The 288,358-nt window shown below is 40.7% G+C and overlaps 9 protein-coding genes across 27 annotated transcripts; 7 read left to right on the forward strand and 2 right to left on the reverse strand.

Annotated features, from left to right (window-relative positions):
* Positions 1-1,326: 1,326 nt before the first annotated feature.
* Positions 1,327-98,835, forward strand: ank3b (ankyrin 3b). Of its 19 annotated transcripts, none has more exons than XM_072455600.1 (50): positions 1,327-1,654; positions 24,337-24,438; positions 24,527-24,625; positions 25,470-25,568; positions 27,651-27,749; positions 30,581-30,766; positions 30,994-31,017; positions 32,817-32,915; positions 33,676-33,774; positions 33,938-34,036; positions 36,818-37,015; positions 39,365-39,463; positions 40,115-40,213; positions 41,253-41,351; positions 43,043-43,240; positions 44,192-44,290; positions 45,149-45,247; positions 48,028-48,225; positions 48,307-48,405; positions 49,228-49,326; positions 49,502-49,600; positions 50,250-50,345; positions 51,443-51,515; positions 52,283-52,342; positions 56,990-57,113; positions 60,631-60,727; positions 61,922-61,966; positions 62,707-62,813; positions 63,466-63,498; positions 65,342-65,566; positions 67,883-68,037; positions 68,540-68,751; positions 70,456-70,663; positions 71,279-71,375; positions 71,459-71,687; positions 71,762-71,887; positions 72,352-72,474; positions 72,932-72,958; positions 73,385-73,466; positions 74,532-80,342; positions 83,092-83,166; positions 85,072-85,203; positions 85,963-86,106; positions 89,721-90,339; positions 91,253-91,391; positions 93,780-93,866; positions 95,062-95,145; positions 96,081-96,314; positions 96,555-96,621; positions 97,486-98,835. In XM_072455600.1, exons 1-49 carry the CDS (start codon positions 1,544-1,546, stop codon positions 96,600-96,602), a joined length of 11,895 nt encoding a protein of 3,964 aa, XP_072311701.1. In that variant the 5' UTR covers positions 1,327-1,543; the 3' UTR covers positions 96,603-96,621; positions 97,486-98,835. The 19 variants fall into 19 exon arrangements, with proteins under 19 accessions (XP_072311701.1, XP_072311704.1, XP_072311703.1 ...); XM_072455603.1 differs by lacking the exon at positions 52,283-52,342 and adding an exon at positions 58,923-58,934 and having other exon boundaries at positions 60,646-60,727; XM_072455602.1 differs by lacking the exon at positions 52,283-52,342.
* A 2,433-nt stretch (positions 98,836-101,268) lies between these two features.
* g6pc1a.2 (glucose-6-phosphatase catalytic subunit 1a, tandem duplicate 2) lies at positions 101,269-104,516 on the reverse strand. The gene is made up of 5 exons (XM_072456126.1): positions 104,254-104,516; positions 104,061-104,170; positions 102,988-103,108; positions 102,572-102,687; positions 101,269-101,823 (listed from the first exon to the last, which is right to left on the reverse strand). Exons 1-5 carry the CDS (start codon positions 104,484-104,486, stop codon positions 101,321-101,323), a joined length of 1,083 nt encoding a protein of 360 aa, XP_072312227.1. The 5' UTR covers positions 104,487-104,516; the 3' UTR covers positions 101,269-101,320.
* An 11,494-nt stretch (positions 104,517-116,010) lies between these two features.
* g6pc1a.1 (glucose-6-phosphatase catalytic subunit 1a, tandem duplicate 1) lies at positions 116,011-118,669 on the forward strand. The gene is made up of 5 exons (XM_072456454.1): positions 116,011-116,307; positions 116,617-116,726; positions 117,298-117,403; positions 117,490-117,605; positions 118,158-118,669. Exons 1-5 carry the CDS (start codon positions 116,090-116,092, stop codon positions 118,655-118,657), a joined length of 1,050 nt encoding a protein of 349 aa, XP_072312555.1. The 5' UTR covers positions 116,011-116,089; the 3' UTR covers positions 118,658-118,669.
* A 2,706-nt stretch (positions 118,670-121,375) lies between these two features.
* Positions 121,376-124,435, reverse strand: psme3 (proteasome activator subunit 3). The gene is made up of 10 exons (XM_072456933.1): positions 124,271-124,435; positions 123,785-123,817; positions 123,641-123,703; positions 123,459-123,563; positions 123,328-123,376; positions 122,474-122,592; positions 122,252-122,388; positions 122,115-122,169; positions 121,826-121,912; positions 121,376-121,750 (listed from the first exon to the last, which is right to left on the reverse strand). Exons 1-10 carry the CDS (start codon positions 124,310-124,312, stop codon positions 121,670-121,672), a joined length of 771 nt encoding a protein of 256 aa, XP_072313034.1. The 5' UTR covers positions 124,313-124,435; the 3' UTR covers positions 121,376-121,669.
* A 32-nt stretch (positions 124,436-124,467) lies between these two features.
* nbr1a (NBR1 autophagy cargo receptor a) lies at positions 124,468-134,824 on the forward strand. Its single transcript, XM_072456936.1, has 22 exons — positions 124,468-124,703; positions 125,375-125,437; positions 125,632-125,650; positions 125,861-125,883; positions 125,961-126,140; positions 126,216-126,293; positions 126,370-126,632; positions 126,714-126,833; positions 126,929-127,228; positions 127,561-127,720; positions 128,066-128,314; positions 128,386-128,514; positions 128,587-128,662; positions 128,746-128,868; positions 128,947-129,126; positions 129,208-129,348; positions 129,416-129,549; positions 130,114-130,661; positions 131,133-131,215; positions 131,417-131,504; positions 131,760-131,862; positions 132,391-134,824. Exons 1-22 carry the CDS (start codon positions 124,602-124,604, stop codon positions 132,577-132,579), a joined length of 3,351 nt encoding a protein of 1,116 aa, XP_072313037.1. The 5' UTR covers positions 124,468-124,601; the 3' UTR covers positions 132,580-134,824.
* A 2,575-nt stretch (positions 134,825-137,399) lies between these two features.
* On the forward strand, positions 137,400-151,481 carry tmem106a (transmembrane protein 106A). The gene is made up of 7 exons (XM_072456934.1): positions 137,400-137,555; positions 143,295-143,358; positions 144,020-144,173; positions 147,900-148,040; positions 150,570-150,613; positions 150,690-150,740; positions 151,206-151,481. The coding sequence occupies exons 1-7, from the start codon at positions 137,402-137,404 to the stop codon at positions 151,330-151,332; spliced, it is 735 nt and encodes a 244-aa protein (XP_072313035.1). The 5' UTR covers positions 137,400-137,401; the 3' UTR covers positions 151,333-151,481.
* Positions 151,482-152,836: 1,355 nt separating this feature from the next.
* arl4d (ADP-ribosylation factor-like 4D) lies at positions 152,837-156,259 on the forward strand. The gene is made up of 2 exons (XM_072456192.1): positions 152,837-152,953; positions 154,377-156,259. The coding sequence occupies exon 2, from the start codon at positions 154,465-154,467 to the stop codon at positions 155,071-155,073; it is 609 nt and encodes a 202-aa protein (XP_072312293.1). The 5' UTR covers positions 152,837-152,953; positions 154,377-154,464; the 3' UTR covers positions 155,074-156,259.
* Positions 156,260-195,609: 39,350 nt separating this feature from the next.
* On the forward strand, positions 195,610-217,896 carry dusp3a (dual specificity phosphatase 3a). The gene is made up of 3 exons (XM_072456935.1): positions 195,610-195,941; positions 207,084-207,310; positions 217,273-217,896. The coding sequence occupies exons 1-3, from the start codon at positions 195,757-195,759 to the stop codon at positions 217,500-217,502; spliced, it is 642 nt and encodes a 213-aa protein (XP_072313036.1). The 5' UTR covers positions 195,610-195,756; the 3' UTR covers positions 217,503-217,896.
* Positions 217,897-247,311: 29,415 nt separating this feature from the next.
* sost (sclerostin) lies at positions 247,312-254,044 on the forward strand. Its single transcript, XM_072456459.1, has 2 exons — positions 247,312-247,588; positions 251,416-254,044. Exons 1-2 carry the CDS (start codon positions 247,327-247,329, stop codon positions 251,823-251,825), a joined length of 672 nt encoding a protein of 223 aa, XP_072312560.1. The 5' UTR covers positions 247,312-247,326; the 3' UTR covers positions 251,826-254,044.
* Positions 254,045-288,358: the final 34,314 nt, after the last annotated feature.

The following is a 288,358-nucleotide window of genomic DNA, read 5'->3' on the forward strand; positions in this document are numbered from 1 at the left end:
GTTTACAAAAAACTGCGTAACATTTCCTTAAGGTATAAAAATGGCTACATATCTGAGTAATTTACTATGAAGTCCAGTTTTGAATTAATGATTTATTCATCGCAGTCTGGCTGTGTTACAAAAAGGTCCCAATTAGTTAAACATTGACCAAAAAAATATGCAAATCACTGCATCCTAAAAGCCTGATTCTTTTGTTGTGTTTGTTGAAGAAACTTTAAGGTTTTTTGGACAAAGAGAAAGAAGAATGTATTGAATGCCAAGGAGCAAATAGCCTCGTCGTAAACCCTTTTGTATTGTTTACTTCAAATGGGCAATGGATTTACTGGTTTGGACTAGCTTGTAACTATGGACTTGGTATGGCGTGCACAAATACAATCTTAAATACAGCCGTTTTTCACATTCTAATGGTCAAAAAGTTCAGATGCATCTTTGACTTTTTCGCCAATCACAAAAAACGCTCTTCGTTTTGTGCTTTTTTCACGAAATAGCAGCGTCATTGATTAGTGACGATTATTTGATTATAGTCTCTGCTCTATTGGGAGTTAAAGTGATACTGAGACACCCTCGATTAACTTTCCTTGAACTAGTAACTCATTATTTTATTGCAATTCTTTCCTTTTTTGTCTCGACTTTACACTTCGTGATTGTTTTCCAAGGTCATCCACATCGGCAACAATACATTCCCGTCTTAATTTGTGGATTTCGTCCCCGTCTTGGTCTCTTTCTAACACTATCGGACAAACATCTGTGTTTCCTCTCTCCTTTTCCCATTGAGTTTTATTTTACAATGACGTGCCGAGTGATCCTCCGAGTGATGCCCTTTTCTTTGTCTGCGAACCGAAGCCAGCTGGTCTTAAGCACAAGTCTTCATCCCTCCACTGTCCCAGCTGCTGTCTCTGTTTCCTCCCCCCCCCCCCACACACACACACACACACACACCTCCTCCCCTCTCCCCCCTCCATCCACCCTCTCACCAAACGCCCTCCCTCTCCCCTGCCACCTCCTCCTCAGCCTCCTTTCGCGTGTCATCTCTCTCCTCGGTTCATACGCCGCTCATGTCTTGTGTGGCCAGTGCGTCTCCTACATGGGGGATGCCTTTCAATGGTCCACTGCCCAGTCCGGGGCACTTGGATTAACGCTGTGGTATGGACTGGCCATTTTTGGACATGAACCTACTCACAACCATGGAGCAACAATAGTCAAATCTTTGGGGCGATATTGCCAAGAAGAACATTTTCTGGACCAAATGGACGGTTAAGGTTTTGGAAAGATTTGTGGTTTTTATTTGGTCAGATTGGTGATTTTTTTACAGCCCGTTCCGTCCAATCTTATCAATGGAGCATGTTCCTGCCCCAACCTGGAACATCTGCAGTGATTGAGCAGGCACCACAATGGGAGTGAGGAGAAACAAAAGACAAGAGCCCGATGTGAAATAAACAGACATTCTCTTGGCGATCGTTGTGAGAAGACAAGCGCCAGCGTTCACCCCACACTGCACGGTCTTCCCATTCCCACCTGTGAGGATTAATTGGACCGTGTCGGCATGGCGCACGCTGCCTCCCAGATTAAGAAGAGAGTGGACGAAAACCTCGCCGCAGAGGAGGAGGAAAGGAAGAAGAAAATCAAGAAGAAGCCTCGCGAAGTCAAGAAAAAGGTGAGATCTCTGAGACAAGGGGGATGGCTGAGGCAGCGTGAGGGGGAATTGGCTGACACGGCTGGGCAGGGGGGGAGACGGGAGGCGGGAATGGGGGGTTTGGTGCTGGGTTGGAGCACGCTGATCTCCACCGCCGCTGCCGAGTCTTTCTTTTGTCACGTTGCTCTCAAAAAGGGGGGTTCCATTGGGAGAAGGGGGTGGTGTGGCGGGACTGACAGAAAGATAGATGGATCAAGGCGAGGAACGTGTATCTCTAGATTGGACATTTTTTGTTGGGTTGTTGATGGTGATTGTCATAGTTTTTATTACGTCTAGCGCTTGGATCTTGAAAACCGCCTATTGTTTACCAGCTTGAGTACAAAATCCTACAAATTCCGTAACGGGAGCTGGCACTTCAAATCTAATCTTCAAAGTGTCCTGCCCCACCTGGAAAATTCTGTCCTCACTTGCCCCGCTGCTGCAATACACGTTACGCTTCTTCCCGTAAATGCAAAATGTCATTATATCCACATCAAGCCACGAAAAGAAACTCCCCCCTATTATCTTATTACAACCTGCCACATGTAAAATACTGTGATTACACTTTATTATCAAAGTGCGTCTTTCTTACGCGCAGATTCCAGCAGTCACACCCATTTGCAGTTTGTTGTGCGTCATCTCGTAAGGACAAAGTTACGATCTAGAAAATCAATCGGTTTCTTAATATGGGTTTCCAGTGTTTGGGCAGAAATATAAGCAGGGGAGAAAAAAAAGACGTTGCTTGGAAGATTGTGACAACTTGTGGTTTGAACTCTTTTGTTTGTTCGGTGTCGTTAAATAGGTCTAATATATGAACTCACATTGGCAAAGGGTCGGGCACCTGTCATGTGTAATCAATGGGCTCGACTCTGTTGGCGTCAAGGTCAGAATAAGTAAAGAGAGATGAGACGCTTCTGCCATAAGTGTTGGATATTGACTCGGGTTATATAATTATGACACATTAACAATATTGGCGAATACTAATTATAATTTAGAAGTGTTTTGTCTTTAGATGCAAGACAAACTAATAGCTAACTTATGAATAGGAGACTAGAATTAAGTATTATACATTAAATATTTGAGGTGCACAGTTTTTCTCCACTTTTTCTAGTGGAGGGTCTTTATGGAGGTGTTATTGCTTTGTCTGGAATATTCCACAGTTTGGCTTTAAGAATGTCTGTACAGGATTAGTTTCTTTTACGCTCAAGTTCTCTCCACAGATTTGACCTGTAACGTGGCCTGGCAGCAATACCTTTTTAGATAGAGGTTTAATGTTCTATCTGACTGTCCATCTGAGGGAGTCGGATCTCTCCTTAAGTCTGGAACTCCTCCAGGTTTCTACTTTTTCCCGAGGAGGTTTTGTAGTTTTTCCTGGCCGAGAAGGAGGGTCTAAGGACAGCTTGGGACATTTGTCTAAGGACAGGGGAGCTTGGGACATTTGTCTAAGGACACTGGGCGCTGGGACATTGCCAAGTCCCTATGAACATTGTTTAATCTCTTTTTTTCACTTTAGCCCCTCGAGGAAACTGCTGTTGTGATTTTGGGCGTTACAAAAATAAATTGAATTGAATCTGTTGACAAACCAATACAGTTGAGCTGCTACAGATGATAGACCTTCAACTTTTTGTGGTCAAAACGTTGAAAAAATTACATTAGGGAGGACATTTTGCACAAAACATTTCAGAAAAATTGGCACAACGCTGCTGTAAAGGAAGCAATTTAGAGTTGTGAGGTTTGAAAGTGCAAAACAACACATCAAAATGAAAGCAAAAACAGCATTTACAAACTTCAATCAATCAAAAATGCATTCGTAGAGCACAGTTCATACAAAAGTAACACCTCATAGTGCTTTAAAAATCATAAAAACACATTCAAATCACAATACAAAATAAATCACAAGAAAAAAAAGAATATTAAAGCATAAACAATTACATTAAATTTGCAAATTAGCCTGTCTCACGACCTCAGGGAAACGGGAACGCCGCCTCAACACAATCATAAAAGTTGTGTCAAGTCTCGTTAAGAGTCCCATGTATCTCTATTACAAGCCCAAATTGGCCTGTTGTTAAAACCTGCATTTACTTGCAGCGTAGTACAATGCCCGTCACTCACAACGCTCATATAAGGCAACAGGTACGTCCGTGTAGCATTATAGTACAGCCATGCGCGGCGGGACATCAGCAGATTGTAGCGTAATGGAGGGTATCGTCTATCTTTGGCCACACTCAGAGCGGATCCATATCGCCGTCTGCCCCCGGACCTGTTCTTGGCACTGCTTTGGGACATTACCCGCTCCCGTTACCTTCTCCTCTGCGATAACACCCCACCTTTTCATTCAAATACAGACGGTGTTAATTAAACGTACTTTGCACTGACATTGTACTGTTGACTCGTGTGATACATCGCTCTTGCTAGTCTGCGGCGCATTTATCCTTTTGAATTGATTGGATTGGGAGGAGTTGATTCGGCATCTGTTTTGTGTTTTTATAGCCAGAGCGGGAACTTGAAAACAAAATACATTACAGGCACCACAGGGATTGCGGGTACCATTAGGCTAAAAGCAATATAGCACGTACGTTATATTCTGTATTCTATGTAGACCCCTTTGTTTGGAAGTTGTAGTGAATTGAGCGTCATACTATATTTTGGTTCACTGGCCGCTTTGGTTCAGCTTGTGTATTAAAAATTGATGGCCCTTTGTTGTTTCTCACAATACCATATTAAATAACATATGCAGAAATAATAATAATTGAGCTGCATATGTCTTTAGAAGGAATTGTCTTGTTTCTAAGCTCAGCATTTGAGGATTTTCAGTTTTAGAGTGATCTTGAGCTTTATCAGAACTCGTATAAGACTCCATGGTAACACAATTAAAGAACTATTATTATGTGGTCAAAATGAGTCTATTGTATTAAAAAAAGAGAGGGTTTATAATTGTTGCATCGTGTAACTACAGCAGCATAAAGATGAAAGAGTAACATGCTATTTTTGACAAACCTTGTAAGCAAGATATTTTTATGTTGTTTCTTGCACTTTATGAATTATCTTAAAATCACTAGAACAATTGTGATATGTTTTATTATTTTATTATTATTATTATTATTTGTATTTTATTTTCGATTTATAAAAAAAAGTGGATAATGTGACTAAATTATTACCAGTATATGACTTCTTTGTGTGTGTGGATGTTTCAGTTACACATGAATGGTAAATGGTGAATCGCTGGTATGTAGATTGACTGAAATGCAGTTTTGCAGTTTTTTTCTGCTGGCCGTGGGGCAAACTGGTTCCGAGGAAACCAGTTAATCCATATTGACAGTGTTCAATACGGCTGTTGGCATGTTAGGAGCAATATGTCCACCTCACTGTAGTTATGTGTGCTCTAAAGACAAATGCAATGTCTAAACTGCTGCCTCAGGGTCGACAATTTAAGTAAATCCATAATTAAAGTGACTATGTGACATTTCTGATAAAGGGTACACCACCTGCTTGTCTCCATGGAGATGTTATTGCTTTGCTTTGGAATGTTACATAGAATGGCAAACCTTTTCTGTCATTTATTCAATTAAAGGAGTTTACATTACGGCTCTAATAGTAAGTGACCAGCTTTATGAAATTTTACTATCTAATTTAATCCAATTTAATTTGTTTTATTGTTAACAAGCGCACAATTGTAGAGCTTTTAATCTCTAGATGTAAGAGAAACGTAAGAATCCTGAAAATAGCTTTGTAGTAATTTCAGCGTGTGGTGAATTTAACGTGTTGTTGTAATTTTGTCGCTATTTTATCGACTTAAAATAAAATAGTATAAGAAATATTGTGAAGGATTAGCTCTCCTGGCTTGGTGCTCGATCTCGGAGCAGAATGTTGTGTGTTCGTGGTGTGAAATTTCCCTTAAGGCCAAAACATTATAACAATATAACATTAAAACTCTGTGTTCCTCAGATCTAAACAATTTATGAACCATAGTTTTTCACAGTCTACTACACACTCAAAGTCCTTTATGTGAAAATAAGTAGCCAAACTAAGACTAAACATAATAGTAGCATGTGATTGTTGGCAGACATGAGGTGATCATCAGTCTTCATTCTTCTTAAAATTCTTAAAAAAAATTAAAGAACTAGTCACAATATCAAGAAGCTCGTGCAGCTAAACTGTCCCGTTAAACTAAACTGAATAAACTTTCACAATTGGCCCAAATGAGGTTGATGAGGCACTTTTCTCCGCGTTAAGCCATATGTCAGACGTGGTCGGCCACTTGGTCGAGTGGTTAAGGCGGCAGCACATATGCCAGGCTCCATGCGCAGCCGGCCGCAGCGTCAATTTGAGACAATTTGCTACATGTCCCCTTCTCTCATCCCCTATTCACGCTAAACTGTCCTGTCTAATAAAGCCGACCAGTCTAGAAGTCACCTCAGGTCTGCCGACAGTCACCGCGTGCTGCTACACATTTGACATAAGCGTGTATAGTCAACTGGACAGAATGTTACAATGTGTTTTGGGCTCAAGTGAAATTTAATTGGAGACGACTAAAATAGAATATCACGCGCTCTCCGGTTCGAACATACAACCTCCTGCCTCTGAGATCGAGCACCATGCCAGGAGAGCTAATCCTTTACAATGCCTCTTGGCCTATTTTCTTTCAAGTCGATACAATAGCCACAGCGTTCGTTTGATTATATTTTGATTAAAGATGTATTTTTCCTATAGAAGATTACAATCACGGCAGAACGAGTCTCGAACAACCGACTTAGGCACGCACCGACCGCTGTGATCTGTTAATATTCCTAGTTTGGTCTTGATTTAGACTTGTTTTAGTATTGTTAAAATCAAATTTGAGTCACTTTTTATATGATTTATTCCAAAATGAAAGACAAAAAAGGAGCTTCCCACTAACCACGTTCTCCAGGCATATTTTGAAAGAATAATTTATGTGGCGTAGAAGGTCTTTTTGTGTTTCAGGGTTTATTTTGGACTCGATTGGCTCATCCTCACCCCGCCCCCAATCTTTCTTTGATCTGGCAGCAGGCAGTATTGTTGATATGCTCATGCAGACATACATATTATACATATGCACTCGGAGGTTCCCACTGAGCAGCTCATTGTGTCGTAGCACTCCCTCGGGAACAACTTATGTCAAAAGATTCCTATTTGAAGTCTGTCTGCTCTTCATGCTCTGCAGCTCCTGTCATTATTACCCCATACATTTCACTTTAATTATGGCTGAATAAATTACATGTAAGACAAGATGTTTCATGGTGGTTGTAGTAGTAATAGAAGGATGGGGTTTATACTATATTGAAATGGGTGAAAATGTATTTGTTTGGAGCTGGTTTAGTCTATATAGTTGGTCGAGTAATGCTATAATGCTATAATGCTATATCTCTACAGCATGTCAATGTTGTTAGTTAGTTAATAATGGTGCGAACTAAAACATAATAATTGTGACCATTTTAGAGGCAAAATTTAGTATTTTTACTTATTTCAGTTGTCTAAAAATACACCTACATGTTTTTTTAGTCTGTTTTTGTTACATTAAACAAACATTTTCATAAAGCTGGTCACAAACTTGGGGAATAGTAGCGTGTTACACTATGGGAATTAAAAAAGCAAAAAGATTTCACTATTGTTTGTGCCTGTTCTTAGTAATTGGGAATACTCGTTAAAATGTAGTCCTGGTTTAGTGCTGGTTTAGTCCTTTTTTATGGTTTAGTCCTGGTTTAGTTCTGGTTTTGTCCTGGTTTAGTCCTGGGGTAGTCCTTTTTAAGGCCTGGTTTAGTCCTGGTTTAGTGCTTGTTTAGTCCTGGTTTAGTCCTGGTTTAGTCCTGGTTTAGTCCTTGTTTCGTCCTGGTTTAGTTCTGGTTTTGTCCTGGTTTAGTCCTGTTTAGTCCTGGTTTAGTTCTGGTTTTGTCCTGGTTTAGTCCTGGGGTAGTCCTTTTTAAGGCCTGGTTTAGTCCTGGTTTAGTGCTTGTTTAGTCCTGGTTTAGTCCTGGTTTAGTCCTTGTTTCGTCCTGGTTTAGTTCTGGTTTTGTCCTGGTTTAGTCCTGTTTAGTCCTGGTTTAGTTCTGGTTTAGTCCTGTTTAGTCCTGGTTTAGTCCTGGTTTAGTCCTGTTTAGTCCTGGTTTAGTCCTGGTTTAGTCCTGTTTAGTCCTGGTTTAGTCCTGGTTTAGTCCTGGTTTCGTCCTGGTTTTGTCCTGGTTTAGACCTGGTTTTGTCCTGGTTTTGTCCTGGTTTAGTCCTGGTTTAGACCTGGTTTTGTCCTGGTTTTGTCCTGGCTTAGACTTGGTTCAGAGCTGGTTTAGACCTGGTTTTGTCCTGGTTCTGTCCTGGTTTCGTCCTGGTTTCGTCCTGGTTTAGTCCTTATTTAGTCCTGGTTTAGCCCTGGTTTAGTCCTTATTTAATCCTGGTTTCGTCCTGGTTTAGTCCTTATTTAGTCCTGGTTTAGCCCTGGTTTAGTCCTTATTTAATCCTGGTTTAGTCCTGGTTTAGACCTGGATTCAGCTGGACTTAGCTTGAAAAAAAGTCTATGATTCTGCCCCAGTACCAGAACTACTACATCATGTAATCTCTGTTTATGTTTATGCTGGTTTGGATTAGACAATTGCATAATTATGTGATTTAAATTGCAGTTTCAAAAAGCAAATAAAAAAACATCAGTCCAACGTCTCGTCCTCGACACCTGACACTTCTGTAGCATTTATCTGCTTCCATCTGAACCTGCTTTACACATCTTTGTTTTGCTCAATCACCCATCACTTTACCATTGTTATCTCACCACTGCAATGCAAAGACTCAGATCTGACTGTTCCGGCTGCAGAGCTCCAGATGCTCGCAGCCTCACGGCACTTTGCAAAGATGACTAAAATGTGAAGAGAGAAGCACAACAGACCGGAGTGTTATGAATTATAGAAAACACCATTACGGAGCAGAGCAGCAGCGGCCAAGGGAAGGCAACGTGAGCCACAGTTAGAGAAGGATTCATCGGTTGAGTCTATGCGCAGTCGTCAGGTTTGGATACGGACCAATCACGAGCTAATGAGACGTGTACACACATCACATCGACATTATGAGTAAATATGAAACAAAACCTGGACTAGATCAGGACTAAAGCAGGACCAAATCAAGTTTATATCACAATTTAAAGCTGGGGTATACCTCATTTTACCTCAAGTATAAATCTGTGTGGAGAGTTCCAAGCTTTGACAAACTCTTTGACACATTCAGGGATTTTTGAGTTTGCGATCAATAAATGTTTTACTATTAGATGGGAACAGAGTGCAGAGTTGAGCCATATATATAAGATTTTGATTATATTGTGAACGGTGCTAAATTTGACTATGGAGTGTTTTGCTTAGGGTAGAAAATACTACAAAAATAGCTGATTATGAATAAAAAATGGAAGAACATGTGTTGTAAATGTTAAAATAAGGGTACATAGTGATCATTCTACGCTTTTATTATTCAATTTACCGACATTTTGCATTTGTCTGATCATTAAACCTCAACCCAACACGTTTAAAGACACATTTTAACACTTTTCTGTTGGATTAACACACTATTCATTTCATTTTTGTCCATAATATCCAGCCTTGCATCCGATTATTGAGTAAAAGCTAACATAACTCAAACCAGGACTAATATGTGAACACACCCTAATAGAGTAACTACCCCTGAATTTGCACACGTTCACATCTGAGGACTTTTTTACTGTTGTGAGATCGTGATGGCTAAATAACTGGGTCACAGCATCTTTAAAACTGCAGCTCTTGCGTCAAAATCGGTCCAAGTGGAGAACGGGCGAGTCTGTTTATCTCAACATCAGCTCAAATTGTTGAAGAATGTCAATGTAAGAAGGTGCTAGAAAACAAACACGACATGGTTTTATAGGTTTTATAGGGGGGGGGGGAATGCGACGCCAACGAGCCTGCTCCACAGCTTTAATGACTTTATGAAATGATGGAATAATGAGGATATGGTTTTCTTATCGCGGTTTGGTTGGCGCTGCTCTGTCCCCTGCAGCCCTGATCCTCTCTCCTGCTGCGGAGGATTCGGAGAGGATCTGGGACAGTGTTTCTCTAGAGGTTTAGCCTGTGCAGCCCTCTCATTTCACTCACACTGATAACTGGAATCAAGAGTTAGGTATTGGACACATTTATGACACATTTATGACACATTTATGACACATTTATGACACATTTATGACACATTTACCGCACGATGGTGATCTCATGCGTCGATCTTTGTTTTAACGTTTGGGTTTTAAAGGTATTCTGTGGAGATTGGCGAGTTTAATGCTGCACTGTGGAACATTCAGGCCAAAATCTTACAGTAAAGTGACATATAGTGCACCTTTAAAGGAGACATATGGCTCTTTTTTTCAGGTACTTGTATTATTGAACTACAACATAAGTAGATCACCATTTTACATTTTGTACATCGTAAACTGCAATATAAATCTAAAACGGCGTAGTAATAGAAACTGGTTCATTGACTTCCTTTTCAAAACTGCAGAACTGATAAGCTCCGCCTCTTTCACCGTAACAAGCAGCAAATTGCAAATCTTATCTTCTCTTATTGTCATTGTTTATATCTTTTTATCTTTTAAAAGTGGCTATATGTCTTTTGAGAACCCTGTATGTTTCACCCCGAGTCTTCATTTTTCAAGTAATTGCAAATAGGTACAGGGAATTGGGTGGGGATAGGGGGTAGGTGAAAACAGAATTTTTTTGAGCACTCGATTCACAGCTGCAGGTGGATTTAGTATTGCTCAAACTTGCAGGAACCAGTCAAAATACAACTTTGAGGAAACTAATGCTGAGGAAACTGTTGTAACAAGATCAAAAGCTCATTAAAGTGGATTTAGCGTAATCTCCTTTAGCGTTGGGTTTCAGATGATATCACAACACTCTATAGGCCAATAACATTTAATACAGATGGAGCAGCTAAAATGAATATTCTTCAACTGCCGATTTTTGCATAGAAATCATTGGAATTAAAGATTTCTGAATTTACCTTATAGATATTTAATGTGGACATTTGGTTCTTGCCCCCGTGTGGGACCATGACATCATCACGTTCTAGAATCTGAAAACAACCAATAATGTTTTCATGATTGCATGATGAGCCAATGGGTGTAGACCAAGGAAAATCTGTGTTAAATTCTTTACGGACTGTTATCTCATTGACAGATTGAGTTTAGTGGCTGAAGAAGATCATTATTCTTCATAATTTTGGCAGTGGTCACTTTATGCTATTAACTATTATGCATATATTCAAAACAAGCTGAGTTTGGATGTAAAAATGTGGATATATTTCTATTATTTTTCAACATTTCAATTAGCAAAGTATAGTATTATAGCAAAAGTTGAGGTCTCTATTCATAAAAAAAAAAACTTATGGATGTATTTGTTTATTTTTATTTTTTGCCAATACCGATATTTACAGATATCAATAGTCATATTTTAAAATCCATGGCAATGCACAGATATATCTTAATTTGAAGTAAAGATCACAAATGACACTTTCACTTCGGTAAAAATAATAACAGAATGTATTTATCTGGGCTATAACATACTGTAATTTGTTGCATGATTGTGTAAACATAGGGCCATATTTTCAGCCTAAACATTTACATTTTTACTCATGAGTGTGTTAAAAAAGACAGATCTGTTGAGGATAAACTGGGAATGATGTAGGAGAACATCGGTTGTCATCTGCTGCTACCGATACTTATCACCAATCCCTAATAGAATCTCCATATCTGTAATAATAATTCAATTTTTATTTTTAAAGAGTATAACACTGCCATCATTACAAAGGTAGCAGCAGCAGCAGCAGCAGCAGCAGCAGCAGCAGCAGCAGCAGCAGCAGCAGCTCTGTGATGGATAGAAAACAAGAATCATCACATTATAACTACGATAATAATCCTACTTTATTATTACGCTGCTTAATCTGTCCATATATAAACCGTATGTGTGAATCCAACGTGCTCAAAGTGGAACCAACATGAACTCACACCAGGCAATGAACCAGACTGTAGTTTAATGCTGTAACACCACTTACCTGTTGTTATGCAAACCTTTGTTCTTACCTTTAACTTTATAGATACTGACATTTTCTCTCTTTCTTGTATTTGACTGTATATAATCTGTAATTCCTTCCAAATATGCAGAAATGTTTAGTCCACAGTTTATCAAAGTTCTCCTTTTCTATCGCCTCTTTTAAGCAAATAAACACATATTTATCTCAATCTTTTTCAGATGCGACCCCCACAATAAACATATATTTTCGTAAAGTTGCCTTATTTCTTATGTTTGATATTATTTTCTAGAAACTATATTTTGGTAGCCCAACAAGTAATAATCTACATTTACCGCTGCATTTGAAAGGTGTCAAGCCTTCTTTAAGACTATTGCATACCATTGCATTTTATCCCCATATCATCTGTGAACCTCGCGACCCCCAGGTTGAGAACCACTGCTGTAGAGTGTAGAGCAAATAATAACTTGAATAAAAAATGTCTTTTGAAGCTGTGAGACGGTGGAGAGTTCAATTGTCCTCACAATTGCACTGCTCTATTGATTTACAAAGCAATTTTTCTAAGTGGGGTCTTTGTGCAGGAAGTTCATGTCACTTTCTTGGAAACAAATTCTCATTTTCCTGAATAAGTCTGATATATAACGTCTGATTTTAACGTAAGAAACCTGACAACTTCTGTGTAATCATAATTGTTGATATGAATTGCTTATTTTTATGGAATGAAAACTGATTATACACTCAAAATGAATGAAATGTTGAAGCTATTCCTATTATGTCATCTTTTCCACTTTTTAAATGATCAAAGCTAATTATTATATATGATCTCAAAAACATATATGCGTTCATTTATCGAGTTATTTAAAAAGGAAAAGATGACATAATATATTCAACTAGAGCTCACATTTCTGTTTGTTTGTGTGTATATTGACTTAATGACCTAAAAACTGCATCTAATTTGTCACTCACCTCTGATTCATTAACATTAACCGGTGCGCTCTACAGTGCATCTGTGGGCTCCGGCGCAGGATGATTTATTCATGATCACTGTTCTGTCTCTGTCAAAAGAGATTAGTAAACACTGGCAGCTTCATACCTGACTTTTATTTCTCTGCATCGTCTTGTCACGACTCGAGAGCTGTTTTTTATCTCATGAATCATCACAAACCATATCAACTATTTAAGCATCGAGGCAACGGTCAAATGTTATGATCGAATAAGAAAATAGCAGCACAGCTTTGGCAAAAAACAATGCAGTGTAATGTATGGAGTTAAAAATGCAGCTGTGTGATTGGCTGTTTCTTTTAAAGGAGACTGCACCGACCATGTTGCTATACAACGCGTTCTATACGACCAAAATAGCATCAGGTCGTGGACACTTGGAGACGCATGGAGCGTGAGTGGATGCCATTGTAAAAGCAGAAACAATAGTTGTTTTTGTCATACTTTATATAGATGTGTCTTTAGTGCTGTGAATAGGGGGACTGCAGCAGACGGGCAGCCAATCAGGTGGCAGCGCTCTGCTCCAGACAGCAGACAGGACAGCATACAAACAGCTTGTATTTATGTTATGTTATGTTTTACCAATATTCCATCTAACAAATGATAAAGTGCACTTGCTTGTAATTTTAGATGTTACAATATTGGATTAGAAAACATTTAAAGCATGACTCATTGTGGTGTGTACAGTAAATGTGCTGATTTAACACATGCAGTTCCTCTCTGTGGCCAGCAGGGACTGATACAGGACATGGAACGCAATGATTTAAAGCCAGGCACATCAAAACAAATGCTAAAAGGGGCGTGGACCACTGTAATTACAAGACATTTTTATTCTTTATTAATGCAAAATACAACGACAACACGAGATAGTAGCACAAGTTTCTGTAAATGGCATAAAAACAATTAAATCATTAATTTTAAGTGTTTTCCAAATGTTTGGGGTTTGGATGTGGTGTCTCATTATGGCCAGTAGGAGCGTACACATGAACACAAAAGCTGCATGACACAATATTACATGATTATGCCTTATTGTTCATGAGATAAACACAACAACAGCTGGTCTATGTGAGATTCCATGAGAAAAAGATGACACAACATTGCATCATTTCCTGTGCAAAAACTGCTATAATTTCAAATGTACTAGTTTAGCATAATTCCAGTATAACGCCTGTTCGGTTTACCTCAGCACTCTTATTCAGATGTATGGGAAAGAGAAAAAAGGAAAACCTTGCGCCACTCGAATTGCAGCAGATTTGGTCACCATGGCAACACCCTTCCACCCCGCCTCCCGTTTCCATCTTCTCCGTCACATGTCATAAAACACTAAAGATATAGATCATTAAACCGGCTTTTGTATGTGTCTGGCCGTTGTGGGGCTGTTGTAGCGTCACCTTGAAATGTTCCCACTGATATTGTCTTGTAAGAAGTGACAAACGTGACAAAGTAATAAGAATTGATTATAGTCCCTCCCCTGACGTTGAACATTGAGTTTGTTTCTGTCACAGTGATATATTAGGTTGATTGTAGAAAGGAACAGATGTTTTGGTGATGGTGACTCAGTTTAGTCTTGGATTGGTCCTGGTTTTGTCCTGGTTCATTTCAGTCCTGCTTATGTGTTATTTTTAATGTCTCCTTGGTTCATACTTTATTGCCTGGTAAAATGGTACTTTGAAATGTGGTCATTTGGTGTCAGCGTTTACTCCCATGACCTCCAGACAATGAATAAGGCAGTTGTTTCTGATCCCACTTACCTATTACTAAGGGGAACATTTTGTAAGACTTTGTTGTTTCTATCGTCGATATTGACATTGCTAGACTTTTTAAATGTAATCACAAGTACATGTACAAAACACATGTGTGATCTTGCTGATGTGTCACATGCCAGCTGTTGTTATGGAGGTGACACCTCTGAAGATGTCACAGTAAATACATCTTTCTGACAAATGTGTTTGCCAAGAAGGAATCAAGATATACATCTCTGACATGTAAGTGACATATGAACCATCTGGGACTCTGACTGTGTGTTCCAGGCATCTTTTACTGTAACTGAGATCTTTCCCACCTCTGACATGCCCTGTAACGCCACTCAAAATACTGAATCCTACATGCAATGAAATTTCCCCATGTGGGACAATAAAAGAATATCTTATCTTATCTTATCTTATGTGAAGTTGGAGCTGGTCGAGAGACTCACACTCCACAGATGTGACATGTCAAAATAATGATAATAACCACAAATAGTCATTTTGCGTGTTTAACCACCACATAAACAATGTCAAGTCAAATCTGACAATATTCTGATAATTAACAAGTTTACAGTAACAGTATTTCTTTAGCCTTTGGTTTAGCATTAGCCAAATTGTTTACGTATGAGTTTTCTCTGGAAAGCAGCATAAGAACCTCAGGGACCTCAGGGACCTCAGGGGTCTCAGGGGCCTCAGGGACCGGCCTCAGAATACAGTTACTCTGAATGTGTATTTTCAGTGCATATCACAGTGTAGTTGAAGTTAAAAACATGCCCATGACCTGAATCCTTTAATCAGCCTCAGGTCAGTTATACTTTCTGCCAGCTCTTACGTGCCTCCTGTGTGGCCTTGTTTACCTGTTTTGAGTAGTTGTTGTTATGTTCTGCTCTGTATCTCTTGGAGTCTTTTGCCTTATAGCAGGATAGGTATATGTTTAGTTGCATATTTGTTGACTGTTAACGCTGCTTATAATGGTATATCCTAAAAAGCACAAGATTATTGGTATGATATAGGATATTTGACCAAAACAAACATGTCTTGTATTGATCAATCCCAATTTTGCTTTTAACAAATGGAAATGGCTTATACTATGTCATTTCCTGAACATATACAATTTAGATTTCTGATCATTGCAAAAAAAAACTGTAGATTCTTGATTAGAAATAAGCATTTTCTTGATGACTCGAATGGACAGAATCTCAATCGTGATCAAAATGCGATTCATTGCACAGCTTTACATTAGCCATCTATTATCTTTAAATGTATTCATTTGTATTTATACATTTATTTTGCAGAAATGCTAGCATAAATGGCATGAATATTAATGTAGCCTTCATATTAGAACAGTATGTGATTTCAATAGTGGCTGCATGTGCTCTACTGTTGTGCCTTGTGCCCTGAGCTCCCATAACCGTCCCGTAGAGACTTAGTTTGAGATTAACTTGCCGGAAACTCTCCCCCCCTCCTCTCCCTTGCCCCCTCCTCCCCTCCTCCCTCTCTCCCCTCCTCCCTCTCTCTCCTCCTCCCTCTCTCTCTTCTCTGGACTTTCTCACTGGGAGCCAAACGCCAGGTATTTTTAGCCGTGACATAATGCCCCTATCGCCTCTCCTCTCCCACTTCTATGCACACTTTCCCTTTTAACCCTCGCTTTCACTCGTCCGGACCCACCCCTCGAACCCCCCCACCACCCCGGTGTCTCTCACTAACCCCCCTCGTCCGCCCGCGTCCCTATCCACTGTCCCTCGCCCCGTTCCCTCCCCTGTAAGCGTCCCGGGCAAGCTGGAGCTGCTGTAGTAATTGACTGCTCAGGTTTCACACTTCTTGGGAACTGCAGTGCTTTGAGAGACATGGCAGTTGAGGAGGCAGCCGACTATTTGGCCGAAGTAAGTCTCATCATAAATTGCATTAGCAAAGAGGCGCTACATTTATTTCCAACGAGCGGCGGGATGTGTCTCATTTTGACTGATGTTGGAGCCATAGGGGGCAATCTGTGTCCTGCACCACTTTGCTGCAGTGCGAGTGCATGGGAGTCAAAGGCGTCTGTCAGGGTTTTAAATGACTCTTCTAGACGTGGATTTGATTTGATTGGGTGTAGTAAAGTTGTTTGTATTGCAGTAGTTTTGTGTTGCTCTGTGGTCAGGAGAGGGACCTGACCTTGGCTTGTGGCGTAGGCTCCAGCAATGTGCAAATGTAAAGCTGTTAAAAAGTCAGTGAATGTAAATGTATGGATTGTCATGTATAGCTAATGAAATGAGGCGTGATGTTAGCTGTTCTATTGTTATTTAGTTATTATTGTCCATGCTGTGGCTTGTGGGGTATACATTACACGATGCAGTATATGCAGGTGGCTCTTCACACAACAAACAAAAGAGGAAAAGGCATCTAATGATATAAGTAGAGATAAGACATATATCGAAACATTTAGTGTGTTGTCAATAATCATAACTGTTAAGAATGACCTCAAAAAGAGACAGGAAAGGCTGGTGTGAGCTTCCAAACAAGGGCATAATGTGTTATTTCTGCCTCAACCAAGTCATTTACAGGCACTTACTGTCAATATCCTACAACCCCAATAACCCCTAATATGGAGGAACAATGTACTGTAGGAACAAACACTTTCTTGTAAATAATATGATAATAATATAATATTTTACTGTGTTTATTTTGAAGTTTGCAGTTGAAACAGCCTAAAATGGAACAATGTGACCTTTTACTACTGCACTATGTAACTTTTCAGGCTTGTCTCCTTTTCCTGGAATGTTCCACAGTCTGGCATTAGACATCTTTATTAGGGCTGCAACAGTCATCAAAATTCAATCGCTATTCGAATGGACACAATTAGGCTTCATTTATCATCATATCGTCAAATATCATCATTTTCAAGAACATTTTATGACTAGATTTGTACAAACATTATTTTTTTTGTCATCAGTCATTTCATAGGTCTATTTCAGTCTTAACATGTGAACTTTGCAAATCCAATCGCAATCGCAAATGACATAAAAATCGCAATTCGATATTTTTCCCAAATTGTGCTGCTCTAATATTCATGGAGAGAAGGAAGAACGGCGCCGCCCATCCAAGGTGAATGTTGCGATATCATCTTTTTAACAGATTTTTCTCAATAATCCATCCATCCATTTTCTACCGCTTGTTCCCTTTCGGGGTCGCGGGTGACTGGAGCCTATCCCAGTGACTTCGGGCCTTAGGCGATAAATGCTTTACAATACTTGGAAGCTAATACTCTATTACTGGAAAAGGAAAAATACACATTGAACTTGAATAACAATGTCTTCCATTGTTTGAGGAGACAGTGGGGCACTTTGTTGCTCACTGTATTATCACAATCCTGTAAAAGTAACTATACTGGGTAAAAAATGACTGCTTAAAGATCAAATATAGCCTGTAAACGATATTGATCATCCAAAAATAATATATATAAATAATCTCTCCCTCTGGATTTATGGAAAAACACTGCAAACATTTTTAAAAATATGGATTACGCCAGACTAGAGCGTTAAACCCCTAGTCATTTAGTCAGTTAATTACCGTAGTCCATGGTTTCTTAGCCGACCCAGATTTTTTTTTGCTGACAAATAATTTTATTGAGCTTAGAAAGACGTTGCCATGGAGCAACGCAAACAGGAAGAAGGCACGTGTGAGTGAGGCAGATATTTGTGAATGAGTTGCTTTTGCCTTTTCACAAATACAATGCAATTTACCAGTCATTTTCTTGCACTTTGCATTAAATATTTGGTTGTATCCTAGATATTTTTTTGTCACAGCCTAGTTTCAGTTGATTTATGAAGGAACCAAACATGTCTTTAGTGGACCACAGATGTCTTTAGTCAATTGCAGCCCTAGCTGACAGTGTTTGGGGAATAAAGCTTTGAACTGTCACACACTGCTTAACTACAGTGACAGCCAGGGCACAGTATAAGTTGGAATTTGTACTGTACAGATAAGGATAATTAATTATAGATTAGAGTCGTGTTGTGTCTTAATTACTAGAGCATAAAAGCTTCTTCTGCCAGCACATGCCTGTAGCGTGTTCGTGGCTGTGATCGTCGGCAGCCGCGCTCCGGTCGGCTGTCCCGGGGCACGCGGAGCTGCTCTGGAAAACGAGCCTCTGCCGCATACGTCGCATTTCTGAGCCGGATAAATAAAGTGACACCCAAATTGGCGCGTACCAGACGCATTAGCAGCTGGCGGCGGTAATGCACGTGTTTCTGTGGTGGTGTTGTTGCACTCTTTTGTTGTTTACAGTTGGGTCTGACCGGCAGCAATATTTTCTTTTCAATTCGGAACACAACCGCATGCATTTACCGTATTTTCCGGACAATAAGTCGCACCGGAGTATAAGTCGCACCAGCCAAAAAATGCATAATAAAGAAGGAAAATACATATATAAGTCACACTGGAGTATGAAATGCGGTTGCAAGTGTGAAAATAACAAATAATATCACATATAAGTCGCTCCGGAGTATAAGTATATAAGCATAAATATAAGTCGCACCCCAGCCAAATCTATGAAAAAAGGTGCAACTTATAGTCCGGAAAATACGGTACAAAAATACATGAAACGTCATCCATATTACCGCATTATACGCAAGGTTAGTTGTAGTTTTTTCAGATTTGTTGTACATTTTGTAACTTATTGTAGTATAAAACATGAAGTACAAAATGCGTGACACGTTTTCCGTTCGTTTTTGACAATTTTGATCGAAGCCAATTCTACCAAACACCGATCTATGTCTAAAAAGATCAAACAACATGCCTCGTCTGACTTTGAACACATTTTGACTGTATTCTTCTGCCTCCTTCCACCTGTGCTAGTGCAAAGTGAAGTGAGCCTGGAGGCAGAACAGCCTGGTGAAAGTGTAACGCAGTGACATGTGGACAGTGTCCTTCTGTTATCCGCTGCTCCATTGAAGAGCTGTGATAACAAAACATTCCTGACTGATGAAGGCTGGTGTCGCCGACATACTGCGCACATAGCAACGCAATCCAACAATCCAACAATAAACGCCATTTACACATGATTTGTTTGATGATTGTGTCTAAGTTGACCAAAATTTGTGTTTGTTGCCTCTTGTTTTTGTCGATTGTAAGAATGTAAAAGGGACAACAGCAGAAAAGAGAATGCGTGGAGAGTTAGATGAAGATTTGTGAATTACAAATCTGCCTTTTACATCTAAATATAACTTGTTCCTTATTTGTTTCAGTACTAATAGTGCGGTTGTTTTCCTGTGAGTTGTTTTCCACAGCCAGACCGTAGAGATACCAGGAACCGACAAATTATTTAGTCATCTACAGCGCTTTTCATTCTATTTTATGTTTTTTATTCAGGCCGCAGATGTTAAAGATGCACATCAAGGTTACTATTCTAGTGACAGGTCCTGCTTGTTTCCATGGAGATGTCGTTTTGCCTGGAATCACGTTTCACAGTAGTGGGTTCAAGCATATCTATCTCAGTACAACACACTGCAGACACATCTTATACTGTGGAACATTTGGCTTAAAGTTACATAATGCACCACCTTTAACTTTGCAAAGTCGTCATTTGTGTGGCAATATAATAGTTTATAATAGTGAGTTGAGATACTGACATTCAATATGGCACCGCGCACCATTTCACTACTGGAATGGCCTCAGAAAGATCACGTTTCAAACCAGTAGATTCAGTGGTAAAAAGGATGTTTGCAGTTGCATTGGACATGATACACGGTTTATTATGAAAGCATTAAACAGTAACAGCTCATAATTTGACCAGAGTCACATATTTCTGTGCGTATATTGCTTGTTGACACGGTTAGAGAAGACAGATTAGTGTTTAAACTGAAGGCCGGGCTCATTCCCAGGCCGTGAATAGACCTTATAATGGGCCTTATCTGGTCCATCTCCACAAACACAAGCCGAACATGTCTACGGTGTCAGCAGCCGCTAACACTGGGATCAGCGGATGTGCGGGGGGCCACTGGGAATACGAGGGGCCGGGACAGGACGCTTTAAAGTCAGAACGACACCAAACTTCAACTGTTAAATCATCTCAAAAGGTACAGGAATAAGATCATCAGGTTTTTGGTGCATGTGAATAATAGCCACATATAGAAATGATCAGGTTTGTGAATTCATATTTTGGATGTTTCATGGGAAAGTACAACGTAAATATCTGACTCTTGTCCCCCATCACGTACTAGAATCTGAAATCTACCAATAAGTCACGCATTACGCTGTTTTAATTGACTGAATTGGTTTGGACTTGTTTGTATATTATGTAATTAATTGAATTTTAGTCTAAGAAGCATCAATCTTTTCTCATCGTCAATCATCAGATTCTTTTGGAGAAGTCAGGCTTTTGTCAGTATGTGGTTTGGAAAAATCTCGGGCTTCAAAATCCCCCCTGCCCAGACAGAGGGGGATCTACAGTGGGTGAATGATTTAAATGCTCACTTCTTGAGGTTTGATCGGTCACCCGCCCCTCCCCCTGCACAGCTGCATGCTCCCTCTTCCACAGCTGGACAATGCCCTGCATCTGTTCCTCTTCGCTTATCTGCCCCGGACCATCAGCTCCCCACTTCGCCTGGTCTCACCCATCCCCCCAGCACACGGTCCCCCTGCCAACCACTGACTGTCACAGCAGCACAGGTGAGGAGTGAGCTGAAGAGGATTAAAGTGAGGAAGGCAGCAGGACCTGATGGCATCAGCCCCAGGCTCCTTAAGTCCTGCGCAGATGAACTGTGTGGAGTTATGGAGCATGTCTTCAACATGAGCCTGAAGCTGAGGGTGGTACCACAGGTCTGGAAGACCTCCTGTCTGGTACCTGTGCCTAAGACACCGCGCCCCAAAGACCTCAACAGCTTCAGGCCAGTGGCTCTCACGTCCCACCTGATGAAGACACTGGAGCGGCTAGTCCTGGACCACCTCCGCTCCACCGTGAGCTCAGCCATGGACCCGCTGCAGTTTGCATATCGGTCTGGCATCGGAGTGGAGGACGCCGTCATCTCCCTGCTGCACCGCTCTCTCTCTCACCTGGAAAAGCCTGGCAGCTCTGTGAGGATTCTGTTCTTCGATCTTTCCAGCGCCTTCAACACCATCCAGCCGCTGCTTCTGAGGGACAAGCTGGAGACGGCTGGTGTGGAGTATGACCTGGCAGAGTGGATGCTGGACTACCTCACAGACCGACCCCAGTTTGTGAGAGCCCGGAACTGTGTGTCTGACACTCGGACCTGCAGTGTGGGGGCGCCCCAGGGCACTGTCCTCGCACCCTTTCTCTTCACCCTTTACACTGCAGACTTCAGACATGACACGGACAGCTGTGTCCTGCAGAAGTTCTCTGACGACTCTGGCATCATCGGACTCATCACGGACGACGATGACGCGGAGTACAGAGGACTGGCGCAGGACTTTGTGGACTGGTGTCAGCGGAACCACCTCCTCATCAACGCGGGGAAGACCAAGGAGATGGTGGTGGATTTCCGCAGACGCCACCCCACTGCCCCCTCACCAGTGAACATCCAGGGACGGGACATTGAGAGAGTGGACTCATACAAGTACCTGGGTGTTCATCTGAACCACAAACTGGACTGGACTCATAACACAGACGCACTGTACAGGAAGAGCCAGAGTCGGCTCTACCTCCTGAGGAGACTCAGGTCTTTTGGAGTGACAGGGCCACTCCTGAAGACCTTCTACGACTCTGTGGTGGCATCAGCTCCTGTAGGTGTGGTCTGCTGGAGCAGCAGCATCACAGAGAGGGATAGGAGGAGGCTGGACAGAGTCATCAAGAAGTCCAGCTCCGTCCTGGGCTGTGCTCTGGACTCGGTGCAGGAGGTGGGGGACAGGAGGGTCCTGGCTAGATTCACATCTATGCTGGACCATGAGTGTCACCCCCTGCAGGACACTCTCTCCGCTCTGGAGAGCAGCTTCAGTGAGAGACTGGTCCACCCTCGCTGTGTGAAGGAAAGGTTCCGTAGGTCTTTCCTTCCTGCTGCTGTCAGACTTTAGAACAAAAACTGTTAGTACTGAACACTCGCAATACTGACCTAACCTAATACTGATGTGCAATTCTGTCATATGTGCAATTGCTGTTGGAATTCATGTGCAATTCATGTGCAATTACTGTGAAATTCATGTGCAATCTATGTGCTGTCGTGACACATATTCATGTGCAATTACTGTCGTGATCACATGCAATGGTATTTATTTATTTATTTATTTATTTGTCTATGGGAGGTTTTATTTATTTATAGGAGATCTTCTACTGAAAGTGTTTTTCAGACTTCCTATAAGTGATCTGTTCTTCTGTATCTACCTCTGTATCTACCTGCGTTGCACCAATGAAATTTCCCCATGTGGGACAATAAAGGAATATCTTATCTTATCTTATCTTATCTTAAAAAAAACTATTGACTATTTTTTGTGGTAAATGGCACTGATTAAAAGTTCTTATTTATGTTAATTTATGTTGTGCTCTACAAATAAACTTGAGGAAGTGAACACTGAAAGCCATTTTTATTTAATTTGAATAAAACAAGATCAAAATTGCTATTGATGGAGTAAAAGGAAATAGTGAATACATGTTTTTTTCCTGCTTTGCCTTAAGTTGTCGAGTGTAAAGGAAGTTCACTGGTCTAGACATCAACATGAGAAATCTCGGAGGCTGTTTATCTTTTCCCAGGCCTCGTCCTCCTCGCTCTTTGCTCTTTGCTCTTTGCTCTGTGTTTTGAAGCATTTCAGCACTTCTCTGATGCCATCTCATTACGTCCCCCAAAGCACAAACTGTAAACTTCCTGAGTTTTGCTGCTGCCGTCCCCAGAGCCGAACCACACCCGAGGATTTTAACACGCAAAGATTAAACAACGTCTATCTTCAAACCGCATCTTTCACTAAGTCTGGAGGTGTCATCTGCATTTTCTGACTCCGGCTTCAGGCTGTTTTAGATTAACATATGTTGAATAAGGTTTTGCAGACAGCTGGCACCAATAGGGATTTTGGAGAAGTACAATATTTATAGTTTATTGTGCGCCTTTGGTTCAAACATGTAAAATATCTAAAATAAAGACAAAAAGTATTGTGAATGTAGACAATTAATCGACTAATGTATAATGAATAATCATAGTCTTATTTTGATCATAGTAATCGTTATCTACACAATACAGACTCTAAAACACATGCCAAAATACTTTTTACAACAAAGACAAAAGAATCAAAATGTACAAAAAGAATGAAGTATTTCTGACTTCAGTCATTGATACACTTTATTCGTAATATTCTCTCTCTAGAAGTCACTGTAGTTCAACCTTATTGTGTCTGAAAAGAGTATAACTATACCATAACGGGTCTTACTGTATTTGGCATTCTATTGTGAAATACTTTTGAGAACTATGAACTATGAACTAGAATGTTTCGATGATTTTTGATGACTAAATGAGTTCAAAACTAAACCCAAAACACATTTTTATTTGCTTTGACTTTAAATTCAGTGTAGATCAGATCATCTTGTGTTGTAACTGAGTTTGATCTTTTATTGATGTTATTAAATTAGTATTTGTCTCATTTACTATTATAATGTCTTACAGCACTTTGGTCAGCTGAGGTTGATTTAAATGTGCTTTATAAATACATTTGACATTGACATAAACACATTTTATAAGGCACGAATGACACGAATTAATGAATGAATCGGGTGAAGAGTGAGGTGAGACATTCAGCCCCAGTTCTGCTTCCGAAACAGCTACATAAGCCAGGGAGGTCCAAACACAGGAGCCAACACACTGTTTTCCAGGCTTGGGACTTTAATGGCAGGTCACAAACAAAACCTTTAGCATTTGCCTCTCTCGTCTAAACTATATCTCGTCTTTTTTCTCGTCTTTTTTCCAGACGGATGTAAACGCTTGTTACCTTCGAGCGGCCCGGGCAGGTAATGTGGAGAAGGCTCTGGATTACCTGAAGAATGGAGTGGACATCAACATCTGCAATCAGGTAGATCTCCTCACTGTCACTCACACATTCACGTCGTTCCACATAATATAAATGTGCCGTGACTTTGACGTGGTTATTTCGCCTGTAGAACGGCCTTAACGCGCTGCACCTCGCGGCGAAGGAGGGCCACGTTGAAGTGGTGTCCGAACTCATCAAACATGGGGCCAATGTGGACGCAGCCACAAAGGTTTGTCTCAGATATTTACTCAACAATGCGTAGGATAAAGACCGGTTATGCTTAAAGTACCTGTAATTAGCGCTGAATGGCATTGGCAAAAATAGATGAGGTCAATGTTTTTTGGGGGGATATCGATAATCAGACAATATTTTGGTGATTTTAATGTGTTAGTTGAGTTTTAAGCGTCAGATAAATGGGAAAAGGGAAAAAAATGCCCACAAAAAGGCATAAATATCACTTCATATCCATTTAGTAACATCACTTTTTTTGGCTTTTTTTTGTCACAATATTATCTTTATTCTATTAATTGCATCTTTAGTACATTTATTGCGAACACTTTATAATTACTACACTTATGCCTGCCTTATTACATAATGCACACATAGTTTATAAAGAATGATTCAGGGATAGTAATCACACAACCCTAACCCTAATTCCTAGCCCTAACACCTAACCCTAACCTTAGTTAAGTAGATTCTACACCTTAATCATGCTTAATAAACTGTTTGTTCATTATGAATTAAGTCTTTGTTCATGCTTTGTTAAGTGTAGATATTATAAAGTTGTACGCATTTATTTTATTCATGGGTTTCAGGCAAATGATTCTTTCCTGATTCGAAGGATTTTAAGTTGAGGGAATGTATTTGGTAGCATTATTTTAACTACTATAATTTGTCTTAATAAAGCATGAACAAAGACTTAATTCATCATGAACAAGTATAATGATAATGATTCAGGCTTAGTAACTTCAGTAACGGGTTTGGAGTTCTACAAAAGAGAACCATTGCTTGAAAACGCTGTGTAATCCAAACTTGATCTGGTAAGTTGTACTATTGTTAATTTCTTGCTTCAGAAAGGGAACACGGCCCTTCACATAGCGTCGCTCGCGGGGCAGACAGACGTGGTGAAGGAGCTGGTTACACATGGGGCCAATGTCAACGCACAATCACAGGTACAACAGCAAATGCTATAAGGCTGTTTTAAGATATTTGAAGTAGGCAAAATGTCCTTAGAGATGCATTAGGCCAAACAAGAACAAGAGCAAAAGTACCGCATTTTCCGGAGTACAAGTCAAAAAATGCATAATAGAGAGGAAACAACGTATATAAGTCGCACTGGAGTATAAGACGCATTTTTTGGGGGAAATATATTTGATCAAATCCAAGACCAAGAACAGACATTTAATCTTGAAATGCAGTTTAAAATAATAACAGATGAGAGAACATGGTGAATAGGTGTACGTATGCTAACGCTAACACCTTCAGCTACATGACGCATATACAAACGAACTGTGGTAAGTGTCTGGTATGTTAACGTAACATATTAACAGTTATTCAGATAACTATAGCATAAAGAACATGCTAACAAGTTTACCAAAGCATCAGTTTTACCCCAAATCACTAAATCCATTGAATTCTTCTTCCTCTGTGTCACTTCTAAACAACTCCACAAACTCCAGAGGTAGAGGAAGTGCAGATTCTTCTTCTGCGTCGCTTAGAGCCTAGAGCGCCCTCTTGTAGTTTTCAGTATGAAAATAATCAACATGTGAAATGCGTTTGCCAGTGTGAAAATAATGAATAATATCACAAATAAGTCGCTCTGGAGTATAAGTCGCACCCCGATCAAAACTATGAAAAAAGGTGCGACATATAGTCCGGAAAATACGGTAAACAGAAGAGCAGTGAAAATACTGCATTAACTGCTGGGTCACTACTGGCAAACACATGTATCACATTATAATGACAGAATAACTCAAGTAAATCTCCATTTGTTTAATATAAATCTCACTTGGAATGTGCTGGGGCGTGGCACCACAATCACACGCTCTGTTGACAACCTGCAAAATGAAAGCCTACTTTGTTTCATTTTTATTGTCTTATTGTTTGTACCAATAAGCCTGTATTATTGTCTTTATTAATTATGAGTACTTCTTCTTGAGCAATGTTGTTTTGAACAGACACAGTACTTTTACTACAGTACAGATACTCCAGTGTGCACCAGCGCCTGCTTTCTCTGCTACAGTGAAAATGCAGAGTCAGCACTGTCCCACTTTCACCGTCAGCAACTGGCCTGTCACTATGGCAACTGGAGCCACCCCGTGAAAAAAACAAAAACATTTTAAATCATGAAGTGAAACTAAATTATGGAACAAATATCTCTATCCTACATGATTCTATAACCTGTGCCTTTATATCACCTTGTAGCACTCCAAGAAATAGAAACATAATAAAAATAATAATAATAAGATGAGATAAGATAAGATAATCCTTTATTGTCCACACATGGGGAAATTTCATTGTTGCAACGCAGGTAGATACAGAGGAAAAGGACAGATAACACTCTTAATAGAAGAACTCTTATAAACAAAAACTCCTATAGACAAAACCTCTCATTTAAAAATAAAGATAAAATAAAGATCAAATAAAAACAGCTAGCGTAAGACAAGATAATACTAATAATAATGGTAAAATAAACACTCTATTTTCATCAGTTATATGCACATGAATGCGGTATAAGTTATCCAACTAGTTCAGTCACTGAGCGTCATATCTAGCTTATTAAAAATCAAATTGCATTTATGACATATTTTGTAGTATTGATAAATGCTAATGATTTGTGCTATGCAGGGGGAAAAAAGGCTTACCTGCACAATCAGAGCTTGCTCGTTTATCTTTTTGGAACTATAGATTGATCTTGAAACTAATTGACATTTTGCTGAAGAAGGCAGAAAGACCAGCAACATTGTAATCTACTGGAAGCCCTTGTGGACAAAATTCAACTCATTTAACTTGTGTGACTTGATTTTTATCCATTAATGACAACGTTTTAACTTTGTTGAACTATTATATACGTATATTTTGAAGCTGATATGACATAATGGAAGGGCTAAGTCACATTCATTTACTGGAACTAAAGATATAAACAAGATGAGGCCCATTTTAATGATTTTCCATTTTATTTATCATACAAATAACAGCGTCCTACATTATACTTTTACTAACAAATGCATTTTATTGTCCACCTTCTTCCCCAGAATGGCTTTACTCCCCTGTACATGGCGGCGCAGGAGAACCACATGGTCGTGGTGCAGTTTCTTTTGGACAACGGTTCCACTCAGAGCATCGCCACCGAGGTACAAAGCCAAACTCGTAAACCCCCAGACAGTCCAGCGCGCTCCGTAATGTTTGTTTACGCACGGTCACAGCTCATAACGGAGGCTAATAGCACCCTGCACCTCAACCTGCCATCAGCCGCCACCACTGTCCTCCCTGTAATTACCGAGGACCATCCGAGCTGACTAAAGATGCGGCAAAATGTCAGCGTATTGTAGTTTTAGTTAAGGTAATAGTAGTTCTAGCATTAGCCGTAGTCGTAATAGTTGAATTAATGGTAGTTTGGGACTGTGCGAGTTGTAATAATATGAATAGTAGTTAGTAACAGGGGCAATAGTCGGCAAGTAATCGATTAATGTTGCAATTTTTCTTTCGATTAATTCAGGCATGTCCAAACTACGGCCCGGGGGCCAAATGCGGCCCTCAGACCAATTTTTGTCGGCCCTCTGGCTTCCTGTTATGTTGGTCCAAACAACAAATGTCATACTTTTTCCTGTGAAATGTGAAAAATTCAAGCATTATGTCATACCAATCTAATATGTTCCAAGTCTTACTAAAGAAATGCAAAAATTTGATTGATTAATTTTGTTATTTGACAAATTTTACATTGTTGGGTTGTTTGTGGCCCTAAAATGTGGCCCTCGGTGAAAAAAGATTTAACACTCCTGGATTAATTGAAAGGCCTATGAATATTTTTACTGAATTTGACCATCTTGATTGAGTATATTTACTTATGAAATAGATTTCTCATAAAAACACTACATTTATACATTTTCTTTGTCTTTTTGGTGTAATTCCTGCTTTGTCTGAGTCATAAAACATCTTCTCTCAGCTTTATTTCAATGGGTTAACTTTATATTTTTGTCTTCCATATCTTGGGCTCTAGTTAGTGCCTCTATGTCTTACTGATGGCTAATTGTATGTAGCCTTCCTCTAAACACAATGCTGACCGTAGATCTTTTGTCAGAAGAAGGTTTAACATGAAAATATACGGTGTAATAAATACATGGTTCGATGGTTATGTGTGAGTATTTGGCCTTGGCTGTGGATGTATAGTCTCTCGTGTTGGTGTGATTGATGTTTGTGCAGTAGTAGCGGCGCGCTGCCAACACCCGCCACTGCAACAAAAGTGACAATGACAAACTTCTCCCTCGAAAGATCTTTATTTGCTGTGTTTGAAGTCGCTCGGGCCTCGGAATTACAAAGAAAATAGACGTAAACTAGGATTCAATTCAGCAATAAATCAGGACTAAATGGCTAGGAGTCATTTTGATATAATTTCACATGGAAACGCAATTATATTTGCTTGAGAAAAATATAAAAATGTATTGCTCCTTATTGTTAGTTGTGTACAAGAACTGCAAGTAGAAAGTAGCCAAGTAATAGAAAGAAAGAAAGAACTGTATTAATCAAAAAGGAAATTTCAATAAGAAAAAATACTAGAAATACTACCATTATTATCATTACTATCTATACTTTGGTACATGTTCAAGGACTTCTTTCCTAAATGCTCTTCTTATTTAGTAAATATATCCAGTATATCCATATATCCAGTTATCTCAGTATTTTCAAAATAAAACATGTCAAAATAAGCCTTTACGTAAAGATATATATTTATTGAAAGTACTGTGTTGTAATAAAGTGCCCTCAGTATGTCTATCATACATTGCTGAAATCGTGCTCCATGAATAATTAAACTCAGACATATGAATGGATATACATTTCTCTGCATACATTATTGATGATGTGATGGGCAGAAGTGCAGAGGGAGGAGGTACAGAGGCCTAGGACTCATGGGAAGGGAGCGAGACAAGGAGGCAAACAACGGGCAAGGAAGAAAGGGCTCAAGGAGGAAGCATCTGTGAGAAGGAGAGGAGGGCGGGACGCAGAGCTGATGCAGACAGTGGATCCTCAAGAACAAACCAATGACAAGCTCTTTCTATAAAAGTATAAGCCTAAATCAGATGAATTCTAAAAATGGTCAGGTTTTGACAGTTGATTGGAAGCTCTAATTGTCAGACTCAAAATGGTGTCAAATGGCTTAGTTGGCAAATTTGTCCTTGATTTGATGGAAATGTAATTGTATTGTAATATATTCTGTTTCTATAGTTTCCTAATTCAAATCTACGCTAAATTACAAAATGAATTCTTATTTTACAGCTTAAAGACTCCAGAGTGTAGCCAATCACCTTCTTAGATTAGTCAAGCCCCACCCATGCTTCCTTTTAGTTTGCAGACATTTGGGCTAAGTATCTCTAGTTATCTCTCTTTTAATAGAAAATCTATCAATCGATATGGTTTGATTGTAAAATAAGGTAAACATCTATATTCACATTAATACATTGTTCAACGTTTTTTGTTATTTTTAAACAGTTTTAAGAGACAAAACGCTGAGGCTAATGCTAAGTAGCTTGAAATGCTAAAACTAGACTAGTAACTCTTCTACGCTCTCTTCTACTGCAAAAGTACTGTATGCAAGTCATCATAATAGTATTTTAAACTTCCAATTGACACAGATTAATATATATATATATATATATATATATTATTTTTGTTAACCATAGTTTAATTAGTTTTAATTTACACAAAATTGTGGCTATAAAACTGCAGATTATGTAACTCTTAATACCAATCCTCAAAGTACACACATAATCTTTTATTTCTGTCTTGATTCAATGTAATTTTATCAAAGTTGTCTCATTATTATTACTTATAGTCATTCCAATAATGTCATACTAACTAACATGCTGCATTCACATGTATTTCCCCCCCTTTTTGTCATATTATGTCTCTCGTATATCATTTTAACAGTTTCTTTTACATTTAAACTCTTTCCTCTTCCCTCTCTCAGGACGGCTTCACTCCTCTGGCCGTGGCGCTCCAGCAGGGCCACGACCAGGTCGTTTCTCTACTGCTGGAGAACGACACTAAAGGAAAAGTCCGCCTTCCCGCTTTGCACATCGCCGCGCGCAAGGACGACACAAAAGCTGCTGCGCTTCTGCTCCAAAACGACCACAACGCAGACGTGGAGTCCAAGGTACCGGACTACAGTACCCACAGTGCAGCTGGGAACAAGTCACCGGTTCAATAACTGTTCCAGCATCAAGTTGTTCTACATACACTCATTCATATCCATCTACGGCTTGGTGCAAACATGGTGTCTTTGGTGTTTTTTGTGGTGCACTAACCGCCCCATTCTCCCTCCTGTCCCTCCTCTCTCTTTTGTCTATGACCTGTCCAATTTTTCCCCTGTTTAAATCCCAGATGGTGGTGAATAGGACTACTGAGGTACATCTCCACTGCTCTCTCTCTCTCTCCTCTCGTTCATTGGCGCCATTTCAGGCCTGAAGTCTTCTGCCTGTTGCTACCGTGCGCTTTCTGCTGGCATGAATTGCTTGGCTGCTGACGACAACTCACTTTGTGCCTGTTTTGGACCTGCAGCATAGATACAGTCGGCTTATGAGAGAATACACCTACTAGCGGATGGGTCTAACGCCTCCGTGCAGTCAATTTCATGTAGAAGAGCTGCTCTATCCCACTACTACACTCTACTTCAGGAGTTAGACTGTGCCAAATAGAGATGTGAAGTGGGCCCAAATTTGTTTAAATATCCAATAATGCTAACGGTAGCTGCGCACTACTACTTATTACAGTGATGCGAGTGCTGCCTGCTGCATCACAACATCAATAGAACAATAAGAGATCGACTGTTGTGTTTTTTTATGGCTGATGCTGATGCCAATATTTTAGGACCCTGAGCTGCTGATGGTTGTTTAGCTTTGCCAATGTTTTTAGGCTGATATGTTGGGCCAAGTGTAATCACATTTTATGCAGTGCCCTTTTCGACTGACGTGTTGAACTAAAGTTGTATGTCTTTATTTGAAGTAGCTAGTCAGCCCCCCAAAAATAATTGTCAGCCTAAAATTTAAGGCTGACAACCGATACGCCAAAAAGTGTAAATATTGAACATATATCGCATATTGAATAGTCCGTTTGCATTTCTGTGCTAATGTCAGCAACATGTTGGTTAAAAGCTCAATTACGACTGGACTTGAGTTGTGCTTTGAATTACACAGAATACTTCAGTCTTAAAAGAGGGAATAGAGGGAACACTTTTGGCTGACCGCTGCTTCCTCTATGACACGTGGCCGACTGTATCTATTGTGACTTTGCTGTTTGCAGTGTCTTGCTTCTTAATGAGCACACACATAGAAATAACATAGAATTTTTAAAAAAGCTTATTTGTAGAGATTTTTACACTAGAACTAACTTAGATATGACATAATTGTTGAAATAGAGGATATATTAACAAAAAAAAGCCAAATCCCCACCTCCTTCATTCATTTATATCAATCTAAAGGTGAACAGTCCTTTGATTGATAACTATCAACATTAAAACAATATTTACGACTTCATCCATTCTGTATAATGATCTACTAGTGATCTGACAGATGTAGTAGATCACGTTTTCAACGAGCCCATCGCTCCATAAATATGGTTGTATAGCAAATTAAATCAATTGATCTTAAATATCACTGACTTTTATTTATTGTTCGTTTGAAAATAGTAAGTATTTTTCTATTTATCTAGGTTTAACTTCTCCAGATGCATGCACAGTGCACACCTGCATGTGTTTTATTATTATTTTTATGGGTGCCCTGTTTCCTGTCAACTGAAAGAGAATGACCCACTGGACTCACACACACTATGTTCTTCTCGATGCTACATTCCACTTGACAGGAACACAAGCTTTGATTATTAAGTTATTTTTATGATTTACTAACCCTTCTTGGGCTGAGAGACCTGATCTTAGTCGAGCTCTTGCACACTCTCTGTTTGACTCTTTGCTTGCAGCTGCCACACAATACTTTGGTTATGAGTTAATCCTAGAGCATGCCTGACCACCGCTTAGCCCTGGTCTGCTGCGCTCCACTGCCCTGCGTGTATCTACCACTGTGCCCATCAAAACTGGTCCATAATGTCCCATGGTGCTTTGCTCTGTGGCTCATTATGAACCAGTTTAAACTCATTTTCCTCTTCTCTAAAATGTCTTTTCTCTCGTTCCTCTTTTGTTCGGTGTTTCTCAGAGTGGTTTTACTCCCCTGCACATCGCCGCACACTACGGAAACATCAACGTGGCCACACTATTACTGAACAGAGGGGCAGCTGTGGACTTCAAGGCGAGGGTATGTACTCCAAAGTACTCCAAAAACACGTGCTGGAATACTGTAATACTAAAGTGGGTGGGGCTGAGTGCAGGAATGTGTCCCGTGATGGTCTGTCCCGCAGCTGTCTGTGCCACTCTGCCACACATACGACACCGGGGGAATGAAAGTTACAGGATACTTTTACTCTCAAATGTGGCTCAAGTGCATTTTTACGTTCTCAAGCACAGTTTATGGCCACTGGTTTAAGACAAGATGGTATTTTATTGTTGCACTAACATCTCTTTGCGTAGTAGTAATGCTTGTAATTGGTAATAGTATTTAGCTGTACTTTAGATTATTTATCTTCCATGTCATGACAAAAACACAAAGAGAAAAAAAGAACGAAAGAGAAGAGTTTTCTATCATATATTAGTGGTATTAGATTCAACTAATTTAAAAGATTAATTAACATTCTGGACACTGCAGATTCCTCTAGAGGGGGTTATTGAGCCATGTGTCGCACAGGCTGTTAACTCTTGTCACTTTAATACTGGTAATACATTTGACTATTGTTCAATTTAGTCAATATAGTTTCCTCTGCCTTTTCCCTCAGTGGGTTCATATATCACAAATAAATCCTCATTGCATGTTTATTTAGGTATATTTTCCTCCAGTTTAATCAGTTGATACGATCTAGTATTTATTAATCCCAGGCAGCACCACTCAATGCATGAAATATATAGGGCAATATGTTATATTTTTGAATGTTTGGCATTCATTTTGCAATGACTTTCTCCAGAATGACATAACGCCGCTGCACGTAGCTTCCAAACGTGGAAACTCAAACATGGTGCGTCTGCTGCTGGAGCGAGGGGCCAAAATAGATGCACGGACCAAGGTACAGGAAATGTTTCAATTTTTCAATTCGCCCAACTTTTCAATCAATACATGATTGAAAAGAGCCAAATTACCGTATATTTTTGCAGTGCTGTATGGTCTTGAGATATTTGAATTCCAGATCATTTGGTTGATAATAAGTACTAAAGCTGATGTTTTTGCAGGACGGGTTGACTCCGCTGCACTGTGGGGCCCGGAGCGGACATGAGCAGGTGGTGGAGATGCTGCTGGACAGAGGAGCTCCACTCATGTCCAAAACCAAGGTATCGTTTCTCTAACTTGTACATTGACAGTCAAAGTCAGAAATTAAGATAAGATAAGCTATTCCTTTATTGGGGAAATTTCATTGTTGCAACGCAGGTAGATACAGAGGAAAAGGACAGATAACTTATATATAAAAAACACTAACCTGTTACCATCCACCTATTTTCGCCCTGTGCACAATGGTTGGACATACCCAAATGGCATTGCTTATTAAAAGAGGATCTTATATTCCACATGCAAGTGTGATGCATCATTAGAAAGCTTAGGCCTTCTAGTTTCTGCAGATGTGCACATGAAAACTGTCAGGGCTTCAGAACTTACACTACAGAGGCCCAAACATAAACAAAACATCCTTTTTTAGTCTCGCCTGAATATTGTTAATTTGTAATGGTTCTGAGCATGGCATACTTCATTGTGTGCATATGCTGTTCACTGTACATGATGTTTATCTTGTTGACAACAACTGTGTAAAGTTTCAGATCTCTAGGAACAGGCATTTTGATGCTGTTGACCTTTTTGTATCAAAAAGTATATTCGGAACAAGTGATCCAAATATGTGCCAACTGTGCCAAACTGTTTTATTACAATTTTAGCTCCTCTATGATCATAAAACATACATTTTGATGTTTTGTAGGCCACTAATACCCATTATAACTGCTAAAAACAATATCTGTGAAAATGTGTAAATATGAGTTTACCCATGAATTTCCCATATAGAGGTTAAAAAAAAATAATAAATTATAATATTTTTATTTTATTTTTGTATTGGTATAATAATACATATATCTAACAAAATGCACGTCCAAAAGGCTAATAAAATCAGAAAACGTTATGCGCAAAATCCTGCAGAGAAATCTGGCTCTTTACAGCCTTCCCGGAGCCTTACGCACGAGAATACAGAAGATTCTGTGTCAATAAGCCCTTTGTCCCGCCCCTCTTTCTAAAGCTATTCTTATTGGCTAGAATAATATGTCAATCAAATTCTTCTACGTCACTCACATGCGGCGCTATTTAGATGTAAACAGACTTATCCATGTGCGTCGCAAGCAGCACATTTTTTTTTGCGGAGGCTGTAGCAAACAAACCCGTCGACAGAAAAATTTGAGGATGGTCTCATTCTGTAGGTAACAGTCTGAGGAAAAGAAGGATACCCAACATTATCTTATAGGTCAAACAGGTCATTTGTTATGGACGGAGAAATGCACCGGACAAGCGCATTCTCGTCTGGCGAGAAACGAAGAAAAGTTTGTTTACTTGACAATATCTCGAAATCGGAAAACTTCAGAAAAAATACAAGTAGATATTGTTTTTCAATGGTTCCTTACGGACAGACTGAATACAAGGATGTACAGAATTAAAGCCGTTTCGTCCGTCATAAACAGCAAACAGGTAGGACATGCGTTTGTAAAAGTTGAGACTTTCTCACAAACTATTGGCAATTGCTTCTTGGGGCATATTATTCAATGTAAATCAATGACATATTCGTTTTGTTGAGAAAATAAGCTTTAAAATGATGTATGGCTTGCTGGTATTGACCACGGAAATAAAAGTGATGATGTAAGAGAATATTTGAGATATAGAAAATGCTCGCCGGCGGACAGGTGGGTGGTAACAGGTTTTAATAGAAGAACTCTTATAAACAAAACTCTTATAAACTAAAACTCCTATAGACAAAACCTCTCATTTCCTAATAAGGAATGGAGGGGAAAAATAAAGATAAAATAAAATAAAAAAACAGCTAGCTAAATTGAGTCAGTTAAATAATTGGTAACTAGATATTAGGTATTTATAGAATTCAAAGAGAAGCTGGTAGAGCCATTAAGTGTCATTTTCATGCCATAAATTGTAAGTAAGGTCGCCATAGCGTCTGCGGGAAACACTGAACCATAGACTAACTGTCATATGTAGACACGGGTAGAGTACTCAATACTAAATAGTAATATTACTAGAACTTTGGGGAAAAAAAGTATGTTAGGTAGAAATACAATTTATACACAAAGTTACGTGCCAAAATGTAACTTTCCACCTCTTCTAACACTGCTCTGTATAGAAGTCAAGTTTCATCGATTAATTGCTCATTCTGGTTATAAAGGTCACTGTATAATTGAACTATACTCCAAAATAAATTATCTGAACATAAAATGCATTTTTATCTGGCTGTTAATAATACATAATCATGTCACTTTAATTTTAATTTTACTTTTATATTATAAAGGATTTCATAAAGCCGGTCACACACAAAAGGAAAGATATCCGATAATTAGAATATTGAATGAAAGTGTTGTTTGGTCATGGCTTCTGTAATTGTAAATAAATCAGTATTGAAATTGTGATATTCAGATTCAGACACATTTATTCATCCCGTTTAGGGGCAATTAATTAAAGCAGCATCAGACAATAATAAAAATGGTGGAGCCCATTCATAAATACGGGGTAATAAAAGACGCTCACAATAGCACACAATACAGTGCCGAGAGAACCAAGGGCCTTTAAGAGCTTAGCAGCCTAATCACACAGGAACACAGGAAGTGACGGTTAGTTTTACTGCATGGTAAGACATCACGTCGACCCGATGGCAGCAAAGGTAAGACTCATATTTCAGAACGTGGTCTGATGCTGCTAATATGACACTGTCCTTCCTTCTCATCTGCCGGTTACAGAAAGCAGACTCATTTGCCAAACTAATGATTTCAGAGCAAACATTTACAATTACGATCAAATCAATCCATTATTTTTGTGCCCTTTTATATTTATACCAGTCTCCTTGATTTGTCCTCCAGAACGGCCTGTCTCCTCTGCACATGGCCACGCAGGGCGACCACCTGAACTGTGTCCAGCTGCTCCTGCACCACGAGGTCCCGGTGGACGATGTGACAAACGATTATCTCACGGCTCTCCACGTGGCTGCGCACTGTGGGCACTACAAGGTCGCCAAGGTGATAGTGGACAAGAAGGCCAACCCCAACGCCAAAGCACTGGTGAGTACACACGATGCAAAGCCTAATCTTAGGTTTGTATTAGGTTTTACTTATTGTTCTTAATTCTTATTCTTATTATTGTTATTATTCATTTTTTTTGCCACAACTCGGGCATTTTTGACCCCCTGAACATCAATGAAAAGTCCCACAGACGCTCATATTTCACTCACTAATGCGTTTTTATGGTCTTACTGGAAATATTTAATACCCATGTAACAAATTTACTCTATAGCGCCTCCTACCCATTGTGTGAAAAACTCAACATTGTCTGATTTGTTTGAAACTCATGGATTATATTCTCCTCGAGACGCCATGAAAATTGTGCATTGCAAATATTGTTTATTTTTCAATATTGGCCAGCAGAGGTGCAATGAATGCCTTCACTTCCTATTCCTCTTTTATTTTGATGGGACATTTCCTCTTGTGCCGCGGTCTTAGCATTAGTAGTAGCGTTAGGTGGGTCTCTGTTGCTAGGTGATGGAGGTACAGGGAGGAGGGGAATAAAGTGTAACGTCTTTAGGCTTTATTCTTTAGGCTTTATTCTTTAGGCTTTATTCTTTCTGCCACAACTCGGGTATTTTTGACCCCTCAACATCGAGGAAAAGACGGTCTTTAATTTTTTTTTTTTTTTTTTTTCATTCTTAAATACTGTAAATATGTTTATTCAGTTCGAGTGTATTTTTTAATGATTTATTTGTCTTGTGTGAAATAAATTAATCTTGCTTTTTTGTGGTACATGTTATATTAAGCCAGGTGGTCAATATAACATGTACGACAAAATTTGCAGAAACTTCAAGTAATTGCAGTTGTTGTTGTTGTTGTTGTTGTTGTAGAATACTGATGGCTATAGCATCTAGGTTTTGTGATCAAGATACTTTTTGTTATTGTATGTAACTTGTCAACTTGAGCTAGATACAGTTTGGCAAAACTATATGATGTTTATAAATTTGTCAAAGTACATGGAGCAAACGGGGGCGTGTTCTTCATGAATAACATCAGTTTGGGGGGTGTGACTTAGTGTGTCAATTGTAACATCTGCTTGTGTGTGGGTTTTAGTGAAGTGAGACTTTTAGGAGCTAATATTTAAGAGGTCTAAGCTTCAGAAGCACACTCTTTTATGTCAGTTTAGATGCCACACCCAGTCTCTGTTTATCAGGACAACACATTACATAACACTCTACAACCACGTGAAGATCCTAATAGTCTTAAACCACAAAAAGACAACAATACCAATGCTCTTTGAACACTACGACACAGGCTTTTATATCTGCACTAATATTTACTCGGAAAACTGCAGACAAAGCAATAACCGTCGCCAGAATTGTTTTTTTAGATGTTATTGACCCTTTCAGCGTATGTAAACAGTGCTTAAAATGAATGAGATAGAGCGTTTATAAAAGTATCAGTCCTGAAAGGGTCTCGACATAAAAGAAGCACGTGCATTATTTTACTTAAACAAACCGTACTTCTAGATTCGTTATTGATTGTCTGAATTTGTCGATAAATTCAACCTGATCAAGGCAAAATACTGTGTGTCAAAGTGTTACCTGCACCGATGCATAAGCTATACTTTCTGTTCTAGATGCAGCCTGTGTTTAGAGCTCAGTTTAAAGTCAGTGTACTGTAATATAAGACATCTGGGTGTGGTCACCGCTCTGGGACGCTAAAACTAGAGAGCAAAAGAAGAAAAAGAAAAACCTACAGGGAAATGAAGTCATAGGATAAAGCCAGAGACCTAAAAGACAGAGTGTCTGTGTGTGTGTGTGTGTGTGCGTGTGCGCGTGTGCGCGTGTGCGTGTGCGTGCGCGTGTGTGCGCAGTGTATTTGAGCAGTGCGAGACTTTTTTTTCAGTCTACGGTTGACTCAGTTGTTCCTACACGTGCTCGTCTGGTTTGTTAGAAAAAAAAATTGGATGTTAGAGGGTCTTTTCCGTGCTCTTTGCCCACTACTGCTGTTTGTGTAAATGTGGGATTTGTTTAGTTGCACAAAAGACATACGGTGTTACGCAAAATTGTCTGTTTACCATGTTGTAATTATTATTTATTAGTTATTTATGCACGTTTGAGTAATTTTATTCTCCTTAATTCACGACACGCCCGCTGCTGGTGTATTTACGTGAATGTTGATACTTTTAGCAGCCATTTTTGCTCAAAATGTTAAATACCTGGCCTTACTGCATTAGGTGGATGTCCAGAAAGTTCTTCTACAGGTTTTTTTGCAACGTTTTCCCGCATTTTGGTCGTTTCAGTGCTCAAAATGCCTCACTTCACGGCCATGTTTAAACTGCTTCATTTCTAAACTCCAAAATAACCCGTAATCTTTTTTGTGTGTGTGTTTTGTTTCCGACAGAATGGGTTTACCCCTTTGCACATCGCCTGCAAGAAGAACAGAGTCAAAGTGATGGAGCTGCTTCTGAAACACGGCGCATCCATTCAGGCGGTGACTGAGGTACCGGCATTTATGTCTAAGCTTTATCCTCACAAAACAAACAAACAAACAAACAAACAAACAGGAATGCACAAGTCTGATCGTGCAGGTCAATACTAAACTATAATCATTTTCATTGTCAAATAGATTTTTTTAATTCATTTCTGAAATGGAAGATCAGGATTAGACACATGAAAGAAATAGAGAATGATAAGAGAGAAAATCCAAATTATAGCTGGGGTATCTTGACTTTATTCTTGTAAATGAGAAGGGAAAAAAAAATCCCTTAGATAATGTACTGTAAAAGTAACAATTTAAGATAAAAAGCAACAAATGAGACCGCTGCACACTGTCTGGAGCTAATAATAAAGCATTCATCGCTCATAAACGCGGAAGTAGGAGCCAAATCTAGCGCTCCAATTGACTTTGCTCCAGCTTTACTTTGCTGTCTGAAAAAAAGCTGTTCCAAAACCCAAATAATAACAAATAAAGGCATAAAAATATTAACAATGTACCAAAACGTTTGTGGAACTAGTTCGATTTAAATAAATACTTCCTCCTTTCGACAGTTTGTTACCCCAGCTTTAAGAATCACCTTTAAATTACATTTTCCCCCCATGTTTCTGACTCACCTTCACAATTTATGATATTATCTTTGTTACCTTTCCACAGTCTGGTCTCACTCCCATCCATGTGGCTGCTTTTATGGGACATGACAACATTGTTCACCAGTTGATCAACCACGGGGCGTCACCAAACACGAGCAACGTAGTGAGTGCCTCTCCCCGTTCACTAATAATGTTTTTATTGTTCTATTCTATTCCCGGCAACAATTGTGCAAACTTATACATTTAGCAAGACAATGTGCGGTTTTGTTGTAGTGGGTTCAGTGTCGTCTCATTGGAATTTTCAGCGTTATGGAAGATTTGCTTTGAGTAATAAAAAGTACATAGAATACGTTCAATATTTTGTGTATTTCAGTGTAAAATTGTACTACACTAGCATTGGAATAAAACGTGAATTGTGTTTTATTTACTTCTTCAAAATACTGATCGTGCATAAGCATTTACACAAAACATGGATTGATTGATTGAAAGAAAGAAAGAAAGAAAAATAGAAGACTGTATTTGTCCCTGTGGGGAAATTGGTTTCCAGTGACTTCACATGACCGGCTTCACGTTCACTCTTTCACACGTGACACGTAAAAACAACGGAACATAAAATGCGGGTCATGTGCAGCGTAACGACCTAGAGCTTCCGATTTGCATTAAAAAGACGTTAAGAATATTTAAAAGGCGTTAAAAAGTCAAAGCTCCTGGTGTTTATTGTGAACCCTGTGAACCCAGTATTGATTTTAAGACATAACGTGTAAAACATTGAAGAAAAAGAGATCCAGTGTTCCTGCAAAGGCTGCAACACGCTGCAATAATGACATTAGCAAACACAAAAGTGTCCGAACGACAACTGTAGTGGAGTGGAAAGTGGGAAAGGCAGCGTCCTATCTCTTCAACCCCGACTATTTGTTCGCCCACGCTGCCTCTGTGGCCAGGTTTCCGTGGTAACTCAGCCTATGGGACGTCATTATGGTTTAAACAAGGGGGCGGGGAGAGAAGGGGGCATCCTGCTTTTCCTATTCTGGGACACTGTACGTCAGCGCGAGCCGACCGGGACCGACGATAACTTTAGTCTTTCACTCACTTTTGATTCACTGTTGGATCTTCTCGAGTCGGTTTGGATTTGTTTGGGAATGTGGAGCAGAGAGACTTTTTGGGGGGGAATAATCGGAGCCCTTTTGTGGTGATTTTTGCAGAGAGGAGAGACAGCGCTCCACATGGCAGCGCGAGCGGGACAGTCCAATGTGGTGCGGTATCTGCTGCAGAACGGGGCACGAGTGGATGCCAAGGCTAAGGTAAAACAAACACACAGACGCATTCACTCGTCGTGTGCCAGGGCTGCTCCGTTATGGGGCAAACCGTTATTAATTGAAAGAGAAGTTTTAGTTTTTTGGAGTGTTTGCGTCAAAATCCTGGCATATTTTGAATCCGAAGAATCAGAAAGTTGTTATATGCATTGTCAGTTAATAGAATTCAAAAACTAGGAACTTGCTTTGGCATTAAGGTGCAACATACAACATCATATTCACAATTCATAATGATAGTAGCACAATGTATCAAAAAGGGCATGCATAAAATGTTGAATTTACAAATAAAATGAAATAGATTTGGCCTGAATATATACATAATTTGCGATTGGTCAGAATAGTGCAAAAAATGACCAGAATAGTGCAAAAAATGACCAAAAAAGGGGGGGAGCAGTGCAATGAATGGTTATTAGTTTGAATAATTATGCAAGTGCCTGTAAGTGGTCCTCCTCATAGTGAGTTGTGTAGATTTATTTAGTTTGAAAAGTTTAACCGGACAAATTTGACAGACTTTGGACTAATTGGGACAAATATGCCAGACTTCACATTCAGCACTGCACTTTGATGTCTTGTTTTAATGTGTTTTCTTTCCGTATCATGTTAATTGCTTGTTATATAAAATGAAAACGAAAATGACACACCGGTAGCGTCATTATGTTGACACTAATGTTCCAGCAATTTGTCTTCGGTTCCACAAATGAGTATTTTATGTTATTACACCCAACTGGAGCAGATACTAATTCAAGTAGGAGCAAGTACTCAAAGGGGTTGTGGGTTCAATCCTCTCTTTGGCATGGTTCACTGTCTCCGCCCTCTGCCCAGGTCAGGCTTGTTTTAGGACAATGGATGATCATTTGCCTCTTCAATGGAGGGTTGTCTGTCATTGTGTATCTGAAACTGCCGCCCTCCCACTTACCCATCAACTCTAATGCATATATTATGTTAAAGTGTGTGAATAAAACTATGATTAAAGGGAGTTAATGCACATTATGATGAAAATGACAACAACAAACTGACTGAAAACGACTCCGGAAAACATGATCTCAAACGCCTGCTGCCTCATTTAGATAATGTTAGCTTTATTTATATAAACTGTTTTCACTGCAGCTGCCTCAAAGGGCTTTGTAAAAACAGAGATTACCGGTTCAAGACATTATCTCCTGTGGGTAAATCTGTCAGGGTGTGGAAACACTCAAATAACGCAGAAGAGAAACCACAAAGGAAGGTGTCCACTCCCATTACACGTGTGTTCTATAGTTCATGGTGATAATGCAATTTGTCCGGCATGTGTTTGATTTAAGTAGTTATGGATTATGGATTTGTTTTGCTTTCATGTAAAAAAAAACAATGCTAAGAACCAAACAAATCAGATTAAAACTGGAAAAATGGCAAAGAGACACTAAAATCCACATTTATTGTATGTATAATAGAAACCAACCTATACCTGTACAATACTGTTGTTTACATCACTTTTACAAATCACTGGCTTAATTGGGCAAACAATGATAATTCCATGTTGTTTTGAGCATTCAGTTATCAGTAGACTCACATACAGCACTTTTAATAGTGAAATATATTTTTTGCAAACTAGTACGTATCTACCAATTCCCTCTTTTGAAGCTTTGGCAAATACCTCGGATTGAAAGCGTGTAGTAAAAACACCACACTGTATTTTCCAGGACGACCAGACGGCCCTGCACATTGCCAGTCGACTGGGAAAACCAGACATTGTTCAGCAGCTCTTGTCCAACGGAGCGTGCCCCGACTCCACCACCAGCTCCGGGTACACGCCCCTGCACCTGGCAGCGCGGGAGGGGCACCGGGACATCGCTGCTGCGCTTCTGGACCAGGGAGCAGGTCAAGGGGCCACAACCAAGGTGAAACTACACTCCTGGTCTGGTCACTATTTACTATTTATTTGATTGTACTTACTTTGCTGCTATACAAAGTGATGATGCTGATTAGAAATAGATAGAAAGTATAGTTAAACATGCTCAATCAAAACTGTGGTTACATGCGCAATCAAATTAGACTATTATCAGATTTTTGAAGTAAAAAAAACGATTAAAATTAAATATAAACAGCAATTATTTTCTGATCATGGTCATTCGAATCACTCACATCAGATTTTGCGGTTTGCATGTAATTTAAAGGATCTTAATGGTTCAAAAATAAGACATCAATTCTATTTAAAACGCCAATTACAATTTTTTTTAAATTATTTTTTCTCTCTCTCTTTCTTTTAATTTATTTTTTCTCTTCTTCTTTCTCTTTTTTTCTTTTTTGACAATGTTACTGGACTGTATCTTTATTTACACACAAGTTTTGATTGGTCTGTGTTTATTCTTTCAATAAAAAAAATTAAAAAAATAAAACGCCAATTACTTCCTATATTATAATACATTCAGCAGACTACATAGTATTTGAAACTATACATTTTATTGTACACATGCCACTCCACTTATAGTCAAGTCCTGACTTATGGCCAAAATGACCACAGAAGGAAACATGCCAAGCTTCAAGTCGCCTTTGACGAAAGTTAATTTTTGTCACATTTTACAAAATCTGTTTTAAATATAAAGAAAGGCCGTGGCTCATTGCTGTGGTATGTTATCTACATCTCATTTTTCAACACCTCATACGTGCAGACTTAAGCGTGACGTCAGCTTTTAGTGACAGAATAATTGACTCCTGATGCTTTGACATAACATTTCTAGCAGATTTGACCACATAAGGAAACGCATAGTATTCAACAAGTTAGCCATATTAAAAGTGTAAAAGTTTGTATGATTTAACTCTCTTTTTCTGCTCCGTTCTGCTCTTTTCAGAAGGGGTTTACTCCCTTGCATGTAGCAGCAAAGTACGGGAAGATTGAAGTAGCAAACCTGCTCTTGCAAAAGGGCGCTCAGTCTGACGCTGCTGGGAAGGTGAGCGACAACCAACTAAACAGACAAATACAGCAGATATATAGTCATTTACCCATTCATTTATCTCTTTCATAATTTGTTGTGAAAATGTAGAAAACAGTCAGAGTCAGAGTTAGCACAGATTATCATGTCCAATGTGTTTTCTCAGATTTTTCTTGGGTTTTTGCTTTCAGATAAAGTTAGAGGATGAATTGTTTTAGTTGTAATGGAAAGATTGAAGTTGTTTAGTTTAATATACATTGTACAGCCGTGACTTTAATGACCAGTTTTATTTTTATTACCACTTTTAATTCAGTGTTTACCGATTGAAGAATGTACCAAAATGAATGAAAATCAACTCAAAACAATACGCTTTTTGTTACTGTAGGAACCTTTGCTCTTATTGTTGTTCTGACATAACTAAACAAGGTGTCAAGAACAGCCAAAGGTTCCTACAGTGCACAGCGGGAGTGTCCAAACTTTTTCCATATATATTATACGGAGCAGAGGGCCACAAACCACCCAACAATGTCGAATTTGTCAAATGCCAAAGTGAATAATTTGACATTTTGCATTTGACATAGTTTTGATGAGCCTCAACACCTTTAATAAGAATTGGAACACTAATATTAGGTTGGTATAACATAAAAATGCTTGATTTTTTCCAATTTTAAAGTAAAAAGTAGTATTTTTTGTTTGGAGCAAGTTAGCAGGAAGCCGGAGGGCCAACAAAAATTGGTCTGAGGGCCGCATTTGGCCCCCGGGCCGTAGTTTGGACATGCCTGGTGTAAAGCGTCCAATGACTCCTGCTAATCCTTTACACGAGTCCAGAGAAGCGAGCGGCACTGTCTTAACCCGCCTGTATACATGTGTGTTCAGAGTGGACTAACCCCACTGCATGTGGCAGCGCACTATGATAACCAGAAGGTGGCGCTGCTCCTGCTGAACCAGGGAGCCTCGCCGCACGCCGCAGCCAAGGTACGTGAGGCTCAGAGGCTGCTAAAGTGCACCACGGCCGCTCTCTGTCGCGCCGTGTGAGAACTTCATGACCCAGTTTGAGTCAATTAGAATTCACTCTGCACAGGACGGGGAAGATGGGTGTGTTTGGATGACCGGACGCCGTTCAGAGCTTTAGGGAATTTGTCTCTCTCTTCTAATAGGTTGTGTTCATATGACATCATGATTTTCTGTGGAGACTTTATGAATAAAATGGAGGGTGGGTCAGAAATGTTGAAGTTGTTGTTCCAAATGCAGATGTTTTGACCCAGTTTATCTCACGCAAGACCAGTTACTTTGCTTGTAAACGAGGGCTGCAATGTTTAATTAGGCCCGAGCGCCACAAGCTGGCGAGAGGCCTATTAATCTCGTAAGGCCGTGCGAAGCACAGCTGCGAAAGTGCGCACATAGTGCGCACGAAATCGAGCGCGAAGCGCTCGCCCACTTCCAAACACTCACTAACGCACTCCTTCACTCACGCACGCCCCGTGCATACTAATTAGTAGTAGGAAAATGGAACATTACCGTTGTAAACGGGCAAAGCCCGTGCAAAAGTGCGCTCTAAACGAGCACTTTACATTGAGATGACGACCGCGAAGCGGTCGTCATCTCAATGTAAAGTGCTCGTTTAGAGCGCGAAGCGGTCGTCATCCCCATATAAAGCACTCATTTGCGCTAAGTAGCTCACGAATACGTTCCCCATCTCTTGCATGTTCCGTGCATATAAGCATGTAATGCAAAAATTGAACATTATTACTGTATAGAGGGCCAAAAACACAAAGTGGGCGGAGTTTATGATATTTGAAAAATGGGAAACATTGTTTTCGCATCGGAATATTATTCTTTCTTTCTTCTTCTTCTTCTCGGGACCAACCCCCCTATTTTTCACCCAGTGAACATTGACGAAAAGTCACAAAAATTAGCACACCTATAAAAATCGTGCCTCTCTACATTCTGGCTATTTCCTTTTTCTAAAATTAAAAAAATTGGCGCGTCAGCGCCCCCAAATGTACCAAAAATGCATTGAGAGATGGGAAATGACCCCAAAAAAATCTGATCGTAGAATCATGAAATTTGGCGCAGAGGTAGATGGTGACAAGAGAAGTAAAAAATATTATTACGGCAACGCCGTCCGCCCAACCAAATGTCGGCCATATTGCTTCAAAAATGGCTAAATATGACTTCGGAGTTTTTCCAAACGTCGTACTTTTACGAACTCCTCCCAGGGCGTTGGCCCTAAAAAGCTGAAATTTGGTGAAAATGCTACTGAGGAGTGGGACATCAAAAGTTATCCAAATTACATTGATACCTGTCACGGTCTCCGGCGAAGCCGCAAACTGTGGCAAGAATTTCAGAAATCTCCCAAATTTAACATTTCTGCCGTTTGCGCAGATAAAGTCCGAATTGCGTCAAATTAGAATCAGTTGTTAAACTCTTTGCCCTAAACCTACTTGAAGTGAAATAAATTAATTTGGAGCCACAGCGCCCCCTACAGATTTTATATGGAGGTTAAATGTTTAGTTTTGCGAAATTATATGAAATTTGACACACAACTCAATTTTGGCATCCCCATCAAAAAAGTCAATGAGACCCATGTCATAATTGTTATGGTTTTGCCGTAACGATGACCGGATGCCAGAACATGTTTACACTTTAGACTTTCACGAACTCCTCTTAGGGCGTTAGACATATTAACCTGAAATTTGGTGAGACTCATCTTCAGGGGTGGACCATCAAAAGTTATCCACATTTTTATTCTAAGAGTCACGGTGTCTGTGCGGCAAAGCCGCACATTTTGCCAAGAATTCAAAATAAAATTGCTTTTTGATGGTAAAACAAAGGGGAGAAAATGTGACAGCGTCACAGATTCAGCAGTAGATGTAATAAAAGGACAATTGGGGCGCGTTAGCGCCCCCTCCTCTTGCGGCGTGGCGGCGGCGTGGCGAGGGCCGATCATTGCCGCTTGCGGCTATATTTATGATTACTATTATATTATGTTGTATACAATTATCTGGACTATAGCGACTCTAAAACAAATGCCAGAGACGTTTTATCACAAAGGCAGTAACATTATTGAATATAAGGTCAAAAAAGAATAAACTATTTCTGGATTTCGCATTTTATTGAGGATTATTCTCTATCTTGAAGTCGTCACTCACCATATATTTGGTGAAGAATAGATGATATTTTGGCTTGTCAACTAATCTGCAAAATGTTCGCCGACTAGTTTGTTTGGTAGGGTTAGTTAGTAGGGTCGTTTTTCCATGACCTGCAGAGGTATTGTTCATTTGCACAGATTGGAGGGACACATTTCATATTGTGTGTTTCATTCTCTTTATCCATTATCGGTAGAAACATTTAAAATTTGAGATTTTAGATGCAAATTCTGGGTTGTGAATGCATTATTGTCCAGTTGCAGTCAATCTACACTGATCAGACAGTGTATTTTGTAGGTTTATGTACAGTATACTAGCCGCATTAAGATAAGATATTCATTTATTGTTATTATAGCATGCATCTCCATATTCAGTAGAAATTTAGGGATTTCCGACATTTATTCGAACCAGGATTTAACTATTAAGTGATATTTTAAGTCTGTTACTATGCAGCTGTTGATAAAATCACATTACACAAAGATATTGCATGTGGACACAGCCTCTCCATCGATCAAATAACATGTATTTTAGAAGTGTCCATGCTCTACTTGTTGTGTTTATTCATCAAGCTCTTACTTCATGTGCTTTGTCCCGCTTTGCTCCTAGAACGGGTACACTCCGCTTCACATCGCATCCAAGAAGAATCAGATGGAGATCGCCACGACGTTACTGGAGTACGGCGCTTCTACGAACACCGTCACGCGGCAGGGCATCACTCCGCTCCACCTGGCAGCACAAGAGGGCAACGTGGATATGGTCACGCTGCTTCTGGCCCGCGACGCGCCAATCAGCATGGGCAATAAGGTCAGACATGGACAAGAAACCTTTTACGATCGACAATTTAAGTGTTAGATACGTGTAAATGTCCCCCGTTTTGCTCCGCAGTCTGGTCTGACGCCGCTGCACTTGGCTGCGCAGGAGGATAAGGTCAACGTGGCTGAAATTTTAGCAAATCAAGGGGCAGCTATTGACCCTGAGACCAAGGTGAGGTTAGAATTTAGATCAAACGTAATGTTGTGTATGCAGTTTGTCAAAGAGGCTTAATATAAACTTTATTGCTCTTTATTGACATTTCCCATAGTTGCCCTTAACTATAATAAATATAAACCATTTGAAAACGTTTGTTAATGGAAAGTAAAATGCCCAAATGCAAGTGCAGGCAACTTAAACTTAAAATAACTTTAGTAAAAATCAGATTATTTACTAATTTTACGTATTTTAGTTGTTACTTTATTTGATATAGTTTGTTGATTATACTTATGCTGGCTAAACATCAAAATCTACTATTTCTAACATCTCAAGTGAGCGTATACACTTTTAAGGGTTCTCCACCTCCCGTTACTTATGCAATAATTAAAAATGTGCATTAAAATTAAATTGATGGAATTGCAGTTATTGTTTAAAATAAGATATAATTATTTAAATTTGGCGACAAATAACTTGAATTGGTTTAAACATTGAACTATTTTATAATGTTACTGGTGAAGAAATGCCATCCAATACTGTTTGTGGTGATAATAAACAAAACTACTACCGTATTTTCCGGACCTTTTTTCATAGTTTTGGCCGGGGTGCGACTTATACTTATATTAATACTTATATACTTATACTCCAGAGCGACTTATATGTGATATTATTTTGTTATTTTCATACTTGCAACTGAATTTCATACTCCAGTGCAACTTATATATGTTTTTTTCTTCTCTATTATGCATTTTTTTGTCTGGTGCGACTTATAGTCCGGAAAATACACTAACAGAATAACGTAAACATCAAAGGTCTGACTCAAATCTTTGTTTCCTTCAGTTGGGCTACACTCCTCTCCATGTGGCCTGTCACTACGGCAACATAAAGATGGTCAATTTCCTGTTGAAGAACCAGGCAAAGGTCAACGCTAAGACCAAGGTACATTTCGTTTTACCCACTCTGGATGTGTCCTCTGTGTGTCTGTGTTCTGTTTTACCCACTCTGGATGTGTCCTCTGTGTGTCTGTGTTCTGTTTTACCCACTCTGGATGTGTCCTCTGTGTGTCTGTGTTCTGTTTTACACACTCTGGATGTTGTCCTCTGTGTGTCTGCAGAACGGGTACACGCCTCTGCACCAGGCCGCTCAGCAGGGTCACACTCACGTCATCAACCTGCTCTTGCGCCACGGGGCGTTGCCAAACGAACTGACGACCGTGAGTTATGCCATCATCAACACACTTTATCACACTGAAGGCTCTCTAAGGCTTATAGAAATGTCACAAAGTCAAATTTAATGTTATGACGGTAATAGACCCAAAAAAAAGTCAAATATTATGTTATCCACTTCCTTTACCAATATAATATATAACCATTGTATTAGTATTAAATATATTCTGCTCCCATTTTTTTATCATACTTTTTATTTTATTTTCTATGCTAAATCAATTAATTATATTTAATTCTAATATTGCTTTAAAATCTTTTATGACTGCACTTTCAATAGCCTTAAAAAAGAACAAATAATGAAGTAAGTCAGGCTTAGTAACTACTTGACTAATACTGCACTTCATACAATATACGTACACTTTTTAGGAGTATAATGATCGTTCTAATATCCTAATACCATAATTAAGTAATTACTAAGCCTGAACCATTTTTTATGAAGAAAATAAATCTAATAAATGTTAAGTCTGTATTAAGGTGTAGTTATAAAGTTATATGTAATTGTTATTATAAAGTGGTACCGACGACAACATCTATAAAAAGAAGTAATGTTAAAACTGACATCATTTCCATGCTAATTAAATATTGTAGTTTATTGTATTTACTGTAATTAACGTGCTGTAATATGTTTGTTCACAGAATGGAAACAGTGCTCTGTCTATTGCCAGACGACTCGGGTACATCTCTGTGGTGGACACGCTCAAAGTGGTGACAGAGGAGACTGTAACCACTCAGGTCAGACGGGGTTTCCTTTTGGCTCTGGTGTTTATTCTAAGACCACACAATTAGTCATGTTTGTTTAAAAAAAAACGGATTATTGCAAAGTGAAAGGAATATCAAGACGGACACGAAGACATGGAGAAGAATAAACTGGTCGAATGGCATAAATTTGTAGTTATAGTTATCCAAGAATGCTAATGGCAGATGCGGGCTACATGCTACAGCGATGCTAGCCCGACCTGCTGTGTTATTACATCTACAAAGCAATCCCCGTTTACTTTTCTCACACTTTAGGACTCAGTTGTGACTCAAAGTTAATTAGTTGTGCTTGAAATGCACATAATTCTCCAGGAAACGTAAATTAAGAGAATTATGAGTGAAAAAGTTGCGTTTCCTATTGAATACATGCGTTCGCGGTGACGTCATACAGCCGGGACTTGCCCATAGCGGACATTTTTAAAGGGGCACGCGATATATAAAAACCAACACGACTGCATCCTTTTCTACAGCATAATGAGCTACGAATACTGTGATTCTTTAGACGATAACGGCAAACTAAGGTACACGACAAAGCTATCATTTCTTGGTCAGTCAACAGAACAATGACCTTACAGAATGCAGGTTTTTGGCATTTTGGCCTCATATTTCCTGGATTTCGTATGTAGTAGACGTGTTGTTGTGCCCCTTTCAAAATGGCGGACTCGGTTGCCACTGCACAAGTTCCCGGATGTGCAAACGCATGTATAAATGGATGGCAGACCCTAATATAACGTGCTGTGTACCTATGCTGCAATGCTACAATCCGTTAGCCTTTCTGGCATAACGCTAAATGTCAAAAATGTCCTTTAAGACTCAATCGTGAACATGAATGAGTTGTGCAAGAAATGCCCTTAATCCAACAAGAATAAAAGAGGGGAAAAGTTCTGTTTTTGCCAATTGCCAGACCACGCCCCCCACTCTATGTGACTATGCTACCAAATAAGATGAAAGAGTTGTGCGGATCATCTCTTTTCTTTAATATGCTACCAAAGAACAATTAAAAATGCATTGAATGTATGTGTATGAACATATAATAATAATAGGTAAATCATGAATTCAATGTTTTGTTGCAGACTTTGACAGAGAAGCACAAGATCAACGTCCCCGAGACCATGAATGAAGTTTTGGACATGTCTGATGATGAAGGTGAGGTTGCTATGACAACAAACCCATCTTTTATGTCATGTTGCAGGGCTCTCAAGGTTTTGCTGCTGCTCTAAATCAATTTTATTTCAGGGCTTGGAATCTAAAGGGCATAAGCAATAACAAGGCCCAAAATGTATCGCTAAAAAAACCTCAAATGTCCAGAAATTTCATATACATTTGTTTTTCACGAATATTATTATATATTAAATTTCTCGAATATTTTGGTATTTGACTAGTGAGGCTGCTGTTACAGAAAGTTCTGGTTAAAAAGTTGAAACGTGTTAAGTTTCAGTCACTTTATTCTGATTAAAACGTCACATGTGCCTTTGAGATTCCCCCTGTGCTTTAAAGGTGCTCTGTGTAACTTTTCTGATGCTTGTCTCCATGGAGATGTTATTACTTTGCCTGGAACGTTCCATCCCACTATTATTATATTGCAATGTATTTTTGAGGGCTAAACTATTATCGATTGAATAAATGGTTGATTAATGTCAAACTGTGGAACATTCCAGGCAGAGAAATACCATAAATAAAACAAGCAGGAGATTGAGGACTTAGCAGAAAGTTCCACAGTGCACATTTAAACAGTAGCACTCCATGATATCATCTTGTTTTGCCCATCCACATGTCTCATTTCACATTTTTAATTTTACTGTCCAAAAAATGACCAGGTTTTGCTCAGTATATGAAAAGTGTGATTATTTTCTATTTGATTTTTTTCCATCATTATTGTTTTGTTCTAACCTTTTCCCATCCTAATCACACAGTGCGTAGGGCCAATGTTCCTGAAATGATCACAGACGACTATTTATCTGATGTGGACGAAGGTATTTTTTCCATCCATTGTTTTGTTTGATTCATTTTTAAAATTTGCTTCTATGTCACTTTTTCTGTCGCTTTGCTTTTTTGCTTCCTTGGCCGTCTGTTCTCTAACTTTGGGTCATTATGTGGTTTTAAAGTGAATGTACATTAGAAAACAAGGGAAAAGTAGAATTTCAACATATAGCCAAATATAGATATAGTACCATATGTTCTGCACTATAAGGCGCACTGGATTATAAGGCACACTGTCAATGAATGGTCTATTTTTGATCATTTTTCATATATAAGGCGCATTAAGCCAAACAAAACCAAACAAAATCGCTTCAAGGTCAGTAAGCACAGCCAGAAATAATCCATATATAAGGCGCACTGGATTATATTATTATTTGAGAAAATGAATGGCTTTTAAGTGCGCCTTATAGTGCGGAAAATACGGTACTGGTATAATGCAGTAATTTATTGGTAGTGCATTCGAGTAGAAGTTTTAGTTTCTCATCTATTTTCCAAGTTCACGGACAATATTTGATCAGCGCGCCCCCCACTTTCGAGCCGACAGTAGTTTAAACCTCGCTCTACGCCGTTTTTTTGCCTCCCCTTCCCGGTTGCCACGGCGACCGTCCGGACATGACATTGTGTGTATGTGTGATAGATCGGCGGGAGAGGGCCGCGCGCGCACACATACACTCCAGCCTTTGTCTCGGGCGGCTTGTAAGCGGCGCGCCCTTTGTACGTTCACACATTGGAGCAAAGCAAACAGCGCCGCGTCAGCTACAGCAGCCTGTGTCTGTACGGAGGGGCGGAGGGGTCAAAAAGCACACGGGACTGAACTTTACGCTGTAGTATGACGGCATGCGACGAGGGATGTCAAGAGGGTTCAGGTCACAAAGCAATGGCAAGAACTAAATCAATAGAAAATGAGAATCGTGAGAATCGTGAGAATCGTAGGCAACGACAGTGAGTGATTTAAGTTCAATCTATTCTCCAAAAATTTAAAACAACTTGTAAAGTACTGTTTTATCTGGCTGTTTATGTGACAATATCATTACAAAGAAGGATTTCCATGTTGTTTTGTTATCGGGCCAACAAGTGTGAATAATCGTAACACGAAAATGTGATATTAGTGGTATTTTTTGTATTGGAAGTGCTATAAGATCATTATTTGTCCAAGAATATTATGCAAAACCTTCTATATATTGGTCTTAATATGTGACATTCAAGCACTTATCGATTTGTCAAGATAAAATAGTAGCAATAGTAGTAACAGAAATGGATTTTAAAGGATGTTGTTGTAAAAACTCTAAAATCACAAACATTGATTAGTTGTCAGTGGCACACATACTTTCAGATGAACTTATTAATAAGGTTCATTTTCTAAGCTTTTAAAAAAAAAAATGTTTTTAAAGACGACAAGCGTTTTAAGCAATCTCTTCTTGGGAGTTTTTGATTTGATACTTACTGTTATTTCTTCTCTGACAGCAAACGGCTACATAAAAATACAATCAAGGGTGAAGTCAGGGTCAGAGTTTTAGTCTATAAACAGACTCAAAATGCTTAAAACTAGGACTAGTATTGCGATTTATGGACTTGACCTCGACCTTAGCGGCTCCCGTTACCTAAACTGAACCGCGATGCTCTGCCAGTACATGCTCAAGATGTCATTGAGCTCTAATACATGTTTCCAGGCGCTGAAACGTAATAAAAACTTTAATAACAATACTTAATCATTACTTTATTTTTTCATTTACACAGAACTTGATGTGGGAAATATCTACATCACTTATTCTTCTTGTAAGTCCCCAACTAACCCATTAACAAGTCTGAGGTGTTTTTGATGTGGTTTTTATTATTTGATTTATTAACCCGCGTTGTTGTTGCAGTGTTGTTGTTTTGGTTGCGCTCTGTCTAAAGCGTGATCTAAATATGTAAGTGAAACATGAGTTATACAAATGCATGCACTGAGCAGCTGCGCAACGGTAATGATTAACGTCTCCGATAGCTCGCCGCTAAATCAGGGCGCCGCTCAGAACAGGCTGCAAAACGATGAATTATCGGGTCATTTTTATGTGTAACGAAAGAGCAGCAAAATGAAGCGCTGACCCAGTTTCCAAGTGCAGTGTTAAAATAAAGTTTAGAATCTGGCTGAAGGTGTGGCATTCCCTAAATATGTAATAATACTTTAATTTGTTGGTTAATGTATAATATACCTGGCTTATGGTCTTTACTTAATGTCAAACTATTTGATAAATGACTCCCTTATTAACCCTTAGTTTATATGCTGACATTACATAGCCTATTATTATGCACTGAATGGATATTATACTGATTATTTAGATTAGTTAAAGGTGCACAATGTAGCTTTTCTGTAGGGCGGTTCCAGCACCGGCTTGTCTCCATGGAGATGTAATTGGTTTGCCTGGAATGTCCCACAAAGAAAATTGTGTCAAAGTGATTTCTCTAGCATGTATTTCATTATAGGTCTTTTTAGTGCTAAAATACCTTGCATTTTTAGTTTTTGTTGCCTTTCCACAGATCTGACCTGTAACTTGGTGGTCTGGTGGAGATATATACGTTTACTTTCATACCAATAAACATTACACCAGAAAAAATACATAGTGGCGCTTTACATTTTTAGTGTTTTTATTCATATAGACTTGGCAAAAGTCTAGAAATGATCCTAAAAGTCTGGATAAATGGGCTAAACAAAAGTCCAATAGGCAAAACTAAGTCCACTAGAAGTCTGATTGTTTTTTAGGGGGAAATTGATCCAAAGACATAGTTTTATCTAATATGACAGAGGAAAATCAATAAACCTTGCAGATGCAGGTGCTCTTGAGACGGTTGCTCACTGTGTCTACGTACGCGTCGTTCGTCACACTCCCACTTTACTATTTCTGTCCCGCTGGTATTCAAAAGTGACACAGAGAGGATAATCCCGGGGCAGGGACAAGATGGGCGGTCGAAAGCTGATCTGTTTGTGTACAAGAGAAAGAAAAAAGAAAGAGAGACAGTGATAGGCAGTGTGTGGGACGGGGGGAGTGGTGTGGGACGGGGGGAGTGGTGTGGTGGGACGTCCCGGGACGGTGCACGCATGAGCAGGAGGAGAGAGTGGGGAAAGACCAGCCGGGGGAACTTTAGGATTGTCCCGCTCGGCTAAATGAAGTGTTTCAAAGCAGGAGGTGAGTTTAATTCAAAGTTTGTGCAGTTGCGGGGGGAAGGGTGCGCCCGTTAGTAATAGTAGCGCTCGGGGTTTAGCGGAGACAAGAGTTGGGGAGGTGCTGGGGGTCTCCAAAGCTTTGTGACCACTGGAATGCCTGTCTTTCTTTCGCCGCATGCACTTGTTACCACGGCGCTCCTGTCCTAACCTCTTTGACTCCAGTCAGCGAGAAGGGATAACACGCCGCAAACCTTCTGCGTTTTTTGGACTTTGTAAGCGTTTGTCAAATTTCTTTCTACGTGGTTTTTCTTTGTGGCTATTGCTGTGTATGTTGTGCTTTTTACCGAAACTATAGCCGTGCTTGCAGCCTCATGTACTCTGATACTGTTACCACTTTTAGGTTAGGTTCTTTTATCTGTTTGAAGTGATGTTTTGTGTGCTAGCTTGTGACCTGTTTTCCACGTTTTACCCAGGGACAAAAAGCATCTAGTGACAGAAAGACTTTTTTTTGTTTTTCTATGTGTTGGTGGTGATGGACAAAAGCCTGACTGGAACGAGCCCCTGGCCTGAGGCGGCATTGATCCGTCCACCTAAATCTATAGAGGCAATGGGCAAAATCACCTAAAATCTAGTTCATTAGCGACATTTCTCTGCACTAGTTGAGTGGTTTTCCAACAGACATCACGGTCAGGTCTTCAGACTTCAGACACAGTTGGCAAATAACAAACAATTTCTTAATTTAATTCTATTAAGACATTTAGAGTAAGTTATCATGAAACCTTTTGTCCTGCTCTGGTTGGTATTTAAAGCTGCACTATGTAGTTTCTCTTTTGATTGCATGTCTGCCACCTGCTCGTCTCCATGGAGATGCTGCTGCCCTGTCTGGAATGTTCCAGAGTATGGCAATAAACTATCTCCATGGGAACAAACAGGTGACACCACCCCGGGTCAGATCTGCGGAGAGTTGACCCCGCTGTAAATGATAATGCTAAGTTTTTTGGGGTCATTTTGAGCAGTAAATAACATATAGAATTAAATAAATGTTCTCGATGTAGTTAATGCCATACTATGGAACATTCCAGGCAAAGCAATGACTATCTTATGGAAAAAAGCAGGTGGCAGACCCTCGAATTGAAAAGTTACATAGTGCACCTATCAAATTTAAGTTTAGAGCTTTGATTTGTTCTGAATTTTACAAGATTTTGTCCTTGTAAGACGTAATTTACTCCTGATTGAGCCCTTTTTTATTTGTTTGAGTCCTTTTTTATTTGTTTGAGTCCACATTTAGACCATATATAGGTTTAAACATGGGCTTGTCATTGATTGAGCCTTATTTTAGCTCTTTAAAAATCATAGATGGTATAAAACATTTGTGAAATACTGCCCTTGTTTGTTTCCTCATCTCATCATTTCGTCTTATTCTTTTTCCCTGTTCATTGTCAAAACCACATGACATAACATGTGTGTAACCTGGCTGCCATGCGTGTTGTTGTGGCAGGTGATGATGCGATGACGGGGGACACAGACAAGTATCTGGCTCCCCAGGACCTGAGGGAGCTTGGGGATGACTCTCTGCCTCAGGAGGGCTACATGGGCTTCAGCGTCGGAGCGCGGTCACAGAGGTAAGGGCCAATGTTTCACCACTGTTATTAAACAAGAAACATATTCAAAAAGGCGTTGCTTTAGAACAACAGCTAAACAGACAACCTGGAAATAATTTAATAACAATATACATAGAGTTCTTTCTGTCTTGTGTCAAATAAAATGGCCTGAATAATACAAAATGATGTGAAATAGCATAGTAAAGGTCATTGTGCGGTTTTATCTATAGAGTCATATGGTTTAAAACATGATCCGTGTTGAAAAATGCAAAATTTCCCCTGGTTTACCTCAAAAACTGCCTGCCAAACATTCTGAAAAGTTCTCATAGTTAATATAAGCGCGCTACACATAGGAAATCTCTGTATTGGTCTGCGTTCGAAATGCAACGCTTTCAGTGCAACGAGAATTGGTGATTTCACAGCATTGACCCAGCTTTCCCATTGTATGACCGCTTTTGCTTCCCATATTAAGTATCGACTTCTATGTATTCAAGTGTTTTTACATGAAGTGGTTGTTAATACAAATTCTGCTGGATTGATCGCTTTCACTTAAAGGAGGCGGTCTGTACAAGTATTCTCATTAAAAGCACAGATTCGGCTGCTCTATGTGCGATCGATGCGTCTCTTTCGCTCTCTCTGTAGCTGAACTTTTTGCCCCGGGAAACAAACTGTGATAATATTGACACACGGGCTGCAGTGGAGGGGAGGAGTTATTGGATATCCGAGCAGTGACACACTCGGGACCAGGAACCACAGGAAATTAGAGCTACGGTCAATAGCCATGGCCTTGAGCGTCGAACCACACAAATGCAATTTTTTTGGGCACTGGAGGTTTGACCTGAGTGCGTATGGATATTATTGGCTAGTTTGTGCGTAGTGAGTGATTTAATGGGCTTTTTTGAAGATTAAACTTAACAGGAAAACGTGTATATCCTAACATTGCCTTCATTTAAAAGTATGGTGATGTTATCGCTCCGTCGTGAAAAGGTAACAGTTTGAAAACGACACTTACAGTTCAAAAAAGCTGGGCAATGGAATTGTTTTCCCATGATCCACTTTGGGCCCCACCTCCAAACTGGAACCCACTCCTCATGTGTTAGCAATATAGAACTCCCACCCGGCTAACATTTCACCGTCTTTAATCAGAATTGACTCTTGGTGGCTTCACCCTTCTTCCTCTCCGTTGCTAGGACAATCAGAAAGCACCACAAAGCTAACACAACATGCGGCTAATATGAAGCAAACAAGTTACATTATGGCCACAATGTAGAGCAGAAAGTAAACACAACGGATCCTCAAAGTTTAGTTTTCAGTTATCAAACTCTCATGGCTGAACCCAGAGATTTTCCTCCTTTTTTTTAGGGGTGGTACACTTTTTTGTTCTTGAAAAAAATCACCATAGAGACTGTAAATAAAGTCGTTGTGTCTGGCTCTTTGGATTTTGCAACAGTTGCCGTTTTTGTGGTTTTTTTTTGTTTGTTCAAGTTAAAAATGAAGGAGTTAGACAACATGGCCAAAAAACTGCAGCTATTTTGAGGAGTTCCTGGTCTTGCCAATGTCATAACAAAAAAATACAAACTACTGCAATGCTCAAATGTAAACTGTGCTGAATTAATGTAAATGGAGAGTGAGTTTGGTCCTGTAATCTGATCCAGTTAAATGAGTATCTGTAGCTAAATGGGCTGAATAAGTACAATTTTGGTACAGTTGCGTGCGCTATAGATTGCTCAACTAAATCTTAAATCTACCAAAGTCCTCTGTTTGTCTCTGTCCACTCTTATTTCCTTTCACAATGTCTTATTCTCTCTTTATGTCCCATGTAATTGTTAGTCCTAAAGTCAGGTAAGGCTTGAGGCATGAAACAGGGTCCCGCTCACTCCCCCCGTCCTCACCTCACCTGCCCTGCCACGCCCCCTCCTTCTGCACCCCCCCACACCCACCCCTCACCTCGTCCCCCCCTTTAACCCGTCCAAAGCCCCAACTACCAGTATCCGTGCTCCAGTGTGTCCCCCCCAGTGTACCCCATACCGTTTGACTAACATGATTCCACTAACACTTCCTCCGGTCGTGGTGCTATGTACAGTGTGTGTATGTATTTTTAATTTACAACCCCAATTCTGAAAAAGCCGGGGCACTTTGTAAACCTTTTCACTTTACACTGTGTCGCGAGTTCTTTTCGGAATTGTTCGGTATTTCAATTTTGCTCACAGTTTGTTTTTTTTGTTCGTTTTATATGATTTGCCTGTGATAGAAATCCAAAATGGTGTTTTAATTTATGCTTGCGTCTTTGTGCATCGGTGGTCACCAGGTGGCGCTCTGCATTACATTGCCTCTCTCCACTGAGCTTCCAGGGGCCTGAACTGATAACGTCTGCATCAGTTTCACATCAAGCTCTTTTGATTTGTCTGAAAAGGACGTTATACAGTACCACGTGTACAGTATTGTATGTTTTGACGGTAGCATTCCCGTTGCGTGCCGCTCGAGCTAATTGTTCACATGGGCAAACATGTGAAGTGCAAATAGCTTGGGTGTAATTGCGGTTTGAGGCATCGCAGGCAAAGTGGGATCACATGTCACTGCTCAGGAATGCTCCTTATTTACCCATAAAAGCAGACAGTCGCACACCCATTATTACAGCATCTACAGCGCTTACACTCTGTGCGGCAAAATATATATTCACTGTCCCCATTGTTTAAAGGTGCTGAAAAGACACGCTTCATGCTCTTCCCTGGGCTTCTTCACACGCATGGCTGTGGAATATGGTGTTGTCATGATAAAAAAAATTCCAAAAAGTCACATCTATACTTATTTTGGTGCCACAGTGATAATGAAAACACTTACACAATAGACTGTAAATGTTCAGCAATAGATAATAGCATTTCTTGAAATACATATGGCCTAATAGTTCTGATATACATTAAAGCTGTTCTGTTTTTTAATATCAATAATTCCGTGTTGAGAGGAGTAGTTCAAATGAGTAGTTTTGATGCTAGTTTGTGTATCATTTAGTGTCTGGGTGTCGATACTTTGGACAATCGTAGTATTAAAGCATCTGATTGTCACTCTTTTAACAGCCAATATACATTATTAGGTTGTTATACTGTTCATTTATCTGAAAATCCCTTTAAATGTTCTTGTCTTTTTTTCTTCCATCTTTGTTTAAAACGGAGGGTGTTGGTTCATAACAAATATATAGTGATATTCAGTATTTTACCGCGTGCTCTTTCTCACTTGTCCCTCCCGCCCCGGTCACTTCTGCAAATTTCCGGCAAGCAGTCGTTCAAGTTTTTTAGTTCAAAGTGTTTTTTAAGTGTTTTTGGAAACGTTTGCAGTGACTCTCCGTACCGAGTCTTTCGTGTCCTTCCTGTGGTCCCTCTTGTTAAAGGTGCCATACCAGGTTCCTGGAAGCTGCATGCATTTAATGTGTTTGTGTTTTGTTTTTTCTGTTCACCCCCTGTACCCCTCCCACCTGCCCCTCTCCTCACCCCTCACCTCTCGTCCCCGTCTTTGTGATTGTTGCCTTGGTAACCGCACCAAGCCTGCGTTCCTTCAGTTCTGATAGGTCCCACACTCTGAACCGCAGCTCCTACACCCGCGACAGCATGATGATCGAGGAGATGCTGGCCAGCAAGGAGGTACGTGCAACACACCTCAACTTATTTCTTATTCAGTCTGTAAAATGTAAGTGAAAGTAAAAGAGAGAAGCCGCAGTACAGTGTGTGGTTTACTATTGTGGCAGTTTTGTGCGTGTGAGTTGTTCTGTCATGAAAAAGTGTTGCCAGCTTGGACAAATGATCTAAAATGATAAATATTCTAGTGATTGTTGCTCCTGTAACACAGATAAAAGTCATCCAACACTGATATAATGCAATTGTTCTGTAGAAAAGTGTAGTCATGAACAGCATTAGGGTTGTATGTCTTTAGTTGTTTAGTTGTTTAGTCGATTAATAGTTGTTTTAATTGTCTAATTTAGATCATAAAGGTGTATGTGGGAAAACAGCAGAAAGTAGAAGACATGGAGAGAGTTAGCTTAAGATTTGAGAGTGAATCATGACATTAATCTTTACTTTTCTTTATAAATAGTTGTTTTTGCATAATCTTCAAAACAACATTTACAATATTATTTAAATTTCGATATATTGCCTCACCTTTTATGCATTATACTGTGAAAGGGGTGGGTGAATTGGCAAAAAAAAACACTAATAATAACAGTAATACATCGGTTTTATATAGCGCTTTACACAGTTAGAACATAAAACAACGACATGATGAAATAATCCAAGTAATGAGAAAAAGATTAGTTTTTTATGTGTTATGTTAACTAAATTCATCAGCACTCCCTCATAGAGACACAGGAGGAGTGTGTGGAAAACATAGTGCTGCCTTTTTAATCATATTTAACAACGTCTCAGAACGGTCCGCATACTAACATGGTCCCGCCCCCCTACGCTGTGTGGGCCTTTTGTACTCGGTGAACCTACTGAAACGCTGCCAAATGACCCCAACTAGCTTTGTAGAAGACACCGGCATGTGTCCAAGTGTGCCGGACCAGACCAAATGCCATCAATCCTCTTGCACCTGAGAGGTCGCTGACAATACCACAACCAATCCCGTCGCATTCCACCGACAAGAGTAACGAGATTAACATTAGCGCTACTATATAGGAAGGATTAGCGCTACGGGCTAGTTCCTGGATGTCCGCGAATGACACGGCAGGTTAAATTTCGGTGATTCTTAGACTAGAAGGAGCCCGAAGGGGTGTTCAGCGCACCACAGCACGAGCATCATTTCTGACAGATAATGGCTTGTCTCCTTTCACGCTGCTGCAGGCGATGTGTAGGGAAAAGTCCTTCATTGTAGAGCAGCGCAACAAGGTACCCCATAGAGACCCACGCTCATGTGCATCTGCCATATATGATTTTTCACCACACTTTGCAACAACCTGAACGTGTTATGTCATCGCATGCTATTTTGAGTTTTTAAACAGTGTATTACATGTACTAAATGTGCTGTAAATAAGGCGACACATATTTTTGCTTCTAGTTGCAGTGTTTTTTTTTAATATTCAGTGCATTTATAAAGCACCCAAGGCTATTCAATTGCCGACCGGTGTGCCAAATCTGGCCCCCGTTCCAGATGTTGTACTCTGGTCCTGTTCAAGATGTAATCCATACGTAGACCTTTAGTTTAGTCTTGGTTTAGACCTGTTTATTCCTAGATCTGCTGCTATAATCGGCTCTAGGTCAAGTCTGGTCATCGATCGACACTGGGTTTGTTTTTTCTTAGCCCCGCTTTAGTCCTTTTTTCATTCTGTTTTATATATTTCAGTGAAAACCGTAGAATTGAATAGTACATGCGAGTTGTTTGGGGATTTTGAATATAAAACATCAAATCGTGGTGCAGGTTTACAGTCCGGCCCCCTCTGGAAAATCTGCCCCCTGGAAATGATAATTGAATAGCCCTGAGTGTCCATTCCTTTTCTTTTTATTTATGTGGTCATTGCCATTCATTCTCCATCATCCTTGCCACAGTCATATTCATTCACAGTCGATTGGGATCATACTTCAAAATGCATGACGATTTCATATAAATTTTCTTGCTTTCTTGGTGGCAGCATTTGTCTGTGGCCAAGGACTGCGACAACGACTCATTGAGGAGATACAGCTGGACTGCAGACGCCCTTGATAATGTGAATCTTGCGTCATCGCCAATTCACTCTGGGTAAGTAACACAAAGAAAAGCAGCAAAGTATAGAACTATTTGATAGATAATAGGCTTTGGAGGGAAAAAGAGTTATGATTATGGTTTAAGTTAGTTTACAGTAAGGTTTAAAACCACATTTTCACCTTCTAATCATATTTTAACCGTCATTGTAAAAGAAAAACACAAAACATTGCTGAAATATAACAGTTTAGACATGTTCATAGCAACATAAACTGCTCTTACCGAGGCACCTGGCACTACGTCATCACTTCTGTCCTTCCAGAGAATCTAAATTGCCCCTAGTTAATGAATTCTTGTTGGAGTGAATGATTGTATGCCTGTAAATATCCCATTTTGTTCCCGTCCCTACAACCTGTCGTATTCTCCCTCGGATCGATCTCTCCCTCCATAGTTTTTGGAGCGTCCTCTTATCAAGATTCAAAGGAGGATGTGAAGATGAACGTTTGCATTATTGTCTCATTGTCTTTGCTGTTGTTCTTATCCTCAGCTCCAAATGTTTAAAAAATTGCATTGCACTTCCCCATTTTCCGCCATGACGTTGTGAAAATGGAGGACCTGTAATGTCCTATATTTCTTGTGAATCACGTGCTGAGTGGCTCCTCTGTGTTGACCTGTCCCTCCTGCGTTGCTTTTGTCGTCCATCTTGCAGTTTTTCCTCTCCGCTCCCGCAGTACGACAGCAGGTGACTGACTGTGGTGGTTTCCCCCCGTGGTTTCCCTCTTCCACACTTTTCTCTCTTCACTTTGGTTTCATAGTGACGCACAAACACCCGACATATCCATAACATCTGTGTTTGCGTTTGCTACACTTCAACCGAATTGTGACAGTGATTCGACAGTTTGTGCAGGGGATTTAAAATACGGTTTTGTTTGCGTACTTAGAGATACGCTGCAGTGGAAAGTAAATTTCGTTCTTTATTTAGTTCAAATAAAAAAATACTGTTATTGCTTGTGGCAATAAACATGGCAAAATGGCTAAATAATGATGATAATAGAATATAAATAGCTTCAAGGATAAAAAAAAAATGCTGTTATTGCAGGTTTGTGGTAATAAACATGGCAAAATGGCTAAATAATGATAATATTAGAATATAAATAGCTTCAAGGATAAAAAAAAAAAAGTGTTATTACTGGTTTGTGGTAATAAACATGGCAAAATAGCTAAATAATAATACTATTAGAATATAAATAGCTTCAAGGATAAAAACAAATGTGTTATTACTGGTTTGTGGTAATAAACATGGCAAAATGGCTAAATAATGATAATATTAGAATATAAATAGCTTCAAGGATAAAAAAAAAAGTGTTATCACTGGTTTGTGGTAATAAACATGGCAAAATGGCTAAATAATGATAATAATAGAATATAAATAGCTTCAAGGATAAAAAAAACCAAAAAGTGTTATTACTGGTTTGTGGTAATAAACATGGCAAAATGGCTAAATAATGATGATAATAATAGAATATAAATAGCTTCAAGAAAAAACATCAAATTAGTAACAATAAAAATAAAAGACTTAAGCTTCTTAAAGCTTTGACCAGCAAAAAGATTACTTTTTTGAGCTTTTGGAATTATGTTATAACATTGTTCCTCATCAAAAACTAGAGTTGTGTCAGAATCCGTATGTCTCCTGCACTGTTTTTGAAGCCCATAAATCATTACCAGACTCTGCATTTCTGTTGCGTTCATTATAACCGCATGCTTATAATAGAATGCTGGTCACGTTGCTTAAATGGCTAGTTTTTTGGCTAGTTATTCCCACTGCTGCAAGTAGATGGCGCGCTAAGACCAAATCCAAATGTACTCGAGAGCATTTAAAGGCCCAAAACCGTAGAAATAACACAAAATCTATGTTCTTTAACGCGTGCCAGCCAACGAATAATGACAAACGCAACAAGAGGATATCACTGTATAACAACACGATGTAGTTTGTCACACTTGAAGTTTCGCTGCAGACACACTTTCATAGGCTTTTCTAATTCTTAAGTTGCAAAGCAGATAATTGCCGTTTTTTTGTGTTTATTCATTTGTACTTCATAAGCAATATAATTAAAGTAAACTTGTGCATAACATGGGATTTAACGTGATTTTAATGGCGGTTATCTGTTTTGCAACTCCACACACTCTATACTCTCTTTCAGCAAAACTAACACGCTTTTGCATGGTGTGGTTGTGTGTGTGAAGATTTATTTTACTTTCCAGGAAGTCCATCTCTGTTTGGTCTAACACACACAATGCAGGTTAACTGGAGAATCCTGAGTTGGCACGTCGCCTTTTAAGCGTAGATGGTCAGCAATATGTTCAATTTTCCCTTCTGTTTTATTACAAACGAGCAATACCAACTCAGAACTCTCCAAATTCTGTTGAGTTTTTATCAGTCACGTGTGTTTTGAAGACCACAGCATGAGAAGGGGCCTCACCTCGACTAAAAACGTCATCAATCCCTTTATTGTAAGCTCACGCACTCCTCGCGTCTTTTCATTTGTTTTCTGTGTATTTTTCTATCCTTTTCTGATCAAATGCAGATTCTTGGTCAGTTTCATGGTCGATGCCAGGGGCGGGTCCATGAGAGGGAGTCGCCACAACGGCATGCGCATCATCATCCCGCCCAGGAAGTGCACCGCGCCCACCAGGATCACGTGCCGACTGGTCAAGAGGCACAAGTTGGCGTCTCCTCCCCCCATGGTGGAGGGGGAGGGGCTCGCCAGTCGGCTGGTGGAGGTGGGACCGGCGGGAGCGCAGTTTTTGGGGTAAGAACCGTTTGAAAGTCGTTTATGTTTTATGCTCTTTCGCTTTGAAGCACTTTGATTTGTTGACTTGACTTCAACACCCGGCTTTTGTCATCACCTTTTCAAACCATCCGGCTTTAAATTGTATCCGAGTGTGTGAGTGAGTGAGTTTGAAATCGCTACTTGATTTATTATGCTGCTGCTACTTTTGCATTAGGGATAAAACATTACTTATAACGTTGAATCTTTCTATTTAACCCTCACAATACACATACATGGCTCAATACGCTTATGTTACCACTCCAGTGCAGTTTTACACAGCAAGAAGGGGTTAAACGGGCCTTCATTTTACAGATACACATAGAAGACATTGTGTACTTGAATAAAATGTAAATAGAATAAAATAAAAATGTTTTAGCATAAAATATTAAGCATAAAACATTTATCATTTAGCATAAAATAATAGTGGAAACATATGGTTTTGTTCTTAGGATGCTTAAAACATATAAAAATGGTATCAATGTCATGACCCAAGTGCATATGCATATTAAATTATGAGAAAACTGTTTTGTGGCATCAGGTATGAATTATAATTTGTAATACACCTGTACCTGGACCAGTACACATACACATACACATAAACCTGCTGACGTGATAGTTATTTAGTAAATGAATGTATTTTCGCTGAACAATTTAGCAAATGTTGTCATTTTTGTGATTGTAAAGTATTTTAAAATCAAGCATCAAAGCACTTTTTACATGTCTAGGAGCATTAAAACACTTTAGAGAAGAGAAGACGGAATTATGAACTGCTAAAACTACAAGTTGAGCAGGTTTTATACATAATAAGGACATTATATTACCCGTACTTTGCAATATATGTTAATTACACGTATTAAAAGTGTTATTTCAATTCAATTACTCCTGCAGCCGTCGTGACAAATGTACACCAAGTCGCCTCCTCTGTTAGAAATGACATAAGCGTCTTCCTCTATACTTCTACACTAACTTGTGAGTTTGTGCTTTGTGTGTGTGGTGTGGACACAGTAAACTCCATCTTCCCAGAAAGCTGCCAGCCCTAAACGATGGCGAGAGTCTGGTTAGTCCAATGCTACAGCTCGGACCCAGAGGAACTAAATTTGTTGGGTACGAACCAAAGCAAGCACCCGCCCTCCAGCTCCTGTCCTGTGTACCCCGCCCACCTCCTCAGGGTCACATGGCTCAGGCCAATTCATGCTGAAGATTTTGATTTTCATATTATTTGAATCACCTTGTTGACCTTTGTTAGGAGCAGCACATGTCGGCGTGCGTAGTCTTGGGAAGAAATACGTAAAACACAATGCATGATAATTTGGTATCAGCTAACAGTCAAATTATTTGCAGTAGCTGTTTTTTATTAATAATCTATTCTCTTTCCTTTCAGCTCTCATTTCCATATTGATTTAATATAGGTGTTCTGGCTATTCTGGTTGGTGACTCCATACCTAGCAAATTTTGGGACTGATGAAACCAAAACTGTAATATTTTTAATGTTTTCTTTGTTGGTTTTACATTTCCAATATTGTAATTTCCAATATTTCCTTTGAATCAACTGCAATTTATTCATTTCGTGACTCTACACGCAGTATTCACATTACTAACAACTTTGTAACTTAGCTTCTTCCTAAAACTACAAAATGTACCACGATCGTCGCCACTTCCTTTGAAATATGTTTGACTTTTGATTTGAAATGTTCTGAGGTGATGTATGAAGGTCACTGAAGGTTATTGTTTTATTGGCTGTGTGGAATTGAATTGCGCTTCTTTGGGCATGAGTTATTTTCCTCAAGTTGGCATCATCCTGCTTCTCATGATTAAGTTACTTCACCTTTTGAATTAAGATTTTATTTCCCAAAATGTGCAATGTATGAAATTTTATGTTCTGATTTTTTTTTTTTACAGAGCAGGAATGTTTTATTTTGTTGGGGCAGCGATGAGGAATTGAGGTGGAGAATAAGCACAAAATACATCAACTAATGGGACGAATGTGTATTAAAAAGTATTATTAACTTACAGTATGACTTTATATAATGGTGGTTCAACTCGACTGAATTGTAGCTCTTGCCTGTAGTTACAAAGGGCTGTGCAGCTTTCTCCTCCTTCCCCTCAAACCATCTCATCCTTCTCATTTCGCTTGGGCAAAGTTAAACAGCATTTATTGTCCCAGATCTGCATGGAGGATGCATTTGCCATGACTCCCCTCACAGTTTGTATTATTATCTAACGCACCTCATGTGGATTATGCGACGCACCGGTTGAGGTAATTGCTCATTAAAAAAGGTGTTTGCGAATTGACAGGCCAGTGATAGTGGAGATCCCCCATTTTGGCTCATTGCGGGGCCAAGAGCGGGAGCTGATCCTGCTGAGGAGCGAGAACGGAGAAGCCTGGAAGGAGCATTTGTACGACTGCAAGACGGACGATCTCAACCAGATTCTCAACGGGATGGACGAAGGTAAGAGCCATTATATGTCTGTAAGCTTGGACAATTACGACAATAAATCAAATCAGTCTTGGGACACTCACAAATGCTTTTTAACAAACTTTTTAGCTCAGTTAATTGGTATTCAAGTTGTTTTAGAATGAATTTTAGAGTGAATAGTTGTCCCTTGATCTAGCCTTGGAACTTGCTTGACACTTTCTAAATTTAACTATTTTATATTTTATATTTTACATTTTACATTTACATTTATATTTATATTTGTATCTACCTTCGTTGCAACAATGAAATTTCCCCATGTGTGGACAATAAAGGATTATCTTATCTTAAATGTAATTTGAAAGTTAGTTTAATTGTTCCATTGAACGCATTGTGGGCTTTGTAAATCAATTGTCATGCTCTACACATATTCTCATCGCAACATCCTTTTCATTTAATTCTCATTTTGATTTAATTCTCTATTATTATTTGCATTTGGGGAGAATATTTTACCGGTGTTTTCCTTTCCTGTCTGTAGAATTGGACAGTGCAGAGGAGCTGGAGAAGAAGCGCATATGCCGTATTGTGACCAAGGACTTCCCACAGTACTTTGCTGTAGTGTCACGGATCAGGCAGGAGACGAACCACATGGGGCCTGAGGGCGGGACTTTGTGCAGCCGGAGCCTTCCATCGGTCCAGGCCTCTTTCCCCGAGGGGGCACTGACCAAGAAAATTAAAGTCGGTTTGCAGGTAAGTGGTCCGTTATTTCATTAGATTGAACTTTTAGAACCTCCAAAGGTAATTTATCTTACAGAGAGATGTATATATGGTATTCTTAAGCATGGCACAGTGTGGTGGCCTACAATATCATACCCCACAGCCTACACAATGTGACATGCAAACATCTTTACCGTAAATACCAAAAAAAATGTGCACCCAGCTTTATTTGCCAATTAATTTAAGCTTAGACCTAGATATATGTATTGATCCAGGAATGAAGAAAGAAAAATATTGTTTAATTATATTTTATTGTAAATCAATTGTATTTTAGACTTTTTTAACCTTTTGTTTTATTTTATTAATTTTATTCATTTTATTCATTTTATTCATTTTATTCATTTTATTCATTTTATTCATTTTATTCATTTTATTCATTTTATTCATTTTATTTATTCATTATTCATTTGGATGTAAAATGTGAAAATGTGAAATTAATGTTACTTAATTCTTTAGTAGAAAAAGCTTCAGTTGTAGTCATCTGGACTCAGTTTGAAAAAATAGACGTTTCGACTCTCATCCAAGAGTCATTGTCAATAACAGAATTTAGGTCGAGAACTCCGATATTAATACTGTTCTGTGGTAAGACCCGCCCATTGGGAGGAGCCTTCCTGAAGTAGAAAGAGTTGTTTGTTTCAACAGAAACTCCCCCTTGTATCTACCGAGCTAACCTATTCAGAATCTTAATGGGCTATTAGAATCCTCTTTGTCTTTGTGAGACCCTGGCTCAACCACCCTGAGTACCTGATTAGCATCTGAATGTCCTTTACCTTTCCAGGGGTTCAGAATCCCATTATAAATAACAGGAAGATGAAACCTAAGCCCTCCATTTCTGTTTAAAGAAGGTCTTTCTTTTTTAACAAAAATAGCTTCCTTGACTCCTCTTTCAAACCATCTTTTCTCCCTGCTTAAAACCTTCACCTCACCGTCTTCAAACGAGTGATTAGAGGCTTCAAGGTGGAGATGCACGGCGCTCTGTGGTCCTGAACTTGTATTTCTTCTGTGCTGATAAAGCCTCTTGTGTAGAGGCTGTTTAGTCTCACCTATGTAACGTTCTTTACAGCTTTCTTCACTGCATTGGATCGAATAAACTACATTGCTCTGTTTTTGAGTCGGCAACTTGTCCTTAGGGTGAACCAGTTTTTGTCTTAAAGTGTTTCCTGGTTTAAAATAAACAGGGACTTCGTGTTGTCTAAAAATTCTCTGCAGTTTTTCCGACAGGCCAGACACATAAGGGATAGAAACACCCTTCCTTCTCTGTTCAGTTTCCCTTTTGTCCTGCTTCTTGGTTCTCTTCACTCTGTTGAGAGCCCAAGCGGGGTAACCACAGGCTGAGAGGGCATTTCGGACATGTTTTTCCTCTTTCTTCTTGCCCTCTGAGCTGGTGGGCACACCTTGAGCTCTGTGTTGTAAGGTTCTGATCACCCCCAGCTTGTGCTGTAGTGGGTGGTTGGAACCAAAGAGCAGATACTGGTCCGTGTGTGTAGGTTTCCTATATACTTCTATTTGGAGTTTCCCGTCCTCTCCTCTGATCGTGGAACAATCAAGAAAGGCCAAGCGATTCTCCTTAGCGTCTTCTCTTGTAAACCTAATATGTGGGTCCACCGCATTGATGTGATCAGAGAAGGTTTCCAGCTCTTGTTTCTTCTATAATTCTATATTTTAACGTTGCCCTAGGCCCAGCCCGTCCCTGAGGAGATGGTGCAGAAGATCCTCGGTAACCGGGCGACCTTCAGCCCCATCGTTACCGTGGAGCCGAGAAGAAGGAAGTTCCACAAGCCCATCACCATGACGATCCCGGTGCCGCCTCTGTCTGGAGAAGGACTCACCAACGGGTACAAGGGAGACTCCACGCCCTGCCTCCGCCTCCTCTGCAGCATCACAGGTTTTTAAGACTCTACTTCTATTAGCACTATAAATACATATATAATATTCTATAAACATTAATTTTGTCATAATACAAAAATTGCAAGCTTGATTTTGATACTGTCATATTCATGTGCAATTACTGTCGTAGTCACATGCAATAGTGTCACATAACAAATATAGATGAAATGAAAATAGAGTGTTTATTTTACCATTATTATTATTAGTATTGTCTTACGCTAGCTGTTTTTTTTTATTTTTATTTTTATTTTTATTTTATTTCAAGGTTTATCTTTATTTATTTTCCCCCTCCATTCCTTATTAGGAAATGAGAGGTTTTGTCTAAAGGAGTTTTTGTTTATAAGAGTTTTGTTTGTTAGAGCTCTTCTATAAGTTATCTGTCCTTTTCCTCTGTATCTACCTGCGTTGCAACAATGAAATTTCCCCATGTGTTAACAATAAAGGATTATCTTATCTAATGATTAAGCTCGAGAAGGAAAAAAATCACATTTTGTCCTGTTTATGTGATTTTGTTTCATATTAGTATCTAGTTTTGATACTAGTTTTAGCAATGATTAGTATTGGATTTTTGATCATATTGACCACCCAACTTACTATGAACGTCTGCTTTTAGGTGGTACGTCTCCAGCACAATGGGAAGACATTACTGGCACAACTCCCCTCACCTTTGTCAACGACAGCGTGTCCTTTACCACCAATGTTTCGGCCAGGTAATGAAAGCCAAAATCCATTTATCTTCTATCATTAATGCCCAGTTTAGGTTGTTTACTCGATGAAATACATGTCGTTATAGGTTCTGGTTAGCGGACTGTCACCAGATCCCAGAGACGGTCGGCCTGGCCACTCAGCTGTACCGGGAGCTCATCTGTGTGCCGTATATGGCCAAGTTTGTGGTGTTTGCCAAAATGAACGACCCGGTGGAGTCCAGGCTCAGGTGCTTTTGCATGACCGACGACAAGGTGGACAAAACCCTGGAGCAACAGGAAAACTTTGAAGAAGTGGCACGGAGCAAAGACATAGAGGTACGTTTCAAGCTAGGACTGCAAAAATGTGTCTCGACGTGTAATCCATTAACAGTAATGTGATTGTTTTGTAGGTTCTTGAGGGTCGGCCGGTCTTTGTGGATTGCTATGGGAACTTGACGCCTTTGACTAAAGCTGGTCAACAGTTAGTCCTTAACTTTTATGCCTTTAAGGAGAATCGATTGCCGTTCTGTGTCAAGGTACTTAATATTGGCTCAAATCACACAAAAATGTCCTTAATTTCTCCCTTTACTGTCCTTTACTGTTAAGTTTATTTCATGACACATTTTAAAGAGGCTATAACCCAATGTCAATGTCAATTCCAATTGATTGACCCCGTTTCATTTTGACTCCCCATACATAAAAGGGCATGCTCTGTATAAAGACTGTAGTACCAACTGAATCCAAACATACTTACTTTTAACCAATTAACCTGTATTCTATATACTATATCACTACATACAATTTAGTAAGTCAATAGTACAGTTGTATTTAGCTGATCTTTTGGCTGGAAGAAACTAGCTAACCTCCTGTTTGAGGACTTTGCAACATCAAATTACGCTTGTATTTCACATTCATTAGTGTTTGTGTCGGAAGAATTGTATTGAACATTGTATGCAAAAGGAATCCGGGCCCCAGTTTGAATTGTTATCTCCTCGTTTAGGTCCGAGACCCCAGCCAGGAGCCATGCGGCCGTCTCACATTCCTCAAAGAATGTAAGACCATAAAAGGACTTCCTCACACCGCTGTTTGTAATCTCAACATCACTCTTCCTGCTGTGAAGAAGGTATGATCCTATTCGGCACCATTTCTGTCCTCACCTCCATCGCCATTCTCACAAACAGGGAAAATACCACCCATTTATAATAACTCAAGACAGAGAAAGACTATGGCCAATCTGCCGCCACTGTGTCTTTTATCTGTTTAAAGCTTCTCTGTGTAAATACAATGATCTGTGCATTGGGTTCTTGTCATTGGCTGTTTTATTGTATCTACTTTTTGATTTGGGTGACACGTTTATGGCTTGTGGGCCCTTTGCGGCTGCTACTGTGGCTTGACATTATTTTGCTGTTTCTATTGCTTCTTGCGCTGATTTTATTTTTGTTTAGTGCATATGTTATTTTCTTATTGCTTTGCTCAGTTTGCTTAAGAGGCTTCTCCTATTTCACACCCTGATATTCTTCCCCCTGCTTCTCCATTATGTTACTACTACCCTTGTTCCTGCATTGCATCTTGGGAACCAGGATGTGGAGTCAGATCCCGAGGACGAGGTAAACTTCATCCTTCCCAATGTGTGCTGTCCATTTTTATGCGCTACGCGGCCCTTGCTTTGCATAATAGAGCCTTTTCCCTGTGCTTAAGATCTTTAAGTGTTTGCACCTCATTTGGTTCTCATCTTTATAGTGTAGATATAACATTTGGTAAGAGATAAAACATAAATTTTAAGTTTTTGAATCATATAATGCACATTAAAAAATAAGTTGACTGTTTTCTACATTTCTGTGAACTAACCCACTTTGTAACAGAGCAGCACACCATAGTTTCATAAATAGGAAATTTGCTGCTGTGTTGAATCATAAAAGACACTTCTAACATCATATAGTATTTTGAGCCAAAGTTGTTGGATTGGCACCCCTTTATAAGAATGAAGGGTGTCCCAAAACTGAAAGGTGTTGTGTTGTTTGCTATTGTTGCAGACTGAAAAGACAGAGAGACGTCATACCTTTGCTTCCCTAGCCTTACGTAAGCGCTACAGCTATCTGGCCGAGCCTGCACAGAGTGAGTTTGATATTTTTACTAACAAGCCCTTGATAGAATAATATTGTAGATTATTAACCAACTCAAATAATTATTAACTTTATTTGATGATCAATATGCAGTTAGTTGTGATAATATGAATGTAATGGATGCATATTCCTCACCCACATATACATGCTCTTTCCACACGCTTGTTTACAACATGGTACATGGTATTTTTGCATGGGTCAATCAGTGATTTTCAGTTTTGTGCTGTGCTTGCCCCATATTGTGAGTTGGACTTCTTCGGGGTTGATTTTCATTGCAGAGTTATCAAATGTTTGATTTGAGCAACATCCAAATTTTTCCTTTGACTTTCTGACACAGTATTGTAGCATTGTTACAGGAAGTTAAAGCAAAATTTGATATTTGAAATTTGTCCCAGTTTGAATTTGAATTTTCATTGGGACAAAAAGCATGTTTTAAGGTCTTTCGTTTGGCTTCATTTTTCAGTTTACCGCTTGACACCAAACCGCATGACAAAATGGACCTAAAAGTACCTTGTCTAAATTTCTGCAGTATTTATAGTAGTGGCCTATTTTCAGCCGCTCATGGCTTTGTTATAGGATGAAAGAATTGTAATTTTCTTTTAACCAAACAGATAAAAGGCACTCAAAAGTGGATTTTATGTACATCAATGAGTCCATGTTTTAACCACATTCAAAGAGAGGGTTTTTTGTGTTTTCCTGGTGCATTTGTCTTGCCATTCTTTCGCAGTCAAGTGTTTCATCATTTTCATTTGAACTTTTCTTTCCTTGCTCTCTGTGCCTTTCACTTTATTTATGTTGCTTCTGGTTTGTTTATATCCTCACACAAACATCTGTAAAATATTCCTCTTCTCTCAGTGTTGTAAAACTAATTATATTGATACCTGATACCTGTGTCACTGACCAACTCTTCCTCCTCTGGTCTTTTCCTCTTCCATGTTTTGTTGTTTTTCGTTTTTCTTGCCCCACATAATTTTACGTTCCTCCACGCCTTTTTGTACTCCCCTTTGTCATTTGTCCCACACCATTATTTTTCAAAACAATTCATTTGAAGAAACAGCAGTCGAGCGAAGCACACCAACAAGAACACTGCCTGCTGGTTACCCTCACAAACCTGTCTTTCCAACCCGACCTTACCCACCATGGGCGGCTGCTCCTATTACCGTCGCTGGCCAAGCAAGGACAGCAGGACTGGGCGGTCCAATCGCCTCTTCCAATTCACCGCCCCACTCACCACCAGCTGGTTCTCCACTGAAATCACCCTGGTCTTTGTCTCCAACCTCACCCACTTTCAAAACAACATTTGGAACTCAATCACAGCCAACTACCTTACCATCTCCAGTAAAAGCAGCTGCCATCGAAATTGTCTCTTCTTCTCCTGTCCGGTGTAGAGGAGTTGCTTCCCCCATTAAAACTGTTGTCCAGCAAGGCCAGTATCCACTACAAAGCTCTGCTAGTTATGCCCCCCCTGGAAGCCCCTCCAAATACGGGACGGATCCAGCCTCAATCAAAAGCCTTGCGTCTGCTTATACCTCTAGAACTTCTCCGCTTCATTCGCTCAACAATGGGTCTTCAATTTCTGCTCCATCATCACCAAAGACATCCTTGAACATGCATAATCTGCCTTATAAATCAGAAACAGTCTCCACAATCAAGTCAGTCAAAAATATCTCACCTCTGAAAACCTCAGTAGAACCAACATTGTCATCGCGGATTGGTAGGTCGCCACTTTCTTCACTCTCCACAATGAGTCAGACCACAGTTGCATCCTCCGAGTTAATGAACGGTTCAATGTCCCCAGTCAAGTATCCTTCCTCGTCCTCCTCGCCCTCCTCGCCTTCATCCCGGCTTGTATCAGAAAGAACCACTAGTCTACAGGAAAGGATCCAAGCCACTACGCAGGTAGCAACCTCCACTCTCAGTGCGGCCATAAACGAAGCTATAGACTCCTGTTCTGTGTCTGGATATGGGACTCTCAAATCAATATCCTCCTCGCATAGATCAGCAGCAAATAGCTCAGACTACGGGTCCCTCAGATCAGTAGTGGCCCCATCCACTGCAACAGTTTGCACAAATAAAATAACATTGCCCATTTATTCATTAATAAATGTCATCCCAGATTCCCCAGTCAAACCGGGACCAGGGTCTCTCAAAATGGCAATTCCTGTTTGCGTCTCATCCTCTCCATCTTCTTCTATGTCAACTTGTGTGACTGCGACCAAATTAAAATCACAATTGAAATCTCCTCCATTCATTACACCACCCACTATCCACACAACTGCTGCTTCCAATCAGGAGATACTAAAAGATGTGGCAGACATGAAAAAAGATTTGATGAGGATGACGGCAATCTTGCAAACAGACACACCAACAGCAGTGAAGACAGTTCAAACGTCAAATACAGGGACCCCCAAAGAGAAACTAGAAGATGAGGAACCATATACGTTAGTGGAAAGGGTGAAGGAGGATTTAGTAAAGGTTAGTCAGATATTGCAGAAAGATATCTTTGGTGATGGCAAAGAAGAGGAATGGGAAGAGTTTTCTCAAGATGAGATTGAGGAGGCGCAAAGATTATCTGAGTTTTACCTTCCATTTGAAGAAAGCAAGCTTGTGTTCAAACATCAAGCATTTTCAAGTAAGGGCATGGAATTGGCCAAGGTTGTAGATTACTTGACAAATGAAATTGGTGCAAGCTCGCTGTCCAAAATGGCAGAGTTGAAAAGTCGTTACGAAGAGGAGGCGAGGAGGGAGGGTGAGGAGAAACAGAAACGTGTCCTTAAGCCATCCATGACACTACAAGAGAACAAACTCAAAATGCCTCCACCTGCTTCGGCAATGCACACTTCCCCATCTGAGAAAGACTTGAGCAAACTGACAGAAGGGGCAGAGAGTATTTTAGAATCACCTGAAGATTTGTCCCATGAGCAGGATAAGAGTCCTTTGTCAGACAGTGGCTTTGAGACAAGAAGTGAAAAGACCCCATCAGCGCCTCAAAGTGCAGAAAGTACAGGGCCTAAGCCTTTGTTTACTGACTCGCCTATTCCCCCCTGTGTGAGCGAAGCTACAGCTGATTTTGTAGCTATGGAGGAGGCTCCATCTGCTATTCCTGCAATAGACTTTGAAGCAAGTAGCTCGACCCAAGCCTTAGAAATGTTACAAGATGATTCAATGATGAGCAGAAGTGTGTGCCTAAAAGAGGAAACTCAAATCACCACAACTACTAGGATGGTGTACCATAAACCCCAGTTTACAGACAGTGCAGAGATGATTGAGGACGGCATGTCGGTACGAGATATAATGAAAGCATTTCAGTCGGGGAGGGATCCATCCAAGGAACTAGCAGGACTTTTTGAGCACAAAGCAAGCCAGGATTCGGTCAAAGGTGATGAGCTAGCGCCCAGGTTTCTTGATAGAGATGTTAAGTCTAAACCCAAAGTTGAGAGAATTATTGAGGTGCATATTGAGAAAGGACATAGTACAGCAGACCCAACAGAGGTTATCTTTAGAGAGACCAAGAAACACCCAGAGCTGTATGTCTATAAAGGTGAGCGTGGATTTAGGGAGTTTTTAGATTATGATGATGTTCAACAAGAAGAGGAGGAGCTTATTGCAGAGGAGACATTGCCATCCTTCCTCGAAAATTCCCGGGTCAACACTCCTGTATCTCAAGAGGAGGACAGTCGGCCCAGCTCTGCACAGCTCATAGCAGACGACTCATACAAAGCTCTTAAACTATTGAGCCAACATTCAATTGAATACTGTGATGATGAGCTTTCAGAAGTTAGAGGCGAGTCGTACAATTTTGCAGAAAAAATGCTACTTTCTGAGAAGCTTGATGTGTCCTCTGCTTCCCAGTCTGACACAGAGGATACAGTGATTGAGAAAAAGCAACACCAAAGTTCTGAATCTGGCAGAAGCACAGATACTAGCCCACAAAAAGATAGTCCGAAAAGGGGATCATCTAAAGAGGGTTCCCCAAAATCAGGCACATTTTCACAAAGGGATGAATCAGCACAATTTGATAAAGTTACAGTTCTCCATTACACCACTGAACCAGGCAGCCCCAAACATGCAGTGTGGATGCGATTTACAGAGGATAAGCCTGAAAGCAAAAGCAGGGAGAATTTACTTTACGAGGACAGGGTAGACCAGACGGTTAAGGAGGCTGAGGAAAAACTAAGTGAAGTTTCTCAATTTTTCCGTGACAAAACTGAAAAGTTGAATGATGAGTTGCAGTCACCGGAAAGAAAGCCCATGAAACGACAAATTAAAGAACCAAGATCTTGGCCAAGTTCAGTTTGCAGTAGCCCTGAAAAAACACAACAGAGGTCTAAGGCAGGAACTGAAACACAAGATAAAGCCCCACCCAAGGAGTCTTCCATTGGCAAAATGTTAATGAGCACAACAGAAAAGAAAAGTTTAAGTTTACCAAGCAGTCCTCAGAAAAGTGCCACAGCCCTTGTAGTGGAGCCAGTGAGGTCTAGTGAGTCTGAATCATCTTCTTCAATTAGAGAAACATCTAGAGTCAGTGCAGTAAGGATGAAGTTTGAAGCTGCAGCCCAAAAGCAGGCCAGTCAGGCTAGTCCTACCAAAGTACCCCCACCTGTACAACCAAAGCCCTCGGTTAAAAAGATGCAAGAGAGTAAACTTCCTGTATTTACTAAAGGGTCAGAAAAGGGATCTGTTGATAAGGATGTAGAAAAGGAAAGCAGTAAAGCCGCTTCACCATCAAAGTCTCCCAAGTTCACAGAGGACAGTAAGGAAAACCAAATGATTGCTACAGTTCAGAAATATAGTGAACAAGCTAAGGGTATTATAGACCACAGCAAGAAAGTTGTAGATAATGGAAATGAGGTCAGAAAGGTCTCAAAGACTATAAAAGTAGAGTCAAAGGAAACAACAATTGAAAAATCAAAAGTAGAAACGGATCAACAACTGAACAAAAACCTTCGTAAAAAGTCAGAATCTCAAATTCCAGTTCTCAAATCCCCCACAACCCCAAGGCCTTCGCAAATACCAATGTTAATTAAGAAAGGGCCCAGCGTTGAAGTAGCCCAAAGAAAGACCGATTTGACTTTTGAAATTTTAGACAATGCCCCTAAAGATTCAAACTCTAACAACCTAAGTCCTAGAGAGGTGTTTGAGAAAGTCATTACATCCCCAACCGCTGTGACCACCAAGGAAAGTTTCAAGGGCATTAAAACTTTACCGGTATATGTAGGAATGCAGGTTGGCAGACAGGCAGAGAGAGATGCCAAAGGGTCATATAATGTCAAGCAAAAGTCAAATAGTGTTCTTAGCCCTATTAGCCCTGATGAAGACACATTGGAGCAGGTTTCTTTTATAGATAGTTCAGGGAAAAGTCCAATAACCCCAGAGACACCTAGCTCTGAAGAGATCAGCTATGATCTCACCACACGAACTCTAGATAGCTTTATGGGATTTTTGCCTGGGAAACCAAGTCCGATAATGGAGGTATCAGAAGAATCAGAAGCAGAGGAGAAAGCAGTTTTTACATTTAAAGAAGTGGCTCAAAAAAGCAAAGATAGTCCAGACGCAGAGGCAGATCAAGTCAATGCAAATAAAAAAGAAACTAATGACAATGAAAAAGAGTTGAATGCTTTGAATAGATTGCAATCAACAAGCGATGATAGACCAGTTGAAATAGTGCAAGAAAGAAAAGAAATCCCAAGAGACAAAGGTATTGCGTACATTGAGTTTCCACCCCCACCGCCGTTAGACTCATCGTCAGACAAGTCCGACACTGAGAGGAAAGGGTCTTGTGCATCTTCAGAAACAGAAACGGAAATGATGGAGGTGAATTTACAAGAGGAACATGACAAACATATTCTCAGAGAGCCAATAATATGCATCCAACCCCCAACTCCTGTCCCGTCTGGGGCTGAAGATGGCCAGACAGAGGAGGAACAAGATGACGAGTCTATATTTCAACCAATCCCTTGTAAAAAGATAACATCTAAATCTAAAGAAGAGGAGGAGGAGGAGGACAAGAAGAAAGAGAAGAAATCAAAAAAACAGGATAAAAATGGGAACAGCAAAGAAGCAAATGGTTCCAATGGTTCCAATGGATCCAACGGTTCAAAGGAGTTAAACGGAAAAGTAGACGACTATGACTATGAACAAAATGGCAATGACCAGTCCATTACTGACTGTTCAATAGCAACAACAGCTGAGTTTTCCCATGACACTGATGCAACAGAGATAGACTCATTAGATGGATATGAACTTCAGGATGAAGATGATGGACTAAGTGAGCAGGCCGATCTAAAACTTTACGGGTACCCAGACAGTAGAAGAGATGTCTGGGCATCCGATACTTACAGGTCAACGGACCGGTCTTTCCCTCCAACTAAACTAGAGGTGATCGAGGAGGAGAAAACACCTGAGGAATATCAAAAAGATATTTGCAAAAAAGACACTAATGGAACAAATGGTGTCAAAAAAGACAATGGTAAAACTGATCCAAAGCCCTCGGATAACGAAGGGTTTTCAGACACTTACTTTAGTTACAAATTAGAGGAAGAATTTAACTCCACATTTAAGACTGTTGCCACGAAAGGACTAGACTTTGACCCGTGGCCGAGCAAAAGTGGAGAGGAAGTTGATGTGGGCGGGACAAAAGAGGATAATGATGAGCCTAAACCGTTTGGACTGGCTGTGGATGAGCAGTCCCAGGCCACAACACCAGACACCACTCCAGCCCGAACCCCGACGGACGATAGCACGCCCACGAGCGAGCCTAACCCGTTCCCCTTCCATGAAGGGAAGATGTTTGAGATGACACGCAGTGGTGCAATTGACATGAGCAAGAGGGACATGGTGGAGGAGAGGCTGCAGTTTTTTCAGATTGGTGAGCATTACCCTTTAGTGGGCAGGTACCGAGTCAGGGATTTAGAGGTAGACTCACACGATGATGAGGAGGAGAACACTCAGGACTCCACAGAGGGCTTCCCACAAATGTCCATACCTACAACCACAGTACAGCTCGAGATCTCAAACGGAGCTGGCTGTAGCAGCACATGTCATGACTTTCCATCTCACACTGAGCCCACGTTTTCCACATTTAGAACGGGATCAAAGTTTTCAAGCGATAATAACTTTGACGTTTCAAATAGCACTTCCAAATCAAGGCCAAGCACTTATGATTCATCTCATTACATAACCACAACCTCTGAAACCTCAAATTATTCAGCCTGTTCTAACTACAGCACATCAAGCGCGACAGATTATTTGAGCAATATAGCGTTAGGAGTAATCAATTATTACACGTTGGGTGGGACAGAGGAAAACATGGACTCAACGCACAACATTCAGAGCAGCAATTTAGATTCTCATAACATTTCTCTGGATTTAACTCAGGTGGACAAAGTTTTATCTAACTTGTCTTCTATCGGGCTCACACTGCAAGAGGACAATAGAGTTGAAGCACGTAATACCACAGCACTTAGGGACACCACTCACGTTGCAAATATACCGACTGCAGCCAAAGAAGTCAAAAGTAAGATATGCAAGTCTAGGTTACCAGTTCCTAATCACAAACTATGCATTCTAAGTTCTTCAAAAGCACAACAAACCCAGGAGCTAACAATAAGGACGCCAAATACAATGCACGTAGTAAGTAGTAAAAGATGTGACCAATCTAGAAAATCATTTCGGACTAGCAAAATTCCCATTTGGAAATCACTAAAAAGGAAAGTGATCGAAACAAAATCTGCGGTTAAAAAGCAGGGCGAGGTAAACCAAATACTTAAAGATAGCCATAGCAGAAAATCCACGTTAGAAAAAAGTGATAGGAGAAAGCCTCATTATAAAGCTTGTTATAGTAAAGAGAACCGCGCTAGGGGCATGCCAGGGTTCTCACACTCATTAAAGGAAAAGTCACTGGCCACTGAGGACACGAAGCACCGGAGCAGGAACACTTCCCTGTCAGAGAGGAGAGCCGGCCCTTCACCCACCTGCACCAAACCCACCTCCACCACAACACCTCCGTCAGCGCCAGCTAGCCATGTGTCAGCTGAGGTTGAGCCAGCAGCAGCCAGGATGTGTAGGCGGACACGGGAAGGACAGAAGAAGCAAGGGAGTCAGGTTGAGGCGCCACTCACGGCTCCTCCTGTCACAGAGAGTTTGTAAACTCTTTTAAACCCTTCTTATTATGAGCTCTACTTTTCTCTCCGTATGAGGAGATGCATGCAGCTGTTGTTGTGGTGGACTGTGGGTGCTCTGTGATGTGATGTCCTTGTCTTTTCTTCCTCTTGAGCTGTGCTGTCTCAGTATGACAGGGCCAATAGATCCTGCATAAGAGCTTTTATCCTGGACAGTTACGGTATTTTTATTTAGTGTCTTTATCTTTTACACTAGAGCTGCAACTAAGGATTATTTTACTAGTCAAAAAGTCAGCGATTATATTTTGATTAGCTCTTGATTCGATTTTTTTTAATACATTTGTAACCTTTGAATGTGAAAATATACTGACTTCTAGGCAGAGTAAAGTTTATTATTGATTAAACCGTTTTTGATTAAAAAATGCCACTGTTTTTTGGCATAATAGATAAAAAATACAATTACAATGATTTCACGATTAGTCACGATTAATATTGTTAATTGTTGCAGCCCTACTTGACACTGAATCAAGTGTATTTTTACACTAATGGTGGTAGCTATCATTGACATTAGTTAATTATCCAGGTATAAATAGTGAAAATACAACAGTAAAATGCTTGTAGCTACCGGAAAGTCAGAGCTCAGTTGTTTTTTAGTTGTAATACATTTTTATTTACTCAATTAAATATACATTTTTGGTGGTTTTACGGGGGACACTACACCATAGGCAGGAGTTGTGAACAGTGTTGTGCTTGCTTTTGTCTGTGACGTATAGAGGTAGTTTTCTTCCGTGGTCGTCGCCGTCCTTTTGCCAACCGAGAAAACAATTCATCAGCTCAACTTGAAACTCACACGCTGCCACCAGCTACAGTCTGTACGAGCTAACAACGCCGCACTGTAGACAAGACGCTAAAGACCGACACGGCTGGTGACGTCCGATTTCAAGCGAAGACAATGAAATGTTTTCTTCAGTGGGAGGGAGAATGTTGCTTGATGGTAGAAAGTAGCATTGAAGTGCTGTGAATTTTAACAAATACTAATGCTAACTGAATAACCCTTGTTGTAGAATAACTCAAGTCGATAAAGTAGTTTACAAAGTCGTAGCTGAAGTTAAATGAAAGAAAACGTGATATGTTTGGTACCAGTAGCATACAGTATATTACACACAATGATTCTAGATTTAAGTTTACTGTAACAAGTAGGGATTTACTTTTTACCTTTTGAGATACATTTTAAAAATCACTATGTGCAACTAGACATGTTTTATCATTAACCATACAAAAGTCAAACAAACCACAAATCAATTCATACTAGACACAATACATAACATACTAGATACAATATCATGATTCCATTTATAATTCGGTACCAAAACCAAAATTACACATATTTTAAGAGTAGATAAGTGTCATTTTATTCTATTTTTGTTGTTTTTTTGCGTGTAAATAACCAGTATTTGTCTCGCTCCTCCCTGCCTTCTGGATGCTGTGACTATCTAGGTCCACAAAGCCCATGTGAGAGGACCGACCTCCGCATGGCCATAGTAGCAGACCATCTCGGACTCAGCTGGACTGGTGAGCCAATATCCAAAATCCCCTAATATGACGGTTGCTATAGGTCTAATTTGCTAATCTATGTCAATTGAATTTGTTCTTACTGTCCGCATATGAACAAAAAACATGATCAGTATTCATAAAATGCTCTTTACTTAGTCAGTCTGTGTCAGCGTGTATGAAAATCAGCTAGAATTGTGTCTCTTTAAAGCATGGGTTAGTTTTTGCTGCCAATTTGACTGCAGTGCAATGAAGAGTTTTCAGTTTTCTACCCACCCACATGCGAATCATTTGAACTAGCTCCAAAGCAGATTGTTTTGCGGTTTATTTTGCCCCCTGGTGGACAAATAGTGACAAGCGTTTGTGCAGCACTGCAGAGGAATGTATTTACCACGTCAAAAGCTTTTAACAGATTAGTGATGAACACAGTATGTATTCACGTGTACATAACAGCCAATTTGTTGTTTGTACAGTAAAAATACAGTTCTGGTTTCACGTTCTGGTATCAGAAAATATCTAGGTCAATCATATTTGTATGTATTTGATGGATGATCTCTTTAAATATAAAAAAAAAGTATACAATTTTGGAAAATCAAATCAAATAAAACACAGATTTGACGTAATACAACTGCTAAGAAAGCACAATAAATCTCATAATATTACATTATTTGTCTATGTAAGTGCTGTTTAGTCAAAAAGAGTGACCCCAGATATATCCTGGGCTTATCTTTAATTCTTAAGACAACTTTATACTAGGATATATTGAACATTAGGGTGTGGTTACTGCAGTCCGGCCCGGCCCACCTGCACTGCAGCACTGCCCCGGCGCCTTGTGCATGTCTCCCATTGGGCGTGGCTCTGACTGCTTGTATTTATGAGACTGGCTTTAGAAGTACGTCAGGAGTTATGAGTCTGTCCTCGGCCTGACTGAGTGAGCGGCCCCTTCGAGGAAAAGGACCTGATTCATATTTAATGCGTGTTACAGTTACAAAGCCGCAGATCTAACGCACATTATGTTCTCGGGGAGGTGGATTTATGGACGCCGACTGGGGGTTTTCTGCACGGAGAACACAACACGTTTACATCAAGTGCTTCCTTTAACATATTCTGACTGTGTTTGGCAGCTGCAAGCCTTTTTACAAATGAAATGAATCAAGATAGCCACATGAAACATGACCCACCTCACTGGAAAAAATACAATCTCGAATAAGACAGTACATAAAAGGGATTGAATTAAGTAGTATTTATCTCAATTTTAGTATATTTTGAGTTTTGTAAAATAAGATTAGCCAAATGAACAAGTACATTTTGTTCTTGTTTCTCTTATTTTCTCATTTCATGTTTTAAAATAGTTGTCTTTTTCTTATTTTAAGTAAAACACAATAACTTTGATAATCCAATAAAATATCCTTATTTCAAGCACTTATTAACTTTCACTTGATAATTGTTTCCCCGTTGTAAGATGTAAATTAAAAGTGAATGCACTTTCTCTCAAATTTGTTCAGACCATAGAAAATAAATACAATTAAAAGTTTTTTTTTGTAAGGATGTGCAATTAACTATGATATGATTATATGATAACGAGATCAAGATTCAGTCATTTCTTATTGTCGGTGATCATGTTGGTTCTTTTTAAGCAAGAGGTCAGTAAAAGCATGTGGTTTGGAGGAAGACAATAAATAAAAAGGGAAATAAATTGGTAAATGGCAATGATTACATTTTTTGGGAGGAATATGGCAATGATTATGATTATTTATTTATTTTTGGCCCATTTTTGTCGTGTTTTCATTTGAGAAATCAAATTATTATCTGCTAAACTACTACATGACTTTGCATATATCATTAAAATAGTAGTAAACATGATATAAAGCTTGCCACTGTCTCTCAGATTGCTTTCAACGTGACTCTCTTTTCGTTTCATGGCAGAGCTGGCCAGGGAAATGAATTTCTCTGTGGATGAGATCAACTTCATCCGTGTGGAAAACCCCAACTCTCTGACCGCACAGAGCTTCATGCTGCTAAAGAAATGGGTTCATAGGGACGGTAAAAATGCCACAAGTGAGTATCAATACCAAAAATGTACTTCCGATAATGACGGCGGGATCGTGTTGTTTGCAATCCATCAGAAATATTTAAACAAAACTGGCACAAATGGTAAATCGACTATAGAAATAACACAAACAGTCAGAATAATCACTATATGCCCTTGTTTGGAGGCGTAGATTGTAGTTCATGTTCTTTTTAAGATAAGATAAGATAATCCTTTATTGTCCACACATGGGTAAATTTCATTGTTGCAACGCAGGTAGATACAGAGGAAAAGGACAGATAACTTTAAAAAACACTCTTAATAGAAGAACTCTTATAAACAAAACTCTTATAAAAACAAAAACTCCTATAGACAAAACCTCTCATTTCCTGATAAGGAATGGAGGGGAAAAATAAAGATAAAATAAAATAAAACAAAATAAAAACAGCTAGCGTAAGACAAGATAATACTAATAATAATGGTAAAATAATCACTCTATTTACATCAGTTATATGCACATGAATGTGACATTATTGCGTGCTAGTACGACAGTAATTGCACATTTAGCTGCTTATGTTTGTTTTATGTTTGATATTCTAATTTTACATACCTTCAAAAAATATAAATACTTGGATAGATTCTTGTAGGTGATATTCATGGGTTTCAGGTACTCTATAAGTATTCCGTACTCATAGGAATACTTTGCCTGAAACTCATGAATATATTTCCCCCCTCTATGTTGTAATACACGGTTTGATACTTTAACTTGACGTTTCTCTCTCTTGTAGCGGATGCCTTAACTACGGCGCTCACTAAGATCAACCGTTTGGATATTGTGACTTTGCTGGAAGGGCCCATATTTGACTACGGTAACATTTCAGGCTCTCGCTGCTTTGCCGATGATAACGCAGTATTCCCGGATCAGTCCGATGGTAAAGAGTAGCCCACCTTTAGCCTACTGCCTCTCTCTTCAGTCTCTCCCTCCATCTTTCCTCACCTCGCCCACTCTGAGCTGTAGGCACTAGGCAAGGCCATAGCAACGGCCACATACCTTTCACCAGGAATTTGAATCTGGAGTAAGTTTTAGGCAGAGGTGGAACTCAAAATACACAAACTCACTGTAGCAATAGCACTTTGCTGCAAAAGTAAAATATATTTAGTTTTGCAAGTGGAAGTAGTATTATTTGGTTGCTACTTCAACAACTACTATTTTCTACTACTTGTACATAGTGGTGCAAAGTACAGAAGAACAAGTAAAATTATTGTAATACATGTAGTACATTTTAGTATCTGTACTTTACTATGTCATGTGTACAGTGGATACTTTTTACTTTACCTCGCTACATTGGAGAGCAGTACTTTCTACTCCACTACATCCTTGAGCTGGACAGAAAAGTACTTTAGTTTAAAGCGTATTCATGTTGACATTCTACTTAATACTATGTACAAAAAAATCTGTGTGAAATACTTTTGCTTTTTACTCTTAAAGTACATTTTTAAACAAATACTTCAAAATTCTTACTTAATAGATACTCGAACAATATTTTGCACATATATCTGTACTTTTACTGAAGTAACAACGACTTCGATCTTGTTTCCGTCCACCTCTGCCTATATCAGAGAAGAATATAGTTGGCTATTAATAGTATTATAATTATAACAGAAGAATTCTCTGCGGTAACATTTTGGACCATGAGACAATTCAGTGTGTGCTGTTGATACGTGTTCAAAAAGCATGGAAAATTATAAAAAAAAAACATGTGCAATTGTGTCATTGTAGCATCTGACGTTTCAGATGACTATGGCACCGGATCATAATTTGGTTTAGTAATAGTTATGTTTACGTGTATGTAATCACGCGACCTCACGCAAGTCTGTTCTTTTTAAATACATGGAAACATAATTACGAAAACCAAGTTATGTTGCTTTAAGTGTGGCAAGTCTATCCTTCTCCTTCTACCTGTCATTCTTCTTTTGTTTCAAAAGATGGAAGCAACATGTGTTAATTTGTGATTAATTACTGAGTATTTTAGTAAATGTGGTTATACTGGCTTTCGATCCAACTACAAAGCAAGCCGTGCTAACACTAACTAATGCTAATCCAACTCAAACTAACCTGTAATGATGATTGAGGGTCACAAATTTGCATGGCTTTTGCTTGTTAATATGTGGCGGTCTTTTCAACACATCTGGCCTAGTTTTAGCTCCACTTTAACATCGATGAGTTGAAAGTAGATCATGCTAATCTACTATTTGTGTGTTACTGCTGTTAGCTCCCATGTAGCTCATCTCCAGACGCTCCAAGCCTCCGCTCCTGCTTTGATTCCAGCCTCTTCCTCTCTCCTTTCCCCCCAAATTTCCCCTTAATAACAACCGACTCTAACCAAGCTTATTTCGATCACTAACCCGCCTTCGCTAACCTCGCCGCTCATCTAACGGATCCGGTCTTTAGCTAGGATTAGGATCGACACGCTTGACCCTTGTGTAAACATATGGTTGGGTCCATATGTGCGCCGCAGAGACACAACATGACATAACCTTAGCAACGCCCCCTGCTGTTTGATCCTGGAAGTCACGCAGCAGACCGAGCATGCGTCGCTAGCTCTTTCTCTCATAGACGTGCAATTTTTACAACTGTTCTTCAACTGTTTTTGTGGGTTTTTCTATCGTCTCTGCTCCGGACTAAGCGCCGTTTTGCTTATGGATCGATATAAGCAAATATTTTGGCTTCTGCAGCTTCAAATAACACCTTCATTTGAACACCGTGTGCATCAAATGTCTGTCTTTTTTCCATGCAATGTGTCCATGTCAGTCTTGTGTATCTAACTGTTGTCTTCTTGTCTCATGTGAATTGTGTTATAGCCAAATCTGTAAAACTTTCTAGCTTTCCTACTTTCCCCCAACACCCTAAAAAATCAATTGATCCCCAATCCTTAATATGGACCATCATCCCGAGTCTATTCCCTGCAACTTTCCCTTTCCCTAGTCCAACTTCCTGTTTACAATTCCTGGCCCCGCCCTCAACCGCACCTGTTTATGTGCTCCCCATTGCACCTGTTCTGCCACGTCTGTCCAGTATCTCCTACTCTGCTCCTCTCCCGTCCTCTCCTTGTATCCTTGCATCCTCTTTTCGCTTCCCTGCTAATTTCCCGCTTGCCAAACCTGTGTCTTTCTCACTTCCTGCTCCTCCCGCTTGCCCTTCGACCTCTCCCCCCTCCTCTCCCCCCTCCTCTCCACTGCCCCCTGGTGTTCCGTCACACTTCAGACGGGATCGCTCTGTTCCTGAAATCTACATTTAGATACTAACAATAACTAACTCATGTGATATGACCTAATGAGTGACAATGCTTCTACGAGCTTTGCTAAATTGTCCTAGTATAAAGCCTGATATAACCTCCATAAGACAGTGATTGAAATTTAGATTTTCTTCTATAATGTCCAACATCCATCTCCATCTCTTTGTGTGACTTTTCATGTGTTGATATATATTTTACATTACTATGTTGAGCATAGAGTGCTTGTTCAGTGGTATTGTTTTAAAGAAGGGCGAACTCATTCTCAAACCTTGTAGTTATAACTTTGGCACATCCCTTTTATTAGATTGTATTTAGAACACTTTTTACAGACATAAAGGTGAAGCGGGGTTCATCAGCGCTTATCCTAAAGCCCCACATATTGACTAATGTGGCTCTTTCTTTTAAGTTTGCACAGATCAAATGTTTTCTAATTAGTTGAAAACAGTGTGCAGACTTTATGCTCTGATTTTATGATGCACTTTATTGTGGGAAACAGAATGTATTCTATTATAAACGTTAGGGAAAGCAGCTTGTTTCCATAGATATGTTTAATGTGATATATATAATACATTCCAGGTAAAAAAATAAGAAACTATCATTACAATATATTTGAGGTGTTTAATAAATGTATTAGATTTACAATTTTTCGAGTAAGGCACAGAAACGCAAGTATGTTATTATAGTAGAAAAAGCTTCAGTTGTAGTCATCTGGACTCAATTAGAAAAAATATTATTATTATTTTTTCCACATGACTACAACTGAAGCTTTTTCTACTATGGAACATGCCTGGATGAATGAGGGATTACACCGACAGTATGTTATTATGTTTTTTATCTTTATACTCAATCATTCATTTATTTATATAACATTACAGCAAAAAAACAATGTCTAGAAGTGAAAAAGCTTGCACATTATATATACAGTATACAGTGCAGTATATATTCGGTTATTATATAATCACTGTAGCGTCCATGGTGCCGTACACTCTTTCTTTAGTATCGAGTAGTATCTCATTATACATTTTTGTGACCTTAGTAGCAAAAAAACACCTGATTACTTGTATGATCTATAATTGTACTTCTGAACAAGCACTACATTGTTGTTCAAGCTACTTTTTGTTAAGCGTCACCTCTCATTCCATCCTCACCTCCACTGTATCCCTTCCCTCCTTCCCACTTCCTTCCCTACCTCCTTACTTTCACCCCTGCCTCCTTCCTTGTCTAAACCTGTGGTCGTCCCATTCATTTAGGATACCACAATATAGATCTGGAACTGCAGACACCCACGTCCCTCACCTACGAGCCCCCGAGCCCGCTCCGATCGGACGACTTCTTTGGAGAAACCCAAGTAGAATCCCAGAGTAGGACGTCCGTTACTAGACCCAGTGATCTGTCCTTAAATCAGACCCTTAGTACCTCCAGCAGCGACCCGGCCACTGTCGCCCCTCAACACGAGCCCCGAGAGGACGTTTTTGTCGAGTCCAGCCTGCACAGAGAGGTGAACGTGAGCTACGAGAGCCCAGACAACGACAGAAGAGCCGTAGAGAAGCAGCCTAAAGAGTCAGAGTTGAATCAAGATGGCGGCGACATGATTCTGGACGAAAACTTGAGAAAAGAGGAGGAGGAGGTGGTGGAGGGGGAAGAGGAGATGACCCAGGAGCGGATTCAGAGCCTGCTGGAGGACATCGAGCTGGAGGGAGGCTTGGAGGACCAGGAGATGACGGAGGAGAGGGTCAATGCAATTCTGGAACAAGTACGGCAAGCAGAGAGGGACATGTCTTCAGTTTCAGGTTGGCCGGAAGCAGAGGCGTCCGGAGCTGCGGCGGAGTCCGGGGGGGAAGCAGACGAGCCTGAAGCGGAGGAGGGCAGGTGGGTGTCGACACGAGAATCATGCAGCGCTCTACACAATGTTAGAATAATGTCAATAATCATCGAGAAGTAATTAGAAAATATACATATATTGTAGGGGAAATCACAAACATAGGAACTTGCTATAGGAACATACAACGATGAACAAAAAATTATAATATGGCAATTTTTGTAATGGAGAGGCAAAATTAGAACATTTGTTTATTACAATATAATAATGGCTGCGAAAATAGACAGAAACGTCTAGTGTAATCCTCCAAGCGAAGACACAAAGTGATATTTCTGTCTGTTTTGTTGCACACCCAGGTCAACGTTGTAAATAACAAATTGTTGTTAATGTTTTGCTTAGTGAAATAAATGTTAGATACATAAAATAAAATGTTGTACTTGAACCTGAACCAAGACATTTACAGGCACATTTTAGCACAATTAAGCACATTTTAGCACATTTTAGCACATATTAACACATATTAGCACAATTTAGCACGTTTTTGCACATTTTTGCACGTTCCTGATTCATTGTGAATATATATCGTCGAGTTTTTGAGATAAAAAACAAATAATTATAATTTGGAGGCACTTGTACTGCATTATTTGTGAGCCTATTACATTATTTCAGCAAATGAACTCATGTTAAAATTGCATTCTTCACATAGATAATATAATAATACACTTTTGGGGGGAATTATTGTTATAAAAGCAAACAATATGACATCAAGCATCCATTGAGAAAAAATGTATTACAAAAAAAATGCTACCCTAGATGTTCAAACAGGAGAAATGTTGTATAATCTCATCCTTTTATGAATTAGCAATAAGATGAGAGCATTTTTAGACAGTATATCATTTTGAAATACATTGAAGATAAACGTTTTGGACTGAACTAAACGACTTTCTCCTTGTACTTGTCCAGCCCTGACAGTTTGGCCGATTCCCTCGAGCAGCCGCCAGTGAAGGCCGAGAAACAAACTGGAGGCCACAGTGACGCCGCGAGAGAAGAGAAAGAGAAGAAGAAGAAGAAAGCGTCCAAGGAAGAGAGCGGCAAAGTCCAGGTCAGAGTTACACTTAAACTTGATCAGGGGTCATATTCTGGCACTGTCGAGTCCATATTAGTCCTTAAAGTTGTTGTTTTAGAACCATAAAAAGCGTTGTTATGATGTGAGCAAGTGTAATACCAAATTGTTGTTCAAAATCTAGGAAGAGTTAAATTTACAATATTAACGTTACGGACTAAAAGGCGTGTTCCTGAACCAGGCCCTTTAACGTTACTGCTCCATATGTAACAATAAGATAAGATAAGATATTCCTTTTTATTGTCCACACATGGGGAAATTTCATTGTTGCAACGCAGGTAGATACAGAGGAAAAGGACAGATAACTTATAGGAAGTTTAAAAAAACACTCTTAATAGAAGAACTCTTATAAACAAAAACTTCTATAGACAAAACCTCTCATTTCCTAATAAGGAATGGAAGGAAAAAATAAATAAAGATAAGAATAAAATAAAAATAAAATATAAAATAAAAACAGCTAGCGTAAGACAAGATAATAATAATAATAAATATAGCCGCAAGCGGCAATGATCGGCCCTCGCCACGCCGCCGCCACACCGCAAGAGGAGGGGGCGCTAACGCGCCCCAATTGTCCTTTTATTACGCCTACTGCTGAATCTGTGACGCTGTCACATCTTCTCCCCTTTGTTTTACCATCAAAAAGCAATTTTATTTTGAATTCTTGGCAAAATGTGCGGCTTTGCCGCACAGACACCGTGACTCTTTGAATAAAAATGTGGATAACTTTTGATGGTCCACCCCTGAAGATGAGTCTCACCAAATTTCAGGTTAATATGTCTAACGCCCTAAGAGGAGTTTGTGAAAGTATAAAGTGTAAACATGTTCTGGCGATTTCCCCATTGGAATAACATGGAAGGTTTCGGTCATCGTTACGGCAAAGCCATAACAATTATGACATGAGTCATTGACTTTTTTGATGGGGATGCCAAAATTGAGTTGTGTGTCAAATTTCATATAATTTCGCAAAACTAAATATTTAACCTCCATATAAAATCTGTAGGGGGCGCTGTGGCTCCAAATTAATTTATTTCACTTCAAGTAGGTTTAGGGCAAAGAGTTTAACAACTGATTCTAATTTGACGCAATTCGGACTTTATCTGCGCAAACGGCAGAAATGTTAAATTTGGGAGATTTCTGAAATTCTTGCCACAGTTTGCGGCTTCGCCGGAGACCGTGACAGGTATCAATGTAATTTGGATAACTTTTGATGTCCCACTCCTCAGTAGCATTTTCACCAAATTTCAGCTTTTTAGGGCCAACGCCCTGGGAGGAGTTCGTAAAAGTACGACGTTTGGAAAAACTCCGAAGTCATGTTTAGCCATTTTTGAAGCAATATGGCCGACATTTGGTTGGGCGGACGGCGTTGCCGTAATAATATTTTTTACTTCTCTTGTCACCATCTACCTCTGCGCCAAATTTCATGATTCTACGATCAGATTTTTTTTGGGTCATTTCCCATCTCTCAATGCATTTTTGGTACATTTGGGGGCGCTGACGCGCCAATTTTTTTAATTTTAGAAAAAGGAAATAGCCAGAATGTAGAGAGGCACGATTTTTATAGGTGTGCTAATTTTTGTGACTTTTCGTCAATGTTCACTGGGTGAAAAATAGGGGGGTTGGTCCCGAGAAGAAAGAAAGAAAGAAGAAAGAATAATATTCCGATGCGAAAACAATGTTTCCCATTTTCCAAATATCATAAACTATACATTTTCGGAAAGCGCTCGCGCTTTCCTACCTCATGGTGTGGGTCCCTGGTCATTGACGGGTACTTTCGATAATTTTGAGTGGGCTCCGCCCACTTTGTGTTTTTGGCCCTCTATACAGTAATAATGTTCAATTTTTGCATTACATGCTTATATGCACGGAACATGCAAGAGATGGGGAACGTATTCGTGAGCTACTTAGCGCAAATGAGTGCTTTATATGGGGATGACGACCGCAATTTAAAGTGCTCGTTTAGTGCGCACTTTTGCACGGGCTTCGCCCGTTTACAGCGGTAAAGTTCCATTTTCCTACTACTAATTAGTATGCACGGGGCGTGCATGAGTGAAGGAGTGCGTTAGTGAGTGTTTGGAAGTGGGCGAGCGCTTTGCGCTCGATTTCGTGCGCACTATGTAAGGCCGTGCTTCGCACGGCCTTACGAGATTAATAGGCCTCTCGCCAGCTTGTGGCGCTCGGGCCTAATAACACTAATAATAATAATGATAAAAAATAAACACTCCATTTTCATCAGTTATATGCACATGAATGTGACACTATTGCAATATAAGCCCAGGGAAAGTTATGATCTCATTACATAACAGCATTTTACTATTAAAGTGATAATAATACAGTTTGTCCACGCTGCTGTCGGGGTGCCTTCGTTAGGGAGGGGCCAAAGCTCCAGACTCCTCCTCCTCTGACGACGAGGCCACGGTCACTACTCGAGTGTATCGCAGACGGGTCATACTCAAGGTCAGGCTTGTGTGCACCCGAGCCCGGATCATGTGGCTCTGCTGCTTGGAGTGCTGCTTCTTGTAGTTCTTGTGGTCGTTCTGGTTTTGGAGTGGTTTTGGTGCAAAGAAGAGTGCATTTTTATCTGGTTTAAAAGGCAAAGAGGAAACGGCAGCAGGAATAGTACTTGGTTGGAGTGAAGCATGATGATTTTTATACTTTGTACTTTGTTTGTGTCTGAGCTGACGAAGATTACAGACAGAATGTAAAATATTTGACTTGTATTTACCGCTGTTTCTCTCAATAATCCATTCATTAGATTAATTAGTTCATGTTTGGGACAGTCAGATTTCTTTTGTGCATGTAAATACACAATAATCAGATCTAAAAACTGATTCATTTGATTACTCGTCTGATTTTTCTGGTCACTGGAAAAAGTGTTAATCATAGATATGTGAATAAGTGCTTGAATTAAGTATCTGGATTTGAGGTTGTTTAAATGATCTTGGAAAAAAAAGATTAGCCAATGGAACAAGCATAAAGTTTATTGTTTTTGTAAAAAGCATTACTTAAAATTAGAAAAAAACGCTCTTGTTCTTTAATTAAGCAAAAGACTACCGTACTTGTGTTGGAAAAAAGGATTTAAGATCCGGTATTGAAAATAGCTGGAACTAAATGGATTTGAGTATATTTTGTCTAAAAATACAATTTGACAAAAAAACAAGGGAGAAAATGCTTGTCTTTTCCTCATTTTTGATATAAACATACATATTATGCTTGTTCCACAGGCAAATCTTATTTTAAGTCAAAATATACTCAAATTTAGATAAAGAGTACCTAATTCAAGCATTTATTCATTTATTGTCTTTTTCCAGTGGCATGTAAATGTACCACTGTTTGGAAGATTGCAGAGAACACCAATTGTTTTATAAATGTGTTAAGTATTTAAAAGCTTGTCGTTTGACATTGTGAAGTGCAAATCTAATGTATGCACAATGTTTATATAGAAAAGTGCAGGATTGTTTATTCTCTTTGTGTTGCATATTTCAATTGTTGAGCTCCTTTTCATTGCCTGACTTAACTGCAAAGTATTCATCATGAGCCTGTGATATTTGTCCTGCAGATTAACACTTTCATCAAACCTGCCGTTCATGCTATTTTATTTTATTTGCGTTTTTACCATCATTTCACCCCACTTTCTTTAAACTCACTCCAGGGTGAGGAAGCCCGGAATCTTCCCGGAGAGACTGTGACAGAAGAGCAGTTCACAGATGACGACGGAAATCTGGTCACGAGAAAAGTAACCGCTCCCTCCTCGCTGCATAAACTTTAACAACATTATTTCATCATCACCAGTCTTAATAGTGTCATTTTTTAAATCCAGTTCATCTGAAATGTGGCTTAGCACGTCAAACCAATCTACTTTTTCAGATACAACTTCATTTTTAACCTTAATACTAATAAAAGAAACAAACTTCTACATAATGCCTGCTCCATTTTCAATTAAAAAGCATTGTAAAAATGAAATGGACCAATTAAACAGACTTTTAAACAAAATCAACTGCATTGTTAGATGGCAGTTTAAATTTATATATATATTGCTGCAATCACAACCTAAATACCTAATACGAAAGGTAACATAATCCATTTTCAAAGAGGAATCCTAATTACACTGCAATATACGAACATAAATGGAACAATTAAATAGACTCTATAATTAGGGTGCAATTTGTACTTACTTTGCAAAGGGGAATATTCAGCTAACTATATACTATTGCAAAAAGTACTACTGCTCATTAGGGATGCAACTAATGATTATTTAATTACATTTTTTGTCAAACAGTTATTTCTAATGTACATTTAGACATTTTAAATACATTTTTAACCAAATCGAGGCTGAAATATGATCACTGAAAGCCTTTAGGTAGTCAATATTTAAAAGTAAAGATGCAAATAAGAAACTGTTCATTCTTTTTTCACATTTTGGTTTCATAAAGCTGCTGTCTTTGTCATATGAGGTTGTGTGTAATGAATTTAGAGCCTGTTAAGTCCAAAATTACGATAACGGCGATCATGATAATGGACTAGTCTCGATTCATGCGATTAATAATTGCAGCTCTACTACACGTACACCTTCAAAAGCTAAAACACCCAAAACAAATTCAGTATTTAAACCATTCATTTCATTCCGTTCTCACCTTCCCTGGCGCTCTAACCCGCTTGTGCCCCCTACAGGTGATCAGAAAGGTGGTGCGGTGTGTGTACAACTCAGAGGTGCAACAGGAGGGGGAGACAGTGGCTGAGGCTGTAGATGGTGGTGTTGGTGGTGGTGGTGTTGGTGCGGATGACTTACCAGCAGAGGGCGCCGACGCTGCCCCTTCTTTGGGAAAAGGGGGAAAGAGCAAGAAGAAGGGCAAGCGTTCTCGACAGGGGCACAAAGGCGAAGAAGCCCAGAGAGGCAAATCTGAGGTTGGGCCGGTCGAGCGCCGCCATCTTTGTAGTGCAGACTAGAAAACTCACGTCTAACATAGAAGACTAATTGACTTTGGTTTTAACTGCACTAATAAACTAACAAACCTTCTTCTTTCTAAGGCTGCCATCTCTCTTTCAGCATGCGGCCGGAAAACCTCTGCTTAACTTCTGCTGAACTAGAAAATGAATAAATGAACTTCAATATATTTGTCTGATTGTGGTTTGGTTTCTGTCCAGACTGGAGAAGGAGGCAGCCGAAAACAAGGCAAGAAGGGTCAGTCGTAACAGCGAAGGTCATGAACAGGTACGAGATTTGTCTTACTGTTGTTGTGCGAAGAATACGCAGAAATATGTGTGTACGCTTGTTTTCCATGTACAATTGCAAAGGATTGTGTACAAATCAGGTCGGATTGTGTGAGGGTGAATATGGAGGTTTATATGGAAAACAAAGTGGCTTGAAAACGTGTAGACTTAGTTCACATTTATTTAGTTTTCAGGCAGTCAAGATTTTTTCAGACTTATTTCATGGTTGCAGGATTTATACTTAATAAAAAAGTCAAAACGCTTTACAGATTGATTTGCTTGAAGCTAAAAACACATGAAATCCAGTTGGGAATACTTAAATATGTAACTGCCTGCTTATCTCAATGGAAATGTTATGGCAGGAATGTTCCACTGTGGGACTTTAAACAGAACTATATATTCATTAATTCATCATTTATGTAATACAGTTGTGTGTTATTCACGTTAACATAAATTACCATCACAATCGAAAAGGAGCATAGAGAAGAAAAAAATCGTATAAATAGCTGCACCAACAAAAACACAAGATGGTTTTGAACATATTTTGTCAAGACAACTTGTTTTTTTACGTTTTACATACACTGTTTTACCTTTACGACATGCCACACTTCAATGGTTGAGTCTTTTTTTTTATTATTATTTAATTCATATGATTTGATTGTTATGTTATATATCAATAACAGCTGTTTTTCTTGCTAAAAACTCATGGATTCTTTGATATTCTGGATCTTAATTGGTCAAAACTACTACAATCAAGATTTCAAGTAATCTAACTAAAGAAGCTATTGAATGACTTTTACCAGTGGTGACAATATTGTTTTTATGACTTCAGTTTTTGCTCTAATATGTGTCTGTTTATTCCCAGATCCACAGTCGTCCACCACCTGCCGTGAAATCTCAAACTGGATCCACCTGCACCGGGAAACCATGTCCGACAACCACCGAAAGCGGATCCTTTCACTTTTAAAAAAACGCATGGTCTTACAGCAAGTCAAAGAAGCAAAACCAACTTCCCTTTACGTTCGATTTCGCATGAGCATGTTCACTACTTTTGCGGTCGGAGCAGCGATCGACGACGGCATCGCACAACGCAGGGACCGAGCGTGACCAAAGATGGCGCTACTGGGATAAAAAAATCGACAAATGGACTTCCTGTGACGGACACTTGCCTTATATGGTGTGCGTTTTCCTGTTGGAGCCACAGTATTCAGGTGCACCAGGCGGTTCTGGGGAAAAAAATGAAAAAAAATGATAATTGCAGCAAATGGGGTGATTTTAATGTACATATTGACCACTGTATAAAATCAAGAGTTTATGCACTGACGCGTGAAGGGAAAGCTTTGCAGAATCAGTGCGTTTGTACGGAGAGATGGGCACGGGCAAGTCTTGACTGTCCCGCCTCAATGTTGCTCTTCCTAAACTACAAAACAAGCTGTACGTAAATGAATGACAACTCTGCTCGACGATTGACAAAAACGGACATTTCTTGAATCCAGCTGTTACTCCGAATTTTTATTTTTATTTTTTTCGTTTTTCTTTGTTTTTTTGAGAGAGAGATTAACATTTTGCTGCATGTAATGTCACTTTATTTTCACTCTCCTAATTTCCCCGCTAATACGAAGCACTGTATTCCTCCTATTACCCATGGTACTTCTTCACGGACATTCAACGTAACGCATCTAACCATCTTTGCCTGTTTTCATTTGATTTTTTACAACCTTTTTACACACTCCTCTCCACCGAATACTTATGCTTCCACAAAGTACTAGATAGCCGTTTCCAATTTACTCACCAATACGAATGACTGTAGACTTTGTTAGCTTCGAAGCGCTAGCTGCCTTGTGTGCACCGAGTAGTCTGTACGCTCATACTTCCACATGCTATTAGATCTGCTGTGTTTTTAAAGGGGAATTCTTATTTTGATGGTTTGATGATTTTTTATTTAATTGGTTGTATTTAAACACAAGAGCAGAACGCCTCGTCTTCGACACCAATAGGATAAAAGTAGTACTTTTTACTTCAATCGGCAGTATTGTTGAAGACCAGATGTCCTGTTCCTGTGTACATATGTGTGTCTTTGTCTTTTTTCATACAAAAGCACCGAAGCATCCACTGTCGACAATATAAAACCCGGTACAAATCTGTATGGATATAGCCTACACTGGATGAACAAATTAATTATTTAAGCAGAAAATAAATTGTGTTTAAAATGAAACGCAGATGTGTGTGGTGTCTTTTACCCGGTTCTTTTACCTGGTGTTTTTACCCGGTTTGGTCCCCCGTCCTCTGGTGCTGTTCTAGTCCTGGTTTAATCGTGGTTTGGTCCAGGTTTAGTTCTGTAGTTATAAAACAGCCTTGTATCATAATGTTTGGTCAATGATACACAGATTTCATTGTTACTGAACAAATTCACTGATAAGGAGACTCGCTAAATTGATATTATAAGCATGCAAAATGGGATTTATCATCTAAAAAAAACTACTGTATATGTCAATTCACTGTTAGATTGAAACTTTATTTAAATTGTGGACAGGACCATTTCTATTTTGGCAATTAAAAAACACAATAGAATGTAATTTTCTTTTCATTTGTTTCCTCTTTTTTTATTAGATTTTACAACCCAACGACTTTATTGGACATTTGTAACGTGAAAATTATGAATGGAGAGTGGGTTCAGACATTCAGCAAATGGTCAAGCCTGAAGCAAACCAATGACAACAATGTGCAACGCCTTAAACCACTGCACCACCGGCGAACACTGTGTAGAATGTCATTTTCGAGACAAAATATGAACCATTTATTCAATCGTATCATGTGAGTGCACAATATTCAAGAAAGGACCAACTTAATAAATATGCTTCAGTATTGATGTCTGCTTAAACGAGTATCTAGTTTAAATAGTTTTAAGTAAGTTTTGTGGTTTTTTTTTGTGTGTTTTTTAAATTTTCCAGACAGTGGGGCTTTTCTGTGTGGAGTTTGCATATTCTCCCTGTGTTGTTGCCTTTCTGCTGGTCCCTCCATTATTTCCACTCATAGGAAAACGTTCTTTCCGCTGAAACAAATCTACAGATAAATGTCCTTCGACCATCTTTTCCCTTGTCCCGTCAACACCATGCACGAGCCATGTGCAGCTCGAGCGGACAAAGTTCAGCTTGCACAGTTTCACCATCACCTTTCGGCCCCTGGCGCTCTCTATGACGTGTGGGGCCTCTGTCATTCCTGAACCTCAGATTAGAAGGTCACGCATGTCGGTTAAACATTGAAAAAGTGCCATTAAATGCAATTTAACACAATTGCACAATTCCTTCGACGTCCATGATATTCTGGTTCATCGCTTTAATTCACTGCGATGTGTGATATTTCTGACGACAAAAGGAAAAGTGCTTAAAGAACGACAGAGGGGTATTTTTAGTCAGAATGTCAGAACGCTCTAATAATAGAAATGTGTTGTCTCTGGGAGTGTGACAGCTCAGTGTATTATGTAATATCACTAATGTTTCCTTGGCGTTCACTCCCGCGTTTCAGATGACATCACAGCATTCTATTGGCCGTTGATACTGAATACAGATAAGGGCTAATATTGTTCAAATTCAGGTTTTTTGTGTGTGAAATGTGGATATTTTACAGTTAAGTGCAATATAAGCAATAGAAAAATGTAGCTCTTTTTCCTACTTTTAGATTTCCACACTCTTAAACCCACCGATTGGTTTATTTGGTTGGGACAGTCCATCCGACCCAAAAGTAGGATGTTAAAATCTTGCTCTTGACATAAAATCCACTGAGCCACAGGCTGTAGTCCTTGGGCAAGACACTTACCCTGCCTCGCTCCCAGTGACCGTGTACAGTGGTGTACTGGAGAACTTTATATACTGTAAATAAATGAATGAAATGACCATTAATCATTTAAAAGGTTCTTTCTGTTGTCACAAACACTCTCATTCATACACAGGCGTACACGGACACCGGAGGTATTGTGGGTAAAGAGTCTCACCCGTCGACAGTCCACTAGAGCTACTACTGCCTCCCACTGGTCTCCATCAAGGTACTAACTAGGCCCTGGTTAGTTAGTCAGTTAGTTAGTTAGTTAGTTCTCTAATGGGATTGGGCATTTTTAAGTCTCTCTGAAATGACCATCTCTTATTAGGAAAATTACTCTATAAAGCATGTTTTTCTGTAGTAGAGGTTATTAGGAAATGGAATGATATACTTAGTAAACTTTAGGTATGCCCCAGGATCATCACACTGTAGCTCAGAGGGCTAACCACTCTGCTACGCCTTCACAGATCATTGTCACCACATTCATAGCAAACTAGCATCTACCGTACTTCACACCTCATTGAGTCCAAACCGATTCAAGAAATAACACCTTGGTTCCATTTTTGGCTTTTAATAAAAAACAAACTAACATTTAAATTACAATAATATCAAAAACATGGCATGAAAACGTACACGGAGTAGAATTGCTAGTATTTGAGGTAATGCTTTGACAATTTAGCAATTGCAGCTCATTCACAGGTTTCAATTTTCAAACATAATGAACAAATATTGTATGTTTTGAAGTCCTGTAAGTCACGTAAATCAGGAAGTAGCAATGGACATCACATAGCAACAAGTTTAAATTGTTTTCCCAGCTTCTGTTTAGTCCCAATTCCAGTTGATGAAATAAAGTCTATTGACCGTGCCATGTCAAACATCACACCTCAAAGCTTCTTCTTGCCCTGCAGACTCAGCGCCCCGTTCACCACGTACGGGACGATACTGACTGCGACCAGCGGGACGGTGGCGCTCTTGCAGAAGGAGAGCAGGTAGAAGAGGGCGGCGGTGTGAGTGGGCGGTTTGAACGAGTCGAAAAGGTGAAGCAGCACCAGAGAAGTCGCGATGCACGCCATCTTCTGCCCGGCGCCGTTGCTTCGCTTGCCTTCGGTGTAGAGGGGCGAGTGCAGGCCGAGGCCCAGTCCGAACAGGGTGCCCATGTTGCGGAGCAGGCTGGCGAAGGGCGTGCTGTCCAGGTGGACCCACTCGGCGTGGACGCACCATTTCTGGGCCTTCTCCATGGTCCAGAGGAGGTCCACCCCCACAGCTTTGAGCAGGAGGTAGAAGAGCACGGCGAAGGAGGTGAGGAAGAGCGTGGTGTAGAAGTAGTGCTTCATGCTGGCGCTGTAGATCCACTGCGTCCGGTTGAAGGCCTCAGCCACAATGATGCCTACATGGGGACACATTTTAATTATCTTATTTATTTTGAAAAAAAAAGAGTATATAATGGGGGAAAAGGGGAAATATATGTCTGAACAGGCAGTGGGAAGATTCTCTTATTATATAAAAGCAACTGTTACTAAATGCTGGGGGGAAAAAAATATAATAATAATTCAAATACCAGTGATCAACCCAAATTTTATAAAATGCAAAAAAAAAATAAAGAAGATATTGCAATATTGGTTAATGCAATCATTGCATTGCATAATGCAACTAACTATATATGTAGAAAATTTTAAAATAAGGTGTTTTTTTAATTGTGATATATTTTGTTTGAGTTGTTTGGCTAGTTTTTATTTTGACGCGATTTGATTGATAAATTAAGGCAAATATGTTAGTTTTAATATGACTAGAATGATTGTGTCAAAAAGCGTATTAAATAACTACAATAATATCGCAGCACTAAACAGCCTGGTTGCATATCACCAACATTTCCAATATCCCTGCATCCCCTAGTTACGAGTCAGGTCGGTGGAGAGGATTTTTAAAGGCATTTTTCGTTCAAGAATATTAATAAATGCTTTTATATTCTACTTATTGGGTGAAATGTTCCACAGCAAGGCTTTAATGTTTACTCCTGTTTACAAAGTGATATAGTATAGTCATATAGACACTCAAACACGTCATTTCTGGCCTGAATTTTGCAACAAGATTCAATTCTAACGACTCTTGTATTGATTTACACTCAAGGCGCTTACCAGTAATGACCCCGGCGACGACCTGATGGGGAAAGTGGGCCGCGATGAACACCCTGGACAGACACACGCCCACCTGGACCGCGCAGAAGATGCTCCACAGAACGACCTTCAGGTACCTGCACAAACGGGGCACACAGGCGTTTAACATCGTCCTAGCAACACAGCCACGTGTGCTTGTCCGGTCGGCTGAAGGTTACGACCTGGAACAAGCACTAAAACAATTATCCCACTATCAGGGAACATCCGTTACGTGTGCTTCAAAACAGCCCGCGTAATGTTATTTTCTCCCTATCCGTCGAGTCAATTATCAACTATACAGGGAAAAGAGAGTGTGTCCGCAGCGATAACAGGCACAAATAGGACTTTATGCCAAGATCAATACGGTCTGGATTACATAACGTTTTAACGACTCGTACCAGTCTTTTATGTTGGGTTTCTTGATCCCGATTTTGACCTTGCTCGCCGTAAGCGCCAAGATGGAGGTGACCAGAGTGTAGTAGACGCCGGCTGCTCCCATAGCGTGGCCTGAGGGACTGCCTAAAGGAACCAGGGGAAAATGTACCGGTTTGTAATAACTACACATGAATTTGTCCTAATAAAGCATGAATAAAGACTTAATTCATAATGAACAAATGGTTTATTAAGGATGATTTAGTTACTACTTAATTAAGTGTTAGGTTTTAGGGTTGGAGTATTATTCAGGTAGTTGCGAAACGTGAATAATTCTTTGTTCATAATGAATTAAGGTTTTGTTCATGTCTGATTAAGGCTATTAAAGTGTTATTATAAGTGTAACAGAATATTTCACTTTAATTTACTTTATCTAACAAATGTTTTTTTTCGTAAGCACATTTCAAGTTGTTTTGTAAGTAGTAGTGGGAGTTGAAGAGCAGTAATACCAGTGTAGTAACAGTTGTAGTACAATGTAGTACAAGCTGAAGTACATGTGGTAGTGCACTTTCCACATGTAGTAGCAGTTGAATTATAAGTATACAGTAATAGTTAATGCAGTAAAATGGTGTTCAAGGGTAAATCATGGGGGTAATATGAAGTAGCAATTTGTAGTCGTGGTACTTTTAGCAGTACTTTCTTGTAAATTAAGAAAATAATCAAAATTTTGAACATCACAGTATCAACCAATGATTTTGATGCTAAAATGAAACTTGAGCAAAGTTCCAGATACATTCATATCATATTTTTTCCAGCATGTTTATGAAATACCATCATTGTCATCACTACTGCACTGCCCATTATCATGTTTAAAGTGTGTTTTCTTGTTTGGTCCTGGTTTGGTCCTGATGTGAGTCCAGTTTGAGTCTTAATGGACAGTTTAGATTGAGGTTTCAGTCCTAGTTGCAATGAAACAATTTTAGTAAAGCCGTGATTAAGCTGTAGTCCTGGTTTAGTCCTGGTCTGGTCCAGGTTCAGTCCCAGATCAGTACAGTCCCACTTTGGATGTGCGATTGCAGCTTTTCTCGTCCGTTCTCACCTGGACCGGTCTCGCAGGTCATCGGATACTGCTCAATGTGCGGCCGGACCCTGCTGTCATAATACGACGCCTCGTGCACCCACCAATACGGCCTTTCTCCGAACAGAATCCTGCGGAAATCAAGCGGCGTTTCAACATCTGACACTTTTTGACACTCATTTTGACAGCCCAACTCCCCCACCGTGCACCTTACCATTTGAACACTAAATTCAACCAGTCTCCTATCACCGCCACCCAGATGAGTTTGATGCCGACGGACGCCCGCAGGTGAATCCAAAGGGGAAAGAAAATAAAGAAGGTGTTTCTCAAATCGGCCGCCCAGGACACCCACAGGAACAAACCCTGCGCGTCTTCGTAGTTGGTCTGCAGGTAATGGGTGCTGGTGACCCCGAAACCCTGCAGCGCGTCCATCAACGTGCCAAACATGTTCAGACGGGGTGAAAACACGGCAAACCTCAATTGGGATGCAAAATAGACTGGCCCTATCTCCGACGGCGTAGCTTGTTTTTATACACGAGGGACCCACCACCTTCACGCATGCTCACGTTGACCTTTGGACATTGAACATTAATAAAACACAGGGAGTCAGCTAAGGGACGTCCAGCAGACAAACAAGTTGTACATGTGTCAGGAAGACCGAGCGACTTGGTTTGACGTCACGCGGCGCAATAGAAATGTGGAAATTGTGAAAGGAACAGTCAATAGGTTGTGTGCACGTGATTTCAAAGGAGGTTATAGTTGAAAGTGAGAGAGGAGGGCAGTTTCTGTGCTGCGATTTATGTTCAGCGGATTTATGGGTGTTATCTTTTGGCAATACTGGGTCTAATAATGTGACAAAAACTAGCAAGGTGGAGTTGTTATCAGTCGATTAATCAGTCGATGTTGTCTTGTCTACCAGTCTAATTATTTTATTCATATTGTAAGAATGTATATGGACCACAGCAGAAAGGAGGGAGTTAGTTTAGTTTAATCTGCATTTTGGCACAAGAAAATGCTAAATGTGATGTGAGATTGTTTCTTTTGATGTTTAGTTGATGTATACTTGTGTTCTTATATTGATTTTTGTTGTGTTGTGTTCTGTATTGTTCTCTGTTCTATGTATATTATTTTAAAAAATGTATAAAATAGTAATAATAATGATGAGCTTTCACCAGTGCTATTCCAACGCCATGTTCCTTTTTAGTGGATTCATTGTTGCACAGGGCACTTTTGTTGACTGCAACTCTAATTACCAGATTCTAAGCTGAAATGGCTATTAGGATTAATTTGATATGTCAATTCCTGAACACAATTCAATTAAATACATTTTTGTAACGGCCAAAGTCACAACAGCAGTTTGCTCGAAAGGAGACAGTGAAAAACACAATGTTAGGAAATAAGCAAATGTCCCAACTGTCCTGAGCCCCTCCTTATCTGTGATGAAACACTACAAAGCCTTTGGGACAACAACTGTCAAAATAATCATGTGTTTTGTGGGGAAATTTATGCTATAATTTAAAGAAGAGTAATAATTTATTGTTCAGCTACTCTTCCTGAGCTCATTTTAAATTTAAAATATATAAGCAAATGTTCAGAATTCACAATAATTCAAATAAAAAACAGTTACATCTTCTCGCTAACATTCTTGTATGCATTTTTACTGTATTATGTATTTATGGATTGTACTTTGTATGGATTACACAACGTCGATTGCAGCAACGTACAGAAAAGTCAATCATATCTTTCAAGAAATATAACAGTGATGTGTTATTTTCACATGTTTATCACAGTTAAAAAACAACTCCAGTGCCTTATTCACATGTGCATTTTGTTTTATAATTATGTATTTTGAATTCCCGTTGCTTTTTCAAGCTTTAAGCGTTACTTTGTTCCCTTCCTGCCTGGCTCCAAACATCACTGCACGTTGACTAGTTCTATATTTTGACACTTTGAAAGTCAGTTTTTTGGTTGAACACAATGAGGTCTTATTATAATGTTGCTTGAGCTGGTGCATTTCCCTGGAAGGTGGCGGTTTAATGAAACAGCAGTGATACATCTGCAGGTTACATAAGGGGATCAATGATTACATGTCTGAACTGAAGACAGAGGGAGATAAACATGGCACAGTGGAAGTCATTAAGTTTTCGGACGCCACTTTTACTCCCGGGATTGCTTTGTATTGTATGGAAGAAACAGACATTTGTATGACTTAATAATTAATAATAATAATATTATTCATGAAATATAAAGCACAGTTTATAAACTATCAAGTGCATTATATTGTTATTTGGAATTATTTGGAATATTATATAATTATTGTACAGCACCCGTCAAAAAACAAATTACAAAACTCAAAACCTTCATATTTAGATATCCAAATTTGTGTGACTGTTTATTTCCTTTCTTATACTCAACAGCCAACAAGGACCTCCCCCAAGTTTTTAGGCCCGAGCCCCAGCAGGGCGGAGGGCCTATTGCTAAGCCGAAGGCAGCGTTGCAACTGTCTGACCAAACATGCGGGCGCAGCCCGCATGTTTGGTACCCCGTTGCCCCTGGCAAGTACAGTGAACTAGCCCATGCCGAAGGCATGGATCATGCATACTTACTCCTGCTATGACAGAAATAGTCAAGAATGAGTGAATGGGCGTAGCCCATTCACTCATTCTTGACAACAGCAGCGCGAAGCGCTGCATTCCTCCAAAAACCCTCCTGGCATTGTCCCATACGCGAAAATCCATGCCGCAGGCTTGGGCCATGCTTGTATCTGCTCAAATCAATGGAAGTCTATGGGGAGTGGGCGGGGCATCCCGACGGAATAGGGAGTGACGAGCGCGTAAGCGCTCCTAACGATGATTCCACCCCATGGCGGCATGGGGAAGGCTTAGAGCTTTCAAACGATGTATAATTTGTTGTTATAGTGGAAACGGCTATATTGTTTTTGCTAAAAATATTATCATTAGGCCCGAGCGCCACAAGCTGGCGAGAGGCCTACTAATCTCGTAAGGCCGTGCGAAGCACAGCTGCGAAAGTGCGCACGTAGTGCGCACGAAATCGAGCGCGAAGCGCTCGCCCACTTCCAAACACTCACTAACGCACTCCTTCACTCATGCACGCCCCGTGCATACTAATTAGTAGTAGGAAAATGGAACATTACCGTTGTAAACGGGCGAAGCCCGTGCAAAAGTGCGCACTAAACGAGCACTTTACATAAAGCACTCATTTGCGCTAAGTAGCTCACGAATACGTTCCCCATCTCTTGCATGTTCCGTGCATATAAGCATGTAATGCAAAAATTGAACATTATTACTGTATAGAGGGCCAAAAACACAAAGTGGGCGGAGCCCACTCAAAATTATCGAAAGTACCCGTCAGTGACCAGGGACCCACACCATGAGGTAGGAAAGCGCGAGCGCTTTCCGAAAATGTATAGTTTATGATATTTGAAAAATGGGAAACATTGTTTTCGCATCGGAATATTATTCTTTCTTTCTTTCTTTCTTTCTTTCTTCTTCTTCTCGGGACCAACCCCCCTATTTTTCACCCAGTGAACATTGACGAAAAGTCACAAAAATTTGCACACCTCTAAAAATCGTGCCTCTCTACATTCTGGCTATTTCCCTTTTCTAAAATAAAAAAAATTGGCGCGTCAGCGCCACCAAATGTACCAAAAATGCATTGAGAGATGGGAAATGACCCAAAAAGAATCTGATCGTAGAATCATGAAATTTGGCGCAGAGGTAGATGGTGACAAGAGAAGTAAAAAATATTATTACGGCAACGCCGTCCCCCGAACCAAATGTCGGCCATATTGCTTCAAAAATGGCTAAACATGACTTCGGAGTCTTTCCAAACGTCGTACTTTTACGAACTCCTCCCAGGGCGTTGGCCCTAAAAAGCTGAAATTTGGTGAAAATGCTACTGAGGAGTGGGACATCAAAAGTTATCCAAATTACATTGATACCTCTCACGGTCTCTGTGCGGCGAAGCCGCAAACTGTAACTAAAATTTCAGAAATCTCCCATATTTAAAATTTCTGCCGTTTGCGCAGATAAAGTCCGAATTGCGTCAAATTAGAATCAGTTGTTAAACTCTTTGCCCTAAACCTACTTGAAGTGAAATAAATTCATTTGGCGCCACAGCGCCCCCTACAGATTTTATATGGAGGTTAAATGTTTAGTTTTGCGAAATTATATGAAATTTGACACACAACTCAATTTTAGCATCCCCATCAAAAAAGTCAATGAGACCCATGTCATAATTGTTATGGCGTTGCCGTAACGATGACCGAAACCTCCCATGTTATTCCAATGGGGCCAGAACATGTTTACACTTTAGACTTTCACAAACTCCTCCCAGGGCGTCAGCCCTATTAACCTGAAATTTGGTGAGACTCATCTTCAGGACCATCAAAAGTTATCCACATTTTCATTCAAAGAGTCACGGTGTCTGTGCGGCAAAGCCGCACATTTTGCCAAGAATTCAAAATAAAATTGCTTTTTGATGGTAAAACAAAGGGGAGAACATGTGACAGCGTCACAGATTCAGCAGTAGGCGTGATAAAAGGACAATTGGGGCGCGTTAGCGCCCCCTCCTCTTGCGGCGTGGCGGCGGTGTGGCGGCGGCGTGGCGAGGGCCGATCATTGCCGCTTGCGGCTATATTTATTTTTATTTTTATTATTTTTCTTGTTCTTCTGCTTTTTGAGCTCTAATTTGACCCCCTGAACATGCTCAAAAACTCACCAAACTTTGCCCAAAATTCAGAATCGGCGAAAAATTTGATTTTTTTCTGGTCCATTTGTTTTTTCGTTAAAAAATGGCGCGACAGCGCCACCGACAAAAGTCAAAATACATTGCGCCTATGGGAGACGCCCCGAGGTCAACTTTGTCGTAGAGCTACGAAATTCGGAACACGCATTCCTCTTGTGAGGACAAAAAAAAAATATTATTGTGACCACGCCCCCAGACTTACCCTATGCCCGCCATCTTCTTTTGAAAATGAAAACAAGCTGAGTTAGCCATTTTGTTCACGTCAAACTTTGACGAACTCCTCCTAGGGCGTTTTGCCCACCGACTTCAAAATCGGCGTACGTCCTCTGGACAAGTGGGGCATCTAAAGTTATCCAATTTTTTGAGATACCTTTTACGGTCTGTGTGCGGCGCAGCCGCAAATTTGGACAACTTATTTTGGAATATTGCAGATCTAAAAATTGCTCCCATTTGATCAAAACCAGTCCGATTAGGACCAAATTTGAATCAGTTGTTAAACTTTCTAGTTTGAACCAGTTTAGGCTGACAAAATTGAAATGGGCGCGATAGCGCCCCCTACAGAGTGACCTTTAAATTAACATTGAAGGTCAAAAAATAGTTTTACCAAAATTGTCTAAACTTTACCCAAAATTCTATTTTGCCGTCCCGATCACAAAAGCCAATCTCAAAAATGCCAAAATTTTTACGGCGTAGTCGTAGCGATGACAGAAACCTCCCATGTTATCCCTATGGGAAAACCGCAAAATCTCTCAAATTACCACATTTTTATGTTTTACACTTTAACGAAGTCCTCCTAGTGCGTTTTGCCCACTAACCTCAAAATCGGTGTACGTCCTCTAGACAAGTGGGGCATCTAAAGTTATCCAAATTTTAAGGATAACTTTTACAGTCTCTGTGCGACGGAGCCGCAAACGTTTCCCAGAATTCTGACAATTTGGCCTTCAGAGTGGCCTATAAACAATAGAGTTTTTCCAAATGACATGACATTTTGCACTAAATTCTAATTTGCCATCCTGATCATACAAGTATGAGAGCCAAAGTAATATTTTGTACGGCGTAACCGTAGCGATGACAGAAACATCCCATGTTATCCTTATGGGAAAATCGCAACATCGCTCAAATCACCACATTTTTACGCTTCACACTTTAACAAACTCCTCCTAGGGCAATTGTCCGATCAAACTCATATTTGGGGAAAATCATCTACACAAGCGGCCATCAAAATGTATCCATATTTTAATTCTAAGTGCTACGGTCTCTGTGTGGCGGACCCGCAAATATATGTCAGAAATGGGAAAACAGCGAAATCTCTGAAATGTTCACATTTACGCTTCACACTTTAACAAACTCCTCTAAGGGCAATAGCTCGATCAAGCTCATATTTGGGGAAAATCATCTACACAAGCGGGGCATCAAAAGTTATCCATATTTTTATTCCAAGTGTCATTTGTGTTCATTTGCACTGGATTGGCCATGTCCAATGTGTCGCCGTCTGTCAAGTTCTTTTTTAATTCAACACAATAAGGGCGCCATCTTTATCAAGTCGAAAGCGCTGAGTCGGAAGGCCGGCGGCCCGCGAGGGCCGTTGGATGCCGCTTGCGGCTGTAATTAGGCCCGAGCCCCAGCAGGGCGGAGGGCCTATTGCTCCCGCAACGCTGCCGAAGGCAGCGTTGCAACTGTCTGACCAAACATGCGGGCGCAGCCCGCATGTTTGGTAACCCGTCGCCCCTGGCAAGTACAGTGAACTAGCCCATGCCGAAGGCATGGATCATGCATACTTACTCCTGCTATGACAGAAATAGTCAACAATTAGTGAATGGGCGTAGCCCATTCACTAATTGTTGACAACAGCAGCGCGAAGCGCTGCATTCCTCCAAAAACCCTCCTGGCATCGTCCCGTACGCGAGAATCCATGCCGCAGGCATGGGCCATGCTTGTATCTGCTCAAATCAATGGAAGTCTATGGGGAGTGGGCGGGGCATCCCGACGGAATAGGGAGTGACGAGCGCGTAAGCGCTCGTAATGATGATTCCACCCCATGGCGGCATGGGGAAGGCTTAGAGCTTTCAAACGATGTATAATTTGTTGTTATAGTGGAAACGGCTATATTGTTTTTGCTAAAAATATTATTATTTTTATTTTTATTATTTTTCTTGTTCTTTTGCTTTTTGAGCTCTAATTTGACCCCCTGAACATGCTCAAAAACTCACCAAACTTTGCCCAAAATTCAGAATCGGCGAAAAAAAAATTTTCATTAAAAAATGGCGCGACAGCGCCACTGACAAAAGTCAAAATACATTGCGCCTATGGGAGACGCCCCGAGGTCAACTTTGGCGTAAAGCTACGAAATTCGGGACACGCATTCCTCTCGTGAGGACAAAAAAAAATTATTATTGTGGCCACGCCCCCAGACTTACCCTATGGCCGCCATCTTCCTTTGAAAATGAAAACACGCGGTGTTAGCCATTTTGTTCACGTCAAACTTTGACGAACTCCTCCTAGGGCGTTTTGCCAACCAACCTCAAAATCGGCGGACGTCCTCTGGACAAGTGGGGCATCTAAAGTTATCCAATTTTTTGAGATACCTTTACCGGTCTGTGTGCGGCGCAGCCGCAAAGTTGGACAACTTATTTTGGAATATTGCAGATCTAAAAATTGCTCCCATTTGATCAAAACGAGTCCGATTAGGACCAAATTTGAATCAGTTGTTAAACTTTCAAGTTTGGACCAGTTTATGATGACAAAATTGAAATGGGCGCGATAGCGCCCCCTACAGAGTTGCCTTTGAGTGAACATTGATGGACAAAAACTGGTTTTACACAAATGTTCTAAACTTTGCCCAAAATTCTATTTTGGGGTCCCGAGCAAAAGGCCAATCAAACTTATACCTCAATTTTTACGGCGTAGTCGTAGCCATGACGGAAACCTCCCATGTTATCTCTATGGGAAAATTGCTAAATCTCTCGAATATCCACATTTTTCTGTTTCACACTTTAACGAACTCCTCCTAGGGCGTTTTGCCCACCAACCTCAAAATCGGTGTACGTCCCCTAGACAAGTGGGGCATCTAAAGTTATCCAAATTTTAAGGATAACTTTTACGGTCTCTGTGCGACGGAGCCGCAAACTTTTCCCTGAATTCTGACTATTTGGCCTTCAGAGTGGCCTATAAACAATAGAGTTTTTCCAAATGACATTATATTTTGCACAAAATTCTAATTTGCAGTCCTGATCATAAAAGTATGAGAGCCAAAGTCATATTTTGTACGGCGTAACCGTAACGATGACAGAAACATCCCATGATATCCTTATGGGAAAATCGTTGAATTGCTCAAATCACCACATTTTTACGCTTCAAACTTTAACAAACTCCTCCGTGGGCAATAGCTCGATCAAGCTTTACTTTGGGAAATATCATCTACACAAGCGGTGCATCAAAAGTTATCCATATTTTTATTCCAAGTGCTACGGTCTCTGTGCGGCGGCGCAGCAAATTTGACTGACACTTGTGTTGATTTGCACTGGATTGGCCATGTCCAATGTGTCGCCGTCTGTCAAGTTCTTTTTTAATTCAACACACAATAAGGGGGCCATCTTTATCAAGTCGAAAGCGCAGAGTCGGAAGGCCGGCGGCCCGCGAGGGCCGTTGGATGCCGCTTGCGGCTTTAATATTCTTTCTTCTTTCTTCTTCTTCTTCTCGGGACCAACCCCCCTATTTTTCACCCAGTGAACATTGACGAAAAGTCACAAAAATGTTCACACCTCTAAAAATCGTGCCTCTCTACATTCTGGCTATTTCCCTTTTCTAAAATAAAAAAAATTGGCGCGTCAGCGCCCCCAAATGTACCAAAAATGCATTGAGAGATGGGAAATGACCCAAAAAAAATCTGATCGTAGAATCATGAAATTTGGCGCAGAGGTAGATGGTGACAAGAGAAGTAAAAAATATTATTACGGCAACGCCGTCCGCCCAACCAAATGTCGGCCATATTGCTTCAAAAATGGCTAAACATGACTTCGGAGTTTTTCCAAACGTCGTACTTTTACGAACTCCTCCCAGGGCGTTGGCCCTAAAAAGCTGAAATTTGGTGAAAATGCTACTGAGGAGTGGGACATCAAAAGTTATCCAAATTACATTGATACCTCTCACGGTCTCTGTGCGGCGAAGCCGCAAACTGTAGCTAGAATTTCAGAAATCTCCCATATTTAAAATTTCTGCCGTTTGCGCAGATAAAGTCCGAATTGCGTCAAATTAGAATCAGTTGTTAAACTCTTTGCCCTAAACCTACTTGAAATGAAATAAATTCATTTGGCGCCACAGCGCCCCCTACAGATTTTATATGGAGGTTAAATGTTTAGTTTTGCGAAATTATATGAAATTTGACACACAACTCAATTTTAGCATCCCCATCAAAAAAGTAAATGAGACCCATGTCATAATTGTTATGGCTTTGCCGTAACGATGACCGAAACCTTTCATGTTATTCCAATGGGGAAATCGCCAGAACATGTTTACACTTTAGACTTTCACAAACTCCTCCCAGGGCGTTAGCCCTATTAACCTGAAATTTGGTGAGACTCATCTTCAGGGGTAAAAGTTATACACATTTTTATTCAAAAAGTTACGGTCTCTGTGCGGCAAAGCCGCACATTTTGCCAAGAATTCAAAATAAAATTGCTTTTTAAATGGTAAAACAAAGGGGAGAAGATGTGAGAGCGTCACAGATTCAGCAGTAGGCGTAATAAAAGGACCATTGGCGTTAGCGCCCCCTCCTCTTGCGGCGTGGCGGCGGCGTAGCGGCGGCGTGGCGAGGGCCGATCATTGCCGCTTGCGGCTATATTTTTTAACTTGTTTTATTTTTTTTACATAAAAGAACAAAACAAAATAACATACAATGAAAAAGATTTTTTAAAATCACAGCTGGGTGGGACCAGTGAGAACTGTAAACAGTGAGGATTAAAGGATAAAATTAGAAAGTCGGGTGGCGTCATTCAAAGAAAAGAGGATTTACAGCATAATACGTTAAAAAAATGTGTCCCATTTTGTCCATTAAATTTGTCCATTTTCAAATTGAGTCAAGCGGTTATTTTTTGTCGTTATGATGTCTTTCCAATGTTTAATTGTTGGAGGAGTTTGTGTCATAATTTTAGTTGTTGTTTGCCTTCTTCCTGGCTGTTAGAAGTATGTTCCATAGATATCCATCCATTATGTCCATGGTTTTTGAGGCCTAAATACACTGTTCCAAAATTGAGTGGAATAACGGTATCAAAAACATCTGCATTGCCTTGTTAAGTTGTGTCCAATATTTCTGTGCAACAGGACAGTCCCGAAACACATGGTAATGATTTGCCTCCCGTCAACCACAGTTTCTCCAGTATTCAGCCCCTCCCAGTGAGTAGTGTGCACTTTGACATAGTGTTATGAAAAAACAGGTCACATTCTTGCAACAAAACCCCCTCCAAACATGGGACTTTGTGGTCCTTCATTGTGATGTACACAAGATCTACATAAACCTTCCCACTCCTCATCCGTCAAAACAAAATGACCTTCCTTTTCCCATTTCATTTGAATATATTTAGTTGAATGGTTGTACTTTGGATATTATTTCCCTTAAAGTTCATGTATTTAACAGTTGCAGGTCCGTAATCACATTTCCTAGTTTTACATGGGATCGCCTCTCATCAAATATGTGTTTAAAGCAAAAGCAATTAAACATAAATCTAAATAAATGCATGAGAATCTCAAATTCCTACCTTCCACATGGTCTTGAACTTTCCCAAGGTTACAAATTGGTTTGGTTATGGTAATAACCCCGGCCACCTTAAGACACTGCACAGGCGAGCTGGCCCCTGTCTTCACTGGCATTTTTAACACCTCCCTGGAGCCATGCCATGTCCCAGATGTCCCAGCCTGCTTCAAGTTGTCCATCATTGTCCCTGTCCCCAAGAAGCCCCGGATCACTGGACTTATTGACTACAGACCTGTGGCGCTGACGTCTGTAGTCATGAAGTCATTTGAGCGCCTGGTCCTCCCCACCTCAAGTCCCACCCTCCCCCCCTGCTGGACCCCCTGCAGTTTGCCTACAGAGTCAACAGGTCTGTGGGCGACGCTATCAACCTGGCGCTCCATTTCACCCTGCAGCATCTGGACTCCCCGGGAACCTATGCCAGGATCCTGTTTGTGGATTTCAGCTCTGCATTCAACACCATCCTCCCCGCTCTGCTCCAGGACAAGCTCCTCCAGCTCAACGTGCCTGACTCCACCTGCAGGTGGAGCACTGACTTCCTGACGGATCGGACGCAGTGCGTGAGACTGGGGGGAAATGTAGCAAACACATGGACTATCAGCACAGGAGCTCCACAGGGCTGTGTACTTTCTCCCCTGCTCTTCTCCCTGTACACAAACTGCTGCACCTTCAGCCACGACTCCGTCAAACTGATCAAGTTTGCGGACGACACCACCCTCATCGGGCTCATCTCGGACGGGGATGAGTCTCTCTACAGGAAGGAGGTGGACCGGCTGGTGTCCAGGTGCAGCGGTAACAACCTGGAGTTCAACGCTTCAGGAAAGTCAAAGCCCCCCAGCCCCCACCTCCCTTCACAAGAACAGTTTCTTTGCCTCTGCCGTTGGACTCATGAACACCGCCTAAGCACCTTGCACTCATATGTACATATTTTATTAATGTACATATCATGCCTATTTCTAACCTTATTTTAACTTTACTTACTTATTTTTTGGTCTGATCTGGTAGCTATTCATTGTTCATTGTTTTGTTGTTTGTGAATTTTGTTCATTGACAAATGGCAAAAAACCTTATTCTGATTCTGATTCTGAATTTAAACAACAAAACAAATACTAAAAACAAAACAGAACTCGGGAAAGATGCAAATGTTTAGTTGCTTATTACAAATTAACGTAAATGAAATAAACAAAGTGGGAACCAGAATCCGCTTAGTCACATTTAACCCTTTTTAAGCTTTAGTTTATCTAATCTTTAAATTCTTTATTGATTGGCTTGTAGTGATAGATACAAAAAAATCAACTAAGCAGAGCACTTCCTGGAAAAATGTGAAGCTTCTGTCTGGACTTTATAATGTTAAGGTCAAAGGTTACCGAACCCGTCTGCACCGTCCCAAAGAAAGACAAACAAATGCGCTAGCCTTGAGTAAAGTCCAAAGGGGCTAGTATATACACAGAAAGCACAAACGCTGTCGCCAACAAAAGGCCGTTTTCATCCTCCAAACAGGACATCTCTTTGGATTTTTTACATCTGAAACAAACAAATGGATCTTTTGCACAGCTGGGGCGTCGAGCTGACCGCGCACCTACAAACACAATATCACAGCTATGAAGGATTATTTAGCCTGGCCTCGTCTGTTGCAGATTTGCACATGACATTTTTTTTATTTTTCCCAATTTGGTTCCACTTGCGACGGGACATTGCGATCCGCCTCATCTGGGTGGCTGTGATCGGGGACTGGCTCAACCTTGTGCTTAAATGGTAATGTTTGTAGAGATACTATGAGTGAATAAACACTAAAGTGTGTATGTAGAGCGGTAATTATCACTCAAATATGTGCATACATTCAATTTATGGAGACTTTCTTCTGTTATGTGGATACAAATCAGGTCTGCATGATGTAAATCCTTTATTATTACATCAACAACATGATTTAAATTTGAGATATGGGTTAAAACTAGGTTAGGTTCTGGGTTTGGATTAAGTTTGGGCAAGTGCTACTGGTTTAGTGTCAAGAAAATGGATGCGAGTCAATGTTTTGTCCTCAAAAAGCACGTTTTGTCACATTAGGGTCCTGTTTGGAGAGCGGCCGTATTGGTGGGTTCACGAGACGCGGTTTTATGGGTCAGCGCCTGCCCCGTCCCTGCAGCAGTTTCCCATCACATGTGAGACTGGACCAGGTATAAGACGTCACCAATGTCCTCTTAACGTTTGGACTTTTACTTTGCCGAGATGTATTAGGAATTTAACTAGAAATATGGGTTTTTACGCTTACGATTAATTACAAAAAACAGCTGCTCATTGAATATTTTTGCCTTTAAACATTAGCCGTATTCTCTCAGCTTGTGTGTGAATATTGAAGAGGTACCAACAGGTGATATAAACAGGGTTATTGCTTCAAAATTACAGATTTACTAGTTTTTTAAAGAAATATTCATGTTAAAAAAATGAGAAACTTTCAAATCTGACATTTTTTTGTTGGGAATTGATGTTATATCTTTCAACTGACAAACAATTATCCCTCCATGATTAAATACTGCATTAAATGATGTGAGAATACGATGTTTAGCTTTGTGCCAGTGTTTGTTTCATGAGTATTGGCCTTTTAATTGGAGACATTGACCATAAACAGGGTCAAACCACCTGCGATATAAAACAGTCTGCAAATGAATCAAGCACGCTCCACCTCAATGTTTGAACACAGTTATTCCCAGGATTATTCAACCAAACGCTCCCGTGTTGCGTGTGCAGGAAGCCCCTCGGGTCATGCCATGGGCGCAGCCGGCGTCTGGTACGTGATGATTACGGCTCTCCTCGCTCTGGCCACTGAGAAACGATGTCCAGCGCTGTTGTACAAGTGAATGTCGTCTCAAACTCCATTTTGCCTGTGCGGTCTTGCCACAAGTTTAATAATAATGGTAATAATTGATGGTTTTGTGTCAGATTCTTGCAGATGGGGCTGAGTGCTCTGATGGCGGTGATACTTTTGACCGTTTGCATGTCTCGGGTTTACATGGCGGCTCATTTCCCTCATCAAGTCATCGCTGGAGTGCTCACAGGTCAATAATGCAGCTTTTTACTTAAAATAAATAACATGTAAATAAGTTGATATCGGACAAAAAGTTAAGCCAATACAAAAATGAGGCTGAATTAATAATACGTTTTGATACTTTTCTGCTTGTCTTTAAGAAGAATTCTAACTGGACGGGCTCTCCTCTCCACTGATCTGACCTGTAATTTGGTCTGGTGGTTTCACTTGCTTAGGGACCAGTTTAATGTCGTACTCTGGAACATTCTAAATGAGGCATTCAAATCCCTCAAATAGAAATCACACGTTTTCTGTTGTAAATTGTCAATAAAAAACCTCAGCATTAGGACATTTAAAGCATCAATCTAGAAATGGGCAAAACATTGATATTATGATAATATCGTGAAATGTTTTAATACCAGGCATATTGTTTATAATAAAGAAAAAGAAGAAGAAAAAGTGCATGCAACAAACCTGTGTTATGATCTTCCAAAAAAGGGTTTAACATGATATTTGACATAATTTGATCATGGTTTTACAACATAATGCACAAACATACTTGATCATGCCATTATGTGTCCAGGCATTCTTGTGGCTGAGGTGGTGTCTCAGTTCAGGTGGATCTACAGTGCCACTTTAAACAAATACCTCCTCATCACGCTCTTCCTCACCTCCTTCGCCGTGGCCTTCTACCTCCTGCTCAAAGCTGTGGGCGTGGACCTCCTCTGGACCATGGAGAAGGCCCAGAAATGGTGCGTCCATCCTGAGTGGGTTCACCTGGACTCTGCGCCCTTCGCCAGCCTGCTCAGAAACATGGGCACCCTGTCAGGCCTGGGCTTGGGCGTCCACTCGCCCCTGCACACTAAACGGGAGAGGAGTTGTGTCTTCAGGACGAGCAGTGTGGCAGTTTCTTTAGTTCTGTTGTATGTTTTGGATGGATGGACATTTTCACCTGACAACCACACGAGTTTCTATTCCCTGTCGTTTGGTAAGAGCGTTATGGTCATTTTAATTCCCACCACTTTAGTTCCTTGGGCGCAGCACAAGATTTTCTCTGAAGAAAAAGATGATAAAAAACTGTAAATGGATTTCAAATTGTTTTATTGTTCACAGATGCAGATCAATTCATGTCAAGTTCAAATATTTTATTATTTATGATCTAAAATGACTCTATTTCAGGGGTGTCAAAGATGCGGCCCGGGGGCCTGAAGACGTTTGAATCTGGCCCTCAAAAATTATTTATTTACATTTCGATAGATATATATATCGCCAGCGTCCGCCCCTTCCCCGCCCTGCTCAGCGCTGCTGTGCTGCTGGAGCGTCCTGTGCAGTGCAGAGGTCTGAGCGGGGAAAGAGATGTGGGGAAAGGGACTGTGTGTGGACGTTAGAGTAAAAGTAACACTAATGTGGAGCTAACAACAACAGAACACTTCTGTGATGAGCTCTGTGAGGAAAAGATCAGGAGCTACAAATAAAGACACAGGCCAGAGAGTAACATGAACATTACAGAGTGAAGCTCTGACTGTGTCCACACTCATGTGAGTGAAGAGCTGGACACTGTGAATACAATACACTCATGTGATTCACATTCACAACATGAAGAGTTTATTCTCATTAAGCTTGATATATAAAAATAGTGAGTCCATATTGAGTTCGACAGCCAACAGGTCTGTAATAAACATTTAATATCAGAAATCATATCACAAGTCCATGTCCCTGCTGTTGATGCATGAATATAGACTCAAAGTGTTTCACCTGCTGCAGGATTGTGCAAAAGGGTCCACAAATAACTATTACTACGTAATATAAAGCCATTTATTTTATTATATTTTGTTTTGTACAATACAATTTTTAGGTTATGTTCGGGCCGTGGCCCAAACTGAGTTTGACACCACTGATTTAGATACTGAGGATTGTGAGGAAATGGCTCGATACAATGATGATGATAAAACAAACTTATTTTTTCATTTTCATTTTGACAAATTATACAAGCTAAATAGATCCAATCCAGTCCTTTTTTTTCAAATTGTGATTACTTTTTTTCCGTATCTGTACTTGTTCAAATTAGTAACTAGTTTTGTTACTAGTTTTAGTAGTTTTATTTTTTACACTATTAAAAAGTGTGCAAAAGCCAATTACAAAAGGTCAGCTGCATGCAAGAAATGTTTGTGTTGATGTGTGACGGTGATGTCAATCTGAAGTCTTATTCATACTGTATGTATCACATTGTTAGAATATTCATCTTATCATTAGTTTCATGCTCTGCTGCTTTAAGCACAATCTAATGGTGTCGATGCCTAATAAAATAATCAGTTCCAAATAGTATAAATACTGATCATGTCTTTTTTTTGAGTTTCTGAGAATGTCCTCAGTCTGATAGTGGGGCAGGAACACCCTTTAAATATTAACCCAAACATGCTCCTGTCACTCAGCTCTCCCACAACTGACTTTCACCCCTACCTGTGCGGGTCAAAGGTCAGACTGCATTCTGAGTAACACGCGTGTCCTTTCAACACAAAAGATCTAAAGTGCATTGGAATCAAGCAGCAGCTGAAATAAAAAGGTAAAATTGCACTTGTCTTGCACAAATAGATTGGTAGACAAAATTAGACTGAAGGGCATTGGTAAGTAAAAAGTAGTTGCCCCCCCCAGTAATTCATTCAGAATTATGATTCAGAATTATAACTGCGTGAGCTGGAAGATCCCCCCAATCAACTAGATGAATAATGATAATTAACAATTAGACCATATTTGAAGGAGCAGTGCAAGAAATGTATATGTTCAAACAAGGCCTTTGTTTACAATATTGAATGAAATTTGAATTGAAAGTTTTTGCTTGCTTGGATATGGCGAGTCTATACTGGTATGTATTAGGGTTGTGTTAAAATAAATCAATACGGTGATATATTGTTACAGTATCGATTAAAAAAAAAAAGGCTTTACTAGACAGGGGAGGCCAGGGTGAAGTAGGGGATCAGAGAGAGGGGAAGACACGCAGCAAACAGCCGGAGTCGGGACCCAAACCCACGAAACTGTGGACATATTTGGATCAGCTGGATGGATGGATGGATGAAGTTATTAGAGCATATAGATTTATAAATAAGTGCTTTGTGGATAAAACATGAAATTTCATACATTTTCTTATTCAGAGGAAAATTATTACCCATTTGGTACATTTTTAAGACCCTTTTCCCCCTAAAAAATGTATCGGAATACGTATTGGGGGTCTTGGCAATACCCAGCCCTAGTTATAATATATATATATATATACTTTATATATATATATATATATATATATATATATATATATATACACACTATACATACTTTATATATATATATACACATGTATAGTATATATAAAGTATGTATAGTGTGTGTGTGTGTATATATATATATATACACTATACATACTTTATATATATATATACACACACTATACATACTTATATATATATATATATATAGTATATATATAAAGTATATATATATATATAGTATATATATATATATATATATAAAGTATATATATAAAGTATATATATATATATATATATATATATATATATATATATATATATATATATATATATATATATATATATATATATATATATATATATATATATATAGTATATATATAAAGTATATATATATATATAAAGTATATAAAGTATATATATATATATATATATATATATAAAATATAATATATAGTATATATATTATAGTATTTATTTATTAACAAGATGAAATGACAAATAGAATATATTCGAATAGTAAAGATCAACTCACAAAAGCTCGAGGAGAAATGTTTAATTAAAATTAAAAAATACATGGTGCATAACCTGTGTCTATGACCTAACCTCTGCTTTATGAGAGGATAATTATGTCTTTAAATGTCTTAAAAGAAAAATATTTTACATTAAAAAGAAAACACTAATGGGTTTGGTGTTCCATTTCTGACAGCAGTAGAAGTGCTGATTGTACTGGGGGTCCGGGTGTAGACGGGGCCAATAACAGAGCCACCTGACAGTAGCTCCATAGGCATGATGGGAAATGAAGGAGGATGTCCAGGGCACGAGATGATCAAAATTAGTACAATGCCTCTGCATTACTGCTCCGGGGCCTCTTGATCTTTTCAATGTTCTTCAGAATCATGTCGTGTAGCGTTACCTAAAAGAAAAAAATAATACATAAATAAATAAATAAAGCGGTGGAGTAAGGTTCAATTGGGAAGTAAGAACTTACATATTGGTTTCTGAGTTCTGATACTATAATTTTCAGACTGATGTATTCCTTCTCATCAATTTCAGTAACCGTGCGCCGGTAGTCCTCCTAAAAAAATGACATATGTTTTTGCTTTCTTTTCACAATTGTTAAGTCTTCAACTGGTTTAACTGTTAGTTCAGATCAAGTGCCACAAAAAGACACTAGATGGTGCTGTTGTACACAATTTACTGAAGCAGCAACCACATTTATACTGCTCCATATCCAAACACAACTTTAACATTTGTATTAGTGTGTAATCTGTACTCACAACATGAGGATATTTTGCTATTTTGGAAACCAGCTTTGCCCTTGTGATGTAATATCTGAAAAAAACATCACAGCAAAACAAAGTTAATTAACGAGTATGTCAAATAGTTTTGAATGAACAGAAAATGTATCAGAAACCTTGATATTTGGTCGAGGTAGGATGCTGCCTCCCCTTCAACTGTTCTGAGTTCAGCTACAGTCTCCTCCTGGATTGACACTCCAAAGTTGTTGCCGTCTTCTATCCTTGGAATGAGAAGTTGAACCCACATTTTGACCTGAACGAGAAAACATGCATAAGTTAATAGCTTATACTCAAATGGTTGCATGTTATGCATATATATTAAATTTACAATAACTTACAGTGTTACATTTCTCAATGAGTGTCCTGATTTCAGGTTTGACTTTCTCTATGAGATCAACGAGGTTAGAGTTGCTCTTCATCATACCACCAGGCATAACAAAGACCTTGGTACCAGTCACTGAAAGATCAACAAAACAAAGGCAGATGTAAATAACTGTTACAGTTGCAGAACCAGCATATAATTAAGCTTTGGAGTCCAGTCAGTGGGCTAATGATGTGCGTGCCAAGGCCTTCCTTTGTGTCTTTAACAGGTTAAGAGTAATCAACTTATCATAGCATATTGAATTCCAAAGTTATTTTGTCATTACCGTTTAATCATGTTCCTATGTTACTGCATCTGTGTTGTCGTCTAGCAACGTGCACTTAAGAGTGGAGGTATTCATTTGGGTCCAGACAAAGGTATTTTTTTTAATTTTCCTTCTGTAAATATTACATTTATTGTAAATCAAATTTTGAGCTAATCAAATCTGTACAACTGTTACTGCTTGTTTATTGTATGTATTTTTCTTGTCAATACTCTCGGTTTGAACCGGTCTCTGTGCAACACCCAGAAGACACCATTGAGTTACATCTAAAGGGTTGGATCGGTTACATGTCCCATATTAAGTACGTTACTTATTTGCATTTCCTCCTTTTAAAGTAAGTGGTGCGGCTTGTGTCCGCGGTGCAGAGGCGCACTGGGGAAATTACAGTACATCCACAAAAAAGCCGAAATCCTATGTAAAAGTATAAGCAATTGCTTGATTTTCAACCCTTCAAAATGACGGTCAGCCATCAGAATTTTCCGTCACAGCTAAAAATAATAAATCAATGATGGAGCAGTTAGTTGATGTAACCTCTGGGCTGTACTCACTCAGGTCGTCCCCTCCGACATCATCCAGCTTCCGCTTTTTTGCATTTTGCTGTGAAAAAAATGCAATTGCATGTTTGTCTTTCTCATTCAATCATACTTGAAAACAGTATGTTAAAAATATAGAACCTCACCGCCTCAAGGCCGTCATGGAGGTTTGGCAACAATATTGGATCTGGCACTGTGATGTTTATTTCTGCATGAATCTCCTTCAGTTCTACGATGTTGATGATGGGATCCTAAAACATAATGTAATTGTGAGTCACTGATGAGGACTGAATAACCCAGAACTGTTGTGACAGGAAAAGTCAAAAACCTTTAAAAAGTGATCAAGCTCAAGTAACTTCTTGGGGAAAAAGTTTGCTACTAGATCTTCTGCCTGAAAGAGAATAATGATAAATGAATTCAGTCTTTTTACGCATTATGTAAACACTGGTTGGGAAAGTCCTCATACACTTACCTCTGATGTGATGCGTTCTCTAAAAGAGTCCACCTGAAAATATTAAAACACGTGTCAGCAGATCAAGACATGCAAACTCACAGCTGTTCTGCTATGCTTCTGAAATCGTAGCCTGATGCCAAATACTAATCATTTTAAGAAAACATAGTAAAAGGCCCACGCTGGGGGATGTTTTGAAGCTAGTGACGGCTACGGGTAACTCAAGGCCTTTTCACACATGTGGTCTGCCATTTTGATGCCTGGTGTTTGCATGTTTGGCAAATTGTCATACGTGCTTAACGCGATCTTCAGATCCAGTCTTAATTCGATCAATCGAAGCACAGAAAACCACATATGACAGATGTAATGGGACAGGCGGGAAATGAGCCGGTTAGCTCCGTCATCTATTAGCTTGGATCACGCTAAAACCAGCCAAATCATTAGCACACAAACGCCAACATCGCGCTAAAGTGGCCTAAAAGATCATTCTATTGAGTACAGCGTTACCTTGGTTTTGAGTTCATTGTCCACCTTGAGGAGCGAAGACATCGTACGGGCTCAATTAATAATAGATCGTTTCTAAAAACTTTAATTTAACTCGTAAACGTGTGGCTTTACGGTCCTGCTGCAGCCACACTTGCGAGCTTAAAGATGACGGAATCAAAACGCGACGCACGGCTTTCGCTACTGCGCATGTGCGAAACGTCAGTGTGTTTTTTTTTTTTTTCTCCTCGACGCAGCTGACGATGTAAACAAGAAAAGACGGTCGAGGGCAACAGGGATCAAAGATACCCGTGTCACCGCCAAGGATCGATGCGAAATCCCCATAAAGGTTGAGATGGGGCTCCCCGTTACCATTAAAGTCAACTTCAGGGGGAACGTGAAGCGGTTCCTGGCTCAAGATCTGGATAAATTGGAGTGGGAATCGGTGGAAACCTGGGTGAGCTAAAAGCGTGTTGGCTAAACGCTGGCGCAGTTTGGCGAGAAGCAGCAGGCCCAGACACGGCCCAGACGCGTAAACAAAAGGCGATGTGAACAGCTCACGATATCTTTCCGAAGTGCGTGTTCATATTGGTCTGTAGAAATGACACGGGTTTTGATAAAAGAGCTAACGAGTCCACTTTAGTCGTTTCGTAACATTTCGCCCAGACGCAAGAAGCTAAAGGAGAGAGCAGCGACAAACAGCACTTCTGTAGATGGGAATTTCGGTGATAATTTCTGATTATGTTTACGTGCCCGATTAAAATGTGATCATAATCAGATTTTTTGGCGTTGTCGTGTTATTGAAAGGACATGTAAACGGTTATATTTGTGTGTTTGTTTCTTATTGTTCGCCCGTGGGCATGAACCAGGAAGTTATGCAAAAAGTGGCAAAGTGAAAATGTTAATGATTGAAATATGTATCAAATCATTGCATCTACAAAGACAACGTACTCTTAAAATACACTCATTTATCAGATTTCTCTTGCATGTGAACACCCAGCAAAAGTCCGATATAATGATTGAGTTACGTGATTATTCTAGTTATCTGATTCTTTTCTTTTAACTGGTCATATAGAATGTATTCTTTGTTGTACAAAGACATTATCTAATTATTTAATTTCATTTTAGATAAAGGCATCATTTGGGATCAACCATTTTCAAGTGAAATATTTTGATGAAGACAACGAAGAGGTAAGAATTTCATATCACTTTTTTAGATTTACAATGTATTGTTTGGACAAAAAAAGAGGAAATATTTACTATCGTCATAAACCAAATGTATGAAAATTGATTGAAATTATGGTCATGTAAGTTTTGACAATCACAACGAACATAGAGCTTCATTTGCATCTCACTTACCAATATATTTGCATTTTGTCTTTCAGATCTGTATAAATAGTCAAGGTAAGAAACTTTCTCTTGAACAGTATCAGCTGGTGTAGAAGATAATATAATAATAATAATAATAATAATAATAATAATAATAATAATAATAATAAGTAAAGTGTTATTAGAAAGTACTATGCATACACACGTTCTTCATTACTTAAGTAAAAATAGAGACTAGAGAGTTGTTGATCAAGCTTTTATTCACATTATACTGTTTGTTTACAGATGAATACGAGGAAGCTATTAAGGTGAGTCACTTTAACTTCACTTTATTTTAGCTTCAGCTGCACAATTCAGTGTATTTACATGTTGTTGTGTCACACAGAGTGCAGAGAAGCAGGGCAACCAGTTACACATGAACGTGTACAAAATGAAGGGACAGGCTTGTGGGCCATTGAAGACGGAGGTAAAGGAACTGAAAGGGGACCTCCGACCCGCTCCTCCATATCCTTCCAGGGTCAAGACGGTCGACAAAGGCACTCAAGTAACACCAGAGAAAGAGGCGGTAAGTTCAGTCCTTTTATATTTGTCAAATGTGTACATCTGGTGGGTATTGAACAGGGAATCCTTTTTGTTTCAGGCTGCAGTGAAAGACAGCAAGGCAAACAAACCAGAAGATGAACCTCCTCCTGTGTGGTTTAGATCTTACATGGAGAAGGCGAGTTTCATGTCAATAAAGAGATAAAAGGTATTAAAAAAAGAGCTTTATTTACTGTTACATTTTTGTTTCACAGTTTAAAGATGAAGTTGTTAAGGAAGTGGTGGAGAGGATGTGTAGTGACTTCTCTGGTCAGTGCTGCACACACAAGTCTTCAGACAGAGGCCTCGAGGTCAATGGTGCGAGCGGTGGTGCCAGCGGTGGTGCCGGCGGCGGTGCGAGCGGTGGTGCTCCTCCGGGCCCAAGCGCGGGCCCATCCACCTCAAACGAGTCTCTGGGTTACACCCCCATCTGCAGCAGCTGTAACAAACTCACCTCCGCCGGGGCGTACAAATGCAGGTAGACGTCCACATTCATCTGAACATTGTCTCATCACTAATCTGCTGTGTTTGGACTCACTGTGAATGACCTCATCTCCAGTGTATGCCCATCATGCATCCTGTGTGAGATGTGCAGACATAGCCATGACCCCAGCCACAACCTCATAAGAACGAAGACACCTCTCTCAATCCCTGAGCATGGGCCGTCCGGAGAATTAAGGTAGAGACAAATAGCAATTATTGTTTAGCTCAGTCAACAGACAAATATCTGTCCATAGTGAACAAATAGGTCTTCCTGATAACATTTCAAACCAGGTTCCCAAGGCGAGGAGACAGGACAGTGCGCAAGGCCGAACGACAGCGCCTCAAAGCCGAAAGGAGGCAGCTCAGAGCTGAAGTGAAGGAGATCAAGAAGAAGCTGCGCCTGGAGAAAAGAGGACTGCAGTGGAGTGGGCCCTCTACCTCAGCCAGAGCCAACCTGACAAACGTGGCATCCGCCTCAACCCAAGCTCCTGCCGTGCCCCCAAGCATTGCCACGGAGACAGCCTCAGGTCCAGGCCCCACCCAAGGCCCCATCTCTGCCCTGGGCCCTGATCCCCAGACCTCCAGTCCAGAGTAAGCGCCAACTTGGAAGGGGCGTCCTTCAATGCTGGGTGCCTTAACCCAGCATGGATGCAAAAATCTTTTTTTCCCAAGAAAATCAAAAATATGCCATCTTTGTAATCTAGTCTGTATGAGTGTTTCGCTGGCTGATCTGGGGTGGTGGAAATGTTGGAACTACCTCAATGTGAAAACTGCTGCTGCTGCTTCATAGATTTTCTAAGAAAAATGCTTTTGAGCTGCAAAAAATCTGGGGTCCTGCTTTTTTGATTCATAGAGAACAAAAGAGATGGTTATTTAAAGAAACCAGGGCTATTTTCAACAATGCTCTGTACACTTGAAACTAGGGGTCCTGGGGTCTCGCACACGTCCTTGGTGCCCACAATGGCTGCCTTGTTTCTGGATGAAAATCTGCCTGACGGCACCCGTCTGGAGCCTGGTACCAAGTTCATCAAATACTGGAAGATGAAGAACTCGGGCACAATCGGCTGGACCTCAGAGACTAAGGTACCTCCACCGCCGAGAGGAAAGACCCACTCTCTCTGTGCCCTGCTTCACTCTGCGCCCCTCAACTCATTCCCTACTTTTAACAAGTGCAGCTAATACTGAGCTAAGACCCTTTACCCCTCCTACCCTGTGTGAGTTTTTTACTTTCCCTTAAAGTAACGTCTCATTATTATTTGACTGTCTAACATTTTATTGTTTGATTGTCTTCTCTTTGTGTCTGAGCTTTCATCCCTTAAACTTTTACCTATTTCTTTATCGTGTGACTTTATTTGCATGCTCCTGTCTCGGTTCCTTTTCGCATGTGTATTCCTATTTTGTGTTTTGTGTATGTGTGGGTGCACACAGCTAGTGTTCATGTGGGGCAACCTCGGCCTGGCGTCAGAGGAGAAGAGGGAGGTGCCAGTGCCCTTACTGCTGCCCGGACAAGTGGGTGTGGTCAGTGTGGCATTTGTGGCTCCTGTGATGGAGGGGACCTACACGTCCCACTGGCGGCTCGCTCACTGCGGCTGCCAGTTCGGCCCACGTGTCTGGTGCAGCATCGTGGTCGACTCCGGCAACAGTCGCAGTGACCCTGCTCTTCAAAAGAAAACACTGGCAAGTTTACAATACCGTCCCATTGTGTACAAGTGATATTTATGACATCGTTATGTGATGTTTCACCTTAGAACAATGTCTTTAAATGTGTGGAAAAAGAGATAAAGGAGGTAAGGCCAAAGGATCCTGGTCCAGTCCTGGCTATGGACATCAGCCACGACGACTTGTACTTCCCTTCAGTGGACCTGCTCACTGCCCAGGTCTGTCACACCGGCTTAAACCAACTGTGACGTTTCACCAGGCTCAGCTTGACATGTTTCTTGTGGTTTTAGGATTTACTCTCATTTGAGTTGCTTGATATAAATATTGTTCAAGAGTTGGAAAAAGTGCCCAACAATACTCCTGTTGGTAAGATTATGAATATGACATAGATTTTGTGTAAATTGCACTGAAGCAGATGCAGTTTAATCCCGTGCGCTCTGCTCCATCAGACTTGACTCCTTGCATCTCCCCTTTGCCACATGATGTACCTGTGCTGGAAAAGGCCACATTTTCACACATCAAATCAGAAACGAAAGAGGATGTTGAGCTCACAGGAGTCCGAAAGCTTTTTGGTGAGATTCACAAAAAATCCTACAGCTAAATTTCCGGCGATTGTGTCGTATTTATTTTTCCATGACTTGTTTCCAAAGGGGCAAAGCCAAAGCCTCATAGAGACATGCTGGAGTCTGTGACACAGGAGGAGGAGAGAGAAGAGGAAATCAGCGGCGCCCAGTTTCTGTGTGAAACTATTATCCGTTCACTGACTTTGGACGAACCGCCAGACCATAGACCAATGCGCAGGACTCTACACAGTGGCCAAAAACCACAACGTAAATGCAAAATCACTGCACCGCTCTGTCCACGGACGCTAAAGACGCATTCGTATATTAACAGTTGTACGTTCATTTCAGTAGTTTCCCGGGGTCCCAGCGTTTGCCTCGACAGAAATGCAGATGTTGAAATGGCAGCTACAGAAAGTAACCCTGAAAGAGTCGAGAATCTAGCTTCACCTCCAAATATATCTGTCACACAAGTCGAGGACACTGCTACAGGTAAGTTTAAATATCATCATCTATTTTCGTTGGGTTTTATTTATTTAACGCTCACTGTACGTTTCAGCTCTCATTTTGGTACCCGAAAAAGAAAATGCGTCTTTGCACGATGAGAAAGACGATGAAGCTGTTGTTTTGAACGGCGCGGACGTGAATGTGGACGAGGAGGAGGAGGGAAATCGGGCCGAAGACTGGGATGAGGTACTTCTGCCATTGATATTATTTCTACAAAACATAACAGTTTGGGTTTTTCGTTGGAAAGGTAAAAGGTCAATTAATGATCTACAGTAAATATGCTTTATTTAGGAGCGTTTTTTAATGGACTTTTCATACCTGATACTTGTGTTGACACCTTATACTGCTTTTATGAATATCTTGAACCATAAAACGGAACCTTAATAATGCTAGTAAATCCAGTACAACGTTCTTCAAACAAAATGAGAAGATTTTTGTTGTATTTTCAAATTTTATGCTTGGAATAACTGGTAACATTGTGCTCACTCTTGTCTTGGTTTGGTCCTGGTTTGAACCCAGTCAAGTTCTGATGTAGACTTGGTTCCGTTCTGTTTTAGCCCTGGTTTAGCCCCATTCCAGTCCAAGTTTAGTTGCTGGTTTAGTTCCTGGTGTAGTAGAGTGAACAGCGCCCTGCCCTAATAGTGTGATCATGTTCTTTTGTAGCTCCCTTCATAGCGCTAGAACCTGTTTTATAGAATGTTGTCTTGCTTTGGTTGTGCCTTTTTTACTGATGACGTTCCTCTTTCTCAGGTCAGCAGCCAGACCTCCTCAGTCTCCTCCTGCGACGACTACATCATCGTTCTCCCCGACTGCTTCGACACGAGCCGACCTCTGGGACAGTCCATGTACAGCTCGGCCCTGTCCCAGCCCGACATGACGACGCCCTACGATCCTGCGGCCAATGACACTGCAGCCAGCGAGACCGCAGCCAATCTGGACTCGGAGCAGGACAAGGACAAAGAAGAGCCCGTCTCCAAACTGAGCAGGGCGGCTTCGCTGACGGAGGGAGGGGAGGCGGAGGAGGAGGAAGTGGAGGAGGAGGAGGAGGAGGAGGAAGTTGAGGAGAAGGTGGAGGAGGTTGAGGAGGAGGAAGTGGAGGAGGAAGTGGAGGAGGTCGAGGAGGAGGAGAGCGGGACGGTGGAGGTGTCCCCGGTGTCCTGTCCTCCCGTCCACAGCAGTGTGAATCAGATGCTGTGCGCCTCCCAAACGTTGGACGCAGTCACCCTCACGCCTGAAGTGGTCCCGCCCCCGGCACGTGCGGACCCCCCGATGCCCCCGCCAACCCTCTACTCGCCAAGGTCGGCTCCTCGTTCAAGTGTGTCGAGTTCATTGTGTGCGGTTTTAGCTCTAGTTCGGGTTGAATAAAAATATAGTGCAGGAATGTCAGCAGATTGAGCCCAACTCCCACAAGTTGAACACGAGGGTTGATTAAAATGGACTGACCTGACTTGGGAGAAGTCGACACTGTTTCTTAGACCTTTGTGTGATCGGACAGGGAATGGAATCTCCAGAAGGACAGGAGTCACAGGCTCAAGTCCGAGTCATGTCCTGAATCATCAAGTCTAGTCTCAGGTCATTAAAAGAGTTATTTGAGTCCGACTTGTGACTTCCTAATTCAAAACCCTTAAGTCTACACCTCTCCTTTTAGATCTTTTGGTAATTATGTTGAGTGTTTATTTCTCTACCCATTTGCACAGTGAAAGTCCAGCTTTAGCTTTCACCGAAGGTACTTTTAATGAGACTAAAGTGTTATTTGTGTCTGTTTTTAGGTCAGAGGCCCTGTATTTGGCTGAGGACCCCAGTCCAACAGCTTGTGAGCCATATGAACCTCAACCAAGAGTCCACCTCAATGGTACCTTTAAAGAATTACTTTATACAAGTTATAATTAAACCTTGAATCTCATTTATAATGTTGCATTTCATTGAAACTTTAGTCGGTTGTTTGACTTTTTAACTTTAGCCAAGACACAAAAGAAAACATTAAGAACAGAATGAAAGTGAAAAACAGTTTTTTGTTTTGAGAAAGTGTTAATTTTGGTTTTGGACTCTGCAGTTTCATCTGGTTTGTCGAGATCAGCTGGCTCTGCTTCCAGTGCCTTCGAGACTTACAACCCCAGACCCAGCAACGCTCTGCAGCCGAGGTACAGCTCAGGAAAGAGCTATTTGCATGTTTCATTTGACTATTAAGATGGCAATAGTGACCACAAATGACAAATGGATGTAATTCACAACTGCAATTCATACAGAGGTAGAATCTGGTGATTAGACCAACCATTATATCTGTTATTATTAGATTGTGTTTTGATCAAAATAAGTCCTCAAAATCACAAAATATATATTTTTCATTCAAACATTAATATGAATGCCTTTTTTTTGTGTGCGTGTTTGTTTTCCAGTAGGGGTCAAGGTGGCATCACAGAGGGGCTGGTAAAGGGGGCACTCTCTGTGGCAGCTTCTGCATATAAAGCTCTGTTCACTGGACCAAACTGCACAATACAGGTAGAACATGCCACACTGAACTAAAACAAGATCCTATTGGCTGTGATACTGACTGGTTTTGCGGCTTTACATAGATGGATTTAAAAATGTGTGATATTGCAATTGTTTTATGTAGACTTGCAAAATCAGAACATAACGTCTATACATGTTTTAAAGGCTGCAAAAGCTAAACTTGCAGTGTAATATTTCAAGTGTACAAAGTGATATTTCTGCACTTTTGAGGTAAATGATTTAGTCCGAACAAGACAAATGCAGTATGTTTCTGATCGATTGCCATGTCATTGGAATAACAAAACGGCAATAAAGCATAATTATTTTGTCAATATCACCCACGCCTATGCAATGTTTGATGTCACGCCTGGAATGAAAATATCTTCAGGCCGGTGACGCATTATAAAGCATGAATCACTGCTCTTAAAATAAACACGTTAAGCATTTTTCGTCAAGCCCAGTCGCATGTCGTCACACCTCTCGCCTTTTGTACCGCCGATCGTCTTTCGTACATTCATCTCCTTGTTTTCTGTTCAGCGAGGCATCGACCCCGCCATGAGACAGGACCCTTCCATGATGGCCATGCTGCTGGAAATGGGATTCCGAGACCACCGCTTGAACCAGCGCCTGCTGAGGAAGCACGGATACAGCCTGCTACACACGGTCAACGAACTGGTGCAAATGGCAGAGGAAAGCCAAAACGAAGCCGGCGACGCCCACCAATAAGAATCTCCCAAACTGTAAAAGAAACGAGTTGTATCTTTTCAAAAAATGTAAAAAAAAAAAACTATGGAATATTAGAATTTATCTTGCACATTCTGAGACTTTTATATATTCACCGATCAGGCAGAACATTATGACCACTGACAGTTATTAGTGAACATTCTCTTATTGTTTTTAGCCAGAAAAAATTCCTAGCTAGAAAAGTGAGGCAAGTTTTATTTTATTGATAGATTGAAGGATTCTAGCGAGGCAGAGAAACAGAAGGCATTTTACAGCTTTCTCTACCTCCTCAGTTTATTTCAAAGTGTATTTGTTCATCCTGGAAAAACACCCGACATTTTTTACCATTTTCGACCCAGCGAATCGCCCGTTTTCTGCAAGTGTAGCTTTATTTTATTGATGACGACGAACAGAAATGCGACGCACGAGAGGAGAGCCAACTTTAGTGCCTAAGTTCACAAGACGTAACTTTATGAAGAACCTATAGTTACATATTGACGCGGAGCGGAGCGAGGAACTCTTTTAGTAGAACATGCCTTTTAAAGTGTCGTACTTTGACCTGCTTTACGGTCTCTGTAAACGCTGGACCTATTCACGGCTCAAAACGAGCACAACGTCCTCTCTGTCGGTACAAATCGGATCAAATAATCTTCAAAAAAGGTCTTCAAAATGTTGTTATTTAATCACACAGAAACAATTGTCGTTTTGAAGTCACAAGTTATTTAGTTTAAAAATAGTAAATCGTCCATAACATTATAACTCCATTTGGCATGATCAAATTCAAGAAAACATGTGATTTTAATGTGTTGCCTGATCAGTGTACCTACCTACTCCATCCTTTTAGGGCTGTAGCTTACTTTAAAAAATAAAGAAAACGTTAACGCTAAGAGGCACAGATATGAGAAATATAGATTATTTTTTGGGAAACGTAAAGAACCCCTACACGGGCACTTAAGACGCGTAAAAGGTGGCAGTTTTAGCCTTCGCCACGTCCTTTGTTTACTTGGTTATAGAGCTTTATGTGTAAAACGGCGTGGTGGGGAAGGACAAATGTGTATTACGCTTCTTCATCGTGTTTGTATGGCTTTGTAGCTGCTTCATCCGGCTCTGGTAAAAAACGCTGTCATTTCCCGGAGCGTAGCTAGAGGAAGATAATTACTGAATGTTATTAAAAAAAAAAAAAAAAAAAAATAGTTCTCTGTGCGGATGCTACCGGGGCGCGTTTGATTTCAGAGTCGGCAGTGCAGTAATCCAAGTATTTAAAGACCTTCCTTGAATTATCGTAGTGGAAACTTGCCTAAACAATGCAATCTTTTTGTTCCTTTATCAAGAGTACTGTTCATAATATAACGATGTTGACATGTGGAATGTATTCAAACGCAAACCAATCGCCGTCAAGACACATTATTCGACGTTTTCTACCGCTTTCTAGAGGACGCCTGCACGAGCCACGACGGGTAGAAGCTATAGACGTGTTCGTGTGAGTTTTAGCGACGTGGCAGTGGATCAATGTCATGCTTTGCCTCGCGGGCCACGCCCCCTTGTCTGCGATTCGATATCTTTCCCATTGCGAAACGAGGATCTTAAAATATCTCCACAATCACATTCCTGAGACTGACGAGGAGCCAAGGGTCGGTTTCACCCGCGTTTTAGACCTGTCTGTAAATGTAGGTCAACTTTGCCGAACACAAAAGGAAGAAAAATTGAGGAAAAATTGTAATGTTTAACGTGTTTATGGGTGCAAATGAAGTACGTCCAATTCCTGTTTTAATTTCATGATATATTTGAATCAGAAAAGTAACAAAATGCAAATTTAATTGGAAACTAATGTGTTTTTTGGCAGTAAAATGTCTTTAAAAAAATAATTAAGGTTTTTTTTTTTTTAATTGTCAACTTTATTAGGTTTGTTATTAAAAAAAAAGGCCAATTTGTATTTTACAGGTATGTCTAAAAAGTGATCGGTGAAACTTTCCCCAAGTACATTTTTCTGTGATGCCTTTGACAGTTTACTGAGATAAACCACCATTTGTTCAAGTTTTTTCCTCTACGTTTTGTGTGGTTTGTTTAATTCATGGTGATTAACTCTCTTTATTACGTTTTATTTTTGTCGTTTCTTTTCATGTTTGGGTGTCTTCTCTGCAAAATACTTCTGAACATACAGTAGATGCATTGCAGTCGCCTTCTACAGATGTAAACATAAATACAATTTTGCTGTTTAAGAAATGGCCAATAAATTATTTGCACATGAGTTTCTTTGGTTTGTATCCATTCAATGCACTCACTTGACTTAAATGTGCTTATTAAATGTACAGAGGTGGAAACAAAAACTGGCTACACTACATTTCATGAACCTGTTCTGAGCTACATTTTTCACTGTTGTTATGACATTGGTTGCTACGAGAGACCGTTTGCCATAGAAGAGAATAGTAATTGGCTCGAGCCTTCCAGAATGGAATGGATCGAGACATTGTTCTTGCCAGGGTTCTTATTATTATAGTTTTGCATGGTAACATTTTGCCACAACTCGGGCATTTTTGACCCCCTGAACATTGATGAATGTCACACATGGGGTCATAGGTCACACATGGGGACATAGGTCACACATGGGGACATAGACGCGATCGGCTCGGCCCGAACTCCAATAATATGGAGCTTGCAAGAACGCCCGTCGCAACAGTGGCGACTAGTTCAAAAAAGAAAAAAACATGAAACGCTTAATCTTTGGCCTAGGCCCATGAAACTTGGGACAGTGATAGAGCTACCTTTGACCTCTGACCTTTGAGGAGTAAAACACACCTGGCAGCATCGCTCTATGATAAACAGGAAGTCAGCCTTGTCGTATCAAAGTGGCACCGCCACGCTTGACTTTTTTTTTTTTCAAACTCGTACTTGTCCTAGGTTTTTTGTCCGATCAAGCTCAAAACAACACCTTTTGCATCTAAAGACATTGAAATTGAATAAATATTCAAAAGAATGTTGATATTCTTTACGGTCTCTGCGTAACACGCCCTCAAAAAAGGATTAATTTTTAAAAAGTCACGCCTAATGGAATTGATCTACGGAGCTCATATTTCACTCACAAATGTGTTTTTATGATCTGATTGGAAATAAATACCCATGTAACAAATTTACTCTATAGCGCCCCCTACCCATTGTGTGAAAAACTCAACATTGTCCAATTTGTTTGAAACTTATGGATTATATTCTCCTCGAGACGCCATGAAAAAAGTGCATTGCAGATATTGTGTATTTTCACAATTGGCCAGCAGAGGCGCAATTAATGCCTTCACTTCCTCTTCCTCTTTTATTTTGATGGGACATTTCTTCTCATGCCGCATTATAATTAGTATTCTTTAGACTTTATTCTTTCGACTTTATTCTTTCTGCCACATTTTTGACCCCTGAACATCGAGGAAAAGTCCCGAGTCACCGAGGCTCCCTCTCCCTTTCTCCCTGCTCAGTGTTCAGCACGATCTTGCAATTTGTCAGGACAAACTACTATTTGAATCGCAAACTACGCCATCATCAACGGTGAATTACTGAGCTTCGTTTGGTACGCCGCAATCCATCAATTGACACTTTGACCTGTTGAACCTGACACTTTAAAAACATTCATCAATGTTCAGGGGGTCAAAAATGCCCGAGTTGTGGCAAAATGTTACCATGCCAAACTATAATAATAAGAAACCTGGCAAGAACAATGTCTCGATCCATTCCATTCTGGAAGGCTCGAGCCAATAACAAGAATAATAATAACCATAACCAGCATATTAATAATCACACTCATCATAAGAGTAACAATCATAGCCTTCATAATAATAAATAGTCTTCATCTGTAGGTGATAAGCTGCATAAATGTCGGCTCGCGCTGCCCGCCTCTGGTCACGTGACTCGCGCCTCTCACAAACAGGAAGTGCTCTCTCTCATGACACTTGCTCACACATTTGTCTTTTCTCTCTCAGACTCTGTTCTTCTGAAACGACACACTCTGCACAGCTTCAATGTGGCGGATCTTACAGGGGATAAAGTGTGAGGTGAGTTACTTTTATTTCATTTGCATTCACAGCATGACTAATCTATTTTTAACATGGTGCCATAAAGAAAACTGTTCAAAATGAATGTATAAATGTATATTCTAGATCACTAACTTTATCAAGACTGTAAGGAAATGTAACTTAAAGAGAGTATAAAACTTTCTGGAGGTGGAATGTCACGTGCACAATTCCATGGAAATGGAAAGAAAAGAATGATAATAATAATAAAAAAAAGAAGAAGTTTGGTTTGTGGAGCTCACATTAAAGAAGTATTTTCTCTTATTGTTCTGTGCAACACACTTCCCTCCCCCTCTGTTTCTTGGCTCAAAGGATACATACTGTGCTTTTTAAGTGAGTAAACTAAAATAAATGTTTTGAGCATTTTTGTCAATGTGTATGTTATTGGTAGTAGTAATATAATAGCTGTAGAATACAAAAGTGCTAAAAGTGTTCTATAATTTACTTTATAATGTACTTTAAATGTACACAATGCCTCCATAGACCGTATTGAACAGTTTAGAACATTAAATCTCAGGAACAACCTCATTAACTTCTTCTTCTTCAATAACAATAAGCACTCTAGAGCACTTAGCAGGACAAATCAAACCATTAAAAACCACAGACTAAACACTAACAGGAGGTTGACCTAATGTGATAATGGGATTGAACTGCTACGTTTTGAGATCTGAAGAGTGGAAGGGGGTCTTTATGTTGCCATGACGAGTGTAAAATGTGTGCGTTTTACTGTTGGGACAAAGCTGAACACGTCTCTGTCTAAATCCTCTTCAGAAATGGTGACTGCAGCGGCGGAGAACCCCTCTTTGAGACGCACTGTGGAGAAAGTCAGGAGCTTGATGCAGCATCCTCCCTCGTACGGGGCCATGGACCACAACGGCTCCGGAGACACCTGCCCCACCTGCAGAGGCACGGGACGGATACCCAGAGGTGGGACGGGCTCTTTACTTACGTCTGCATCATCTATCGTCTAGTTTGTGGTGGTCAAGTTGCATCAAAGTGGCAAGGCAAGGCAAGTTTATTTGTAGAGCACATTTCATACACAAGGCAATTCAAAGTGCTTCACACAGCAGGAAAAATGCATTCTAATCACAAAGAAATTACAGAAACAGAAATACAATAAAATTAACTAAATTCAAAATTATCAATCCAACTGATTGTCTAAACTTGTAAAATCACAAACAAAAGAGAAGAGTGCAAAGAAAAAATTGTTTCAGTCATATGTGCAGCTAAACAAAACTGTTTTTAGCTTAGATCTAAAACTATCTAGTAGAAGCTTGTCTCACATCTTCAGGAAGACTGTTCCAGATTTTAGCTGCATAAAACTGAAACGCAGATTCCCCATGTTTTGTCCTGACTCTGGGCACCAGCAAGAGGCCGGTCCCTGAGGTCCTCAGAGTCCGAGATGGTTCATATGGCACTAACATATCCAGTAGTCTAATCTACTGGAGACAAACGCATGGATAAGTCTCTCTAAGTCTGGTTTTGACACTATATTTTTGATTTTGGCAATGTTTTTTAGATGGTAAAAAGCTGCTAATGTTATTGATTTGACGTGGCTATTAAAGTTCAAGTCTGAGTCCATTATTACCCCCAGATTTCTAATTTGGTTTGTAGGTTTTAGAGTGAGACTCTGGAGGTGACTACTAACACTTTCTCTTTGTTTCTGTGGGCCAAAAATGATTATTTCAGTCTTGTCTGAGTTCAGCTGGAGAAAGTTGTTTTGCATCCACAAACTGATCCGTTGGATGCAGTGACAGAGTGAATCTACTGGTCCATAGTCACCTGCCGATAGTGAAACATAGATCTGAGTGTCGTCTGCATAATTGTGATAGGACACATTTTCACTGCGTATCAACTGACCCAACGGCAGCATGTAGAGGTTGAACAGAAGGGGACCCAGGACTGACCCTTGGGGCACTCCACAGGTCAGGGTCATGTGGTCTGAGACACAGCTACCAATTTCAACAAAGTACTTCCTGTCTTCCAGATAGGACCTTAACCAGTTTAGGGCAGTGCCACTGATGCCCACCCAGTCCTCTAGTCTCTGTAAGAGGATCCCATGATCGACAGTGTCAAAAGCAGCACTCAGATCTAACAGAATTAAGACTGAGGCTTTGCCCGTGTCAGTGTTCAGGCGGATGTCATTTGTCACCTTGACAAGAGCAGTCTCAGTGCTGTGATGAGGTCTAAAACCTGACTGAAAAACATCAAATGAGTTGTTTATTAGGAGGAAATCTGTGAGCTGTTGGTAAACAACCTTTTCAAGGACTTTGCCCCAAAATGGCAGTTTTACGCATTAGAGATGGGCCGGTAATGACTCAGTACTGCAGCATCAAGACTGCTCTTCTTTAGGAGAGGCTTTATGACCGCAGTTTTCAAAGACATTGGGAATGTTCCAGATTGAAGCGACATGTTAACTATGTGAGTGAATGGTGCTAACAAACTGTTCAGCACATACTTTAGAAATCTGGCAGCATGTAGATGAACTCAGACTGGTGATGATCTCATGGACAGTTTTGTCAGTTACTGGTGCAAAGTGAGTTAGCTCTAAGTGTCTTGGTGGTTTTAGGGTAATTTTTTGCATTGTGGGATTTATAGCATTTTTAATGCCCTGAACTTTGTCATTAAAGAATAATGCAAACTCATTACACTTGGATGTGGAAATGAGTTCTAACGGCAGCTGAGCTGGAGGGTTTGTTAATCTGTTTACTGTGGCAAACAGGACAAGCGAGTTGTTACTGCAGCTTCCAATTATTTCAGAAAAATATCTTTCCCTAGTTCTACATAAGATAAGGTTGTACATGTTCAACTTCTCTTTGTAAATCTCTTTTTGAACCTGGAGCTTTGACTTGCGCCATTTCCGTTCGGCCCTGCGACACTCCCTTTTCTGTGCCCTGACCGAATCATCATTTCTCCACGGCGCCTTCTGCTTATTTTTAACCATTTTAGCCTTTATAGGGGCGATGGTGTCCAGAACATTCAAAACACTAGATGTAACAGAGTTCAACAAATCATTTACATTAGAACATGAGACATTTTCAAAGTTTATCATTTCCATAAACAGTGCACCTGTGCCATCACTTATGTGTCTCCGCTGAACAACTGCATGACCAACCGGTGGTTTGGGAGAAACAGACAGGTCAAAGAAGACACAGAAATAATCAGACAGAGCAACATCGATCACATTAACATTTGAAATATTTATCCCCTTTGTAATTATGAGATCTAGAGTGTGTCCTTTGCTGTGGGTGGGGCCTCTCACATGCTGAGTAAGACCGAAGGTTTCAAGGACAGCATCAAGCTCTTTAGCGTTTCGGTCACAAATTTTATCAACATGCACATTGAAATCACCTGTAATGACCAAACAATCAAAGTCTGTGCATATGACTGAAAGCATCTCAGTAAAATCATCAATAAAACTTTGGCAGTGCTGGGGAGGCTTGTATAAAACAATGAAGAGAATGGATGGAGACCGTTTTTTAGCTCCATTTTAAAGGATACATACTCAAATGATGAAAACACCCCAAAAGACAACCTGCGGGTAATTATTTCATCTCTAAAGACAGCACAGACTCCACCCCCTTTTTTGTTTTCTCGTGTTTCAGATTCAAACTTAAAGTTGGGTGGAGCAGATTCTATCAGAACTACATTTCCTGTGTTTTTGTCAAGCCATGTTTCAGTTAAAAACATAAAATCAAGATTATAAGAAGAAATAAAATTATTAATTAAGAGAGATTTGTTACATAAGGATCTGACATTTAGCACAGCAAGTTTCAGACTAGTTTCAGTGGGACTGTGCTTTATCTTTTCACAGGGAATATGAATCATATTTCTCAGATTGGGCCTGACTCGCATTTTGTTTTTCCATCTGTGTGATGATGTGACTACAGAAATGGCACTAGGGGGGGCTCTTTTTACATAGGGCCCCGGGTTGGTTTGATTTTTAATGTGACAATAAGTCCTAGCAACGCTGAGACCCAGTGCATCCTAGCTATGGGAGATACCAGGTGAAAGGCGAGGTTGGATGGGTGGTGGGGCTTTTGTAGCCAAGGAGAGTTTGGGACCAGGTGAGAGGCGAGGGGGGATGGTGCTTTTGTTGGTGTAGTCGGCTTGTGCAGGGAAGAGTTGATAAGTATTGACATAGCCCTTGCTATATTGGCCGTGAGTGGAGCCATCTTAATGCCTGATTTGATCAGACTTTCAAAATGGCTGGGAAGGCCCATGGGTGAGAGTGGAGATGAGAAGGAGAATGATGAATCTTTAGTGGGAGTAGATGTTGCAGGGGGAACCCAGGGCTGGTGTGAAGGCAGGGGCGATGGCAGGGATGTTGTTGGGCTTGTCACAGATGGGTCCAAGGCTTTTGAAGATTGTTCCTTTGCTGGAGGCGGTTGAGGTGAATGTGGAGCAGCTGGAGCTGAATCCTTTGCTGGTGGTGGTGGAGCAGCCGCTGATGAATCCTTTGGTGGAGGCTGAGGTTTTGGTGCTTTTGATGTTGAAACATTGGCTCGGTCTCTGGCTGATGGAGCAGGAATTCTTCTCTCATTCCTCTCTTCTCTAACTATCTGCTCAGGACCCTGTCCAGGCCCAGTCCAATGCCTCAGAGCGTGGAGCAGGTTCTCTGTCAGCACCCTCACTCCACCTCTGCATAGGTGGGGGCCATTTCTCTTAAACAGCTTAAACAGGTCCTCTCGTTTCCAGAACAGATAGAAGTTCTCAATGTAGTGTAGTCCTCTCGGGGAACACTCTTTGGACAGCCATGTGTTCAACTGAAGAAGCCGGCTAAACTTGTTTATCCTCCTGTCGATGTTTGGAAGAGGTCCACTTATGAATGTTTTGATTTCCATTTTATCAAGCACGTCGAATAACTTCAAGAAGTCTTTTTTCAAAACTTCAGTCTGTTCCCGCCGCATGTCCACTGCACCCACGTGCACAATCAGCTGTTTAGCTCCTCCATGCTTAGCCATAATATTTGGAAGGAGTGACGTTATCTCAGAAACAGTGGCGCTTGGAAAAGAATGTGTGTTTATCTTTTCATGCGTCACGTGACTTATCGCGCCGTCCCCAACCAAAACAATCTGCGTGACCTTGGCTCCTGGCACAGATCCTTTTTTCATTTAATTTCATCTCTGAAAGTGGTAAAAATCTGTTGGTGAGCTAAATTTTAGGCGACTTCACGTTATCTTTGTTTCGTTTTGGCTTTGCTCCAAGTTTGCTCCAAGAAACAGTCTGGTCTTTCTGGTTTTTAGACAGTTTTGGAAACGACACAGAGTCACTGCGGTTTAGGTTGAAAGTAGCAGTTTTTCTTGTAAAAAGTGTGCTCTTCTTACCATCGGTTGACACAGGAATGGTATCGTGAAGAACTTTTTCAGATTCCAAAACAAATATCCGTGTTTTCAGCTCATTAATTTCTTGTTGATATTTCCGACAGCGTTCACAGTCTTTCTCCCTTCTTCTCCCGGACATGTCGCTGGCGTCAGATATGTCGTTAAAACTGGAAAAATGTTCTTAAAATCCTTGGTTTACTTGAAAAAGTCTAAAGCAAAAATGTTTGGAAGACAAAAACTGATTAAAAAGCAAAATAAATAAGGAAAGCAGCGATAGCAAGCGGAGCGAGCAAAAAAGCGTGTGCACTCTTTGTAAGCAGGATAGAGAATTGGAAGAAAAAGACACAGAAAAACAGTGTTGCATTATTCATTCAGGCGTTTTTCAGCAATCTTGGACGCCTTTTAGCTTTTAACTTAAACAGCTTCATGTGTTTAGTAAAGATTGTTTCATCCCTTTCGAGCCACTGTTTCCAGCAAAAGGAAAAGCCCTTTAAATCAAAATAACATCAATAGTTGTGTTTGCGATTGCCAATATATTGTTTGAAATGATGAGTCCAGTGAACACAGAGAAGATGACCACCTCATGACATCAGCTCGTGGCATGTGTTTTGAGCTCTTGTTCCTATTGGACAACTGGATCCTAAAATCCAACAATGGCACATGTTTCAAAATAAATGAAAATGAAAAATGAAAAATGAAAAGATGAAGTAAGACTCATGTCCACACAACTGAAAGCCAGGTGCACCTTGAATTAGTTCATTCGATTTTTTTAAATTTATTCAGGCATATTTACCTTTTTTAGGAGTGTCCTGATTGAACAAACTCCTTACGCGATATATAAAGCAAAACATTCATCCGAAGAACCAGAGAAAGAACCAGAAACAGTGGCACAGATGGCATCACATTGTGTTTCTAAATAGTGTAAATCCTAAATAGGTAATGTTTTAATATTTTCAACAGCAAAGTGTGCCGTTTCACAAAGAAGGTTGAAAAATACTCCTTTATGCGCATTAACCAGGGACTACACTTAAACCAAAAGAGTACAGCGCCAAAAGAAAATGTAATGAAACGAGGCTCATACCAGGGACTAAACCAGGACTTTAAACGTGACTCCTTGGCATTTGTAGAATAAGTTTCTTTGAGCATTAATAGAGTTTGAGAACATAATGTCAAAGCTGTTACATCATGCCACCTTCTTTTCATTCCCGCCACATTTTGCTTTCTCTGTGTGCGTTTTCTCCCTGAGGTTTCATTTCATGTTTTTGCTTCTGTATTTGTGCCGCATTAAACATATGGTGTTTGTTTTGACATACTTCTTATTTCCCTCTTTTATTCCTCCCAGGTCAGGAGGACCAGCTCGTTGCTGTGATTGCGTGCAATGATAAACGCTTGAAACCGAGTCGCACGTAAGGACCAAACACATTAGAGCGAATATGAGCCTTTTGCCTGTTAAAACTAAATTAATTTATGAGTTCTGACACTTATTGCTCTGTTTTTCTTGTCTATATGAAGCATTTTTTATGCTTTTTAGTTGCTTTTTTATGAGGTAGAGGGTGTTTTATTCACAATTATATCTAAATAGTTAAGTGAACATACAGTTGCATGGTAAATCTACAAAAAAAAGTACAAGTATCCCAAATATTCATCCATAGAAAAATAAAAACAAACAATTGATATTAGGATATTGCTTCTGTAATAAAGGGAAACTGTAAAAAAGCTGAACAAAAGCAGATTTTTTTGTAATTTTCCAACTTATAGAGTGATATTTTGTGTTTAATTCACATTTACAATAACGTTTCAGCTAAGCATAGTTTAGATGGGATTGCAAATATTTGATCAGATTATTATTTGGGGTAAATATTGAGAAAATGTAGTTGAAATATCTCCCAGCTTTAATTGTCGTGATACATGTAAAATAAAAAATGTGTTATTGCAATTTAAAGTTTAGCTCAGTTTTCAGACAGAGTGAATATTCTGTATCATTATGATTATGATTATTATATTCTCTTGTATTAATGATAAACCCTGCTTTTTTTAACCACAATTTCATGTTGTTTGTGGTTGCAGAAAGCTGTACGTCTGTATATCCACAGCTATTTGCTTGTTGATTTCCTGTTTGGTTCTCTTCTTCCTGTTTCCCCGGAGCGTCACCCTGACGCCCGTGTCGCTGCTGTCCACCACCATTTTCTTCACCCCGAAAACTGTTGAAATGGGAATCACTGTGAGTAAGAACAAGTCGCATTGGGATTTAAATCATAGTTTTAGTGATTTCAAAGCGTTTACGGTGCACTTTGTATCTGTTTTTAATGCCATACTGTAGAACAATCACGGTAAAGCTATAATATCTCCATGGAGACAACGAGATGGCAAACTCTGAAAAGGGACATGGTGCACCTTTATTAAATGAACGGCAAAATAAAAGCTTCATCAGGTAACCTAAAACCAGAACTAGGGATGTAAAACATATAGAAATAAGAGGAAAAAAGCTTAAACGTTTTAAAAAGTTTATAAGTTTAACATTTGTTTGTCACTTTTTGTTGATGTGTCATGATTACTGAAAAAAAAAGAAAAGTTTATTAAACGTGAAGTACAAAAAGATGCTGATGAAATGTTATTCGATAATTGTTATAAAAAGCGACCAATTTTCAAAGCAAATTTAACTCTTGCTGTAATAAATATGTTAATTTTTTATTTTTTTTTGCTTGGTGATCTGCACTCTAATCTCAGAATGAATATATTGTCCATGTGTTTTTATGAAGAACTATGCAATCTAAGTAAGTATTTCAGTGTTCCATAGTAGAAAAAGCTTCAGTTATAGTCATCTGGACTCAGTTTGAAAAATTAGACGTTTCGACTCTCATCCAAGAGTCATTGTCAATAAAAGAATTTGGATCGAGAACTCCGATATTAATACTGTTCTGTGGTAAGACCCACCCATTGGGCGGAGCCTTCATGAAGTAGAAAGAGTTGTTAGTTTCAACAGAAACTCCCCCCTTGTATCTACCGAGCTAGCCTATTCAGAATCTTAATGGGCTATTAGAATCCTCTTTGTCTTTGTGAGACCCTGGCTCAACCACCCTGAGTACCTGATTAGCATCTAAATGTCCTGGTCCTCTACCTTTCCAGGGGTTCAGTAACCCATTATAAATAACAGGAAGATTAAACCTTAGCCCTCCATTTCTGTTTAAAGAAGGTCTTTCTTTTTTAACAAAAATAGCTTCCTTGACTCCTCTTTTAAACCATCTTTTCTCCCTGCTTAAAACCTTCACCTCACCGTCTTCAAACGAGTGATTAGAGGCTTCAAGATGGAGATGCACGGCACTCTGTGGACCTGAACTAGTATTTCTTCTGTGCTGATAAAGCCTCTTGTGTAGAGGCTGTTTTGTCTCACCTATGTAACGTTCTTTACAGCTTTCTTCACTGCATTGGATCGAATAAACTACATTGCTCTGTTTTTGAGTCGGCAACTTGTCCTTAGGGTGAACCAGTTTTTGTCTTAAAGTGTTTCCTGGTTTAAAATAAACAGGGACTTCGTGTTGTCTAAAAATTCTCTGCAGTTTTTCCGACAGGCCAGACACAAAAGGGATAGAAACACCCTTCCTTCTCTGTTCAGTTTCCCTTTTGTCCTGCTTTTTGGTTCTCTTCACTCTGTTGAGGGCCCAAGCGGGGTAACCACAGGCTGAGAGGGCATTTCGGACATGTTTTTCCTCTTTCTTCTTGCCCTCTGAGCTGGTGGGCACACCTTGAGCTCTGTGTTGTAAGGTTCTGATCACACCCAGCTTGTGCTGTAGTGGGTGGTTGGAACCAAAGAGCAGATACTGGTCCGTGTGTGTAGGTTTCCTATATACTTCTATTTGGAGTTTCCCGTCCTCTCCTCTGATCGTGGAACAATCAAGAAAGGCCAAGCGATTCTCCTTAGCCTCTTCTCTTGTAAACCTGATATGTGGGTCCACAGCATTGATGTGATCAGAGAAGGTTTCCAGCTCTTGTTTCTTAATTGTTACAAAAGTATCATCGACATAGCGGAGCCACAGTTTTGGGGCTATGCCTGAGAATGAGGACAGTGCCTTCTTCTCAAAGTGCTCCATGTACAGGTTGGCCACTATGGGAGAGACGGGCGAGCCCATGGCACAGCCATGAATCTGTCTGTAAAATTGTCCCCGGAATTGAAAGTAAGTGGTGTTCAGACAGATGTCCAACAGTTTACATATGTGTTCAGGTGTCAGTTTGGTCCTTTCCTGTAGGGTGGTGTCTTCCTGCAGTCTGATCCTCACCGCTGCTACTGCATCAGAGGTCGGGATGCAGGTGAACAGGGACACAACATCATATGAAACCATGAGGTCATCTGGGTCCAGTTGGAGATGTTTCACTTTATCCACAAAGTTGTGCGTGTTTTCCACATGATGTACCGAATTCCCCACAAGCGGAGCCAATATAGTTGTTAAATGCTTGGCCACATTGTAAGTGATGGAATCTGTGCTGCACACTATGGGTCTGAGTGGAACCTCCTTTTTGTGTATTTTTGGAAACTGTGGCTCCGCTATGTCGATGATACTTTTGTAACAATTAAGAAACAAGAGCTGGAAACCTTCTCTGATCACATCAATGCTGTGGACCCACATATCAGGTTTACAAGAGAAGACGCTAAGGAGAATCGCTTGGCCTTTCTTGATTGTTCCACGATCAGAGGAGAGGACGGGAAACTCCAAATAGAAGTATATAGGAAACCTACACACACGGACCAGTATCTGCTCTTTGGTTCCAACCACCCACTACAGCACAAGCTGGGTGTGATCAGAACCTTACAACACAGAGCTCAAGGTGTGCCCACCAGCTCAGAGGGCAAGAAGAAAGAGGAAAAACATGTCCGAAATGCCCTCTCAGCCTGTGGTTACCCCGCTTGGGCCCTCAACAGAGTGAAGAGAACCAAAAAGCAGGACAAAAGGGAAACTGAACAGAGAAGGAAGGGTGTTTCTATCCCTTATGTCTCTGGCCTGTCGGAAAAACTGCAGAGAATTTTTAGACAACACGAAGTCCCTGTTTATTTTAAACCAGGAAACACTTTAAGACAAAAACTGGTTCATCCTAAGGACAAGTTGCCGACTCAAAAACAGAGCAATGTAGTTTATTCGATCCAATGCAGTGAAGAAAGCTGTAAAGAACGGTACATAGGTGAGACAAAACAGCCTCTACACAAGAGGCTTTATCAGCACAGAAGAAATACAAGTTCAGGACCACAGAGCGCCGTGCATCTCCATCTTGAAGCCTCTAATCACTCGTTTGAAGACGGTGAGGTGAAGGTTTTAAGCAGGGAGAAAAGATGGTTTGAAAGAGGAGTTAAGGAAGCTATTTTTGTTAAAAAAGAAAGACCTTCTTTAAACAGAAATGGAGGGCTAAGGTTTAATCTTCCTGTTATTTATAATGGGTTACTGAACCCCTGGAAAGGTAAAGGACCAGGACATTCAGATGCTAATCAGGTACTCAGGGTGGTTGAGCCAGGGTCTCACAAAGACAAAGAGGATTCTAATAGCCCATTAAGATTCTGAATAGGCTAGCTCGGTAGATACAAGGGGGGAGTTTCTGTTGAAACAAACAACTCTTTCTACTTCAGGAAGGCTCCGCCCAATGGGTGGGTCTTACCACAGAACAGTATTAATATCGGAGTTCTCGATCTAAATTCTTTTATTGACAATGACTCTTGGATGAGAGTCGAAACGTCTAATTTTTCAAACTGAGTCCAGATGACTACAACTGAAGCTTTTTCTACTATGGAACACGCCTGGACGAATGAGGGATTACACCGACATATTTCAGTGTTGCAAAAAAACTGGGTCAAGCACCAATAAAACGCCCACATTCACATGATCCTGGACTGTTCAAAGTCTGTCAGGTGTTCTGCTTTTCCTTCACTTTTATAACACGTTTGCATCTTTTTTCTTCTCCACAGAACGTCTTCAACATCTCCAATGGAAACTACGTGCCTGTTCACATCGTTCAGCTGAACATCAAGGGCCTGATCCAGGACACCATCGTGGGCAATACCACCTTAAAAAACGTCTCGCTCATCAACTCCCAGTCACAGAAATCAGTCAGTATGAAACACACAGGACAATGGATCTATTATAATGACGCACATGCAGCAAAAATACTAATGTAATCAACCAAAAATGCATTAGTTTCATTTTAAATTCAATATGTATATAATAATAAGTATCAAATCAAAACCAATGAAGACGATAACATTCTGATTCAGGCGTTTCCCTCAGACAAATGGTCTTAATACTTATGATATATCGATAAATAAATAATTTAAGAGGAGTAAGTGAAAGTATGAACTTATTTAGTCCCACTCTTTCCCCCATTGTACAATGTTTTTCTTCTTCTTCCTTCATTCAGTTTCCTTATCATTTGTATACAATCAAATTATTATCATTTTTAGGCCCGAGCGCCACAAGCTGGCGAGAGGCCTATTAGTCCCGTAAGGCCGTGCGAAGCACGGCTGCGAAAGTGCGTACGTAGTGCGCACGAAATCGAGCGTGAAGCGCTCGCCCACTTCCAAACACTCACTAACGCACTCCTCCACTCATGCACGCCCCGTGCATACTAATTAGTAGTAGGAAAATGGAACATTACCGTTGTAAACGGGCGAAGCCCGTGCAACAGTGCGCACTTAACGAGCACTTTACATTTCGCGGTCGTCATCCCCATATAAAGCACTCATTTGCGCTAAGTAGCTCACGAATACGTTCCCCATCTCTTGCATGTTCCGTTCATATAAGCATGTAATGCAAAAATTTAACATTATTACTGTATAGAGGGCCAAAAACACAAAGTGGGCGGAGCCCACTCAAAATTAACGAAAGTACCCGTCAGTGACCAGGGACCCACACCATGAGGTAGGAAAGCGCTCTTATAGTTTATGATATTTGAAAAATGGGAAACATTGTTTTCGCATCGGAATATTATTCTTCTTTCTTCTTCTCGGGACCAACCCCCCTATTTTTCACCCAGTGAACATTGACGAAAAGTCACAAAAATTTGCACACCTCTAAAAATCGTGCCTCTCTACATTCTGGCTATTTTCCTTTTCTAAAATAAAATAAATTGGCGCGTCAGTGCCCCCAAATGTACCAAAAATGCATTGAGAGATAGGAAATGACCCCAAAAAAATCTGATCGTAGAATCATGAAATTTGACGCAGAGGTAGATGGTGACAAGAGAAGTAAAAAATATTATTGCGGCAACGCCGTCCGCCCAACCAAATGTCGGCCATATTGGTTCAAAAATGGCTAAGCATGACTCGGCAGTTTTTCCAAACGTCGTACTTTTACAAACTCCTCCCAGGGCGTTGGCCCTAAAAAGCTGAAATTTGGTGAAAATGCTACTGAGGAGTGGGACATCAAAAGTTATTCAAATTACATTGATACCTGTCACGGTCTCTGTGCGGCGAAGCCGCAAACTTTAGCTAGAATTTCAGAAATCTCCCAAATTTAACATTTCTGCCGTTTGCGCAGATAAAGTCCGAATTGCGTCAAATTAGAATCAGTTGTTAAACTCTTTGCCCTAAACCTACTTGAAGTGAAATAAATTAATTTGGCGCTACAGCGCCCCCTACAGATTTTATATGGAGGTTAAATGTTTAGTTTTGCGAAATTATATGAAATTTGACACACAACTCAATTTTAGCATCCCCGTCAAAAAAGTCAATGAGACCCATGTCATAATTGTTACGGCTTTGCTGTAGCGATGACCGAAACCTCCCACGTTATTCCAATGGGGAAATCGCCAGAACATGTTTACACTTTATACTTTCACAAACTCCTCCCAGGGCGTTAGCCCTATTAACCTGAAATTTGGTGAGACTCATCTTCAGGGGTAAAAGTTATACACATTTTTATTCAAAAAGTCACGGTCTCTGTGCGCACATTTTGCCAAGAATTCAAAATAAAATTGCTTTTTAAATGGTAAAACAAAGGGGAGAAGATGTGAGAGTGTCACAGATTCAGCAGTAGGCGTAATAAAAGGACCATTGGCGTTAGCGCCCCCTCCTCTTGCGGCGTGGCGGCGGCGTGGCGAGGGCCGATCATTGCCGCTTGCGGCTATATTTATTATTATTATTAATTTACTAGAACTCTCATGGCCAGTTTAATAGACTGTATTAAAACAATATTAATGCCCTTCTTGAACTACTTTTTTGTAATAGTATTGAATTGCCACAAATGTACAGTAAGTTACTATGGATGTGAACAGTTTTATGTATTTATATATTTTAAGCAAGTCAATAAATATAAATAAGAGTTATAAATGTATACATGTCACAGAAACAAAACCACTGGCACATTCAACAATTTTTTTTTTTTTATTTAAGTTTGAAAGGGCATACATCAAATTATTTTTATTTTATTTTTTAGCTTCCTTATTAACTACAAAAAAAAAACACCCCAACAACATAAAATTAAATTAATTTCCATTTATGGACATTAATTATTTTTTAATTTAATTGTATACATATTTTAATTGAATAAACTAAAAAAAACTGTAATATTCATTAAACATATGATGCAGGACCATTATTATTAGTTGTCGTAACCTGACCTTTTTCTTCATTGATCTACAGTACAAAGTCCAAACCAACCTGTCCATCAAAGACCCAGGCCTGAAGTAAGTGAATTATTTGTCAAATCAAAGCCAGATGAGTCACAAGTCTCATGTCAAAGCCTTGTTCTGTATCTTTTAGCACCTACTGCAAAACGAGCTTCAGGATTCACACCATATTTGTGATACTGCAGTAAGTCTCCGGCACCTGTCAATCAAGATCAGAACAAACCCAGCACTCTATCGCAAACCACAGGAAATATTCATGTTTTATGCTCAAATTTGTGGGAAATGTGTTGTTTTTTATGAGAGAGGCTGCAACTAATGATTATTTTAGCAGTCAATAATTATCCTGCTCTAAAGGAAATGCTGTTTTTAGCATTTTTAGCATCTTTATTGAATTGAAGCTTAATTTTACCTACATATTTTAACCTTATTGAGTCATTTTACGTTCCATTAATATTATTTAAGCTGTCAATACTTCCTTCAGTTAACTAGTTTAGATGTTGTTTGTATTCTTTTTCTACTGTTTATGCTTTGTAAATGGTTGTAAAGTCAGTTATTTCCATCGTTCAGCACTACTTTGACGCATACATGTTCCTTTTGATTTGACTTTACGTCTCTTTTCTTCTGCTTTTGACGCTTTCTTTATTTCCAGAATGACCCTGAACATCTCGTATCTGTCGCACATGGAGCAGCTCTCCCTGGAAACCTTTGAATACGTCGACTGCGGCACCAACTCCACCGTGCCGCACCCCATCAGCTACGATAACGTCATCAAATGAGCCCCGCGATTCACACCGTCTCTGTAAATTTGAAAAATAAGCATGTTTGCTGTCACTACATCGGTATAATTTGTGCACTCCCATGACGTATATAATGTGAATACAAACCAATAATATATAATTTACATCGAAGGTTTAATTTAATTTCTGCTCGTTTTTGATGCATACGGGGCATTATTCTGCTTCTTGTCTTGGGATTTGTCTGGAATTAAATCGTATTCTAAGGCGCTATAGGACAGGATCATGTCTGCTTGCCCCATAAACTTCAACAATCTCTACATTTTTGTACATTTATGTGTTTTGTATGCCTACTTCCTTTTGCATCATCTTTGTTTACATTTGTTTTTGCACTTTATGTCTCTCAAAAAATGATGAAACTTTGAGATAAAAAATAAAAGACATTAATCTTTAGACTTCATTATTTAGACTTTCTTCTTAGACATTCTCTTTGAAGAAAAAGGCATTGTCATAACGCTCATGTGATTTCATACAGCACACGATCATATTAAAGGCTGGAGCGCTCTTGACCATAAAACAACAACAACAACTGGACGCCACTAACTAGCGCGCTATTGCATCTCCACAAACCTGACTCCTGCCTCCACCTGCTTTTATATTCCACAGTAAATCATAAAACGATCTATCTTTTACTTTCTATGTCCATGGAATCATACAAGCCACCTCCAGAAAGTTGCACACTGTTGCTTTAAATTACAGCCTTGACTGTGAATTTAAAAGCGAATGGCCACTGGGTGGAGCTAGTGTCTGCGAATTGTCGCTCAGAAGGATAAAAGTACAAAAAATATATATCTTTCAGCGTTTTTATTTTATTACAATTTGTATTAAAATAGATCAAATCAGCACATGTTATTTTGAATTTTAATTTGTGATTTCTTTTATTTATTTCTTAATTTATTGTTTACATGTGGAGCCTTCATATGAAGGATATTTTGTTTTTTTTATTGCGATTTTTTTTTTTCACATCGAATTACATTTTTTTTGACATCGTGTATTTTCTTTTCATTGAATTTTATTTTTTTTGACATCGTATTTTTTTTTTTGACACCGATTTTTTTTTTTACATCAAATAAAATATATATACAAGTAATACTTTTTACTAGATTCGATGTAAAAATAAAATGATATGTCAAAAAAACCACACACAAAACAACCTTCATACTACATCTTTAACAGCAATTATTACTAGACTTTTCCTCCCTCTTTTCTGGTCTTTTCTGCTTCTCTTGCCCACTCCACGCGTGGTTCCCTCCTCACCCACACCCTCTGATCTCACCACATTTAAAAAAAAACACTGTATATTATATTTGGAGCGCGGTTTTCCCTCTGATGCGCTGCAGTTCTCTCCTCCGCCTCTAGAGGGCACTTCAAAGCGTCCCAGCTGATCCTTACGTCACCCGGCGCACAGACGCATTCCCCTCGCGGCGGCTCCCCTCGCACTCAGCGCTCATCCATCCGAACGCGCCACCGCTTCTGCTTCTGCCTCTGAGCGAGATCGGAATCCACGACAAAAAACACTGGAATTACGCATTTTTCACCCGCAAACCGAGCCATGCGCGCGTTTATTCCGTGCGGATAACGCTTTGCGCAGCGCGTCTCTGAGGTAAGACTTTGCAAAAGACGTTGACGTTCTTCTTAACGGACTTATTTGTGCAACTCGATCGTGTTGTTTTGCTTCAGCGGGGCCGATTAAAGTTGAATTCTGGTGCTTTTATGTTAGTTTACGCACAATAATCAACGTTTCAACCAATCACAGCGGCGCATTTTCGACCATACTCCATTTATTTTCTTATAAATAGAATTACTTCGGTGTTTTTTCTTCTTCTTCTGCCTGGAAATGATCCGGGGCCCCTGCGTTGTTGCTTCCAGGGGGGACATCTGTGCACTCGTGGTGAGATGGGCATCAAGATTGCAAACAACAACGGGATTATTAGTACTGCAGTTGCATAGTAGAAGTACACGCCACTGCGCCGCACAGTCTGTCAGGTTTTAGAGTGTAAGAGGATTAAAGCGGGACCAAATACGGACAGATAACAGGAGCAGGACACCCAATTACCCACAGGAAACTACATCTTGTCCTTGATCTGTAGAAATAAGAAACAATTTAACACGCAAAGGTTGTGGTTGTGTGTTAAGGTGGTTTACACAGGGTTTAGTGTTGCATGAAGTTTCTAATTAAAGGCGAGTTTAATGAGTAACTAGAACAATCAATAGTCAGAGGAGCCCAAATGGTTGGCTGTGAGATAGAAAGCTGAGAACCACATTTAGTAGTTGGGCTTATTTAGTTAGGCTATTTAGTATTTATTTACCCGATTCAAGGCGTAAATGTATAGAATTTACAGCACGATATATGACAAATGTATTGGTATCGCAGCATTGGCTAACAGAATATTCGATATCACCACAAACAATAACATCTGACAGAAATGTACTGTATTTTAAATGGAAATGTTAGAAAAAAGATAGATTTTATTCATGATTTAACATCTAGTCTTGGTTTTGTCTGTTAAGGTATAATTTCGATGCTGTTTTATTAAAGAATATATGTTAAAATTATAACTGAATCTACTTTTGTCAACCAGTATATCAAATATTGCAATAATATTGTTATCGCAGTACTTTACAGCCCTATCACCATCATTTCTTATATCGCGCAGCTCTAGAATGTACTATTTTGGCGCATAAGCCTGTAAAAAAATAAAATACAATAATAATCTGTAAAAATGTCAAATAAAATGTCCAGTACGTCCAGTATCTTATAACGTTTGGTCGTTTAGAACATAAATCCTACTGAACCTTTAATTGCTGTCTTACCCAATCCTGTGAATCCCCTTATATTTAAATGTGTTCCGCTATCTGAAAGTAAACATTCATTTACCGAAAGGCGTGTTGGTAATTACTGCTCTTGTCAGTATTTCCCCAAAGCTTCTGTATCTGCAATTTCTTAATACTCCCTTTGTATTCAAACCATCAATGTGTGACTCTTTTGTGTGATTATATGCTAACTTGTGTGTTTCTTTGTGAAGGAGTCCAGACCGACTGATCCTGCCTGCTCATGAACTGAAAGAAGACGCAAACGATTTGCCTTGGAATTAACACATTCGAGGTCCAAAAATGGGGAACCAGCTGACCGACATTGCCCCGGGAACGCCGTCCTTTTTGCCCAACTTCCAATCGCTTCACATCGTGGTCATCGGACTGGACTCTGCGGGCAAGACGTCCCTGCTGTACCGACTGAAGCTGAAGGAATTCGTCAAGACCATCCCGACCAAAGGCTTCAACACGGAGAAGATCAAAGTGGCCATGGGGGCGTCCCGAGCCATCAACTTCCAGGTGTGGGACGTGGGCGGCCAGGACAAGCTGCGCCCGCTGTGGAAGTCCTACACGCGACGCACGGACGGCATCGTTTTCGTGGTGGACTCGACGGAGGCGGAGCGGATGGAGGAGGCCCGGGTGGAGCTGCACAAGATCACGCGCACGTCCGAGAACCAGGGCGTCCCCGTGCTCGTCCTGGCCAACAAGCAGGACCGGGACGCCGCGCTGTCCGTGACCGAGGTGGAGAAGTTGTTGGCCACGCACGAACTCACCATGTACACTTTGCATCACGTGCAGGGCTGCAGCGCCATGGACGGGCAGGGGCTCCAGCCCGGACTGGAAAAACTGTACGAGATGATTATCAAAAAGAAGAAAATGGTGAAGCACAACAAGACGAGGAAGAGGTAAAGTAGGAGACGTCTTTATTTGCACGGCTCGGACGCCACCACGGGACGTTTATCCGCTGCTTCCGATCTTAATGGTCCGTTAAATGAGAGAACAATTTGTGCCAACTAAACCACGCTCGACCTTCAGGGCAGAGAAAATGGATTTGGCCAAAGGGGCTGATGCAGTATTGAACGCTCATACAAATGGCAAAGCTCTTAAAGTAATAGCTATAGATTGAAGAAATTGTTCAAAGCAATTAGTTTTCACTAAGTGCTCGAGGATTTTTCACTAAAAGACGTTTTGCCACTAGATGTTTAAAGAATATTTATGATATGCTGAAATGTCTTTATATTCACACCTTATTTTCTATGTATTGTTGACATGGCAAATCACCATTTTATGATATCAAGCTGTCCAAGCCCTGGCCTGGCACAAATGCATATGTTTGGTGGCTGCAATAGTTCTTCACGACAAATGATCTGCCTCCTAATGTGCAGGAGTATTCTTTTTTTACACCAGATGCCCTATTTGATGCATCAATCTCAATTTATCCTGGCTTTGGGCGAGCACAAAGAGTACACGACTTGTGGCTGGACTCTCTGATTCTCAATAGCAAACTCTAGTGTTCTGGGAATTGCATATTAAGTTGTATTTTTATGCCAGATGCCCTCCCTGTTGTAGCACCTTCCATTTATCCAGGCTTTGGACTAGCACAAAGAGTACATGACTTGTTTTCCCATGTGGCTGGACTTTTAGTTTAATTTTCCTGGTTGGATTCTCTTTGAGGGTCCAATGATTAATAATTGATAATTGAATGACATAATGGGTTCTTTTCATGCTAGATGCCCTCCCTCATGCATCTCCGTCTATTTATCCAGGCTTTGGACTAGCACAAAGAGTGGCTTGACCCTGTATTATCTATGTTTCTTCACGCGCTTGCACAATGTTTGACTCACGAAATGGTTGTATACGGTCAGGTGTTGCCCTTCAATGGTTTATCCAGAGTTTGTGTTGGGTTTGAGATACTTTATTGTAAATCATATATCAATCATCAATTAAAGCAACAAGAAATAGTAGTTTTGAAATTATTCTTGCATACATTCCTATAATTGCCACAAAGCTTTAGTACAACAAATGTGTTTACTATGACTGTACATTTTTGTAACAACTGAAACCTATAATAAAACAAAGCACTGTATTGAAATGATTTGTTCTTCTTCTTGATTTTAAGTGTTTTTTAAATATATACTTATAAATGTTCATGTCTTGATTTCTCTCTCTGATGTATGTTGGGGAATTGGATTTTTCACCACACAAAAATAAGAATTAAATTTCTAACTACGGTAGTTCCTTTGCTCTCACAAACCCTTTGGCACATGCGATATTGCATGCATTCATATTAAGTTTTTTTTAAAGATCTTTTACAGCTTTTTTCAGACAATATAGTGAAACTTGGCTGGTCTGCCCAAGCACAGCCAATATAGTGAAACTTGGCTGGTCTGCCCAAGCACAGCCAATCAGAGTGCTGCTTTCGGCCCTTACTTCCTGGTTGAAGAGAAATAAAAAGCTTTAGTCTAATTTTGTCACAAAGGGCTACTTTTACAAAATATTCTTGTACTCCCCTCTCGTGGATGCTGGGACCGTTGTTGTTGTTGTTGTTGTTTTATGGCGGTTGGCATCCGAGTGTTGCATTACCGCCAGACTTTATTCCTCAGACGTTTCGTAGTCCTCAGACTCTGTCGTAGTCCGTAAAAGTACTCCTCCCATTGCTTTGGCGTTACAAAGCCCATGAGGTCATGATGTGTTTTTGTGACTAGAATAGTTGTTGTTGTTGTTGTTGTTGTTGTTGTTTTATGGCGGTTGGTATCCAAGTGTTACATTACCGCCAGACTTTATTCCTTAGACTTTATTCCAGCTGGCCTTCTCCCACGCCAGACTGTATTCTTCAGACTTTACCCTATGTTGTTTCAGAGACCAACCGGCTTTATTCCAGGGAGACTCTTCTTCATCTTCCTCTCCTTCTTTGACGTTCGGTGCTTCCACCGTACAGCTTTATTCTTTAGGCTTCATTCTATAGGCTTTAATATGTCCACTGATGTCGCTGCTTGGTAGCCGTGCATCTACGAGACTGGGCGAGGACAGGAGACCACCCCCACCCCCATCTCGTCACTCTGACCACTCTGACTCCCCACAAGCAGACCCCCACCACTCCGACTCCCATTTAGCGCCTTTAGCCTGTTTTCTATATCTGCCCAATCAAGCTCCTTTGTTCCAAGGAATCTCCCTGCAGCTTTAGCAATGATCCTGATCCTTTCAGTTCTGCTTTGAGTCTGAGCAGCACAGTTTACAACATCCACCATAAAGAGTACAAAATCCTCTCTATCCACAACCAGGGTATTCTCATCAGAGACCAACCGGCTTTATTCCAGGGAGACTCTTCTTCACCTTCCTCGCCCTCTTTGACGTTCGGTGCTTTGGAAGTACAAAGCCCATGAGATCATGGGACGTCTTTGTTGTTTTACAAAGCCCATAAGGTCATGGGACGTCTTTGTCGTTTTATCCTTTAGAAGTCCTTCTTCCATCACTTTGGCGTTTCTAGGCCCATGAAGTCCAAGCGCGTTAGAACATCCTCTTGCTCCTCATCCTCGGCTCAGTCTCCAACACCCCCCACCTCTATTGCACTTTCCGCACCGGTCCCCATGTCATAGCGGGTCCCACCCCCATCATTCAGACAAACCAACTCCCTTTGATTGATAAAACCCTCTACCACCTGCCCATACCTATCGGTACCACTACCGCCCCACAAAGCGCTATGCGCATTAAAATCCCCACACCACACGGCCTTTCCCCGAACATCCTTACCGATACTATGTAAGGACTCTAACGTTAACTCACCACACGGATTATAAAGGTTAACCACAGTAACAGCTTCACCACCCAGCCAGACCCTCACCGCCACTCCGGCGCTTTACACACACTGACAACAACGTAATTTAGGTCATCTCGGACAAACACAGCCACACCTCCGCCTCTACCCTGCTCCCTATCATTCCTAACACACACATACCCTTGTATCCCAAAACCCCTCCTAGGTCGTAACCAAGTCTCCTGCACGCACATAACGTGAGGCTTGTTCAACAAGGTAGAGACAAAATGCTTAAATTCATGGCCATTAGCACGAAGACTACGCGCATTCCATTGCAAGACAACCACCGCCATTATGAGCCCCCGGAACCTGACGGCGCATCGGGAGCCCCCCCACTCCCACTGCCAGAATGGGGCAGGGCGCCCTCCCGCAGCGCATCCTCTATCTCCGTCCACTCGGGGCCCCCAGCTCCAAAGTACTTCCCTGCAGCCTTAGCGCAGGGAAGTACTTTGGAGATCCGAAAGTACTTTCGGATCTCTTCTTGGTTTGCCCAGTACAGTTAATCACTTCCACTATAAAGAGGAAGAAATCTTTCCTCTTCACAACCAGTACATCCTCCGCACCCACAGGGCCTCTGCCCGTGGAAGCCACACTCACAGGCATCCCAGTGGGGACCTCCCCCTGGCCGCGGGCAACGCTGCCCCCTCCCCTGTCGCCTAGGACACCAGCAGCACTGGCAGCCCCCACTGCATCCACCGTCACCTGACTACCAGACACCTTCTTGACCGCATCCGCGTGGGATATGCCTTGAGAGGCTCTAACTTTTTGCACCTCAGCAGCCCTCTTGCTGAACACGCATCCCCCGTAGGCAGAGCTATGCTCTCCCCCACAGTTACAGCACTTGAGTTTTGCTCCGTTGTCACACTTCCCATACTCGTGGTCTCCTGCACATTTACCACACTTCTGCTTCCCTCTACAGACCGCTGCAATATGCCCAAAGCGCTGGCACTTGAAGCAACGCAGGGGCGGCAGAACATATGGGCGTACGCCATAGCGCATGTACCCAACGCACACCACACGAGGCAGGATCCCACCTTCAAATCTAATCATTATCGACAGGCTGTCACACCTTACCCCATCCCGGGTCATCTTCAACCGCCTAGCATCCACCACCTTAGCTCCAGTCAAATTCTCCTTTATGTCATCCACAGATGTCGTCGTAGGGACGCCTACGATAACTCCCCTGACCGTGCCTCTTACAGCATCAGACACAAGAATGTCCTTCCCCCCCAGACACTTAGCTTCAATCGCCTTCCTTTGCTGAGCCACGTCCTTGCACACGACCAGCAGCGAGCCATCCCTAAGGACACTCGCATGCTTGACCACTCCCACAGCTACAGTCAGGCTCCTTGTCAACGCCATCGGATCCCACCCCTTAAAGGACGCATTATCCTGCGCGAGCTTTATGAACACCTTACACTCTGAACTCACATCCCCGACATCTGCAACCCCCCCGCCCTGCTCCTCACTGAGAGAGCCCTCCATAGACGAGCAAGAAGACGCCCTACGCTGCACAGGATCAGTGGCTCCAGGGGAGTCCTCCCCGCTGTTCATATCGTCACCGACCAGGTCACGCTTCCTCTTCTTCTTCCCCGTCATACGGACTGAGGCGTTCCTCTATGTTGCCGTAATATCCAAACTGTTGTCGTTGTTGTTTTTTATGGCAGTTCTGTGTTTTTGTGACTAGAATAGTTGTTGTGTTGTTGTTGTTTTATGGCGGTTGGCATCCGAGTGTTGCATTACCGCCAGACTTTATGCTGGGACCGTGTTTTGATCGTTGTTGTTGTTGTTGTTGTTGTTGTTTTATGGCGGTTGGCATCCAAGTGTTGCATTACCGCCAGACTTTATTCCTCAGACTTTTGTTTTGATCGTGATTGCCCCGATACTGCATGCTCTTAGACTTTATTCTTTAGGCTTTATTCTTTAGAACCCCTCCTCCCTGTACCCCGTCACCTAGCAACAAAGACCCGCCGCTAATGCTAACGCTAATGCTAACTGAAGGCATTGTGAAGTGAAGACATTAATTGCGCCCCTGCTGGCCAATAGTGAAAATACACAATATCTGCAATGCACTTTTTTCATGGCGTCTCGAGGAGAATATAATCCATGAGTTTCAAACAAATCGGACAATGTTGAGTTTTTCACACAATGGGTAGGGGGCGCTATAGAGGCGGGCTTCACCCTCTGTCTTTGATTCCATTACATGCAGGTAAGTGACTTTGCGTTTGCAAATACACGAGGACCGTGTTTCCTGACTTCACACAGCGTCGTGTGATCACTTTCCAACCAAAAGAGAGTTGCAGTGCTAGGCTAGCTGTGACGCTAACTTCCTCAGCAGTGATGTTAACTTCCTCAGCGGGGATGGTAACTTCCTCAGCGGGGATGCTAACTTCCTCAGCAGTGATGCTAACTTCCTCAGCAGGGATAGTAACTTCCTCAGCAGGGATGCTAACTTCTGCAGCAGTGATGCTAACTTCTTCAGCAGTGATGCTAACTTCCTCAGCAGGGATGCTAACTTCCTCAGCAGGGATGCTAACTTCCTCAGCAGTGATGCTAACTTCCTCAGCAGTGATGCTAACTCACACAGTCTCTAAAATGGACATTAAGTGGTGACAGAGGTAAAGCAGTTGGACAAACTTCCTGGATTTATCAGAGGAAAACCTGTGTCATTTGGAGCTGTGTCCAAACATGAGGTCAGACACCAGAGGAATGTGGAGGAGCTGATTTACACAGTGAGTTCCATCATGTATGTTTCATGTGCTTAAGCTTTTGGTTTTAAGTGTAAAAGTAGTTTGTGTCAAAAAAAAAAGTGTTTTGGTGTTTAGGCAGAAATATAACTTTGTGCTGTTGCCATTGTTTGGGCATCTTTCTCTTCTAAAAAGATGAAAATTGAAAGTTTTAGCGCAGACACCGTTTCCAGCGTGTCCTTCATTAACTTTTATTGGCCGCGGTGCTTGTGTTAGCAGAAGTGTCAGTGAACAGTCTGCTGTACTGGAGCACGGCCAACTTTGTCTTTATTACATATTTAAATGCCTCTAAGTCATGTCTGCAACTGTCTTCAACCAGAGAGGACTGAGACTGACAAGGGACGACTGTTAAATTGTATTGTTTAGATTCACCATTTAATATGCCTTTATTTATAAGATAATAGTTTTTACCAGTGGCCCTGATCCACCTGTGATCTACTCCCTGCACCCTGCACCCAGCTCCCTGCACCCAGCTCCCTGCACCCAGCTCCCTGCACCCAGCTCCCAGCTCCCTGCACCCTGCACCCAGCTCCCTGCACCCAGCTCCCTGCACCCAGCACCCAGCTCCCTGCACCCAGCACCCAGCTCCCTGCACCCAGCTCCCTGCACCCAGCTCCCTGCACCCAGCTCCCTGCACCCAGCTCCCAGCTCCCTGCACCCTGCACCCAGCTCCCTGCACCCAGCTCCCTGCACCCAGCACCCAGCTCCCTGCACCCAGCTCCCTGCACCCAGCACCCAGCTCCCTGCACCCAGCTCCCTGCACCCAGCTCCCTGCACCCAGCACCCAGCTCCCTGCACCCAGCTCCCTGCACCCAGCTCCCTGCACCCTGCACCCAGCTCCCTGCACCCAGCTCCCTGCACCCAGCTCCCTGCACCCAGCTCCCTGCACCCAGCTCCCTGCACCCAGCTCCCAGCTCCCTGCACCCTGCCCCCAGCTCCCTGCCCCCAGCTCCCTGCCCCCAGCTCCCTGCCCCCAGCTCCCTGCCCCCAGCTCCCTGCCCCCAGCTCCCTGCACCCAGCTCCCTGCACCCAGCACCCAGCTCCCTGCACCCAGCTCCCTGCACCCAGCTCCCTGCACCCAGCTCCCTGCACCCTGCACCCAGCTCCCTGCACCCAGCACCCAGCTCCCTGCACCCAGCTCCCTGCACCCAGCTCCCTGCACCCAGCTCCCTGCACCCAGCTCCCTGCACCCAGCTCCCAGCACCCTGCACCCAGCTCCCTGCACCCAGCTCCCTGCACCCAGCTCCCTGCACCCTGCCCCCAGCTCCCTGCACCCAGCTCCCCGCCCCCAGCTCCCCACACCCAGCTCCTTACACCCAGCTCCCTGCACCCAGCTCCCTGCACCCAGCTCCCTGCACCCAGCACCCAGCTCCCTGCACCCAGCTCCCTGCACCCAGCTCCCAGCACCCAGAGAAAACAGAAAAAGGAAGTCACAACTTGCATGAGCCCTCAGAGAAGTGACTGTGTGGGAATGAAAGAGTGATGTAAAGTCTGTGCAAGTCTCTAAAGAAGCACATAAGTACAGTTCTATATTTGTAGTGGGTACACTAAACTCATCCGCACCTCTGTAGACTCAAACCTCTTTGCCTCGCTCTTTAAAATGAATCCACTCTGTTAATTTCACATGGTGTATGGTTGTTTTAAAAGCACCTGCTCATGCGTGTACCCCATGGATGTATTATATTAGGTGCACCCTGTCCGTACTCTGCACATTGGAAGGAAATAAAAAAATAATATGTTTGCTGCATAGAATCTTGCTGATCGGCCGTCCGCTGGTGACGTCCTGTAAATGTGGGGACTGTACTCAACTTACTTAAGTTCCCTCCCACTCAGTACACACTCGTGGACTTGTCATTTCTAATACTATTGGGGGAGATTGCTTAGACAGATATAATATATTTGACATTCAGCAAGTACTTTTTTGGTCTTCTCCTTTTTTAAAGTGTCATCATTTACTGAGAATAGTGTTTTCGGGGCTTTGTGCCAATGATGGTTGGGAAGGGCATGTGATTGGGGGGCCCCTCCAGCTAGGGGGCTCAAGGCAAAACCAGTCTTTTATTTGACAGCTTTTTGCCCCCAGTACAAAAAAAATGTGATGTCACTGAGAATGATCTATACCAGAATTTTCAACATAATAGCTCCGCACACTTTACTACACATTTAATAGCAACGTTTAATATCAAAGTGGCACTTCTGGGATGTGATTGCTTTGCCTGGAGTGTTCCATAGTACGGCATTAAGTGTATCCATCTCCACGAAGACAAGCAGGTGATGCCACTGACTGTTAGAATGCATGTTTTAAAGGTATTTTGTTAGCAATACACCCACATCTGTGATTAAATAAATGGAAGATAGACAAGTTTAACGCTCTACTGTGTAATGTTCCTTATTTACCTCCCTTAATGTCATTTAAGTAGTCATTCTCTGTGCCAAAGGTTTCCAAACACCTCCTCTTATCCGCGACTGAATGTAATTAAGTGTTTTACCCCTCCCGGTGCCCCTCCCCCACAGAAGCCACAACACTCCATTTGTTTTGATTGCCACCTCCCAGTTTGAAGCTGCCAACAGTCTAATTACATCAATTAGTGGTGAAAAGGTTAAGAGTTGTAGCAGGTTTTGGTGATTTGACCTTTATTAAGCCCTTCAGGTCAGGTCTCATTTATTTCACATTAGGTGTCGCAGGATGATTACACAGAACTAATAGAATAATTAAACCATTACTTGGTGCATGAGTATGGACAAAGAAAAGGTGCAATGTACAAAAATGCATAAAGAACGATTAAAATCAAGAATAGAATAAATATATTTTATCCCAAAGCTTCTAGTTTAGAGATAAATGCAATATGGGGCTATTGATTGGCGGTTTATTCACAGTGTAGTGTAGTGCTGTTGAGCAAGACACTTTATTAATCATATTCTTGCAGTGTGTGTTGGCGGTCTGAGAAGCCAATGGTGCAAATAAGCAGCCAAATCTCTCTGTCAGTCCCAGGGCAGCTGCGACCACATAACTAGGGTCAGATCTTGGAAGCTTCCAGGGTCATGTCTGTTAATTGTACTTGTACGGGACACAAAAGTAGGAATAAACCAAAAAATAACGCAATGTGAAATGTCTTGGAGTTTACAAAAAAGTCCCATATAAATCTAATGCGTTGTTAAATATTAGATAACAAGATATTTAAACATTTCATTGCTTTAAGACGTTTGAATGACATATACATCTCTATAGCACTTTTTTAATCCACCAGCTAAACCACTAAATCCTTAGCTGCCACTCTTCAATCATATTACGCAACAAACATCACACTCTGATCATCTTATCGCACATTTCTTGACCCTATTTGTGTGAGATTTGAGTGGCATCGGTAAAGATATCCGCCGCGTTGGCCAAAAAGGGCACAGCGGCGTTCACAATGGCTGCACTTGACTCCTCCGACCTGCCTGTCCACACTATTCATGAAGCACAGAGGGCTCATTAAAAAAGTTGCTAGTTTCAAGGGTGTCTTTGCAATATCATTTCCACACAGCAGCTGGTCTCTGAATATATTTGCATGGTGATGCGCTGATTGCAGCAGACACCACACACGGCGAGCCTGTGGTGACAAAAATTTGGTATTAAAATTAAATTAAGCATATTCTTTTGGTTTATACAAAATACAACATTGACCCTGGTTTGGCGTGTTCACACTTTTAAATTCTGGTATGTAGTATTTGATTTGATCCAATTCAAGTCCAGGTTTAGCCGGCTGCGTACCCATGTTTCTCAGTACCCATGTTTCTCAGTACCCATGTTTCTCAGTGCCCATGTTTCTCAGTACCCATGTTTCTCAGTACCCATGTTTCTCAGTACCCATGTTTCTCAGTACCCATGTTTCTCAGTGCCCATGTTTCTCAGTGCCCATGTTTCTCAGTGCCCATGTTTCTCAGTGCCCATGTTTCTCAGTACCCATGTTTCTCAGTGCCCATGTTTCTCAGTACCCATGTTTCTCAGTGCCCATGTTTCTCTGGGTAATGGAGAACATAGGTACTGGAGAACATAGGTACTGGAGAACATAGGTACTGGAGAACATAGGTACTGGAGAACATAGGTACTGGAGAACATAGGTACTGGAGAACATAGGTACTGGAGAACATAGGTACTGGAGAACATAGGTACTGGGAAACATAGGTACTGGAGATTATAGGTACTGGAGAACATAGGTACTGGAGAACATAGGTACTGGAGAACATAGGTACTGGAGAACATAGGTACTGGAGAACATAGGTACTGGGAAACATAGGTACTGGAGAGCATGGGTACTGGGGAACATGTGTACTGGAGAGCATGTGTACTGGGGAACATGTGTACTGGGGAACATGTGTGCTGGGGAACATGTGTGCTGGGGAACATGTGTGCTGGGGAACATGTGTGCTGGGGAACATGTGTGCTGGGGAACATGTGTGCTGGGGAACATGTGTGCTGGGGAACATGTGTGCTGGGGAACATGTGTGCTGGGGAACATGTGTGCTGGGGAACATGTGTGCTGGGGAACATGTGTGCTGGGGAACATGTGTGCTGGGGAACATGTGTGCTGGGGAACATGTGTGCTGGGGAACATGTGTGCTGGGGAACATGTGTGCTGGGGAACATGGGTACTGGGGAACATGGGTACTGGGGAACATGGGTACTGGGGAACATGCGTACTGGAGAGCATGGGCACTCGAGAAAGTAGGTACTGGGGAATATGGGTATTGGAGAACGTGGGTATTGGAGAACGTGGGTATTGGGGAACATTGGTACCGGGCAGCATAGTGCTTACCCCAGTTTAGCCCTGGTTTTGTCCACGTTTAGTTCCAGGTTTAGTCCTAGTTTGGGTCGTTTGGTCATGCTTTATTAAGGCTATTACGGTGTTAAAAAAAATTCAAATAGGTTTTGATATTTACTTGCTATTTCAGATCATTTTAACCACTGAAAGTACTTCATCTATACTGCACATTCACACCAGATAGGACTATATGTACTTTTGTAATATTACAGTACATCCAAGAAACTCCAATCTGAAATAAACTACCCTCTTGGGGACTTGTAAACAATAAGCTTCTCCCTTTTGCCTTTACAGCCCAGCACCACCTGCATTTAACTGTCCCGTCTATGGCCCCGCAGAGGAACAGGCCAGTGGGCACAGATCCTATTAGTACTTAGAACTGAGACTATAGACGATATAATTTAGCGTATCCATGGAAACATGAGGGCTGCAGTCACTAAGGGCGACGGGACGAGGCGGTTCAGGGGTCAGAGGAGAGGGCAGGGGGCTTTTGTCCTTTTTGTCCTCTACAGCTGAGACTATGCAGAGGGGGCAGGGCATCAGGGGGCAGGAAGCATGGATCAATACCAGTCACTAGACTAGGAGTCTGTTAGCAAGTGTGGATTTCACTTGATATTTTCACACAAAATGTTACTTTATGAACGCAAATTTATCTTTTTACACTTTCTTAAGAATTACATATGTGTTTGATGTTATTATATAAACAGCCACTTAAAACACATTTATATAAAGTACAGATTGAATTGAAATGACTTAATTTAGCTTCTAAATGGTCGTTTTTACTTCTTACTATTATATTGTGACCTAAAAAATCATTATCAAAGTACTAAAGTATCTTGACATTCCTACTACTACAACTACTATTATCACTACTACTACAACGACGACCACTATCACTACTAATACCAATGACATACCTACTTCCATTTATTTCGCCTATACTACTACTGCTACTACTACTGCATTCATTTTGTTGTCAAGGTCAGTGTGGCACAACAGTACTTCAATTACTACAACTGAGCTCAAATGCTTCAGTAAACAACCAACTAAAGTTGTCCACTTGCCACTTCTCACTTCAAGCCTATAAATCAGGCATTGTTCATTCTTTTCTATCTACATATTTCTACATACATATTTGACAGTCACACAGAGTCTAAAATAAGCTTCCGCGTCACTTCTTGGCCGTACCATGCAGTGTGCGTCCCTTGACCGTCCCGAAGCCTCTGCAGGGTTTGTGTGCGAGGGGGGGAAGAGATTAGTCGCTCTGCCTTTTATTCCCCAAAAGGTCATAAAGCCGTCACTGGGCCTTCGTTTAGAGCCGACCTACAAAATTAGATGGATGTGCAGAGGGGGATTGAAAAGCTTTAGTTTGCCATACTGTGTCCGCTCACACCCCCGGGGGTTATCTACGAAGGGTCCAGCGCAATAACTCTTGCTAGTGAAAAGGGCGTTTTATGCATCGGGTGGAGCTGAAATGTCTGATTGTTCCTTAAATGCACCCTGGATCTAGTCACACATTCATCCCTGTTATTACGTTTAACTTTATACTCAAACACGTTTACAGGCCTGCGAGGATGATTCATTGCTCAGGGGAATTATATGAGGAGAATAGTGAATGCTGTGGTTTGAAAATGGCCAGACACTGAACATGTGTGACTGCATGGGGGATAGTGATATGATACTTACAAAATCCATGACTCACCATTGGCCCAGTAAGAATATTTATATTTTTTTCCATACTGTACATCTTGAAACGAAATTAATGGGTGTGTATTTTTCCTTCTCAAATCCCAAAAGCATTACATACTGTCTAGTGTAATGTGAACACTTTAATACTATAGCAACAAAATGTGAAAAACAATGTGAATAGGTCATTTGTCCACAAACTTCTAGCATCTACTATTATAAAACCCTGTATAATGTTTACTGATATTGTTAATTAAAATGATGCGATCGTGATAGAAGAGTGAAAATATGTTTAACTAATGTGACATTTTTGTATATAACTGGAGACAAATACACTACTGTCAATAATAAACCCCTGAAAATCATTGGTTCAACTGTATTTTGTGTTTTTATTAAAAAATTAATTAAGCTAACACCTTTTTTAATCCGTGATCCTTTCTCTTCACACTTCTTTTACTTAACAGATCAATGATTAATATAATCATGAATTCACAAGCTTAATAAACATTTTGAATCGTTATGAGATAATGGCTAAATCAATGCAGAAGTACATTTGTAGCTTTAGCGCCTTGAATCACTTTTGTAGTTGCAGAAATCCTCTTCTCTTGTCAATCTGGAGTTTTGTCAATCCGGTAAAATGCTCGGGCTTTCTTCTGCGCTTGATAATATTCCCATCCCTGTGCGCAAACATAATCCACAACCTGAAACTCAGATAAAGTCTCATTTCTGCAGCTGGTGGCGTTATTTCAGTGCGAAAAACTGCCACTGCCAGTGCTGAGTTTTGTTGTGCATGCTGGGATGGCTATAGCATGTCATTATGTGCAGGAGCTCTATAGGCATAAACTTACCACTTTAAGAATAAGTTAGGCTTGGGGAGTGATAAGTATATGGGTTATGGAAACACAGCATGTTGTCCAGAAGCAGAGACGGGACAGGGCCATGCTGAAGTCGTCTCTTAGGACAAGTTAGAAGAAAGAGCAGTAGAAGAGGAGATCAAACTGCTACATGTTGTCCTTTAAAGAGACACATGCTGGAGTGTTTTTTGCTGGGGAAAATTGTGAAGCTGGAAGCAGAACCGCATGTGCTCGGACTCCAGAAGAAAAAGCACTACATACCTTTTGTGAAGAAGATTCTGGCAGATCTTCCTCACACTCAGCACTTCTCAGCGACTTTTAAGAACTGGTCACTGTTGCACTTCATCTTAACCTGTACTTACCTATTGCTTAACTGTAACCTGTTATTTAACTATCCCCTGCCTTCTTTTTCCTTCTTGTGGGATGTTTTGTATGTGACTGTTTTTAAACTGATGGCTGCACCAGAATGGCCCCTCAGGGATCAAATGAAGAAATCTAAATCTTAAATCTAAGGAGGAGGCTGTGACGAAGGCCATAAAGCACACGAAGGAAACATGACACTGCAGGCAATCGAGACTAAGAAGGTTCAAAAAGAACTAAAGGAGGAGAGCGAGGGGAGAACAGCGCTGCAGAGAGAATGCCAGAAAGAGTGTGAGTGCGGGGTCGAGCTGCAGAGAGCTCTGAAAGTGGAAGCCTCCAAGAAAGATTCTAACTACAAAACCAGAACAGATTGCTTAGAGAGACTTTGGAGAAGAGAAGTACAGACTGTTTTCCAGCCTGTACTTAGTCCCCTAGTTATGTGGTGCAAGGAAACATGGGCTAGATAAAGAACAACAAGGCAGAAACAAGCTTTGGAGAGGAAACCGAAAGTAGCCGAAATGTAGCAAAAAGAACAGAGCAAAAAATACCAAGCAAAGGTCCAGATGAAGGAGGAAATCTTTTGGACATCTATGGAAGAGGAGCACAATGATGCAAAGAAGAACATTGAAAAACTCAAATCTGAGATGTTGGATAAAGACAGTTTTTAAAGATATGAATAAAAAACTTGAAGAAAAACTGTCTGAGACCATTAAGGAAACGTCAACAGGTTCAGGCCATGAAAAAACAATAGACCAGACTAAACTGAAACCAGGCAAATGGTCAGGAAGAAGACCAACATTCTCATAAGACCAACCACTCAACCCAAATCCAGAACGTGCACTTAAAACTGGCATACGCCCTAACTGAGAACAACAGAAGATGGCCAACATCTGAGGAGAAGAAGGACCAAGAGAGCAGACAGATCTTTACCAGGCGCACCTCAGTGGTCCTCAATGATAAACAACAGAGTCAATGCCTTGACCTTCTTATTGAGGTCAAAAACTGTTTACTTACATCCTCTTTAAGGTATCCGAGAACTCTTTTAACTCCTAGAAGCTGAAAGATAACCACCCGACAGCTCCAGTAGTGATAGTACCTGCTGCAACGTCTGCAAACCTGATCTTGCTCTGCCTCTGAGCTTCTGCAGTTAGAATCAGAATCAGAATTAGAAAGGGGTTTATTGCCATTGTCAGTCAACAAAATTCACAAACTAGGAACTTACTTTGGCATTAAGGGACTGCAAATGGAAATGAACTTCTAAACTATAATCTGGAGCAGAACATCTTTGTCCTTTACAAGCTTAAAGAATATATCTCTTCCTTGGAAACCCGAGCAGCATTTCAGAATTAGAGTTTATCCGAGATGGACAATCCAACATGGCTGCGTCCCTGGGTTTGAATAAAGTTTAAGATAAGATAAGATAATCCTACGTCCGACAGGTAAAGTGTTGATCTAATCTTGTACTATTTTACCTTTTCATTTCTCTCTACTGTTCATCCGCTGTCTGTGAACCTGCTCCTGTGCTGCCGCTGAGCCTCTGCGGTTTCAAATGCTCTGTGATAATAATGTTGCTGACGTCAACACGGAGCTAAAGTAAAGAAACAAACAAACCAAAAAGTTCACATTTATATAGCGCTTTTCCACCGTCAAGGCACTCAAAGCACCTATTCACCCACGCAATCACACACCAGATGCTCTCAGACAATGCTTTTATAAACGGCAAATGTAATAACTCAGTCTGGGTTAATAAATTAACTCAATGGGATCTGCATTTGGGCTGACTGGAGAACTGTCCTGGTTTGAATTACTTGTTGTGAGTCGTAAATGTACATAAACTGTAATCCACTGCTGATTGTTTTTCTGATTTGATAACTGTAAGACAGAAACTCTGAGAAGACGTCACTCCCAGGTCCAAGTTGCGACCTTCGAGGACGATGCAGTATTAAAGTCGCAAATAAACCACAACATTTCCAAGTCTCTGCTGTTTTGCATCTTGTAATGTTTGTTGGAAGCAGAACTAGGCAGATGTTGTACTTGTCGTCACACCACTGTTCTCTGCTGATTACAGACTGGGATTACCCACTGACCCAGCTGGCACGTGCCCTTACTAGAGATACTATAATACTATAACCCCTGACTCTGACTCTGTTTAATACAGTCATTTACAAGAAACATAAGCTTTGAATACTCTGTGCACAGCAGCACTTTGCAAAGCTAACCGCTAACTCACAGCTATTCTAATAATATATTTTATAGAATAAATAACCATTTAGTAGGTTAGACTTTAACACTGTCTGTGATTATCCACCCTTGACTTGGAGCATGGCTCCAGAGAAAACTCCATAAAGTTAAAACTAAGGTTGACGTGGATTCATGACTCTAGTGAAGCAGAAGTAGCTGTGCACGGAGCCCATTTAATTTTAATGTTAAGACTGTCGGCTTGTTTTTATGTGATTATGTGAAGATTATTTCAGTTTCTTTTTTAAATTTGTTTTATTTTAACAAAATGTGTGCCTCAACAGTATTATTAGAGTTAGCATTGAGACGCTAACACCTCCTTTTATAATTATAAATAGAATTACTTTTATGAATCTACATTCATGCAGATGTGTTGAAACTTTCACTCTTCACCATGACCTCCTTAAATCCAGTTGGCTCAATGGGCCCTTTTCACCATGGCCCCCGGCTAGTTTTTGTTGCCATGAAAGTGCGGATCTTCACTTATCGTTCCAGTACTTATCGTAGGATTTAGCAAAGTCGTGCTAAAATAAATCAAAATAAAAAAGCTCTCACAGCAGAGAGCGAATTACAGATGGATAATCACTGTCAGCATGTGAAGACTCGCACACGTCTGGCCCACATCAGATCCCGTGCCGTGTGTCGTGTGTCAGACTGACCAGTGTATGATGTGCGACAGGACCCTGTGGACAGGAATGAGAGAAATAATAATTTAGAGATAAATTGGAAATAATTAATCTCAAAGTTTCTAAGGACAAGGGAGCACGCTCCCTTGTTGGACATTGCAAAGTCCCTATGTACATTGTTTAATCTGTTTTTCTCTGCCGCCCTCTGAGACGACTGCTGTTGTGATTTTGGGCTGAACAGCGTGTACGAGCAGCTGCTATAATGCTATAATGTTGGAGTTTTCAACACTACACTTAGCCCTTTTAAACACTTTAAACGCGCTACGTCAAACGCTCTAAACGCAAGAGTCATGCTTGGAAGCCCTGGATGTGTGTCCATCCTAGACTTTAGACCACCTCTGCACTTTTATATTGAGTTAATCTTGTAGTAGTCTTCTCTGCCCGACATGTACAACTACTGGACGGTATAAATGGCTTTCTTTGTTGACACAGCATCCTGTAAGTTGACGGACATGAATGTGAGCGAGTGCATGGCCCCTCAGCCCTCTCTGTGCCTCTCTGTCGGGGGCAGGGCAGCTGGGAGGACTGGTGCTGCACCTTGTAGTGAGGCAGAGAAACACGACACGTGGGAGCGAGATGTGAAGATGCACGTGAGCCCTCGAGCTCCTGGCTGCAGCAATAACCTTTTATTTTTAGAGTTTCAAGAACATCTCTACAACAAAGGCTCGTGGAAAATGTGAACATCAAACGATTGTGTAACCCTTTATTTACCAAAAACTGCAATGAAAATTACTGAGGTCCAGAGGTGGAACAAAAACATTCTACTTAAGTTAAAGGATTTAAGTTTAATGTTTTACTTGAAGAGTAAAAGGTGTATTGAAAGTAATTCACACAGTTTTTAGAATTAAAGCATCAACTTAATCATTGATCATCAGAAACTATTTTTCTGTAATTCCTCTGCCTTAACTTTGTTTACATAAAGCTGGGGAACTCTAAAAACACGGGCTCCATAAAGATGTCTCCATAAACGTGCAAAAAATATACTAATTTCAAAACCATAAGAAAAAATATATTTTGTTCAGTTCAAAGATGGAGTGGAGTAGAAAGTATAGATTCCTACTTTCAAATGTAGTAAAAGTAACATTTACCTAAGCAAAGTACACATACCTAAACATGTTATTGAATTACAGCTCTTTTACTTTAGTACATAGTTAATATCCACCACTGCAGAGTTCTAATTTATTAGATAATGGAAAACGGGTAAAAGCTTTCTGTTTGAAAACACACTTATTCCCAGTGGAGGGTGGAGCCACTGTCCCTCTCTCACTGTGGTGCCCTGACCTGTACTTATCTTCTATTTTAGGATTACATACTCTGCTTTTACTTCAGTCACAAAACCTTTGTCAACTCTTATCAAATCTTGTCTTCAGTGATTGTTCCCAAAACACTAGAATCCTCTGCATTCACCCAGGCATGTTTGTTTTCTGATATGGCTGTATTTCATTGTCTCTGTGCATCTTCATTACTGTAACGTGCTCTGTAGAAGCATTAGCGGGACAGGAGCAGGTGACCATTGTTGGGACAGGAGCAGTGACCATTGGCGGGACAGGAGCAGTGACCATTGGCGGGACAGGAGCAGTGACCATTGGCGGGACAGGAGCAGTGACCATTAGCGGGACAGGAGCAGGTGACCATTGGTGGGACAGGAGCAGTGACCATTGGCGGGACAGGAGCAGTGACCAGTGGCGGGACAGGAGGAGTGACCATTGGCGGGACAGGAGCAGTGACCATTGGCGGGACAGGAGCAGTGACCATTAGCGGGACAGGAGCGGGACAGGAGCAGTGACCATTGGCGGGACAGGAGCAGTGACCATTAGCGGGACAGGAGCAGGTGACCATTGGTGGGACAGGAGCAGTGACCATTGGCGGGACAGGAGCAGTGACCAGTGGCGGGACAGGAGGAGTGACCATTGGCGGGACAGGAGCAGTGACCATTGGCGGGACAGGAGCAGTGACCATTAGCGGGACAGGAGCAGGTGACCATTGGTGGGACAGGAGCAGTGACCATTGGCGGGACAGGAGCAGTGACCATTAGCGGGACAGGAGCAGGTGACCATTGGTGGGACAGGAGCAGTGACCATTGGCGGGACAGGAGCAGTGACCATTGGCGGGACAGGAGCAGTGACCAATGGCGGGACAGGAGCAGTGACCATTGGCGGGACAGAAGCAGTGACCATTGGCGGGACAGGAGCAGTGACCATTGGCGGGACAGGAGCAGTGACCATTGGCGGGACAGGAGCAGTGACCCTTGGTGGGACAGGAGCAGTGTTGTGCAGAGGAGCCCATGCGGATCAGATCTGGTATTTGGGGCTTCGTCTCCTAAATGAGGGGCACACAGTGGACGTCCTGTTCTGCTCCTCCTGCCATGTCCCATCACAGCCATCACCGGATTTGTTTTGAAGTTCATTGTTGTTCCACCAAGTGTGTAACTGTTCAGGGGAATTATCGTATGCTAGCTGGAATATTCTTGAAGTTGTGTGATTTTCTACATTTGGAAATTCAAGAATCCCAGCGTGTAATGAAGGCAATAACCTTTGACGTAATAAATGTTATAAATTAACCCTATGTACATCTGACAGGGAAGATATTTTAGATTAAAAAACGTAACAACATGGTTGGACATGAGCAGCAGAGTAGGTAGAGGTATTTCCACAACTGTTACCTAGCAACCATACTGTAAACATGGGTAAAAATGCATATAATTTACACAATAGTTATGATTTGACGAATAATAAAACCCAATAACACATTTATTTTGTTAAATGATTTAAACTGTTTGAAAAATGTGTCTTCATTTTGATGGAATGTCGCTTATTGATGACATCACAGAGGGATTCTGTTTTAGAACTCTGCTCCTTTCTTATTTTTCTTCAGAAACTGCCACTTGGCTGATGTAAAGCTTTGATTAATATTTACCACAGGTACTATCCCACTGAACAAAGTAATAATTGAAAAAACATGAGAACCTGTCATGTGCACTTTAAAGTAGTAATTTACATACAACAAATGAATACATAACTTACACATTTCAGTCTCTCTCTCTCTCTTAAGAAACCTATTTACATGCATTATGTTAAATAACGCAAAACTATTGCTCATTGTATTCCAAACATAGTACATTTCTTTTGGTGGTGTGTTCTTCATCTTAATCTTCCCACTGTTGAAATAGTAGCCTCCAAGTTCCTGCTGCTTTAATCCGGTTAGTCTTCAACCATGTAGGTCGAAACCTGGGATTGTGGCCAGAAATCTCCCCACGACGACACTAATCACAAATAGCCTTAACTCTGGTCTAGACAGCAGATATTCTTGCACCCCGCCACGCTGCCCTTATGTGTAGCTGCATACCATCAAGAAATTATCTGTGAAAAGGTCGACCTGTCAGCCATAGTGTGATATTAGATGTGTCGTTCAATAAATCATGTCTTACATTTAACAGGAAAAGCATTGGTTCAAGTCCAGGTTTGGAGACAACGCCTTCTGTAAACTATTCTTTTTTGTAGTTTGTATTCCCTTTTAGGACTGATGTGTTTAGATTTGATGCGCATGCAGTCTGATACTTGCCTGAACATTCTAGCGCATTCATTTTAATGGGACGGCAAATAAAAAAAAAACAAAAAAAAACAAGAACAAAAATAAAAATAATATTAAATAAAAATTAAATAAAAAATTAAAATAAAAAATAAATAAAAAATAAATAAAAAATAAATAAAATAAATAAAATAAATAAAATAAATAAAATAAATAAAATAAATAAAATAAATAAAATAAATAAAATAAAATAAAAACTGTAATTTTTAGTTGTTTAATAACACTAGATTCATGCTCTGGCCATAAATAATAATTAATTCAATGCTATTATTATTTTGATTGTGAGTAATATACCTTTTGCAGCTTAAATCAGTGCATTTAATAAAATATGTGTCAATCTGCAGAAATATATTCATTCTTTGCGTCTTGAATCTTTCTTATTATTTTGTGTCCTCGAAAGCTTCATTTCAAGAAGGAGGTGCAAGTCTTGTTTGTGTTCCCAGCAAATGGTGCAATGTGGAGAAACCCTGGGATCCGGCATTGGGGTGTGTCGCACTCGATTAAGCTGCTCGCCGTTTTATTTATTTATTTTTAATGACACCAGGAACTGCAAGGAGAAATTCGACGGGGGGAGGACATTCCATTTAGGTTTTTTTTTTTTGCTCCCCCGCTGTTGTCACTATCACAAGAGGCAAGGAGAACAAGGAAAGTTCTTGGGAAATGGGTTGTGAAGCAATTTAAGAGATGTAACCCTTTTATAATATATAAAACAGTTGAGAATCCAATGATCTGTATCTGAGCAAATGCGTTTCACTTGTAAATCTGTTTTTCATCAGCAGTTTACTAAACCTGAAAGTGAAATGTGTGGAAATAGGCCACGGGCGTCGGATGAATATGACTAAATAAGATGTAATTCTGTCAAGGGCAAACTGCAGTTACAAAGAACTATACTCCATAGACTGAGTTGCATAACGACGCTATACATTACTATTTTAAAAGGCATGTGATTGAAGATATGCATGATTATAGTCACATTATTAACTATGATAAGAAATGAAACTTGAGTCTTCTACGATTTATGTGAAACCTTGATCAAACATAAGCACAAAAATGTTCTTTGTTGGTTATTTACTAGTAAGATGACTTTTATAAATTGGTTTATGTGTATTTATTAAAGTTATATGATGAGAGTGCAATCCGGTTAGCTCATTTCAAAAATATTAATAGGTTGGGACAAATAATGATGCCTTTAACTTTGCGTTGCTGGCAGGATGTGTCAAACATTCATAGAGATACATGATTATATAGAAAATTAAGCAGAACAACCTGATAAGCGGCTGTGTCACTAGTAAAAAAAACTCTTACCACACTACAGTGTCGGAATACTTTTAAAACAACGCTAATTTTAGCATTTAGCATCTTTAAATCCCCATTGGTTTGACATTAGACATTATTTTGCATTGTTAAATTGACCTCTGACCTTGAAGAAAAACATTTTGGCCACACTTTTTGCACTTTATATCTCTTATTAAAAAGAACCCTTCATCTTCATCATTGTGAAATTAAATACAATGAGCGTGTACCTTTTCACCCTTTGGCGTAAAGCAAAGTACAGCAGGTTTTCCCCCTTCTTCGTACACTGCCTCCTGCTCAGAGACGGGTGCCAGGGGAGCAGTGGAGAAAAGGTGAAGCAGAAGGACGGAGAAAGACAGCGCATCGAGTTCCCGGAGTGTGGCCCGGTGGTCTGAGCTCGGAGCAGAGATGACACAAAATGACAGCTCATGCGTTTCAGATGGTGCAATGCAGAGAAAGGCTGGAGATTCACGTCAGTCGTAGAGAAAAACTCATTCTTCAATCAGACACGTCCACCATGTATTTTGAGTTTTATACCAGATCAAAGACATGGCAGATTCTGTGCTGTTTTGGACTGTTTCATTTGTCACTGTGGTTCTGCTGATGCACACCCTGCATCTGTTTTGTGACCTTGGCATTTGACTGTACTAAACAAAATAGGGAAATATCCGAACAGAAAACCCATAACTGTTGAACTTAATCATTCTTTTCGAGCTGTTTTGATCACACGGCTTAGTATCCGGTCAACTGATAACAGTGTCACTCAAACATGTGAGTGAGAAAATCCATCGAGCTCGGTTTCATTTGTGTCAGCAGAGAAAATGATCAACTGAAGTGCCAGTTTGATTTCGAGTGGGATTAGGCTCAGTAGCAGGGATTGAACTGTCAACCTTTGGGTTAGTGGGAAATGATTTTTACCAACTGTGTGTTTGTTAGAAGGATGATTGAAAGGAGTAACTTTGACAGGACGAATGAATCACATTATCTTTAATACTCTCTGCAGTTGCAAGTACCGTAATTTTCGGGCTAGAGTGCTCATAAACGCTGCGGCAACGAAAATTACAAAGAACAAATAAATTGTACATACACGGGCCGCACCTGTCAATAAGCCGCAGGTGCTCATGTTGTAACACGAGATATTTACACATAAAGATGGTACACGGTAGTGCATTCTCATTTCAGTGCAGGGCGGGTTATAAAATGCAGACCGCTGTATCATATCTCCGCGCATCCAAATTCATCCTCATAAGACTAATTTCTCAGCATTTTGAAGCTTAAAAAACAGAAAACACATCTTAACTGTCCCTGCTGTCCCCTCTGTCCTTGATTACACTGTGAGCTGATTTACCTGTGTCTGTGTCTTTACATCTGCTCTTGAGCTTGTGCTTAGCGAGTGAGTAATAAATTATAACATGAGATATTTACACAGAAATAATGTTATTTTGTCGCTCCACGTTTTGTCTTTGCATTTAGTCGCGTCTAGATTCACTTCCTCTTCAGAGTAGAAAAAGCTTCAGTTGTAGTCATCTGGACTCAGTTTGAAAAAGTAGACGTTTCGACTCTCATCCAAGAGTCATTGTCAATAACAGAATTTAGGTCGAGAACTCCGATATTAATACTGTTCTGTGGTAAGACCCGCCCATTGGGAGGAGCCTTCCTGAAGTAGAAAGAGTTGTTTGTTTCAACAGAAACTCCCCCCTTGTATCTACCGAGCTAGCCTATTCAGAATCTTAATGGGCTATTAGAGTCCTCTTTGTCTTAGTGAGACCCTGGCTTAACCACCCTGAGTACCTGATTAGCATCTAAATGTCCTGGTCCTTTACCTTTCCAGGGGTTCAGTAACCCATTATATGGAAAGGTAAAGGACCAGGACATTCAGATGCTAATCAGGTACTCAGGGTGGTTGAGCCAGGGTCTCACTAAGACAAAGAGGACTCTAATAGCCCATTAAGATTCTGAATAGGCTAGCTCGGTAGATACAAGGGGGGAGTTTCTGTTGAAACAAACAACTCTTTCTACTTCAGGAAGGCTCCTCCCAATGGGCGGGTCTTACCACAGAACAGTATTAATATCGGAGTTCTCGACCTAAATTCTGTTATTGACAATGACTCTTGGATGAGAGTCGAAACGTCTACTTTTTCAAACTGAGTCCAGATGACTACACCTGAAGCTTTTTCTACTATGGAACACGCCTGGACGAATGAGGGATTACACCGACATATTCCTCTTCAGACTCTTTTCTCCGTGAATATGAGTCGGATTGTAATAAAGCCAGTAAAAATCTTTAAATCCGACGCACTGTTTAGTAGCGGCTTAAAGTCCGAACATTACGGTAGCTGAAATTTGGTCTATAAAAGCAACAGTGGTGAACTTTTTGACAACTGGATTGTTGGTCGGATCATTGTAGGGACGGGAAACACCGGGACAACACGCGCTTTTCGTGGAGGAAAAACAGGAGTCTTCGTTTAGCGTCTCTGACTGAATCAGAACTCACTTTAATGAACGGAACTTCCGGTGCAAGACAGTTTCAGTGTAAGAGCACACATTTATATACACTGCGGATATCATACATTCAGGGCAACACCCCCACTTGCTCTTAACACTGTACATTTTACATATATACAAACAAAAATGCACCTTTAAACTATTACAGTTTACATTTACATTCCAAAAAGAAAATTTGTAAACCTCTCAATCTTTAGCTTGACAACAGATTTTGTAAAAATATCTGCAACCATGTCTGCTGTAGCACAATACTCTATACAGATTTTCCCGTCATTGAGTGCAGATCTAATGAAGTGGTATTTTATGTCAATACGCTTACACCTCTGACGATTTATGGGATTTTTCGATAATGCTATTGCACCCTGATTATCGCCATACAAAAGAACTGGTGAGTATTCACGTTCACTGTCCAGTCAGTAGTTGTGTAAGATATAAACTCTCCTGAGTGGTGGCTGCCATGGCCATATACTCCGCCTCACATGTTGACAAAGCTACTGTTGCCTGCTTCCTAGTTTTCCAACATATAACAGGCCCACTTTTAGTCAGGGCAAAACAGTAACCAGTAGTACTTCTTCGGTCAGTAGAATCTGCTGCCCAATCTGCATCACTAAATGCTATAAGGTGCAGATTGTCCTCTGTCTTTTTATAACACAGCTCTTTGTTCAATGTACCTTTTAGATATCTTAGCTCATGTTTTGCGGTTATCCAGTGATGATCTTTTGGATCTGATAAATATTGGGAAAGTTTGCTTACAATCCAGCTTAAATCTGGTCGTGTACAAGTCATTAAATATATCAAGCTGCCCACTAGTTCGCGATACTTTGCTGCATCTACTGGCTCACCATCAGCATCAAAGTTGTGTTTTTGTTCACAAGGAGTAGAACGTGGCTTACAGTCTGACATATTAAACCTTTCGAGTATTTTTGAGATATACCTTCTCTGGTTTAGTTTTATCTCTGTGCCTTGAGTACAGTCGATTCCTAAGAAATGTTTAAGCTCACCAAGATCTTTCATCTTTAATTTTTCACTTAACATTTGCTTTACATTTTTGAGTGAACATTCATTGTCAGTAGCAATAATAACATCATCAACCCAAATTATCAAAATAACTCTCTCATTTTCTGTTTGACTGTTGTAAACAGAATGATCTACAGGATTCTGAACAAAACCTCTTTCACATAGATGATCGTGTAACATCTTGTTCCAGTTTCTTCCAGATTGTTTCAAACCATATAAAGATTTGTTAAGTTTGCAAACTAACTTTTCACCCGTGTGTGACTTTACTTCAAATCCTTCTGGTTGCTCCATGTACACCTCACAATCAATTGGCGCATGCAAATAAGCAGTTTTTACGTCCATTTGGTGAAGTTTTAAATTGTTCTGTACTGCCATTTGCATCAGACAGCGTACTGATGTCATGTCCGCAGTTGGAGAAAACGTCTCCTTGTAGTCAATTCCTTGTGCTTGACTGTAGCCTTTAGCAACGTACCTGGCTTTAAAAGTCTCAGTATGATCTGCATTGTCTTTTACTGTAAATACCCAACGTCCCCCCACTGCATTTTTACCTTCTGGCAGTGTGGTCAACGTGTATGTGTCGTTTTCTTTCAGAGATTTCATTTCATCTTTCATGGCATTAGTCCATAACTTTGCCTTTGGGGAGTGTACAGCTTCTTCAAAAGTCTGTGGCACACCATACATCACCCTGTAACAGTAATCAATGTTTATTAAGGTTTGGTCATCTTCTTTGCAAACATAGTATTTCAGAAACATTGGACTTTTCCGGTTTCTTTTAGGGTAACGTGGCTCTTTACTCCCACTTTGTTCTTCCTGTTCTTGTTTTGCAGGTTCACAGTCATTTGTACAGTTCTCGTAACTTTCAATATTAGGCTCCTGTGCCTCACTTTGACTCTCGTCGTTTGTCTCGTCTCTTGCAGTGGGACGCTGCAACAATCCCACTGGTAGATCATAATCATCGTCTTCATCTTTATTTGTCTGGGTATGGCGCTCAACTACACTCTTAGTGAGGAACTTAACCAACCTGTGTTTCAGAACTCGTCCAGTGTCTGGGTAATACACTAAATATGACGGACTGTTTTTGTCATAACCCACAAAAACTCCTTCATTACATCGTGAGTCTAGTTTCTTTTTGTCTTGTCGATAACTGTAACAAACTGATCCAAATATTTGCATTTTGGACATGTCTGGCTTCTTCCCTGTCAGCATGTAATAAGGGGTCTGTCCTGTACGCTTGCTATAACACCTATTGCGAATCACTGCGGCTGTCATAACAGCATAAGTCCATAGGTTTTTTGGTAAATTACTTTCAAGTAACATGCACCGAGCCATCTCAAAAAGCGTTCTCCAATTTCGCTCGGCCGTCCCGTTTTGGTGGGGTGAATACGGCGCTGAGGTCTCATGTCTTATTGCATTCTTACGGAGTAAAGACTGGAACTGTCTAGAAGTGAATTCTGTTCCATTATCTGACCTCATACGTTTAACTTTCCCATAAGGTGTGACGTCTGCAAAGAATTTTTCAGTCGCCTCAACAGTGTCACTTTTTGCCTTTCGGAAATAGATAAATGTTGCCCCAGAGTAGTCGTCTGTAAATGCCAGCGTGTACTTAAAACCCTCTTTAGCTTCTGGCTCTATTGGTCCTGCCAGGTCGGTGTGGACTAGCTCTAACACTGCCTCTGCTCGTGTGTCAGGCTCTCTGTTTCGAGTTTGAATAAACTTCCCTTTTACACAAACTTCACATTCTGGTCTAGAATTGTTAGCTCTACTCTTGATTTTCATTCCCTCAGTGACATTTTCTAATTTTGTCAAATCTTCATAGTTACAATGTCCAAGGATCTTGTGCCAAGTTTCTATATCATGACATTTGTGACATTCATCATTAACAGCATTCTCATTGTTAACAGTATTTAGATAGTACAACCGTCCATATTCTTTTATGTCAAACTTTGTACCGTTTCTATGGATTAGCTGGTTACCTCCCTTCTTAAAGGTGATTGCAGCTCCTTTGGCGGTTGCTGCCTGGACTGAGAAGATGTCCTGTGGGTACGTAGGGATGTAAAGTACTCCGTCCAGCGTAGCCTTTACTCTGCGTCCCTCGTCGTCTTGCAGGTAGATCTCTGCTACTCCACGATTCAGGGCAACTCCACTTGTCCTCGTCCCGTCAGCCAGCTCCATGAAGTGTCTCTCAGGTGTGAAGGTCTCATCAAAGGTTTTGAAACTTTGGATGTCTGTCACAATGTGTGACGTAGCCCCTGTGTCCACCATGAGGCCCTTTTGTTTCAACACATCACAATTGCTTGCTTTAAATACAAAAGTGTGGTTTTCTGCCTCAGCTGCTTGTTTAGCGTTGGTTTTCTTTTGTCGTCTACAGTTACTGTCTTTATGTGTGGGGCTTTTACAGTAACTGCACCACTGCTTCTCATATTGTTCTTTTCGTTCATTTCTGCATTCACGAGCCATATGTCCTTTCTTTCTACAGTTGAAACATGTCACATCTGAGCTACTTTTTCCTTTTGCCCAGTTATTTGCTTTCATCACATTATCTTCAGAGTTGGTGCTCTTTTCTGTGCATTCATAACTCCTCAATTTTGCCTTAAACTCTCCAAAAGTCATTTCTCTGTCACTTTGAGTCACGTGGATTGAAAAAGGCTTGAATGATTCAGGTAATCCTTTCAGAACCATTGCAATAAGCAACCCGTCACTCAGAGTCTCTTCAGCATTTCTCAGAGCTGTAATTGTCGTCTCCGCTCTTATGATATAGTCCGTGATGCTTTCATTAGCCGTTTTGTGTAGCGACGTTAGCTCAGTGTAGAGGCTAATGACACGTAGTTTTCCCTTACCGGCATAGTGCTCGTCATCTGTGGCTTCTCTCATCACAAGTGAAAGACTTCTGTCGTCAAGAAGTTGTATCAGCATTGCATAGGCTTCCTCATTTTTATCAGCGTCACCGTCATTTTCATCTCCGCCACTCGGCTCGTTCAAAATGGTACTTTTTAGCCCAAGTAGCCGCAAGTGTCCGAGGAACTTTGTTTCCCATAATTCGTAATTCCTTTCGTCTCCATCGAAGCACAAACGGTTCCACCGGTTCCCTTCATTCCCTCTGGGCCCATAACCTGTTGGTCGGATCATTGTAGGGACGGGAAACACCGGGACAACACGCGCTTTTCGTGGAGGAAAAACAGGAGTCTTCGTTTAGCGTCTCTGACTGAATCAGAACTCACTTTAATGAACGGAACTTCCGGTGCAAGACAGTTTCAGTGTAAGAGCACACATTTATATACACTGCGGATATCATACATTCAGGGCAACATGGATCGCCAAACACAAATGGTAGTAAGTCTGTGTGTGAAATTAAAAGTATCATGATGAGTTTGGCTTCTCTGAACACCACGGCCTCATGACAACTGACTCGAACTGAGAACAGAAGTCTTTAATGGGATTTACCAAGTGACATAACCTGATACTGCCTGATCACTTCCTCTCTCACTTAGAATGGCATAGATTCTCATAGATTTGTTTTTCTGGCCCGATTACTTTGTTTATTTGACAGTTGTGTGAAATGGGCAAAAGAGATTGGCACAGACATTCAACAAGTCCTTAAGCAGTGCACCACCGTCTCGCACAGAGAGGAATTTAATTAAAAACCTATGCAAATGGAACGTTTTTATAGAATTTTGTATTTAATCATTCTTTTGTAGTCTGTAAATGTAGGATATCCAATAAAATGTACTTATGATATTCACCTAATTGAGAATATGTGTCGTAATGTGAAAATGGATGTGGATTTATCATTCATTCCCCAGAAATCAAACGTACTAATATTCCTAAAGTTGTATCTGTATCTATGATTACTACAATGCATTATTTATACATTTCCATTTGTCACAGTTTAATTATAATCTAAAAATCAAACCATTACAGATGTATATTTGTTCATGACTGGTTAGACAACATAATAACATAATAACATTCCATATGCATAATAGCACGTATAATTGTGTGTACAGATAATATGAATATACAGCGCCACTCCACATTGCACTTCAATTATATCAACATTCAAATTATCTTTATGAATCATTGATAATCACTGCCGGTGTCGACTGAATCGGTCGCATCGTGTGACTCGATTTCCAGTCGGAGTCCAGCTGCTGTGGCTGAGGGTCCCAGGGCTCTTGTTGAGTCCCCTTCAGGCCGAGCGAGTGCCAGCGCCGCTTTCTGCTCTCCCCATCCAAACATGTGCTACATCCAGAAGTAGGTTGCCCCGTCTAATCTGCCCGGTAACAGTTGTTGCAAGCCTATGCATATGGAGAGAGAGAGAGAGAGAGACACACACACACACACACACACACACTCTCACTCACTCACTCACTCACTCACTCACTCACTCACTCTGGTAAAAGCTTCGGAAGCTAAAGATAGCAGAGAGGAGCTCGCAGGCACTGGAGCTGAGCCTTCACTGTCAAGGTTAGAGACATGGAGTACAAGAGGGGAAAGCGCAAAGGCCCAGAGCGCGACGACTACAGTTACTCATCACATTTTTAACATTTAACGAGTCGCACGAGAGCTGCAGAGTCAGTAAACAGTTTACACGGGGTTTTAAAAGTTGTTTACACGCTTTTGCACGCGTCCCAGGCTGCTGACATACGCTTTAATGCATACAGTTAAAGGCGGTTGTGTAATATGTTTTCTCTTCTTGTGACTCTTACTGGATCGACATCTTCAAAGAGTCGGACAATGTCTTGTGTTAGATGTTAGTCCAGATGCCCTCCCTGATATCCCACATTTTGTCCAGCACATTGCTTGCTGCCTAACAGGGGAAAGAAGATATGGCCATTCTTTGTCGAATTTAACTTGTATTCACCTAATAAAGCTTGAACAAAGACATAATTCATCCAGAACAAATTGTTTATTAAGGTTCAGACGGATTATTATCAGAATCAGGATACATTTTATTGTCAGGGAGCAAAATTCACAAACTAGGAACTTGCATAATATATTCAAATGTAAAGTCAATACAATATGGACAGAACTAATACCCTAACAATTGAATTAAGCAGTTACTAAGCCTGGATCAATACAAATAAGCCATTTGTTCATTGTGAATTAAGACCACGTTCATTCTTTATTGAGGCTATTTAAGGAGTATTTTGTAGTAGATGTATGACCAAATGTTATTGTTTGCATTAGATCTTAAAGCAGCTTTTTACTCTGTTTTATATCAGCAGAGAAATCCACCATGTCCTGCCTTGATCTTCACTTCCCTTGTGATGTTGCCGATTGTGTGGTTTGTTTGGTCAAAGCGAGTCCTGCAGTGGAATTACATGTCTTATTTTAATCGCATAATCTAGAACAGATCCCACTGGAAACAATGAAACAATTGTAACATAACTGTGTTTAAATGCATTATGTTACACCACAAATACTGTATTTCCAACTTACTCACAAACCTTTAACTAAAATATAACAACTATAATTTGATCCAAAATTGTACAATTCTACATGAAATACAAAGACTATTAAACTCAAATTTAATGTAATAAATGCAAGAAAACATTAACTAAATAAGGACTTGATTCAAAAGAACAATGGCCAATTAAACTATGGATAATTCAAAATGTGAGTTTAATAGAAACCCACAAATGTTCTTGATAATTTTTAGACTTTTAGATGGTATAGCTTAAAACAGACGGCAAACAGAGTTAACTAATTGTTTAAATCAAGAAGCCTCTGTAAATTTTTTATTGTTTTAATTCTAATAGCCTCCTATGGACAGGTGTTTAAAATTAGCTTATTTTGCTATAACACTTAAAACATTGCATCTGGTTTGTCCAATGTAAATGCTATGTCTATATTAAATAAATAGATAAAATATTTAACAGCATTCTTTAAGATTTGGCCTGACATGAATCTATCCACATTTTAATTTATACCGTGATTTTTTTCTGTTCACAACATCTTTGTCCTCACGTCCTCATTCACTTTCCTTGGGGTCAATATTTAATTACTTTCAAAGTGTGAACACCAAAGACAATAGTGTGCTTATCACTCTGCAGTTAAAATAACACAGGAGTCATCTGGCCTTGACAAGAAGCTGGTTGTAATTGCAGGGCAAACACGACGGATGGAAACAGCAGGGCTAATGCTAATGACGCTGAGGATGTTTGTTGTGTAAAGAGAGCGAATGTGGGTTAATTACACTGGGAAGAATCAGGTTTTATAATAATTATAAACTCCTGAACTGCAAATCATGGCCAAAAACCACAACTAATATTGAAAGAGTGGTTTAAAAATGCCAATAGAAACAGACAACATTCACACATTAAAGATGTTTGGGGGGAAATGGTGAGATTAGTGGCAACAACAATTAAAAAAAAAAGTGGAATTTGATGTGTGGAAATAATGTTTTTTGTGTTTTATTTTAGTATTCAATGATATTTTCTAGAGATGTTGTGTTGTTTGTTAAAGAATCTCTGCTTTTTTTCTGTCATAGCTTTGCCTGAAATGTTCCATCCCATTAAACTTACAGGTACATCTCCTTGGAGACAAACGGTTGATGTTATAGGTTATGTCAGATCTGTGGAGAGGCGACCCCGCTCACTGGAAGAATGCAGGAAATCCAAGGTATTTTTGAGCAATAAAAAGACCTGTTATTGATTAAATGCCTGTTATATAAGTGTAATGCCATACAATGGAACATTCCCAGTGAGGTGATGACATTTTTATGGAGACAAGCAGGTGAAAGTTGCATAGTGCATCTTTAAAAACTGTTAACATCACATTTTTAGGAAAACATTATGTTGGAAAAATGTATATAACAGCATGTCGCAGTGCACATTATTCACAGAGAAACACTGGTTAATGGAGAAACTGTGGCCGTAAAGCTGCTCATCACTATTATGTGTTTTAATTATTCTTCATAAACACTGCACTGAGATTTATGAGGCACTGTAGACTGTCTTCAACACCGATATTCAATTTGACTTTAACAAAATTTAACTTGCAAGTGAAACTCCAACAATGGAAAGGATAGATGGATACTCGTGGAATGTACTGCACTGTAAAAAAGTAAGTGAAAAGTAACATGGACAGGGACTGGCCTGAAATAACAATGGACACACAAAAAATTCCAAAATAAAGTCAAATTTTTGCACCAAATGTGAAAATGTGTTTTTGTCATATTTAGTTGTATTTCTATTTTTGTTGTATCGTAGTAAAACCTATAGAAAAAACACACATTTTCAATATGAGAAGCAACAAGGCAAGAAAATACTGATTATATAATATGTATTTCTTTGTCCATATATCAGTCACATGTGCAGTACAATTGTTCACAGCTAAGTTCAATACAAACAGCATGACCACCAGCCTTTAGCAATAACAGTCATCCCCACAGTGCACACAGAAATAAATGAATTATCTAAGAAGGACAAATCTCCATTCAATAAAAAACAAACCAAAATCTATTGCTAAAGAATAGTTGATCATGCATTTTTATCATGAAACTCGCATGATGAGATTTCAGCCTAATATTAGCAGTCTTCTTGAATAATCCATACGTGCTCTTCTTGATTTAGATGAATAATTCACCACAGTCGGGGAATACAGAGCTGCGTGATCCGCTGTATTTTCCAAGCTTACACCAGATTGTAGCATCGTCAGATCCTTACGCACAGTTTCTCAGCTTTCAGTAGTACATTCCACATCTTCTAGAATACTGTGATGGTCGATGGTCGAGTGGTTACGGCACAGCGATGTACCACATGTCCTCCCTTCTCTCTCGACCCCATTTCACTCTGTACTTTCCTGTCAATAAAGAATACTGTGACTAAAAAGAATATATGGCGTCTACAGTGAGGGCTATAAAGTCTCGATAGGAGCCTTCAGGTGTGTTGCGTAAGTTGAATAGAGCCTCTGTTGCCACGTCGCTGCTGTCAGAGAGCGTATACAGGCTGCATTCAGGAGTGACAGGGACCTGTGCTGTAGTAGAAGTATCACACGCTTTGCAAGTGTACTTTATGTTGGGATGTGGTTTTTATCTCACCCATTGTAGACAAAAGTTGCCTGACCAGCCATTCCCAACACGTTTTGGCAAACTACTGTGTGTGGGTCTGGGGCTTGACCGCTGCGTTTCAATTTCTAGGGCGGAGTTTAGAGCAGAGACAGAACCAATCACATAAACCCAGAAGTGACGCAAAAAACGCGACACGCTTCATCGGATATTTACGTAGCCCATGTCAACAAGGCGTGTTCTGCGTTATCCGTCCCCGAATGCAGAAAATGTCTCCTGAATCGCGATGACGCCCTTCGTATAACCGCATCTAACGCACGTTCATCACGGCGAGTAGAGCGGACTTTCCTGATTGTTCAAACCGAAGCGAGAGCAGAAGTAAACACTGGGTCACGAGCCAGGTCACGAGCCGGGTCACGAGCCGGGTCACGAGCCGGGTCACGAGCCGGGTCACGAGCCGGGTCACGAGCCGGGTCACGAGCCAGGTCAGGAGCCGGGTCCGCCATCTTGAATGTTTTGGAACGGGGGTGGAAAGCGCTACTTCCGTATCTCAGTGTGAAGCGTTAAAACCTCCGACTGGGATTGGTTCGGTAAATGGATTACCGACGATTTCATTGGCTATGACTCCGATTCCAGACCCTTACGCATTCGAACAGAATGTGGGCGGGGCTGGCGGGTCAGGCAAGAAAAAAAGTGGGTAGATGGAGTTTGCATGTTCTGTGTAGGTTTCTTACCACTACATTTTTCAAAGTTTTTCATTCCTTTTAACTGGTTACAATATAATAATAATAAAAAAGAATAAACTAGCAGAAAAAACAAACAAACCGTATGCCAGGCTCTAAGTACAGCCGGCCGCAGCGTCGTGAGTTCAAATCCCGACTCCGACAGTGCATGTCCTCCCTTCTCTCTCATCCCCATTTCACACTGTCTAATAAAGCCTCTGCGCAAAAAAGCACTATTTACTCCTCATAATACAACACAATCATATCTCAGGCTTCTCTTCACAGAATAATGTGCTGTCCTGAGCGGGCCACACTCCTGGACACTGCTCTGGGAGGAAAGTGTGCGGTCAGCGAGCTCCGTCCGTGTGATACTCGGGCTGGGACAGACACGCTCACACGCCACAGCAAATCACCATCAACATCCGTGTACAATGTAATTAGAACTTCTCCACTGTCTCAAGCTATTATGTCCACGCTGGAGGTGAAAGGGAAATGTTCATTCAGAAGTATCACTGTGTTTCCACAAATACAAATAAACACATGAATACAGTGTTGTACAGAGAGTGCACTACAATAGTTACCAAGAAAAAGTCATCCAAGATACTGGTGCATGATGCTGATTTACGACCTCACTGAATGAGCAGTTTCTTTGCTCTTTGCCCTGTTGCAATGCGAGTAAATGTTTATTTTTTAACAATAGTTCATCTCTAAAATGTGTAAAAGGTTTGGATTAGGGTCAGGTTTAGGAAAAGGTGATGTGGTTAAGATTCAGGCTTTGAATTAGATTTAGGAAGAGCGTCTTGGCAGCACTGCATTGGGGGGGAAAAGTGATGTTTCCTGGACTGGTTAATTAAAACAAGCAGCTGTCAATAAAAAAAACAACAACAAAATAAATAAAAACATAAACAAATTATACAAATATAAAAAAATATATATAATACGTATATCCAATGTATATCATAGCTATTTTCTTTTGAACTATTTCTAAATTTGTACTTTTTTCCTGCCTGCGATGTGACCTGTACTGTAACTGTAAATGTGTGTACACCGTAAGCCTATTTGTACTTTTATCCTTTAGTAGATTAAATCGTTTTTCTTTAATGAATGCTCTTTTTGATTTTACATATGTCGTTTCATTATTGTTCATTGTTTTATGTTGCACCGAATCACCAAAGCAAGTTCCTATGTTGACAATGGCAATAAACCTTTTCTGATTATGATTCTAATTCTGAATTACTTTCCACAAACCGCATCAACATTTGGATTAACTGTAATTCGGTATAATTGTAACTAAACCAAGACTAGAATTGACTGAAACCAAGTCATCAGGGCAAAAACTGGGACCAAACCAGGACAAAATGTGAACACTGCCTTAACAAACAGATGGTTATATCCATCAAACTGCACAATACTTAACTCTACCCATCTTGTCTCGCTGCACGTTTTAAGACAAATATCCGCCCTTTGACTCTCGACAAAGGGCTGCAGGCTCCACGGGGCCGAGCGGTGCAGTGAATGGCTCAGACTGACGGAGATGGACTGATCTGGACGAGCACAAATCCCGCCGTTAAGAGCCCAGCCGCCGCACGTGTGTCTCCGCGTCACGAAGACGGAGCGTGTGTTTACAAGAGGCACATGCACCGGGCCATCTGGAGAATTCAACCTCAAGTGCTTCCCATGAAACAACAACATATTTCACCCTTTACTCACCAAAACCCCGCTGAAACGTGACCTCACTGTCATCTTATTTCTCTACGTTTTGCAGCTAAAATTTTAAAAATAAGTTTTAAATAGATCCTGAAGTCAAAATAAAAGTTCTGATTGTTCTGAAGTAACAATTCAAACCTAATTCTTCTTCTTTTGTGTGGTAAAAGCTGTGACCCGTGACCGTCTTTGTGCCAGTCCCAAGCAAAGATAAATGGGAAGGGCATCTGACAGTCAAAGCACAAAAGGAAGACTCAAAATACTACCATCTACTGTGGAATTTGAATGTATTACGAAGAATATAACGTTTGTTTTAAGGATTCCTACCGGTGTATATGAACTTTTGTCAATTACTGTATTTTCCACACTATAAGGCGCAATTAAAAGCCTTTAATTTCCTCAAAAACAACTGTGCGATTTATAATCCAGTGCGGCTTATATATGGATTAATTCTGGTTGTGTTTACTGACCTCGAACGATTTTGTGTGGTTCACGTTTTGTTTCGCTTAATGCGCCTTATAGTCCATTGCATTCCTTTTATATATGAAAAATGATCGAAAATGAACCATTCATGGACAATACAATGCGCCTTATGAATCCAGTGCGCCTTATAGTGCAGAAAATACGGTATAACAATAAAAATTATATTTATAAAACGATATTTGTTCACATTGACGCTCACATTTATCTTTATGTCTTTATTTCTTATTTCACTTAAACTGGGGTCTCGGTTACAGGACTTCATTGTTACATATAATACAAAGCAACTATAATTAAATAAATGTACAGCAGATAAGTTTAACGCCTTAATGTGAATCAGATAAAACAATATTATTCATGGCTATATTATCATTCATGCAGAAGACCCCGCCTACTAGAAAAGCTGCTAAGTGCACCTTTAACACTACATTAAAGCTACATTTCAGCAAAAGGTATACGCTTTCCAAACCAAACATTATGTATTCATTTTCGTTAAAGGTTGAGGAGAAATAAAACATTCTTGTCCTAAAACCGATGGGGGCGTGAGGATTAATCATAAAAGCTTGAAAGAGACACGACCTCGCTCACATTGTCTCCGCTAACAGGCTTTACAGTTTGCATTGACTTCCCTTTTCACCGGGGACAAATATTTTTCGGTCTCGTGACAAATAGTGGCGAGCTGAGCCGAGCCGAGGCGAGCACTCTCCCGCTGTGCCCGTGGGCGCGTGCTTTATGGCAGGGATATCCTCGCGGAGAAACACTGGCTCTAACCGCATCTCACTCCCACACTGCACTGGACTGTCATGTAGTATTTCAGAAAAGATTACGGGCAATAGTGCCTACACATAAAGATGGAAAAATAGATAAATATAAAAGGCAGGCTGGACTGTACATTTTGCCTTTTGTTGGCATTAATGTCTTGGTTGAAATTATAGCATAATTTGAGCCTCCGAGCTGTGGAAGGTCTTTGGGGAAAACGGTCTATTGGCACATCCATCATGTACGTCAGACAAATATATATAGAAAAATACCGTTAAACTGACTAACATCACATATATTCTTATATACAATGCTTTCTTTATTAGCTTTCTTTATTAGCTTTTATTATTAGCGTTAAAAAAAGAAAAATTTGAATGTTGAGTGAAAGTGTAGTAACTATTTCTTTGGATTATACTGAATTAGAATAACGTCTTTCTCTATCTTTTCGATCATGTTACCACCAAAGAAGATATTTGGCCTGGGACCGGCCTAAAATAGTGGAACAGAGGAACACGAGCTCAAAAAGATGTATACAAGAGGCTATTGAAATTAGGAAGTGGGGCATATGGACCATCAACAGAGACGAGGGGGCGTTTACCTTGGCTCACACCTGGGATTCACTTCTCCAGAGATCACCACAAGGGGGCAGGCGTGGTCCGTCTCATCTGCCACATTTGTCAAACGGATCACACCTTTGATCAACTGTTGTAGTCTTATTTTCGGTTGTTTTATTATATGTAGAGCTGCCGACCTTCATAGCAAATAATCGGTGCAGGAATCGGTGCATTGTTGACTTGTTGGTTCACATTAACAATGAAAGTTTTACACAAATCAACCTATTTTGTATATTATTTTAGCAGCGAGACTATTCCCTTCCCTTTCCCCTTCGCTCGATCGGAAGTGCCAATTCATAACAGAAAGAAGCAAATGTGGGCGGGGTTGAATAAGGTGAATAGCTTTTTTGCATCATCTGTCTTATTAAAAGTAAAAAACACAAGAGCTTTACCAAGTCTAAAATTGCATGATTCCAGCATTTCTAAACATGGAATGAACCCAAAATATCAATAAAATTAACTCTAAATTAAAGAAACCATCAGCCAGCAGTGATCTACAGTCCCTGCACCACAGTTTGAGAACCACTGACTGAGAGGAAGAGCTAAATTGTTCTTAAAATGTTAAAATGACAAAAATATAAAATTGCAGTTGTGTGAATGATGGTTCAGGGGTTCTTCTGAGCACGACACTTCACCAATCCTGACAGAATACTTTGTTGTAAAATATTTGCCATCACTAGTACTAAAAGTAGGAGAAAGGTGTTTTTGTTTGAATAACTGACGCACTTCACTGGGCTCTTTTCTTTCATTCCAATAACAGAACATGTTGACCTAAATTGAATTGAGGAGTGCAGTGTACTGTCCTCAAAGCTGGTCTCAGGTGGTCCTGGTCCTATTACGTGGTCAAGCCTCAACGTGACTCAAAATGAGAAAAGGGGGAAAGCGTCTATAAAAATGCGACTAAATCAATGTCCAGCCCTCGCTGATCTAATCCACACGGGACTGAAACAGACCCTAAAAGCACAAAATCAATTTAATGTGTCTGCTTTGCATTTTTATGTTGCCTTATTGTTCCTGATGTGGTGGAGGCAGTCCATTATTTTAACGGCAGTAAAAACAACTGATTGGATTTAATATCGAAATGCAAAATCCCATCTAAGAGAGAGAAAAAACACAATAGAAGTTGCCTTTGTTTTATACATTTGCCACAGCCGTATATTACAAATGTGTCTGTATATTACATCAGGAATAAAAGCACTGGATGTTTTGACTCACATTTTACATGACCTACTTATTTCACAAAACTTTGAATAGCCATTTCAATCATTTCATTGGTTGTATTGTGACGACGGGGTTCTATTGAGAGATGGAAAAATTTAACAGATCCACAAATGTTAAACAGCCATTTAATACTATATCTTGATACAATATTTTCTTCCACATTTTCTGGCAAATAACCTTTTTTTAAAATATGTTTTTATTCAATGTTAAAAATAGCACCACACTGTGTAACCAAGAACAAAATGTGTAAGAAAATGAATATAAATGGAGATTCTTTGCAGAGGAAGAACACGCATACTGTCACATAATGTCAATCATCATGGTCCATGTAACAGCTGTAAATAAGAGTGTTATTTTTAATTTTTAGATTTTTTTTTATAAGAGTTTTTCTACAAGATTGTTTTTTATAAGTTATCTGTTTTTTTCCTATTTACTTCTGTACCTAATCTGTGTTGCAACTCTGGAATTTCCCCATTGCGGGACAAATAAAGCTTATCTTATCTTATCAAACTCAACACTGAAAGACCACAACCAGTTTGGGAATTGAACCCAGCACCCTCTTGTTATGAGGAGTGATCACGAGTTAACCACACTTTCCCCTCCTACTATAAGAGCAGTGCTGCCACATATAGACCTTGTGAGTTTTCCTCTCAGAAACACGTGAACGCCCACATAAAGAGCACGTTCGTGTTGATGGAGATGACTCCGCTGACACCGGCGCGTGAACACAATGGAGTCAGATTTCTGGTTGCCATGGTATTACGCTGCATCTTCTTAGATCGCTATGGAAACACAAAAAGCATGACTGGCACCATTACTCAAGTATTGAACGGATCAACAACACCAACAAGAGGAGCCAATTTTAAACAGTCCCCACTTTTGATCCACTTTTATTTTGTTTAAGTTACACTTTTTTTTAATCCCTTTTTCAAACTCTGGTGACCACGAAGCTATATTATATTACATGTATTTATTTATGTACAAAAAGTAGTATAGTATATATGTTCAAATTCATTTTTATTATTATATATTTTTATTATTATATATTTTTATTATTATATATTTTATTATTATATATTTTTATTATTATGTATTTTATTATTATTTATTAAATGTCTGTTTATATTGCATTTTCTGTCTTACATTTTATATTGCTCTGATTCTCAAATTGAAGGTTAATTCTACGTTACGGTAGCACCATCTAGTGGCAACATGCAGAACTGCTACTATTTACATTTGGCACATAGGGTTATTAACATACCATTATATCTAATCCAGGGGTGAGCAATTATTTTCCTCCGAGGGCCATATTCAAATCCAGGCAAGTAGCAGAGGGCCGGCACAAAAAATACATTAAAAATAATAAAATATCAAATAAAATATCACTTTTCTGTCAAATATAGGCTAATGAATCTATTATTTAATTAATTTCACGTCATATTTATTAAGGATACAAGTGCAGACAGATGTTACAGACAGTTAAATGGAAACTAAAATATTTCTAGGGGCCGGATTAAAACATGCCGAGGGCCACATTTCACCCCTGGGGCCACAAATGCCCAGGTCTGACCTAATCTCAGTGGACAATCTGCCGATGGGGTCACGTGGTCTCACAACGCATACATGGTCTCAAAGTACATCACCACTATAGACGAATCGTGGTTGAAAAAGTGGACAGAATTTCTAGAGAAGACGACTATTATTTATCAGATTAAACTGTTGTGTGGACGTGTTACAGAGAACAATTGTGTTATAACATCTTTATAGATCAAGGAGATGCTTTGTAGCTTATATCATATGCATTAAGCACCACAGCCCCATGATACTATAATTCTTTTGCTTGTTGTATTTGCTCGTGCTTTGGTGGCACTCTGGAGCCACTTGTCTCCTGAGAGCCATGAACCGCTGGGTGTGTCATCCTGAGATGGACTGAAGGCGATGAAGAGCGTGAAGTGCGCACACGCGTCCACACACGCACCGGAAGTTGCCCGTGTGAGGCTCGTGGAGGGCAAGCTGTTCATTTATCAATTAATATTATAATCTATATATGTGAAACAAACAGTAGTTTTAATATATAATATACTAATTTCAATTTTTCAATTCAATTTCAACTCACTAATGGTCAAGACAATTATTATTATTATTGTTGTATTATGATTATAATTTATTTAAAACTATTGACCTAAATGAGCCTGTCCATCATGACTTTACAGCCATAATAAAGCCTACGGTAAACAAACAACTGACACAGTCTCGGTGAACATTTATGTAGCGAGTTATCAAAATATAGTCTTCAATTTTGAAACGCACACCGGAAGTCCGCGGCCACAGCCACGCGCACTTGACTTGATCGCCGCGGTGGCGCTCGCGCGGCGGAGACACCTTGAGACAGGCACGACTCACGTGTGGAGCTGCACCGCGGAGATGAAACGGAAGGAAACACTGGGCTGACCGCGGGACCGAAGCACCTGGAGCTCCGAGGACCTGAGGCGACATGAAGAAGCACCACAGCCCCAGCAAACTGCCACCGCGGCCGTCCTCCCCCGCCGTGCTCCCGGCGCACAGCGGAGAGATCACCGTCCAGCAACTCAACGAGCTGGTGTCGGACGGCAGCGGCTTCTACAACCTCCCGACGCAGCACTTCAACGAGGTCTTCCCGCGGATCTACATCGGGAACGCGTAAGTCGTGCGCTTTGTGTGTGTTTATCTCGGTGTGACAGGTGAGACGGGTTCTAGATGATGACAACAGTGGCGCATGTCGCACAGATCACGCACAGGTCACACACAGATCACGCACAGATCACGCACACAGGGCGTGAGGCGCACGAGCGACAGCAGCCTGTTGTCCTCATCCACAAAGCCCTGTCCCTCTCAGAGCTGTGGCACCCAAGGGCGACTCAGCCCCGTGTTTACGTGGCGTCACAGACTCAGGTGGAGAAGCTCATTATTCTCAAACTGGTGTCGACGTTGTACCTGAAGCCATGGCACCTGTTATTACACTGTTATTACACTGTCACGGCACCTGTTATTACACTGTCACGGCACCTGTTATTACACTGTAATAGCACCTGTTATTACACTGTCATGGCACCTGTTATTACACTGTCATGACACCTGTTATTACACTGTCATAGCACCTGTTATTACACTGTCATACCACCTGTTATTACACTGTTATAGCACCTGTTATTACACTGTCACGGCACCTGTTATTACACTGTAATAGCACCTGTTATTACACTGTCATAGCACCTGTTATTACACTGTCATACCACCTGTTATTACACTGTTATACCACCTGTTATTACACTGTTATAGCACCTGTTATTACACTGTAATAGCACCTGTTATTACACTGTCATAGCACCTGTTATTACACTGTCATGGCACGTGTTATTACACTGTAATAGCACCTGTTATTACGCTGTAATGGCACCTGTTATTACACTGTCATAGCACCTGTTATTACACTGTCACGGCACCTGTTATTACACTGTAATGGCACCTGTTATTACATTATCATAGCACCTGTTATTACACTGTCACGGCACCTGTTATTACACTGTCACGGCACCTGTTATTACACTGTCACGGCACCTGTTATTACACTGTCACGGCACCTGTTATTACACTGTCACGGCACCTGTTATTACACTGTCACGGCACCTGTTATTACACTGTCACGGCACCTGTTATTACACTGTAATGGCACCTGTTATTACACTGTAATGGCACCTGTTATTACATTATCATAGCACCTGTTATTACACTGTCATGGCACCTGTTATTACACTGTTACGGCACCTGTTATTACACTGTCACGGCACCTGTTATTACACTGTAATGGCACCTGTTATTACATTATCATAGCACCTGTTATTACACTGTCATGGCACCTGTTATTACACTGTCACAGCACCTGTTATTACACTGTCACGGCACCTGTTATTACACTGTCACGGCACCTGTTATTACACTGTCACGGCACCTGTTATTACACTGTCACGGCACCTGTTATTACACTGTAATGGCACCTGTTATTACATTATCATAGCACCTGTTATTACACTGTCATGGCACCTGTTATTACACTGTCAGGGCACCTGTTATTACACTGTTACGGCACCTGTTATTACACTGTCACGGCACCTGTTATTACACTGTCACGGCACCTGTTATTACACTAATGGCACCTGTTATTACATTATCATAGCACCTGTTATTACACTGTTACGGCACCTGTTATTACACTGTGGTAATACACAGTAGTAATACACAGCAGTGGTAATACACAACAGTGGTAATACACAACAGTGGTAATACACAGCAATAGTAATACACAGCAGTGGTAATACACAGCAGCGATAATACACAGCAGTGGTAATACACAGGAGTTATAATACACAGGAGTGATAATACACAGGAGTGATAATACACAGGAGTGATAATACACAGGAGTGGTAATACACAGGAGTGGTAATACACAGGAGTGGTAATACACAGGAGTGGTAATACACAGGAGTGGTAATACACAGGAGTGGTAATATACAGCAGTAGTAATATCGCAGTAGCCTTGAGTTGAAGTAGCCACATCCACAGCCCCGGCTCCAGAGCAGAGACATACATCATGGTGAATATTCACCAGAGAACGGCCTCAGACATAAATCTGCCCTCATTGGTTGATGGTGAACTATTGGCTCTGTAATGAACATGCTGAGTCTTCCGGAATGTACTGCCTGATATTCCTTTTCGGCCGTTTCCCTGGAGACTCTGTAAAAGGGTTTGGAAAATAACATCTGACTTGACAAGACAATGGAATAGAAGGGGCAGGACTGGAAGATAATTATTCTATTCTCCTTCTTCTTCTTCTTCTTCTGCTTCTTCTGCTTGTTGTTCTTGTTGTTCCTGTTCTTCTTCTTGTTCTTCTTGTTTTTCTTAGTCTTCTTCTTCTTCTTCTTAGTCTTCTTCTTCTTCTTAGTCTTCTTCTTCTTCTTAGTCTTCTTCTTCTTCTTAGTCTTCTTCTTCTTAGTCTTAGTCTTCTTCTTCTTCTTCTTAGTCTTCTTCTTCTTCTTAGTCTTCTTCTTCTTCTTAGTCGTCTTCTTCTTCTTAGTCGTCTTGTTTTTATGGGGTGAGGTGGCGAGGGGGCGGGGCACTACAAGCCCATTACTGTATCTCACTGTATCTCGCTGTATCTCGCTGTATCTCACTGTAGCTCGCTGTATCTCACTGTATCTCACTGTATCTCGCTGTATCTCGCTGTATCTCACTGTATCTCACTGTATCTCGCTGTATCTCGCTGTATCTCACTGTAGCTCGCTGTATCTCACTGTATCTCACTGTATCTCGCTGTATCTCGCTGTATCTCGCTGTATCTCACTGTAGCTCGCTGTATCTCACTGTATCTCGCTGTATCTCGCTGTATCTCGCTGTATCTCGCTGTATCTCGCTGTATCTCACTGTATCTCACGCTGGGACGACACCAACGAGAACGTGGCAGTCTGTCTGGCTCCGGGACAAACGCTTAAGCGATACTGGCCACACAAGGCCAAAAAATACTAATCTAGTCCAAGAACGACTGAATCCAGTTTTATTACTTTTCTTGTAACGGGCATTTTGCTGCTTATAGGTCGTGCAATGAATCAGATTTTAATAGAAATTGCTAAATGTCAGGTCTTTTAATCAATAAATCTAGAGTGGATTTGCAGCCGACTTTGGAAGAGGAAACCTTTCTATCTTTTTCAAATGGCAAGGATTAAATCAATTTAGAACTAAACTTGTACTAGACCAGAACTAAACCTGGACTAAACCCAGAACTAAACCTGGACTAAACCCAGAACTGAACCTGGACTAAACCCAGAACTGAACCTGGACTAGACCAGAACTGAACCTGGACTAGACCAGAACTAAACCTGTACTAGACCAGAACTAAACCTGGACCAAACCCGGAACTAAACTTGGAGTAGACCAGAACTAAACCTGGACTAGACCAGAACTAAACCAGAACTAAACCTGGACTAGACCAGAACTAAACCAGAACTAAACTTGGACTAGACCAGAACTAAACCTGGACTAGACCAGAACTAAACCAGAACTAAACCTGGACTAGACCAGAACTAATCCTGTAATAGACTAGAACTAAACCTGTACTAGACCAGAACTGAACCTGGACTAGACCAGAACTAAACCTGTTCTAGACCAGAACTAAACGTGTTCTAGACCAGAACTAAACCTGTTCTAGACCAGAACTAAACGTGTTCTAGACCAGAACTAAACCTGTTCTGGACCATAACTAAACCTGTTCAAGACCAGAACTAAACCTGGACTAAACCCGGAACTAAACCTGTAATAGACCAGAACTAAACCTGTAAAAGACCACAACTAGAACAGAGAACAGGACTAAACCAAATCTAGATGAGGACTAAAAAGTGCCAGAACCCGGACCAAACCAGAACAATTCAATTTAATACAGACAAATCAAATGGCACGGATTAAATTAAATTCAAATATCTCAATATTGAAGCCAATTTTCACTTCACAATTGAGATCGATCGATATGAATTAGAACATGGTGATTAGTGTCCAGATCCTTTTTACAATCTGTGCATCAACATAAAAAAGTACCTTCATAATAACACATTGCACATAATTCTCATAATCTCGTGTTTGTGAGTCGTTTTAAGCAGATTGCAGCTGCCCCCACAGCAGTGAGGGCCCCGTGCAGGCTAATGAGGTCTCACAAACGGCCCAGGAACAGGAGCCATCGATCGTGGACCAAAGCCTGTTCCCTGTCCTTCGGGACGCGTCTTATTAGCACAGCCCGGGTCACTTCAAACGCACTATTGGTCAGCGCAATTGCCCAGCGTGACGACGATAAAGGCGTCTAACAAATATCAACCGCTAAGACAGGCATGTCCAAACTACGGCCCGGGGGCTAAATGCAGCCCTCAGACCAATTTCTTTTCCTACTAAGTTGGTCAAAACAACAAAAAGTAGTACATTTTACTGTCAAATTGGGGAAAATTCAAGCAATTTGATGATATACCAACCTAATATTGATGTTTCAAGTCTTATCAAAGGTGTGGTAGCATCGAAACTATGTCAAATGCAATATTTCTTCCGGCAAGTTTGACTTTGTCGGGTCGTTTGTGGCCCTCTGCTCTGTATGTTTCAAAATGCGGCCCTAGGTGAAAAAGGTTGGGACACCCCTGCGCTAAGACGTTTGTGTTCTTCGATACAAGTGAGGTGTAGTAAGTGGTTTAGTAAAAGTGAAGGCCTGATTTCATGATAACTATGTGGTGAGCTTGTTATTTAGTCCATGTTTGGGCCCAGTTTGATCCTTCTTTTGTGATTTAGTCTTTGCACAATGTTACGAAAAACATAAATAATACAACCGTCAGTTTCATTACTAATATAGAACTTGTTTTAAAGTGCACCATCAAATCCATCAAATTATTCATTACAACATAAAGAAAAAACGTTCAGCTGTATTTTGGAAAATGACTCATTGCCAGCACAGGTACTTAAGTACTTCAAGCTGTGTTGTTGTAGTACAGGTACACACAACGTCTACTACGCCTTAGACTGAGCGCAGAGGTATTGTTCCTCCGTTCGTATTCAATAACAGAACATTATACTCCTTTATTTATGTTTATTCTGCCGCAGTGTCGGTTTTATATTTAGATTCCCTGTCGCGTCTGAAAGAGTCGCCGGTCTTCCTGTTTTGTCTGTGTTAATGAAAAACTTGTAATAAACAATACATTTAGTTCGTTAGTTAGTTAGTTTTAATCTTTTGGCTTGAATTTTTTTTGTTATAGTCAATATTTAGTTAAATTCATGTTTTTTTTACACTTTACACAATTACCACAACAAAATTGTGACTAAACCTGCACTAGACCAGAACTAAACCCGGACTAGACCAGAACTAAACCTGCACTAGACCAGAACTAAACCTGCACTAGACCAGAACTAAACCCGGACTAGACCAGAACTAAACCTGTACTAGACCAGAACTAAACCCGGACTAGACCAGAACTAAACCTGTACTAGACCAGAACTAAACCCGGACTAGACCAGAACTAAACCTGCACTAGACCAGAACTAAACCCGGACTAGACCAGAACTAAACCTGTACTAGACCAGAACTAAACCCGGACTAGACCAGAACTAAACCCGGACTAGACCAGAACTAAACCTGTACTAGACCAGAACTAAACCCGGACTAGACCAGAACTAAACCTGCACTAGACCAGAACTAAACCCGGACTAGACCAGAACTAAACCTGCACTAGACCAGAACTAAACCTGGACTAGACCAGAACTAAACCTGTACTAGACCAGAACTAAACCCGGACTAGACCAGAACTAAACCTGGACTAGACCAGAACTAAACCTGCACTAGACCAGAACTAAACCTGGACTAGACCAGAACTAAACCTGTACTAGACCAGAACTAAACCCGGACTAGACCAGAACTAAACCTGGACTAGACCAGAACTAAACCTGTACTAGACCAGAACTAAACCTGCACTAGACCAGAACTAAACCCGGACTAGACCAGAACTAAACCTGTACTAGACCAGAACTAAACCTGGACTAGACCAGAACTAAACCTGCACTAGACCAGAACTAAACCCGGACTAGACCAGAACTAAACCCGGACTAGACCAGAACTAAACCTGTACTAGACCAGAACTAAACCCGGACTAGACCAGAACTAAACCCGGACTAGACCAGAACTAAACCTGTACTAGACCAGAACTAAACCCGGACTAGACCAGAACTAAACCTGGACTAGACCAGAACTAAACCTGCACTAGACCAGAACTAAACCTGGACTAGACCAGAACTAAACCTGTACTAGACCAGAACTAAACCCGGACTAGACCAGAACTAAACCTGGACTAGACCAGAACTAAACCTGTACTAGACCAGAACTAAACCTGCACTAGACCAGAACTAAACCCGGACTAGACCAGAACTAAACCTGTACTAGACCAGAACTAAACCTGGACTAGACCAGAACTAAACCTGCACTAGACCAGAACTAAACCTGGACTAGACCAGAACTAAACCCGGACTAGACCAGAACTAAACCCGGACTAGACCAGAACTAAACCTGCACTAGACCAGAACTAAACCTGGACTAGACCAGAACTAAACCTGCACTAGACCAGAACTAAACCTGCACTAGACCAGAACTAAACCTGGACTAGACCAGAACTAAACCTGTAATAGACCAGAACTAAACCTGTACTAGACAAGAACTAAACCAGAACTAAACCTATACTAGACCAGAACTAAACCTGTACTAGACAAGAACTAAACCGGGACTAAACCAGAACTAAACCTATACTAGACCAGAACTAAACCTGGACTAGACCTGAACTAAACCTGGACTAGACCAGGACTAAACCAAATCTAGATGAGGACTAAAAAGTGCCCAAACCCAGGACAAAACCAGAACAATTCAATGTAATACAGATGATAAAATCTACTACAGTTTTAGTCAAGCAGAAAATCTTTTATTTTTAATTTTTTTTACCCATGATACATTGCATTACATTACTTTATGGGATGAGTAGAGACGTGTTCCTTGGACGTTGAGCTCGTATCTTTTCTGGTGTATTTATGTTTTGTTTTCTTTGCTTATTTTAGCATTCAGTATTTTTTTATCAAGAAAAAGTCATAGTTTTCGTCAACAGAACATTTATCAAATTTATGAAGTTTCAGTTAACAGAATGCATGCAGTTTTAGTCATTATAATTACTTATTTAGTTTTAATCTCCAAGTTATGACATTATTGACTACAGTATGATGAAATAGTTAGTCAAAAAACACAAAAATTACCACTGTGAAATTGCAATGCATTTTATAATCTTATTTACATGAACTCATACAAAACGGTGCTGTCTGTTTACGGTAACGTCATGGTGATCACAGTTTTAATCTGTGTTTTTGTCCTGTGAGTTCAGATTCAGGCCCATAAAACCCTCGCCGTCATAATACTGATAATAATGCGATGTCGTTTGAAAGAGCGGCCGGAGGTGTGGCCCGCTGCTTCCAGAGCCGCTTGCTTCTCGTTCAGCTGCTGCTAAATAATAGATGCTGCGAGACTGCAGATCCCGGGGCGACCAGGACGGAGGGCGGGGCGGGGCGGGCCGGGACGGGCGACCGCGACAAAGGCACAATCGCACATGCACTTGAACTGTACTTTTACGCTAGGAAAGTACAGGAAGTCAAGCCAGAACTTTAATCATATTCATACCAAAAAAAAGAAAAGAACATTTGAGTTTTAATCACATTTGCGTGAAAAAAGAAGATTCATTTGCACTTTTTAGGTGCTTTAACATATGAGATTGAGGAATATGATTTAAACTGCAGGGTTAGCATGTTTTAGTCAGGCTTGTCATAGTCACAACTTTTGAAATTTGGATGTATTTTTACAGAAAATATTTGACACCAAGTGAACCAAATTGTTAAAAAAACACATAAATAGCAGAATGTAAGTAGGGGTGAGTGATAATGATGAAAATGAATTGAATGATATTTAATTTAAGAGTAACATCGATAGTCAGATGGTATTAATTTAATTGAACAGACGTTTCTTCTTTGTCTTTAAACATATTAGTTGAAGTTTATTTATCAGACAAATGTGAAATCTATATAGTCTATAGTCTTATAGTCTATAAGAATAATAAAAAAAATGCGGAAATATCACTGTAAAACCAATATTTGAACGTTTACAGCGTAGCTCTTTTTTTGTTTTTATTTTTAATCAGCTTTTTCCCAAGCATTTTCATTTTCACTTTCATTTCCCTTTCCAATTTTTCACATCTTCAAAACAACATTCACAATATTATCTACATTTTAATATACTGTATTTTCCATAGTATAAGTTGCACCAGCCAAAAAATGCAGAATAGAGAAAAAAAAAAACATATATAAGTCGCGTATGAAATGCGGTTGCAAGTGTGAAAATAACAAATAATATCACATATAAGTCGCTCCGGAGTATAAGTTTAAGTATATATAAGTATAAATATAAGTATAAGTCGCACCCCGGCCAAAACTATGAAAAAAGTCCAGAAAATACAGTATTACCCACCATAGTTATTAGTTAGTTAGTATCATAAATGAGTCATAGATGTTTTACATTATTTGACCCTTCACTGCTCAAATGTACAAATACTAAAACATAAATATACGTTACCTGTCAATGCAAAGAAAACGTACACGAGACAAATATTAAACTGCAAAACACATTGTTCCATCTACCATTTATTGGACGATAATGTATGTAATAGTCATCGTTATCTGCATTACGTCTGTAGAATTACACCAATGCTTCTTATTTTAAAACATGAATACACAATAAGAACCTGTATGTGGTTTATAAAGAACTTAGCTGAATATTTACATGCTTTATTTGCTAAACACGTCGTAGCCGTCTGGTCTAGAAGCTCCTTTAAAGCTTCATGCAGAGTTGACAGGGTTCAACCTCCACACGCGTGCTTGAGCACCGAGTGCTTGAGCATTTATACATCATTTATGTCTTACAGTAAAGTGTTGCTGCTTAGGCTAAATGCCCACGTACGAGAATGTGTGCGGGCCCCGTCGGTGACACGGGGGCCGCTCCTCTCGCGAAGACGGGCAGAAGTGTTTTATTGGTTGCTACGGCGGCGCCCTCTGGGGACTCGTGCGGGTCACAGCCTCGCCTCCCGTTATTGACAGAGCCAGATATGGAGGCGCACAGCAGGCTTGGGTTTCAGAGGATTGCCTTTGGGTTTTATATTGTCGTAGTTTATATTATATTTTACGCTATCAGTGTTCTTCGTTTCATGCTGCACCACATCGCAGAAGCACAGGACTAGTTTGTCAAAGCGTTTCTGATTCTGGCAAAAATAGAGCAGCAACTGATGATTATTTTGTACTATTTTGTACTGGATCGAACGTACGAACGATTATTTCTATTGTATATTAACATTTTTGTAATAAGCAAATAAAGGTGGAAGTATGGTAACTGAGACAGAAGGCTTCTAGTTTGAAATAAAGCGTATTATTGATGAAAATATGATTTTTTTGTGTATTTTGACGTCATGAATTATCTGTCTTTGATATAAAATGTATAGTTAACAATATGATTACAATTATTTTCATTGACGACACGTAGGGAGGTCAAGATTATTTCCCCATTGTGGGACAAATAAAGGTTATCTTATTGTTAGCGCTAACGATAGTATTTGTGTTAAATAAAATGTATGCCTTGCCTGTTTATGAACCTCGTTATAAACATCTAAAATTAAGATTGATCAATGTGAGGAGGGAAACAAAATGTGAAAAATCAATTGTTTTGCCAAATCTCCCCGCCAGCGTCAAGTTGGCTCCTTGTTGTCGTTTGATTATTCAAGTGCTAATTAGTAGCACTTACCGCCCCTTAAAGTGTATGTTCTGAAAGGGGGTTCGATTGATAGCTGGATTGGAGCGTCTGTCCTCTTCTTTGTTACCTCCGATCTTTACGGCCTTATTATGCCGTTGGAAAGCTCTCAAACGGGACAGTAACGTCACAAATTGTGCTGGAGTTGTTGGTTATGAACTACTGTAAATATTTACTACTGCAAAAGTCAAACTGCATCGCTTTTAAATCCATACCAAGCAAAGTCTAAGTGAAACCTAAAGTCAGTGTACGTAAATCAGTGATAAAACTTATTAACTTATATAAATATTTTACAGTAAATATATTTAAAAATCTATGAAAATGAATTGTGGATAAGTTAGGTTAGCGAAAAGAATGCTAGAATAGGTTTCAAAGGTATCAAAAGGTCTGTACACTGTCTTTTAAATTGAGACGTTTTGATTTCCATCCATGTCATTTCCAATCTAAAGGCTTTAATCTGAGAAGCTGGAATTTATACTTATTTGTACTTGTAACACTAGAGCTGAAAGTTAAAGGATCAATTGCAACTGATCGATTATTGAGATAATTGTTAACTAATTTATTAATCAAATAATTGTTATCTGGACTCTAGAACAGGGATGTGCTGAAAGAAGAGGTTTTATGACTCAGACACAGGAAACATTCAGTGTTTTGGATGAATAAACAGTTTTGTCTAAATATACTTCATCCAGATGTACTCAAGCAACTTCACTTTAGCATCATCCGTGTCTAATGAAGTAAAAATTATATATTCACCTTCCGCATTCTTAAGAAGAATCTTGAGTTACAGCTTTGATTTATCTTATCTTTTAAAATTATTATTGCTGTTAAATGATTGTATGTGTGCAGTGTGTTGACTTTACAAAAATCTATCTTGGGAACAATTCATTTTTTGGGTGCAGTATTATTACAGTTGCCAACATGCGCTTTAATCAGGACCAACCAAAAGATTATTTTTTACATTTTGTCGTCAAGAAAATACAGATGCTTGGTTGTCAAAATGTCCATTAAATCAAGTGGTTCTCATTGATAACATTTCTAAAGAAGAGACTGTCAGCAAAGCGTTTTACAGTTATTATTCTGCAACAAAAACTCTTGACTGTATTTTGAGTCCAGCATCCCTGAGTGCTTTTGTTTACGGCTGTGATAGCGACGTTGCTAACACAGCGCTCACTCTAATGCGTTGTAATGCGCAGTATAAAGCTACCTTAAGGATACCACCATTACGACACAACTGTCCCGCGCTGACAAAGACCTTTAATAGTTTCCCGCACTTCCAAGAAACCGTTCACTTTCCAACCCCGTCAGCAGAAATACTTTTGAAAACAGCTTACCTGCCTCTCTCCGCCGCTCAACTGATAAAACCCCTGTGTATTTTGTGCTCCCAGATTCGTGGCCCAGAACACGATGCGCCTGCAGAAGTTGGGCGTGACGCACGTCCTGAACGTGGCCGAGGGGACTTCGTTCATGCACGTCAACACCAGCGTCGACTTCTACGCCGGGACGGGCATCACGTACCACGGCATCTCGGCCAACGACACCGAGCAGTTCAACCTCAGTGCCTACTTCGAGGAGGGGGCGGAGTTCATCGACAAGGCACTGGCGCACAATAAAGGTACGGCGGAAATGGTCACGTTTCGGAATATGATTGTCTGATTACAGTACGAAATTATGCGGGAAGAAAAAGCAAGCGACTGGTTGGATCAGGCATGTCCAAACTACGGCCCGGGGGCCAAATGCGGCCCGCAGACCAATTTTTGTTGGCCATATGGCTTCATGCTAAGTGGGTCCAAACAACAAAAAGTAGTTATTTTTACTGTGAAATTGAAAAAATTCAAGCAGTTTTTATGTGATAACAACCTATTATTAATGTCCCGAGTATTATTAAAGGTGTGGATGATCGAACGATGCCAAATGCAACATTTTTGAGTATTCACTTTCAAATTCAACATTGTCGGGTTGTTTGTGGCCCTCTGCTCCATATAATGGCCCTCGGTGAAAAAGGTTTGGACACCCCTGGGTTAGATAGATGAAAAACAAACTAGGGACTCCCAAACTACATGGTAAACCTATTCAAGCTTTATTTCACTTTCATGGTCTGTGCAAAACAATTAAATGAACATTGTTCCACACGTGACATACATGTTTCAAACAGCGTTTGCTAATAGTTTTGAGGTGAAGATGGAGGATGAGCCTGGATGAGTCTTCTGTCTAAATCTGACTCCCTCCTGAGTGCTGCTCCATATAACATCAGCACTTTGTCCTGGATGGCAACAGAAACTGGTGTGACTAAACCAGGATTAAACCGGGACTAGATCAGGACCAAACCTGACCTACCGACTCAAAACTTTTGGCGACAGAGCATTCTCCCGAACAGCACCCCGACTCTGGAACTCCCTCCCCCAACCTGTCCGCCACTCTCCCTCACTCACAACATTCAAATCCCGCCTAAAAACATACCTCTTCACCCAAGCTTATGACCTCCCCTACCCCTAGCCTCCTCTACCCCATTGCCTACTCTTCTACCCCCTGTTACATCCCCATCTTTTTCTCTCTACTTCTTCTGTCTTGTTCATTTTATCTGTATATTAATGTGTATTGTACGTGTTGTCCCCCCCTGTCTGTAAATACCCCCCCCCTTTTTTATATATGTTCAGCGTCTTTGGGTCACTGAAAAGCGCTATATAAATAAAAGTTATTATTAGGCCCGAGCGCCACAAGCTGGCGAGAGGCCTATTAATCTCGTAAGGCCGTGCGAAGCACGGCTGCGAAAGTGCGCACGTAGTGCGCACGAAATCGAGCGCGAAGCGCTCGCCCACTTCCAAACACTCACTAACGCACTCCTTCACTCATGCACGCCCCGTGCATACTAATTAGTAGTAGGAAAATGGAACATTACCGTTGTAAACGGGCGAAGCCCGTGCAAAAGTGCGCACTAAACGAGCACTTTACATTGAGATGACGACCGCGAAGCGGTCGTCATCCCCATATAAAGCACTCATTTGCGCTAAGTACCTCACGAATACGTTCCCCATCTCTTGCATGTTCCGTGCATATAAGCATGTAATGCAAAAAATGAACATTATTACTGTATAGAGGGCCAAAAACACAAAGTGGGCGGAGCCCACTCAAAATTAACGAAAGTACCCGTCAGTGACCAGGGACCCACACCATGAGGCAGGAAAGCGCGAGCGCTTTCCGAAAATGTATAGTTTATGATATTTGGAAAATGGGAAACATTGTTTTCGTATCGGAATATTATTCTTTCTTTCTTTCTTCTTCTCGGGACCAACCCCCCTATTTTTCACCCAGTGAACATTGACGAAAAGTCACAAAAATGTTCACACCTCTAAAAATCGTGCCTCTCTACATTCTGGCTATTTCCCTTTTCTAAAATAAAAAAATTGGCGCGTCAGCGCCCCCAAATGTACCAAAAATGCATTGAGAGATGGGAAATGACCCAAAAAAAATCTGATCGTAGAATCATGAAATTTGGCGCAGAGGTAGATGGTGACAAGAGAAGTAAAAAATATTATTACGGCAACGCCGTCCGCCCAACCAAATGTCGGCCATATTGCTTCAAAAATGGCTAAACATGACTTCAGAGTTTTTCCAAACGTCGTACTTTTACGAACTCCTCCCAGGGCGTTGGCCCTAAAAAGCTGAAATTTGGTGAAAATGCTACTGAGGAGTGGGACATCAAAAGTTATCCAAATTACATTGATACCTGTCACGGTCTCTGTGCGGCAAAGCCGCAAACTGTAGCAAGAATTTCAGAAATCTCCCAAATTTAACATTTCTGCCGTTTGCGCAGATAAAGTCCGAATTGCGTCAAATTAGAATCAGTTGTTAAACTCTTTGCCCTAAACCTACTTGAAGTGAAATAAATTAATTTGGAGCCACAGCGCCCCCTACAGATTTTATATGGAGGTTAAATATTTAGTTTTGCGAAATTATATGAAATTTGACACACAACTCAATTTTGACATCCCCATCAAAAAAGTCAATGAGACTCATGTCATAATTGTTATGGTTTTGCCGTAACGATGACCGAAACCTTCCATGTTATTCCAATGGGGAAATCGCCAGAACATGTTTACACTTTAGACTTTCACAAACTCCTCTTAGGGCGTTAGACATATTAACCTGAAATTTGGTGAGACTCATCTTCAGGGGTGGACCATCAAAAGTTATCCACATTTTTATTCAAAGAGTCACGGTGTCTGTGCGGCAAAGCCGCACATTTTGCCAAGAATTCAAAATAAAATTGCTTTTTGATGGTAAAACAAAGGGGAGAAGATGTGACAGCGTCACAGATTCAGCAGTAGGCGTAATAAAAGGACAATTGGGGCGCGTTAGCGCCCCCTCCTCTTGCGGCGTGGCGGCGGCGTAGCGAGGGCCGATCATTGCCGCTTGCGGCTATATTTATTATTATTATTACATCTGAAATAAACCGGAATCAAACCAGGACTAATCCAATCCAAGCGTGTTTTCTAATTCTTATTTTTCTGTTCACTGCAAATAGACAGAGTTAACCAAACTTGTTCTTCTGTTGAAATAATTGTAATTTATTAATTTTGTGTTTGGTTTGCCACAAAAAAAACAAAAAAAAATCTTTAGCGCAAGTGGTTCTTTGTAGGTTTGTGATTTATAAAGTTTTTAAATGTGCGTCATATTGTATAACTTTAATGCTCATCTTATTTGAAACATATTTTTGCCTTGTCATGTGTAGGGTTTAATGCCACACTATGGGACATTCCAGGCAAAGCAAAAGCATCTCCATGAGACAAACACGCAGTGGACCTTCCTACAGAAAGGTTGCATAGTGCACCTTTAAATTAGAAAATTAGAATATCAGTGATCAGACACAAAACTCTGATGATTTACAGTGAATGAAAGCAGTTTAATATTCATTTTATATCCCAACTATAAACTGTACTCTACATTGTAAAACGGACTAAATGGAGACTAGACCATCTTTCACTGTATGGATTGATCGTCGGCTCTGACATAGGAGAACCATAACTCTCTGTCAAATCTGGCAAATGTTCTTCACACCAAAGTCTTCAATTAGGACAGAAGAAGACGACGTGTTAGAGCAGCAGAGGGTTCTTTATGATCCAGTTCAATCATGTTGTCCTAGTTTGACCGACTGGTGTCTTTACTTTCATGTTGGATAAATAAAAAAAAGAATTATAGCAAAATGAATCAGGCTGAGATGGTTTTTACAAATTATTCAGTCCTTCAAAATGTGCACAAATATATAATTCAATAAAGTACTTGTATGACAGGTTTTTACGATTGTCTGATTTGGACTTCATTTGGTGTATTTATACCTGTTGTGCACATAAATTATAGTTTTGCACCAATCGAGTCGGTATTTGTGGAGAAAAGTTGAAAAATCTGAAGAAAATGACAGGAAATGACATCACGATAGAGACGCTCATTCTAGACCAAGTTTATGCATAAATTACATAAAAGAAACAACTTTTTTGACATTCTAAACATAATTCAAAAAAATAAAGTCGCTCTCTCATATTTTCATTTGTTTTGCTGGGTAATTTCTTAGTGTGATGTCATCAATTACAAACAGGAAGTGAAGTTATAAACCTTAAAAATTAGCTATTTTGGGATATTTTTATACGTATACTGTAAACCTTGCAAAACCTGCATTTTAGTTCAATGAGTCGTCCAACCTGTCATCAGCACTTTTTGAAGTAGAGGTGTGAAAAAGGTTTGTTTTATTTGTTTGCTGTTTGATTTAATTTGTTTTGAAGATTGAGTTTAATGTCTAATAAAGGTTACGCTGCAAAAAGAGCAGATTACATATGTAACAAATCTGGAGTGTAAGCTTTCAAACAAAGGTGTGAAACTGATATTTCTGATACTTGAACATTAAAGGGAGGGTACAGTATGTAGAATATGTATCTTGATTTGCTTACATTCTTAATGTATTCTTGCTTCATGCCTACAATGCCTCTCCTTCTGATGGATTGCCATAATATTATCTTGTTATCGTCTTCACTCTAGTCAATATCGCCCACCGCTACATGCTGTCCTAGTTTTGTGCTCGGTTTAGACTTGTTTCTATATCAACCTTGTATCTCAGAACATGATTTCCTCATCTATATTTAATCACAGGGTTAGAATCATGTGTAAAGCAGAAGCGCATGTTTTGTCTCTCGCTTCTTCAGCTGGAGCGAGTGGTGATCCCAGAAGCCTTTAAGGTCACAGGTCAGATTTTAATGAGGCCGGGCGTTACTTGACAGCAAATACACTAAATTATGATAAACAACGTCATCTGACTGGGATAGGATCAGCACAATTTACCATTTTAGCAATAGCAGTCATTAGGCACATACGAGGTTTCTTCTTATTTTTTGGTCATTGTGTTAGATTTCTATTTTTAAATGTATCTTGATTTTGATTGCATGTCTCTATTCTCCTGCTGTTCTTGAACTGTGTGTTGCAACACTGGTATTGCCTTTTTGTATTTGTATTTATTATTATTTTGACTCCGGAACTCTGTAATAGATTCAGGATTTTTTTTTATTTTTTTATATTGAATTGGTGAATGAAGAAATCCGTATTCATCTTTTTTTTGAAGAAAATTAAACATGAAACACAGAACAAATGAGAACAGAATGCGACCAGAGAGCAAAAAACAAAATAAAACCAACTCAAGTAGCACTAAACATTCAAAGAAACAAAATCAAACTTAGTCCACATTCTATCAAATTTGTCCATTTCCAAATTAAGTCTGAATGTCAGTTTTCCCATTTTTCTGATGTCTTCTACAATGTCAGTCCAGTCTTTAGTCATTGGTGATGTTTGTGTCATTTATTTCCTTGCGATGACCCTTGTTTTCCAGCTGCCATGAGTAAGTTTCAAAGGTATCCATTGATTGTATCCATGGCAGAAGTTCTGAGGCCCCAGTACATACCGGTAGTTCTAAAATTGAATATGAAAAACAGAAAGTGTTCATTGAATTATTTTTGAGGAACAGGACAGTACATGTGATAGTGGTTTCCCCCTCTGCTGCCAGTCCATATTCACATTCACACCAACACACAGTAATTGTCAATCTTAAATGATTTCACTTCCTTTAAATCTAAACACGTGGGTTTTAACTGAGTGACACTTTGAGCCCGATATCTTGTCTCTTTAACAACACGCTCGAGCAGAGGCATCGATCTGTGGAAGAGCGGCGGATTAGACATCGGAGAGGTTTCTCATTGACAGGGCGCTGGCCGCTTGGTGCCACAGACGCCCTGGGCAGAGACGGATGTGGAGGGGGACGCAGAGGCGGGTCGGGTTACACTGTTTGTGCCGAGCGGGGCCGATCTGGACAGGTCCTCACATGAGCCGGACACGGGGCCAAATGCTCTAGTCTCTCGGGACGTCATATATACGCTCCAAACAAACACGTTGTTGTTGTTCTTGTTATAGCTGCTCGATATATAATGCAAAATTGGTGCTATTGCTTTTTATTATCTAATATACCGGTAATGTTGGTCCATATCAAAATAGCACTGGGTTTATAACGAATGCGAGTTGGATGCGTTTAAAGAACTGCACTTAAGTCCAGCAAGAGTTACGTAATTAGAATGTATACGTGCTGTTACGACCTCGGAGCACTGGGGGCGCTCAAGAGTCTCTCTTAGGCCACAGTTATTTTATTACTTGGTTTACAGATCCGCCGCACTACTCACCTGCGCGCCGCGTCTCCGCCCCCCTCCCTCGTCCTCTCCTCCCGTGGTGCGTTTTGGGTAAACAAGGAAGAAAAAATCTTTTGAAATTGAAATTATATTTATATTTCACCCGCCTGTTCAATATATTTCATTTAAAAATCCGTAAACCAAGTAATAAAATAACTGCGGACTTACCAGACACCTCAGCAGTTGATGAGTATTTCTCTGTGTTATTCATGGATTTATTAGGTGTTATTGCGTGAAACGTCACCGCTGTAAGATAAGATAAGATAATCCTTTATTGTCCCACATGGGGAAATTCCATTGATGCAACGCAGGTAGATACAGAGATAGATACAGAAGAAAAGAACAAATAACTTATAGGAAGTTTGAAAAACACTCCCAGTAGAAGATCTCTTATAAAAATCTTAGGATGTCCGCCGGGATAACGTGACGATCTCCGGGTAAGACGACTGTTCTCCGCAGTTTCATGAGTTCCTCCTTTGTGTAAACGCGGTACGGCGCCGGCCGGGGGGGGCGCAGGGGGGCCGGGGGGGCTCGGAGCCAGGGCACATCGCGATGACACGAAAACACTCAATCCAGCCGAACAAAGTCAAAACAAGTTGAATTAAAGCGATTCCAGTGCGTGTCCCGATCATTCATGAAGTTCCTCTTTTATATAAACGTGTACCGGCGGCATACTGTACGTCAGGACGGCCGGAGGGCGCGGGGGGGCCGGGAGCTAGCTCAGAGCTAGCGCACATCACGACAAAAACACTCAATAATCCAGCCGAACAAAGTCAAAAACAAGTTAAATTAAAGCGATTCCAGCACGTGTTGTTCCCTATTGTACAAGTAAAGTAGAATTTTTTTTTTACAAAATACAAAAGATAAAGCACAATAAGTGTGAAAAAAGTGTGAGAAAAGAGCGGAGCGTTTACACCGGGCTGCCAGCTGGACCGGCGCCTTTGTAAATGTGACCGCTCGAAATACTTCCACCGACTTTCCCTCGTTTGCAGCGTAAATGAGGCGTAAGGCTAAAGTCGAACATCTTATACAGATTTACAGTTTTTATTAGCATAGCATTACATAACCTTACACAAAATAAATATGTTGTATAAGCTAAAGTATCGGAAATATCTGGTTTTAGTCATGATATTGTAATTTAGTTCAAATCAAGCCCTCTGCAGTCCTGTATTATTCTAATTGCATTTTAGTAGTTTCACTGGTAAATAGTGCGTTCACGTCGCACTTTTGATGATGTCATGATTTCAGATGGAGGGCGGAGTCTATATTAAACTGTGGTGAAATTCAGGACGTTTTTGAACGAAATATCCAAATTTACAACGCACAAATGTTTAACCTTATTATTATCTGTCACGTTCGTTTGACGGCTCACATCTTTGTTTATGAATAATGACTTACGGTATATTTAAGACTGGCTTTGTTGTTGCAACAAGTGCACACAGAACGAAATGGCTCCAAATCCCTTAATTTATGCAGAACAGAGGAAGACGTTGAACTTTCCAGGTAAAAAAAAAATCTGCATTTTGACAGTAAAACAGCAAATTCTACCATAGAATTCGAACCTCTGTCTTCCAGCTCAATTTGAAACTATTCTCAATGTGATTTTAGGTAAACACAGCCTTTCCAAGTGAAGCTACTACTGCATTCTTCAAAAAAGTAATATATCTTTCTCTGTCAGATTAGTAGATCTTATTGTACATGTCATGCAATTAATACTGTAATCTAAAAAGCTCTGAAAAAGTGAAAGGTAATGAAGACACACTGATTCAAACATTCAAATCTATCAAATCTACAGTATTTCAATGACATCATAAGGTGAACCAATAAAATTCTACAACAAACTGAGATCAGAACTACAATATCTGCCGCCCCGGTTGAAAAGTACTAGTATAAAGTGTGTATTGCAGATTGCTGCGGCGTAGGGCGGGTTCACATCTCTCAGAGGACACAGTGTGCTGGTGGGAGCCGAAGATGATTGACTTTCTCCCTTCTGCAGCAGAGGTCAGGGCCAAACATTTGCATTTCCTCCCCCTGCTGGCAGAGAGAAGATGCTGCGTCGGCAGAATCGGGCCCGGCTTATGTATACTTTTCCTTTGTTTCATTTGCAGCTTCTTTTATTTATACATTACTTTGTCCTTTAGATTAAGTCTGTGTGGATTTCTCAAGACCCGGCGTATTGTATGAGGGACATGAAGTAATGTACAGCCTGATATGCGATGTCTTTTAGTGGTTTTAATGGTTGTTCAGATAAAAACTGGAAACACCCCACGAGAGCTGTAGTTTTGGAGTTGCAGAAAACAATCCATCAGTTTTTAAGTCATGTCCGACTCTCTTGCACTATTACACCGTTTTCTTACTTCCAACACAATATACTTTAATGACATTATGCTCAGGTAAAGAGGCTCCATTATAATTAGCATCAACAGGCAGGGAATTAGGGATTAATTAAAAAAAAAAAAAATCATGTTTTCTCCTGATATTGAACAATCTGGATTTTCAGTTTGATTTTATTTATTATGATTTATTTATTTTGTCCTTTTGAATTTTTTTTAATATATTGCAATATTGATTTCTTGAACAATACACATTTTTACTCGAAATACATAACTTTTCCCGCTACAAACTCTGAACTCATTGCTTTTAAAGTCTGTCTTTACTGGCAGATGTTTGGCTGTGTCTCTTGATTAAAAAGAACCACTGATTATTGATGATTAGACATGACGCAAACTTGATTAAAATTGGGTTAATTACACAGCACCACAGCGAATAGTCTTTTAAACGTGCACTATGTAACGCCTGGTGGAGGAATGTTCCACAGTATGGCATTAAACATATTTATTTCCACAAAGCAGAGCATGTCAAGTTACAAGTCATATTTGTGGAGAGGCGACCCAACTCACTGCAAGAATCCATGTTTTTAGTTATTTTTGAGAAGCAAGACGATTAAAATAAATGCAAGCTAAATACATTGAATGCCATACTGTGGAACAATCCAGAAACATACCATCTGCATGAAGAGAAAAGCTACATAGTGCACCTTTAACACATTGATTCTGACCTGATACTCGATACCTGTGCCAGTCTTTACTTACACGCTGCTGAATATATCTAGTTAATATATCTAACACGAACAATGGTAATCTTATTCATGTCACGTGTCAATAGTTGTAGTGTTTGCATAATAGGAAAAACAGACTTTTATGAGGTTTTAACCATGTTTTAGTGTTTCCTCATTGTTCGTTTACTCACAGTTGTATTTTGATGGATTCCTGCATGTTCTGCCCTGCAATCGAGGCTTGAGTGCTCAGAAAATTCCTATTTCAACCTACCTCTTATCCCCGCCCACATCCCTGTATTCAGTTAAGATTATTTAAAACATTTAGACTCCTGCAGACTCCACGTTCCCACTCAATTTCTATATATGAAGCTATATATTTGGGACTTAGAGCTCCTGCCATGGACACAATGGAGATCTTTGGAACATACTTCTGGCAGCAAAAAATGGATGGCACAAACCGCGCCGACGATCAGGAACTGGACCGACATCATAACTGATAAACGGGGAGAATGGGAAAAAAAAAAAAAATCACATATGGCCTTAATTTGAAAATGGACAAATGTTACCAATTTTGGACTAAATGGGACTTTTATTTTGGAATTTGTGTGCCTTAATCTTCTCTTGAACTCTTTCTTCTCTTTTGAAATTTTTTAAAAAGTAAATAAAAATGAAGACTCCGAGTCAATAGGCTAAAAATGTCCAGTAGCCATTTTAATAATTCCTGAAAAAAAAAATAAAGCACAATACGTTTCCTGCTTTACCGTTATTCCTTCTGAGCCTCTTCTCTGACGCTCTCCGCAGGTAAAGTGTACGTCCACTGCAGGGAAGGCTACAGCCGCTCCCCGACAATGGTGGTCGCGTACCTGATGCTCCGCCACAAAATGGACGCCCGGCAGGCAGTGGCCACCGTCCGCCACAAGAGGGAGATCGGCCCCAACGACGGCTTCCTGCGCCAACTCTGCCAGCTCAACGAGAGGCTGGCGAAGGAGGGGCGACTCAACGGGGAGGCGGCCAAGATCAAGACCAAATGACGAGCGCTGCGCCGGTGTGGGCGTGACCCGTGACTCCCCATCATGCCTTGAGACTGGCCCCGCCTCCGAACCAGCACTGACTCACCGGGGGGTATTTTAAAGCAGTTCTCTGTAGATATAACCACACAAAATACACTCCTCCCACATCGCCGCGCTGCTGTTGCAATGGGTATCACTCTCTCTTTCTCTTTCTCTCTCTCTCTTTCTACTTTTCTAAACCACGTGTCACGTTTTCACAAAGTAATCCTTCGATTTCCACAGATGTTGATAATCGTTTTGTTCGTTCGTAGTAGAATGTTAGAGCACAATCATTCCATAGTGTCCACTGCCGGAATGTTGCTGACCGTGTTGTTGCCAGCAGTCCATGTTTAAATTCTCCTAATGTGTGATACATAATGTAGTACATTCCACTTTGGTTCTGAAACGACTTCCCAATGCACAAACTGTAAATGTTTTGTATCTTCGTTCATCAGCACTAGGCCCTGTCCAAATGCTAGTCACTTGTCTCCTTGACTCCGTGCTTCAACGGTTTCTTGATTGAAGCAGAACTCTGGCGATATAGCTCCCCCTGCAGCTCCATTGGGATATTACATGGGCAGAAAATAGACGTAAAAGCGTAAAAGGGCCAGGGTTTCTCAGTCGAGCCCTGAAAATACATATTTCACCATCACAGGGACTTTTAAAGACGTCTAATAAGGTAAAAATGTTCTGCTTTAAGGAAAAACTGTTGTAACAAACTAAAAGTAAGATAGTGTTGGTTGAATTCTACATGTTTTTTACAGGTTTTGAATAGATTTTGACATGTCAATAGAACCAATAGTTGTTGTTTTTTGCTAAATGAATGCTCCGTGCCATGCAACCGGGAAAGGATAAGGATAAGCTCCAACTTCTGAGCACTCCGGCTGAATAAACAATATAGTTAATAATGCTAAACCGTACAAATTGAATCAGTTCACAAGTAAGAATGACCTTCTTTTTTTCATAATTGCCTGGAATGCACTATAAGTCTCAATTGCGACAACTATTCTTAATTCAAATAATATTAACTTATTGCTTTTTCAAGGTCATACTTCCGTTATACTTCATTATACTTTGTTATACTTCCGTTATACTTTCGTTATACTTCTGCCCAAAGAGGAGAAAGGTCTTTAAAAGAAAAAGGCATGTCGTTTAAATCTTTAATTTGATTGCAGAGGGATAAAGGAGACAAACAAACACATTTGAACAGCGATGGTGAATTGATGAAAACTTTGGACACAACTGCCTCAAAAAGGACTTGGGGCTGTTTACGTAGTGAGACTGAACAGTGACCTCTGCTGGCCGTCTGATAGAACACATTTGAAGCCGGCTAAGAACAGGGCGTTGTTCTGCAGCGGCCGTTCGCTCTGAAGCGGAGATCTAAATCCTCCTCCTTCAAAAGATCAACACAGCAAATCATTACGACTATAAAGCAGCAACTTGATTTCTTTTAGCCGTCAAATAATCCCGTGATGACACATATTCACTTCAAAACAGTCAAAAGAAGTCACTTTTTAAACTTTATCTGAAATTATAGCCTCAAAGTAATCAATCTGCCACTTTACGTAGAATTACTTAACATTTCTATATTCTTGTATGTAATTTTCCTACATCACAGAAGCGGGTTCCAACTTGATATTAATTCCCTCCTTTCTTTTTCCCCAGCAAATCCCCGCCAAATGTACGTTTTATCCCAATAACCTTTCGCTGAAGCTCTGGTTTTGTCCAAATCTCAAACGTTCTCGCCAAGATAAACACGCCCTCATTACTACACACGCTAGTCCGGTGTTAGTAATAAACGTTATAAGCTCTTCTCCCGTGGTCATGGAGTAGATCCACTGCCCGACACAGCCATCCGTGTCCACGTCCCAGTGTGCCATAACCATGTGACGACTTCACAGGTTTGAGTTTCTACAGAGCATTGCAATATATGTCAATACTCCACCCCCTCCCACCTCCCCCTCCCCCATCTACGTGTAATCACAGATAGTAGCCGGTACGTAAAGGCATCATATAAACATGTATATCACTTCTTATAGCGCTGTATTTAATCGTTACTGTAGTACAAGTAGTGTGAAACGTCCAGTCGTGAATGCGTTCTTGAAACTGTTTTTGTCGAGTGACGTATGCTGGGGATGTCGAGGTCCATTGATAATAATTGTGATGGAAAAACCTCAAATTTATGCGCCAAGAGAGTTACAGGGGCACTGTGCAACCTGGAATGTTCCGCAGTATGGCATTAAACGCATCTGTCTCGCATGGATTCAATTTCAGGTGTTTTTATCGCAAAATATCATGGAATAAACTTGCCTCCATGGTGGTAAGTTTAATGCCGTACTGTGAAACATTCTAATGTAGATATACGGTCCACCAGAAATATTACGTAGTACACCTTTAAATTTGCTGTACCAGATTTTTTAATACGTGGGAGAAAAAGTCCTAGTCCTCTGAATTTTTAAGCGCGTTTCACAACTTTTAGGGCCCAGCGCGGCGTTTTGCGTAATGCTAACAACAGCTAGCACGCTAACAATGCACTTCCTGGTTCGTGGAGAATAAAACGCAACTAAATTTAGATGCAGACAGGACACAGCGATCTCATTTTGACCCTGAGAGCTGTATATACGATATTATCTGTACTGGGGCAAAACTAATTGTACTTTATCAGATGAAAAAAATAAAAAATAAAATAGTACAGCCCCTTTAAACTACATATAAATTGTTGATTTTTAAAATTCTGGATGTTTAATCTTATCCAAGAGTAATTTACTGGACATTTTGAAGGAAAGTAAATGACGGGTTTCATTGTTTTGGTGTGTGAATAATCGTGAATAACCGTTTAATCGTAATTGTAACGCGGAAGACTAGACATTGTGACATCCCTGAGCTCCATGACGTCGCCCAGCCCGACCTTTGATATATCCGTATACATATGGGCATATACATGTATACTGTATATACATATTCAGTGTTGACATATATGAATGTATCCGCAATGTGTCTCTAATGTGTTGCTATGTCGTCCCTTTGTCTTCTATATGACATCACCGTGTACTCCGCACCTTCAGTTCTGCATGTACAACTGCGACGAGTGTACATGCAACGTGCCAGTACTCTTGTGTACATGCAAAGTACCATCATTTTTGTGTAAGATAAATATATATATAGCACTGCGATTATGCAAACTCTGCTTATAACTGTGAGGGTTTGAATGCTTATTTGGACACTGAGGCATGTTTTAGTGAGTAGACATTTTCATACTTTTGTTTTGCTCATCATATAATTTAATTGCAATGTTATTTTAAATGGTATTTTATTGTTAAAATACGACGTAACATGTTTTTCAAGTTACTTATTGCATCTATGTTATTATATACACATTTATTCATATAATCCTGAGTGATAATTGTGTCATTGATGGGGTGAGCGATATTTAGTTGTTTTGAAGACCAAATTATAATATTTAGTGAATTGTGAACTGTAAGAAAACTATTTAAAAAATAATTTAAGGTGATATTTTTGCATGTTTGTGGCTAATTTTACAGTACTTTCACAGAGGATTTGAAAACACCCCGTCCAAATAATTTTGTCCGGTAGCACGGGGGCCGACTAGGCTAAAAAACTAGTAGCTTCGGCCTTCTCCGGACCACGGCTCGGCAGCCAATCAGAGCCAAGCACACAAATTTCGTCGACCAATTAGCGCGCAGCATGCAAATTTTCAGTAAACTGTAATGGCGGACTATTGTCAAACGCTTCCCGGCCCGATTTAATGATAATATTCCCTTTTTTTCTAAGAATTATTAATAAAATGGCCGTCCCTGCACTCGAAAATGCCCGTCCACATTTTAAAATAGCCCGTCCAAAATACAGGAAGACGGGTCTCTATTTAAAAGCCTGCTTTCACATCGGTGCAAAGTCGTTTACTGCACGTACTGTATTAAAACATTTCCTAACCCTTGTCACCAAGATAATCCAGAAAATATCAAGACTGTGGTCAATATCGCTCACCCATAGTCATTGAATTGAATATAACTTGTATTATCAGACTGCAATAGTACGCATATGAATAGAATAGAGAATTACACCACTCTCACAACCCCTGCCCATTATTTTTGGCAGGTGCCGTAATGTTTCTCATATGGGGCGGTGACATCTTAGTAGCAACATGCACCTCGTTCGTTTAAAAGCATGCAGCGTTTCCAAATCCGCAGCTTTGACACATTGCGAAAGCCTTTCTCACAGCACAGTTAAAGCTGGTGAGATGAAACGGCTCCAGGCCATTGTCCAGTAGTGTGTCACCTCATCACAAACCCCAAACCGCACCACAATTATCATCTGGTTCAAGTCCAGAGGCAGATGTTGTTACTGGCCTTGTACAATAACAGTAAGTAAAGATGTATGAGCAGTACGAGCATCAATATGAGCAGTACGAGCATCAGTATGAGTAGTACGAGCATCAATACCATCAATATGAGCAGTACGAGCATCAATACCATCAATATGAGCAGTACGAGCATCAGTATAAGCAGTACGAGCATCAGTATGAGTAGTACGAGCATCAATACCATCAATATGAGCAGTACGAGCATCAATACCATCAATATGAGCAGTACGAGCATCAGTATAAGCAGTACGAGCATCAGTATGAGCAGTACGAGCATCAATACCATCAATATGAGCAGTACGAGCATCAATATGAGCAGTACGAGCATCAATACCATCAATATGAGCAGTACGAGCATCAATATGAGCAGTACGAGCATCAGTATGAGCAGTACGAGCATCAATACCATCAATATGAGCAGTACGAGCATCAATATGAGCAGTACGAGCATCAATACCATCAATATGAGCAGTACGAGCATCAATACCATCAATATGAGCAGTACGAGCATCAATATGAGCAGTACGAGCATCAATATGAGCAGTACGAGCATCAGTATGAGCAGTACGAGCATCAATATGAGCAGTACGAGCATCAATATGAGCAGTACGAGCATCAGTATGAGCAGTACGAGCATCAATACGAGCAGTACGAGCATCAATACCATCAATATGAGCAGTACGTGCATCAGTATGAGGAGTACGTGCATCAGTATGAGGAGTACGTGCATCAGTATGAGGAGTATGTGCATCAGTATGAGGAGTACGTGCATCAGTATGAGGAGTATGTGCATCAGTATGAGGAGTACGTGCATCAGAATGAGGAGTACGTGCATCAGAACGAGGAGTACGTGCATCAGTATGAGGAGTACGTGCATCAGTATGAGGAGTACGTGCATCAGTATGAGGAGTACGTGCATCAGTATGAGGAGTACGTACATCAGTATGAGGAGTACGTGCATCAATATGAGGAGTACGTGCATCAGTATGAGGAGTACGTGCATCAGTATGAGGAGTACGTGCATCAGTATGAGGAGTACGTGCATCAGTATGAGGAGTACGTACATCAGTATGAGGAGTACGTGCATCAATATGAGGAGTACGTGCATCAGTATGAGGAGTATGTGCATCAGTATGAGGAGTACGTGCATCAATACTCTACCGCAAAAGCAACAATTAGAACTTTTGATAGTAGACTTTACTTTCTTGGTTTAGGATGAGGGTTCGCACCTAAAAGCGTTGAACTGCCTGTACTTCAGACACACAGTATTAGTATTTGGAGTATTTGGAGTTGTGAAGGCCTCACACTCGTCACGGGCTGATGTTTCTAATCTGTATTTTTGGGCACATTTTGAACCGAGCGTTTATAATGAACCCTCAAAGCAAAGATGTGGAAGATGTCTGTTTATACACATTCATACATTTACGTGTATCTTAACACTGCCACCTGCTGTTCAAATCTGATTTGCACAATTTCTGTTCAATCTGCTTGTTTCTAAATGTATATGACTGTCAATCAAAAGTGATGAAGGATGTTGCCTGGTTTTGTACTGTGTTTCTATGTGAGTTGTATAAAGGCTATGTATTCTTGCAAATGGTCAAATGTGAAATGCCATTGATGTACAATGTTATGTACATATATACTGAGTATGTAATCCACATAAAGCAGTTGAATTGCTGATTTTACCATATATTCTGGGGTAATACTGTATACAGGATCGTTTCATAATATGAATGTACCGGACTTTGAATTGTAAATGAATCCTTTTAATGTTTTTCAGCTCAGTTTTGTCTTGTTACAGGGATCATTTTCTCCAATCCACTTGTAATCTTGGTTATCTTTGTACAGAAAGGAACAGGTATTGCTGGTGTGATCATCTGGCTCGGTCCTGGTTTACGGTTTATATTCAGGATGTAGTCACCACTAAAGGCGCTGCCAAAATGTAACTTCAGGACCAAACAAAAACTAAAAAAAATTAAAATTGGAGTAAATTACTTGGTTACATCAGATAAAATTAGTCTTTCTTCACTCAAATTGGCCAACAAATGACTTCCTGTGATTTCCATAACACTAATCCAGCCTGACTGAGAATGACTAATATCTTGCATCATGGAAACAGTCTGGCGCTGAAGCCACCTGAGGCGAACACACGCTTAAGTAACTAGAGAAGTCATTTACCAACAGTGTTTGTCAGAAGTCAGTGTTATTATCGTGAAACCAGAGGCTGGAGAGGAGTTTAGCACAAGTGCACGGCCTCTTTACCTGTTTTAACACCATGAGTTCGTGCCATAGTTTTCTTGTGTTATGTATAAACCTGTATTGTAAAATGGCTTACCGTCCTCACAGCCGCGCCCACCTGAAGCCTTACTACAGAAACTCCTGTGTGTTTTTGAGTTCTTCACTTCACCCTGAGCAAAAGGGACTGGGACATTGTTGAAGTGCACTTGATTTTAAATTGTTATATTATATATTACCTTAGAAGAACTCTTTCCTTTCTGATGTTTGACAATAAATGGCTGAGGTATCGACATAATTCTGGACTGAGTCGTTATTTAAACTATTGAAGATATTTTCAAGTGTGTTGTGGGTTTAATATGGTTTAATATATTGTAAAAATGCTAAAAATGTAGTGTCTGTTAAGTCTGGCTGCAGGGCTGTATTTGTGGATTTACACTTCCTCTTATAGACGAGGTTATGAAGACTTTTGACCATTATGAAGAGAGTATATTTAGAATTGTTAATTGTAAGGAAACAGTGGTAGATTTTCATCACTAAGGATACTTCGTGCTCATTGGTAATGTCTCCACTTTCCACTAGATGGAGCTAAACCAACATCTGAAAATGGTGCTTAGCCTTGAGTGCATCAATAATGGTTTTGCCACTAGTGAAACATAAGCTTTTTCAAACAGTTATTCTAGAATTTAACTTTATTTGTTGGCATCAAAAACCTGGCTTTTTTAGTATTAGCTTTAATTTGTTAAGGCACAATATTTAACCTTCAAAAGTCAAGAAATTATGACTAGAATGTGTTTTACAATAACACATTTTGAAGTGTGAAATGTTGCAAAAGAAAATATCACGATAATATTTAAACTCTTTTATGCCACTGACGCAAGAACATTCAGAAATAAACCCTGAATGTACAGTATCTTTAAACGGCATGAACTGCAACAAATAAATGGCAGAATGAAACCATAATTAACCATAGAAGTTACTTGTTCAACCCTTTACGGCCTTTAAATCTGATCATATTTTAAAAGAAAGTTAAATGAAAACTCCCTACTATTATTTATTAAAGTCGATAGAGTCATTATTGTGACAGGCCAACTTATAATGACACTACTACATTTTCTGCCGGCATTTTTCCATTTGTAAGTATTAATCGTCCTTTAAATACATTTTCTGCATATGACACATCAATCAATCAGTGCCTCTCTTGAAACAGATCTTTGTCAAACTCAAAATAATCTGAGAATCATCTTACTGTGACATTTTGTGTGAGGATAAGAAGATAGCTGGTGACTTTGACTTTTAGAAAGATCTTTCCATTTAAATCTCTTAAATGTTTGGCTGTAGTTCATCGTAAAGAAATATCAACAATTCCAGAGAAAAACTACAGCCTCCTCCTCTTTTATCCACTTCAAACACCTTGAAAAATGGAATCTCATCCCCTATTTCGTCTAAATCAAAGGATTGAAACCATCTAAATCAATGTTCTAACCAATTCTAAAAAGTCTGTAGATTTGTATGGCAAAGCAAAAAAACTTGTATCCAATTCAAAACTACAACTATTAAAGGAAAAGGAGGTTTACCTTGTCTGAAAAATGACTTTATTTCAGCTCAGATCAGAGCGCTGCTGCAGCCTGACCCAGAATAAGAAGCTAAACGGGAAAATATTGAGTTTAATGGGCCTCATTTATCAACATCGCTGTGTAAATTTATGAACGGCTCTGATCCTGGGGGATAAATGCGGGTCATTTGAATACAAAATAATTAACCTCAACACAAATCCTACACTTGATATGAAATAATCAATTCATGTTTTTAATCAATTGGTCGACTTCAAATGGACAGTGTGATGCAGGTGCTACAGTGGGACTAGAGCCAGAGCCAGACTTGGACCGGCAGGTGAGCACCTCTGTTCAGGCCGGGCTCAGGTGAAGGAGCGGCAGGTGTCGTCAGGTGCATCGGCCTGAGCAGGAGTGTATCCGTGCTTCTGTCTGAAACCTCGGAACCAGTCGCGGCACCAGCACTGAGGACAGCATGAGGATCTGGGAACTGGCCCGGCTTCTTTCTCACTTCCCGGACTGGATCCGTGCGACTTGGGTCGTTTGGCTCCAGATCTGAACCAGGCGTGAGGAGGACGGGGCCGAGGACGAGGACGGGACCCTTAGGACCTCGATAGACTGCTGCGTAAAAGAGACCAAGCGCAGGAGAGGAAGTCACCTCTAACAGTCTCTGACGAACCCATCCGGACTGGGGCCCCCTGCAGAAGAGGACCAGCATGTCAGGACATCATGCTACGGCGAGTACTGTTTACTTCTTTTTTTAGCTGCTGTACCAGAGTGGTCTTCTCAGGTCCAGGCCACAGTTGTTTCCACCTGCTGATTGTGAAGTCGATTTATGCTGTAGTTTTATGGTTATTGCAATAAGTTCATGATAATTACTCGGGATAAGATTTAAACCTTGAAAGGGTGCAGGCCTCCAAAATGGCCATACGATTAGTAAATGACAATTATTTAGCTGCATTTTTGTTTAAGATTACCCTAATGACAAATAGATCTATTTTTTGCACTTTGCTTGTTTTGCTTCCCCTGAAAATAATAATCTTTGTTACCCTAACAGCTCTGTAATGGGCCGCATAAATCCTAGTGTTAGCTTGCTGCAGCTCCCTCATCACTGATACCTGAGGAGCATCTGAATGGCCAGAGTCATTCAGATGCTCTTCAGAAGTACCAAGTACAAAGTTGTGGTCCAAACTACTGCTCAAGTAAGAGACTGTTTGAACGTAACATCTGATTTATGATTCAAGTTGATGTAATTGGAATGACAGAACAATAATTAATAATCAAAATTGGGTATTTTCAAAGGATAGACACACAAATTAGGGGGTAAAAAAGCAAGAAATGCAAATGTTCAAATTATTTAACTTTTTTTTTTTCAAACAAATTAATAAGTAGAAAATAAAATTAAATAATTATAATTATAATTCAAAACCAGATTTGAACAAGTATCAATACTGGGGAAAAATCACATAAATGAGGCAATGTCTGACCTTTCCTGACTGGTTTAAGAATGATCCTGATCTTTTGTCATTTTATTTAATGTTGAAAATGTTGTTTGTTGTTAATAACTATATTTTCATTTAGCATTATAATTGTATTATAACATTATGTTTGTAAAATATGGCAAATAGTTTCTCGTTTGAGTTGTGACCATTTATCACACAATATAGGCCTAATACACAACATATTTACTGCTCCTGAAACATGCATCAAAGTTTCCTCAGGGGGAGTTTTAGTCTCACTTGGTGTCACTGTCTAATTCCTGGATGGGTTTGTTTAAACTCTGCAGGGCCGTGTTAGTATAACGCAGGGAGAGGATAATTACACTGACATGTCCTTTATATGATCTCAAAGCTGATGAATATGAGTGGAAGTCCTGTTTGATGTCTGTTTATGAAAGAAATGATTCATGTGTAAGAAAGTGGCAGGTCCAGCCCTTTGAATGAGCCCAGGCCTGGAGCTGAGGCGCAGGGCTGAAACCTGTACAGTGTGAAAATATCTGTATCATAGTATTAATAGTGTCATGTTTTAGAAGTATATACGTTGGGTTATTAATGCTACTTTGGCACAAACTACCTTATTTACAACATCACTTTTTATATATAATGAAAAAAGAAGCATTTATATTTTAGGGTGAAGAAAGATTTAATGACATTGATGAAAATAAGCTTTTTAAGTATTGGAACAACTAACGTGACACAGTAATACGTTAGACTACACTTTTCACTAAAACGTAGTGATTGTGTTTAATATTTTACAAAAACGTTAGACTATTTCCCCCAGTTTGACAATTTTGGTGTTATATATGATGTGACTTCCTGGTTGGACATGATAAGAAGATGAGACATATGTAGAGGAAATTCTCTTACCTGGCAACCATATTGTAAACAAGAGCAGGAATCTACATAAATTGCACAATAGTTATGATTTGACAAACAATAATACAGCGACAAAACAACCTTTTTTTAAAATGATTGTTTAAACTGAAAAATAAATCAGTTGTGTGTAAATTGCCACTGCATTTTTGATGGAACGTCGCCTACTGATGACATCACAGAAGCTCTACTTCCTGTCATTTTGCCTATTTTCCTCCAGTTCGACAATTTCGGTGTTATTTATATAGTGACTTCCTGGTTGGACATGATAAGAAGATGTGACATAGGTAGAGGAAATTCTCTGACTGTTACCTAGCAACCATATTGTAAACAAGAGCAGGAATCTATATAAATTGCACAATAGTTATGATTTGACAAATAATAATACAGCGACAACACCATAATTTTGTTAAATAAATGATTGTTTAAACTGAAAAACCATCAGTTGTGGGTAAATTGCCACTGCATTTTTTGATGGAACGTCGCCTACTGATGACATCACAGAAGCTCTACTTCCTGTCATTTCCAACTTTTATTTTCCCAATTTTTCGTCACAAACCGCCGCTTGACTGATGTAAAACTATGATAAATATTTAGCGCAGATACCATCCCGCCAAATGAAGTCATAATTTGAACAACATGAGAACCCGTCACGGGCACTTTAAACCATTTAAAAGCTCGTGGCTTCTGGACATCACGTCACAAGTCCGCACCGTGATTGGCTTTGGGAGCTGTGTGGTCAGGGGGACGAGGATCCAGAGGTGGCAGTTGGCAAGGGCGAACTGGGGGGCTTTCCTGAGGAAAGCTGATGATGGTTCGAGGGTTCTGCAGGAAGGAGGATTGACTCAGGTGGATGATCTCAATAGTGCAATTGTCTCGCTCATCACGCAGTCAGCGGTAGGCACGATTCCTAAGAGTGGTGGTAGTGGACATAGGAAGCGGGTGCCGTGGTGGACTGAAGCATGTGGTCATGCTGTTAGGGCGAGAAATGCGGCGTTTCGCCGGCTAAGGGTTGCCCACACTGAGGGTGCCCTCATTGACTACAAGAGGGCCCGCGCTGTTGTGCGGAAAACTGTGAGAACGGCCAAGAGTGCCTATTGGAGGCGGTATTGTTCCAAAATTGGGAGAGAAACCCGTCTCGGGGATGTTTGGGGGATGATTAAGCGGATGCATGGGGTTGAGCGCCGTCATGGGACCCCGGTCCTAATACTGAATGGTGTTGAAGCAGTCAGCGACGTTGACAAAGCTGAACTGTTGGCCAGCACCTTTGTGTCGGTGCACAGCTCTGACAATCTCTCACCTGCGGAAAGGCACTACAGGGAGAGTACTTTGGCCCAGAATTCTGAGCTGATTGGGCACCAGCCTTCGACTCAAGATGACCTTGACCTTCCGTTTAGTTTGTTTGAGCTAAGGAGAGCACTTTCTAAGGCGAAACAGACAGCCCCGGGTAGAGATGAGGTGTGCTATGACATGCTCTCTCATTTGACTGATGACACGCTTGGGCTAGTCCTGGGTCTTTTCAACCGTGTTTGGGATTCAGGTTGTGTTCCATCTGCGTGGAAACAGTCTACGGTGGTGCCGGTTCTGAAGCCGGGTAGGCCAGCGTCTGACCCTTCAAGTTATAGGCCGATTGCCTTGACGTCGCAGCTCGGGAAAACGATGGAGCGCATGGTTACAGAGCGGTTGGATTACTTCTTGGAGAGTCGGGGTTTGCTTCCTGCGCACCAGAGTGGTTTCCGTAGGGGCAGGAACACCATGGATTCCGTGTTGTGTTTGGAATCTGATATCCAGCTGGCCAGGGCTCAGAAAGAAAAGGTTATTGCGGTGCTCTTTGATGTGGAGAAGGCGTACGATATGGTTTGGAAGGATGGGCTCCTCATTAAGCTGTGGAAGTGTGGTGTGAAGGGTAAACTGTTTAACTGGGTCCGGAGCTTTCTGTCTGGCCGGCGTATCCAAACCAGAGTGGGCGCTGCTTACTCTGGGGTCTATGGGGTGGAGAATGGGATCCCGCAGGGGAGTGTGTGTAGCCCTATCTTGTTCAATGTTATGATTAAGGACATCTTTGACGACGTGGATGGGTCTGTTGGGAGGAGCCTTTATGCTGACGATGGCGCTCTATGGGTGAGAGGGAGGAATCTCCGGTTTTACGAGGCGAAACTGCAAAGGGCAATACAGCAGGTGGAGCAGTGGACCCTGAAGTGGGGGTTTAAACTGTCCGTACGGAAGTCTCAAGTGATCTGTTTCTTCAATGGGCATAGGGACGTCTCCCTTCGACTGCATGGGCAGGTGCTCGAACAGGTCAGGGAGGTGAGGTTCTTGGGGGTCACCTTTGACGAGAGGCTTAGTTGGCGTCGGCACATTGATGAGGTCAGTGGTAAATGCAAAAGGGTGAATAACTTGCTTCGTTGTCTATCCGGCCAGGACTGGGGGGGCCAGCAGAAGGTCGCTCCTGGGTATTTATCGGGCCGTCATGAGGGCGGCTATTGATAATGGCTGTATAGCCTACATGTCTGCGGCTGAGACTAACTTAAAGAAGCTTGATGTGGAGCAAGCCCAGGCCTTGCGCATCTGCTGTAGGGCTTTTAGGACCTCCCCTGTCTCGGCGCTGCAGGTTGAGTTGGGGGAATTGCCGTTACGGCTCCGGAGGCTAGAACTTCTGTTGGCTTACTGGGTGAATGTGCAAGGTCATACGAGCTCTCACCCGGTGAGGGACTTTCTCAGGGTTGATGGGGGGCAGAGTGAGGCTGGCGGTATGGTTTTCAGCCAGGTAGGAAATGCGAAGGCGCGGCTTGCGGGGGTTGGTGATCTGCATGTGAGCCCGTCGGTGGCTTTGTCTGCTATAGCTCCGTGGAAGTTTGTCCCGGCTCCTGTTGATGTTAGCTTGCATGACAAGCTTAGAGGAGTCGCTGGGAGGGCACCGCAGTTTGCCGTTCAAGCGATCATCGATAAGCACTCAGGTGATGTGTTTATTTATACCGACGGGTCTAGGGATCCTGAGAGTGGGCGTACTGGCGCCGCTTATTTTGTGCCTGACCTGGGGCTAGCGGTCAAGAAGAGGTTGACAGATCGCCTTTCTGTTTTCACGTCGGAACTCATAGCGATACGGTTGGCGTTGGAATGGGCGGAATCTGCTTTGCAGTGTTGCGGCATTGTGGTGGCCTCTGACAGCCTTTCTGCATTGCAAAGCATTAAATCTGGGAAATCGGATTGCAGACAGGATGTGTTGAATGGCATCTTCTGTCTGATGCTCTCCCTGTCCAGGAAGGATGTGAGGGTTTCCTTCATTTGGGTCCCTGCGCATGTGGGGGTGGATGGTAACGAAATGGCTGATGCACTGGCTAAACGTTCCCTTCGGCGGCCATCAATTGATGTGGCGGTTGAGTTGGGCAAGTCTGAAATCAAGCCCGTTATCAAGAGTCATGTGGTCGGCCTTTGGCAGGAATTTTGGAGCCACTGTGTTACTGGACGGCATCTCTATCACATACAGGGTAGTGTGGGTCCTTGCGGGTCTATGGGCAGGAACGCGTGGGAAGAAAGGGCCTTCGCCCGCATGAGGATTGGCCATACTGGACTCAATTGGTCACTGAGTAGGATAGGCAAACATCCGACCGGTCTGTGTGGTCACTGTCAGGTGCCAGAGACTGTCGAGCATGTGCTGATTTGCTGTGAGGCTTATGATAGGGAAAGGGCCGGGTTGGCCTTGTGGTTTCGGAATAATGGGCGGGAGTTCAATCTGCGGAACGTTCTGGCAATCCAGTCACAGGGTTTGTGTCAGGCTGTGGTTGCTTACTTATGTAGCACAGGGCTGGGTAAACGTTTATAGAGGTGGGGGGTGTTGGAGACTGAGCCGAGGATGAGGAGCAAGAGGATGTCCTAACGCGCTTGGACTTCGTGGGCCTAGAAACGCCAAAGTGATGGAAGAAGGACTTCTAACCGAGCGTCAAAGAGGGCGAGGAAGGTGAGGAGGAGTCTCCCTGGAATAAGGCCGGTTGGTCTCTGACACAACAACTATTCTAGTCACAAAAACACATCATGACCTCATGGGCTTTGTACGCCAAAGCAATGGGAGGAGTACTTTTACGGACTACGACAGAGTCTGAGGACTACGAAACGTCTGAGGAATAAAGTCTGGCGGTAATGCAACACTCGGATGCCAACCGCCATAAAACAACAACAACAACAACAACAACAACAACCCTGGAATAAAGCCGGTTGGTCTCTGACACAACAACTATTCTAGTCACAAAAACACATCATGACCTCATGGGCTTTGTACGCCAAAGCAATGGAAGGAGTACTTTTACGGACTACGACAGAGTCTGAGGACTACGAAACGTCTGAGGATTAAAGTCTGGCGGTAATGCAACACTCGGATGCCAACCGCCATAAAAAAACAACAACAACAACAACAACAACATCACGTCACAAACCCAGGACTCCACTCAAAGTTAAATTCCAAATGTTGGTTCTGTATATGTGCTGCAGCTCTACCACTGAGCCACAACAACAGCCTGCTTTCTACAGTTTATTTAAAATGCAATGACATAAACACATTCTGCTATTGTGTTTCTTTAAATGGGACTCATCAAACTCCCTAAAAGCCTGGCAGTAATCCTCAGACACACATGTCCGCTCTCATCTGCTCGCTCCGTTTAATGTCTCCATCAAATCGAAAGCACATGACGTCTGTGTTCAGCCTCTCATCTTAAACGTCCCACTCTCTGCGCTGGGTTTTTGGAACGCAAAGGGGGAGGAGCACATCTGTGGAGCAGCGCTAATTATTGGGAAACAACACTCAGAGCATCAGATCGTCTTCCAAGCGACCGTCGCCCCTGGAAACGCTCTTCTCGGCTGTTTTATGACACCCACTGAGCGTTATTATGGGTCCTGTGGTTCATTTGGAGCTGTTACTTCAAATAGTTCAAGTTTGGAGTTAACAAGTGTTTTTGTGACCTGCGAGTTTGGGGAAAGTTACTGGCTTGACTCATAATTTTAACATCGACTTATAAAATAGAAGTTTCCGAGGTTAATTTGCTACTGAAATGCAAAAGAACAACAACTGTGACATATCTCACAATGGTAAAAATAGTGCTCAGATATCGACTTGAATTAAGGATTTTCTAGTTTAGTAGTAAAGCCATACGTTCTGATAAACACCCACTTTATACAGAGTAGACCTTTAAGCTTAAGCATACATGGCATGGCATTGACCCTATCTTGCAATATTGACAATATTATATCTACAATCACTGCCCAGTCAGTGTGATCATACTTTCAATACCTGTTTGTTCATCAGAGGCACTTTCCTGGTCATTTATGTAATTTAGTTAACTTAAAAAACAACTAACATGTGCTAAAAAATAAACCCCTCAGCCATTCAGCAGCAGGTCTAAAAAGGAAGAACAAATCTTACTTTTTAATTCAGTTAAAACTTTATGCAGTAGAAAGTACAAATACCTGTTCTCAAATTTACTCAAGTACCAGTTCCTTTAACCGTACCTAAACATTTTACTTAAGTACCTTTAATTTTGTAATTTGACAGTTTCCACCACTTTCTAACGAATCAACTTTATCACTTAACAAATACGTGCAATACATAAGTTGCTCTACACTTTTTGTCCCCATATTTAGTTTGTTTGCATGTTTGTCCCGTCAGGATCAGAGTCTCATCCACAAAGAGATAGGAACTGTCACAAATTCTTGCATAATTATCCGCTGTTCCTTGCCTTAGGTTGACATTTTCTGACCTTGTGTGTTTATAGTGACCACTAAACATCCTCTTTTACACATTATTAACGAGGAAACCAGATAAAGAACAAAATATCATGAAATAAACATGTTATACGCTTCAAATGCTAACTCCAGGTAGCATCGGCTAAATTAAGTTTAGGTAAAACTGCTACTTAGACGCGCAGAGAACAAGCAAACTGGACACACCGGGAGTTGAACCTGTGACCGCCTTGCTACGAGGCAGGAATGCTAACCACTTACTCACCAGCTTGCAGGGAAAAGACTACATGCAAACATGACCTCTTTATCCACTCTGTTGTACTTGCATATCGCCATAGCAACTTGCGTTTCTAAAAATACTGTGCTGTTTGCAGTAGTAGGTGACAGTGCTGAAACGCAGGCCTCGGCTCCATCTTTAAAACACATTTGTCAGCCACAGTTTGGCCCTGAACTGCAGCGGCTCCCAGCGAAGAAGGGCCCCGTGTTCTGCTCCTGAACCCTGTCCTGTAAGACTCAGTACACAGGATACTTCTACTTCAGTTTGAGGAGGAAAACTGTGTATGTCGGAGTACAAGTCAGAGTAGAAGTCGGAGTAGAAGTCGGAGTAAAAGTCGGAGTAAAAGTCGGAGTAAAAGTCGGAGTAAAAGTCGGAGTAAAAGTCGGAGTAAAAGTCGGAGTAAAAGTCGGAGTAAAAGTCGGAGTAAAAGTCGGAGTAAAAGTCAGAGTAAAAGTCAGAGTAAAAGTCAGAGTAAAAGTCAGAGTAAAAGTCAGAGTAAAAGTCAGAGTAAAAGTCAGAGTAAAAGTCAGAGTAAAAGTCAGAGTAAAAGTCGGAGTAAAAGTCGGAGTAAAAGTCGGAGTAAAAGTCGGAGTAAAAGTCGGAGTAAAAGTCGGAGTAAGAGTAGAAGTCGGAGTAGAAGTAGGAGTCACAGCTCTCTGAAACTTCCATGTCCCGTCATCAGTTATTACGTTCAAGTTGACACTACTGCAGTCCCGTGTAGTACTTGTACTCGAGTATGTAGTCCAGCAGAAGTTCCTCTTCCCTGAGTGTGTGGCTCGACGTGAAACCGACAACATGTTGAGAGCTGGAGTTTTATGTTGTGCGCTTCTGGGAAATGTGTTTTAAAGATCGTCGCACAATGAACTTACTGTAATTCTGTCCAGATGCACGGCTCCACCATTAGCCTCACCTGCTCACCGCCTGAGGAGGAGGAGGAGGAGGAGGAGAGGAAGAAGAAGAAGAAGAAGAGGGAGAGGGAGAGGAAGAGGAAGAAGGAGAGGGAGGGGAAAAGGAAGAAGAAGAAGAAGAAGGAGAGGGAGAGGAAGAAGAAGAGGCAGGAAGAAGAAGAAGAAGAAGAAGAAGGAGAGGAAGAAGAAGAAGAAGAAGAGGGAGAGGGAGAGGGAGGGGAAAAGGAAGAAGAAGAGGGAGAGGAAGAAGAAGAAGAGGGAGAGGAAGAAGAAGAAGGAGAGGAAGAAGAAGAGGGAGAGGGAGAGGGAGAGGGAGAGGGAGAGGAAGAAGAGGGAGAGGGAGAGGAGGAAGAAGAAGAAGAAGAAGAAGAAGAAGAAGAAGAAGAAGAAGAAGAAGAAGAAGAAGAAGAAGAAGAAGAAGAAGAAGAAGAAGAAGAAGAAGCTTTTTCAATAATAATAATAATAATCGGAAGGTAAACAAATATTACAATAATTAAATCTAATAAATACATAATTAAATGTAACCAAACAGATGGTGAAAATCAATCAAACAAAACTATTCTTGGCTTTCAGCTTCCTGTTTCTCATTCCAAACATATTGTATCTAACTTAACTTAACACAACTGGGCTTCAAAAACATCACCATTTCCTGATGTTCAAGGACATTCTGAGTTTAATTTAATTTAGTTTATATAATTGAGCCCGGGACAGTTCACAATATACATTCACCTTTACAGGAGAGATGCTTGTACCAGGCTGTAGCTGTGTCTGTGGCTGTAGCTGTGGCTGTAGCTGTGTCTGTGTCTGTAGCTGTGGCTGTAGCTGTGTCTGTGTCTGTGGCTGTAGCTGTGGCTGTGGCTGTAGCTGTGTCTGTAGCTGTGGCTGTGGCTGTGTCTGTAGCTGTGGCTGTGTCTGTAGCTGTGGCTGTGGCTGTGTCTGTGGCTGTAGCTGTGTCTGTAGCTGTGGCTGTGGCTGTGTCTGTAGCTGTGGCTGTGTCTGTAGCTGTGGCTGTGGCTGTGTCTGTAGCTGTGGCTGTGGCTGTAGCTGTGGCTGTGGCTGTAGCTGTGGCTGTGGCTGTGGCTGTGTCTGTAGCTGTGGCTGTAGCTGTGTCTGTGTCTGTGGCTGTAGCTCTGGCTGTAGCTGTGGCTGTAGCTGTAGCTGTGTCTGTGTCTGTGGCTGTAGCTGTGGCTGTAGCTGTAGCTGTAGCTGTGTCTGTAGCTGTGGCTGTAGCTGTGGCTGTGGCTGTGGGTGTGGCTGTGGCTGTGGCTGTGGCTGTAGCTGTAGCTGTGGCTGTGTCTGTGTCTGTAGCTGTGGCTGTGTCTGTAGCTGTGGCTGTAGCTGTGTCTGTGTCTGTGGCTGTAGCTCTGGCTGTAGCTGTAGCTGTGTCTGTAGCTGTGGCTGTAGCTGTGGCTGTAGCTGTGGCTGTAGCTGTGGCTGTAGCTGTAGCTGTGTCTTTAGCTGTAGCTGTAGCTGTGGCTGTAGCTCTGGCTGTAGCTGTAGCTGTGTCTGTAGCTCTGGCTGTAGCTGTAGCTGTGTCTGTGTCTGTAGCTGTGGCTGTGGCTGTAGCTGTAGCTGTGGCTGTAGCTCTGGCTGTAGCTGTAGCTGTGTCTGTAGCTGTGTCTGTAGCTGTGGCTGTAGCTGTGGCTGTAGCTCTGACTGTAGCTGTAGCTGTGTCTGTAGCTGTGTCTGTAGCTGTGGCTGTGGCTGTAACTGTAGCTGTGGCTGTGGCTGTAGCTGTAGCTCTGGCTGTAGCTGTAGCTGTAGCTGTGGCTGTGGCTGTAGCTGTAGCTGTGGCTGTGGCTGTGGCTGTAGCTGTAGCTGTAGCTGTAGCTGTGGCTGTGGCTGTAGTTCTGGCTGTAGCTGTAGCTGTAGCTCTGGCTGTAGCTGTGGCTGTGGCTGTGGCTGTAGCTGTAGCTGTGGCTGTGGCTGTGGCTGTAGCTGTAGCTCTGGCTGTAGCTGTAGCTATAGCTGTGGCTGTGGCTGTGGCTGTGGCTGTAGCTGTAGCTCTGGCTGTAGCTGTAGCTGTAGCTCTGGCTGTAGCTGTAGCTGTAGCTGTAGCTGTGGCTGTAGCTGTAGCTCTGGCTGTGGCTGTAGCTGTAGCTCTGGCTGTAGCTGTGGCTGTGGCTGTGGCTGTAGCTGTAGCTGTAGCTGTGGCTGTGGCTGTAGCTGTAGCTGTAGCTGTGGCTGTGGCTGTGGCTGTGGCTGTGGCTGTAGCTGTAGCTGTGGCTGTGGCTGTAGCTGTAGCTGTAGCTGTAGCTGTGGCTGTGGCTGTGGCGGTAGCTGTAGTTCTGGCTGTAGCTGTAGCTGTAGCTCTGGCTGTAGCTGTGGCTGTGGCTGTAGCTGTAGCTGTAGCTGTAGCTGTGGCTGTGGCTGTGGCTGTAGCTGTTGCTGTGGCTGTGGCTGTAGCTGTAGCTCTGGCTGTAGCTGTAGCTGTAGCTCTGGCTGTAGCTGTAGCTGTGGCTGTGACTGTAGCTGTAGCTCTGGCTGTAGCTGTAGCTGTAGCTGTAGCTCTGGCTGTAGCTGTAGCTGTGGCTGTGGCTGTAGCTGTAGCTCTGGCTGTAGCTGTAGCTGTAGCTGTGGCTGTGGCTGTAGCTGTGGCTGTGGCTGTAGCTGTAGCTGTAGCTGTGGCTGTGGCTGTAGCTGTGGCTGTGGCTGTAGCTGTAGCTCTGGCTGTAGCTGTAGCTGTGGCTGTGGCTGTTTCTGTGGCTGTGGCTGTAGCTGTGGCTGTGGCTGTGGCTGTGGCTGTAGCTGTAGCTCTGGCTGTAGCTGTAGCTGTAGCTGTAGCTCTGGCTGTAGCTGTAGCTGTGGCTGTAGCTGTAGCTCTGGCTGTAGCTGTAGCTGTGGCTGTGGCTGTGGCTGTGGCTGTAGCTGTAGCTCTGGCTGTAGCTGTAGCTGTAGCTGTAGCTGTGGCTGTAGCTGTAGCTCTGGCTGTAGCTGTAGCTGTGGCTGTGGCTGTGGCTGTGGCTGTAGCTGTAGCTCTGGCTGTAGCTGTAGCTGTAGCTGTAGCTCTGGCTGTAGCTGTAGCTGTGGCTGTAGCTGTAGCTCTGGCTGTAGCTGTAGCTGTGGCTGTGGCTGTGGCTGTAGCTGTGGCTGTGGCTGTGGCTGTGGGTGTGGCTGTGGCTGTGGCTGTGGCTGTGGCTGTAGCTGTAGCTGTGGCTGTGGCTGTGGCTGTAGCTGTGGCTGTGGCTGTGGCTGTGGCTGTAGCTGTAGCTGTGGCTGTGGCTGTGGCTGTAGCTGTAGCTGTGGCTGTAGCTGTAGCTGTAGCTGATCAATAGCACGGCAGAAAATGGCGACATTGTAAACGACAAGTGAAGAGTGAATAAGCATTGTTTTTACCTGTGTAAATAGATGGGCAAGTTACATCATTATAAGTGCAGCGCTAACAGTTAGCCATTAGGGGTGCTATTCAGTTAAGATAAGATATGTCTTTATTTGTCCACACAATGGGGGAATTTCGATGTTGCAATCGTTGTAATCGATAATTGTGATTTTTCAAGTGACAATATAATGGTAAAAACTAAGAAATGATAATTGTGACACTTGTAGAAGTAAAATGAAGCATTTTCAATCAAATCTATAGTATTAAAAAACATATCTAAACGGACTTTTTATCTACTGTTTTTTGTTGTTGTTGTTGTTGTTGTTGTTGTCGTCACATTTACTGTATTTTGTCCTTCAGAGAGTTCGATTTTCGTAAAGCTTGTCACAAACTCAAACAGTAGCGTCTCAGTCAATGGAAATGGAAAAAAGTCACAATTTCAGGTCTCATAAACGTGAATAATCATTAAATTGTGCTGTTTTTTCACACAAAATCTTGATATCATCTTCCTGGCCAACACGTCGAATAACCACAGAATTCCTGCTATAATCGACCCCGCGCCGAAGTGGTCGTCTCGGGTGAAACGTTGCAGGAAGGCGCGGTTCACGTGAGCACAAGGCTGGACTCTGTCAGGAGCCGCTCTCTCTGGGTGGTCCGCCGAACGATAGGAACGAGAAAACACCTTTTTACACGACCGGTCCAAACACCGGCTCCTTTATTACACCGCCGCTTATAATGAACATTTATAGAATTATTCACACATGTCCATGACGCACTTTTATTCCTCCCGCTCTCAAAATACAGCCGTCGCAGGAATTTTGCCCACACCGCATTTCTGCTCGTGTGTTTGTACGTGTCAATCATATGTGAAGTGTATTTTGAAGTCCTACATCTGTCCATAGTTTGGAGTAAATGTACTGTGGGGTTGGTAAAAGTGGCACCAGTGAAAGGGTTAATTATGGCTTTTGTTTCTGGGGATTATATGTTTTACAGGGTCAAGTTTTGCGGTTCAGATCAAAGTGTCAGAGGACTTCATGCTGTGAATGTGGACTGGAGTTTTGGTTGTCCACATAGTTTATTTTGAAAGGATGTGCAAGATGTTTGTCTGTTACTCCTGACGCCATTTTCGCTGTTTATGTATCATTGTATCTGCATCATCCTTTTGGCACGCACTAGGTTTACGTGCAACAATCGTATCGTAATCTGATTTCTGGAGTTATCAGATTATTGAAATGTTGCAAGGAAAATTATGGAATTATGGAAAAAGGGGCAAACAAAAGACACAAAAGTGAAAGGCAATATTTAAGACTAAAAGAGTTATTATAAACGGTATTGTACTTTGTCATTGAAATACAACAATTACTCAAATGATGTTATCACGTGTTTTTGGTTATCAGGTGTATTTTGTGCAATTAAACACACACTAAAAATGAATGTTTTATATTGGGTTATTGCAGTCATCTAGATTTTTACTAGTCATGTAAGAAAGGCCATAAAATAGTACGTAAATGTTTTAAAATATCACTAAACAGCACTAAATCGACGTGTTACTTGAGTTAAGACAAATCTTTAATGTACTTCCAGTGTTTTGTCCATTGTTACTGTTCAATACTTTGCGCTGTTTAGTTATGTATTTTTTTAACCATTGTACAGCATCTTTGAGAGACAAATATGATGTATTTATTGCTTACAGTAAGTTTGTTTTAAAGTATTTGAAGTACTAGAAGCTCTACTTCTCCAGTCCGAGCCTGGTTTGGATCGTCCAGAAGACACGATGTAAAGTTGCTCTCTTTATTGCCTGAACGAGTGGGATCTATTTTCTCTTCTGTCTAAGTATACCTCTGCGGCCGTGCGTCGTGGTGCGCGCCGCTGCCCATATGTCAGTCCTTTCCCGCTCTCCGCAGAAGTCGACGGGCCACTTTTCTATTCTGAAGACCGTCTGAAAAGCTCCAACACAAACAATAGAGACACTCGGAGCGTGGGTCGTGACAGCCAAGAGTAAACCTCCTGTTTTCCTGTGAGAACGCCGCATGAAAGGACTCGCTCTATAGACTGAAGCTTATCCTGTCTCCGCGCGCACACTCACCTCCCCGTGACCTCCTGCTACTGTACGGATGCATTATAGACAAATCTGGATCAAGTCAATCACGACGGCTGTGTTTGTGGGCGGAGATGGCTTAGGTGGTGTTTGTGGAGGATGTGAGTGAGTGAACGATGGCGTACGGCGCTTTTTAAGGTCATTGTTCTTTCATACCGCCACTCACCTGTCTGTCGTGAACCAACCGAACCCGGTCTATACATGCATTCGCACATCCGGAAACTTGTGCAGTGGCATCCGAGTCCGCCATTTTGAAAGGGGCACAACAACACGTCTACTACATATGAAATCCAGGAAATATGAAGCCAAAATGCAAAAATCCTGCTTAATCTGTTAGAACATTGCTCTGTTGACTGACCAGGGAATGATAGCTTTGTCGTGTACTTTAGTTTGCCGTTATCGTCTAAAGAATCAAAGTATTTGTAGCTCATTATGCTGTAGAAAAGGATGCAGTCGTGTTGGTTTTTATATATCGGGTGCCCCTTTTAAAATGGCCGCTATGGGGACGTCCCGGCTGTATGACGTCACCGCGAACGCATGTATTGCCTGTCAAGCCATTCAAAATGAAGCCTGATTCTTTATTTTTCTTTTATTAAGGTTTTTTGTTATTGGATACAACAGTAAAAAATGAAATGAGCATTGTGGACAATCAGCAAATTGTCGGGACTTGATGTCACGATGCTGCGGCTGGTATAGAGCCTATATATCCAATAGTATATATATCTGTGGACTTGGAGATGTCCCGCACTCAGATGTCCCGCTTTCTTTTGCTTTTTGGTCAGTGATCCTCGTGGTTCAGCGCCTTGTCAAATTGAACAATTACATTGTAAAAATAAATAACTGCAATGCTACTAAACTTTATATTTTAAAGGAAAGCTAAATGAAATGTTTATTTTCTTAAACGTCCCTGTGTTGAATATGTATTTTCAGGGCGTTTAAGTGTCCGTCTTCGCACCCTGCTGTCTCTGGGCGGAAAAACAGCTTTGCAGCATCGACCTGAAGGCAAACTCAACTGAGAAACCCTTGTCTTTTTTGTCATTTTTGTATCTGATTATTCTGTCTTAATTTTTCCAACAAAAAAGAAAGAAAGAAAATAACTTTTTATGTCTGTTCTTTGTGTATTTTCACAAATGAGCTGTAGGGGGAGCACTATCACTGAAGTTAGTTCAGTTTTTAAACATTATAACCCCTTTACAATAATAATCAATCATTTAGATTAGAATTATGAGTTTTTCCTCCTTAATCGCTCTGCATTTTGTCCCTTGGGCGGAGCTTAAATTTCCATTTTCGTAGCAAATATTCATTTTCAACAATATATTATTTCACAATTAGGGTGAGGTTTGGTGTCAGGATTAGGGTTCGGTTTAGGAACATTTAAATTGGATTACGGCTTTGGAATGCGAATCACCTACCCTGCAACGAAATGCTTTTAGGGAGCCAATTCTACGAAAAAAAATAAAAAATGTTCATCCAATTACACTGAGGCGCCAAGGAAGAAAGACCACAGAAAGAAAAAGACAGGACAGTTGAGTGCAGTCCTTTAGATTACAGCCTTTGGGTCTGTACGTTCACCTTACTCAGCACATGTGCCATTCTGTCATATCCCGTTACACCACTACAATCACACACTTGGATCGAGATACAAAGGAAAAGGCCTGATACTCACGACCAATACTGCTACTATTGGTAGTGAGTCTTATTGGTATTATTGGTAATATTACTGCAAACACTGCTAGCCCTGAACATGTGCAATACTGACTTAACCATGTGCAATACTGACTTAACCATGTGCAATACCGTCATATTCATGTGCAATTACTGTCATACTCACACGCAATTAATGTCATTCATGTGCATACAACTGATGTAAATAAGAGTGTTTACTTTACCATTATTAGTATTATTAGTATTATTTGTCTTATGCTAGCTATTTTTATTATTATTATTTTATTTTATTTTATCTTTATTTTAATTTTCTTCCCTCCATTCCCTATTAAGATTTGAAAGGGCCTATTTACAGGAGTTTTGTTAATAAGAGTTTTTGTTTTTGTTCATAAGAGTTCTTCTATTAAGATGTATAAAGATATCCTTTCCCCCTGTATGTACTGCGTTGTAACACCAAAATTTCCCCATGTGTGGACAATAAAGGCATATCTTATCTTATATCTTATCTTAATAGAGATACTACAATGATAATAAAAAACACTTGAGTCATAGATGTTATTTGACCCTCTACAGCCCAAATGTTAAAATATTACAAAATAATTCATGTTAATGCAAAGAAAACTGTGCCATCTATCATTTATCAACCAATAAATCGCTATAGTAATTGCAGTGACAGGCCAGTGAGGTAAAATACGTCCTGCTATTGATCATAATGACAGTGAATATTAGCATAACGCTGAACACTGTGAACATTGGGGGAAAGTATCTGGTTCAAACTGTGGGATTTCAACAATGCGATAAACAAAGTGAGACGATGCAGAGCCGGTGTCAGTGATGAGGCTTTCAAACGCGTCCAGGCTCAGAGCGGCTCATTGATCAGCTCTTTGTAGTCGCGCAGAGATTTACGCTTTTTATAATTGTGATGGCAGACATTTAAGTGACGCTACGGTCTAACTATGTAAGCAGCGGCGTTTGTTTCCTATCACAGAGCCAGCCCGCACCGACTTCTGTAAGATAACTTGTTTAGAGCCATTTTTTACTGGATTGTTTGCTTTTATATGTCAATTTAAAGCACTTTTCTTGTGGAGGGTCAGCCACTTGCGTGTCTCCTTGTCTGTAATGCCCCGCGATATCTCCATGGAGACGAGCAGGTGGCGGGCCAGGTTACAGGTCAGGTTTGTGGAGAAGCTCACAATAAGAATGTGTGTTTTCCGGATGTTTTTGAGCAATAAAATCATGTGTAATTGAATAAATGCACATTATAGCATTTTCAGTTTTTACAGCACTGAATAATAGGTATTTCTCTAAATAAAAATAAACAAGTATGGTCATAATGTACTAGATTAAATTTTTTTTTTTTTTTTACGGAATAAATATATATTACTTGAGGGTTTATAAGTACATATATATTAAAACATTTATTTTCATATTATATTTATATATATATATATATATATATATATATATAATTATTATATTTATTATATTGTTTATTTGATTTCTTCGTATTTATTTATTTTTATTTATCTGTATTTATTTATTTGTATTTATCTGTATTTATTTGTATTTATTTCTATTTATTTCTATTTATTTGTACTTATTTGTATTTATTTTTATTCTTTATTATTTAAACATATTTTGCTTGTGCTTGTTTTGTACTGCACTTTGGAAACTTTGTGTTAGTAAAATGTGCTATACAAATAAAGCTGGATTGGATTGAATTGGAAAAAAATCTGTTTAAAATGAATAAACTGTAAACTAAAACGACCCTAGAGGAAGAGATGATTGCTTATGGAAAGAGTAAGTTGTTGTGTCTTCTATAGGTTTAGTGCTGAAAGCCGTGGCTGCACATCTGATTGTTATTTTCTCTTATCACAATCAAAAATAGTACGACAAACCCCAAAAACGTCTAAACCGAGCCCGGGACTGACAAGCGTTGTGATGTCGGAGGAAAGGCTGTAATCTGGGTCTGGCTTTGAGCAGACAGTCGGAGCTTCTACGCTTTCATTTGAAAAGTGCGTGCGGCTACGACAAAGCTGTTATTTGAAATACTTAAACTAGAGACATAACAATACCAGACTGTATTTTGTGACTGGATTGATCCGTAGTTTTTGTAGATGTCAAAGGTATTCAAGTTAATAAAGGCATTTTTCAACATACATATCTGTCAAAAGTCAAATAACGTCATGGTTTTTAAAGGTGCGCTATGTAACTTTTCCAGTGGGTGGTCCGCTACCTTTGTGTTTCCACGGAGATGTCGCTTTGACTCAAATATTCCGCAGACGCCAACGTACGTCACATATCAATAATATAATTCGATTGCGGCTGGTCGTGACATATTAGTTCTTCAGGAGTTTACTTTTTCCTACTTTGTCTTTTCATAAACGCAAACATTTTTCACAAATGTTGGGTGAAAGGTGTCGGTATTTGCCAACTAGCCGGGCAGTTAGCGCAGATATTGCGGCTTTTGAACTGCTTTGCCATGACTTTACATGGATGTAGTATAGCCGGCAAAGACAAAGTCAAAGTCGGCACTAAAACTCAAAAATCTCATAAAAACATAATACACATTTTGCACAATTACCCACAAACTCACAGAATGTTTCAAGCCACGTTTCAGTCTTGGAGTCTGTTATTTTTGACCTGCTAAATGCTAATCATCGACTTTTACATAACCCGCTGCAACGGAGACACACTTGGGTTTTAAAATGCTTTTGTACTTTTTTCCCTATATAATTTGTTCTTGTATTGATGTCAGAACCACAGTTTACACTAAAGATTAGAACTGTTCTGATATTATAGCAGTCGAGCCAGATTTCCTTTAGCGTTTACATTAGGCCTAGAACAAAAATGGCTGCCGGTGGCGTTGAGAGATAACATTAAACTTATTTTTCTTGCATTCATCCAATTACAGGCGTTTTTATTTCATCACCAATTAAACCAGATTTGACTTGTAACTTGTCACCTGCTTGTTTAATAACGCCATATCACATTTGAAATAGGCTATAATGTGTTAAATAAAACTGTTTAAACTGTAAATATGTGTGAAGGCCTCAAAGATTGAGACCAAAATCTTGTTTAACGCCATATCACCTTTGAAATAGGCTATAATGTGTGAAATAAAACTGTTTAAACTGTAAATATGTGTGAAGGCCTGAAAGATTGAGACCAAAATCTTGTTTAACGCCATATCACCTTTGAAATAGGCGATAATGTGTGAAATAAAACTGTTTAAACTGTAAATATGTGTGAAGGCCTGAAAGATTGAGACCAAAATCTTGTTTAACGCCATATCACCTTTGAAATAGGCGATAATGTGTGAAATAAAACTGTTTAAACTGTAAATATGTGTGAAGGCCTGAAAGATTGAGACCAAAATCTTGTTTAACGCCATATCACCTTTGAAATATGCGATAATGTGTGAAATAAAACTGTTTAAACTGTAAATATGTGTGAAGGCCTGAAAGATTGAGACCAAAATCTTGTTTAACGCCATATCACCTTTGAAATAGGCGATAATGTGTGAAATAAAACTGTTTAAACTGTAAATATGTGTTAAGGCCTGAAAGATTGAGACCAAAATCTTGTTTAACGCCATATCACCTTTGAAATAGGCGATAATGTGTGAAATAAAACTGTTTAAACTGTAAATATGTGTGAAGGCCGAAAGATTGAGACCAAAATCTTGTTTAACGCCATATCACCTTTGAAATATGCGATAATGTGTGAAATAAAACTGTTTAAACTGTAAATATGTGTGAAGGCCTGAAAGATTGAGACCAAAATCTTGTTTAACGCCATATCACCTTTGAAATATGCGATAATGTGTGAAATAAAACTGTTTAAACTGTAAATATGTGTGAAGGCCGAAAGATTGAGACCAAAATCTTGTTTAACGCCATATCACCTTTGAAATAGGCGATAATGTGTGAAATAAAACTGTTTAAACTGTAAATATGTGTGAAGGCCTGAAAGATTGAGACCAAAATCTTGTTTAACGCCATATCACCTTTGAAATATGCGATAATGTGTGAAATAAAACTGTTTAAACTGTAAATATGTGTGAAGGCCTGAAAGATTGAGACCAAAATCTAACAATACTGTGGTAGAAACACTTATAATTGTTGCATTGAACCGCAGTCAACCGGAACGTTGTGCGCGCTTGTGTTTATCATTATGGAGCATCTCTGCCTCTAATGAATGGTTTAGAGGAAACGCACACTTGTCTTTATGTCTGGCTTCCTGCCGTGAGTGGCCTGTCTACACTCTGGTGCACAAAAGGCCTTAAACGCGACTTAATCCCGTCCATTCTTCTCATGTGTTGACTCTTCCTGTAGGGGGCAGCGTTTGAATTGAAGAAGGAAGCGAGGTATGTCAGCGCCCGTCACCGCAGAGGTTCATAATGGTGCCGTGGACTTTGAAGTGCATGACAAAAGAGTTAAATAAAACTGTGGGAATTTAAATTTAAGCACGTTTAAGATCCGTTTGAATTGTTTATTTCATGTCATCTGTGCAAATAATGACATATTCTTGTTGATTTATCTTGTTTCTTCAGCTTTTGCGCGTGAAAATACCTCATAATACAACTAAAAAATTGAAAAAAACACAAACAAACCCACATAAAAACACTTAGCCAACTAAACTGTTACACTGGGTTAAAAAAATAAATATATCATTGTTAAAAATTGTTCTAGACACTGTTTTTTCATTCCTGTTTCTTTTTGCGTATATTATTCTACAAACATATATATTTTTTAACACACTTGGCCGTTTGAAACCCAGAATGATGCAACAGGAAGCAGAACTGAGCTTGTTTGTCAAATATAGTTTAAAATAAATCACATCTAAAGCTGCCTCATCCCTGTTGGACACGCAACCCAGGGGAAGTGATAATAAACATGCCATTGTGCGCTTTTTATCCATTTACTGTCTAATCCAATTCATTTCCAAACCCACATCTTTATCTTTTCTACCATCACATCCTCACAAACCATCTTTTTCTCTCTCTCTTTCCCATCCATTCCTCACACTTTCCTTTCCCAATGAACTTTAAGCGCAGCTCCGCGGGCCCCTCCCATCCGCGCGTTAATTGTCATCCGCGCGTCGTCTTTAAAACCCCGCGCGCGCCTCTCCCCTGCGTAAGTCCGGACCCACAACCGGAGCACCGCGCACCGGCACGCCGCTCCTCCCGTCACGCATCTTCCTCCCGTCACGCATCTCTCCCCGTCCCGCATCTCTCCCCCCGTCCCGCGCGCGCGTTCTTGAACCATGCAGGTGTCCGCCACGGTCCTCCTCGCCTCCAGCTCCGTCCCGCTGCTCCTGCTGCTGCTGCTCCAGGGATGCTGCGCCGCGGCCAAGGACTGGAGAGTACTGAGCAACGACGCCACGGAGAACCTACCGGAGTACAGAGCCCGGACGCAACCGGAGCAGGGGGCGATGGCGCGGGCGGCGAACGGCGGCGGACACAATCAGACTTTGGGTAACAACCGGGCGAAGAACGGAGGGAGAGCGGCCAATACCTTCTCGTACAGTAAGTGCGCCGTTATTGCTGTTTTTGACGCACATCACGACTCAAATGGTCATAATTTAGCAGATTTATGTGTGAATTATGTTAAGTTGTTGATTGGTGTGGGCGATGTTGACCAAAAATGACACTTTTTTGGAGGGTCCTGGTACAAATAATGATGTCAGTTCATCACGCAAATGTGAAATGTCTGTCAATGAATCACAAAAGAGCAGAAATGTCACCGTATACACTTATTTGATAGTGAACAGCATCACTTTTTCTAATTTTAGCTTTAATCAGACCTTTTTGTTGCTTTTTTCACTATTAACATGATATTCGATAATCAAATTTTAGTGTATTTTCAAAACATTATTATGCATTCCGGTACATTGCCCTCCTCTAGTTGCAACATGTAGAAAATAAGTAACTAATTTAAAGCTGGAATATGGATTAATTTGATTATTTGGCACCCACGTACTGGTTTTGTGCTTGATTTATGCACACTTAGTCGCAATGACTTTGAAAATAGCTTTTATTATAGTCTGTTGAGAGACAGAAACATGTTGATCTTGTCTTTGTAGAAAAACAAAGAAGAAAAAAAATCATGTCTTAGGTCATAACTCATGTGAAAATGAACAGACCCCAAAAACTCATAATTATGCTAATTATCCAACAAGGGCGTTTGTTCTCAAGTGGGTCCGTTAAACTTTCACCTTTTGAAAATCGAATACAGGCCTGTAATTGAACCCAGCTTGTCACAATATAAGACATTTCCTTTCGTTTGAGTTAATTCCTTCTCACTAATTAACCAAATTAAGACCAGCTCCTGCGTGGGTGTCGAGCTTGTGCCCAGTGCCAAAGTGCGGTGGTGGTGTGCGATGTAGAGGCATTTTTGTGGCTCCCGCTGCACTCCACAAGTTGAAATGAAGCGCTTAAAGACGAATCAACATTTTTTCACTCATTATTTTTTCCTATACTATTAGAGAGGCTTTACTTAGTCGTGGCGTAATTGTGATTGCAACAACGTGCGTTCTCGGATGGAAAATGCCAAAGTTTGTACATCAATAGTTGACTTTGGGTGGGTTTGGGAACAGCCTTTTAAATGCAAGAATGCTTTTGATCATTCCCACGTGTTACCAATGAAAATATTCTGATTAGGTCCGACTGGGTGGTACATTTTTCACAATCTTCTCTTAATTTCATCACTTAACTTATTGATTAGCGCTAAATAAATGATGGATAGTGTGTGTTTTTGTCCAGATACGCCTAAAAACACCATCCAAACTACAATATTGGACTAAAGTAAACTGGTGGTACTCAAATGGAACAATGAAACAATCTGCATCTATTATTTCAGTTATTTGAGGAATATGATCATATGTTTCCCACAACACAAGTAGAAGATTATAGCTAGAAATCAATTTGCTTTTTCGACATAGAATTGTAACAGAACAACGGAAAAAAAAACGGATTTGAAAAGTGATGTAGCCTTTACGTCACCGCAGTAAAGACAGCACCAAGAGCAGAACAAACCTGATTATGTGTTCCATTATGACCGTAATTGAAGGCTTCATAAAACTGTTTTTGTAGCTCATCGACAGCAATAGGCAGGCTCTTTGTCCGCGGTCGTCACGGCGGTGTCAGCGCGGTTTGGACCACTGGCCTGGCCGCCCTCCAACCTTCTCCCAGACGCCTCGCTTCTTCGCATCACACGGGGAGAATTAACAGCTCACGCAGCAACACAGTAGTCTGCCGCGATCTGCTTTGACAAGTCGTTAAAAAAATGGACACGTGCTAAAGACGTGTTTTGGAATCGGCAATGGACAAAAGAACGAGACGCGGCGCGATGTCGGTTTACGTCGAAGGGCGCGTTCACACTTGTCGTTGTTTGGTACTAAATTGAGCATATTTTAGTCTTGATTTAGACTTATTTTGGTCCAGTTCTAGTTCTTGTTTAGATCTGATCTAGTCCAGGTTTAGTTTCAGGTTTAGTCTTGGTTTGGGTCCAATTTTGATGTGAGGAGCCTCCTGGGTGATACAAAAACACAAGGGTGCACAAAGATGATGAAGAATAAAAGCAAAAATAGTAATAGTACTGCTTAGGGTATGTTCACACTTGCATACATCACACACTACGTCAAAATTTGGACTAAACCTGCAACAAAAACTGGAGAAAACTGGACTCACACCAGGACCAAACCAGGAATACCTCATACAAAAGTAAAACATAACCAAACCATCTATTGATCTCTTAGTTCTAACCATTTAAGGAGTGAATGCTCTTCTTTACATTGACCCACAAAGCCGGTGTAAACCCTCGTTCATCCAGGAGTGGTCCAGATGTCTACCTTTTGAAACTTTTCTACCATTGACCCACAAAGCCTCTACAACGCTAAAGAAACAACTACTTTCAGGTCCGTTCTGAGTCTGAAGAAAGCACAAATGGACAAGTATTTCGTATTAATTTCACACAACAGCTTGACTGTGTGGTAAGCGGCACTTGATGCGTGTGGTAGGCATTGTGTACAACTGTGGCAATCCCTTAGCGGCCACGACAGAATAACTTGAGATCGGGTTTTAGAAAAAGGGAAGTTACCGCATATAAACCCTTTGTTTAACCCTAAAGAAAACCACAGGGGGAATCAGATACACGGGCTAGCGTATCATTTCTTAACCGACATTTCACTGCTCGTTGTAAAAATGGGACAATAACTCAAGCTGTTAAAAAAAAAGTTGCGGCTTCTATATAGGATTACAAGCCGTGGCTGTTATCTCGAATCAGTCTGGCAGATGTCCAAGAGAGCACGAAAACGTAGAGGCCTTAAAATAACTAGACAGCTATTATTTTCTCTGCCCTGCTTTTCCTGAGGGCCAGTGTCCAGTGCCAGTTTTCGTCTCCAAAAGGAACCCTCTATTATGTTTGATGGATCTTAAGTCGTTTAATGGCTTCATAGTCTGGATTGGCTCTCAGACGATCACTGCCAGTTGGATGCCTTGGACGCTATCGTCAGCTAATCACACCATCCACATACTTCATGTACACAATGTAAGGTGTAGTTGAGTAACAATAAAATACATTTTTACTTACTACTACCCGTGCTACTATTGTCAGGACAACAAAAGAATTATGACAGCTACAACCGCCCAATACTCCTTTCTACTCTACCATTGATGTTTCAACTTCCTGTTTATCGCCGATATTTGAAAACGTTTGACCAAAAGTGTATCATTTTTCTTTGAATTGTCAGTTGCTTTGTCATCGGTGCTAGATTTTCGTCACTCTTAAACCATGAATAGTGTAGCAAATGCTACTATATTACTACTACTACTACTGCTACAACTACTACTACAAGTAATCTGGTGCAAAATCAAAACCTTTATCTTGTAAAGAAATTATTATTATTATTAGATTATGGAGATTATTTATTGCTTTGCTTAAATTTTTCCATTCCATATGGCGTTAAACTTATCTATCTCCATGGAGCCAAGCAGGAAACGCCTCCTGGCCAAATTACAGGTCACATCTGTGGAGAGACGACACAGCTTACAGTTTGATTGCATGTTTTTCAAGACTTTATTTAGGAATCCAAAAACCCCTTGAATTAAATGAATGTGCATAGTCAATTTTAATGTCATACTGTTGAACATTCAAGTCTAAGCAATCCACAGGAACAGTAACGTAGTGCACCGCTACAGAAAAACTAAACTGGCCAAACAACCACACACAAAAGTGCAATTGTTCCTCTCTAAATGCAGCAACAATGTATACTCGCCTCGTCCGTCCATTCCAAAACAGTTTGTTCTGGACCGAAGCCACATTTCGTAATCCGGAACTCTCTCTTTCTTCCCAGGTGCGTCCGAGCTGAGCTGCCGAGAGCTGCGTTCCACCCGCCACATCGCGGACGGATCCTGTCGCAGCGCCAACCCCATCCGCGAGCTGGTGTGCTCGGGACAGTGCATGCCCAGCCACCTGCTGCCCAACTCCATCACGCGGGCCAAGTGGTGGAGGAGCAATGCCTCCGAGTACCGCTGCATCCCGGCCCACTCCCGGACGAAACGGGTCCCGCTCCACTGTCCCAACGGCAACACTCGGACTTACAAAATCCGCGTGGTGACGTCCTGCAAGTGCAAGCGCTTCAGGCCCCACCACAACCAGTCCGAGGCCAAGGAGGTGCCCAGAACGCAGCGGAGCAGGAAGCACAGTCGGTTGTCCAAGGATCGGAGCAAAAACAATACGCCGCTCATAGACAACATGTACTGAAAATGACTTTTGATCGGACAGAGACTCAATATACTATACAAGAATATATCTCCAGCAAAGAGGAGACAAGAGGACTCACTCAAAAGCTAATATGCGCTGGGCTGGTTCAAGTCACGGACATCATTATCAGTCCCTGCTTCTCAGCCGTATTGTCGAACGTGATATAATGCATGACGAATACCATTATCGAGAGCTTGGCTGGTCAGAGGACGTGGCACTGAGTTGGATAAAAGAACATGTAAACTGTTGAAAATATTGCAATCGCTATGACACAACGCTTCTTCGTTCAAACCTAATGAGAAGACCTGAAGGTTTCCGATCCACCTGTACAAACATCCAGCGGATACGCACCACAACGCGGCTTTCTAAGTGCTTCAAGGTGAAAGGCCGATCTTTGCTTCTAAACGGTTGTGATCCATCTCCATTTTGGCTCGGCTTTGGAGCAGATGACGGGAGCGCAGGAAGGCGCCCTGACGCTGGATGTTGACAGGTTCTGATGAGGTTTTGGACAGTGCCTCAGCTCCTCAGTCATCAGGACAGCCCCGAGCAGCACTTTGTCCCAACTGGAGCGACTTGTCAGCTACGGTAGCACCTTTCCCACGACTCAAGCAGAAAATCAGACAGAAACGAGAAGGGAAGTAGTGATTATATATGAGGTCTGACACAGCTTCGTCATTTGTGAATCGATAAGTGCATTTTGACATGGCCGTTGGGGATTCATGTAGGAATTCGGATAAATTGGACCCAAACCTAAATATGCCTCCAGCAAGGTAATTCCCTCCTCCAACATATAATAAAGTCTAGAAATACAAAAGTCACCGTTAGCTAGTTTAAATTTTGGTTTTAGACTGCATTAATATCAGTCAGAATGCCACAGTGAAGTAAATACACAGAAATCTAAGACTAAACAGGAACATTACAGGTCTATTTTCTCTTTTATTAAACCCTTATTTTACCTTATTTTTAGTTTTTTTAGTGGTAGCGTGTGTTATGTCATCTTACCCAGGCAGACATGAGTAATAAAATGCAAACTCCACACAGAAAGGCCGGGAATCAAACCCAAGACCTCACACGCTACACTTGGCTTGTCAAAGTATTAATACCGAAAAACCGATTGATAATCAAACTAACATGATTTGAAATATTTAAGATTATAAAAATGGAAAGAAATCACATAACAAGTCAAAACCTTCCTTGAATAGTTTAGAATGGTGTCGAGCCATATCCGAAGTATAAGAAATATATTAAAGAGTATCAAGCCTTTCCCTTTGTATCAATATCAAATTGGAAGTTTTAGTATTAATATCAAGGATTCGCTCCCTTCTTGACTTAAGATATTGCCAATTCATATTAAAATTATATGTTAGTCCTGTATTACATTATAAACTAACAGACACTGGTCTTACTATGCATTAAGCTCCGTTATAATAATAAAAAAATAGCACATTTGTCATAGCAATTCAAAATTTATTAAAAAAAATATGTAATCTGTTCATTGTCAAAAGTCCTCAAAATGCCGTCCATAATCGAGAAACTGCATCCTATCCTACCAGGTGCAACCATGACAACAGTATGACCTGCCCGGCTCCTCTGTAGTGGAAACGTGCCGTAGAAATGAGGCCACACTTGTATATGAGTGTATTTCCTGTTTGCACTGGCGAGGGAGGCATCAGGTTGGAGTGTCCTGCCACTTTTCCCACACACTTTGCCAAAATCTCTCCAATCATTTGTAATCAGAAATAGCAAATAAACGAGGAAGAGGAAGTGTCAGTACCTGCTCTCGTTTCTGCAGACATCACAAAGCGTCTTCCTCGCTGGGTCTGGCTTTCGCGACGAGTCATCTCCACCTTTTCCTGAAATTGTTTCCCTCCCGTTGTTTGTGCCCGTATTACTTCCTGACTTTGATTTCTCCAAACTGTGCCGGCGGTGTTTGCTTTTCGTTGAATTCTGTTTGTGAAATGGCGCCTGGAGTTGGTTTTGTCGTGCGAGTGTACATGTCTCACCTGTGTGGTCCTCCGCGGTCTCTGTCGGACATAGAGAGACGTACGGGCCGCTTCGAGACACAAGAAGGACTATTACAAAGAATGAACTGTGTATTTATTTTATTTCTACATTTAAATTATTTATGCAGCCCTTTTGTAGTAAATGATATCCCATATTGTCATCTAGTATGAACCCTGTACAGAATATAAATAAAGTAATGGAAGTTATATACAGTCTGTTGCTTTCTGTCTGTTTTTTTTGTATATTTAGCATTATACGTTCTGTGTTACATTACTATTACTATCATGTATTTTTTTCAGAGGATTCACCTGCTTGTTTAAGATGCTTGTCTCCATGGTGATAGACAAGTTCAATGCCATATTGTCTGTGTTTTTCATTGAATGGGATCTGTGCACAGGAGCTAATGCTAACTTCCATTAAAATGCAAACTACACAGACAGTTAAAATTGTACGTGAAGTCAATCTGACAGTTTTTATTTATAGATTACTTCGATTTTTCATTCAAACTTGTCTTATTTCTATATTTATCATGTCTCAAATTTAGCATTGACCCACAAACGTCTCATTTTACAACCGCAGAAGTGTTCTCCAGGGAAGTATCCATCTCATTTGTAAAGTCTTTGTCCACTGTGTGATCTTTTAAGCATTTATTCATTTCAGCGTGACTGGAAAAACCCCAGAGAAAGAATTAGACAGGAAGTACCGGCACAAAAACACTACGCTAAGCTAACCGGACGCTGTAACTGGAGAAAAGTCTTAAGAGTGATGATGATTAGAGCCATATTGTGGAACATCCCGCCAACGCCATAACATCCAGAAAAAGTAAATAATGCACCTTTAATGCATAGATTGTGAACGATTTGGTAGGAAATCTAATCGCTACCTGGGCCAAACTCCTCAAACGATCCACATCACTTTGGCAAACATTTTCATTGTTTTCATCCATCCTTTTCGAAAATCTGTAGAGAATTTCGTGGAAAGTACAGGGACTTTTTTCCCCCTGCACTGTCCTCAAAGTCCGACGCAGCTTTTATTTGCTTTGGTTTGAAGTGAGCTGAAGCCGGCCTCAGCTGCCACTCAACATCACTCCGCTGTCATCTCTGTCCCCTGAAGGGTCAGGCCTGATCCACCGTGACTTTATGTGTTCACAATTCACTACACGTTGTTCTACTTTGGGAATATGGTGGAATCACTTTAATTCAATAACAGGGCCTGCTCTCCGGCACAAAAGTACAAAAATCAGAAATAACATCAGCTGCAATGGCCCAAGTGTTATTCCTGTCATGAGCGACTAGTTCTTTCTTTGAGCCACTTTAGATACTTTAACTACTAGTTAAACCACCCGTACAGGCAAACTCAATCAAATCCTTACTCTTGTCATGTTTTTCTGTTCAATTGCCATCAAACATCTAATCTACATAATCTGTATAGTGTTTATTTATTTGTGACAGTAAATGTATATCCTTTAACATTAATAATAATAGAGCTTATTGTGCCTTAACCAGAGGTGGTCCGAGTTAAAGGTAAACATTGTACTGAAGTAAGAGTACTAATGTAGGGTAACATACTAGTACAAGTACTGTAAGGTTATGAATGTCCACCCACTTGTGGAGGAGGGGGGTTGATATTGATTAAAGAATTGTTCAAGAATTCAAACATGACACACTGCCTAAGTGTGGGTAAGTTTGAATCGTATTTTTAAGAGAAGAATGGGGCACCAGCCGGATAATCGGCAATTTAACAACTCTATAATCAGATATCTAGATTAATTAATTAATTAGAAATTAATTTGCTCGTTGATCTAAAGGTTTGAGAACGTAACCGTGACATTGACCCCTTTTCTGGAAATGAAAGAACACTTAACCAAATGTGGGTTATGAAGATTTAATGACCAAAGAATTAAACAGATAAATATGAATCAGGAATATGCAAATGAGTCGATAACAGATGGAAAACACTAGACATGATGGTTCTAGATCTATCTAGGTGTGTGCAAGAGTTAACTCTCAGATGAAATTCAGCCAGCCTGTGAAGTGCATTCATACGAACGGAACCAGAAGCTGTGATCCTGAGAAGACGGGCCTGCGTGGGGTCCAAGGGCCTGCGTGGGGTCCAAGGGCCTGCGTGGGGTCCAAGGGCCTGCGTGGGGTCCAAGGGCCTGCTCTGGAGCTCGGCTCTCTCTCGTTGTCTGGCCAAAGAAGGACTGGATTGGTTCTGCGATCTGCGTTCTCCTTGGCTCTGAGGCGTTCTCCTTGGCTCTGAGGCGTTCCCGAATGAAAAGGCGGTCGTGCTGCTCCACAGATGTGGCTGGTCTAAAAGGCTGTGGACTTGAAAAAGTTGCAAAAGGTCCTTGCTTGATTTTGCGTGATGCAGCATCAATCACGTTTTTTAAAACGGGCACAGGTTTCTTAGTTCCGGGAGGGAACATTAGCTTCTCTTGGAAAAGTCTTTGTCCCGTAGCGTAGCATCGCTCACGCTAACTAGGCCCGAGGCCTGCTCCCAAGGCCTCATGGACCTTGCTGGTGGACCCTGGATGGAGGGTCGAGCTTCGAAAGAAACTCGGATGGAAGTCGCTCTGGAGCTCGGATGGAACTCTCGATGGAACTGGTCTGTAACTCCTGCTCTTTCCTTTGTCTTTCCCCGCGGGGGTTTTGGAGCCGTGGCTTCAGCCAATCAGCATGCACGCTGGGGTCAGAGCTGATAAGGAGACGAGATCTGGCTTTAGGCCACAAGAGTTACACAAAAGGTAAAATTGTCCACAAAACAAGTTATGAAACAGTTAAAATGACATGTTAAACACTATATCACAATATGTACATGTAAAGTCATCTGGTGGACACATTTTTGCAATCCGATGATTGTCTGTTAAAACCACTAAAACCGCAAAGTCTTTCAGCGTTTGAGCGTTTGTCTTGGAGAGATCGTTACTCTCTGTAATCCAAAAGGAGTCATTTGATGAAAAGTTATTTTCAAAGTTCAGAGCGTCTCTGTTGTCACTATTACATCCTCTTCCTTCTGAGGGGTGTAAAACTCCACACGGGCAGTAGATAACACCTAGCCCGCATTCCTGTCACCATGGCAACAGGGGTAGGACATCTGCATATCCTACACTAACATTGTACTGAAGTAAGAGTACTAACATTGTACTGAAGTATGAGTACTAACATTGTACTGAAGTATGAGTACTAACATTGTACTGAAGTAAGAGTACTAACATTGTACTGAAGTATGAGTACTAACATTGTACTGAAGTAAGAGTACTAACATTGTACTGAAGTAAGAGTACTAACATTGTACTGAAGTAAGAGTACTAACATTGTACTGAAGTAAGAGTACTAACATTGTACTGAAGTAAGAGTACTAACATTGTACTGAAGTAAGAGTACTAACATTGTACTGAAGTATGAGTACTAACATTGTACTGAAGTAAGAGTACTAACATTGTACTGAAGTAAGAGTACTAACATTGTACTGAAGTAAGAGTACTAACATTGTACTGAAGTATGAGTACTAACATTGTACTGAAGTAAGAGTACTAACATTGTACTGAAGTATGAGTACTAACATTGTACTGAAGTAAGAGTACTAACATTGTACTGAAGTAAGAGTACTAACATTGTACTGAAGTAAGAGTACTAACATTGTACTGAAGTAAGAGTACTAACATTGTACTGAAGTAAGAGTACTAACATTGTACTGAAGTATGAGTACTAACATTGTACTGAAGTAAGAGTACTAACATTGTACTGAAGTATGAGTACTAACATTGTACTGAAGTAAGAGTACTAACATTGTACTGAAGTATGAGTTCTAACATTGTACTGAAGTAAGAGTACTAACATTGTACTGAAGTATGAGTACTAACATTGTACTGAAGTAAGAGTACTAACATTGTACTGAAGTATGAGTACTAACATTGTACTGAAGTATGAGTACTAACATTGTACTGAAGTAAGAGTACTAACATTGTACTGAAGTAAGAGTACTAACATTGTACTGAAGTAAGAGTACTAACATTGTACTGAAGTAAGAGTACTAACATTGTACTGAAGTATGAGTACTAACATTGTACTGAAGTATGAGTACTAACATTGTACTGAAGTAAGAGTACTAACATTGTACTGAAGTAAGAGTACTAACATTGTACTGAAGTAAGAGTACTAACATTGTACTGAAGTATGAGTACTAACATTGTACTGAAGTAAGAGTACTAACATTGTACTGAAGTATGAGTACTAACATTGTACTGAAGTAAGAGTACTAACATTGTACTGAAGTAAGAGTACTAACATTGTACTGAAGTAAGAGTACTAACATTGTACTGAAGTAAGAGTTCTAACATTGTACTGAAGTAAGAGTACTAACATTGTACTGAAGTATGAGTACTAACATTGTACTGAAGTATGAGTACTAACATTGTACTGAAGTATGAGTACTAACATTGTACTGAAGTATGAGTACTAACATTGTACTGAAGTAAGAGTACTAACATTGTACTGAAGTATGAGTACTAACATTGTACTGAAGTAAGAGTACTAACATTGTACTGAAGTATGAGTACTAACATTGTACTGAAGTATGAGTACTGACATTGTACTGAAGTAAGAGTACTGTAACTCCAAAAGAATATTACTCAAAAGTACAAAATTGCGGTCCACAAAATTAGTAAATAATATTAGCTTTACCTCAAATCACAGTTGTAAAAGAGACTGTCTGGATGTATTTGATGTATAATGAATTTTTTAACAAAACATTATATCAGACTTTAAAATAAATGACTCAAGTAGGAGTAAAAGTACGATGATGTGAAAACTACTCAATACAATACACTTTTATTACAAACTAAATGTATTTGCACAAGCATGACTGAGTATGACCACCTCTAAGACGGAATAATAATTGCAACAGTCGCATTACAGTTTCCCCCCAAATTCAATCATCATCCCCAAACAAGAGCTCCATAAATATAGATTGCAAGCTCCAAAACAGAGATCACCGTGGCTACAGCGAGCGTGGCTTGGGTTGTGCCAGTTGAAGAACAGTTTGTATTAGGTTTCACTACATCACCCATAATGCACGGTCATTATGTCATTTCCAGCCCGTGTTTCCATGCGGGCCGCACTTACGCTGGACAAATTTCCCTGAGAAATCCAAGATCACATCCTTTACATGAGAACGCTAACGAAACACATCAGCGGTGACGAAACATCTGCGAAACCTGGAGAGAGGTGAAGGGCAGCGGCGAGAACCTTTCCCCCCCAAAATGGGTTCAACTCCAGTCCAGGTGCAAAAAAATCCCCCCAAAACTGCAAGAGACTTATTGCTAATTTTGGGGCTTCCCAAGAGCGCGCGTTGCAAACCATTGAATATTTACAGGACTGACACATCGACCACAATAAATGACGCTTGGCTTTATTTTTCAGAAAACAGAAGAAACGATCAAGGTTTCCCTGGAAGCCTCGTGCGTTCAATGGAAATGTGCGATGGTAATCTCTGTCGGCCGCAAGTCGTTCAATTTGTTTGACAGTAACAGTCGTGCTGACTCCGTGGAACATGTGCAGAGTCATGATCGAGACAATGACATGAAGAATATTGCTGTAGATGCGCGTTTTTGGAGTTCTGAGGGGACTTTTCGACTACTGCTTTTCTCAGATTTCTCACGGACTCTGTAATCCACTGATGGCCCGTGCACAATGCTGGTATCTCCTTTTCTGTTCAAATGGCTTAGTTTCCTCTGAGCTTTGCTTTTCTGAAATAAAGAGCTTTAGTTTGCATGTTTTGGGGACTTCCAGTGTTTGTGTTTGTGTGTGTGTCTAGGTCAGGCATGTCCAAACTACGGCCCGGGGGCCAAATGCGGCCCGCAGAAATATTTTTGTTGGCCCTCTGGCTTCCTGCTAAGTTGGTCCAAACAACAAAAAGTAGTACTTTTACTGTAAAATTGGAAGAATTCAAGCATTTTTATGTGTTAACAACCTATTATTAATGTCCCGAGTATTATTAAAGGTGTGGATGCTCATCGAACAATGCCAAATGCAAAATCTTTCAGTGTTCACTTTCAAATTCAACATTGTCAGGTTGTTTGTGGCCCTCTGCTCCATATAAGTTTCAAAATGTGGCCCTCGGTGAAAAAAGTTTGGACACCCCTGGTCTAGATGTAGGTTTTCTCCTAATGTCTGTCAGTGAACCCTATACAATTTCCTCATAATTATAAATAATCACCATGAGATAAAAAGGTAATCCAAAAATCCAATATTGTAATTAGACCCTGTTAATTAAAAACCTCCAAACAATATAACATCTTCCAGACAGTTACGTTAAATAAAGTGTTGGTAATAAACATTGGTTAAAAAACGGACAAAAAGGTAAAAGTGATTTTTGGCAAAGGCTCTCGACAAGAGCTTTTAAGATGTTCTGTCATCAAAAAGTTCAAGATTCCAGGATGGAAGCATCTGGAGGCAAAGGGAAGTCGATCATGACACGTTTTCAACCATGAACTGAAATCAGATTCAAATGCTCAGGGTTTTAGGTACATTTCTTGGGTAGAAATTTCAATTATGTTGGTTTTCTATTAGAAAAAATGCAACCTTCAAAAGTTTCCTCGAGCCTATTTGGGCCTCAAAACCCCTGCCATAGACAACATAAATGGATACCTTTTGAACACACTTCTGGCTGCTGTAAATAAGGTCATCACAAAAAATTGGACGACGTAAACGACTGAGGACTGGACAGACACCAAAACCGACGTACGAACAATGGAAAAAACGGACTCAACATTGGATGCCTTTCTTTTTTATTTATTGATTTGGTCTGTTTTTGTGTGTTGTTTTGTTTTAATTTATTCAGAAAGATTTAAAAAACAGAAGAAAAAAAAGTTTTTTAATTTTTTTTTTTTTTTTTTTTACTTTGTACGTCTTTAAAAATGTACATTAAGAGTAAGAATAATTCACACAGATTTTGAGAACTATTAAAACATCAAAATGTGAACTGTCCAGATTTAGGTCATTAGAAGCAAATTTCTGGTAATTTTTTTATCTTTATTGTCTATTTTGCTGACTTAGGCAAGATAAACATGACAAATTAAAAACAACACATATTTTAATGATATTCTGAGGCTAATCCAAAATGTTTAAACTTCATTAAGCTCCACTTCACTTTTCCCTCCATTCAGAATTTTAAAATATATTACAAAATGTTGCTTTAGTGTTTGTTACAGTTATGTATTATTCAGCTCATAAGCTCTTGGCCTGAACGTGTTGGATCCATGCAGCTGCAGAGACCTCCTCATTACAAACTTGTTTTATCAATCTTCCGTCCACCAGGTTCGTTCCCAGCTGTTCTGAGGTCAGAGGTCACGTGCATGACCAGCGCGAGCCTGTTCTCTGCTCGTACCATCTGGAGCTCTGGACGTAGCGGATCGCAGCTCGTGCCATAGTTTCGGAGGAACATATTTGCGGGATGATGGAGCAGTAATTACCCCTGTGTTCGCTCCGCCCTGGGACACCGCGCTGGGTCGGGCCGTTGGACAGACACGGGTCACTGTTTTTGTAGCACCACCAGATGACGGAGGGGATCGCACATTTATCATCCGAATGAAAGGGCTAAATTGACTTAATGAGAGTGCGTTAGGAGCAAAGGGGAGTGTGTCGTAAGTGCGCAAACTTGTTAAACACCCTGTTTCTCTTTTGCACACAGCCCAGATGGAATTACTGTCTGTAAAAATATATGTAAAAAAAAAAGTGGCTACTGTAATGTTGCTAAAGAGACAGCTAAAGCATTACAGATCCAGCCTGAATCCAAAGAACCACCCATTTCAATTACATTTATTTAACATATTTGTCATGATAAAATAGGCCTATTAGCAGGGGTAGATAAAGTACTGCTTAAGTAAAGGTAGCTCAGTGAAATTATTACTTAAGCTACAGTACTGAAGTATTTACTGTTGAAATACAGAAATGTAGAAGTATTAAAAGTGAGATAAGATAACTTATATGTCCCACAATGGGGAAATTCCAGTACATATAACATAACATAAACATATAATTTGTGAAGTGTCAAGAGTGAATGTGCGGGTTAAAAAATAATTTAAATGTGATAAATGTGCATTGTGAAAATGGAGGTCAGGAGCTTCTTCTACAGCAGCAGAACACAAACTTTATCTGGTTTGCCTAACAACTGCAGCTCAAACATGGATGGCACATTTATCCTTAGCATTTATACAAACACACATCAAACCCATAAACTATTAAAAAACAAACTTTACACATAGAAACACCCATAAACCATTAAAACACCTAACCTGCTTCCCCTGTACATTTCCGTCTTGGTCCAGTCCAGAACCTTAAGAGGGGCGCTTGTTTCACAGGGACTGCTTTGCCATCTGGACACAAGAATAGAAAGTGAGTAACATTCAATTGTTTAAAAGCAACTCACTAAAACACTTAAAATACACGCCCCAATACTTAAAATAACAGATATTGCACCATGAATATTGCACCATTTATAAAATAAGATAAGATAAGATAATCCTTTATTGTCCACACATGGGGAAATTTCATTGTTGCAACGCAGGTAGATACAGAAGAAAAGGAAGTTTGAAAAACACTCTCAATAGAAGATCTCTTATAAACAAAAACTACTATAGACAAAACCTCCCATTTACCAACAAGGGATGGAGGGGAAAAATAATAAAGATAAAATAAATAAATAAATACCATTGCATGTGATCACGACAGTAATTGCACATGAATATTTGCGCCCCCACACTTATTACAGTTGGTCAATTTGACAGCATCTTCCTCTTCTCTCCAGCGAGATCAGCAGCTTCCAGTTAAAACACCACTGTGCCTGCGAGTTAAAAATGGTAAAAGGACTACTTAATAATACATAAAAAAAACTAAAAAACTAAAAGCAAATTATGTTTAAAGGCTCCTCATGCTATGTTTTCTTGTTGAGGGTCTGTCATTGATTTTGCCTGGAAAGTTCCACAATAGCCTATGATATAAACGCATCTATCTTTCAACTATCTAGTTAAAGGAGTGTTTATTGTACAAAAATACTTGGTTACATGGTACTTACAGTATACTAATAAAAATGGGTGCTGATCATGGAATAATACAACAATCTGTATTATATTTTTTTAAGATTTTGTGGCCCGTAGGCTTTATAGAGACAGGAGAGAAGGCAGACACTTGGAGCCTGGCATATGTGCTGTGTCTTAACCACTCAACCACCGGGCAGCACAAAACAAATCTATTGAATCAAGCTGACATGATATAGTCGGATCTAGTCTATGGCCAACTAGATCTATAAAATAAATTCCCTATAAAACCCACTTAAATACATCAAATTGCCCCTTTTTTCTTATGTTTTTTCTCCTGCTTTGGAATCCCAGCTGTAAAAAGGCCCGTTTGTTACAACACGACTCAAGTATAAACTACAGATCCCAAAATAAACTGTACTTCATTTACTTTATTACTGACGACCGCTGCCAATTAGCATGAAAACTGCAACCGACACTAAAATACAACTGGCGTCTAGTCTTAATTTGATAAGAATTTTGAATTACCGGTATTTTGATCTCCCAAGCGAATCCAACCATTGTAAACGGATTACACTTTATTTAAAGACACAGTATGAGGCCGGAAAATAGACTAAAACCAAGTTTTTTGTTTTTTTTTTGCGTTTTATTTCTTTAGAATGATTTTATTATACTAAAAAGGGATCATCAAACGTCTCAGGGGTAAATAACTAAAAAATAATGCATGTTTAAGAATAATACTGTTATATTGAGTGTTTATTTGGCCTGTTGGCTTTAAATGTCAGGATGTGAAAGGGGGATGAGAGTGGGAAGGACATTCACATGGAGCTTGGCCCTTTTTACATTTCTCATGAAACGAATGTGTTAAAATAGACATTGCAACATAACATAACTGTTTCGCAGTCGTCTTGCCCGTACAAACCCAGTTCAAACTATGTCAGCGAGAAAACGCTTTACAAATGAAGATCTAGTGTTTCAGAGCTTCACATCTCGGAGACAGCTGTTTACGCCACGTCCAAACCCCGAGCGAAGTTTTAATTGTTTGTGTGTGCGCGACTCGACCTTGCTTATGTCAGCCTCTTTGACTTGTCGACTCCTCTGACCTCCGCCGCGTAATTACTCTGTGATGGGCTGCAGAAAGTCTCCCGGTGCCTTCACGCGCCCCGCAAATCATTACCAACAGGTTTCGATACTAAATCTGTTTCATAACGTAGCAAAATAAACCCTCGATTCCATTTGACACCACGTTAGTTTCTAAACAGACATGATACAAGAACTGAATGACAGTTTTGGTTGGGCAGAAGGAATGCACAGTGTCTGGAGAGGCTTGGGGAGGACTGTGATGGTTTAAAAATGTTTGTTGACAGATGTGTTTCCGATCCCCTTCACCTCTCGTGTCCCGCCGAGAACTCGAGGTTGGCTGACTTCTCTCTGGCTCTGGCTCCGGCTGAGAGGGCCGACTGAAGCCAAAAGGGCAACCTAAGTGTGCAGCTACAGATCAGACAATGTCATCTGAAATAAGTGTGAGGAATGAGCTGGGCAGGTGAGATTGTGTTGCTTTTTAAAAACTCTGTGAGACTTCATTTGCTTTGACTGGTTCTCTGTGTGTTTTTACTCTCTATGTTGTTGTGTCTGTAAACCGTTTACGATGGAAATCCAACTACCGACTGATATCTATGAAGCTCTAGTACTTTTTGTTTTTAATTTTACCCACATTTTTGTCCTGTTTTGGGTTAGTCTTGGTGTAGAAGTACAATAGCAATAGTGTACTTTTAGGGTTTTTTCTCAAAATTTAGTTCCTTTATGGCAAGGCAAGGCAAGTTTATTTGTAGAGCACATTTCATACACAAGGCAATTCAAAGTGCTTCAGACAGCAGGAAAAATGCATTAAAATCACAAAGAAATCACAATCTTGCTGCATTTTTTGTTTGTTTTTTGAGAGAAAAAAATGGTTAACCTTAAACCAAAATATCTCACAGAGAAACACAGATAACACAGAGAAAACCATGTTATTATTAGCCTCCAACATCACAAACTATAAAAATCCTTGGGCCGTGGGTTTGAAACCGGCTCCTGACAATTTGTTGAATGTCCTTCCTCAGTGTCTTCCCCATTTCTCGCTGCACTGTTCTGTCAAATAAAGTTTACGGGCCAAAAAAACCCTTAAAAAAAAAGAAATAAAAAGATAAAAAGAAAATCTTGGGCTGTTTTGGCGACTGAGAACAACTGGACCACACGAGAGTAACACCAAAACCTCATTTGAGAACATTAGCACATTTTATATAGATTGTTATTGTTAGCGATTAGCGCAAACCTTGTCATAAAACATTTCTTAAATCGAATGTTATTTTGGACAATAATGCTCCAAAAACACAGCGGGACACAACAGTTAAGTGATTTTTATTAACTAAAGCAGTGGTTTTCAAACTTCTCACACCAAGTACCACCTAAAAAATATTACCTAATTTGTGCCTAAAATGGGGTCTAAAAGGGCTAAATAAATGCTTTAGTTTTAAACCAGGCCAAACTCAAAAGGAGACAAAAATGCGGATTAAATTGACTTAGACTGAACTGCAGAAGAATTTGCGCTCCACCTGTGAGAGCCCTGGGGTACGTGTACTGGTGGCACCACAGTTTTAGAAACACTGAACTAGAGGTTGGAGTTAGAAGTTGATAGTTATTAGTCGTTGGCAAATGTAATTAATACTATAAAAAAATAACCACTTGTCGGCACTGTCGAAATGACAAAATGACCATAATGACCAGAATGTACCATTAAAATGAACTGGATAGAGTGTAAACATAAACAGCATAACATAAGTACTATAAATAAAACATATAAAATAAAATATAAAATACAAAAATAAAATACTAAATACAAAAATAAAATACTAAATACAAAAATAAAATACTAAATACAAAAATAAAATACTAAATACTAAATACGAAATACAAAAATAAAATACAAAAATAAAATACAAAATACAAAATATTAAATACAAAAATAAAATACTAAATACAAAAATGAAATACGAAATACAAAATGCAAAATGCAAAATGCAAAATGCAAAATGGAAAATGCAAAATGCAAAATGCAAAATACAAAAATAAAATACAAAATACAAAAAACAAAAAACAAATATAAAATTCTCATGCATGGTGTGACTGAGGTTTGGATGTGTACTTTTCTACTTACTACTTTACTCTTTTTCTTCGTACCATTTTGTCAGATTGGAAGCAGCAGCTCAAAAGAACTAGAGACGTTTTGCTGGTTTGTTTCAATTAGATGTTCAAAGACTTTCCAGCCCATCAATTTTATTTTAAGAAGCCAGACTGCTTACTCATTTCGAGAACTATCACTCGCTGCAGGGAACGCTTTTATTAAAATCATCCAAACTTCCAAAACAATGGAATGGGTTTGATGTTGTCTGACACGCAAAACGGAGATAGAAAAACATTCTGCTCTTCTCATTACTGAGCTGGAGCCATGACGCCGAGAAGCTGTGCAATGTGCTTGCTAAATCTCCCTTTCCAACAGTATTAATACACCACCTATTATCTTACCTTTTAGTCTCAACTTGGAACTCAAATCCAGTCTATAAACACGTTCATCTTTCCCGATCGGTGCTCTGGATTAAATCACTTCTACAGTCTTATAACCTTGACAAATGCTGCTAAATTACCTCTTACTTTGCAGGAAACTCAAACCAAACTGGGGGAAGAACACACTGTCATCCATAACTCTCCAACCGGCAGCCAGACATCTCTTCTGTTTCCCATTTGTTTGAGGCTATTAGCGTTCACGACCCGATAAGGGAGCGGCGCATCCGTCATTGACCTTTAAATGAAGCAACGACATCCGCTCCTGGAAGCGCCGAGCGGATATGGAAGTCAAAATCGTCTCGGAAAAAATGTTTTCGTAATCTTTCTTGGTTTGATTTGACCGGAATATCGTGAATTTCCAAACGGCGTTATTGAGTTGCATGGACAGCTGCTGCAGACGACGCGTCACACGAAGCGTTTTTTGGGGGAGGCCGACTTTTGGCGATGGAAGATAATGTATAAATTTTACATGCCATCGCCGAGGGAGAGTTTCTACCGGTGTCACAGCCAAAGGAACTGAGCCTTTTGAAGACGAGCATCTGTCAAGTATTACAGTCTTTGCACAAAATGATTTCTCGAAGAGTTGGCTCGGGCGTTTCGGGATGTTCAGGTCGAATTTACTTCATAATAGGCCGATCCAAATGAGACGTCTTGCCAATAAGAGGTTTAACTGTCGAGTTACGGATGACATGATTTGACAGTTTTTAATTGAGATGCAGGAGATAAATGTGGAAGGATATTATGGGCGGGGCTAGATGGAAAACCCACAAGATGAGACGTGACACGGGATTGGGTCTGAAAGAACAAGACGAGACCTTGACATGATCCATAGTTTATAAATGTGTGGTACTGTTCACAGTTTTGGTACTTTAGCTGTCATTGTGATTGAGGATCCAGGCTTAACCCTTTTTAATAACATGGAATGCAGCAGTGGGGAGCCTTTTCTGGTTCTGGAAGTAAAGTTTTAGTTCTGTTTTTTCCAGAATAAAAAATATATATATATACACATCCCCTATATAAGTTTAAGTACTTGATTCAGGCCCATCAAATATGGAGTAGACAATAAGACGGGTTTTGTTTTAAATATATTAGAAGAGATTGGGTCATTTGAAAACATTTTGAAAGACCTTCTCTAAACAGAAATGGAGGGCTCAGATTCAATCTTCCTGGTATCTATAATGGTATACTGAACCCCTGGAAAGGTAGAGGACCAGGACCAGAACATTTAGATGCTAATCAGGTACTCAGGGTGGTTGAGCCAGGGTCTCACAAAGACAAAGAGGATTCTAACAGCCCACTAAAATTCTGAATAGGCTAGCTCGGTAGATACAAGGGGGAGTTTCTGTTGAAACAAACAACTCTTGCTACTTCAGGAAGGCTCCGCCCAATGGGCGGGTCTTACCACAGAACAGTATTAATATCGGAGTTCTCGACCTAAATTCTTTTATTGACAATGACTCTTGGATGAGAGTCGAAACGTCTATTTTTTCTAACTGAGTCCAGATGACTACAACTGAAACTTTTTTCTACTATGGTATCTAAAATCTGCTTTTTTCAAATTAAGTCTTTATAAAACATGATAAACCACTGAGCTATACATTTTTTTTGCCAGATTTTAAATTTCAATATCAAATTAAAGCCGCAAGCGGCATCCAACGGCCCTCGCGGGCCGCCGGCCTTCCGACTCTGCGCTTTCGACTTGATAAAGATGGCGCCCTTATTGTGTTGAATTAAAAAAGAACTTGACAGACGGCGACACATTGGACATGGCCAATCCAGTGCAAATGAACACAAGTGTCAGTCAAATTTGCTGCGCCGCCGCACAGAGACCGTAGCACTTGGAATATAAATATGGATAACTTTTGATGCCCCGCTTGTGTAGATGATATTTCCCAAAGTAAAGCTTGATCGAGCTATTGCCCACGGAGGAGTTTGTTAAAGTTTGAAGCGTAAAAATGTGGTGATTTGAGCAATTCAACGATTTTCCCATAAGGATATCATGGGATGTTTCTGTCATCGCTACGGTTACGCCGTACAAAATATGACTTTGGCTGTCATACTTTTATGATCAGGATGGCAAATTAGAATTTAGTGCAAAATGTCATGTTATTTGGAAAAACTTTATTGTTTATAGGCCACTCTGAAGGCCAAATAGTCCAAATTCTGGGTAAAGTTTGTGGCTCCGTCGCACAGAGACCGTAAAAGTTATCCTTAAAATTTGGATAACTTTAGATGCCCCACTTGTCTAAAGGACGTACACCGATTTTGAGGTCGGTGGGCAAAACGCACTAGGAGGAGTTTGTTAAAGTGTAAAACATAAAAATATGGTAATTTGAGAGATTTTGCTGTTTTCCCATTTGTGACGTATATTTGCGGGTCAGCCACACAGAGACCGTAGCACTTAGAATCAAAATATGGATAACTTTTGATGCCTCGCTTGTGTAGATGATTTTCCCCAAATATGAACTTGATCGGACAATCGCCCTAGGAGGAGTTCGTTAAAGTGTGAAGCGTAAAAATGTGGTCATTTTAGAGATTCCGCTGTTTTCCCATTTGTGACATATATTTGCGGGTCAGCCACACAGAGACCGTAGCACTTAGAATCAAAATATGGATAACTTTTTATGCCCCGCTTGTGTAGATGATTTTCCCCAAATATGAGTTTGATCAGACAATCGCCCTAGGAGGAGTTCGTTAAAGTGTGAAGCGTAAAAATGTGGTGATTTGAGCAATTTCGCGAATTTCCCATAAGGATATCATGGGATGTTTCTGTCATCGTTACGGTTACGCCGTACAAAATATGACTTTGGCTCTCATACTTTTATGATCAGGATTGCAAATTAGAATTTTGTGCAAAATATAATGTCATTTGGAAAAACTCTATTGTTTATAGGCCACTCTGAAGGCCAAATAGTCAGAATTCAGGGAAAAGTTTGCGGCTCCGTCGCACAGAGACCGTAAAAGCTATCCTTAAAATTTGGATAACTTTAGATGCCCCACTTGTCTAGAGGACGTACACCGATTTTGAGGTTGGTGGGCAAAACGCACTAGGAGGACTTCATTAAAGTGTAAAACATAAAAATGTGGATATTTGAGAGATTTAGCGGTTTTCCCATAGGGATAACATGGGAGGTTTATGTCATCGCTACGACTACGCCGTAAAAATTAAGGCATTTGTCTGATTGGCTTTTTTGATCGCGACGCCAAAATAGAATTTTGGGTAAAGTTTAGAAAATTTTGGTAAAACTAATTTTTGACCTTCAATGTTAATTTAAAGGTCACTCTGTAGGGGGCGCTATCGCGCCCATTTCAATATTGTCAGCATAAACTGGTCCAAACTAGAAAGTTGAACAACTGATTCAAATTTGGTCCTAATCGGACTTGTTTTGATCAAATGGGAACAATTTTTAGATCTGCAATATCCCAAAATAAGTTGTCCAACTTTGCGGCTGCGCCGCACACAGACCGTAAAAGGTATCTCAAAAAATTGGATAACTTTAGATGCCCCACTTGTCCAGAGGACGTCCGCCGATTTTGAAGTCGGTGGGCAAAACGCCCTAGGAGGAGTTCGTCAAAGTTTGACGTGAACAAAATGGCTAACACAGCGTGTTTTCATTTTCAAAGGAAGATGGCGGGCATAGGGTAATTCTGGGGGCGTGGCCACAATAATATTTGTTTTTTGTCCTCACAAGAGGAATGCGTGTTCCGAATTTCGTAGCTCTACGACAAAGTTTACCCCGGGGCGTCTCCCATAGGCGCAATGTATTTTGACTTTTGTCGGTGGCGCTGTCGCGCCATTTTTTAACGAAAAAAAAAATGGCCCAGAAAAAACAAAATTTTTCGCAGATTTTGAATTTTGGGTAAAGTTTGGTGAGTTTTTGAGCATGTTCAGGGGGTCAAATTAGAGCTCAAAAAGCAGAAGAACAAGAAAAATAATAAAAAATATAGCCGCAAGCGGCAATGATCGGCCCTCGCCACGCCGCCGCCACGCCGCAAGAGGAGGGGGCGCTAACGCGCCCCAATTGTCCTTTTATTACATCTACTGCTGAATCTGTGACGCTGGGCACCCCTGAAGATGAGTCTCACCAAATTTCAGGTTAATATGTCTAACGCCCTAAGAGGAGTTCGTGAAAGTCTAAAGTGTAAACATGTTCTGGCATCCGGTCATCGTTACGGCAAAACCATAACAATTATGACATGGGTCTCATTGACTTTTTTGATGAGGATGCCAAAATTGAGTTGTGTGTCAAATTTCATATAATTTCGCAAAACTAAATATTTAACCTCCATATAAAATCTGTAGGGGGTGCTGTGGCTCCAAATTAATTTATTTCACTTCAAGTAGGTTTAGGGCAAAGAGTTTAACAACTGATTCTAATTTGACGCAATTCGGACTTTATCCGCGCAAACGGCAGAAATTTTAAATATGGGAGATTTCTGAAATTCTAGCTACAGTTTGCGGCTTCGCCGCACAGAGACCGTGAGAGGTATCAATGTAATTTGGATAACTTTTGATGTCCCACTCCTCAGTAGCATTTTCACCAAATTTCAGCTTTTTAGGGCCAACGCCCTGGGAGGAGTTCGTAAAAGTACGACGTTTGGAAAAACTCCGAAGTCATGTTTAGCCATTTTTGAAGCAATATGGCCGACATTTGGTTGGGCGGACGGCGTTGCCGTAATAATATTTTTTACTTCTCTTGTCACCATCTACCTCTGCGCCAAATTTCATGATTCTACGATCAGATTTTTTTTGGGTCATTTCCCATCTCTCAATGCATTTTTGGTACATTTGGGGGCGCTGACGCGCCAATTTTTTTTATTTTAGAAAAGGGAAATAGCCAGAATGTAGAGAGGCACGATTTTTAGAGGTGTGAACATTTTTGTGACTTTTCGTCAATGTTCACTGGGTGAAAAATAGGGGGGTTGGTCCCGAGAAGAAGAAGAAGAAGAAGAAGAAGAAGAAGAAGAAGAAGAAGAAGAAGAAGAAGAAGAAGAAGAAGAAGAAGAAGAAGAAGAAGAAGAAGAAGAAGAAGAAGAAGAAGAAGAAGAATATTCCGATGCGAAAACAATGTTTCCCATTTTTCAAATATCATAAACTATACATTTTCGGAAAGCGCTCGCGCTTTCCTACCTCATGGTGTGGGTCCCTGGTCACTGACGGGTACTTTCGTTAATTTTGAGTGGGCTCCGCCCACTTTGTGTTTCTGGCCCTCTATACAGTAATAATGTTCAATTTTTGCATTACATGCTCATATGCACGGAACATGCAAGAGATGGGGAACGTATTCGTGAGCTACTTAGCGCAAATGAGTGCTTTATATGGGGATGACGACCGCTTCGCGGTCGTCATCTCAATGTAAAGTGCTCGTTTAGTGCGCACTTTTGCACGGGCTTCGCCCGTTTACAACGGTAATGTTCCATTTTCCTACTACTAATTAGTATGCACGGGGCGTGCATGAGTGAAGGAGTGCGTTAGTGAGTGTTTGGAAGTGGGCGAGCGCTTCGCGCTCGATTTCGTGCGCACTTTCGCAGCCGTGCTTCGCACGGCCTTACAAGATTAATAGGCCTCTCGCTAGCAAAAACAATATAGCCGTTTCCACTATAACAACAAATTATACATCGTTTGAAAGCTCTAAGCCTTCCCGATGCCGCCATGGGGTGGAATCATCATTACGAGCGCTTACGCGCTCGTCACTCCCTATTCCGTCGGGATGCCCTGCCCACTCCCCATAGACTTCCATTGATTTGAGCAGATACAAGCATGGCCCATGCCTGCGGCATGGATTCTCGCGTACGGGACGATGCCAGGAGGGTTTTTGGAGGAATGCAGCGCTTCGCGCTGCTGTTGTCAACAATTAGTGAATGGGCTACGCCCATTCACTAATTGTTGACTATTTCTGTCATAGCAGGAGTAAGTATGCATGATCCATGCCTTCGGCATGGGCTAGTTCACTGTACTTGCCAGGGGCAGCGTTGCGGGAGCAATAGGCCCTCCGCCCTGCTGGGGCTCGGGCCTAAAAATGGTCATTGCTTAATACATAGCTTGTTTTTAGCCTCAGTAGCGCTTTAACACATTGATTGTTAGATTTTTCCAAAAGGTCTAATAGAAAAATTCCCTGATAAACTCGTCCGCTGCCAGAGGTGGAAAAAGCACTTGGAATCTCAAAACTTTCAAATTGACTGAACTAAAGTCATAAACAACCTCTCAGTGCTGTGGCATTTGTAGTTTCATGTCCTCACCACTAATGATCCATTTCTTCACGGTTCTATTGTAGCGACCCGCACACAGCACTCACTGCACTCACGTTCGCAAACAGACTGTGAAGCGCTGAGGGTAAACAGTGGCATACTCCCAAATCAACAAACTCCACTCTCCCCGAGGCCCCATGGACGCCACAGACTGCGCGGTGCCTTTGTGCGTGTTTGTATGTTTCACCGCGATTTCCTCATTGGGTTATTTTAGGATACTTCTCTGTACTTATGTATACAGTGCGAAACATCCTTTGTGAAGATGAGTATTTCCACCAAGTCAGTGTTTTCAGATCTGCAGAGTTCACGTGTACTTGACGGACGTTTTAAAAGTTGAGTGTCTGCCACGTTTTTGTGTTTAAAGAGACATAGCTTTCCATGGAATTACTGACTTAACTATGTGCTATACTGTCATATTCATGTGCAATACTGACTTAACCATGTGCAATACCATCATATTCATGTGCAATACTGACTTAACCATGTGCAATACCGTCATATTCATGTGCAATACTGACTTAACCATGTGCAATACCATCATATTCATGTGCAATACTGACTTAACTATGTGCAATACTGTCATATTCATGTGCAATACTGACTTAACCATGTGCAATACTGTCATATTCATGTGCAATACTGACTTAACCATGTGCAATACTGTCATATTCATGTGCAATACTGACTTAACCATGTGCAATACTGACACTGACTTAACCATGTGCAATACTGTCATATTCATGTGCAATACTGACTTAACTATGTGCAATACTGTCATATTCATGTGCAATACTGAATTAACCATCTGCAATACGTCATATTCATGTGCAATACTGACTTAACCATGTGCAATACTGACTTAACCATGTGCAATACGTCATATTCATGTGCAATACTGACTTAACCATGTGCAATACTGTCATATTCATGTGCAATACTCAATTAACCATGTGCAATACCGTCATATTCATGTGCAATACTGACTTAACTATGTGCAATACTGTCATATCCATGTGCAATACTGACTTAACCATGGGCAATACCGTCATATTCATATGCAATACTGACTTAACTATGTGCAATACTGTCATATTCATGTGCAATACTGACTTAACCATGTGCAATACTGTCATATTCATGTGCAATACTGAATTAACCATGTGCAATACGGTCATATTCATGTGCAATACTGAATTAACCATGTGCAAAACCGTCATATTCATGTGCAATACTGAATTAACCATGTGCAATACCGTCATATTCACGTGCAATATTGTATTAACATGTGCAATACCGTCATATTCATGTGCAATACTGAATTACCCATGTGCAATACTGTCATATTCATGTGCAATACTGAATTAACCATGTGCAATACTGTCATATTCATGTGCAATACTGAATCAACCATGTGCAAAACCGTCATATTCATGTGCAATACTGAATTAACCATGTGCAATATTGAATTACCATGTGCAATACCGTCATATTCATGTGCAATTACTGTCGTACTCACAAGCAATTAAGTTCATATTCATGTGCATATAACTGATGTAAATAACAGTGTTTTGTTTACTTACCATTAGTATTAGTACTATTTAGTCTTATGCTAGCTATTTTTTTCTTTACTTTATTTTTATATTATCTTTATCTTTTTATTTTTTGTTTATTTTTATTTTATTTCCCCCCTCCATTCCCTTTTAAGATATGAGAGGAGTTTTGTTAATACGATTTTTTTGTTTTGTTTATAAGAGTTCTTCTATTAAGTGTGTGAGTGTTTTTTTTGGAAACTTCCTATAAGTTATCTGTCCTTTTCCTCCTGTATCTACTGCGTTGTAACACCAACATTTCCCCATGTGTGGACAATAAAGGATTATCATATCTTATCTTATCTTATTTTATCTTATCTGAATGTTCCAGCAGTATGGTATTAAACTTATCTCCATGGAGACAAGCATGCGATATCTCCATTTGAGCCAAATTTGCATCAAAATCCGTGCGCAGATGCTTCCGCTAGCATGTGGGCTTCTCACTCAAACTATTCTAATATGCTATTTATATATTTTAAACTTTAAGTGTTAATAAGCCTGAGCAATTAGAAATATCCAGAAATATAGGCCAACTGACATTAGTGTAATTTAAAGGGGCATGACACAATATTTTGTTCTTGTCACAGTAGATAATATATCATAAAAGTATTTATTTAGGTAAAAATTGTGTGCTCTCTGCATTTAATTATAGAGTGTTTTATTTTGGCGCAAAGCAGGAAATGTGCTGTTGACATGCTAATGTTTGTTAGCGTTGCCGTAAAGACAAAACTCGCTCTGAGAGTTGTGAAAAATAAATAAACTTGTTCGAGTGAATAATTAGGATGCAAAGAACTGCAAAGACTTTCAAATGTCAGTTTTTCACTTTTTTAAGATAGTAGAAATCGAGTGCCTTTTAATGTGTGTGATTACGGCAAATGCAATATTTTTACATGTCTTTATCAAAACACCGTATCTAGCTTTTAAATAATGGAAATATAGTCAAGCTAGCGATTCGCGTGGTTAACTCAAATTGATCAAATAAACAGGGGAATGACAAACACCTCCGGGTCAGATCTTTGGAGAGGCCACTCGGAGTAAGAGTGCATGTTTCTGAGCAGGAGTCAGGACAAATGGACCTAGAGGGTAAGACGGGACATTCGATACAGTTGGTTTTCATTTGAGCTGTTTAGCTTTTACCAAACTAGTCGTTTATGTGTTTGTTCTACTTTCTATTTTCCATTTTAAAAAGAACATTTACTTGATACAGATTTTTGGCTATTTGCGCCAAAGTGTCACATGGAAGTCTTCTTGGAGTCTGTTCCTGATTATTCGAAAACGAAAAGGTTGTTTTTTCATGCCGACCCCCTTTGGACCTTTTGGACCAGCTCGGTGCAATCAGCTCCAAGTGCAGTGGAAATTGCTTCCTATCTTTGTGGCTACGACTCTGGAGAGGCCAGTCAAATATCACTGCAATCTGCCCAGCTTAGAGGAGTTTAGGACGGGACGGACCTGACCCCGTGGCCCTTATCAGATGTCATGGAAATCCTGGGTGTATCGATGTCAGTAATGCTAAAATTGAAGTATCAAATTAGCAAATGTGCAGTATTGATATGCGATTCCACCTTTAACTGTATGAATTCGGACTAACCCACAGTAAGGCAATACTACATCCAGACCAAAAACTAAAGACCAAAGACTAAACCAGGTCCGAACCAGGAAAATATCAGATTCCAACCAGGCCTGAACAAGGACTAATCAAGCTCCAGGATTCGTAATTCCCGAACCACAATTTTACTACTCACCTCATTTAGTCTTTCTTTCTTGACCTGAAACTGTGATGTTAAGAAGGGCATACAGTGCTTTTTCTGTCATGAAAAGCCATCAACTTGTGCAGAACTTAAAGATAATGACTATTCCAAACCTCGTGCACCTCTTGTCCCATAAAAACCCCAAAGAGCGCTCCAGCGCCGGGTGTGGAGGAGATTATTAATGTGACGAAGACTTGGATAATTAGTCCGGAGAAAGTGTCTCAAACTGTGACTAATGGTGGATGTGCTATTAAAGGATTGCGGCGTTTCCAAAGTGACTCCATAAAAATCATTACTTGTTTAAATGACTGCGACATAAAACACTGTCCACACTTACGTTAACGTATTCCACAGACGAACATGTGAAAATGCCAGGGCGGTGGTGGAAATATTCCGATTAAATTACTGGCAATGTTGAGTATTTTCTACTGAAGATGCTTATTTAACCAGGTAAAGAAAAAAACATATATAGTGTACTTTTTTGGGCAAAAGTGGGAAACTTACTGCACAAAATTATAAAAGCATTCAACTAAACATCGCTCTTTGTTTTATGTAACTATACGATATAACTTCATGTTTTGGTCCATGCTTTGCCGGGAATGTTCCACAGCATGGCATTCAATTTACCAAGCAGAATGTCCTTAACAATTCTGCTTTATCTATGTTTTTACCTGACATTTTCATTCAGAAGGAATCAATAAGAGAGGAACCAAATCGATATGAGTAAGAAACAATGCTGCTGATATTGAGACACGCACTTGGCGCTTCCAGGTGAAGTTACGGGTTAGATCTGTGGAAAATTGGACCACCCACGGGAAAGATGCCACCGTGCACCTTTGGGGAGCCAATCACAGCCCGCTACCGTTCACTTTTAATCAATTATATTCATTCACCCAGTCATTCTTTCCGTTTCAGCCAAGTTTCAGCCAAGTTTCCACAAATTCCTACCCATCCATTCCAACCGGAGGAGCAGAAGCATCAGCCTCCTCAGCCACTCCACCTCCTCCTCTTCAGCACTAATGTGTACAGGCCAGGCATGTCCAAACTACGGCCCAGGGGCCAAATGCGGCCCGCAGACCAAATTTTGTTGGCCCTCCGACTTCCTGCTAAGTTGGTACAAACAACAAAAAGTAGTACTTTTTACTGTAAAATTGGAAAAATTCAAGCATTTTTATATGATAACAACCTATTATTAATGTCCCAAGTATTATTAAAGGTGTGGAGGCTCAAACAATGCCAAATGCAACATTTTCAATATAGTGGAATTGTTTGTGGCCCTCTGCTCCATAGAAGTTTCAAAACGCGGCCCTCGGTGAAAAAGGTTTGGACACCCCTGGTATAGGCCATCAGGAAAAGTCCCAAAGAATGAACTGCCATGACGTTTTTACCTGACTTAAAAGTAATTTTGTACAGGAACAAATCGTGAACTAAACACAAGCAGCTTTGTGGGAAAAAAAAAGAAGGCAATGACAGCGCCTGGGAACAAGCAACTGAAGGAACAGATAATTTCATCCCATTATAGACATTGTTGAACCAGAACAATGTGAAAACAGCTGCCCAGACAGTTTCTCTGTCATGGTTCAACATCAGAGCCAGAGAAGGGACAAAGTGAAGTGTTCGGTCCAAAAAACGTTTTTCGCTCATGGTTCAAAAACTGATACAAGCCCTTTTAAACTTCAAAACTGTACCTCACTTTGTTCTGCTCTCGTGGTTGAAATATCATATGGAGTTTCTTGAAAGACACATGACAGTAAAACCTCAAACTGTTTTTTCAATAACGATTTAAGAACTTTCCCAAAACTGCATCACGACCCAACCACACATTACCCGGCATTTTCAGTAGTAATAAACAGCAAAGCTCCTTGAAACCATCTGACTCTTCTCGTATTGGTCCTGCTCTGCTTTGCCAGTCCTCGGAGACCCATTGGCACCTGGGACCAGACCGGGACCTGTTCCCAAAGCCGGATAGAAGTCTGGACCCAGCACTGGTTTACAACGTATCACAATGGGCTCTGCAGAGTCTTGAGTCTAGCAATGCCCCATAAACAAACTCCAGGAATCTTTCTCACACGCCACAACAATAAGATCTGTTTTTAACTCAAATATTTACAAGATTTTGAACTCTGCAATTCTTCAGAACTCAAAATACATCCAGGAAACGGACACATCACTTATCAGAAGTTGGAAGCGAATGTGTTGACTCAAAAACAAAAGACGGCGTTCTTATAGATATTGTCTTGCCAAATTGTTGCGCGGGGAAATCAATCACGCCACAAAACGGTCGTTAGACAGAGCCAGCGTGGACGGAATCTCTTTTGCTTGAATGTTATTCGCGGTTTGAACAGTGTTATTTAAGTTTGATTGTGAAAATACCACGCCTTCTGCTAGCAAAATAGTGCTAATGCGTGCGTCCAAAGCTAACAGGAGTGGTGATGAACGCACAGCAGTCCAATATGGTTTTCTAATGCATTTAATTATGTGTTTTGTTCCAGGTTTCCAGATATACGAGGCATCTGTTTGGTGGATCAGTGTTGTTTAAAACGGAGGCAGGAGCTCTTACTTTCACTTCCTGCTGCGTCTGACAATCTGAACTCGGAACCTTGAGGTAACAGCAAGACCTAAACCGAGGTCACAGGGAGGAAGAGTAGATAATGTCTTATTTGTTTATCTGAATGCAATTATAAGGAAATACTGACGGTTATCAAATATGGACGTATCATCACTTTATTATGCTAAAAGCCTGTTTCCATTGGTTCGTTATGGAGTGGGTTGCTACGGCTTGACAGTGTTTCCAGTGTCTTAAGTGAACCACAGTTTGAAATGTCCTATAAACACATATAAACAGAAAATTATCATTTCTCACCAAACCCTGACCTGATTTTGTGATAAACCGCTGTATTTTCAGAGATGGCGAAATGCTAAGCAAAACATAGCGAGCTCACATTAGCGGTTTCTTGTTTTTTGAGGTTTCTACTTTCAGTTTTGCCGAAAAGGAGGGTCTTAGGACAGTGGATGCTGGGACATTAATCCATTGATGTGTTTAATCTGCTTTTCACTGTCGCCCTTCGAGGCAACTGCTATTGTGATTTGTGCATTACAAAAATACATTTTATTGAATTGATGTAGAGCACTTGCGTCAAGATAATAAAAAATGCTTAGAGGTACAGAGGAGTGAAACAAATGCAGAAAAAACTGACTCTAAAAGTAGTCGAAAGTAGTTCTTAGCTTACAGTAGCTTTAGCCACATCTCACAGGGCAAAAACGTGGAATTACTGAACATATTTTGCTGATATTGGCCATACGATTGTAAAGTATAATTCTGGTACAATTGTGATTTTTCTCTCATTTAAAAATATTTATATTGGGTGACGTTTGGTGCTTATGTAGAAGATCCCCTGGACCCAGAGCCAGGCCAGAGCCTTAATAAGTGTGACACGGTGGTGCAGTGGATTATGCATCGACCCACACACTGAGTAGTACTTTGTCACTTACCATGCATGATGATCACAGTATGGCTTGGTTTGTTGCCATAAAAAACAGCTTATTTTGTTCCTCACGCTCATGGCCAAAATTGGTACTGACTCTTTAAATACATTTTTTTTTACAATAACACTATAATTGGTAAGAACAATGAAAAAAGTTGTAATCCTTTTCTAACACAGATGGAGTGAAGAGCTAGTTTACAAATGAGCCCAAGTCACCAGCTTTATAACTAATGATGATTGTGATATTTTCATGTAAAGTGGATGTTTTAACAGCCATTTGTTATTTTAAAGTAATGACTTTCCCATTAGAGGACATGTGACCATTTGGAGAATTTATATATTTGCGTTGCACATTCTTCATCGTGGGCTACGCGGCGCTCGCACTTGTTGAAGGCGCGATGATGAATGGGTCAAATGCATAAATATCTCCACTGGGACAATAAACTGTACATTAATGGCCGTACCGGTAGACTTGGTTTCCGTTTGCTTAACCTTTGCGTGCTACGTGTCGACGGATGGCTTTCTTCTGGGTAGCACCGATTTCACCTCATCACTGCTCCCTGAACCTAACGCGTTTCCTGCTCGCTGTAGGAACTGTCAGACATCAATTAACTGTAACAATCCAGCCGTAACATCTGCTTTATCATTTGAAGTGAATGTAATTGGAAGGACAACACAGTCATTCAACCAAAGACGATTGATAATGGACAACATATAATAGGAAAATGAAATTATAGCGGTGCAAGAAACACACATGTTCAAATGATTTCATATCGAAAGACCTTTATACTTCAAGTAGCAGTAAAAGTATTGTGTCTAATAACTACTCTGTGTGTCGACCCTCATTCTGGCAGACTCTGTAGCAAAAGAAAACCATACTTTGTCAAATATACAAAGGTTTTAAGAGCGAAAACGTGTTGCCAGTCGTAGCTTCTTCAGTCGGACGAACTGTCGAAGCTACGACTGAGAATCTCTTTTTACTAACTCTTAAAACCTTTATCCTGTTGACAGAATTAAATGTTCTTTTGCTACTGAAATACAAAGTTATAAGTAAATGTACTTGAATGACAACAGGTGGTCAATACACAATAGTTAGCATTTAAAGCTAGAGCACCGAGCACAAAGCCTATCAATACTGCACAATAAGGGGGCAGATGATTTACCGTTGCCAATATAGGAAAACAAAACAACGTCTATCCAGTAAATAGTGGAAGTTTTAAATCTTGCAGCCAACATGTGCCACTGTGCAAGAGGTCAACTACACTTCCAGGCCTGCTTGAGCTGTAACCAGTCGCTGTAACACATAATTGAAGCAGCAGATCTGTAGATACGGTGGTCTGCCTTGCTTCCACCTCTGGAATGTCCATACTCTAAACTGCAGCCCCTTCCCCTATCTCCACAATCGCTATCACAAGCACAGTATAGTTCACTTGGATGTCACATGTCTTACTTAGGCCTTCAGACGGACAGCGCTTTTCGGTTACTCATAAATAAAGCTTGAGCGTGGACTGCGGCCTGTTCCATCCATCACCGTCCCGGGACGGGGGGGGAAGGGTGAGCGTTCCCAGCCCAAGATCCTCCCTGTGGGAACTTCGCGTGGCCGTTAAACACCTCGTGGCAGCAGGACGCGAGCGGAGGTGGAGTGTGCCTGGTTCACGACGGTCCCGGCGGAAGCGTCAACGGGTTTTTCATTTTACCGTAATATCGCGCAGGAATATACGCACAGGCAAGAGGGCGGGGGAGGTGCACGGCCGGCGCGGGGCGGGTTGTTAACCGATACAAGCATGAGCGAAATGATTACGGCTCGCTTAGTTTGGACGGTTTGGTTCTCTGTGATCATTTAGTTGCTTTGAAGTGCAGGCCAAGGATTCTGTAAATCTCCACGTGTTACGGTAAAGTTGTCTCAAGTTTCCTAATATTGACGTCAGAAGACAGTGTTGATGTCTTGGATGAATCGGTGTTTTAAAATTGCATAAATGGACAGAAATTAATGATTGCTCAAGTCCATGTGAAAAGAACGAGTGACTCAAATGGCAATAGCAGATAAACATAGAACTCATAATAGTGGATAAATCTTTGAGGCGTGATTATTTCAGTAGTCGACAAATAAAACAAATATTAGGGTTAGGATTGGTTGAGATAAAAACAACAGATACAAAATAATATGCTGACTGAAGTCCTCAAGATAGAGAATATTTACACAAAAAAAAGTATATTATTGATTTAAAAAAAACACCAATAGTTTGCTCTTTTTGCACATATTGTTTTAAAAATGTGTCTGTTTTTGTGATCAAATGTCTTTTGTAATGTGTTTTATAGTGTGTAGTCCAGACAATGATTCACTAAGCATAACTATGATTAATCCAGTGTTGGAGGAAATAAAAGTATAGATATAAGAGCAGAAAATAGCAGTACCTTTTTAAAAAATGTACTAAAAAGTAAAAGGATTTCAGACTTTGATTTCAGACTTTGATATCAGACTTTTGATTTTGAGAAAAAAATAAAGCATCAAAAGTTATGATGGAACTGATTTTTGTTCAACAGAATCAGAATCTTCATTTTTCTAGCTGTTTATTTGTATATTTGTCTTTGCTCAAAGTTAAGAACTATAAACGTGCTAAATATCCCCCCTCAGACATTTCAGGCGGTCTCAGACTTCTTCGCAGCTCTAATTTTTTTTTGTTTTTCTGATTCCGCCTTGAAACTGACTGAAATAGTCCACGTTTATCATCCATATCACTTACTATGTTTTAATTGTAAAACATCTAAGGTGAAACTACAGCTGGACTCTGACAGTGCAGGACAGGCCCGAGTGACTTTGCCGCAAATGTCATATTCCTAAATTATCTCGACAGCCATCTTGAGGTCATCCCCCAAATGCCTGTCAGAATCCATGACAACAACGATCCCCATGTAAACACCAGTGACTTTTAGACGCGGCCGGGACAATGAAACAAGCGCCCGGAGTCTGCCGGGACGTCTGATCGTCTAACATGCCCTTAAGTCACCCCTGGGAAAGAGCCTTGATTCTTTTTATGAGGGAGTTGAGCACAGGTGTTTAAAAGCGAGTCCCAAGCCCTTAAACGCACACATCTGGACTAATAAAGCCTCACAAGGCCAGATACATGTCCGTGGTAATCGTCACTTTGTCAGAAAAACTAAATAACGAAAAACTTCATAAGGAAGAAACAAACATGTCCCATTGTGAGGTTTGCAGTGTAGATTTTCCTTGTCGTGATATTATCAGATTGTCAGAATATTAGAATAAGTCATTTTAAAGGTCGTTAAAGCTTTGAAATTAATCAAATGTTTTTCAAATTGAGATACAATCAGTTAAAATCACCAATGCTTGGACCTTTTAATCAAGAGGCCTATTCTCTGTCAGTAAAAGCATGTTTTGGAGCATAGCAGGACGAAATTGGACTTTGGTCTTACATAACACTCATTTAATAATACTGAATTATTCAATATTTCCCAGCCCATTACAGTTTTTAGTCGAAAGTGTGTGCATTCTCGTGAACCCTACAAAGTGAGGACAGCTGCAGGTTTTAGACGAATAGAAAACAAGACCAGGGCCACGGGACCAGGACCAGGGTGACGGGACCAGGGCGACAGGACCAGGACCAGGGCGACGGGACCAGGACCAGGGTGACGGGACCAGGGCGACAGGACCAGGACCAGGGCGACAGGACCAGGACCAGGGCGACGGGACCAGGACCAGGGCGACGGGACCAGGGCGACAGGACCAGGACCAGGGCGACGGGACCAGGGCGACAGGACCAGGACCAGGGCGATGGGACCAGAACCAGGGCGACGGGACCAGGGCGACAGGACCAGGGGTGATGGGACCAGGACCAGGGCGACGGGACCGGGGCGACGGGACCAGGGGTGATGGGACCAGGACCAGGGCGACGGGACCAGGGCGACGGGACCAGGACCAGGTCGACGGGACCAGGGGTGATGGGACCAGGGCGACGGGACCAGGACCAGGTCGACGGGACCAAGGGTGATGGGACCAGGGCGACGGGACCAGGACCAGGGCGACGGGACCAGGGCGACAGGACTGGACCAGGTCGACGGGACCAGGGGTGATGGGACCAGGGCGACGGGACCAGGACCAGGGCGACGGGACCAGGGCGACAGGACCAGGGCGACGGGACCAGGACAAAATATATATATATATATATTTTGTTGATGTTTGTAGTTTACAGACGTAGCTGATGCAGTTGTATTACTTAACTAACTACGTACAAATTTGTGGCATTGCACAGTAAAACCTCAATACTTTCTGACGCTTTGGAAATATTTTAGTTGTTTACTTGTTGAGTCACTCTGTATTTTAAGTGCTTTACTCATTTTACCCACTTTTGCCGTCTCTTTGATCTCTGCAGCACCGCCATTAATTAAAGCTGCCGCCTCTCCGTGTCTCCAAGGGTTTCACAGACATCCTCGAGAGTCGAGAGGGAGAGTCGAGAGGGAGAGTTGAGAGGGAGAGTTGAGAGGGAGAGGGAGAGTGGAGAGGGTGAGACGAGAGGTAGAGTGGAGAGGGAGGGTGGAGAGGGAGAGACGAGAGGTAGAGTGGAGAGGGAGGGTGGAGAGGGAGAGACGAGAGGTAGAGTGGAGAGGGAGGGTGGAGAGGGAGAGACGAGAGGTAGAGTGGAGAGGGAGGGTGGAGAGGGAGAGTCGAGAGGGAGAGTCGAGAGGGAGAGTTGAGAGGGAGAGTCGAGAGGGAGAGTTGAGAGGGAGAGTGGAGAGGGTGAGACGAGAGGTAGAGTGGAGAGGGAGGGTGGAGAGGGAGAGTCGAGAGGGAGAGTGGAGAGAGAGAGTCGAGAGGGAGAGTGGAGAGGGAGAGTGGAGAGTCGAGAGGGAGAGTTGAGAGGGAGAGGGAGAGTGGAGAGGGTGAGACGAGAGGTAGAGTGGAGAGGGAGGGTGGAGAGGGAGAGACGAGAGGTAGAGTGGAGAGGGAGGGTGGAGAGGGAGAGTCTAGAGGGAGAGTGGAGAGGGAGGGTGGAGAGGGAGAGTCGAGAGGGAGAGTCGAGAGGGAGAGTCGAGAGGGAGAGTGGAGAGGGAGAGTCGAGAGGGAGAGTGGAGAGGGAGAGTCGAGAGGGAGAGTGGAGAGAGAGAGTCGAGAGGGAGAGTGGAGAGGGAGGGTCGAGAGGGAGAGTGGAGAGGGAGAGTGGAGAGGGAGGGTCGAGAGGGAGAGTGGAGAGGGAGAGTCGAGAGGGAGAGTGGAGAGGGAGAGTGGAGAGAGAGAGTGGAGAGGGAGAGTCGAGAGGGAGAGTGGAGGTGGAGAGGGAGAGTCGAGAGGGAGAGTCGAGAGGGAGAGTGGAGAGAGAGAGTCGAGAGGGAGAGTGGAGAGGGAGAGTGGAGAGAGAGAGTCGAGAGGGAGAGTGGAGAGAGAAAGTCGAGAGGGAGAGTCGAGAGGGAGAGTGGAGAGGGAGGGTGGAGAGGGAGAGTCGAGAGGGAGAGTGGAGAGGGAGAGTGAGAGTGGAGAGGGTGAGACGAGAGGTAGAGTGGAGAGGGAGGGTGGAGAGGGAGAGTCGAGAGGGAGAGTGGAGAGGGAGAGTCGAGAGGGAGAGTGGAGAGGGAGAGTCGAGAGGGAGAGTGGAGAGAGAGTCGAGAGGGAGAGTCGAGAGGGAGAGTTGAGAGGGAGAGTCGAGAGGGAGAGTGGAGAGGGAGGGTGGAGAGGGAGAGTCGAGAGGGAGAGTGGAGAGAGAGAGTCGAGAGGGAGAGTGGAGAGGGAGAGTGGAGAGTCGAGAGGGAGAGTTGAGAGGGAGAGGGAGAGTGGAGAGGGTGAGACGAGAGGTAGAGTGGAGAGGGAGGGTGGAGAGGGAGAGACGAGAGGTAGAGTGGAGAGGGAGGGTGGAGAGGGAGAGTCGAGAGGGAGAGTGGAGAGGGAGGGTGGAGAGGGAGAGTCGAGAGGGAGAGTCGAGAGGGAGAGTGGAGAGGGAGAGTCGAGAGGGAGAGTGGAGAGGGAGAGTCGAGAGGGAGAGTGGAGAGAGAGAGTCGAGAGGGAGAGTGGAGAGGGAGGGTCGAGAGGGAGAGTGGAGAGGGAGAGTGGAGAGGGAGGGTCGAGAGGGAGAGTGGAGAGGGAGAGTCGAGAGGGAGAGTGGAGAGGGAGAGTGGAGAGAGAGAGTGGAGAGGGAGAGTCGAGAGGGAGAGTGGAGGTGGAGAGGGAGAGTCGAGAGGGAGAGTCGAGAGCGAGAGTGGAGAGAGAGAGTCGAGAGGGAGAGTGGAGAGGGAGAGTGGAGAGGGTGAGACGAGAGGTAGAGTGGAGAGGGAGGGTGGAGAGAGAGAGTCGAGAGGGAGAGTGGAGAGAGAAAGTCGAGAGGGAGAGTCGAGAGGGAGAGTGGAGAGGGAGGGTGGAGAGGGAGAGTCGAGAGGGAGAGTGGAGAGGGAGAGTGAGAGTGGAGAGGGTGAGACGAGAGGTAGAGTGGAGAGGGAGGGTGGAGAGGGAGAGTCGAGAGGGAGAGTGGAGAGGGAGAGTCGAGAGGGAGAGTGGAGAGAGAGTCGAGAGGGAGAGTCGAGAGGGAGAGTTGAGAGGGAGAGTCGAGAGGGAGAGTGGAGAGGGAGGGTGGAGAGGGAGAGTGGAGAGGGAGGGTGGAGAGGGAGAGTCGAGAGGGAGAGTGGAGAGGGAGAGTCGAGAGGGAGAGTGGAGAGGGAGAGTCGAGAGGGAGAGTGGAGAGAGAGAGTCGAGAGGGAGAGTCGAGAGGGAGAGTGGAGAGAGAGAGTCGAGAGGGAGAGTCGAGAGGGAGAGTCGAGAGGGAGAGTCGAGAGGGAGGGTGGAGAGGGAGGGTGGAGAGTGAGAGTGGAGAGGGAGGGTGGAAGGAGCCTTTGTCCCTGACGGAGCCGAGGTGGAGTCTCCACTGAACACTACACATGCCTGGGATTCCATTGGACCCGCACTTGATGGATGAAAAGCCTTTGTTAAAAACGCCTTCTCTTCATCATGTCGCCGCTTTGAACTATTCATGACATTTTAATATTGTGGTGCCCTTTTTACTGTCGAGATACAAACAAAAGTACAAAAGAGTATTAGGTGAAATATGAAGTTCTTGTCTTGGGAATGTGTTTATGATGTTTTGGCGATGACTTGTGTCTAAATTGAAAAGCGAATGCCGTAAAATCAGTCAAATGTAAATAAAAACAGAACACTTTGGTTTTTAAAACTCGTAAAATTGGGTTTTATATCCAAAAGACCATAAACACTACAACAGGTGTTTTATATTACAAATAGGGATTGTAATGGTGCTGGTGGTTGGAAGGATATTTGTGAAACCTCATAATAGTTGACTTTAAATTAAAAATACACTTAAAAAAATAGGGGATGAAATAATACCTTTATAATACCCTCCCCCCCATCTAAATCATTGAAGTACTTTTGTTAGTCACTAAGGCTGTCACGAATGATCATTTTAGCAGATTCCACGATTATTTTTTCCATTAACTGACTAGTAAGAGCATTATTTCACTACTTAAGACTTTTTAGATGCAAATACGTTGCTTTTCTTCCAGAAAGAGAATATTTACAAAAGTGTACTGTCGATTAAATAAGAAATTGTTTGTTTTTTTGACATTTTGATTTAATCGTGTCTCTGTCTTGAAATAAACATGTATTTTTGTACGTGTTTAGTGTCTGTAGACCAGTCGGTATCTGCGTACAGTAGACGGTAATGAGTATGTCACAATTCGCTGATTAATCGTTGCAGGCCTCGATGGCAGCAATGCTTCTCAAAACATTAGCATAACCTTTTTTGAACTTTCATACATTCATTATTCTGTAAATGAAGTATTTCTAAAATGGCAGCACAATGACAAATGCCGTTCTAGTTCTTGTCCTCACTTGGCTGCTGTCAAGTTGGGTTTGTGTTGCTTTTATCCGCGCAGTGCCCTTCTCACTGAGGTCAATGGGACTCTAACTAAATAAACGTCAGGCCTTTTCACAAGCTGCGTCATCAGGGTCCCCCAAGCAAACCAAGAGAAGTAATTCCTATTCACTGAGGCGCAGACACTAAATGTCATGGCTCAATTGATTATAAGTCATTTTTTTCTTGCTTTTAAGGCTTCGATGGTTCTTTATGATTATGCGACCTAAACGTCTGGAAGCTATTATTGTTTTCATGAAGTCAATTCATATTTCAAAACCGTTTGCACCCTGAGGAAGGCCACGCTGGGCCGAAACACAATAGTGCGTATTTGGTGCTGTAATAAAGGCTTTTTAATTTAGCCTCTGGATTTTTTGTGTGAATATTGAACATGCCGCATTTTCCGGACTATAAGACGCACCTTTTTTCATAGTTTTGGCCGGGATGCGACTTATGCTTATATTTATACTTATATACTTATACTCCAGAGCGACTTATATGACATTATTTGTTATTTTCACACTTGTGTCTTATATAGGTTTTTTTCTTCTCTATTATGCATGTTTTGGCTGGTGCGACTTATACTCCAGTGCGACTTATATGAGACATTATTTGTTATTTTCACACTTGCAACCTTATTTTATACTCCAGTGCAACTTATATATGTTTTTTTCTTCTCTATTATGCATTTTTTGGCTGGTGCGACTTATACTCCAGTGCGACTTATAGTCCGGAAAATACAGTATATTTCGCCTAACTAGACAGCGCTGTTTTCTCTCATATGTTGTGGAATTATTGAAAGATAAAAAGCAGGAATATAAGTCTATAGTCTCATCTTAATGCTCTTTATCGACATCGCCTATAACCTGTTTTCCTATTAATTTATGGCCCTATTTTATCTCCTGACCCTTACTCAGAGTTGACTTTTTATTGCAAACCAAGCCACATCCAAC

Source organism: Eucyclogobius newberryi, unplaced genomic scaffold (genome assembly GCF_026437365.1).
Source record: "Eucyclogobius newberryi isolate DKJ021-1_F unplaced genomic scaffold, fEucNew1.0.hap1 SCAF_20, whole genome shotgun sequence".
Classification (NCBI taxonomy): Eukaryota; Metazoa; Chordata; class Actinopteri; order Gobiiformes; family Gobiidae; genus Eucyclogobius; species Eucyclogobius newberryi.

Bases quoted from the DNA above. Each gene is read 5' to 3' on its own strand.
- sost (XM_072456459.1), top strand. From the start codon at position 247,327: ATGCAGGTGTCCGCCACGGTCCTCCTCGCCTCCAGCTCCGTCCCGCTG. The intron at 247,589-251,415 runs GTAAGTGCGCCG...CTTTCTTCCCAG, and splicing joins GGCCAATACCTTCTCGTACA to GTGCGTCCGAGCTGAGCTGC.
- psme3 (XM_072456933.1), bottom strand. From the start codon at position 124,312: ATGTCTTCGCTCCTCAAGGTGGACAATGAACTCAAAACCAAG. The intron at 122,593-123,327 runs GTGAGTACAGCC...TTGATCTTTCAG, and splicing joins TGTCGGAGGGGACGACCTGA to TGACTGGTACCAAGGTCTTT. The intron at 121,913-122,114 runs GTGAGTACAGAT...TCATTTTTTTAG, and splicing joins TAGCAAAATATCCTCATGTT to GAGGACTACCGGCGCACGGT.
- g6pc1a.2 (XM_072456126.1), bottom strand. From the start codon at position 104,486: ATGTTTGGCACGTTGATGGACGCGCTGCAGGGTTTCGGGGTCACCAGC. The intron at 103,109-104,060 runs GTGAGAACGGAC...TGGTTCCTTTAG, and splicing joins GACCTGCGAGACCGGTCCAG to GCAGTCCCTCAGGCCACGCT. The intron at 101,824-102,571 runs GTAAGCGCCTTG...GTCCCCATGTAG, and splicing joins CGTCGCCGGGGTCATTACTG to GCATCATTGTGGCTGAGGCC.
- nbr1a (XM_072456936.1), top strand. From the start codon at position 124,602: ATGGGGCTCCCCGTTACCATTAAAGTCAACTTCAGGGGGAACGTGAAG. The intron at 127,721-128,065 runs GTACCTCCACCG...GGGTGCACACAG, and splicing joins GCTGGACCTCAGAGACTAAG to CTAGTGTTCATGTGGGGCAA. The intron at 128,315-128,385 runs GCAAGTTTACAA...GTTTCACCTTAG, and splicing joins CTCTTCAAAAGAAAACACTG to AACAATGTCTTTAAATGTGT.
- ank3b (XM_072455600.1), top strand. From the start codon at position 1,544: ATGGCGCACGCTGCCTCCCAGATTAAGAAGAGAGTGGACGAAAACCTC. The intron at 31,018-32,816 runs GTACATCTCCAC...GGTGTTTCTCAG, and splicing joins TGGTGAATAGGACTACTGAG to AGTGGTTTTACTCCCCTGCA. The intron at 34,037-36,817 runs GTATCGTTTCTC...TTTGTCCTCCAG, and splicing joins CACTCATGTCCAAAACCAAG to AACGGCCTGTCTCCTCTGCA.
- tmem106a (XM_072456934.1), top strand. From the start codon at position 137,402: ATGGTGACTGCAGCGGCGGAGAACCCCTCTTTGAGACGCACTGTGGAG. The intron at 144,174-147,899 runs GTGAGTAAGAAC...TCTTCTCCACAG, and splicing joins CTGTTGAAATGGGAATCACT to AACGTCTTCAACATCTCCAA. The intron at 150,614-150,689 runs GTAAGTGAATTA...TGTATCTTTTAG, and splicing joins ATCAAAGACCCAGGCCTGAA to CACCTACTGCAAAACGAGCT.
- arl4d (XM_072456192.1), top strand. From the start codon at position 154,465: ATGGGGAACCAGCTGACCGACATTGCCCCGGGAACGCCGTCCTTTTTG.
- dusp3a (XM_072456935.1), top strand. From the start codon at position 195,757: ATGAAGAAGCACCACAGCCCCAGCAAACTGCCACCGCGGCCGTCCTCC. The intron at 195,942-207,083 runs GTAAGTCGTGCG...TTGTGCTCCCAG, and splicing joins CGGATCTACATCGGGAACGC to ATTCGTGGCCCAGAACACGA. The intron at 207,311-217,272 runs GTACGGCGGAAA...CGCTCTCCGCAG, and splicing joins GGCACTGGCGCACAATAAAG to GTAAAGTGTACGTCCACTGC.
- g6pc1a.1 (XM_072456454.1), top strand. From the start codon at position 116,090: ATGGATCTTTTGCACAGCTGGGGCGTCGAGCTGACCGCGCACCTACAA. The intron at 116,727-117,297 runs GTATAAGACGTC...TTGCGTGTGCAG, and splicing joins CACATGTGAGACTGGACCAG to GAAGCCCCTCGGGTCATGCC. The intron at 117,606-118,157 runs GTCAATAATGCA...TTATGTGTCCAG, and splicing joins CATCGCTGGAGTGCTCACAG to GCATTCTTGTGGCTGAGGTG.